Consider the following 220068-nt stretch of genomic DNA (forward strand, 5'->3'; position numbering starts at 1 on the left):
CTTAGCTGTACAAAATACTGAAGGTACAGTGCATGGTGAAACCTTATACTAGCATGAGGAAAGCATGGATGACTTACTAAGGCTTTTGTAGTGTGACTTCATGAGTAACCAAGGCTGTATGTCAGTCAAATGCAACTTTATAACTCTAAATATTAAATAACGAAAAGAGAAAGTTCTGGAGCTAAGCGTTTTGAAAACACTGCTCCATGCCTACTTCTGTGTCACTCTGCCACTCTGTCTTGCTGTGCACAAGCAGTAATCCATGTTCCTAAGGAAAAATCATTGCTCAAAGCTCTTAGTCCCCAATGTGATGCCTCCTGCTGCAGGCTGATAGTTTTGGAAGAGACAGTGTATGAAACAGGGATGGGCAAACAGAGAAAGAAATGGTAACTCTGAATCAGAAGTATATTAATTTGCACATGAAAGCAGAGAACCTGCGCTGTGCAAGCTTCAGTCCCGCAGAGGGATATCCATGCTCATGGAGCAAAGAGTTAAGCACATGCATGTGCTTCTAAATTGTGGGGCTGTAGAAATGTTGCTCCTTTAGGTGTTGTGCTGTGTTAGACCATGCAGGCTCAGCCTGAGAGACAAAATGCATAAGGATAACATAGACACTCAGATGTGTGACTGAACTGACCCTGTTGCAAATCTTTGTGAGTAGGAATCCACAGGTCTTTGTAGACAGGCTTAATAGTTTGGGTTCATAGCAGCTACGTGACTTTAATAAATGCAGCTTTGGGCCTGGGCAGACCTCAGTTTTAGAGCAGAGACATCCTCCAGAATAATCCACCCAACACAGCTACCCACCTGTGTCAGTCTTCTCTAGACACCCTGTATTTTCTTCTCTGTGCTGATACAAAGTCCAGTGTGTGTAAAGACAACAGTAATTGTTGCAGTACTCTTTATGCCTAGTCAGTGTAGTAGTAATGAGAAGTGAAATATTTTCTATAGACCTGAATTCTTTTGCAGAGGGATTCTTTGAAAATAAATTCCTTATTTGGCCTGAAGAGTGCTTTGGGAAAGTTGCTGGAGATGCCAGCACTTTCCACTGCATTCTGTAAGACTCTTTCAGAAGATGCTGCTGTCTGATGGTCTCTGGAGATACTAATTCAGGTGCAAGACCTTTGCTGAACATAGAGATTTATGAACTGGTGTTATTTTCCTGCTCTGGCAGATTTAGGTTGTAGAGAATTGGCTGAAAGAGCCTTTCTCTCAAGTGAGGGCTTGGCATTCGCTGAATTGGCAACTTGGTGGAAACCCAGACTTCCAAAGGCAGGCTACTCTAGTCTGACTCCTAGTCCTGGTCCTGCTGCTCAAGCTGTTCATTATTTGCTGGGGTGTCCCTGAGGGCTGTGGATCTGGCATCTCTCTTGGTCACATACAACGGTGGCGTCTGTTTCTTGTCCTTCATCTTCCCATGGCATAGTGTTGCAGCAAGGCTTATGGTCGTTAGGCCAAAGGACATTGTGGCACATGCTGGACATTGTGCATGCATGGAATGTTCACAGGTGGCCTCTTGGTGAGTGACCCTTGCTGAGCTGGCAGGGTTTGTCAGTGGCCCTGGATCCTGGTAGTGCTGCACCTATGCCTGAGCTGTTCCTTTTCTCCCAGCTCTGGCCAAGTCTCACCAAGAGGAGCAAGGACAAGCCACTACCCTTTATGTGTCACCACAGCCCGTTAATGCTTTGCCTTGTCTCACAGCTAATACTGCCCCATGGTAGACATCTGTCTTACCCCCCTTAGACCACAGTGCAGATGACTTAGCAAACCCCTTGCTCCGTGCTCTTGCTCAGCAGTGGGCTGTTACTGCAGCTTGTGAAGTTCAGGGCTGCTGCACACGTGTGGCACTGAGAACTCTGGAGAAGCATCAGATCCACAGTTGTTACCCTTCATGCTGCCAAGCAGAGCTCACTGCTTGAATATGCTCTGCATTCTGGTGTCCAGACAGGAAAGAATTGCTCCCAATAGAGAGCATTAAAGATTGAAGGATGCCCTAAGTTTTTAAAAGCAGAGATTTATCCATGCAATTCTCACTAAAGATAATGGAAATTAAGCAGATAATAATGTGACACTGACAGTAGAAGTCCATGTCCCTGTGCTGTGCCTCACAGTGACTGAGCAGCATGTAGGTATCCTGCTATTATTTCTCAGTTCTTGTGAGGGGAAAAAAAAACCAGGATAAAATATTCATGCCAATGCTAACATGTTTACACACCATGTGGAGTTTTCTTAATTGGAACAGACGTTGAGGTCTGAGAGATATTAGACACACAACACAACACAACACCCCTGTCTATTTTTTTTTTCCTTCTCTTTATCTATGGTCGAATTTTCACTCTAAAAATGTATGAAAGGAAGTTCTTAGTGTAATGAATTCCTTTGGTTTTTGCATTCCTATAAATTCAGTGAAGCCCTTTGGAAAACGTATATTAAGATGCTAAAAATTATTCCCAGGATTTTACAAAAATCTCTAAATTACTTTTTGTGGTTTGGATCAGCACCCCCAGATATCATACTGGGAATACAATCTGGATGTTCCCCAAGCAGTCTCCACATATACTGTTCAGCAAAAAGGGCTTCAGACGTGCGTGATTTTGTGATTATGGCATAGGACGGTCATGAGCATTCTCCACCCTCCTATTCATTCTGTAGCACAGACTTCATCCACAGTGGGCTGTCAGTCCTGTAGCACTCGAAATTAATTTATTTATTTTCCAGTGAGACAGATGGATGTAGTGACCCTGAGATTCCAATTCAGTTTGCTAAACAACAACAGCATTACGTAAAATGTCAAATTGCAGCCCAATTCCTCATTACCTTGTTGTGGATATATTCAGATGGGACTGAAGAGTAGCTGAAAATCTTTAATTATTCTGTCAAAAAATGAAAATAAAATATATGTCTTTAAATTTCACTTCCAAATATACAGGTGACAAGAGTCTCACAAGACCAGCAGCAGTGAAAATACAGGAGAAGGGAACCACACAATGTTCCATTCCATCCTAGAGTAAATGACACTCTGCTAGGTGGGATGTTGAGAATCCCAATGTGTAGGTGTAGATTAAATATATGCACTCAGAGGTAAGGGCCTCCTGATTTTCGCATGTGCTCATAGCTCATAATTTCCTCAAAGTGCTCATCTGCAGATGTTTCTAATCTAATCTAATCTAATCTAATCTAATCTAATCTATTACCACCACAGTGCGTGTACAGCTGTAATTATGATCCCATAATTCTCTTTCATATCTGTCATGTCAAAGACTTCAAGACAATTTGTAGGAATATAGATTTTTTTGGTATATTCGTGGGCTGCATGAATAGCAAGTTCAAACCTTCAGTCCAAACTTTCATCTGTAATTCCTGTATGGGCAGTGTTTTGTGAGCAGGAAGCCCAATTAATGCTTCCAGCAAAGTGTAAATCCATATAACATGCAATAGCATCTCAGTGACTATTTTCAGCAATTGAAAAGCAGCATCAAATAATCTGTATAAGTGAGTATTTCTTAGGTCTGGGATGCCTTCACCTTCATTGTTTTTTCACTAGCACATATTCTTGAAAACAGCAGAAGGTGGTATCATTCACATAAAAACAACAAACGTTTGTTCTTGCTATTGCAATTGTTGACTAGAATCACACTTGGTAAATATTTTCAGGAGTTTAAAAGAATCCCAGTGATTTGCTCTTGCTCCTGTTATGCACGAGAAAAACAGGAACAAATCTTACAGATTGATCATACCATGATAAAGATCCACTTGCTGACGCATTTCTTCGCAGCTGGCATCCACCAGATAAACCCAGTCAATCCTGTCTCCCAAAGCATGACAGAAGGAGTCAAGGCAGGCTGAATGAGGCTCCAATTGCAACTCAAATATACTTCTATAAGCCATGATTAGTGCTGCTAATCTCGCCTTGGTAAGCCAAAGACAATAACAACGACATTACTGAACACCTCGGGTATTATGTAATTCTTTTGCTTAGAAACTTGCTGGTGTTAGAATGCTTTTGAAACCCATTAGTAAAACTGAACTTGCCAAATGAGCCTTCTCTAGGGAGAACAAAGTCAAATATGTGCCAGCATGGAGCCAGAGCCTGCCAGGGGCTGAGGATTTGCAAATCCCATTGCTACCAGTGAGAGCTGAGGACACAAAGTCCTCCGTGTAACTGAGCTCAGTTGTAAAATGAACTAATAGCTGTGGAGCTGTCTTTCCCACTGATAACAATATTATGTACTTATTCATAACAGACCCTAAAGCATTGACTTGCACTAAACTGTGATGCCAGCCTGCTGGATTCTGACTGCAGGCTTAGGAAAATCCAAGCTGGCCTCTGCCTCAGTGTCCAACTGACTGTGAGGGCACTCACCAGCACTGAGTTAGGCCAGAGGGGGACACCACTTCCTTCTCTTGTCTAGTTCATAAAGCCAGTCTTGAACTTTCCTTCACCAGAAGATGGTGATCCTTTCACATGAACAAAATTGTAGAGAGACAGAAAAAATAGCTGAGCTGTGTCAAAAAGTCACAATTAATTTTCAACAGAGGATGGGAACAGTGGAAATGTCCAAGACGATAATGGTGAAATTAGAAATGGCTCTTTGAGAATAACCAGCTACAGAAAAAAGTTTAAAGTGAGGAAAGGGGGCATTTCATTTCATCATTAAAAACATCAGTATAAAATACATGGAGAAAAACAAACAGTGAAGACACTGTTGCTAGTGGGCTGACTTTTAAAGTATTAATGGAACGTCACAGAACAAGAGTTTCTTTTATTCTTTTTTATCCCAGCTCCCTGCTTTCAAGGTTCTTGTGTGAACATGCAGCAGTTTGCAAGGCTGTGAAATTATCAGACCTGGACCACTGCCAGTACAAACCAGTTTATTGGAGTCCAGCAATTAACTAAAACCTAGAAAGCTTGATTAGTTGTGGCACTGCTCAGCAGGGAACATTGAGAAAAAAAATCAGACTTAACTCCATGCAGTGTCTCTGTTCCATATACCAATCTACACAATATGTAAAGAAAAGTTTCTTCTCTGTAAATATCCCTACTATATTCTTTTGCATCATGTAGAAAGAATAATTACAATGCCATGTGAGAAAATGCTTGCTGATGGCTCTCTGGATAATAATTTCATAATAGCTGTTATCCTGTTACTTTTTTTGTTATTGAATTAATATCTCATTGTAACCCCAACAGTAGGATATATTATTTTAAAACATTTTTTCATTAAGCTTCTCTCTGGAGGGACTTACTGAGAATCCAGAGCTGCTCTGTTTCCTTCTATTTCCTCAAACATTGATGTGTGCAAGAAAGATGGGGGTTTGATAGTTGTTCAGAATCATTTAGGATTAAAAAGCAGCAAACAAATAGTTGAGCTGAGAATCAATTTAGCAGGGCAGAGTATGTTGACTGAAATGAAATCCTGTAGTCTGAGGAGGCAGACATGATGAGAAGCAATTATGAAGTGTAATTTAGGTGTTAGCTGATTTTATTATGATAGTATTAACAAATAGTGTCCGCATTGTTTGTTTTATTGTAAGGCTTATCATAAAAGTCTATGCATAAGCCGGAATTAAAAAATCTCATTCCTGGATGCCTTAGTGGCACATGAATCACCTTTGGTATAGATTACTGAGAAGAAAATAAGTATTCCAGCTCAGTGTAATGTACTTCTGCAGCATATTGTAATCAGTAATACAAAACACTGGATGTGATTCATCTTAGTTCTTCTTACATCAAAATAATTCAATGGTTAGTACTGGGAAAAAAAGCTGTCTAAAGATAAAAAAAGCGCAGTAAAAGAATTGTCACCCCTGCCCAGTGACAAGGAAAAGAAAGATACAGGAGAATATTTTTACCTTTTCAAAATCATTTTGTATCCTAATCTGCATCCAACCGCGACACTGTCACATTCTCAGATTTAAAGAGTGCAATCCACAGACAGGGCTAAATCACATTAGGCAGCAGTGATAATAGAGCCCGGGCATGCAGAACATCCAGGCAAGGCTCTAGCTGGAACTGTGGGGTGATTTGGGACATTCAATGGGGTAGGAAGGGCTGTCTCCTCCAATTTCACTGTATTTATTGGGGATTTAATGTATTTTTTTAAAGATATTTGCAGTGGAAATCAGTTTGTCGAAGGTCATCTAATTGAATCTGCAGCCCTGGCAACCCTTCACAAAGGCTGCCAGGAATGACCGAGTTGCTAATGCTTAACTGTGAATACCCAGCAGGGGTCCTCCACAGGCCTGAATACAGTCAATTATGTTATTTTTCTAAATATTAGTGACTCAGCTGTCTCTGCTTGTGAAGAGTTGCCAGGGTCACAGATACAATCAGACAGATCCTCCCCCTCTTCACTTCTAAGAGATGGGGAGAATCTTCTAAATATTGCACAGAATAATCCTGAAGTGGAGAGAAGGGTTCTCACAGGCTCTGCTGTTTCTCCAGGGGGTTCACAGGGTCTCCCTGGTTTGAGGAGTGCCAGGGGCCAGGCAGGGCACTGTGTAAGTGCTTGGGGGGAGCACTGCTGTGTGTGAGCAGCCTCCCAGCTCTGTGACATAAATACAGATTTCACAGTTTAGCTCAACAGGCACTAGGACTGAGACATGACAAAAGACACAGGTGCCACCAGCTTGTTTCACCCCTTTAACACTTTTTTGTTCTTTCTGTCTTCTCCTCTCCCTCCCACCTCTCATCATGCTCCAAATATCTCTATGAAAGGAATGTTTCTGTGTACTGTAACAATTCAGTTTTCCGTTTTCCTCTGTAGACTTGGAGGACAAGTCTTGGAGACAAGGACTCTTGGAGACACAAGAGTGGTGGCTAAGGAGAGCATTCATGGTCTGGAGGGTTCTTCCTTGACGCTTACAGATGCCTCAGCAGCTGCAATCCTTTGCCCTCTACACAGAGCTCTGCAAGTATTTTAGGTTTTTGGTTGTAACTTCCTTAGTTTTTGCCAAAAAGGCTCTTTTCCAAAGCCCAGCCTTCTCCAGAAACAGCATCCCTATCCCTGTGGTCCATAGCCCAGCTTTTCTTATCTGATCAACAGTTTTTGGCAGAAGGGAAAAATCCCTCTAGAGCATTTGGGTGCCTGTGCATTGTTTTGGCCCAAGTTTGAGGTAGTGCTTTGGAGTTGGCAAAGTTTCCTAATTTACTGCTGTTAAATTTTATCCAATTTTAGGAATATTATGTGGATGTGGCCAATTTCCAGCTATTCTGAATCCATTGCAAATACTTTTCCAGCATGTGTCCAAGTATAATCCAATTTTGATGTTTTTAATTTTCCTGTACAATTTTCCTGTAAGTACCTTCAGGCCTGGCATCTGAACTGCAGTGTGTAGGGGTTCAGCTGCTTGGAGCCCAAGTCCCAGGAGCTGAGACCTTTATTCCTTCTGGTCCCTGTCTGTCCTAGAGGTGGAAAGCCCAGACTGGGTCTCTAGTCACCACTGATGTTGCATCTCTGACTTGTTGAACATACATTATTTCATGTGAGAGTGAGGATCTAGGCATCTTCTTGGAATGAGCAGAGAGTCTGGAGTCATAAGGTGTCTTCTGCTACTTGACATCAGTACACTTCAAATTGGGGTACTGGTGTTCCAGCTGTGTTAGAAATACAGTGGCTAGATAAAACTGCAGTGAAAGCAGAACTGAAATTTCAAATGTTTCAGTACTGCAGAGAGCTTGACTTTGAAGAGCTGGACATTATCGAAAGGGTGCCTTTGTAGCTTGTTCTTGCTATAAAAACAGGGAGGAAACCAAGCCACCTCTGTTATAGAGTTTCCCCTGGCTGGAGCTCCCCTAGGGAGAAAGAAAATAACCCAGCAAGGGAGAGGAGGCTCACTGTGTTTAGACAGCCTGCCCTGATCTGCATGTGCTTCTCAGGAGGAGGAGTGCCCTATGAAGGTTTTCATGTCCGGCTAATTACCAAGGCCACTGCCTCCCTCCTGTAGGAGGATATGGTTTGGGCAGCAGCTGTAGCACTCTAACTGAAGAAGAGATGGTTTCCTCAATGTTTTCATTTTTAATTCACTGCCTTCTCCCCAGGTCGTTGTCATGATGGGCGAATACATAGTGCTAAATGCTGTCCTCAGGCATTTATGAGGACTCCATTGTGGAAAACTGGAATCTGGATATTATTAATGTTGCAAAGTTATGTGTGACCTACTTCAGTCATAGAAATGATCAGGACAGCAGCATCCTGTCTTGTGCTCCAGCTCATCCAAGTATTCATCACTGATGTAAATTGTAATGTCCATTGTTACAAGCAGCTGACAAGCATACATCAAAAAGAGAACTGAAAACATTTCTAACTTCCTTTTCAGCAAATACACATTTACTTTTCTTCTATTGACACAGTCATCCATAATTGTTAACAAGACTTCCTGGTTTTCTGTTCAATAACATTCAATAACTTAAACGCTTGGCAGAATTATATCCATAACAAAAGTGATGTTATCAGTCAGTGTGCTCAGGCTTTGTGAGGGGGAAATTCCCTTCTGATTCTATCCTCAAAGAGTTCCACCCTATTCAGAGATACATTATACTACTGATTGGTCATGAGACATTTTGCAGGCCAAATTCATGGCTAAAGGAAGCAGGCAGGAAAGCACCAGTTCAATTTATTTGAACTCATTAACATCAGCAATTACTCACTTTTTGGTTCTTCTGTGCCACAGTTTTTGACTGCCTGACAGAACTGGTTTAAGGAATGTGTGACAGTATCTGATTTAAGTACAAGAAAATTAATAATAAAAGGGGAAATGTTTTTACACTGACACAGAACAGGTTTAGATTAGATCTTAGGAAGAAATTCTTCCCTGTAAGGGGGATGAGGTACTGGCACATCTTGCCCAGAGCAGCTGTGGATGTCCCATCCCTGGAAGTGTGCAAGGCCAGGTTGGATGAGGCTCTGAGCAATCTGGTTTATTAAAAGGTGTCCCTGCTCATGGCAGAGGGGTGGAACGACATGATCTTTAGACTCCTTTCCAACCCAAACCATTCTATGATTCTACAAAAATTACCATCTGACAGTACAGGGATACAGTACAGAGCAGAATTGTTATTGTTGTAGCTTCCTTAACAATCCTTACCCCTGAATCCAGAGGCATGAAGAGGGGGAAGGGAGCAGGACTTCCAGCAGCTCTTTGTTCTATATTGCACTGCCCAAATGTAGGTGCTTCATCAGAGGCTCTGCTGACAAGAAGGGAACCAGACCTTAGCTCATCTAGTGATTTCATGGCTGGCACTGCTGTTACACTGCACTGTCTTATCTGAAGACACTTGAAAAGTTGTGGACTTTTCAGGTTGTCCTTTTTAGAAACAGAGAAACTGAGACACAGTGAGAGGAAATGCTTTGTATGAAGGTACCCATCAGCTCAGAGCAGAATTACAACAGACCTTGTCTCAAGTTTCTGGTTTAGTGTGCTACCAACTGAGTGATATTGCTATTAAAAAACGTGCTCTTTCATGTATTTATGCATTTATTTGGGTATTTCAGATCTCAGGAGGACTCAAATCTCCCTCTTCCTCATTTAAGAAATGGGAGAACCACATATGAGGTGACAATCTTACTTACTCTTCTACCATGACCATTTAAAAGAGAACGGAGAAGCAGCTGATACTGAAAAAAAGTAACACTCAAATAAAAGCCCCCGAGAGCTGGGTAAAAGTTTTTTTAAAACCAATCTTCTGCTTACTTTTATTTTAACAGGCCATCTTCCAAACTTACACAAGGCTAACTATATTACAAGGCATAGATTAACACAGAGAAGTTCTCTAAAGCAGACCTGTTGGAGTTGTCTTTAATATTAAAAGCAGAGTGTTTGTTTTCTTTAATATGGAGGGCAGCACCAATAAAAACACCAGGGAAAGGCCAGTATTACTAGATCACATGTCTGCTTTTATCTCACAGCAGAGTTATAGTAGAATGATTTTTGCTTGGAGACTTGAAAGCTGGACTGCATCCTTTCATGCTGAAATCATATCTCCTGCAAGGATTATTGGAGGATATAATGTTTCCTTCAGCTTCTTATTTTCTCCACTCCTGAACTTGGACTCCTGACCTCAACTTTTCTCTGGTTATGACCAAGCATTGGCCTTCAATTGAATAGCTGAGCTTTTTACAATCAGATCAGCTTTTGCTCTTGTAATTTCAGACTCATTTTGTGACATTGATATTGTAGATCTTAATTAAAAGCCAAACATTTTATATCTTGGGTAATGACCATACAGGAACTGCCAGGTTTTGCTCCCATGTGTGTAACCATCCAAAACATTCAATATGTGTGACTGGAGTCAGCAGAGTCGTGTACACTTTGCATGGGGGCCCCTGTTCCTCTTTGTGTCCCTTTTGCAGCACAGCTCTGCACCTGTGCTTTGCTCTGGGGGTCACAAAGACTCGTCCGTGAATGGCAGGTAATTCAGGGTTCATGGTAGCTGAGTCTGGACCCTCTCATTAGTTGAACAGCTAATCAGGCAGAAATCTGTGGGGCTCTGCAGTTAATTACAGGGCAGGGTTAGAGGGTGGGTGCTAAAAATACCTATTTCTTGGCTATGCCACTGTTGCTTGCTAGAACCAGTGGAGGCTAATTGCACTGGATTATCTGCACAGATAAGGTTAGACGTACTGTTCAGAAAAGTACAGAATCTGGGAAGCCTTCTGTTCATGGGACTTGTGATGATTTTTTTAATTGTTCTTTATTAATTGGATATGATGTGCCTTGTGCTTTCTCTCACTACAGATGAAATGAAGATCGGAGTTTGGTTGTACAGCTACACTGTCAGCTTGAGTGTACAGCTATTGATTGATCTTGTAGTCAATAAATTTGAATGTCTTCAATTGTTTGAGACACCAAAAAACCAGGTGTTGAAATATGGTCTTGAAATCATACTGCACTGGGCTTGGTACAGTCATTTGTTATCACTGTAACAACTACTTCATTGACATTTCTTATTTGTGTGAGTGTGAAAATAAGGATAACCAGGTACCTCTGCAATATCGTTCTGTAAAAACTTGGCTGCAGCCTTACTGTATTTAAATTACTTTCTGGTAAGAGTGGGACTCTCAGAGTATTTTAAAGGAAGATTGAGAGAAGGTTATTTAGCAGAGTCTTTCAAGCTGATGAAACTGTTTTCCAGAACACAAAATATGCCTGGACAAATGGGACTGCTAGTGAGTTTTGCCTCTGAATATAGTAGATATTATCTTCACTCTGAAGTTGGTGGCAGAAATATCTCTGGTATAAATGGAACAGGGAGCAGTACCTATCAAAGAGCATAATTTTGCAGATTTTCCAGTTATTTGCATTGCCAGATGAGGACAGTTTAGGAGATTTTCACAGACACAAATTCTATATTTGGAAAAAAATAATATGCAAAAAGGGAAGTGTTTTTCAAAGCTGTTTATGCCTTTTGATTGACACCTTACTGTAAACCATTTATTTTAGACTAGCCATCCTCTTAGGCTTAGGAGCTCATAGGAGGAATTACCTTCGGTAAATACATTTGTTTTATTTTTCAGTGTGTCAGTGATAGTGAAAGTACATTAAGTGGGCCTTCACTGCATTGTGAAGAACTTATTAAACAAACCTAATAGAAAATGTAAAACACTTCAAGCACTAAAAGGAGGCATTAACCATTGCTAATTAAGATTGAACTTGCAGATATGGCATTCCTTTTAGTAGAAATGTAGGAAACACTGTCCCTTAGTGGTGGTGAGGAAGTATTGCTTAGGAAATAGCTGCACAACTCCTTGTTCATCTGACTATGTACATTGTGCTGAATGTCTGTTGCTGGCAATTAATAGCAGCACAGGGCACGCAAAAGCCTTGGGTTATGTCCTGACATTGTACAGTAACTAATGGAGTCTGGAAAAAGAAGGTCAGCACTACTCAGAGGTTGTTTATTTCCAGCACAGGCTGAAAAGTACAGAACTTGATCCCAACATAATTTGTACCCCTGTGAGTGCCTCACTTTTACACCAGTGGTGCTGAACTCACTGTGTGACACCCTTATGCTGTAAGAAAATAACACCTTCACTTCCTAGTGCAGCTGAGAAAAAGCTGGTGTGCATTTGGGCAGGTATGTCACAGGCAGACAAAACCATGTAATTTTTCTTCTTGGCACCCAGGCTTCCTCACTGCCTTTGGGAGAAGTCATTCCTGGGCTTCAGGCACTGCTCTGGAGAAACTTGCTCCTTTCTGTCTGTGCAGCCATGGTCTATGGATAGTCTGAGGATTCAGTCTCCAGAGCTGTGTAGTTTGCCTGCAAGAAACTCATTATCAGTTAAAAATGAGGATTTGTCATTTTCTGCATTTATCTGTTCAGCTTAACAGGTGTAATTGCCTTGTGAGGATAGTAAGACTATTTACAAATCTATTTGCATGGCTTCTTTTAGATCTTTTAAAAATCATTCTGTCAATACACTATTTTTGCCAGAAGTATATTTTTGTCTCAGCCCTGGTGCATAACTGATTGTCAACAATATAAACAAAAAGGCGTTTGGTGGGAGTGCTGCTAAAGTCTGGCAATGTAATGTGCCTTTTTTGTACCTGCTTCTGGAGAGTCCCAAGGCCTGACACCTCTCCATTACTCTGGCACAGCATGCAGACAGTGTAAGCCAAGGACCTGGGAGGCTTGCTGACGATTGTCTGGGTTGTATCTGCTTAGACAGTGGGCTTTTGGGGGATTTGTCTCTTAAATCCTGGATATACAGGATTCCATCTGTTGGGATATACTTGGTGAAGCTGGACTGGCTCTTAAGAATTTTTCCGGTATAGAGATAGGTCAACATGTGAGCAGGAAGAGGCTCAGAATGTGTAACTGTAATAATCATGATTAATTTTCCTCTGCAGCTCTCTAAAGACAGAAGGGAACGAATCCTGTGAGCAGTGAACTATCTGCTACCTTGCCATTGCTTTTAGCCTCATTTCCTGCACTCCCAGCTTTCTTTAGTCGCAGTGGCATGTTCAGAGTGAAACACTGAGCTTTTGATTGCCTTCAGCTGAAAACTTGTCCGAAATCCTCCTCTGAGGCTTTTTAGGAGAAGAGCTCAACTTATCCAAACGATCACATGGATGCTTTGTCTGGACCTTTCTGTTTCTTCGGTCTTCTCCCCTCCTAAGTGCATCCTTACAAAGCTTTAGAGAAAGTTTTCCTCAGGTAGTATCTGTGGGGTTCTTTTCTGGAAACTCCTGAGTTACTAACCATTAACTTATTCTGGTAAATTAAAATGCAGATGTTTGGCTGCAGTACTGGCCAAAGTAAAAAAGTGGTAGTGAATAAAAGTACCATTTTTCAATAAGAATATCAGTAGAATAATGTAAAAATTGCCAAGTTTTGAGAAGAAACAGTCTTCATCATCTTTCTCTTGTAATTACTTGAAATGCAGTAGAATGAATTTTTATCTCAAATTCGTGGGTTTTAAGACCATTCATTTCCTTTGGGAATTCATCTGTGTTTTATTAACAGCATGTTGTTTTATCATATTGTAGCATTTATCAGTTGAAATATGTACTTTTTATAGACACTGACAGTATTACTGATAATAACAGTGAGACATCAGTTACCAAGGTCTGGAAGAAAAACTCAAAGAAAACCAGGAACATAGAAGAGGATGTTACAGAGGTAACCCAGACATGATCTCAAGAAGTGACCAGCTATGGCCAGGTCTCTCTTTTGTTCTAACATTCATGATGCCCATAGCCACAGGTAGCCTTGTGTTCCATATGTAAAGCTCTACACATACCCTCACACCAAGGCAGTTGCTGGGTTACGGGCTGTGGGACTGATTGTTGGGTAGTTTCACTTCTCTCCTCGGAAGAGCGTAACCGAACACAGTGAGTAGCACAGCTGGTGCCTTTTTAATGGACAGTGTTTTTGGACACGTGTGTTTTGGTGGCTTCTTGAGGTCTGTGGGTGTCTCTGTAATTTTACTGGGGACATTTTTCAGGGCTGAACTGTCAAATCTCCAGTGCTGCCTGTTCCTCAGACTCCTGCTCTCAGCTTGTACTCTGGGCACGGGAGTTTACCCAGAGAAAGATCACAGCAGGACTGTAGCATAAATCACAGATGGGGTGTGTGCACGTATTGAAGAGGAGAGGGATGAGATGAAGCTGAACCTGCCTGCACATTTAATGGAAAACACTTCCAAGGGTAGTTCAGTGGCCTACTACAGCTCTCTGGCCAATGCACATTTGTTTTCCCACTTCCCAGATAAGCCTGCTTTGCTGGGAGGTCTCGGAGCACACACAACATGCCTGTGAGATGGTGGGTGATACACTGGGTGCTTATGTTCTCTTCCTGTATGTTTTGTAGGATTCCCTGATGTATGAAAACCTCTGACTGTATCCCATATGTGTCACCTGGCTGTACAAAAGATGAGCATTCGAAACCAACAAAAGCTTATGTGATTTCACAGTATATTGAGTGCTGCCCCATAGATGCTGTGTCGCTCTTCAGACACAGAACTGAACGGCATCATCCATTGGGATGTAGCAAAACACTGCTTCTGTGCCCTGATTTGCCTGTAAAGCTGTCAGTGGATGGCTCAGGGCAGTCTTTAAGGAAAGAACTTTTTCTAATTACCAGCAGATGTGCTGGAAGTGCTATCTAGTAGGAAGAGCAAGGCATATATGCAGATAGGACACCTTCATCTTTCCAGTCATTTTCATACTTCCTGTTAGATGATCAGCACATCTCTGTGCTCACAGTGGAAAAAGAATAAAGGTGTTGTAAGCCTTCATTTAAGCACCATCTGTGAGGTGTTTTGAGATCCCTGGGATGGAAGAAGGATAGTGATGGATATGTGTGCTGACATATAGTGGAAATCAGCAATGTATTTTGGGGTGTGAGGAGCCATTTTTAATAGTCTGTGTTAGACTGTTAATGGAAATTTGCTTTAATTACACCATGGATTTGTTTGCATCAGCTTCACGCACAGCCTTGTTCCTTTTTATGCAGTTGAGGAATCTGACAGGAGATGGTTGATTTCCTACCTTCATACACTTTGGAGAAGAATTTTAAAAACTTGAAAATATCTATAGTGCTTTAGTGGTTTTATGAAACTGTTGATTTTTTAAAATTGGTTTTATTAAACCATTAGATTACAACAGATGTGTTAATTTATCTCACTATGTCTTTATATATATTTAGATGGTTCCCATCTCTGTAGGACTTGTGTCCTCCCAAGTATTTTAAAACAGAAAAAAAGCCTTTCTTTCTCCACCTTTCTATCTAGCCGCTAAGAGGAATAGCAAGCTATTAGTTCATAGGCTTGGATTTGTTGGGCTGGGTACTAGCGTTCTTTGCATGATTGTGTGTGAAGAAATGAAGCTCAGGGGGGAAGTTTTGCATTTGCTTCTGACTGCATTCAGATCTGGGTTATTTCTATCTCTGTGAGGCAAAGTAAGTTTCACAGTGCAGAAATACTGCCTGGGAAATATGAAACTCCCACAGTCTTTTCTCACCCCTTGGTCAATGGTGGCAGTGCTCCAGCAGGAGCTGGCTGTGGAAGATTATTAAGGGCTTTGAATATCAGAAAAGAAGACCAAAGTCTGCAGTTAGTAGGAATCTAGGGTGAGCAAAGCACACTGCTCTCCTTTGCTAAGCAGACATCTTCTGTATTTTACACCTGCTGTGGTTTATTTCAAAGCACAGAGAATTTCAGTAATTAAGCTGCAAGACACAGTTTATGCACCAGTGTGTCCAGGCGTGCACTCCTTAGGATGAGGTGCAATCTTCTGGCCAGTCCCATCTGGAAGAGGGCATTTCTGCTGACATGGTTGTTCAACCATCCAGTGGCAATGTGGAGGACACAGACACCCTAAGGCTGTGAGACAGCAGCAGCTGACTAAGCAACTCTGCTGCTGTTGGGATGTGAAGGAAATGTTTAACACAAAACTGAGAAGAGATGAATCTGCACAGTCCAGAATGGCAGGTTCTAAACAAGACACCAGACCGAAGAGGTATCATCTTCATTGACCATTTCACTGTTCCCACAAGACAGAATTTTACAGAGTTTAAGTTCTACCATGATGTTGAGAGCAGTTGGCTTCTGGGGACAACAGAGATCTCAGTAAAGAGTGTCCCAGTCATTTCTTGAGAACATGTCCACCATCTGATATGAGTTACTCCTGTAGTAGAGTTTAGAAGAGCCTTTTACAACCCATCTACCACCTGCATCCACATGCCACAGAACAATTATCAGGAGTTTCAGTTGCTGTGTGTTCAGGCCTGCCCAGGCTAGCCTTCATCTTTCTGGTCCAGGCAATCTGAGCTTCATAAGCGTGGTGGCATGGATCTAACCAAGCTTGCCAGGGGCTGTGGAGACATTTGTAGGTTGATGCCACCAAGTCCTCATTACTAGTAGCATCCTGTAAGCTGGAATCCAGTCAGCTCAGCTGTGCCTGAGTGCTGACTTCACCCTTTCCTCCTGTGTATGGGCAGGTTGTGGTGTTTTGGTCCATGAGTTCAGGTCTTTTTCACTGTCTTTTCTGCCACAGGCCACCAGAGCATCCCATTGTGCTGTGTGACCGGAAAGGTGGATAGCAGAGTTCTCTAGAGTAGCTAAGACTTAGGGATGGACAGGGTTTCACCACCTCATCTCTGCTGTGCCTCTTGGTTAAGGGAGATGTTCTGCAAGTCTGATTCAGCATGACAGCACATGCTGAATTAAGAAATTAACATTTGCCTTAGTTAGATGGATGTTCATTTGGTGTCTCTCTGCTCCTCAGCCTAGGCAGGAAGCCAGCGGCACAGTTTAGCTCGTTGAGAGCCCTCGTTGCTCTCTGGCGTTCTGTGGAAGATGGGGCGCGTTTATAAGGCACAAATCCCCGCAGTGCCCGAGAGCAGCGCAGCTCTGCAGCGGCACTCGGCAGAAGGCTGGTTTAAAACCAAGCCACTGATGGTGATTGGGGTCCTTGCGGGAACCCCCGGCGCTGCTCCGGGCTGCGTGCGCGGCTGCTCCGGACGGAGCCCGCGGGCACGCGTAACCCCGCAAAGCTCCGGGGGCCTGAGTAAGCCCCAGGTTCAGCCGGCCACCGGCAGTAGTGTCCCCGCACCGCGGGATGTCACTACGGAGCCAGCGGACACGTGTATTTCGCTGCATTTTATAGCCTTTCCTCTAGTGCCGTGACCGAGCGTCACTGAGGGCACCGCTGCCTTCAGCGGGCTCTGGGGCCGCCGAGCGCACCCCGGCGGGCACCGGGCAGCCCGCCCATCACTGGGGTGGAGAAAATTATTCGCCACTTTTTGCCTCTCAAGTAACCTCTGCCTCTCGGGGACGGCACCGCTTTCCCACCCCGCCCGGGGACCAAGGGACCGGGACGCCGCTGCCGCCCGGGGGCTGCAGGTAGCCGAGCCCCGGGAGCGGATCCCCGGCTGCGGGGGCCGCCCGCATCCAGCCTCGGAGCATCGCGGAAGGAGGAGGGGGGCGAAAGCGGGTTCACTTCCGCCTGGCTGCAGGAACCACAAGCCCCCACAATATATTAGAATAATAATAATAGAAAGGTTCCCCCCCATCTCCGTTTTTGTCCCCCTGGAAGGAGGGGGTGGAGAGCAGAGCAGCGAGGCTGCCGGAGGGCGGATCGATGTGGAGCCGGTGAGGCACCGCGGCCGGCCCCATCTCCCCGCCGGCACCGCGGCCGCGGCCGGCAGGACAAGCGCAGCCTCCCCGCGGAGAGGCCAGGGAGAAGGTCTGTGCTTTGCCTTTGTACCTAGCGTGCCCGGCACGGCTGTGCCCTGGGCGGAGGGGCTGGGCGGGCTCCTGGCAGCCCGCGGTCCCCTGCAGCCAGCCAGCCGGGCAACAAAGCCCAGCCGGGGTCCGTGCGAGGCTGCAGCTTGCGGGGGGCTGGGGAGAGCCGTTGCTCTTTGTCAGCACCCGGCTCTCTTCGGAAGTTCCCAAATCTGTGCCTTGTAACCGCCCCGAACCCTGTCCTCTGGCTGGGGGTCTGGTTAGTTTGAGGCTCCAGGGAAAACTGGCTCCATGGAAAAGGCTCTGGCATGTGCCCGGCGGTGCCGGTTGGGCCTGGATGCTGCGGGACCGGGATGCCGCGCTGCTGGCTGGCGCTGCAGGCAGGCACGGGGAGCCTGGCGAGGGGCGGGAAGGGGGGGAGGCCAAGGGCTCTGCAGGCTCCTCGTGTGAGCCACCGGCGAGCCAGGCTGCTTGTCCGCTGGGCCGAGTTGAGTGCCAGAGATGCACCTTCCCATGCCAGATGCACGTTCAGGGACTTGCCATTCAAATATTTTAAGATCAGTTGCTTTTCACATATTAAACATTTCCCAACTTTTGTCTTGTTATTTTTAATCTGGAGGCTCAGCGGGATGGTCTTGAGTGTCTTTACACGAGTCACTTGCAGACTCACAGGAGGACAGTGATTGGAACGGGCTGCCTTTGAAGCCAGTCACAGCCTAAAACTCCTAATCTTGCCAGTGCCATAATCCATCCGCCTGTCTAGCCATTCCCGGTTTGGATCTGATGCCCTAGTTTAAGGGATCACCATCAACTGGCTGAGCAGTTTAAGAGATTGATAATGATAAATACAATATTAGAAGTGGAGATGAGCACTGTGGACTTCTACTGAAACAAGACCGAAGGTTAAATTAGACATCCTCCCCTTGGGTCAGGTGCAGAGCTCCTCTCTGTCCTGTTACTGTAACTTCTGTGCAGCATTTTCTCGCTCGGCAGACTCTGGGTGTACTCTCCAACAGAGATAGTGAGCGCTGAGATCCTGGAGAAACTTTGTTGCAGCAAAGTCTCTAACGGTGACAGAAGTCCCATCAGGGATGACTTACTGGCTGCTGGAACACTCTTTCCATTCTTTTTAAAGAAGTAACTGCTCTAATTGCACGCCCACATGTTAACAGTTTTCTTCACAAAGGTGAAGCCTGTGGTCTGTATGTCTTCAAGTCATTCTCATTGGAGTGAGAATTCGCAGGATCATGCAAAGGTTAGGATAAGTATATGTTAACTGAGAGATAAATGTGTTGACTGCTGTGCTCTCTGGTATACTTTTAAAAGGAAGAGAGGCTGATGAGCAGGATGGGCAAGGCTATTCCAATAGCTCTGATGTTGAAAGTAACTTCTAAACTAGGGATCATAAGTATGCTGATTCTGTTTGTATTTATCTTCATTCTTTTTAAATTTGTGTTTAATGTCTAAGAGAGCTGAACACCTTGAATTCCAGAGTGCTTTGATGCCTCAAACCTGTATACTGGCAGCTGAGCATTGTACTTTGGAAATCCTGCCAGTGGCCTCCACAATTTAATATTACTTTAATGTATAGCAGTGTATAAGGGAAGTGATTTGCTTAAGACTAGTGTAAGACTGGGGAAAAAACCCTGGCCTCTCATTGCCCTGTGCCTCTACTTCCCCTTCCAATTCCATTCTTCTTGCCCCTTTTTGTTCAGCCAGAAGTGTGACAGCTAGAGTTGTTTAGGAGCTACTTGCCCTCCTTTCTGAACCTTTTACAGGAACTACTGTCACAGGAGGGAAGAGGGAAGAGAAAGTGTGAGTGTTGAGTCTAGAGAGATATCCAGAAATGAAGGTATGGCACAGAAGGAATGAGAAGCAGTGAGCTAATGTGGTCTGAGAGCTGTTTCATGAAAAACACAAACTACTGGTCTATCTGTCATCTTGCTCATTTCCTTTCATGAAGACTGAAGGTGTGTTGAAAACAGTTTAAAGTTCATGTTCTGAAGCATGTGAATTAAGCTCCTAACTTATATGTGAGGAAGTGGAGTGACTTCTCAGTGGTCCTGCAGTCACAGCCTCGCGTAGCATTCAGCTGGGGTGCAAGTGTCTCATGGTGTGGTTACTTGCAAAGAATTTTAATAATGGGCTGAGGAACACAGTTTCTCTTTTGCTTGTGAATCTGCAGAGGAAGGGAAATAATTTTCTTTGATTCTGCTTCCCTTTGAATAATTTCTTCTGAGATCTCTTCTGCCTGTGAAGTGACTTGAATTTGTGGTGGGGACAGGATGTAACTCTGGTTTCTTGGTCAGCTGGAGAAGAAAGCCCTAACTGGTTAGGCAGTTATGTAGATCTGCTGCTGTAATACGGTTGACAGCTACAATAGCATGGTTAAGTCTAATTCATTTGTGTATCTTTCCTGTAAAAACTGAGTCTTGTGAAGGTAACCATCACTTCAGAGTCAGTTACACTCAGCTGTGAGCTTGGGGTTTATACCACAGAAACATTTGCCCTAGCACAGGGACAAGTGGGTAGGAGTAAAAGTAGTAAAATATTAACTTTGGATTATACTATTTGTTGCAAAGATGTGAAAATAAGTGAGAGGTGCTTTACCTGTGAATGAAGTACAGCCCTGAAAGATAGAAGTATGGCACAGTGCTGAACAGTATGGTACAGCTAGGGCCGTCCCCCTGCCATAGGCAGCAGTGATCCAGAGCATGAATCTTACTGCGTCTGTTGTCTGACGTAGATGTTTCAATTGCTGAGATTTCAAATTAGTCTGTAAAAACTAGGATAACACATCCCCCAAAAGCCTTACCAGAAGTTGCAATGTTATTTGAATGCTGTTGTGTGGATTTCTCTTTTAAACTGGGTTTACTCTCCAGAAGCCAGGGAAATCTGAATATTTATCTGCATTAGCAGAATGGTATTAAATGCAAAATCCTTAGCTGCCATGAATATTTATTCTTATCTTAGCTGGCTTCAAACTGCATCTCTGGCTGATTGCCATCCCTGAAGGTTATTTTCACAGAGGTTTTGGAGTGGACGCTCACACACTGATACACCTCTAGATTTCACGTTCCCTGATATTTCTAAACAGATTGTCAGTAGTTGGCAAACAACTCCATAAAAACAGACAGTCATTGAAGAAAGTATGGGCCCAAAAATACCTTTGGGCATCAACAGATATCACTTTAAATCATCGTTTCAGTATATGTAAATACTCCCAGTCTCTCACAGCGCTCTCTTAAGACTGAGTGCCTTGAAATTATCCTCCTAGTTGAAGCCTTAGCTCTTCAGATAGAATAAGATACATTTTGAGATCCTAAAGGATTTTTTCGTTTGAAAACTCCCCAGTAATCTTTCTTTCAGTGCATCATATTCTACAAGGTTTCACTATGGAACCAGTGGTCCATAGTCACAGGTCTGTCGAGCACAGCACGGTATGTATAGCATCTCCATGGACACACTGGGACCACAGTGGATGAAGTGTTCTTCAAGTACACTGGAGGGGGTTTCTAAGTGTAGAACTCTCTAGTTGTGGGTGCTGGCCCTTTTGGGTATTTTGTGGGTGCTGCTGAGTACTGGCAGCCTGTCTCCATTCTTAATCAGTGCAGAGGGTGAGTTTAAGTATTATAGAAATATATTAATATTTAATAAGGCCCTACAGTATGATTCTAAATTTACCTAAGAAAAATCATAGAATAATTTAGGATGGATGTGACTTGTGGGGTTGGTATAGTCCAAATATAGCTCAAAACAGCACCAATTTTTAGCAGGTTACTCAGGACTTGGTTCAGTTAAATTAGCACTACCTCCAAAAACAGAGATCCTACAATCTCTCTGATGCAATTTCAATGTTTGACCATCCTCATGAAAAAAAAGTCTAATCAGAATTCCCCATGTTTCAGTTTGTGTCTGTTACCTTTCACTGTACACCTCTTGGAAGAGTCTGGTTCCATCTTCTGTACCTTCTTGGTAGGTAAAGGTATATGCATAAAAAGGTAGATAGAGAGCGAGGATAGAAGAGATGTGAAAAGGGCCTTTTCATAGCTGCTTCCTAAGGTTTACACCATGTGGTTTACTCTGATGTGAAGTTAAGATTGGCACAGCTGTAGCCTTGCAATGAACCTGTCTCCTAAATCCTGCCTTTGAATGCAGCCTTATGTGACAGACTGCGGATTGTGTTACTGGACTGGATGAAGTGCTGAATTAATGTGTCTCCTTCTCTACTTCTGGGGTTTTCCATGAGCCTCTTGCAGTTTCAAGTCATGAAACCCATTCATTGGCATGTTTTTCTTTTAAGGGATTAATTTGGTTTTGAGGTGGATCCATCCTGTCATATTTGTATGGCATAAGACATTTCCTTCCCTGATACCAAGTGTGTCCCAAGCAAAGTCACTGACCAGTATCAGCAGTTTTCCGAATTTCAAACCTTGGGCACCATCGAGTAGCAGGATTATCTGCAAGGCAGCTTGTGACCATGAGCATCAAACACAGTGGAAGTTACAGATTTCTATGGGAAAGGGAATGGGAAAGGGAGAGGGAAAGGGAAAGGGAAAGGAAAAGGAAAGGGAAGGGAATGGTATGGATCACCTGTGCTGGCCTCACATGTCACTAGGCCTCATAAACAAGAGATTTGGAAGAGCATGTGAAGAGCATGAAGCTGTGTCGGGAGAGGTTTAGGTTGGATATTAGGAAAAGGTTCTTCACCAGAGGGTGGCTGGGCACTGGAACACGCTGCCCAGGGAAGTGGTCACAGCACCAGCCTGACAGAGCTCAAGAAGCATTTGGAGAATGCTCTCAGACACATGGTGGGATTACTGGGGTTGTCCTGGGCAGGGCCAGTTGGACTTGATGATCCTTGTGGGTTCCTTTCAACTCAGGATATTCTGTGGTTCTATGATTCTATGAACATGTGTCAGCCAAAGCAAAATGGAAATTAAACTGTGTAGGAGATAAAACCACCTTTGTAGGTGAAATAATGAAATACACCATTTATGACTTCTGAAGTTGAGAAATTTGTATTTAACTTTTGCCATCCCTCCCATGTCCTGGACCACTGCTCCTTTCTCCTATGTTGTTGTTAGATTGTACGGAGTTTGTTAATAAAACCTTTTCCAATAGGCTCAAGCAGGTTAATGCACTTTGATATACATATGGTATTAAAATATTACATATTTCATACATTAAAAAATGTATTAAAAAATCAGTGAAGCACTGATTGAATTTTCAGTAACAATTTCTGTTCTAGTTCTTAATGGCTGATTTATGCAGAGGTTAGCAGAGAGCAATAATCAAACAACGTCTCTTACATAATCAGGATCAGCTGGAAAAACTGACCTGCTGTCTGGCAGTTGGTGTGAATGTTGTATTTTTGTGGTAGCATAAGGACTGCAATATTAGAGTAGGTCTGAAGGTCACCTACTCTGCTGTTCTAGCCTGATATGACTTGTCCTGGGCAGCTCAGGTGACAGTGTAAAGACCATATGATAGGAACTTGCTGGCCAGTCCATTTCCCCACATTGTAGCTCATTTTCTTGCCTTCATAGATCAGCACACAGATCAATATGTTTTTCAGAAGTTTATCTTTATAAATTCAAGGATGCTTTCCAGCAGCAGTGATGCTAAATTCTACAACAGGCTACCTAGAGAGGATGCAGCATCTTCACTGCTGAAGATTTTGGGGAGTAAGAAAGCAAGTATTGCTAAGAACGTAAGTATTCAAGTGGGGGGTTCAGGTCTGCACCATCAGTAAAACATTGCTGAGAGCTTCTATTTCACACACAGGTGGTCACTCCTGAATGTCTGCAGGACAACCTCTCTTCCTTGCCCACCTTCCAGATGTTGCCATCAAAAACATCCCTTTCATCCTGCCTGTGGGTGAATGTACAGCACAGGGCTGACTGGCAGGGAAGAGGCTGTGACACTGCAGCTTTTCTGCCACGTTAAGTAGTTCAAAACATGTAGGGCGTGGAGCTAAACAAAACATGGGAGAGGTTACCATTTCCCTCTTTCAGGATGCTGGGGTGGTTACACAAATACATAAAAATATGGGATAGAGCAGTGGGAAAAGATATGTGTAGAAATACCCATCATAATTCTATTGAACTCAACAGGAATTTATGCCCTGATCTTTAGGTTTGCTCTACACCTAACCTTTAATGTATTTAATCAATCTTCCCATTGCTCAAGGGCCTCATCAAAATTTGATTAGCCCTTTTAAGGAAAACAGTTTATTGCTGAGTAACAGTGAATCAAATCCTTCAGATTAATTAAAAGTCAGGAAGAGCCCAGAACCAAACAAGGCGGTAAGATCGCTGACCTCTGGAAGAAGCCCTGGAAAGCCTGTTACTGAAGGAACTTTCTCTGCTCATCCACACAAGCTCCTATAGCAGGACTCCCAGACCTGTGGTACTCTTTGGAGTACACATTGGCAGGACAAACTTATCTGAGAAAGAGGCTGTGAGTACAGGAAGATCCCCATTTAGTGCTGAGGTCACAGGACTATTATCAGCTGATTTGGGTTCTTGTCCTGCCGTGAGAGACTGGATTGTTCACTTAACCTCCCTGCACTTTGCATCTTCCAGATAGAAAACTATTTTTATTTATCTCTTTGAGATCTCTGTAAAAAGGATGCTATGTATCATTCTCACTCTTTACAGACAGCTAGAGGCAAATCATATAAAAGCTCCGTAAATGCAGCACATTTTGGCCTGGCAGGTCTTTAATGACTATTTCACTGGGACTCCTTAATAGCTGCAAGAACTGAAATGGAATATCCTCCTCTTTCATAGTCAGAAAGGCACTTAAGACAGGTGTCTGCCCAGGCCATTGTCCAGCACAGAGTGCACTGGGAGAGCACATGCCCACATGAGGTTTCATCAGAGTGTGGGATTTCATTTCTGCCGTACCACCTGCAAATCGTGGCAGCCATGTGACAAATGGGGCAAGAGCCTTTTGCCTGTTTTCTGGGACTTTCCCATAGGATCAAAAAAACTGTCCATTTTCATTTTCAGGTTAGTGCTTATATTATTAATTAATGAAGAAGGGGGATAAAGAGGTCTGTTGGCTTTGCCCCTCCTTAATGTTTATCAGGGGAAAAATTATACCTTGAAGAACTGTTTATTTTAAGATTTTTCCTCTGCTAACAGCTAACGATGTTTACCACTGATCTCCCCAGCAGGGGCTGTAGTGTCTTTAGGTCTGAGCCTGCACAGGAAGAATAAGGGAATAATAAGCTGAAGGGTTGTTTTTAGGGGATTTTTGACTGTTGTTTGTTTTCTTCATTATGTGTTCAGTGCTTGTCTCCATGAGAAAACTCTAGGTAACCATAGAACTGAGGAAATTCTAGTATCTTGGGAACTGAGGAGTGAAAGATGAGAAATATGATGGAGAGCAGATTTGCAGGCAAGAAACTGTTTATTTTTATACAGAACATTCAGCACTTGCCTGCAGTGCTTTGGCTGCAGTGTGGGTTTTTTCTGTAGACCACCCCAACAGAATCTGAGAAGAATAAATTAGATATTAGAGATCATCTTGAAATAATACTTTTGCAATCACATCCCAGCTCTGGCTATAAATATCCACCACAAAAGCAGAGTAATATCTATATGTAGTGTTTTACTGTAATGTTTGTGTTTGTCTTCCTTCCTTCACTCATTCTCACTCTGTGACGAGTGTGAGAGGTCTTAGCACTGACAGGAGGAGATGACACTTCCCCTCCAGCACAAGTTACTGCCTCGCTTCTGCTCACCTTCACCACTTAGGCGACACCTGCAACAGTGGAAAGTTCTTCCCCCAAAGGTAGAGCCAAGAAATGCTGCTAGATTTACATCTTCTCTCTGTTAAACAATGCTGAGTATTAAGCAGAGTGGGCCACGTTCCAGTGGCAAGATTGTAAATTGCCATTTGGTATAATTTTTAGAAATTCCATCCCCAGAAGTATCTGATTGGAAGGAAGTTCAATGAAAATTGAAATTCTTGAAGCCAAACAGTTCAGAAAAATAAGCCCTAGGTCCCAACACCTAAGCAGCTCTGCTCAAGATTACATGAGGAACCAGCTTTTAGTCCCTGCCCTTGGTGTTTTTTCATATTTCACCTATCGACTACAAAATCCTCAGCCACCTTCTGAACACCTCATCTAGGAAAGGACCCTCCTAATTCTGTGGAGTCCAGTGATCTTGTGACCCAAAATATCCTCCAGTTTATTCAAAAGTTTTCCTTAATTCCATAGAGTTTCTAGAGAATTAATCATTTTCCAGTAGTTCATAGAGAAGGAAACGTGCTGATCAAGATACTGAAATAGTTATTTGCTTTAACTGCCCAGATATGGCTTCTTGAATTTTCCAGTCAAGCTCCAGAGGTATTTATTCAAGTAAGATGATTAGATGACTTATTTTCAGTTGGTAATTAGTACATTGGCTTTAGGGAATGAAAACTGTTACATGAGAAACAAGAACAGCAACATCAACAAAAGATTTTCATCTGTTCCTTATGCCAGTATGTGTTGTGTGTAAATCTGTAATTCTCAGCTGCCTTACCATCAACCATGTCTGGAATCTGGGGTGGGCCTGTGGTGTGGAGTGACTTGCCTTTGCTAGCTCCTCGTCGGGCTTGTTTTGGAGAACAGCTTGGGAAGCTAAAGGCTTGCTGAGCCTGCCAAGATCTGTTCTAGGGAATCCCTGGCACTGTCACCACTGGAGCTTTGCACTTTTGACTTGGAATGAGATTGACCATCTATTGGACACCTTGCAGATTTTTAACACCAGTCTTTGCTTCAGAAGTTCCCATCATGGGGATCTGAAGGGGGATCCAAGCAGGTGAAGCCATGATTGCAATTTTCTAGAGTAAGTGCAGTGATAAGGAAGAGGTATGTGGGCACACGATATCTGTGTGGATTAACTCCTCTTTAATCCTTTAGGTTTGGGAGTGGAAGTAGCACCCCCTTTTTTTTCTTCCTGTTTCTCAGATGGAGGCAAAAAAAGAAGAAATTATCTCTGCTCTTCTGTATCTTTCTTGCAGAGAGCTTGTGAGGTAGTAGGGAATCTCTCGATTAATTTGCTTCCTGTTTTTTCAAAAATGAGGTTCTTCCTCTAGGTTTTTCCAGATTTGATTTGACTGATGCATATGATGAGCGGAGTTAAAGCATCCTCTTGATGGTTAATAAACAGCCAGGAAAAAAACTCAGCTGAGGATCCCTGTCCAAGGGGCTCAAAATATGATGAATACAGAGTCATATTTTCAGAAAACAGAAATTAATTATTAATTTATTATTTCAGAAATCTGAGTTAAGTCAGCCACGAAGACAGACATATAAACACATAGACTTCATTCATTATTGATGTTAAGATATCAAACACATATTCTGGGAGACTTTATTTAAAGTGGAACTTTTCTAGAAAGGACAAAATATCTCATGAAAGTTTGCATATGATATCCCAAGTCTCGCTCTGAACTTCTCTCTGGAGAGTCCAGTCCTTGGCTGCTTTTTACTTAACTCTGAGGCTTAAATTAGGAATGGAGTGAAGTTTTGCCTCTTTTAAGATCAGGACAGTCTTAATTTTGAATCCAGGTGAGCATGTGGATTTCATACCCTTTTTAAAGAATTTGGGGCACAGTTTCCAATTTTCTATTTGGTATTTATTCTGATTCTCAATGAGAGAGTCAAGTTGGAAATCAATGTATATGCCATTTGTGCTTACAAGAAATTACAGCTGTAATTACACAGAAAATTGGAAGCAATTTTAGGGAAAAGAAAGTCTAATTTTAGGAACTCTTAAGTAATTTGTCCAAAGTGTTTTAACATATATGAACAAGGACTGCTCATTTCCTTTTGTTGTATGTGCAAAGTTTGAATAAGGGGCTTATGGAGTGCAAGTAGTTACAAAGGAAATAGATTTCTTTATTGCTTGGCTTGCTTGTGAAATACATTTTATGTAATGAAGCACCGATTACCTAAATTAAAAATCCCAGACAATGCTGTTGTCTCGTTTGCTTGGAAGCAGAGACTCTGTGGACAAGGGAAAGCTTGCTTAAAGGCAATCTGTGACCCACTCTGTACCATTCTTATGCTAATGTGAGAATGGGTATCCTGGGCACCATCTGCTGTCCCTGAGGTCCTGGCCTTGGGCATTCAAAATTGGTTTGCTTTATTAATGCTAGGCCATCCAGAACAGCAGTGGTGCATTTGTTATAGTCTATGAAATCAGAAGTTCCAATTGTAAGCATACAGAGATAACTGTCACTTTTAATAATACACTCAAACATGATAGCCACCACTTTTTCCAACCTCTCAGGCAGAGATGCCATCTTTCAAGCTGGAGTTACCTTCAGCAAATACAACAAAGGCCTCTCTGGCTTTTCAGGGTGATGGGGTTTTACTTCCTTGGAAGGTCATTTCATTATGTACTGGATGGATTTATTGGCTGGCTCTGCATTTTAACTTTTGTAAATGCCCCCTAGAGAAACAGAAGTGTATCTTGATATAAATCAAAATTAATAAATAGGACATACAGTGTGATTATTTTTGAGGGACTAAAGGGTTGGGTTATCAAATATCCTCAACTAGTCTAATTAAACCAGTTGAGATTTAAAGGACACCATGCATCAGTTTTGTCTAAGCTTATTGTCAAGACAAATGGCTACAATCTCAGTTGTAAGTACCTAATAAAGTCTCATCTAATGATGATTCTGTTTGTGCTTATTAGCTATATGGTTCTTCCTTTGGTGTGCATGGCTAATTAGAAAACAATTCTCATGAATACTTACATTGCTCATTGTCAGGAGCCCCAAGTACAAGTCAAGATAGTTCAGCTGGTAGCCAGCAAGCCACGTGCTCCTGCCCTGCTGCTTGGGCCTGTAGTCTCAAAAGAGGCAGAGCACACAAAGCTCAGAACCTGCACATCTCCTGCTTCATCCCTGTCAGGCGTGCTGGGCAGTTCCTGAGTTGACAACCAGTCCACTGCCTCCTATAGGACATAGAATCTTGGCTTCCTTCCATTTCCCAGGTGAGGGAAGCAGGGCTAATGCTGTGCCCTGGGTCCCCAAGCCTGTACCAGCTCTGGGAGCATTGGGGCTGTGCCAGATTCAGCCCCAAACTGCCCACAGTGGGGGTACAGGGGGAACTGGAGGTGTTCAGGGTGTGGGGAGGCAGTGAGGCCATGGTGAAAAATGTGACAGCCTGTGGTCTCAGCTGATGGCAAGCTTTTTGTGGTGTTGCAGTGAAAGAGTGTTTTATGGCAGAATGGGCATGGAACAGGTCCCCCAAGGCTGTTGGGTAATCCCATGAGAGTGTAATTTTGGGGGTTAGAGTGTGACTCTCCTGATTGCCCCATTTCAACTTGATCTGTATGCAGAATTTATTTATGATGACCTCTGTGAGGAAAAAAAATTAACCAGTTACCTAATAAGCCATGCAGCCAACAGGGAGAACAACTTTCAGCAGCTGGTTTTGTCCCCTCCCTTGCCTACAGAGCTTTCTGTTGTTTCTTTCAGTTATGGGTGAAGGAGACAAGCACTCCAGGGCCAGAGAAAATGAGAGTTAATTACACTGTGAAAGGTGCTGGTTCTTTCCCATCCCTGTCTCCAGTGCTTGAGAATACAGCAGAGCCAGCAGAGTTCTTCAGTACTGTCATTTGCTTATTTTGAAAGCACTGGAAATACAAAGCTGGACCTCTTTCCCTGAAATGAAGACAATGAAGAGTAGGCTTCTTTTTGGTGTCAGCATTCATGTAAGTTGTGTCAAGATCAAGTGAAATTCAGCAGAGGTGGATCTCATATTATGTGTATATTTTAGAAAGGAGGGTAACAATATGTGTTTGCACTCCATAAAGTTTCTGGTGAATCTGTATTTCAATAGTTTTTGCTGTAAAATCTAGAAGGAATTGAGACATGCTGAGACATGCATAGAGGAGAAAATATTTGTATCTTGAGGACGAAGTTGAACATTTGGATGTGGAAGGTTGTCCTAGAAATCACTCTGGGTAATAGAATCACAGAATCCATCTTCCTTACTTTCTGGGTTCTTGTTTAGGAGACTGTCTTAGTGGAATGCAGGTGTAAAACAGAGGTGAAGAAAGGGGAGATGTGACATTCTACAGAATAATGAGGGGAAAGCTGACAACGATGTCCCCTTTGGCTCTTCTCAGCTGAAGTGCTGAACTTGGGCAGAGACCTGAGTATGTAAGACATGATTACAGACAGATAGCTGGTTACTCTTCAATTTCTCAGTGATTGAGAATGATCAAATCTCTGTGAAGTAGGGCCCTTACCGACCAGAGGGGCATTGCCAGGCTGTTACAGGGGCTGCTGCCCTGCTGCTCTGCCAGCTGCACACATGGAAGTTGTTCAGCATGTAGGTGCATCTGCTTATGAATGTGGTCCTAGAGACACATGCAGAGCTAGTGCAAGCACTGAACCAGGTATGAGGGGTTCAAAGTCCCTGATCTGTCAGGATAATTTCATTTCACATCAGGGACTAGTGTTTGAATCTGTCACATCTCAGCTTAGTGCAATAATAACTGGGTTTGCATGTCCTGGTTGGAAAGACTCCCATTTAAATGTGGATGATGCTTCAGAATGATTCTGCTGCATGAAAATACCACAATAGGTTTGTTTTCAACTCACTGTAGAAGGCACTGAATTACTGAAACTTGAAGCAAGTGCCATGAAGCAAAATAGTTGTCTTCTTATCAGGTCTTGTATGTAATACCTTCAGTTCACACAAACTGGGACTGAAGAGTATATGCAGGGTGTGTGTAAAGGCACAGCAGAGAGACTTAATGAATTGTTTATCATCTGGGGTGCCAATCTCTTTTAATGGTTGGCCAAAAAATTCTGCTGTGCTTGTACCTTGCCTGTACACTCTGATAATTATAGCAGTACAAGGTGTGAAACAGTAAACCTTTCAAGTTGAGTTCTGGTGTTCCTACTTGATTCTTCTCTTGAGAGATATGATACTGACAGGGTTGATTGAACACTTTTGAAATATGTTTTTAGTTTCTTCCCTAGAAGTAACATGTGCCACTCCATTGGAAGACAATTGACAGCAACATCTAGGTTCTGGTAAGTGAAGGAAATCAGAAATGGCCAGAAGCAACTATTGTTAGAAATTAAGAGTTGGTGTTTGCACATGTCAGTGCAGTGTTCCTTATAATTTCATTGTTGACTGGGTAGGAAAAATAGTCCTGTTAGCATGCTGGTGCTTACATGAGGTATAGGGGTATCTGTCAAAATCTATTGAGGTGCTTGAAAAGTTGTGAAATAACATCTCTGCAAAGGATGCGTAAGCTCTTGGAGAGACTGCGGCAATGCTTCCAAGCCTTTATCACAGCCTGGAAGTCTCCATCTTCAAAAAGGCCCTGTTTATACTTGGACACAAACAACAGCAAGGGAAAGTTTGTGTCCAAAGAAGTTAGAAATAAATTGTGAGAAGAGATATATTCAGAGGTGGCAGGACTGCAATGAGCAAGTCTTGGTTCTTCTGTGCAAGACTCTCTAGAGTGACAACTTTAGTTAGGGAGAGTGTAATTATTAGCTTTTGGAATGCCTAATATTGTTTCCTTCAAGCTGAGTTAACTTAACTTACTGCCACAGTATATACCATTTGTTCCCTTGTCAGCAGATACTGGTTGTCTTCTGCTCCCTTGTTATAGGAAGGACAGTTCAGGAGGCCAGAGGACAGGGATGACTCTCAGAGACACTGAATGCTGACAGTGGCTCAGTTTTGCTTACAATTATTTTTGTATTTCTGACTTGATCTAAGCTGAACAAGGTACTTGGTTCCTAGGTAGGTATTTTAAGATGCTGAGATATCAGTGTTACACAAATATTTTGGAAAACTGTCCATCTCTCCTTCTCTCTAAACACAGTGACATTTGCTGCTGCTTGGCACAATGTCCCAGTTGGAAACCAAAGCCTCATGGTTAACCAGGAACTGGCACTAGGAAGTTGGACCTTGTACTTGCTCGCTTTTTCAGACATCACACAGAGCTAGATACAGTGGGTGGGCTTTGGAAGCTACTGATTATAACAGTAACAGTGGCAGTGCCTTCCTCCCACCGTGCAAAACCGGTGCTTCCAATAGAGCACTTGAGCTGAGGGTACCTGGTCACGTTGGGATGACTGTTGGGTGGAAAAAGAGAGCAACATTATGTGCTCCCAATCACCAGCTTCTCCTTTCCCAGAAATCTCATGAGTACTCACCTTATACCTGCAGATTAAAACATATTTAAACCTTAAGAAACATCTCGTGATGTGATTTATATCCTTGCATTTGTGCACAGTCATGGTTCCTTTCTAAGCAGAAAAGGTCCTAGCAGAATACAGGCAAGGAAGAAAGCTGAATAAAACAGTGACAGCAAAGGAGCTGGGAAGAACAGGACTGCTATTTACCTCCTGCTGGTTCTGTTCATCTCCTGGTGCTGCTGGGACACCTTCCGCTGACAGGTCCGTACTGCATGTGCTCAGCAAGAGCTCTTTCCTCGCTCTCTGTATGTATGAGGCAGTTCATTTGCAAGGCCTCATTTAAACTGGTAGATCGAAATGCTTGCAGCTCTGCATATGCTTCCTCAGGAGAAAGGAATGTTTTCTCATTCCTGTCCTACTTGATATTTCACAGCTGCAGTTTGTCTTGTTTTCTCCCTGCCTAAGGCCCAGGAAGTGCTGCAATGCACAAGGGTGTAAAGGATTATTTATTTTAGGGCATTGATGCCCTCTTTGAAAAGCTGTGTGTGTTTAGTTTGTTTTACTAGGGACTCTTATTAGAACCGTATGGGGAGTTTTCAGGGAGGAAAGGGAGGCAGTGAGTGTGCATATCTCTTCCCAAACCAGGTTACAGAAAGGTAGGTCTCTCATTATCTTAAGCAGGCAGGATGGATTGTGATGATCTTTGCTCCTGCATTTATTTTTCTTTCAGAGGGCCTGTACATCCCATTTTCTCCACCTTTGTATGACTCCATCACTGATTGCACTGATAGCTGAATGTCCTTAAGTTATCCAACACAGGTGAAAATGATAGGGAAATTAATTTCAATTAACTTCAGTAGGAACATGATTAGTCCTTAGCTATACCATCTCCAGCCAAAACTGACTCTGGTTATAGTGTTGGAAGTGAAGCATCAAAAAAGAGCTGCCAAGTCCTGATGCCTGGCCTGTGGGCCTCTGCATCATCATGGTAATGGTATGTTGCTGCTCTACTTCTTAGAAAACTTCTTGGAAAAGGAGGTAGACTAGGAAGAATAACCTGGAAACAGTCTTGATTGTTCTTGAAAGCTTTCAGGTTGGTAAACTGTTGAGTGCTCATTCCAGGGTGATGTAGCAGCACCAAATCTTGCCGTTTGGCCAGGCTACTGCTAAGCAGTGCAGCGGTGTCACTTCTGAAGGATAAGGGAGGAGACGGAAGCGTGACCTTCACACCAGTTTGAGATCCTGAAAGTGTGGATGGAGTCTTGCTTCGTGCCCAGCCTGTATTTGATTATTTACACCAATAGGTCACTTTGCCATCCCCCTTCTCCCAGAAAAGAATTCAACAATGGAACTTAAAGAAAGTGGCAAGTCTGAAATATATTAATGTATGTTAAAATTTCCCCCTCTCTCTAGGATCATTTGCATTTTTTAATTCAAGAGGCAGCTTGCAAGTCCATCCATGGTGTGCTACTGATCAGCCTCTCTGATGTCTGGTAGGCTTTTATCAGCTTAGGGTTAATTTGTCCTGCTTTGTATGGGAGTGCTGGAGGACGAAGTTGGTTTACACTTGCTGATGATTGGGATACATACAGTTAATTTCTGCTCCCTCATCTCCCACCCTCAAAATGAGTAACATACAAAGCTAAGTCTTGCCTTAGACTTTCGCCAGACCTCTGGAAACTTTTGGATCAAGGCCTCATGAACAGCCAGGCTTCACACTACTTGGTAGTCATTGTGTCCCAAACTTGGGCAGATGTGGATTTAGTAGAGCTTTGATGTCTCTCTCATACAACCAAAGGACACGGATATCCCCTAATATTTCAGGCTGCATGAAGTGAGTGTTACAATTCTGATGGTGTAAGAGGTTTCCTCTGAAATACATTTTGTGTAGGTTTGTAAGTCCAAATGCAGATGTACCTGTTTACTGAACGTAAGTGTCCCCTTTGTGATAACTGGGACAGACCGGGTAACAGTAGCCACAAGGAGAGAAGACAATTCTGATATCTTTTTTACCTGGAAGAAACCTGTACAAGAAAATGTACTTCTAATGGGGATATGCACTGCTAATTACTTCTATGAGCCATCAATCTGATGAGGTGGTATATTTTTCCTAAAATCATAGCACCAGAAGTCAGATAATTTATGGGAAGATTCTCTGTTTTCATTTAAAAGACAGTTTCTAATTCTTCTTGCTGAGGAAGAAAGGAAAAAAAAAAAAAAAAAAAAAAAAAGAGAAGGCTTGAAGATGCAAAAGGCAGAAACACCGTAAGGCAAATAAAACCTTTAATATCTAAACCCATCTTTATTGCTAAGCCAATCTCATTATTTTTTAGGATCTGAGTAATGATTTTTGAATGTCCAGGTTGGCTTTGGAACCAAGAGACCTGATTTTCACAAGCTCTAAGTACTTTACTCCAGCTGTCACACCTATAAAAACCACCCATTAAAATCATGCCTGGGCTCCAGTAGTCAGACATCCACAGCTGGGGGTGGAAGAAGAAATGCAGATACATGGCACACGCAGGGCTGTTCCATAGCTGCCCTATAGCGTGGTAAATGTGCAGTGTGTTAAGCAATATTGTGGTCTCTTAGGCAGAAACAAGAAATAACAGTAGAGGCTTCTTCATACTATCTTTTATAATGTAAAACATTAATGTAAAAATATTATGAATTGGTTATGAAATTAGGAGAGCTGAGATTTACATCTAAAGAACAAATTAGGTTAAAGGGAGGGTGAAGCAGAGAAAAACAACATGATAGCAAGGGGAAGCCAGAAAGGCTCTTTCTCTGGGGAATATTCTGAAGTAAAACTGAGGAAATTGGGAATTTTTTCTTCGTTTGGGAAAGAAGGTATGTGGATACTGGTGCAAAGTCTTAATTTTGCATCTTGAAGTGTTATTTTATTACAAATGTTGCTGGTTTGGGGTTTTCCTTAAGGTCTCAGCTCTGGGATTCAGGGGTATCTCTCAGCATCCCTTAAGGAATTTCCTATGCTCCTCATCCATGGAAGAGTAAGTGGAAATTTGAGCCAAATAGGAGACACTTTTCTCTGTCCGCAACCCAAAGACTGCTGTTTGTGTGTATTTATTTTTAATCCTGACTCTTGATTTTCAAGTGGCTGGGGTTAGTGATACTCCATCTTTTACCCCAAGGTCACTGATTGAACCTTGTACTTTTCCTGGTGTAGTTTACCTCATTGAGCACACTCGAGGCTGGGATGGCAGAGCTGCATCTCTGCTACACTTTAATCTAAGGATAATGGTTCTCTGTAATTATACTTCTTGGTCTTTTTGCAGCTCAAGGTTCAAGGCCAGCAAATAACCAGAGAGCAGAAGCACTCAAAGCTTTGACTGTTCTGTAGTTTTAAAATAACATAAGATTGTAAAACAGAAGTAGAAGGGGAGAAATTTCCCAACATAAATTTTTGGGACTCCATATATTTTGTTTCTTTGTATTTTTTTACAGGTAAGACTGTTGTGAAATGTGGATCTATGTTTGAGTTTTTGGCAACAAATTAGTAAGTCACATGCTCAGTCTTTGCTTTGAGATACTTTTTATGTTTAAAAGGTGCTATAATAGAAACATTTTTTTCCAGCAGGTCCTCTGGGCTTTTCAGGTCTTTGGATGGGTAAAAAAGTTGACTTGGTTTTTGAGTGAAGACAATAGAAATGTGTGTGTGTAAATAGCAGTAAAGAGAGTCCTTACTGTGGGTGCATGCTATATATTCTACCCGCTCATTTTTCCAATTAATATATATACACCAAACCCAAAAGGCCCTCAGTGAACAGTGCCAAGCCAAAACCTTACTAACAGAGTACTCTGAATAAGTGCATTTCCTTCCACAATTGTACTCATGTTTTTCAGTGAAATAAGCTGATAGTTCCACCTACATGTTCTCCTGTTGTAGGAGGCCTTTCTCTGTTTGCTGGGGATCTTCCTGAATGTAGAGGGTACACAAATCCCCTCTCCCTGCAAGTGAAAGAAGAGAGCTGTTCTGTACAACGTAGTGGTAGCTGGCAGATGAAACTCTGTGTCCACAGAAAGCAAAAAGTATTCTTTTTTCTGCATAAAGGGGCTTAAAGTGGGTTAATTAACACTGACCCCATTTACAGGGATGGCTTATGTGCCTACTTGAGGGAGAAGTTTGAGTTTCGCATGTGTTGGTGGAAATCTCTTTCAGTGTATTTGCAGCCTGGTGCTGGGCTGGACAGGCAATGAAGCCTGACAAATCAAGCAGCTGTTTGCCCCACAATGAGCCAGCTGGTTGGAAATCCAGACTGTGTCCCTGAGCCACCTGCACATTCAAAACCAGGGCATATTTGCTCCTTTAATTACTGTTCCCCCTGGTCCTTGGAATATGGGTTTGTGACAGAGGGCTTGTTCACAGAAGATCAAGAAAGATTTCCTGCTTTCCCAGCCCCTCCGAGGGGTGGGGAGGACAGCTGGGGACTGCTCCCTGCATGAGAGGGTTTCTGTGTGGCTCAGGCGAGGTTCAGCCATGGCAGAGGGGTGGAGGGAAGCTGCTCCTGCTCACTGCAGGCAGGGTTTGTGTCACACCAATGCTGTACATTTTGCTGAACTACAGCATTGCTTAAACTTGAGGGAGGATTCTGGGAGAGATGGAGCCTTAAGGACTTTAAACTTTTCTTTGGATTCATCTCATCAGGTGCGTGGAGGCGGCTACAAAATAAGTCTGTCTTGGTGGTTGTCTGTAGTGTGAGGGTCCAGCTGTGTGATCCCAGCAGAGATCTTACGTAGATGTGCTCTCTACCAGCTCTAGGAGTGAGAGGAAAACCTCCCGTGTGACTAATGTAGTGCAACTAACTGGGCTTCTGTTAAATTACTTACTCAGCTCAGTTCTGATGATTCAGTTGTCTTTTGTCCCTGCTGGTCCAGACTCTTTCCTGACAAGGTAACACAGTCCTCATAGCCTTGCTGATAAGCCCTGAGCACTTAAGCGCACAGTGAAGGAATTTACCTGATGCTCCCAGTCTCCACAGGGGATATTGCCTCTTGGTGTCCTCTATCAGTGACTTCTTCTGGTGATGCAATCAGGGAGCTGCTTGTATTGAAGTATTATCAGTAACACTGAGAGCTGTCAGATCACTTTGGGTGGATTTGCTCTTGCTCCTCTCTCGCTCTGTGTAGGAGAGGCAAAGCAAACCCTGCATTTCCAGGGAAACAAAAGGTATTGCACTTCCAATAAAACTTCTTTTTGAAAAGAACGATGATAAATTAGCAAACTGCTGAGCAGGGTTGTTTGTGCTGTGGAAGGAAAGCATTGATCCCCCCCAAGACTGACCTCTTTTTTTTGCTCGTTTTAGCAATATAATGGAGAATGGATTAAACTGTGACTTAGTTTAACTCTTTGTTTGTAGTAATGATGTTATGAGAAATCCAAATGAGGAGAAAATGGAAATTGGTATTTAGAGTCTCAGAAAAATGTGGCAAATTAACAACAGTTTCCTATTTTTTTCATATTTTTATTGCCTGCTTTTAAAGCCCACAGAGGAATAGAGAAGAAGGTGTGAATAATCTCATTAGAAAACCTGACCAGTTCTTTCCTTCTCTATTTTGTCTTGAGAAAGAAAGAGGAAATTCAAACTGAAAAGTGTGCCATGAGTAACAACAGAAAGACCTTATTGCATACAAGGGACTAGACTATAAGAATTATCTGCCAAGAGGCATTTTCAAGGAACAGAATGGGATTTGAGGACACAGTAAAATTTTACCAGTGCTAACAGCTTTGGCAGCTATAAAGCAAAGATGATGTGGAGGGCAGTCAGTTGTGAGGCTTGTAGGCTGCAGCATCTGCTATTTGAGAGGCTCTCCTTTTGCATAGAATCCTTCTGCATGGTGATAAGAGGTGGAACAGGGGGGCAGGACAGGGCTCTTTGTCTGCCCAGAGACTTCAGAGCTTCTTGGAAGTGGCACTGAATAACCAAGAGCGTGGCAGATCATCTTCCTCTGTGCTGCATTAGCTGTTGAAAGAAATTGTACATGTTGTTTAATTAATTAAGTTTCCAAGCTGAATAATAGCATGTTTGCTGGAGAGAAACTTTAATGACACCACAAAGTGTCCTTGAGCAAATTAAAAAGATACTACTTTGAAAGGTAACTGCTCTGAGCCACACAGGGACTTCTGGGAAATGCCTGGGATGTCTCAAGCAGAAAGACACGTCTTTGTTATCAGGAGGATAGTCCATGCTCCTGGGCATCCACAGGGAAAAATCTGCCATTCCCAGGAGGACCTTATAATGAGGCTTCTGGTGGGGAATTCTGCCCCCAGCCCTCCAGTGGGGAAATGGGTGAAGTTCTGAGATCTGACAGCAGTCCTGCCCACACCCTCAGGGAAACCCATCTGTGAGCTGCCTTGTGAACCTGAACCCCACAAACCCAGTGAGATTCCCACTGCTCTTGGTAGCTTTGGAGTGGGTGATAAATGCTTTGTTGCCATATTGAAGGGTTTTGGGGACAGCAAACTGAGGTGGAGACTATAAAATGTCAGTCATGCATCCCATGTCTCCCTTCTTCCCATCTTTCTATGTTTTATTCTCATTTGACTTTCATTTTCCTTTGTCGAAGTCCTTGTTTCCTGGCCACTTGACCTCCTGCAAACCCCCTCTGGTCAGTGGGGTGAACGGAAGTTCTCAGACCAACTCCTCAGGGTTGAAGACTTTTCACTCATGGCATCAGAAGAGCTGCTGAGGCAGCCTGGGCCCAAACAGCTCCTCTCGCACATGGGTACCACACCAGCACAGGGTGTGGGGCCTGACTTTGGGTGTTCATTTGGATCTGAATTTGCCTGTGTAGAAAAGCAGTTGGATCAGACCTTCAGTTCAAAACTCCCTGAGGATGAAGCTGTAGGCTGCTCCACAGCCAAGGGGGGTTTGGCTGAGGCAGTGGGTACTTTGGATCAGCCCAGGGATGGAGTGTGAAGCTCCAGGAGATGCTGGCAGTGGGTGCTGGGGCAAACTAAAGCTCATTTCTTTCTGCTTGGTCCTCTGCTGCCTTTCTGGAGGCTGTTGTACTGTAGCAGAGGCAGGAAAAGTGGGGGTGTCTTCACTCTTCAATCAATCATCTTCCAGGAGAGAGGGACCTGGTGAGGGGTGAGGTGTGTGAACAGGGGGAGCAGTGAGGGGATGAAGGTTGCCTTGGGCTTGCCACATTACAAACAAATGCTCATTGGAAAGCTGGTTTCTGGTTTCCATTTCCAGCTCTCCCTGTTGGACTTCACTTGGCAGAGCTTTGGATTTTGTACCTTGCCCTCTGTGAGTGCTGGAGGGAGGTTTCCCGCACAAGGCTGTTATGCTTGGAAGCATCTGGGATGTGACCCAGGTGTGGGGCCAGCCCTGTCCTGCCCCTTGCTGCTGGGGACTGAGTATGTGCCCTGGTTACGACATGAATCCCAGGATGTCTCCATACTGAGTTTCGTTTAGCTGCTGTGTTTTGTGCACTCTGCCAGGTGAATTCCCATTCTTGGTTGTCCCTCAGCAGGTGTGGTTCCGCCCTCCTGAGGCCTCCTTGCTGATAGAGAGGCCATCACAGGACCTGCACCTCCTGGGGAATGCACATTTATTACTGAAGTGTTTAGGGTGTTAGAAATTACTCTCTGATTCTGCAGCTGACAAATTCCCCTAACAGTAGCACCCTTCCCACTCCTTTCCTGGCCGCTGAATTTTCCTTTGATGAAAGCAAGCAGCACATGTGTTCAGAGTGCTGGTGAAAGGGAATTTCCTAACTCAAGGTGAACTGTTAGGGCATGTGTGGGCTCCTTTAGGAAAGTGAGTATGTTTGTAATAAAATTTTTCCTGTATAGAGCAGGACTTTTTGATCTAAAAGTTCAAGCTGCTTTTTGGCTTCCATAATGGCTCCCTGGATTGTTTGAAAATCTTGACTTGGTTACAAAGTCTGATACAACCTGTGTGCACAGCAGTCCAGAGCAGAACTTATTGGTTATTTAACTGGAATGCAGGGACTCGGGGGAAGACTGTTAATGAATTTGCAGTATTTTCACTGTGTGTGGTGATCTCAGTGATCAGATCTCTATGCACAAGAAGAACAGGGATGTTTGCAGTTCCTTAGTCCCATGATTTTCACAAGATCCAGGAAAACTGGAGGCACTCCCTAGACAGGAGTGCACTGGACGGACATTCAACATGTAACACAGTAGACAGCCACGGCAATAGCACACCAGGGACCTTTCATGAGGCATGTCAAGCAGCTGTGCTTTAAAAAAACAGAATGAAAATTACTTTTTATTACCCCCTAAAAGGTTTTGGTAGAAAATTATGCATAATTGAAATAAAATACTTTCCTATTCTTTGCTAGAAAGGTGGAAAGCAATCAAAACTTATTTCAAAAGAAAACATTTCTTTTGTGTTTGATTTTTTTTTCTTGCTTTGGGTTTTCTTGAATGCTCCTTTCCACCACCACCAGCATTTTTGAACTCCTAATACAATTGCATGAATAAAGCTTAGGATCATTTTAGGGATATTTTCTTTTGCATTTTCCTTTTCCCACTCCTTGGGGAAAAAAACCCCCAAAACCTGTGTAAAAATTCCAAAGTGAAACTGAGAAGAAGAAGGCAGCAGTGTAATTTTGTGACTCTGTAACTTTGCCAAAATTAGAGAGGCTTGGAAAGGTAGAAAATAAAAAGGAGGGGACAATAAAAAGCAAGAAAATCAATCTTCCTACTCCTATTATTTGTATCTAGGAACAGAAAAGAGAGGAAGCTTTGAAAGATTTTCATTATAGCAATGTTAACTTCCACTCCCCTCCCTCCTCCTGTCTCCCCATGTGCTTTTCATATGTTTTGTATTCCAGATGCTTTCAGGAAGGAAGGCTGGAAGACAAGAGAAGGGTGTGAGTTTCAGCAAGTCCTAATGAGAAGCACCTTGGGTGTTTTTGTCTCCTGGGAGAGCAGCTTGCTGTGTGCTCCTGCCTTGGCTCCTCCAGCGGCGCCGAGGGGAAGCGGAGCATCCAGGCCAGTGTCACCACCAGGGAAGAGGCTGCTGGGATTTCACCTGAGCGCTGGACCAGACTGACAAACAGTGGTTAACCAGAGCTAAAGAGAGCATTGCAGGCATAGTTGAGCTGAAGGAGAAACAATGTGAATCTAATTTGACTGGGTTGCTAATTACAAGGCTTATTTTTCAGACTCTTTCTGTATCATTACAGGGTAGAGGGGTGTAAAAGTTGGGTGAAGAGTTTCTCTAGGAGCAAAAATCCCTGCTGCTTAGGGGTGTTTTTTCACTGTTGCAAGATGTGGGAAGGGTTCAAGATGCAACTGGATTGCTTGGTGGAAAAGAGATATTCAACTAAATGTTCAAACTTTGCAAGAGATCAGTGCAAATGAATTTCTGTTTCTTAATGCTGGAGTAAGGCAACCACCATGTTGTCACAACACTCCTCTTGCAAGGTCTTGCTACATTTTGTGATATGATCTACACCCCATACACCCCGGAGTGTTAAGCATTTCCTTATAATGCATAGGTTAGTGAGAAGAGACTTGTCATCTCTTTTGGGGCTCTCCTAGGCCTTTACAAATTGCAGCAGGAAAAGCACTAGCAGGAATGGGGGCTCCCTGCTGAGCTTCCTGGCCAGTGTTTTTAAATTTAGTACACTTATGATGTGGAAAGTAAATTTACTTTCAATAGGAAGAGCAAGAATGGTTGATCTAGGTTCTGTCCATCGCTATCAACAAGATTTGCCTGTCACATACTAAGCTGTGACTGGAGCAAGTGAGCAAGCTGAACAGCTCTTGGGGAACTCTTATTTAAGAAATGAGTTCTCCATTCTCTTTTTTTTGTTTGTTTTTCCTGTTTCTGTAGAGTGATTTTCCTCAATTTTTTTTTTTTTTGAAAGTGTGATGGAGCTATACCTTGTGACAAATTCTTAAAGATTTTGTCATCTGAACAGGATTGCATTCAACAAAACCCATTCTTTTTAAAAGCAAGTTTGGTTTCATGATCTGCTTGACTTTATCTGTCCAGTTCTGTGTAATCTGGATAGTAACAGTTGCCATCATGTGTAGTTTTGATCCATGAGAGGCTACTTCTTGTTTGATCCTACTGTTTTCAGGAAAAAGAACTCACGTTGCCAGCTTCTTGTATTGAAAGCTGTGGAAACAAGGTCCAAATAGATTGGCTAAGCAGATTCCTTTGGCCTAGCAACAGTTTGTTTCTCCCTGTTAATTGGGTGAAAATGGCTTCTGGAATTAGTTCTGCAGGGAAATGCTCATTTTTGCAGATGCAACACTTACTCTCTGATTGTCTTACAATCTGGTTTCAGCAAACATTCCAATTTTCTGGTTTCAGCAGGCTGGGTTTTTTTGGCAAGGAATATAATTTACCAGGAAAGATAAGCAGGGGGAAGGTAAAAGGAACATGAGCACAACCCATGTAAGGTACTGGCATCGACATCTGTGTGCCATGTTTTGTTCTGGTGAAGGTACTGCAACCAGGCTCTGGATTCAGCGTTGCTCTTGTGATACCAGTTCTGCGTCTGCTTTGGTTTGAGATGATCTACTGTGTGGTGCATTTGTAAGCAGGATATGCCAGAATTAGAACCATTTATCTGCCTGCCTTTTCCTTCCCTCAAATGTACCACTTTCAGCAACAGGGCCTTGATCAAAACCAGTTCTGACTTTTGTCCTTTTCTAGTAAGAAGGGCAGAAGAACAGGATGAATATTTGTTGTTTTCAGTCCTTTATCTCTCTTCAGGGTTTTTTTTTCTAGAATGGGTTTGTTTTGCAGATTGGAATTCAAAAAGCAGAGTTGACTTTTCTGCCCCAGGAACTGGCAGAAGAGTCCCAGGGAGCACTGACCTTGTAATGGCCATGGCTGCAGAAAGCTGTTCTATTGTGACAGAGCTGAGTTGTGTGCATCGCCAGCCCATGCAGGCTCAGGAGGTGTGGGTGATGAAGGAGTAGACTTACTTTGTCCTTTTGAACAAAACCCCAAAAGCAGGAGCAGACAATGCAGGGGCACTTTTGCCAGAGAGGTGAGGTGTTGTGGTAACTTGTCATCCTCTTTGGTTGAACTGCACATGGCTGCACCATGGAAATCAGCCTTGTCAGGGACTAAATGTGCGCCTCACTAACTTACAGTATATTCAGACTGACAGGGTTTTCCCAGTTTATTAGGCTCATTTGAAGGGGAAGCTGGATGCATTTTGCTAGCACAGCGTTTTGGACACCTCTGTGATCTTCAGCCACACTGTTAAACCTGAAAGTAAATTCTTATTTAATATAGGGCTTACTTTTCCTTTTCCAAGTAAGTACAGTACAGTACCCAGCTATCTTGGACTCTGAGGCTGCCTTGTCATTTCCCACAGATGTAAGGGTTGCACAGGGTGCCCTTCCCTCAAGCCCCAACAGCAGCTGCTCACTTCTCCTGACCTCCTGTTTCATAAGCGGCTTCCTGAGCGGAGCTGCAAGCCACCCACCCAGTTCCCCTGTGGACCTGTGAGCCACCAACCCAGCCAGTTCATCAGGAGAGAAGGTGCTGTGAACTGGGGATGAGATTTAACAGAGCCATGTGTTCAGATGAGTCCCACTAGAAGGCAGCCCTGCCCAAAGAGCTCCCGGCAAGGGGCAAAGGCAGTCACCTCCTCAGGGAAGGCTTTTATGGCATGTAGAAGAACGGGATAGTGGGTCAAATCTGTGCTCTTGAACATTGCTGCTGGACAGATGGTGAAATGTTCTGGTTTGCTTCTTGCATGTAGGGAACAGTGAGATAAATAGCTGCTGCTTTGGAGGGGTGTGGTGGGCAGCAGTGGAGTGGAGGCGAAGGCTCCTTTATCTTTACCCATCTAAAGGCTGCATGACAGCAGCAATAATTTGACCCTAAATTCTGGAGTAAAATTCCCAAAGACTCAAGGTGGGTTATTTTGGGCTGCCTACTTGCTCTGTCTGCAGAGGAGGTTATCTGAATAGATCTGTCCAGACATTTCTAGAGTTTCTCTTTCCCTGGCTATGCCATGCACAGTACTCAGCTTGGCTGTTCACAGCTGACTAAATCCTTTTAAGAATGAGTCACTCCTAAATGAGAGGTGACAATGGATATGCAGACAGCAAGAAGTCAAGAGTGAGATAATGAATATTAGAGAAAGGCTAAACTCAATGGGGAATGAGCAGTATGAACTTGCAGCTCTTATAAATAGCACTGCACTGAAAGGATGGGTTTTATTTAGAAATGTAGTTCCCAGGGAGAACTTAGATTTCCTGACCCATAAGTTTGCATCTGTGAACTTGTCCTTCCTTCCCACCTGTTAAAAGAGAGACAGGTTGGCACAGGTTAATATTCACCAGGGAGATTCCAGAGACAACATCCCCCTCCATATTCACTGGAGTCGTGGATTAGTGTCTGATGAAATGATGCTACTCCCTGTCAGTCAGCCTTGCCGGCCTGTGGAGCAGAGGAAAACAGAGGGGATGCACTCCTTGTCCCAGGCTCTCAGTGTAACATCTCATGTGGTGAAATCCCCCACTGGCTTATGGCTAAACAGAGCACTCCTGCTATGGGCTCTGGCCACAGTGGCTGCTTTCATTTTGGAGATGACTGTACCTCAGCAGAGACTTAAGTCACCCTGGAATTTGTTTTATACATTGGTTTGGGGTGGACATTGGCACAAGGTCATTGCCTAAGGCAGAGATTTGCAAAGAGCTGAGGGGAGTTAATTGTCCAAATCCCATTAAAATGCAATATAATTATAAAATCTCATTAAAATGCCATACAATTATATAGCTTTATTTTATTTTAGTTATTTATATTTTGTGCAATGCACAGGGATTTTTGTGCATGCATGTCTGTTAGAAGCACTCAGCAAGATGAATGTCCCTCCTGGTGATGAAAATTAGCTGTTTACTTTTTCTAATTTTACAGTTTAAAAAGGAATTGTTTGACTATTTAAGAAAGATAGTGTCTAAAAACTTCGTTTATCTCTACTTACATTAAAAATCTCTGCCATGACTAAAAAGACACATTATTGCTTTTGTCTTAAAATAAACAAATCAGACTTTGAGGCAGCCAGGAATCCTGAAGTAAAATGAAAAAAGGACCTTATGGATGAAATGGTGGCAGAGAAGTGGAAGATTATCTAGTGGAGTTGTCATACTGGCTTCCTGTGGCTTTCACTCATAATTGAATTAAATGTAATTTAGCTGTACATAGATAACACAAGCAGAAGGGTGTCTGAACATTATCTAGTAGCTATGGGAAAAGCAGTGAAGGAACTGAGAGAATTTTTCCCATTAATAAATAAAATGGCTTGTGAGGTTGGGTTTTTAAATTTCTTCTCTGTGGAAATCTGAAGCCAGAAGCAGAAGGGTGGTGGGAGGGAAAGAGGTTACTGTGTGTGTGAAAGCCATTGGGACCTCAAATGATAAGCTGGGCTAAAGGTTGTCCTGGGGCATTTTTTGGATCTTTGGTGGAAAATTATTTTCAAATTGGTCCCAGACAGAACTTCATAACACTGTGAAATATCAGCTTTGCAGAACATCTTCTCTTTGGGAGTGATTCATTATGGCAGCTGGGATTTTCTGTTTAAGTTTGTTTGGTTGTTTTTTCTTTTTGGTAGTGGTATTTTTACCTCTACTTTCAAAAGTTTAGGAAAAAATGTGCTGCTGGTAAGAAAGGTGCAGGGAGGAAGTACTGAGCTGATGAAGAGAGGGTTTGCCCCCTTTACAAAAAAACAGTGATTTGAGGCATGAAGATTTATTAGTTTAGGAAAACACGTGGTATTAAAAGGAGATAGCAGAGCTCAATTTCCTCACATGCTCTGATCTCACTGACCTCAAAGTAAATGGCTTTAATTTTCTTTGCTAATAATGGTGCTTTATCTCAGTGAAGATAGAGCTTTGGAGTTACCTGAATCATTGATATTGTCTTAGACTAAATGACGATCTGTGGTTGGATTATCTTCAGATTTTTTTTACTTTGATGTTTATCTCAAGTGCATCTAGAGTATATGGAGAGGCTGCTGCTGCTTTGGTTTGTTGTGGGTTTTTTTTAAGGTGAGGTACAGGTAAAGTTGTCCCATCCAGGTCCCCTCTGTCTTCTCTCTCAGCTCTCTGTATCATCCTTCCCAGAGAGCAATGAAAGTTGTCAAATCTCATTTTACCTCACTTGTCTTGGTACTGCAGACGTCACCTCTCTAGACTGATGGCTGCATTTCCTCCTCTCTGAAGATTTCTCCACTGTCCTTTACCTTTTCCCTCCTGTCAGGCACAAACTGCTCATCTTCCTTTCCCTGATTCCTACCTGTGCACTCTCCTGAAGCTGCTTCCAGCCACCCTGCCCAACACTAGGCGGTAGCTCATCCACTTGGAAGGTGGTGGCATCTGGGAAAGAGTAAGGAGCCATTTCACTCCCATTCTCTCACTTGAACTAACATTAAAAGCTGTTTAGTCTGTTGGGGCGTCTTTGACTGCTGACCGTTGGACTTTGACTCTCGTGGGGGAAGTTGTTCTTCCAAGATCCCCAGCAGAACTTTATTTTCTTCCTTCTTAATCTGCTTCAAAACTCTGTCTTTCACAGCAGCATTTATTAAAGAGTATTCTTTAGCTTCTTTTGACAGTGGGCAGCACTGTTCCCATGTTTGACCCAAATCCTCCTGTTATTTCTTTATGCATCCTTAGCTGTACCCACATGTTCCTTCATGCTCTCTGGGGAAGGCTGCTTGTCCTCATTTGGTCCTCAGTCCTGGCCTTGGAAGGTGGGTCTTGCAGGCCCCACAGCAATACTAATGATCAAGTTTATTTTAGAGTTGGCTGACAAAGGCAGTGAACTCGTTGGTTACTGAGAACACTCAGCTAAATGCTGGTTCCTTCTGTGCACCAGCATCTCAGCTCTTTCGGAATAGGCACTTGCTGCTGTTGGATCAGACTTGCATGTTCTGCACTGTTAATTTCCCTCTGCTACCATCAATCTCTTTAATATTAAGAGACATTAAATATTGAGCCATATTTCAGATCAAGTCTGTAAAATTACTGAGCAAATGTGACCCACAAGGTCAGTCTTTAAATGGTACAAAGGGGCAGAAGTGCCCTGCATCCCTTTATAATCATTTGACATTGGGACTGGAGGACAGTTCATGGGACATCTCACCGAGACAAAAGTGGCCTGAGAAATGGAAGCAGAGGGAACTTCTTACTGGGTGGAACAGGCACCCCTAGTGCTGTTCTCCCTCACAGGTCTTGCTGAATCATGAAACAGGGAAACACGGGGCAGGGGAGAAGAGGTGGATCCCCATGAAGGCAAAGCAGGGTTTCTATAAATTTCTGTAAATATTAGTGCCAACTGCTTCTGCTGTGTGTTTCAGTTCCTTCAGGAACTGAAGAGGAGCAGCAGCACTGGGAAGAGGACAGAGAGGTTTCTGTAGGACCATATTAATCTTTTCACACTCTTTTTTTCCCTGTTTTGTACCTAAGGAGTTGGACACGTAACACTTGTGGTGCATTCAGGTGAGTCTGTGGTGTCACTGTGCATAGAAGAGGAGTCTTTGTTTATTTTTACCTGATTGAAGCAGTCTCTCAAGCAAACCAAAAAGCCACCTACTTTTCATTTGTTGTCATAGAATATTTTTAACACAATCACCAGTACCCATTGTAGGCAAGGTTGCAGTTCATCTGCTGCACAAGAGCAACACAATCCCAATGCTGGCAGCATTCAATCCATCAAATCCATATGTCTTGAGCCAACTGCTGACAGAGGTGCTTTCCACCCCTTTCATTGCCCTTTGTAAAGTGTTCTTGAACTTCTTCAGAAAATTGATAGAATAAATATCCTCTTCTCTGTGGCTGGAAGGTCCTTGGAGCTGGGTTGTTTTGACCAGGAGTGAGCCATGAGCATGTGGGTTGATGAATGTGGAATGTGTTTGCATCCTATCTGAACTGGGCAGATACAAAAGGGTAATCTGCATGTATGCTACATACATACAGTATGTAGTATATGTATGTACAATGTAGTATGTATGTACAGCACAACAGTGCAGGCTACATGTACAATTAGGGTAGTTCAGAGCCCAGACTCATGCAAGGGACCTGGGCCCTGCACTGGAAAGCAGGAGTATTCTCAGAGTGTGCCCAGCCTACAGACTTTTTCCTTATAATAAGATTGAGCCAACGTGAACAGTTCCGTTGGCCACAGTGGCACTGACAATGCAGGGACATAAATGTCCACCATATGAACCCTTACATTTTCTTACCACTTCTTCCTTGCTCATCTTCAAAAGTTTATTATTAGTATTAGGCAGCAACCTATGATAGGTTGTTGAAAATATGTACTTATGCATCTCTTAATCTAGATTTGCACATTTGTCTTCATGCTTATGTGATTGGGAATTCAAATTTTGGGATATTCTGCTTAGCAGCCAGTATTGTATCTAAGTCCTGTTTAATCTCCCTCACATGGTGAAGAGCAAAAGGCCAGAGCTGTGCTGCCGAGTGGCACAGGAAAGGTCCTGTCCTGCTTGGAAGTGATTAGAGGGTCCTGCTGTTGTCAGTTTTTGAAGTGTTGCCAGGTTACTTGACCAGTCAATAATGAATGCTCATTAATCTATTTTCTGCTATCAAACAGTTGTTTGACAGCCTGATCAATTTATGATTGCCATTTGTGTGATGGCCTCCTGCTGCTTTACTCTGTCCTTTTGTTTTAAGAAAGAGGTGAGGAAAAATCTGAGAGCCTGTGTTTTCCTGAGCTTATGAGGTGGAAATGCCAGAATTTTTTTTTAATTTGCATCAGTATTCAAGATCAAAATCTCTTACAGTGTCTTCTGTGGCAACACTGAAAGTATAAATTTAGAAATCACAGACAGTTCCCTGGAGACTGAAGGCCTAATATGTGAATAATCTCACCTCCTACTTCATAACAATATCATAGGGAAAAAAAGGTGTATTATGCATATCTGCAGCTCTGCTTCCACAGTGTCTAGTCTGGTGTGTGAAGTGTGTGTGTAAATATTTGAAGGGTAGATCTCAAGTCCTCAGTGTGGGAGAGAGACTACACAAATAAGGTGCTATAACTTTGTGCTAGCACCTGGTAAGGTTTTGAATCTGCCCTGTAGCCAGGAGCCAAAGCACACTGGTTCTGGGCTTGCAGCTCGTGCAGTTAATGCAAGGCACAAGTCTCACCAGAGTTCATCAGTATTGAGGTGTTTCATGTGCTGATAGTCATGCAGTCCGCTTAAAAAGCACAAGTTACCTAATCAACTGTATTTAAAATGGCACTCCAGCTCTCCTTTGTCCTCAGCAAGCATCTCTGGATTGTAAAACTATTCTGAAAGTGGCAAAATCCAGCTAGATTGCCAATTTTTAAAAATAATTATGGAATTGAAGAGGGTTGTTCCAGACTACAGAGTCTGAGGATTTGGGAGTAAGGGAAGGGACAACCAGACACTCTGGGTTTGGAGAAGTCTCTGACTAAAGTACTTGACTGTGAGTTCTTTCAGTTTATACTATTATGTCCAGAATGTCTCTCTCTCTCTCTGTACGTGTATGTATGGACACAATGTACACATATATGTATATATAAATGTGTATTTGTGTGTTTGTACAAATTGTACAACAGTCAGAGCACTGTTGAGTGGCAGTTGTATTTCTCCCAGTCTGGGCAGGGTGAGGAAGAGAACAGGGATGCTTTTGTGGGGGCAGTAGAAGGGGTGGTTGTGCCCTTGTCACTGCCCAGGGTGTGCCATGAGCTCTGGGTCTGTCTGGCATGGAGGGATGCATCCCACTCGGCTGCAGGATGCAGATGTGTCCAGCCCTGGGAAAGGCCTGTTGTTGCCTGCTCTGTGGTGGCCGGAGCATTCCCTTCTCTGGAGTGTTCCCTCTGACATCTCCTGCTAGCACAAACCTCTCCCATGTGTGCTTAAGCTAAAGAGAAAACAAACCCATCCAAATGCCTTTCAGAGTCAGTCCTAATTTTCTGATGCAGCTTGTCCATCTAGTACAGACAGGACTTTGCTCCTGAACATCACTGAGTGTGTTGCTGTGCATAGGAATTTTTATAAGAACTATTTGCATCAGTGTAACAGCATTTCAGAAAGTATCTCCTTCAGATCAATTCAAATGCTGCTGAAATAAATGGATGCACAGGTCAGACAGTGATTCATGGACAATGCTAGTCAACTCCATGTCTGCTGAACTGCATATTACTCCAGTATTGCTTTCTCAGCACCACACTCCCACAGGAAAGCTGAAACAGAATGTTGGTCAAACAGGACAGGAATTTTTCCTGTGAAAAGCAGCAGCTGCCAAGGCCTAACTGTTGAGAAAAGTTGGTTTTGTTTTTTTTTTTTTTTTTTTTTGTAGGTGGAAACCTAGTGAGGCACACCTGGGTCTTGTATTTTGGATTCTGACTAACTTGGAATGCTTTTGTGATGGAGAAGTTATCAGCTTTGCACAAGAAATCAATCATCTTGGTTTATGGGAGGAGGAAATAGAGAATTTATCAAGTCTGTGAGATGTAATACAGAGACAGTTGAATTGCTTTAGATCTGAATCTTAAGCCATCTGTAGATGCTGGAAGACTGAACAACCACTGAGATCAGAAGTCATGCCTGAAGGGCAAATCACTCCTCTAGAGCATTTGTCATCAACTTATCTCAAAGTGCTTCTTAAATGAGGCCACTTTCCTAATTTCCCATTCACAGTTGAGCAAACAGGCATGGAGAATGACATGGGGAACAGGCTGACCAAGGTGGAGCCAGGACCTGAAGTCGTTCATCCTGAGATGCAGGAGGAAAGTTGTCCTTGGAGTCTCCTTGCCCTTGAGGTTCCCATTCTGGAGGTATGGGAATGGTCCAGTAAAGATGCTGGAGTAGCTGTGGTGTGTACCTGTGTGCTGGCTCTGTTCAGCCCCTTTGCTGCACAGTCCTCCAAAATGGTACCAATACATCAAAGGCTGAATGGTTTTCTGATTCTCTTTCTAGGAGCTCTTTAGAATAGAGTAGAATAGAATTGAATCAAATGTCACCTTGAAGGAGACCTCAGCTGCTTCTTGTGGCTCTCTGTGGTGGCCAGGATCCCTGACTGCCTTGCAGCATAGGCACGAGTAGTGTTTAACACCCTGTGTTCTTCTGAAGGTATTTCTCCTCATGATCCAACCCTCAGGGGAACTTGCTCTCATTGCACTTTTGTGCATGGAAGCATGGGACTGAGAAATCATGGAACAAGACAGGAGAGTGGATCTCATGCAAAGTTTGGGTTCCAGTTTGTGCAGGGAGTCCCAGAGCAGGGCACTGAGCCCATTTGCTCAGCCTAACCAAACCATCACTCCACACTGTAAGCCTGCTTGGTTCTGACTTCAAGACTTGATTCATGGCCCTGGCCCCTCTAGTCTGGGATTTAGTGATGTAATTCCCGAAAGTTTTGATTGATGGAAAACCAGAAAGTGATTAGAAGATCTTGCAATGTGTTAACAAATCACTCACAGATGAGTGTTGATTTATCTGCAATACAAATCACCCTAAATGAAATGGTCTGATTTATCCAACTGACTTGTAGCAGGAGGGACTGATTTAGTGATGCTGAGCCCAGCCATTAATGTACCATGTTCATAAATTGCAGTGGGCATGTGTTAAACTGGGATTTATAAACCCAGACTTTGTGACTTCACCCCATAGCTTTGATGTTGGGCACCTTGAAAGTTCTGTCAGCTGTGAGAAGTATTGCCAGGCAGAGGACACAACACCTTAGCAGGGATTTCCTCTCTTAGAGCCTGGGGAGGCTCTGCACTTTTGAATTTGGAAATCAGATCAATAATCTTATGCTTTCCCTTTCTCACTCCCAAGTCAGCAGAAAGAAGAGACATGGGAGAGTCCTTTCTGATGGGCACGTGGGGGAGAAGGGAGGGTGGGGCTTTATGCATCTGTCTGTGGGAATTGCTCATTCGTTTATTGCCTGCTGCTTTATGTTTAGTGGAGTCCCGGGAGATCAGCATGGGGAAGAGGGAGACAGGATTTAAAGTGAGAAGGAATTGCTACCGTCCTTCAAGCTGACTTCCTGAATTATTCAAGATGTGGTGTTTCGCCTTGTAATTCTCACACTGAGGGTAATAGCTTTGTAACTGAACCTGGCAACTGTGCAGAGAACCAAGCATCCTCCCCTAGCCTCACCCCAAAAATTTACTTTCAAGTCTGTGCTGCACACAGTAAGTCTTGTGAGGTCTGAAATACAGCTGTGGTTTTGCCCCGAAAAGCTGTGAGCTTTCCATCCTTATAAATTTTTATTTTACAGCAGTACTGGGCTACAGGTAGCCATAATTGGCCAGCTCTGTGATAAAGATGTGTCATTCATGTTTTTCCACCAGGACATGCAGGGTGCGGGAGTTTCTTGTATGTAGCAGTTGCTTTTAAATGAAATGACTTATTTCATAACTGTGGGTAGGCATTGCTATGCTTTTAAAATGGAAGATGGCTTTGGCTGCTGGAACAAAAGAGAATCTTAATTAGATTGGGAATTAAAGCAAACTATCCCCCACCACACTCTTCCCCAATGCTAGGTAATGTCAGATAAGGCTTGATTATAATTATAGTGTCATGAATGTTAAAGCTTTCTAATGCACATAATGATGCTTTAAAAATCACCTTCTGCACACCAAGATTTATCAAGTTATCATTGCTGTATGTCTAGATTAATCAATCATAAACAGAGCTTCAGGGAGGCTGAGGAAACTCTCTGAACTGAATGTTCTCCTGAGACCAAAAGTGGACAGGTTGACTGAGTTTCTGTGACTTAATGATCCAGTCTGTCCCTTGCCTGTGGTCTGATCCTGGGTGTGTGATGCACAGCAGGAGGAGTGACTGTACAGCCCCTCACTGGGAGTGAATACAGATGAACTTGCCATTCCCCTCAACAGGAGTGTTCTTGCCAAAAGAATCATGAACTCCTTGCCTGTTTCTTGGACTTAGTGCTTGCTCCTGCACCAGCCAGGCATGGCAGCCCTGCTGTGGAGGAACTTTGCTGGGCTCTCTGAAGCAGCAGGTTTTGACAGACCAAGGACCTTTCCCAGGCCTCAGATTAAGTGTTCTGCTGCACTGTGACCACCTGAACAGCTTCCAGATTGCAGAGGGCCAGTGCAAACCCAGACAGAAATTTTGTAAATTAAAGGCTGTAGAGGTAAAAAATTGAGATTGTGAGAAAGACTTCCGTGAAGAATAAGCTGTGTCTGTCACTGAACACTGTTGCAATTTCTACCATTTACTGGGAACAACCAGTGCCACAGAGAAATATTAATTCTCCTTTTTTTTCCCTCCAATTATCATCATCACTGCAAGTAGCACTGTTTACAGTTCTGCTTTTGTCTTTAGAACTGATAGCTCTCTTGTTTAACAACTGTAGGGAAATCTGGGGCAGTCCCATTTTTACTTAGTGACACTCAGAGCACTAAATGTTGCAATGAAATCCCAGTTTTCCTGAAATCAATAGCAACATTTTTGCTGACATCAGAAGAGGCAATATGCGTCTGTTGATGCTTTCAGGTTTTTCCTGGAAAAGCCAAAATAAGGCTAATCTGATCTCAACTGATGTAATTGAAACTGAATAATTATTATACAGTGGTTCTGAGATCCCCAAGCAGATAAGCCTATCGTGTAAAGAAAGGGCTTGCACAAGGCAGTATCAGACTCTGCTCCACAGATGTTATGATCCTGGCCACAAGTCAGGAGATGTTTAATGTGTGTTTAATTTCCAAGCTCATGAATAGCTCCTGTTACTTCAGGGAGAGGACTTGCATGCCTAACCTCCAGGAAGTGATGAAATTCCCAAACCATGCCTAAATGAAGATCTAATACACAGACAGCCTTTTTTGAATTTTAGGCTTCTCGCCTGGCAGCCCTGACCTTCTGCAAGCCTGTGGAGGGCTGATAACTGTGTTTTTGTAGATAGTCTCAGCCAGTTCAGTTAATCTAGCAACGACGATGGCTTCCAAATTCAAAATGCAGAAGATCCTTAAACTGCATGGACTGTGCTTCCCTACTTCTGGGAATTTAAAGAGGGAGAGTGCTGTTAAGAGGAGCACTGTGTGTGACTGTAAAATATAACTACAGCACAATAAACCTTGATCACTTATTAACATATATAGCAAAACCAGAGCAGAATGAAGGATCTGGTAGAGCCTTCCAAAAGTGTCCGAGGCCCTTGGGGTGTGTGGGGCCGTTCTCTACATTGCACCTTGCCAGCTCTCAGGTGTCACCTGCTTGTGTCTGGGGAGGCAGAGGCCAAGCAGTGTGTGGAGAGAAGATAGATGCTTTCTTCCAGAGAGCTTTTTTCATATTTTTCTTTGATTTCTTCTTGTTTTGTTGCTTAGATCAGTGTTGAGATCAAAGGCATTCCGATGGGATGCACAAACAACTTTTTTTTCTGTGGGAAAGAAGAAAGAAATCCAGTAAGTTATTTTGCACAACTTTCTACTGTACCAGCCATGTTAATTGAGTTTGCTCCTGTGATTAAACTAAAATAGATGTTGATCATATTTTTGGACAGGCTTTTGGCTTCTGCCCTGTGAAAACTGCCTCCCTCAAGTGAGAATTTGGTCTTTAGGGCAGCATCTCCTAAGCAGTCTCACCTATGACTGGGTCAAGATGTTTACCATTGCTCTGTCAGTCCCAAGAGATCCACTTGCTGATTCTCTGGTCATGTCACTGTGCCTCTGAAAAACTCACCAAATGTGAGGTAACCACCATGTGGATTTTCCTTTGATACTTCCTTGAACCCCCTCTCCGCTGGGAAGCAGATGTGTTGGCTTACCTGGCATCGGGCTGAGGAACTGAGGCTTAGTTTCTGTGCTCTCCATTTCTTCAGCTCTCTGTCCTTTCACCTCCTTTCATGGTGTGCTGTCAGTAACAGGGGTTGTAAGTGGTGTGGGACAGGGGCAGGTGTCCTTGTCTGTGCAGAATGGTGCTGTGATCCCTCAGAGAGTGCTTGGAAACTAATACATTGATTAATTCCTTTTTAGTGTGGTAGTAGTAAGAATGAGCTACAGATGCCTTCAGAGGACCCATTCCATTGCTGACCAGCATGCTTTGAACAGTGAATTCCTTTCAGCTGTGTCTCTCCCCACATGTTTTATCCATTTTCTTCATTTCCTTCTCTCCTTTCATTTTCCTTTTATATTTCTACCTCATGAGGCAAGTAAGGAGATCATCACAATCTCCATGCCTGCAAGGAGACAAGGATGAGTTCACTAGTGTTTTGGTCATGATAAACAGTCATTGAGTGGCACTGCCAGGCTTTCAGAGGAGAAGAAATCTCAGGCAGAGATTACCATTTCTTTAATGAGAATGTCTGCATAAACCATCATACAATCCAGCATATAATCCTTCACCTTTTCCTCTCTAACAGTTATTTCACTGCAGGAGAGTGCTTTTGGGTAGTTATTCCGACAGCATTTACAGAGCTTCCTGATGCTTCCTTGTAGATACACTACAGGAAAATCCCAACTGGCAATTCATGCTGGAGAGCAAGCATGGGGCAAGTGTCTGTGATGGAGAGGCATGAATGATGAGGGAGCCTGAATTCAGCAAGATGTCATTTTTCTCCTCTGGGCATTCCTCCTTGCACAGCTTGCTGTATTTGTGGCCTAGTTTTAATGAGAGATTTTTGACAATAGATGTGAATGTTGACATTTTCCTCCATTTTTTTTTTCTTCTTTGGGTTTGAGCTGAGCACACACTGGAGTGATGAAGCTCAAGGGTGCCAGATTCAGTTCTACTGACAGCAAGTATCATGTCCTAGAGTCTTCTTTGTAAATCCTGAAGATGGTTAAATGTCTCTTCCCCCCATTATTTCTATTGAAAAGTAGCTTCTGCCTCATCCTTCTGGTCATAGAAACATTATAATTTCCAGTTCAAATTCACTCATGGCCTTTTTATTCTTCTTTGGTTATTTCTAGTCACTGATCTTGACTAGCTATTTTTCTTCCTTGGTGTTTGCCTTTGAGTTATTTCTGGATTGCAGTGATGACCCTTCTCACCCTCTGTTTGGTTAAGCTAAAAAAAGCTGGCTACTTTGGTCTCCCTGAGAGGAATGTGCCTTATTCTGATTATCTTACCAGTCTTCGTCAGTCTCTGGCTTTTTTTTACAATACACACGTACTGAAGATCAGTGTGTGTGTGCTGAAGAGGGGCCCACACAACACCCTCTGTGTCCTGGCTGGTTCCCCCAGGTTCTGGACTGTTTTAAATGGCTTTGCTCACCACAAGAGTCACATGTGATTTTCAGTAAATACATGGTTTTGTTCTTTAAACCGAAACCCCAACCACCATTCAGTGAATGCAAAAACAAATTCTTGTCTGTGCAGAGTAAGGAATGGTGTGTAATTGTTTGGCAAGTTAAAGGATGGAATTTTTGCTGGGACAGTCCAGGTGCTGAAAGTATTTAAATAGTTTGATTCCCTTGCTCTGTGAGATCAGGACAGTTATTGCCATCAGTCCTTTACACTTGTCTGCTCTCCTTTAACTTTCAGTCTCTGCTTCTTCAGGGAGGATCCTGTTTTGTAGTAACAAATGGAACATTTAAATACAGTAGTTACTTGTTGTGTCTGAACTCTCTGATTATTTGCAAATCACAGCAAAAGCTCCCAAACCCAATACAATAAAGTCCATATCAGAGTAAGTTTTTCCAGGCAGCCCAGGTGGTCAGGGTCACAGTGGTCACCTCAGGGTAACCAGTGTGAGCCTGATGCAGTGAGATCTGAGAAAATCTGTCCCTGGTCTGCAAAAATTAGTGAGTGGAGTTATTGTGCCATTTGAAAGTATGGGAGCTGCAGTAGAAAGTAAGAGCTTCAATGTAGTTGCGAACCATAGGTCAAAATTTCAGTCAGGGTAACAGAAGAATTGATGGCACCATTTGACTTTCTGCCAGGTGAAGATTGGGCCTAATATTTGTTTTCCCAAGTAAAAGGGTCCAGTCAATCAGGCAGCCTGCCTGGAGAATAAAGGACCAAACCAGATTTTAATTGCCCAATGGGCATTCTTTCAGCACAGATCTGTGTTTATGTGCCAGAATAATTTGGGTTTGTGTCTGACACAGGAGATCTGACTTGTGGAGGGACTTCAGTCTGGGCTGTTATTCTTGGAGGACTGGGGAAATGAGGGTGTATCCTCCCTGCCCTTAGAGTCTGCACCTGAAGACACCTTTCAGGTAGGAGTTGTTTCCTATTGGTGACCAGAATGGTGAATGATGTGCAAGCTCTCTTTAAAGTAATGTGGGAGGGGAAGGAAGAGAGAAAGAGAGAAGGGACAGAAAGATCCTGAAGGGTTTTCTTCAGCCTGGCTTAATTTGGAGGTGACACTTCATATGTCAATTTAAATTAAGCCATTTCAAAGAGCACCCACCCCAGAGCCTCTGATGCACTCTTAAGACAGCAAGTGTGGGGCACGTTGGGTGACTGACACAGCTGAGGACAGAGAGGGAGGGAGCAGCAGGAGGAGCTGAGATGAAGGGTTTCATGGCAGGGCTGCTTTGTCCCCTGCCATGTGTGATCACATGTAATTACCGGGCTGTAGTTCACCTCTGTTTTCTTTATCACATGGTTGGGCCTAGTGTTCTGGTGTGTTAGGTCCAGGTACCTCGTTCTTATGTCATGTTTTTTTGCAGCCTTTCTGATCTGAGTAAGGTTTAAATAGGAGTCTTGTCTGGGTGTTGAACAGTTAATGTTCAAGAAAGCTAACACCTGCATTTGCAGCCTTGTCCCCTCCTATGCAACTGAATAGCATTTCATGATGGCAGGGAAATAATTCAGTACAACCAGGCCCTGCTCTGTGGGTGATGAATAAGCTCAAGTGAAGTAGAGGTCATTCATGTTAATCTGAAGCAAATAGGATTGTGGGACTGGGGGAAGAGGGTGAACCCCCTTTTATGTACAAATTCTATAGCTCGGAGGCTTAGGAAACACTTAATAGTAAACATTTGCAAAGAATCCATGCCGTTAACCTTTTCCAAGGGGAGAGACAAATGGTTTTCCTGCTTCATTTTGTGCAGGTCTCGCATTTTGGTACGTATGCAAATTGTGCTGGGTGGCAGTGTCTCATACAAATCAGCCTGAAATGCAGAGGCAGCCATGCAAGCAAAATGGCTTGTCTTTCCCTGCAGCTGCAGTGAGACTTCTAGCACAGGAGAACCAGGCAGAAAGAGAGCCTGATTTGTAAGGAAGCATCAGGAAGAGAGAAGAAAACCAGAAATCCTCCTAAATTGCTGTCCCACTAGCAGAAACCTTCATATCCATGCTACAGTGCTGCCGTGTGTTTTTGATGATCTGAGGAGCATCCAGCACTGTTTCATTTTTCTTTGGGTTTTGGAGTGTCCTTATCCTGACTTCTCAAGGCAAGGAAATCTGTGATCAACTCATGGCTGTGCAGAACCAGGGAGGTAATGTTTGGGAAGAAATGAACAGCCCTTTTTTGAGATTAGGACTGAAATGGGCATGGAAGATAACATGGATGTGAAGCGTAAGCGGGTACCTTTGCAGGAATATTGACTGCCTGTTGTAAAGACAGTGTGAGGGCTGGGCATTACATTGTGCTGCTGCTGTTCTCTGTCCCAGCTCCTTTGTGGATCTGTGAATCAGGTTTTTTCACACTGTTTAACAGCAGTTACTGATACACCTGCATAGAATCATCCTAATTTTAAATCTAATGTGTCTCCAATCCCTTTGCAATATTTCTTTTATGAGTTGGGTAGGAATCAGGCATTTACAATTACAGGAATAAGTCCCCTGTTCTCTCCCTCTTATACTGTGCTTTTCCATCAAGTGTACCAGGAGCAAGTATCCAGCAGGGTGGACTGAGTTTGACTTTCTGAGTCTGCAGTGCTTCTTGGTTAACATGGCAACAAGACCAAATGTTATTTAATTTTAATGATAGGTGACAGCAAAGCAGAAGAGAAAAGGGAATGGAAGCTGATCAAAGTTCATAAAGACATGCACTTCCCTGGCTTTTTTTTTTTTTTTTTCCCAGCCAGACCTTTCTGGAGTTCTGGCTCTTTTGACCCCATGGTGCTGGAGTGAGCCAGTGCTGTTGGGCTGGACTGTGGGGGGCTCTGAGCAAGCATGTGCAGAGCACTCCAGCAAGCAGGGAAAAGGGCTGCTTGGCATTACCAGCTTCCCTGTGTAGGTGCAGACACTCCTTGTTTTCAGAGAGGTGAGCTGTGAGAGAACAGTGATGTGGCTGCAGTTTCTCACTGTGCCTTGCTGGATTGGTTCTTGCTTGCTCTTTGATCTTTTTTCACACTGAGTAACAGGCAGCATGACTGCAATGTGATGCTCTGGCTGCAGACTGCATTGTCTTATTGAAAAGTGAATTGCCTCAGAGCCTTCAGTCTATCTCCTGAGATATTTCCTGTTACAACTAGGAAAGCTGGGATTTCCACGTGATTTTGAAGCTCAGAGTTCTGATGTATAGTGAACACAGTGTACAGTGAAATCCTGTCTCTGTGTTCATTCATTGCTGCTTCTGATCCCTTATTTTCTCTTCCATTATCTCAAATGCTTTTGGAAACTTCATTTTCAATGCACTGTATCATCTCACTTGAGTTCCCTTCTGTGGGCATCATGGTTCAGTAGGAAATGCAACACTGGTTTGAAATGTTTGCAGACAAGATAAGGAAAAACACATCTGTGAGTTATTAGGGTCAGGAGTAATGTCTTTTACCTTTGGAGCTTACAGATGTTTTTTGCCTTTTCATCTGCAAAATACTTACACTTTCCAGCATTGTCTGCATCCAGAGGGTGTGTCTTGGCAGGGAATTATGTTGGACATGCAGGCTGGGTGAAGCTGCCTTGGGCATCTCCTGAGCACTCTGGCTCTGTGGCTCAGCCCTTCCACGCACTTGTATCAGTTTTAGCACTTCTCCTCTGGTCACTCATGAACTGATTCTGTAGTGGGAGACTTTGGTATTTTATTTTGTAATTGTTCATCCTCACGTGAACTGCAGGTTTCCATAAGAACCAGGGCTGCCCTCTTCCCTTGGTACGTGAACACCTCTTTTCCCCAGCAGTGACAGCCTGTGCTTGTGACACATCTGCCTCTGCACAATGATGGCAACAGTTGGGTTTTTCCAGTGAGTTCCTGATCAGACCCTTAAAACTTGCTGGAGATTGAGCAAGTTAAATCCAGCTTTTTCATTGACCAGACCATTGCTCTCTAAAAATGATCTTTAGACAAAACCCCCTTTTTAAATTGTGCTAGAGTTGTCCCATTTGTGAGGTGTTGTGTGTGGAGGTCAAATCTTTGGTTAATGTTTCATTTCCATGACCTTTTGTAGATTGTGCCCATTCCATTCCTACCATGTTCCTGGCAGAAAGGGAGGAGAGATACCATAACACAAGTAATGCCCTCATTTCTCCAGCTTCCCTGAGATACAGATATGTGATTGCCACTTGTTTTTGCAGTTTTTGCAAAAGTAGTCTTTAACTCCAGCCATTAAAAGCATATTGGACTCATGTTGGTTATAAGTGCTAAGGTGCAGGAGCTGCTTTCTAGAGGTGCCAAACACCTGGGAACTTCATCTGAAATGGCAAGTGTTTGGTGCTTATAAAACCAAGTTTACCATGGAAGGGATTACTAGGAGGAGCCTTTTTCATTTCTCTCCCTCTGCCTTGCAGACATCCATATTCAGTGGTGCTTTCCATGAGCATAGTTGGTGCCATACTGCAATCGCTGGGTTTCCAGCCCCATCATAGGGCTGTTCCACTCAAGGTTAGGTGTTTCCTAGCTTGCAGCTTAAACTTATGGGCAACCTATACCTGCTGCCAACATCATCAAGAAAGAAAGGCAAGATGTAAAGGCTGTATTTTAATTAGGCCACAATCTAATTAACTCACCAGTGCACACAGACAGACTGCACACTGTGATTTTCTTGCTCATTCCCACCTCTTTGGGGATTTGTTACCAATCTTTCTCTCTCTGTGGGAAGAACCTGGAAGCCAGGAGTTTTGAGCTCTGTTTCTGGCAGTGCCATTGATTCACTTGTGACTTTGTGCAAGTCTCTTTGGGTTTTGCTTCTGAGGCTTTACAAACGTAGGAGAGACAAACACACTTCCTTCACTTTTCAGCATTGATTGGGAGCCCTAATTAACACTTAGAAAGCAAGGAGCTTTAGACTACAGAGTGCTGCAGACGTATATTGCTGTGGGAATACAATTAATAAATAATAGCACATATGGTACAGGAGTTCCCACACTGCATATTCCAATGGTTTATTTTCATTATTTGTTTACTGCATACAGTCTGTATCAGTCATATTATATATCTCCTTAATTTTTCATTACTGCTCGAGAAAATCCTGGGTAGGAAATACTAATACTTTCCCTCCTAAAGTACTGACTTAATGGTACTGTGATCCCAGGGAAACTCTTAGAGTGTCCTGCTGCTCTTTGGCTGCCAGTTCTCAGATTCCAGCTCTCCCGTCATGGCCCTGGTCACAAGAGAAGGGGACAGGTCTAACCAGATAGTCTGACCTGCCATGCAAAATGGATCACAAAGTTTTAGCCAAAGATTTCTACTTCCAGCTCAATAATTTCTGCTTAGGTTAGAGCAGGTCATTTAGACAGACATCCAATGGGGATGCAGAAACTGTAAGTCCCTCATGGCAGAGCCATTCTTTCTGGCCCTCAGCACATTCTGCAAGATACCTGGCTTTCTGAGTCTTGGGGTTCTCTTTGCAGCTGTAACCCTTAGACATTGAGGTTCCAGAGGGCCAGGCAGTCTTTTGAGGAAGAAGCCAGTACATTAATATGTTGGGTGGATATTTTTTGTGTTAATGTCTTGTTATCCAGATAGTGGAAGCATCACTAAGCATCTCTTGGGGTTTCAAGTGTTTCCTTAACTCTTATCCTTACCCTACCAGGGAAATATGTTCATTTTACTTAAACAATTCGTGTAGCATGTTGTAGAATGGATCTACCAGATTTATTTCCAGCAGCTGATGAGACCAAAAAGTTTGGGATATTGGAGAAGGCACAGAATTTTACCCCCGCTAGAAAGGGAGCAGGAGCCAATGTACTCTGTGTACCCATGTGCTCTGGATCTGGAGAGCTCCACACCCCACTAAGTGGCTTTGGAAAGGTTAATGAAGGGAGAAGGTGCCAGCAGATGGCACTCATGAATACACAACATTGTCTCAGGGTTTTGAAGGGCCCCGATCACTTCTGGCATGTGTAGCAAAAAGTGCAGAATAGGGCAACATTCACCTGCTGAACTCAGACACTGTAGGGCAGGTGGCCAGTGCTGCAGTAAGCAGAGAGCCTTGGGTTGGTGAGACCCTGTTTCCGTTCAGAGCAGCTCATCTTTCCAGGCCTGGTGGGTACAAGGGCACAGGAGGGATGTAGTGATGCAGCCCTGCTAGTTCAGTGATGACTGGTGTCACCACCAAACTTTGGGGTTTTTTGACAACAGGATGGCCTACATGGCACCAGGTGTGCTGGCATCAGATGTGGTGGCATGCTCCTGCCCAGTGCCCCTCTCCTGCGACAGACAGGCCAACTGCTGTCTGGTGCAAGAAGTGGCCAGAATTGGGGCTTTATGGTGCTGGCATTTGTTCCTGGTGGGGTGAGCAGTGACATTCAGCTTTCATTAGAAGACAAAAATGGCACACCAGGACATCTGAGGGCACATTTTCAACAGTCAGTGAAGGCAAAGTACAGGCTCTATTTCTGAGCCAGATGAGCAGTCTGTTCCTGGTCCATGGGACTTGTCAGCCCAGCAAAGATTAGTGAGGCGAAAGCAAAGGCTATAAAGCTCCCCTCCTGTCCAGCACTGGTGAGAGAAGATGATAAGGGATTCATTGTGCAACCAGGAGATAACTGGCAGCAGTAGTATGAAGCAATGCCAGTTTTTTTGCCATAGAAATTGTCCAGACATTTTGTTCACAGCTGTGATTCACCTTGCTGCGCAGTCAGTCTGTTCTGGACCATGCAGTGTTTCAAAAAGAGCATGGCTGCCACATAAAATCTCGTGGGATTGCCCAAGACTGTGTGCAGGACTGAGTGTGAAAATCCATTTTGCTGGTTCAGGGCTTGGGAAAGGCAGGTGGTCAAGGGACTGGACCTCCAAAGGGCGAGTCAGCCTCCTCTTCCCTCACTGCAGACACCAGTAAGTGTAGCTAAGGCTGTACAGTCACTTATCTCCTTGGAGGAGGAGGAGCTGGGTTTCATGTGCCACAGCCTGAGCTGACAGATCAGATCTCTTCGGGAGATGGAGCCCATGTCTCATGTGATGACAAGCTTGAAGGAGTAGGGGTGGGTCTCTGTGGTGTTGTCTGTGTGGAAAAGTGAACAAGAGAGATTTTGGCTTAGCCAAAATGCAGAGTGCCTGTCTTACCTTCTTCTGTGGCTTGATATGTCTGCCCAGTGCACAGGGAGAGTTGGATGAGGCTGTATGCTGGTAGCCCTTACTGTAGCTTGACCTGCAGGTGTCAGCTCCAAGGAGACACTGTGGTCAGTGTGACTGGTCTTGGCTAAGGCGGTCCCTTGGGAGCTTCAGTACAAGTCAACGGGAGCTGAAATGTTGGTGATGGGTAAGCCCATCCTGCTCAGCAACATATGTGTCTACCAGCCAGCTTTGAGTCTGTGGCCACGTGTCACTTTGTCTTGTAAAGAGTGAGTGTGCCCTGGAGTTGCCCAGCTGTGCGTTACTCCCAGAGCTCTGCCCCAGGGAGCTGCTCTCCAGAAATCACTGCTTACCTGCAACTGCAGGGCTGTGTGCAGCTCTCTGAGATGTAGCAAAGACAGCATGTGCCAGAGGGATGGTGTTTCTCTTCCTCTGGTGATGAGGAATTTATCTGGCATTTCCTTCCCTGCCTTGTTGAGACTTTATGAACTTCTGGGATTTCCTCCCCTCACCACGGGATAGCAGTTGTTCCCATGGGGCAAGCACCCCTCTCCTCCTGGAGCAGTGGCTCTTCCCTGGGCTGTGCAAGATAATTGGGCTGTTCCCCTGGTGTAGAACCAACGGCTGTGCAAGGCCACTAACGAGAAGGAGCCAGGGTAGCAACAGGATTAAAAATATGTATGAGCAAACATCTTGTTTCGACTGCAAGGATGCACTGAAGCATAAGAGTCTGGGTCCTGCAGAAAGCCAGAGGCAGAGTGGATTGGCATTCAGACTGGCAGCTGCACAGTAAAGCCACACTGGTAGCACAGGAAAGGGAGGGCAGGAGCCCAGGCTTATTTACACTGGTGTAAGCTGGAGTAATGTCATGGAATCACCTACTACATTTGGCTGCATCCTGTTGGCTGGAGTCCAGTGTGGATACATGGCATCAGGAGAGCATGTGGGATACCACCAAATACAGTACTGGCCTCTGGCTCTCTTCCTCTCTGACAGTGGCCTCCATATGGGATGGGACCTGTCATTGAAAAGATTGTTTGTATGGAATCGTTACCTGCTCCATACAGTGTTGGGAGGTGGATACTGAGTGTGATGCCCCATCCTGGTGGGCTTCATTGGGCACTGGCAGAAGCTGTGTGACTGCCAGTGGAGGTGTCACAGTGGCACAGAGGTGGAGTGGGTGCTCCAGTGGAACATGCTGCTTTTTCCTTCATGAAAAAATAAAGATATTTCATTTAAATTTCTGTTTTAAGGGTGATTGTTCTTGGCTGAGTTGGGTCCCTGTAAAACTTCACAAAGTCATTTCAGGTCGTTGAAAGCTGTCAATGCACCCCAGTCGTATTCCTCTCATGCAGTGAAGGATTTTTTTGGGAGGAAGGTTTATGACATATCTTTGCATTGAAGAGCTCAGACTGGAAGGGAGACTTACCAGCTGACTGCAAAGGCATATCCATGACAAGGAAGGCTATCTTGATACCTTGGCTGAAGAGATGAAGGCCTGATATGAGATATCTTACAAGATAAATTAACATGGAAGGAGATGGTTTCTCTGTTTACATGCTGGGTTTACCAGGGATCATAAATCCCTGAGCTTTGTATTTTATGGGTACCAAAAGAAGGAAATATCTCATGGAACATGGAGGTTAGCAGAACAGTTGGGTAACCATGCAGGTTTGTAGCCTTTGATGCATGAGAGCACCCAGACACTATCACTGGGACAGGGATTCTCTGACCCCATGGGAGCTTACTGGATTCCCAGATATCAGCAGGCCCAGGGTGGAAGGGGAGTCTGACCTGGCACTGCAGAGCAGAACAGGTCCAAAGCTTCAATCAGTCTCTGTCTCCAGTGGCATTGATGCCACGTGTTTATCTTGGAAATCAGACCCTCCAGCCCCCTCTCATTTATTAGCAATTGCAATAGAAATAATAATTGGATTCAGTCCATTGCATTTAACATTTTAATGTCAGCTGAGGAATTCTTCCTGATCCCAGCTCTTGATTAGGTGACATCTTTGAGCACCAGATTAATAAGACTGACTGCATTCTCTGAACAACCAGCTTTCACAGTCAGGGGTAAGGGCTGAAATGTACTGTCATGCTTTATACACTTGACTCAAGTTGGCCAAAAGGTCATTCTTATAATCCTTAAAATATTTTTTCTTACTATGTTTGATTTTGATCCATATTGGATGGAGAATAAAACTTCCATAGATTTTCCATGAACGGTGTTCTCCCACCCTGTGGATGCATGCTGAAATTGGTGCCTCCTTGAGCTTCTTAAAGGAGCTGTCACTGAAAGTGTTTTGAAAATGTGTCCAATAGGTCTTACCCTCTTCCTATTGAGTGTCATGTGGCCAGGGTCTCATGAACATATCTTTCCTTAATCTTGGGTTTCAAAACTCTTCTACTGTTCAGGTAAGACTTGTCAAACCTGGGTTGTTTTGTACACTGAAATGCATAATTCAAGAATCATGAGAAGGAAAAACCCACTGTTTTGTCATAAAACTCATGCTGCACTGCTTTCTGGACTCTGAATTATGATAAAAGGATTATTTCTGGGATAGTGGCCTTTTGTCTTCAAATATTTGGTTCCATCTATGCTATGTCAAAGGAGACTGTAGCTGTCCCAATGACATGGAAGATAAGTCTATGGCATGAACTTCTCCTTGGTGTTTGTACCTGCACCTATGCTTAGCCTTCACTATTGCTTATGGAGTTCTCTTTGTGGCCAAAGAAAACCAAGGGTTTGGAGACAAACAGTAGAAATACTGCTTGGCACGAACAAATCTTGCACATTTTACTGGCTGTGCCCTGGTGTGAGCTGCAAGTGTGTGCAGGGCAGAAAGGGAAGGAAGGTGTTGGAGAGTGAAGAGAAGAAGGGGATATTCTCCTCTAAAGAAGTAAGCGCACTGAGGTGGTCTGTACATGTAAGTTTAGTTTTTGGCACATTCTCCATTTACTATCGTGATGTGGTCAGTCTCACTAATAATCCTTCCTCTGGACCAGCTTCCTGAAATCCTGTTTGAAGTGTCTCATTTAATCAGGTTTCAGAGGAATCTTTCTCTTCAGCCATTGCAAATTGTTTGTATCACAAAGACAGTCTCAGTCCTGCTGCTGTAGCTGTTACTGGGCACACGAAAGAAGAGAGGGGCACTTCAGCCGGTGCAGTTAGTGCCTGTGTGCTACAGCAGAGAGCCTTGAATCTTTAATCCAATATCAACCACTTTGCCTGGTCAGCAGCTGGAGAGTTTCTTGCATTTTAATTTTCCAGGTCACAACCCCAGTAAGCTTGAGAAGGGTATTCTCTAAGTCAAGACACACATTCTCTATCATGCTTTTTCTAATTGTAAGGCTTCAGTCTTGCAGGCTGGCGCAGAAGTGCACAGACAACCCTTGTCTCTGGTCTTCTAGTGCTGGGAGGGCACTGCCCTGAGCCAGCCTGGTAGTAAACTCTAACTGTCATGGGATATTCTCCAGGCAATGAAGCCTGCATTTGTGGAAAGAAAACCACATAAAGACCTTTTTCTTCTCCAGGCCCTGTGGGCTGATGTCATCCTGATGCCTATGGTACCTTTGCATTGCAGCATACTGGGAACCCGCATTCTCTAGCCATCACAAGCCATCGTGCAGAGCTATGTGTTTGCCATCCACAGCACCTTTGTTCATACTCACCCATGATACCAGTGGAGCTGTGAAATCAGAGTTCATACTGGTTTAGTATGAGGTTAATTCTCAGATTCACAACATTTTCTGTGGGAAAAGTGGATTTTCAAGGGAGAGCTGAATGAGCAGGAAGAGGCACATGGACATAAGGATCCACTTTCATTTGTGGAAGGGGAAGGAACCACTAAAATTGAAAGCAGCCTCAGCTTCTCATCTGCTTTGAAACATTAACTCAGCCCCTCCCCTGTGATACCATAGCTGAGGGTCTAGGGTCCCTGAAGGGTGCAAACCTTTATGAGTGTGTCTGTGCTACAGGCCAGCCAGAGGTAAGTCAGCCTGGGCTTGGAGTCTGTCTGACTGGTTTATCATGGGATGATGAACTGAAAATAAGGTAGAGTCTTTCCTCTTCAGCTTGTCAGTTTCTGGATGTAAGTCTGTATCTCCATCCTGTTTTGTAGTGCCTTGCTGCTCCCTTCACAGGCTGGTTCCCTTCCGGCTCTCATGGAGCCCGTCTCAGGGCTCATAGGGAAATCATGGACTTCTGTGGCATCAGACCTTTCTGCTTTCACCAGAATACCCTGAAGGCAGCAGGAGATGAGGTATGGCAAAGTTTTCCTAGCAGCTGCTCGACACTGCTTCCCTTCCACAGCAAACAGCACTCTAGTGTCTTCAGTCCAGAATCATCCCCATGTGAAATCTTCTGGTGATGGAGCACAACAAAGAGGTCTGAATCCCTGCCTAAGCCCTTTCTGCTCCTGAAGTACAACTGCATTCAGTGGAAAAGAGCCAGAGAGCAAAACTGTTTTATTGCAAACTGTCTGCCTGACAAACAGGCATTAAAAAGATTCAGTAGTGGTCCTAGGGTAAAAGCTGTTAATTCCATTTCATTTTCTAACAGCTTTATTGGCTTGAATCAGTTAATTTTCATACCTTCCCTTTAGATATTACCTTGATATGGTTTTGATCTGGGATGTTGAGATGCTCTGGACAGTCACAGGTTAAACACTGACCTCCATATTCACTATTTCTAAAACCCTAGAATGTCAGGTACCACCAATGGTTTACCCCTTTCAAGTCTGTACATCAAGGTGGGAGCTCAGCAGGTCTCCTGCTGACAGAGCTGAGATCAGATGTCAGGAGCTGAGGGCTGTGCAGGCAGGGCTGCTTCACACTTACTCCACCTCAGTGCTTCAGTAATTAGTCTTAATGATTACATCGAGGTGAATGTAAATTAAAACCCCATATCCAGACACTGCTAAGCCTGAACTGCCACAGTGTGGCAGCCTGTAAAATGATGACATTTCACCTGTTGAGCCTCTCTATTTTGATGTCTCCTGGCAGGCACAAGAATTGGTATCATTCCTGCTCCCAAGTAGTTGGGAAGAAAATGGAGAATGACTTGTGTAAAAATCTAGTATGTTGGCAAATGCTTTTCATACTAAAACAAAGATAAACAGCTGGAGAATGGTTTTTATATGTCTCACCCACCTCTAGACATTTTGCAAGCTGAAAACAGAGGCACGGTGATGTGTGGCTCTTCCAATGAAGAATCACTGTTGAATGACAACTATTTTTGGAGAAGATAAATTTGCTGAACTTGCCCATCTTGCCATGGTGGTTTTACTGTCAGATTGTTCCTTTAAAGCGTACTGCACATAGTCATGCATAGCGGTTCCTACAGGGGAAGGGATCTCTCACCTCTGCTGAGATTCTCTAGTGCAGGGGGTTGGGCATGGTCATGTATCAGTAAATCTGGTGCTTGTGCTGGGCTATGATGGCTTGGCCACACTGCCCTGGGTGAAGAATCTTACTCTCTGGTGCCAAGAAGGACTGGAAACCATTCTGTGCTGTTTGGATAGATAGGGTGAATCTTGACTTTCTCAGTCCTGAGAGCAGGTTGAATTCAACATCTTGAGCAGATAAAATTCAGCAGGCAGGTGGGCCATCTTTGTTTGCTTTCAGTCAAATGGGATGTTCCCCATGAAGGAGCATGGTTGATGTTTAAGTGCAAATCACGATTGGACTTTACAGTGATTGTCCTGAAAAATTCTGGATCCCACTGGTGTTTCTGCAGGAAGCTGTGGGGTGTTCCGTTTACAAGCTGTGTTAAGGTAGGGCTTGATACATTCAAGCTGTTAGTCTTGTTACTCCTGTTGGAAGGTGATTTAAATTACAATTTACAAAAAAAAAAAGAGGCCTGGGAGTGAAACTGGGGTTCCATGGGAGACAATACTGGGAGGTTACTGTACAGCTGCCACTGACCTGCTGCCCAGCCTGAGCTGCTCTTTGCCTCAGTTTCCCGTCTGCCAAAACTGGAGGAGCAATGCTGCTGGGCTGTAGAGCTTCCCATGGGGAAGAATCACTAAAGACAGCTCTGGTAGGATTGCAGAGCACAGGTATGAGCAGTATCAGCTCATATTGTTTCCCTCTTGCAAAATCCTCTTCCAGGTTGGGGATCTCCTTGCAGACATTCCTTTCCTTTCTGAGAGAGGCAGGATTTGTGAACCTGATGCCTACTACTTATCTGAGAGTATTTCTGTTATAGGTAATCAACTGTATCTTTGTCTTAACTTTGAATTTTCTATCACACACCTCCCCAGAGTAGGAGAGCACTACGTTAGTTCTACTAGCTCCTGGAGGTGGATTATATCCCACTTGATTGTTTACAACAGTTGTGAAGATTCAACACCATTTTAATGAGGTATAGCAGTAGTATATTAAGAAATGTATCTATTAAATGCAGTCTTTAGTAGTTGATTGGTATTTAATTGACATGTGTTAATAGTCCTATTACATCTCAGTTAAGTCCACAGTTGAAGCACTAATTTTGAATAGGGAAATCGTGGTTTGAGGTAAAAATAGGTACTAAAAGTACAGTAGCTTTTAATATAAACATTTTATTATTAAATAAAGTGTTAAGTATATTAATGAAGTCTTATACTGACTTTAGCAAGCGTTTACACTTAGTAGATATTTTTAGAACAAACTAAAATTACACAAAAGACACATTCTGTCAATTATTGCTGGAAGATTCATAAGGACTTATCTATGGAGGTAATTTCTGTCTCCTCTTAGGAAAGATTCAGACTTCATCATTTTACAGGAAAGTTTTTTAAAAAGTGTGTTGTTTGACATGAAGGTGGGCATTCTTCTCCAGGAACTTGGTCCTGGGGATCAATAGTTTGGCAACCGAGCTTCTCCAAGCTGTGGTGTTACTGCCATCCATGAAGGTTTCAGACTGCAGCACCTCAATCCACAGTTACTGCAGCCACAGGGAGGTACCTCGTGGGTCTCTTGAGTACAGGGTGAATGAAACCCATGTTTCACAAGGACAGGGTGAAGGACAAAGAGTTTCCTGGGGTGAGAAGACAGTACATGGGTAGATCCCAGAGGAAGACACGGTGTTTGGTGCCTTGCGTGATCCCACAGATTCAGTCTTCAGACTTCAGGGGACATTTCTGTCCTGTCTTGCACCTGAGCTGAGAGGGACCCTCAGGACAGCAGCCATGCATGAATTCTCTTTGAATGAGCTGTGAGTCTCTTTATGAGTCTGTGCCCTGCCCCTGAGCGAGATTTGTAGGACAGGAGTGGGAAGTATTCTAACCATTCACCGAAGCTACCTGCAAATGGGGTAATCCAAGGTACAGAGTCTTTCGGTGCCTTACCCTCCAAGAGGCAGCACATGAGAGCAGCAGCACGGTGGGAAGGCCTCTGTGTGCCAGCCTCACTGTGTCACTTTTCCCAGGCTGTGTTACTGCCCCATGCCCACGTAAGCCCTGGGTACTTTCACTACTCAGCAACTTGCATCATTCCCAGGCAGCACCTGTGTGTCCTCCTTGCTCTGTCCTTGCCTGGATCTCAGCGTATCCCAGATCCCACAGCTGAGCAGTTGGGACCCCTCGCTGCTGGCAGGCAGCCTGCCTGTTCCCATTGCTACATGTCGGTAGGTGGTTCCTATCTAATGAAGCTCCTTTCCAAGGGAGGCTGTTGACGCGCTCCAGCATCGCCAGATGGTCCCCTTACCTCTCCTCTCACGCTCCCTCGGAAATATTAATGATCCCTAAACCTCTCTGATGGAGGGGCTCCTTTTTGTGACAACCTCATTACGTGGTTATCAGAAGCTGCCACTATCCAGGTTGTCAGGACAACCAGCCTGATTCAGAGCCGCTGGGAAAGGTCTGAACCTCAGGCAAATAATCATCCTCAGCTCCCAGCAGATGCTCACCCGCAGCCAATCACTGGGTGCTGGGAAGCCATGACATCATGGGCCAAGCAGGGCCCCAAATTTAATTGTTAGCTTGCAGTGTCCCATTGTGTCCCCTCCCACCAGTGCTTCCCACATCAGCTCCTGGCACAGTTAATCAAGTGCTGCTGTGGTGCCATTTCAGACCCCCCGGGAGCTGCCTGGGCTCGGCAGGGATGGTGGAGGGGCTCCCACAGTCCCCTATGTAATGCAGCCTCGGGGAGGCGTGGGACTGTGGGGCCGAGTGCGGGTGCCTCAGCAGCTTGGCATGGGGGAAAACTGCAGGGGACTGTAATACCCACAGTTCTTACAGGACAGAATAAGTTGCTTCTTATTGGGGTTTATTAATTGATGATCAGAGTTAATTTTATCTGTAAGATGAGCTCTCTGGCAGCTACCACTGAATGTGGGAGATTATTGGGATCCTTAATGGGATACCTTCTTCCCATGAAAACCTGTTGACACCCCATCAGCAGTCATGCTGTATTGCTCAGATTGTGTCATGTTTGCCAGCAAGGTGTGATAAATATGGCAGAACGAGTTCTAGTGTGGATGAAGGCTGTGTCCACCTTCCTGCCCTGTTGAAGCAGAGGGCACTCTGTGCCCTTGTGCTTTCACTAGGGCATATCTGAGCCACCTCTGGAACCATGTATCCCATTAAGGTTACATTCTACATAGCACTGACCAAGGCATCCTGCAGATGTGTATCTGCAGAGCTTTCCTGAATTCCTGCCCTGCTTGGGCACATTCCCTGTGAAAGCAGGATCAGGCAGATTTTTGAAAGGATTCCTCTTTTTACTCAAGAATTTAAACTCACTGGTCATCCCAGCAAAGCGTACATTTTATTTCTGAAAATGCTGGTGCTTGGTGTCCTTTGCTGAGACATTCAGCCTTGCACACCCCTCTGGCACAGGGGGGGGTGCTGGTCAGGCAGTGCAAGTCTGCAGCTCTGCAGTCAGTTTGGGAGGTTCTATCTGATTAAATTTAAGAGGTGAGGTTACTGGGCATCAGGCTTTCGAAGTCCTCAGGCACATTTTGGAGGCTGCAAGAAGGCTATTTGTTGCTCAGAGCTAAAATTTCTTTCTCTCGCTTTGCTAGGTGTTGGCTACCTGGCCCTGAATTTCTGTGGGGTTGCATCTTCAGGAAGGAGTTGCCCCTGAGTGACTCCTGGCTGGGAATGCCCCAAGGAGAGGCTGGGAAGCTTGTGCACAGCCCATCACAGAGACACTCCGGCAGAGATGGTTGTGATACAGCCAGTCCTGCCTATTTTAGTACACAAGAAAGGAGCTGTTGGGGTTGGTGATGCACCTGGTCCAGCCAGGTACTTCCTCCTGCTTCTCACATAACAAAAAGCATTGGGCATCGGGGCTCAAATTAGGGCAGCTTCTGAAGTTATTTTTGCAGGATGACATCCTTGCTTAGAGACCAGATGGCTCCTGAAAAAACAGGGTTTGGGCAGGTCCTGCGGGTTGTGGAGGCTGGACCTCATGGGTGGGCGTGCGGACTCTCGAAGCATTTCCAACTCGCTGGGACATCCACATGACAGTCACACAGAATTGATGTCTAGCAGGGACGGCCCGCTTTCCTATGCCCTGTGGGGACAAAGCCATCACCATGTCCATGTCTGGGCCAGGTCAGGCCCAGCCACACTCTGCAGGTCTGGCCCAGCCCAGCCCGTCCCAGGTGGACCCGTGGAGCAAGTCCAGCTTGCACTGCCAAGCCCGGCACCCTGGGACTGTTGTAAATGCCTTGACCATACAGTCACTTGTTTTCTCCCTCTCCCAGCAATGTGCTTGAGCAATGTGCCCACTGTCAGCACATGGAGCTCATCACAGTGTGCAGCAGAGCCCTCCAGCTCCAACAGGGTCAGCGTCATTACAGCTGGGATGAGAAGCAAGGGAGCTCTGTAGTTTGGGCAATTTCCCCTTTGTGGCCTTTGCTTTTGCTTCCTCTCTTTGTCTCCTTTGCCAGGAAGGCATGGGACAGGCATGCAAAATCAGCTTCCTATCAGGTATGGGACAGTTGGCTTCCATCCAGCAGCTTAAAAATAGCTGGAGAACCCAGAAAGGCTGAAATGCACAGGTTCAAGGGCTTTGTGGTCTCCAAAGGCCAACCTGAAATGCACAGTTGTTTAAAAACCCTCTGTAATTTTCAGGCAAAACTCCACTGTGCACAGTCAATGCTTGCAAAGTTTCTTTGGCTCCCAGGAGACTTGTAGTTTGGACAGGGCTGAGAGTAAGGGATCTGATCTGCTTTTTCACTGCATGCAGTCACGGAGTCAAGTTTCTGTTCTTTCACAGGGGAAAGGAAACTGAAACTTTCCCTTCATCTGCTCTTGCCCAGCCTTTGGCAAAGTCAGATGGGAGCTGAACTGGGCTTGGTGCTTCAGAGAGCCTGCAGTTTTCTTATGGTGCTCATAAGAGCAGTTTTGCTAAAAGTTTATGCTAAAACTAGATTTTAGTTGGACTTTTTAAAAGGAATGAAAGTGATTCACTCACAGATTCAGTCCTAACATCTGTAATTGCCTGATTTCATGTTCTATCTGCAGCTTTTCCTTGAGCTGCCTTCCTCTTTTGGAAGCCTGTAAGCGGGACACGTACTTCCCATGGCTTGTGGTGCTCCAGGGTGTGGGGCTGGTTGATGACCCACCAGTCTTTCTGAAGCCATCAGGAATGACTTTGAAGGTGGCTGGGTACTGCTGGTGCCCAACCTGCTCAGTCCTTTCCAGCTCTGAGCTGTTTTAAACAGCAGTTTGCAGCAGCCAGTGTGGTTTGCAGGGCTGGGTGAGCCTGTGGGGACCCTGACCGCTCCTTCAGCTGCATTCCCTTCCTCACTGCAGTCAAGGGACATTCCTCCAAAAGCTTTTCATGGACTTTGAAGGGGGAAGAGCCAAAGGTGAAAGCCTGCACTCTCTGCTGACTAACCCACCTTGGCTCAACAAGAGTGTCCTCTGCAGGAGTCACCCCATTGCTTGTCCCAACGCTCTTGGATGCACGCAGTGCTGTCACTGGGGTGGACACTACATGCAGCAGAAAGTGGAAGGCCTCCTCTTCCATTGTTGAGGGACAGCAGATTTGCACAATTCCTGCTGCCCTTAGAGGATCCTGAAAGTCATCTATCCACAGGAGTAATTCTCTGTGGGGGTGGAAAGAACACTGACAACTTGCTCTATGGCTTGACTGTAATCACTGCAGAGCCAGCCAGCTAAGTGACAGATTTGACTCATACTGGGGAAGAAAACCTTTGTGAGATTTCAGCTTACAGCAGGAAGGGACAGTAGTGATTCAGTAGGAGCTGCTTGTCACGTCAGTGTGGACTGGGTGACTCAGTGAGCTCTTGCTTCTGGAGAACCTGTCCTTTGAATGAGCTGTAAGGCAGCAGTGTGATCCCTTGTAGTCAGACAAGATCACATGCCGTGTGGTGGGGCTGGGAGGGTTTGTTATCTCCTCTTGGATGCATGTAGCCTGCCTTACCTTTGCCAGTAGCAGCCACCAGAAGGTAAGTCCTCATTGCTTGGCCTTGGCTGCTCCATAATGTGTCATTAAACATACCCAGTGCATCTCCATCAGGAGAGATGCAACAAATCAAACAAAAACAAATGGCCAAAGGTATGCTCACTTTGGTATGTAACAGCACAGCCCTTTCCACTGGTGGCACCTGGAGCTGGTAGAGCTTCCTGCCAGCCCGGGGACCGGGCACAGCCCCAAGCTCAGAGCATGGCTGGTGCTCCCAGCCCCAGCACTGCTCCGTGCCCTGAGATTGTAAAATTGGTCATGTTTATCTGCATATTTTTTTCCCCTGAAAATATTGTAAATGTGAGATCATGCTCATCAAAGCTGGGTCTGTTTCTACTTTTGATACCTTTCATGGAGGAGCTGAACCCGTGGATTCGAAAGGAGCAGAAGGACCACACGTTGCCAAGGGAAGCAAAATTGGAAAAGAATGAAGGAGAAAGGAAAACACAGACCGTGAATAAGACTTTTCTTCTGGTGCGTTGGAGGATGTTTGCAAGGAACTGCCCTCTTTGTCGCAGGAGTGGCCGGAGCCGGTCGCTCCAGCCTCACTCCTGCTGAGCTTCTCCCACGTTCGGATGCGGACAGGAGAAGCCCACAGGCTGTCACACGCAGACGTCATCCGGGGGAGCCCCGAATTTCACGGTGCATTTCCTATTCCCAGCGGACGAAGACCAGGGAGCGTGATGATGCCTTTCAGGACCCATTTCAGCCCCGGCCGGCGCCGGTCTCGCCTCCCAGGTGCCCGCACACCTCCGAGGGGGCACGCGGGCAAGGGGCCTGGAGGGCGAGCACCCCCCCGCGCCGCGCTTTCCCTGCGCGCTGCCTTGAAACACAAGATTTGCCCCCAGCCCCAGCCCCGGCCCGTGTGTCGTCACCGGCCGCCCGCCGCGCCCATTGGCTGCGCCAGCGCGGCTGCGGCGGCCCCGCGACGCGCGGGGCGGGCGGGCGCGCGGCGATTGGCGGCGCGGGGGGACGGGCCGCGCCCGGGGGGCGCTCGGCGGCGGCGGCGGCGGGGGACGGGCGGGGCGGCGATGAGCGACCGCGGCTCCAGGTAACCCCGGCCGGGCAGCAATGACCGACCGCGGCTCCAGGTAACCCCGGCCGGGCAGCAATGACCGACCGCGGTTCCAGGTAACCCCGGCCGGGGCGGTTCCAGATAACCCCGGCCGGGCCCTGCGGCCGCCGGCGAAGCGCGGTGCCCGTGGCCGGGTCTGCGGCGCCCCGTCTCCTCCCGACGATGGGAGGATGATGCCGCGGGCAGGGCCGGGGTGCGCCGGTGCCGGGGTTGTCTCTGCGTCTCCGGGGTGCCGCTGCCGTCAGTGACACCTGTGTTGCCGGGCAGTCGGCGGTGACCGGAGCCCGGTGTCCTGCGGGAAGGATTCCCCGAGCCGCAGAGCCGCGGCTGAAGTTGTGTCAGCGCCGGCACCGGCCCTGGACGCGGCCGCGGTGCGTGTTTCCCATCTCCCAACAATGCCGCCTCTGGGCTGCGCTTCTGCAGAGGAGTGAGAAATTCTGGGCTATAAATAACTCCGCCTTTTTTTTTTTTTTTTTTTTTTTTTTTTTTTTTTTTTTTTAATACTCGTTATTGGCAACGCGCATCCGATTGACCTGTGCAGCAGCACCTGCCAAGTTTTTCCCAAAATCCGTTCGTGGAAGGGTGGTCTCTCCTTGTGCATGCATGGTGGTGTCTGATGCCACACTGGAGCTGGTCCCTGTGCTGGGTTGTCCCTTTGTCCCAGACTTGTACACCAGCCAGCCGAGGAAGTGCTCCAGCATGATGTCTGGCCGCTCCAGGCTTCCCTCCTCCGGCGGGGGGATGCACTCGGCACGAGTGGCCCCTTTTTCTGGTCATTGAGGCAGTTTTCAGATCCGGTTTTCACTAATACCAGAACACGAGCCTTGTTTTAAATACAGCGAGGTATTTAATGTGGAAGGCTGAGGGAATTCAGGCAGGAGAAGCCATAGCTTCAAAGCGAGCAACATCTGAAAGAGATGGTGGGCCCGGGCTGGGAAGAGCGGGGTTGTTTGGGGGCCTGCAGCCCCGAGGGTTGTTGAGGGACTGGATTTTGCCTTTCCCCGCGCCGTTCCGTTTGCGGGGTGAGCACAGCGTGTGTCAGGAGTGAACAGCCTGGGTGTCTGTGCAGAGAGTTTGGCAAACCCCCTTAAAGGCTCGTGCCCCTGATGCCCCACCTGCCCGGATCCGACCCCGCGCTGGGCTGCCTGAGGGGGGACGCTGCTTTCTCTTGTCTTTCTGGGCACGGTCGGGGATGCTTGCACAGGGAACCTGGAGGCCAGAGATCAGCATGGGCTTTGCTGAGCGATTCTCGGTCTGACATGGACCGCCTCAGAGCGAGGAGGAGGGGGAGGAGGACGGGCTGTCGGGAGGGCCGGAGCCAGGCTGCTGCCTGCCTGCCCGAGGGAGAGAGAGGGAAGAGGACGCTGCGGCCGGAGGGGTGGTGAGACCGACTTCCCCGGCTCCTCTCGAGTGAATCCACCTTCTCTGTGGCTGTCAGGCGGGGAGGAGGGGGCTCGGGCACAGCTCCGGAGCCGCCCGGGAGGAGGACGCTGTGCCGAAGGAAGTGTGGCACATGGCTGCGGAGGAGCCTCGGGCTTCCAGTCACAGGTTACCCAACGATGTGAGCAGAATACGGAGTAAATTAGGGGTCGGGGGTAATGGGTTGAAGGTCTGGGACATGGACTGGTGGGTTGTTCGAGGCCAGGGAGCAAAGGTTGCCGTGGCAGGTTACGTGCATGGAGGGGAGGGATTGACTTGAGCCGGGTTTTCTGCCGTGAGCACAGGCTGGTTACAGAGGGTGATATTTGTGGCTGTATGGAGCTGCATGGGTTGGAGCTGCATTCCTTGAGCATGGAACTGGGCAGAGGAGCTGGTGGCAGGCATGGTGCAGGGGGCTGGGGCTGGGGGGTGGCTGGCTTCATAGGTGGGGGGCTGCAGGCAGCTGCCTCTGGGCTGCAGAGGAGGTTGTATTCTGAACCAAGATCTGCATGGATGGCATTTCTTAACTGAGTGACTCTGGATAACTAAAAGTAAGTCTCAGTAGCTCCTGTGAGCTTGAGCTCCTGTTACGGTATTAAGTTTCAGGCCTCATGGGCCACTGCTTGCAGCAGCAACAGTTTCGGAGGCAGCTGTAACAGCAGTGCTGCAGGACTCAATATCCAGGGTGAGCTGCTTTGGTTGTCACAGGCCCTGGGCTTGGGCCTTATTCACCTCAGGGCTTTAGCACAAGCATGCTGGCTTTTTGTAGGGACTAATGGGGTCTTTGTGCCCTCTAAACCAACAAGCCCAGCGAAACTCTGTAGGAGGATTTTCTGGAAGTTCGTGAGCATTTTGCTGCTCACTACAGGGAGGAGAACTTTACATTTCCAGGCAGACTGTTGACTGGGCAATTTCTCTGTAAAAATCTGACCAAAACTCAGAAAATGTGTGGAAGTTGGAGTCCAGATTGTCCTGTGTGTCTTGAGCCGACTCACAAGGTCTGGAAAAACAAAATTGGGCACAAGAGGTTGTCTTCCTCCAACCCTCCATATTTCTTTGCAGGTTTTGTACATACAGTTACAGGGATAGGTGAGACACATTAATCTCTGCAACATATTGTTGGTCATAACAAACCCAGCTCTTGTGTTAGCCATCTTCTGGCCTGGCAGCATTTGCTCCTAGAGGAGAGCTGGTTTGTGGGGAGAGTCCCACTTTCACTTCCTGTTCCCTTTGCCTGAAGCTTTCTTCTCTTTTTCTTTTAATACTTTAATTGTGACTATGGGTCCAAGCGTCCTTGGAGCTGACAGTGTTCTGGGATCAAAACCAGCTGGGATTCTCAAGGTCTTTCAGATCTGCCTACAACTCTTCCTTCATTTTAGCCATGTCTGCACAGAACTGGTCGCAGGGGGGATGTTGCCAGATTTGGCTTCCGCTGCCGCTCTGGTTGGACTCCCTGTGACTTTGGGACATTAACAGTGCTGTCACTTTGTGCCTCTCTGGCTTGAGTACTGATTTCTGTTCCTTGCTGTGCTACACAGTGGGCAGGCAGGAGCCCACTGTGATCTTCCTCTTTCATTACCATCCTTTGCTCATGCCAAAGGTCCTTGAAGCTTTTCTCCCAGGAACTTAGTGGGGAGGGCAGCAGTAGAAAGGGAAAGAGGAACGTGAATTAACTTTCACCTGCAGAAATAAACCTTTTCACTCATCAGTGCTATTTTGTGTTTAGCTAGCATTTTCTCCCTGCAGCTCTATTTTGCCTTTTACCTTTCAGACACAAATAGTTGAGCTTGCGTATCTTCTTTTATGTTGGCTTTGATTTTCATGTTACTTGAGGAATGGCATTAGGCTGAGTGGTAATTGGTAGGTTTCATTGGGCCTGGGTCAGCACAGGTAGAGACACTGATGTGAATGTCTTATCTCAGACCTGCTGTTGCTGTTTGTCTCCTGCTCCTAGCAGTAATTTTATAGTGGAAAAATATGACAAAAATATCTGTGTTTTGCTAGTGAATAGTTTCAGTGCTTGGAGTTCTGGAGACTTTTTCCAGGTGAACATCAGCAGCTGTGGCTTGCATGCAGTGAAAAGCAAGTGTATCACTGTGCTTTGTTGGAGATAGCCAAAGGACTTTTCATTTTGCATGTTCAATTGCACTGCTCCAACTTAGCTCTGACAGTGCATTGCTCAAGAGCTGGCTTCCTGGGCTTTCTGAGACAGGGAATTGGGCTGCAAGGTGCCACTCACTGCTTCAGGCATTGTGGGATGTGGCAGGTGGGTGCACCTTGCTCTGGGCAAGCACCATGGCATCTGCCTTGTCAGTCCCACTGACAGGCATCCAGGAAGCTGGGATGTTCTTGATGCAGTCTCCTGTCCCCACCTTCTGGAGCTCTTGACCCCAGGAAGACTTGGGCAGGGGACAGTCAGGCCTACAAGCGCTGCAGGTCATTGGCTCCTGGACTGGGAGGATCTTTGTGTCAGCATGTGGCACCAGCCCTACCTGCAAGTCTGGCTCTTAGAGCACTGGGCTAGGTGCCCCTCCAGATACCCTGATGTCCAGTCTTGAATCATCCATCCCCTCCAGAGGCAGACTTGCTTAAACAGGGGCATGTCCTGCTCAGTTGGGGAACCTCTGCCATGAACGTTGCTTTGTTTTGCTCTAAAGACTTATCGTTATGACTGTGTGCATTAAGTATTCAAGGGTAAAATAGTGTTGTAATATATTCAGTGTGCTCATTTCCCAGCATTAGTTTTATTGTCAGTTGCTTATCTCGTAGTGTACTGACAGATGTGACTGAGTCTTTAGTGATGCAGAGCAAAGCACATCTCTGCCCTGGAGTCTTTGCTGCCAGTTCCACAGTTGGAATAGTTTTCAGTGCCTCCTCATGCTGGGTTTGGGGCTCGGTGTGGTACAGGTGCTCTGATACAGCACTGTAAGGCTCATAAAGATGGGGAACAGCAAAGTGAAGGTTAGATACACATCCTTTGCTCTGCTCTGGTCATGTGTACTGTTTTATTGCCATCAGAAGCAAATTAAGGCAATTTGGATCCAAAACATGCGCAAGGAATCTTTGGGTAATTTCATGTTTCTTTATTGTCCCGATGGCAAAAGTGTGCTTTCTCAGGGAATGGAAACAAGGATTTGGATGTGACCCCTTGACTTCTGAAGGTGACACCTGGCACATGGACCAGTGAGCTCCGTGCTGTGGTCCAACTTGCTGCTCATACATGTGCTTGGCTTTGCCACAACTCAAGGTACTGCAGTATCATTTTTGTCCAGCTGTAGATCCCCATAAGCCTGAAACAAACTGCCACTTTGACATTGCAGTACGGCACAGACTCCAGAGCTGGGCCATTCTCATTTCCTTTCTAATCCTCAAGTGCTGAAAATGCTCTGGCACCTTAGCAGGCTCTGTGTTGCTCTGCAGGGTGTATGCACAGTTGGGTGCATGTGACAAGGGGAGTACCAAAACATTTTCTTGCCACGTCACCTGAGTGGGCTCATTTCTCCAGACAGTTTTGTTGAAGGGGCAGCAGCTGTGCCCCCCCACCAGTCTCTGTCCATTTGCTGGCATCAAAAAATTAGTTTCCTTTATTTAGAAAGGTCACTGGAAAGTACTTCTCTGTGTCTCTCGAGGGGACTGAAAGGCCTAATGTTTTCCATTTTCTGTCTCCTCCTTCTCTATTCGCTATTGTGAAGGAGAAGATCCTCCAGATCAGAAATTTTCGAGGCGCTTCCCTGCAGAGAGTCTGGATTCAACCTGCAGTGCCCAGATGCCCAGGTGCATCCATTATCAGGTGCATCCAGCCATTCCCCAGATGAACCACAGGGCTGCTGGTGCATGGTAAATCTGAGAGGGAAAAACTGAAGGCACACAATTAAAATCCTGGGCATTTGCTAAAACTATTTTTAATGTCTCCTGCCCTCACAGGCAGAAGATTGTGGACTTGGATTTGGGATGCTCTTGATGTGTCACCAGAAGAGCTGTCAGATGTGTGCATGCAGAAATGGAGGCTTGGGAAATGCTTTTAATTGTGATTCTGCTCTGCACAACACAGATTGTCATGCTTTGAGCTCAGGTTTGTTTGTATCAGGGACAGACATTGATACCACAGCTCCTATTGGTGCATGAATATTTCAACAACTGAAACGATGCCTGCTCCAGAAAAGAGACGCTTACATCCGCGTTTGATCTTTTTAGCAAGCCTAGCCAGATCAGGTTGGCATCCTGGTTATTTATTTCCTACAGATGTGGTCTACATTAGCTGCGCTGTGCTATGAATCTCCTCTCTTCGTTCCAGAGAATTCAAGCTGGGAAGAAGTGAGATTTCTAGCAAGAAAAAAGACTAAAGCAGACAGAATTTGCTCCCTGGTTTGTTTCTTTTTGAGGAAGGCACCTTGCACTTTGTAGGATGCATGACCAGAAAGAGGTGGGGTAATATTTGGAGGTATCTAGAGTGGTAGTCTGTGGGGACAGTCTTCTCCCTTCATTTCTGTCCCACATCCTGTACCACACCTTCTCTCCATGCTCTTGTTCTCTCTCCACTTCTTCTTGCATTGGGGGAATGCAGAATCCTCCTTTTTAGTGGCATTAATGAATAATGTTTAGTGCTTCAGAAGGAGTAAGCTGAGACTGGAGTCTTCTGCAGTATATTGACAGTTCACAAACAGAAGTTGTGTCCTGGACCCTTCTTAAAAGCTATAGTGATACTGAAATGCTAGAACTTCTGCTACCTTCGTGTGTTTCTGAAGTAAATAGTCCACAAAGCATCTAATTAGGGGGCTTTATATGCCCCAACTTGTAATGCAAACAGAACTTTTGAGCAACCTTTTCTTCAGGGCATGCTCTGTCTTCTCCCGTGGTCTGTGGAGCACTCTGGACACTTGGGGTAAATGCCAGTCTCTTTCATGTAGTAAGGAGAAGCAATAAGAATCTGGTTACAAGGTAGTTTTCCAGTTCTAAGTCCTTGATTTGGTAAGCTCTCTTTCCTCTCACTTAGTGGACACAACAGCACATGGATGAAGTTCCCAGGCCCACACGTGACACAAGAGGTCTGTTACCTTAATCTTGAGTACTTTTTGAGTTGCATTTCATGTTGTTTGCATTGCTGATCCCAGAAGAATGGCAGAGCCTGGCCTCATGGGCACACCTGAACACGTGTGACTCTCTGTTTGAGGACTGCATCTATTGCAGTGCTTATCCTGAGTGTAATTGCTTGCGTACTGGAACGGGAATTACACATAGCTGTCAGTGTATGTACCCACAAACAGTCTGGTAAACATAATCCCAAAATTAACCCATAACTGGACTGGCTTTTGGGCAAGGAGAGGAAAAACTGTGCTCTTGCATAATCCAACAACCTCTAAAGCACAAGTTCTCATCAGACTGATGGCTTTTTTTGGTGGAGTCATTAGGCAGAAGATACCTTGGCACTGGTCTACCCTGCATCATTGAGGAGGCATTGCATTGTGATCCATGGAGCTGGCTGTGTCTGACTGCAGATCCCCCCCTGCCATGGAAAGGGCAGCTCAGGCTCCCTCCTGTGCTGACTGGAATTTTGAATGTTGGTGCCAGAAGGCAGTGAGCAGTAGGTGCATGCTTCAAGCATTTTTCTGCACTCTGAGGATCTCAAAGCATATTTTCTGTGAAAGCTGTTTTAAAGATTAACAATAAATGGCTAAAAGTCAGGCCTGGATAAAAAGCAGAGATGTGTTAAGGCAGGGTCTGACTGCTCCAGGGGGGCTGGGTGCCAGGTTGACTCGTGTCAAACACACTGGAAACAAAAGGATGAAGTCAGATGCCCAAGGTCATTGGTAGGGTACTGTCAGACCAGTGGAAGATAGCAGTTACAAGCAAACATGATTGAAGTTTTGTGTCCTGAACTCACCATGGGGAATAGTGGTGTTGGTGTGGCTGGGGACCTTGAAAACCTAGGCTAGTAGGTGCCTAAATGGGTCCGTGGCAACTAATGAGAACAATTTCCATCCAGCAGTGCCAGGGAGAGAAGAGCCCTGGCACCCTGAGGCCACAAGGCTCATTTGAAACACACAAAGTGAAGGAGCGACATGTTGGATGGAGAATTGCTACTGGTGATATGTTAGGTGTTAAATGCATCCGACACAGGAAGCTTGTGAAAAGGTCTGGATTCAGGATGTGCTTGTGCTTAGCAGAAATGTTCTGTTCTGTGATTGCTGTGAGCAGAAATACAAGGCCCCCCAGCCCCTGCTCAGCTGTTGCAGGCTGGTGCCAAGCCGAGTGTTGTCAGGTGGCCATTGCACGCTACGCAGGTGGCCACAGAACACCGTGAGATTTGGAGTGGAAGATGTAGGGATCCCTGGGGACTGGGGATTTAAAGGTGCTTTAGACCCCTTTACATTGCGTTTTGCTTCCAAGTGTTTGGGAGGGGTGTCCTTGTATGCGTATATATCATATGCAAATGGATTTTGAGTTGTGTGTTTTGTCTGAATTTAGAAAAGGAGTGATTTGCAGAAAGAATCCTCCAGGAAATGCTGCTTTTGCAAGCGCAGGCCTCTTGACTGTGATTTGTGGGGGAGGAAGGAGTGGGAATGAGGGGGAGATTCACTGAGGTTTTCTTCTTTTCTTGTTGCGTTTTGGGAAAACTCCAGCCAAGGCCCACATACAGTCGGATGAATCAGCCTCCCTTTTGCCATAAATAATTGGCAGCTCTAGCTGCAATGCAGTTTTGATGTATGGCTAATACACTTTTCCTTAGTTAATTGAGAAGAAACACTGCAGTAGACGCATGAGGTTGAGTTGGCCTTTGTATGGAGTCTTTGAGCTAGTAGGGAGATACTGTAGGCTGCTCCTTGAGAGGTTGGAATTTGCTGCAAATGATATTCCATACTCTAGTCTGAAGGCTGTCATTGCTGTTTGTCTGCTATAGAAAATAAATTTCCTGTCTCATACACGTGTAGAGAGCACTGTAAGTTGGCACATGGCACTGTTACTCAGTGCAGGGTTTCCTTGGAAGAGTCTGATTTTATAACAACTTCAACAGAATATTCATGCACTTAGATGAGTGGCTGTTCCTGTGCTGACAAATAAAGCATTTTGGCCTTCTCATATTCCTGTAACAAAATGAAAATCACTTGTTTTCTAAAGCATCTGGTGCCAATTCAGACTCAGAGCTTTCTGTGTCTGGTCTAGGATTTCCACTGGGCTCAGAAAACTTACCAGACAAGCTCAGCATTCACCACTGGAAGTATATGGAGTAACTGGAGGCTTTCTTGTCCTGGAAACAGGACATGGAGCAATTGCCCTTGGTGGACTAAGACTTGCCAAATGCCTTGTATTTCCTGTTGGAAGCCTATTTTTACATGGAAGGACTATATTACTTTCACAACTGTAGTATCTGTTGGTAAATATTGGCTTTAATAACATACGCTTCACTTAAGCAGAATATCAACAGTGCCGTGAAATAAGTGTGCTGTACTGGGGCAGTAGCATCAGTGTCCTTTTACAGTGTTTTCAGTGGTAAATACCATACCTATTAGTTTCATAGCATTTGAAAATTCATTAGAAACAAGTCCCTTTGAGGAACCTGTAGTCACAAATGTGATTAACTCAGCCTTGGAGTTTTAGTCATGGCCAAAGCTTCATTAAATGTTGCCTGAAAAGAGAGAATAAGCCTGGCCTTGAGTTGTTTTTTTCATGGGATTGCTTCATATGCAGGCAGCATGTGGCCTTCCTCCCTCCAGTTGTTCTGAGGTAGAAAAAAATAGGTACAAATGCAAAGTCTTCACAAGGGGCAAATGGAACAGTTGGCTGTGTAGCATTTTGCAGCTGAAGTGAATCACAGAAATGGCTCTTTTTGCCATGCACCTTTGTAGGGTACAGAAAGGACTCTTGGATGTTTGAAGATACAAAAACAGAGAAAGCAGCATGGCATCTCCTTTCCTTGCATACTTAGCTGAGGAACACCCCTGCTTGTTTGATTCAGTGTGTTACATGTGTTTGGAGAGGGGTTGTATCCAGGCCAGTTGGGCTGTGCTCTTTCTCTCTCCAGTTCACTGGACAAGTGTTTTATGTTTTCTTCAGCATAACTTTAAATGGACATTATTCTACCCCATTTTGAAAAGAACTTGGTATTTTTACAACTCAGGCTGTCATATAACTAACCTTTTTCTTTCCTGAACAAGGTCATTACATCATGATGCAGTAATCCTGTGTCTGTGGGATAAACCATCCTCTCTCTATGTCTCTGTCTGCTGCTCTTATCTGTGCTTGCTCTTTCTTAAAGTGTGCATGGTGGGGAGGAGACATGAGGGGAGAGAAAAAGTTTTGATTCTGGCCTGTTAAACTATGTTTAGAGAGGATAATGCATGGGTTGTGAGATGCAAAAGGGCTGTTGTCTCAGAGCTATTGCTTTGATACTTTATCCACAAAGAGAAGCTCCACAGTCTCAAGTCAGAAGAGCCTGGGGATGAAATTACACCTTTGCTAGGCTATGACAGGTTAAACTTTATGGAGATGCAGGTAGCAAATTATCCACAGACTGAATTGCAAAGGAGGGCTTTCATATGGGCTTTAAAAACCTGCTGGGGAGATTAAGTGGATAAAAATAGTTAGTTCTTGTGTCCCTCTTTTTGTCTGTAGTGCTGAAAGCAATCTGCGAAGGAAGGAGGGACAATGTTGTTATCTTGGTCTTAGCCTAGAGGAACCTGAGGGATGGAGCAATGGCACTGTGGGTGGAATAGGGAAGAACAGGAGCCAGCAGCAGGGCCCAGCCATCTTGCTGCCTGTCCCATTCCCTGGCCATTAGACTAAGCTGCCTCCCTGCTTGTTGCACTTTCTAATTTGTCTTGGATGTGTCTGTATACTTTTTCCCGAGTCAGTTTACACCACAATATGTCATTCATGGCTAGCCTGGGGTGTGCCCAGTGAGATATGGTTCATAACTATTTTTGATTCACTTACAAAGGGATTAGATGACGTGGTTGCCTGGACCGCAGAGGCTGTACTTGGTGACTCAGTGGGTCTCTCCCAGTCCTATGTAACCTGAGGTGATGCCATCTAAGCTGCAGCAAGATGCCCGTGATGTAATTTCAGACTGTCTGGCCTGAGTGCCAGTGAAGGCAGGGAGGCTGCACATGTGTAAGACAGGCTGAAGCAGAAGACAGACAGGGTTTGATTCTAAATGAGACCAGGTAACTGAGTAAAGTAGAGCAGATGTATTAGTTGTTGATTCCATCTTTCACCTACTCTGAGGGGAAATAGCCCATACTTATTTTACTGAACAGCTCTGAGTCTGTTGGAGATTAAGACAAATAACCAACTTGAGTCATCAGGTTGTAGTGTCTCAAAAAACTGCTTAAAAAGATGTCAGGTCCTCTCTGTGGGTGGATGTTAAAGTGGCAGAACTATCAGAGAAACACATCTAAAATCACATGAAGACTTCACTGTTAGCATCATGCCAGGTTTGTGGCAGTGATAGAGCACGTCTTCCAGGCTGGAAGTGATAGACGCCCGTAGCTGTCAGCAGGACAGGACTATGATGGACACCTAGCAGGTCATGCTGGTGTGGGCACAGTGCTGCACTCACATGCTTTTGCAGCTCTCAGAGCAGACACATGCATCGATTTGCTTGGAGTCCAGGCAGAGAACTCAGACTGGGCTGTGCCCATCTGTGGAGACTTAGCTGTGGCTGAGCAGTCCCTGCTCCAGTCAAAAGGGACACCAGTAATAACCACTATATCCTCAAGATATATATTACCACTATATCCTCAAGATATATATTTCTATGCTTTGTACTTGTCCTTAATTTATTAAATCCCCAAATCCAAGGGTCTTCTTATGGAGATTACATGGCTGACAGTATTTGCATCCATGTTTCATCTGTGCTGACTCTGTTGATGCAGGTAGGCTCTGTATAGTTCGGTCCAGTGTCAGTGTTGTAATGGAGAAGGAGAGATTTCTAAATTAGATTAATTGATTATGCTCTTTTATCATTTTCTATTACTAGAAAAATTCTAGCAGATGAGTGCGTACTGATTTATTTGCATTATTGGTTTGTGTGTGCTGTATTCAGTGCAGGGCAGATAATAATCTTTGGACTCAAATTCCAAGGGAATGACCATGTTTGAGAAAAAACATGGTCACAGCAGCACTGTCCATTGACTGACTTTCCAGCAGCCATTTATTATGATAGTTTTGACTTCTTTTTTCTGCCACGCTAAATTTCAGAGCAGCATTGATTTTTATTTCTTCATATAACTTGTGATTTGCTGAGTTATAGGTGACAGCAGCTTTCCCCCATCCTTAAGGGGTCATTTTGCATGTGTGTGTGTTTAAAAGCTGCAGAATCACATCTTAAAAGGAAAGTCCTCTAAACATGCTTAGCTGAGTGTAATACCTTTCTTTTTGCACTTAGTTTTAAAGCCAAATATTAGAGAAACAACTCTCAGTGCTTTGATGTGGGTTCCTAATTTTCTCATTGATGCTATTAATATTGCTTGCCCAGTTTCTCTGTGGTGGGTGTCAGTGCTCTGTAACAGCAGCCATCTGTGAGAAAGGAGCTGTTTCCTGGCATGGAGTAAAATTTAGGCCAGCTGTGGATGCTGGAACCACATCTTAGAGACTGTTCCTCTGGGCGCTCCCTTCCGTGTGCTTTGCCTGAGACTCGGCATTGAGCAGAATTTCTGGTACCCAGGATCCCGCAGCCTGTGGAGCTGCATTTCTGTGTTAATGTCTGAGCCTCACACTCTGAACGCAGAAGGTAGGGCCTGAATTACTGCCACATTTGGCTTGTGCTGGTGGCATTCCAGAAAGCTGGTTCTCCTCAACTCAAGGAACTCAGCCATGCTCTTGTTCAGTTTGAGCAGTATTCCCCCTGCACCCATTCAGCACAAGTGGTGTATTATGGGTCTAGTAAAACAAGTGATAATGCAGTTGCAGCTCTGGCCTGATACTTTAGAGGAAGCCAGTTTTTCTGTGTTGTTTTCCTGTGATGTTGGGAAAAACATTATCTCTCTCTCCTTTGGCTTTAATTTCTAGGTATATAAACTGGTTAGAATTGTGAGAGCAGGGGAAAATAAACTCTAACCAGCATCCCAGGTAAGTCTTAGATATAGAGAATGTGTGTCTTGCCCTATGTTGAATGGTTTTGCAGTTAAACTTCTGGGATCTGAATGGATTTCCAAGCCTGTGTCAGAGCTCCCACAGAGGGTACCTGACAGATTACTGTAGGCAAAAAATAGTCTGTCAGTACTGTTGTCTTAGTGTGAGTTAACTACCTTGGGGCATCGTGACACACCTTCTAGCCTAGAGGACAGTCCTTACGAAAAGTAATGATCAGTGGCCAAATTCTGCCTGCAATTATGTGGTCTGACCTCAACTTTTCATTTAATTTACAGAATTGTGGTTTATAAAATAGCTATGTTTAATAACACATCAATTCTTACCTTGATGTGCCATCCTAGATGGCATTTGCAATTGGAACATGGTGTCAGGATTTCTGCTGTTTTCCAGCACACATTCTTCCTTTCTGTAGCTACCTTCAAAGTCCTTTCCCTCTCATAAGATTTCCTTTCTCAAAAGTTCTTGGGACAGGTGTTTTGCAGATCACTGCAGGCATAAGCCAGTTACTCAGAAAAGGGCTTCAACCCTGGAGGTGCTTCCTTATAGACAGAGGAGAGATACATGGTTCTGCTCTCTATGCAGCCTTTGGAAGAATGGAAACTTGTTTCTTTGAGGGCAAACAAACCTTCTGCAAAGACTTGGGAAGTGATTCATCTCCATTTACACAGTCTGCAGTATCAGCTTGTCAGACTGGGATCATATGTTACACTTTATGATATAATGCCCCTGAATGTAATTTAGATCAAGACACTCTTAGAGTTTGCAGCAGCCAAAGTTATATTAGTGCTGATGATAATTGCTGAAAGAGTATAATGATTACCCAGCTAATCATGGCTGAGTTCCATCAGAAATGCTGAACACTCACCTTCTGATAAAGGGCCCAGCTTTCAACTGTTGTGAGGCTTCGCTGAGCTGAGAATGGTGCAAGTCCAGACAACTGGCATAGATTCTGTCTTGGAGGCTTGTCAGATACTGGCCACATGGAAATGTTTTATGGGATCAGAAGACAGATTGGAACAGGATTTATGCTTTTTTTTCCCCTCGGACTTCTATGCTATAGAAATCAGTGGAACTAGTCAGAGGCAAAGGGGCAGAGCAACTTCAGTCTTCAGCTCACAAGTCATCAGAGATTTGTATTATCTGATGTGAAACCTGTTTCAGACTTAAAGGAATGCAGTCCCAAATCCTTCAGCAGCTCCCAGTTTTTCCATTGCAAATACCAGAACCATGTTTAACCACTGCTGTGGTGATCTTGGAAACCAGAACCTGAATGGTCTGTGGAAGCACCAGGAGCTGTCTCAGTAGGATCACAGAATCGTAGAATGGCTTGGGTTGGAAGGGACCTTAAAGGTCATCTGGTTCCAACCCCTTGCTCAGGAGAGCAGCTTGCTCAGAGTCCCAACCAACCTGTCCTTGAACACTTCCAGGATTGGGACATCCACTTTTCTGGGCAACCTGTTAAAAATATGGAATGCTTCATGAATTTGGGTGGGTTCTTGGTAGTGAAGATGTTAATCTTGGCCAGGCCCTGAAGGTAATGTGCAGGCATATGTGCTCAGTAAGTCTAAGTAGCTTCTGCTTGGAAGATGAGTAGAAGTATTTGCTTCCCACGTGGATGGTGAGGCTCATGCAACTGGAGCGGGATTCCCATGGGAGCTGAGCACTGCCTTCCCTATGCAGCTGAAACTGGCAGTAATTTCTCTGTTGAATTACTGAATCCCATCATATTCTTTCAAAATTTATGGATAAAATGTTTAGCACAGAAATTTTGTCCCAGGGAAGTCCAGATATGGATTCAGATGGAGGCCTTGCACGAGGAGCAAATGAGCTGTACAGTGAGGTCTGGCAGTGTTTCTGATCAGGCTGGTATGTCTTTCTGAAGGAAGAGTGAGAAGAGCTTTGTTTTGACAAAGAGGACATGGAGGCTCTCTGTTGGTAGATGCTATTTGTTGATTCCTTCATAAAATCCTTAATGGAAGAAAGAACTTTTTATGGTGGAAAGTGCTCATGCCAAGTAAAACAACAAGAGGTGGTGGCTTGAAATAAAATCAAGTATTTCTAGGAGAAGCGTGAAATGCATTCTATTTTCAATGTGTGCCTTAATGCCACATCTTAGAGTTTCCTTGATAGCGTTTCTAATCAGCAGGCCTTTATCCATTCTCTACCACTATTAGTTACAGCCTAATGACACATAATTGTATTGGTTTTTTATCACTCAACTTGCCAAGTTGTTTATCTCTTGGAAGGCAGGATGGAGAGGAGAATTTATTGCCTCATGGTCTCTTGATGTTCTGCAATGCAAACATATATTTTGCCAAAGCCTTTGGGAAGGTGCATTATCAGAAATTGTAGGCAATTGCACACCTAGAAGTAAAGGTGTTGCACTCTGCCTGCACTGATCATCTTGCCGAGTCCTTTTAATGTGACATTACCGTACATCCACAGAGTTTGGTAAAAAGGAGATTAGTGAGAAAGCTGAGTGATAAACACTAATTTTTGATGTCTGCACATACATACACATAAATTGATTTTTTTGACAGCTGTTGCCAGCAAGCCATCAAAGCAAATTTCTACTGAGGGTAGGTGAGTAAAGAGTAGAGGTGTGTAGTTCCTGGGGCACCAGAACAACTGCAGTGTTCTCTGCTGGGGCAAATGGTGATGCTGCAGCTAGAGGGGAGTACATCTCTCCTCCAGCTTCTCCATGGAAGTCAGCGTGGGCCAGCTGCTCAACAGGGCACTTGTGTCTTGTGCTGATGTGCCTGCTGGAAAAGCAAACTTGGGAGCACCTTTCAGAACTGCAAGCACAGCTTTGGCAGCAGAGTAGATGTTTCTTTTGTCTTACAAAGAATTAAAGGTAATCTGTGCTGTCAGTGTGGGAGGAGGAATCATTGTGGAATCATAGAATGGTTTGGGTTAGAAGGGACCTTAAAGACCATCCAGTTCCAACCTCCCTGCCATGGGAGACCTTCCACTAGACCAGGTTGCTCAGGGTCCCATCCAGCCTGACCTTGAACAGTCCCAGGGATGAGGCAGCCACAGCTTCTCTGGGCAGCCTGTGCCAGGGCCTCACTACCCTCACAGTAAAGAATGTCTTCCTAACATCTAATCTAAACCTGCTTTCTATCAGTTTGAAGCCATTCTTTCTTCTCCTATGACTACATGTCCTTGTAAAACATCTCTCTCCAGCTCTCTTGTAGCCCATTTAGGTACTGAAAGGAAGTTCTGGGCTTGTCAGAAAAATGGGATCAGCCTGTTTCACTTATAAATGCTCTGCTTTGAGTGGTGTAGACAGCCAGTGTAAACGTGCTTGTGCAAATTCCAGCCTTTGCTTTGATCCATTTTGTGCAATTGGATTGTCAAACTAAGTAGTACTGGCTGCTGAAAGAGTTGGGCCAGCATTTAGATGTGTTGGCATTGCAGTTTAGATTATAGTAAGTAATTTTCCAGGGAGAGTCTGGCCAGTGTGTTCTGTGTTGTCAGTTGGGTGAAAGAGCTGAAGGAAAGGCTGACGAGCTCCAGTAGATCAAAGTCCTGGTGGTCCTCCCCTCTGGTGGGAGTTACCATCCTTAGAGCCAAGTTGCAAAAATGTCTGCCTCAGCATTTGTTGCTGTGGAGTAGGAAAGTTATCCCAAATCCCTTTGGTGGCACTTTAAGTCAGCAGATGCTACATAGAAATGGTTTAGCACAGAGACATCTTCCTTTCTGCCAGCATCTCTGGGTGAACAGGAGCTTTTGGCAGAAGGGCTGCTTCAAACAGTCTCACGGGACACAGCGATGTCACATGGCTGCCTTTGCATGTTAAGAGCGTGTGGCCCTGTGCCCATCTCCAGAGCTCTCTTAAAAGGTTCTAGGCCAAGATCATTGTTCACTTTTTATAACTCACATGTTGTGCTTGGAGGAACTGATTTGTCTTGAATCCAACATCACAGATTCCTACGAAGGATAGATCCAAGTTGCCTGTGGCATGTATGTCAGATAGCCACGATAATAATGGGACATAACAGCAGTCCCTCCCTTTCTACCTTTTCTAAGCACTCACCAGTCATTAATGAATTAATAATTTGCACAGAATCCCTAGGAGGTGGCCAGGAGGTTGGTTCTTTGTTGGAGGGAGGTTGACTGGAGATCTGACATCCTTGGACTCTCAACAGCTCATCTTGTGATACCCTGGTAACTATGTATACACAGCACCACTCACAGGTAAGTGGAACCTGAACTCTTCCCGTTGTAAGGGTGGGTAGGAAGTGGTTTTGTCTTTGATGTCTCCCTGGAACCAGGATATTTTAAAGCTTTTCAGAAAAGAGTGGGAGTGGAAGAAATGCTATTAAGTTTTCATGAAGGAGTGGAAAAATTGTTCTGGGGAATCTGCCTTGCACCTGCAGTGCTGGTGCCTGCACTGAGCCCAGGTTTCCCAGCCCCAATTCTATGCTTTCTTTAGCTGCTCTCTGAGAGAACAGAAATGCTCTTCCCTCTCTGTTTTGTCCAGAGACACATCCTTCTGATGAAGCCTTCCACAACAGTAGCATATTCCCATGAAAAGATTCTCTTTCAATCCAGTGACATGTAACTTGCTGAAAAATTCGTGACCAGTTCCTGTCAGAGACCTTGGCTTTCCCATGAGCATGGCCTATGCCTGTCAGATGCTTTCAGGGGGGCAGAATCTGAAGCACAGGGTCAGTCCCAGGTGCCCATGGATTTGTTTCAGTATAATTGTAGCCACTGAGAAATGAGAGAATTGAGGCACATTGTAATTATGCAATTGGCCAGAATCCCCATGATAAGTCAGTTACAGAGCAGAAGAGAACATCTGATTCTTGGCATTTCCTCCTGTGCTCCTGCACAGGGAGGCAGGATGGGAAAAGTCCTTCTGATTTTTGGATTTGATTTGGGCACTGAAGGCTGCTTGAAAGGCTTTAGCTCTCATTAAGAAATTATGGAGATGTCAATAATAGAATTAATTTTTTGAAAGACATCAGCGTCTAAGAGATGTAGGTGAGGATCAGGGGATCAGGGTCAGGGGCTGCAAACATGCAGAGGGGATGCGATCAATGTACATAGCAGGAGAGTATTCAGTGAGGAATGTGGGCCACGTGCACTTGCCCCTAGACCTGTCGGCAAGTATTTAAATGTCAGAATATGAAGGTGAACATGTGCAGCAGTACACTAAGGCAAAAGATGATTTTGCTGTCACTGTTTTCAACTGACAGTGATTGCTATTCCCTGGAGTACAGGAGATGATTTGTACAATTCAATTCAGAATATAGATTTTGATGTATTAGGTGCTGTGTGTGCAGGGGGCAGAACCAGGGCATTCCAGTTGTTTTGCTTAGCTGGGGACCGTACAACTGCTAGTGGTGAATGCTGGGCTACAAGAGGAGGAGTTTGGGCTCTCGAGGTGTATATCAGGGACAGGTGGTGGCATGTTTGTTAATTTATATCATTTTTGCATCCATAGATTTATTAGGGCAAGTTGGAAGGATAATTTGATCTCTGAGCACAGATTTCCTAATTTGTAAGCGCTTTGCAGACTGATGCCTGTGCTCTGGCTGGCTCAGGTTAGCTGTGTTCAGCTTCTGATGCCGAGGGTGTGCTCTGTGTGGCACAGGCTTTGTCTGTACAGTCTGCAGGGTCTGCCCTTAGTGCCTTTTCTCATTTAGGCTGAAAGGCTGAGACTTTCACCAGTGGAAAGCCCACGATTCTGGCCCTTGCTCTACAGACAAGGGTGTGGTTTGTCTAACAAGAATTTACTGATTACTCCAGAAGTACTTCTAGATTATTGGAATTAGGGATGGCTGTTACTGGCACTTACCTGTATGGTGTCCAGGGATTTACTTAATTCTAGCTGGTGAAGGGCTTTATAAACCTGAGATAAATCACTCTTCAGATGCCCAAAATGTTAGCATTCTGTATAAATATTTTCTAGACAATGGAAGAAGAATATTTTAAAAACAGGGAGTAATACAGGAACAAGATCTGCAAAATGTTGAATTTATTTAGGAGCTATTGCAGGCTGAACAGAATCTGAAGATAATGAAATAGTAATAAACCATGATGTGATGGCCCACATTTTCCAGCGGAGGCTGATTCTGTGTGCACCATCCTGCATCAACCCAAATTAGACACACGGGTCCCAGGATGAGATGGAGAAATGTGCCCACTGGTACAGCAGGACTTCCATGCCCAGAAAATGATGCAGGGCTGCCCATTCTGAGCCACGGGCTTTGCCTTCACACTTTCTGTCCTCCCAGGGTTTGTGCATTTATTAGCTGGCAGCTTGGCTTTGGCCCCTGTGGCAGGCAGCCTGGTTTTCGGCATGCGGAGCCTCAGAGATGCCCTTGACTTCAGTGGGAGCAGAGGGAATGCAGCCCATCTCATGGCTGGGCCAAGTGTGTCTGAGTCACAGAAAGGGCACGCAGCCAGGGCTTTTCCTCACAACGCTGAGGAAGCTGAATTCATTTAGTTCTTAAAGGAGTGTTTAGCTCGCCGATTGGAAGAGCCCACAGAAATCTGATACAACATTACTGGAGTCTATTTGGATACTTTGATGGAAATTGAATAAGACCTGAAATGTATTAAAATCTTTGCACTTTTAGCTGTAATGATGATGCTGATAAGCAGAATTGAATTCAAGATAATAAAGGAGAGCTGTCTTCCCTCTACTGTTACCTGGTTTCTCTTGAATCTCTAGAAATGTCTGCATCTAGATTATTTCAGGTTTTGTTTTGTTTCCCTGTGGTATCATACTCTCTTTAATAAATGATTAGTGGTTCTTTGTGACAATTTTTCTTTACTCCTGAAGGGAAGAGATCCAGTTTCATATCCCTTTTGGCTTTGAGGTGTATAGTTGCAAACAGCTTCTACCATGTCTCTTAACATTTCCTTCTGTTAACAGTTGTGCCTGCACCCTGGGAAAAGTTTACTCAGTGCAAGGTAAATATTTTCTCTCTCCTGGTACATTAAGGTTTTATTGTTTTATATTGTTTCTGATGACAAATAAAAGCTGTTTGAGCTGCAAGAAATTATTAATTTTGCAAAAAAACCCTTCATCTCTTAAAATTGAGTGGATACTTTCGTCCCGGTATAAAGACTAAACAAACAGGATGGGTGGTCACTGCCTTTTCCTAGAGTCTGGTCTTAAGTTTCCCTCTGAAATTTATCACAAGGGGGAAAAAACCTCTGAACGTTTACAGTAGTAGATCCTTGGCTGGTTTTCCACAGTAGCTTTCTCCTAGGCCAGTGTATCTCAGTGGTTGGGGTGGATCTCTAATCTGCCAAGCAGTCCTAGCAAAGACTGGGGAATAAGAGTAACTTTTCATTGCTGTAACTTGTTTCACCCGGGACAGGGGCGCTCTCGTGGTGCATGTTGTTGACACAAGTTCTGAGAATGGTGCTGGCTGGTATATCATGACATGTAGTCTTACAGTGGTTGCAGAGGGCAGTGGTTTTTTTCTTGTGGTCTGGCCCAAGGAGACAGTATTGCATTACTGTCTGTGGCACTCTGAAATCACTTGGATTATAATTAGGTGATAATTTGGTGTGTTAATCCACTGTCTTCCACTGGGACCTGGACGCATCATTGTTTAAAGTTTCCCTTTCTGCATGTCTTTGCTGCCATTAGTGACCACCAGGAAGTGCTGAAGGCTGATGCTCTCTGAAGAACAGGGGCAATTATCGATTGCAAGTACTCCAGGGGGTTGTTTTCATGGTCCTTTCTCTGGCTTGTAACGCAGACAGTGCTGGTGACTAGTGAGGTGTGCATGGACATGTCACATTCCAGGGAGTGTAGCTGATGGCTCCTTTTCTGTCTGAGCACTACTTTGTGGGTAGTAATGCATCAGCTGGTAAATGGAATGGGACACTGGCTTTCCTCACTTGCTCTTCTTAGGTTTGCTGCTGAGGCATGTTGGGTTGCTGTGAGCTGTTGTGTAGGACTTTGGTACCTCAGGGCTGAGCAGGGAAAAGCAGGCATCTGCCTAAGGCTGTAAATTAGGGAGGAGCTGGCAAAATCAAGCCAGTAACAGAGCAACTTCCTGTACACCAACCTCTTTTGAGTGGCTGAAGGGACAAGGGCTGATGTAGGTCTCCAGCTCAGGAAGAGGCCGTGGGGCTGTGCTGTCCCCAGCTCCTGGCTGTGGCTGCCTCCAGCCTTGCCCTGCGTAGGAGAGGCAGCAGGATGATGAGCGGCCCTTCGGCTGGGGTAGGACCCGTGTCTGGCCGCATCCCTGCGGTGACCCTGACCCCACCCTCTCTGCTGCTGTAGAGAAACCCCCAGGATGAAGGTGCTTGGCCCTGAGCGCTGCAGTGTGTGCTGATGGCCTCAGATGTTCCCAGACTTGAGAGTCTGTAGAGCTGCTGCAGCTCAAGGTGCTTATCGCATCTTTGGCTCCAAGAATTTCTTTAAAGGCCTCAAAGGTAAATGCAGGGCCAGGAATTAATCTCACTGGGAATAGGTTCACTCGATGATTCTTAGATCATGGTTAGCTTTTGTGGCCTGTAATTTAGTGTGGCTTTTAATTGGTTTCGTGTATTCTGTGGTCTTCCTTTTCTGTTACAGTTTTTTAATCAAACCCTCTTTTTTTAAGGCCTTGCAGGGACATAAGTTTCTACAAAAATGATAATATTTCTTTATCAAATGTGTTTATCATTTCATGTTTGCATGGTCCTGCTGCCAAGCAATGGATGGTTCTGTCTGTCAGCTTCTGTGAAGCTAAAGTGATAATACCTCTGATTTTGTGAAGGGTTTTTTTTTATCAACAGCTCGTATTTGCCCACTGATCTCAGAACACTGATTTTATTCTACGTCTTCAGCATTTGGTGGCATTTCTCCCATGTAAGATTGCCTCTTATCATTGCAGCTGGCTCTACAATCCAGCTGGAATCAGATTCATCTTTGATTTAATGGCAGAGCAGCAAACGTAGCTGTAGAATGGCTGGCAGCTTCTTGTGCAGAGCCTGACTATTGAGAGTCTGCTGAGGTTTTACTGCAGAGATCCTTTTTTCCACAGGATCATCCTCAGACACTGCATTCACTCTTGTTCATGTTCTGGAGAAACTGTGTTGTGAAGGCATTCTGTTTCCTGTGTGTGTTTACCCCATTGCTTTGAGCTGAACCTTGCTCTTTGTGCGTATCTCTCTGTACTGTGCTCTGGACTACAGAGCCTGGATTTTCAGGCAGCCTCTCCATGTGCCCTGGGTTTCTTTAACCACATTCTTACTCAGTGCAAGTGCTCTCACGGTCTGTCACTCTCCCACACTCTCTGATGGTCCAGGTGGCCGTGCTGTTTGGGGGCATTTCCCTAGAGCCAGATCAGGCTCCCATCTTACCTAGAACAGTGTATGTCTGGGACCTCTGCTATCCCTTCAGTCACACGCAGACATGGTGACGCACAGCTCTGTAACCAGAATAGTTAATCTTTGCTTCATGATTTTGCCTAAACAATAGTACCTTTAGACAGGCTCATTTTGTCTGAGATCAGACAATATATCAGCTGTTCTGGGTTGGGTTTTTTTTAGATACTGACCCTGGCAACAGCGTCTTGCTCATTTCTGATCATTTTCTGCCACTTAGTAAAATTATTTTACCTCCAGTTTTCTTGTCTTTTCCTCCTCATCAGTGTAAAGGCTATGTTCTCACTTCTGTTGACCTGTTATCCCTAGCAATCTAGCATTTCCAGAGGTTTGGTATCCCCCCAGTACTTCCTGTTTTCTCAGCTTGTTGGAGGTATTTTCGTGTTCTTTTTCTCTTCTTCACTTGCTATCCAGGTTGTTTACAGTGTATTGCATGTACTGTGTGCTGACTAACAACATGATTGCTGTCGGGTTTCTGAAACTAACCTGGCTCTTTATTAGGTTTTTTAAAGTCTGATAGATGTGGCAAAATAGAAGCAACCTCTTATCTACATTAACAGCAAATGAGAGAGCCAAGTTCCTCACAGAACCAGAAAGAAAACACAGTGAGTAACTTGTCTGAGGGTATTTGTGAAGTCTGTGGCAGGTGTCCCATGCTTGTACCCTCAGCACATGGCTCTGCCTATCAATATGTTCTGCAAGGAAACAAAACAAGAGGCAGATCCCTGCTCCTTGCCCCTGGTGAAGACCAGCTCCAGGCACTGGTCTGTACAGAGGCAGAGCTGAGGGTGCTGTGAGCCTGGAGGCTGGCAGTGTATCCCATCTTCCCATTGCTTCTACTGTTACTTCTGGAATGGGGTCTGGAAGGGAACGAGCCTGTGCTGTTCACTGTGGATGTGGATATCTTGTAGCCAGGTACCCATTTGAGGTGGCAGTTGTTGCTGAGGAGCAGCAGATTTGCTGCTGTCTCTGTGCTTGTGGAAATGTTCTTTACAGTTCCGAAAATCAGCTGGAGTTTGTCCATACTGGGAGTGGGACACACTGGGGTACAGCCCTGTTGAAGGTTCCAGGTGTGGTTCTATATGAAGCAAGCATGGAGACCTCTCATCCTGCATGTGCTCGCCAAGCTGGAGGGTCACGAGCCATCTGTGCCTCGGTGCTGTGTCAGACACAGCCCAGGCACGGTCACTGCAGCTCGACTGCTCCTCGCTGGCTGTGTCAGTGCCCTCACACAGGCTCAGCAGGCTGTGTGTCCCTCCTGGGATCTATGCCTGGGCGAGCAGTGCACCTCCAGACCCTTGGCCCTTTTTTTGTATTGACTGAGGAATGAAGACAGGCAGAGAAGCTGTTAAAATTTTCTTGGGCACCTTCTCTCCTTGGGTGCTGCTTCTCTGATGTCCTCCCCATTTCTCAGCCTGCTTTTCTCATAGAATATATAACAATGCAGCTATCATTTTGTGCCTCATAAAATCCTCAATTAATGTACTTCAGTTTTCTTTAAAGCCTGAAGTTGTAAATAGGAAGTAGAGGTGTCAGAGAGTAGTAGACTTCACCCAGCAGCAGAGTAGATGTTGATGGACTGTTTTAAGAACAAGTTTCTTTGCAAAGCTTTTATGCCATAAATTTGATGTGTGTGTGGAACAAGAAATCTATTTTGGGTCCTGTTGTTGTCCTCTTTCCTCTTTCCTTCCTGTTTTGTTTACTTGTTTCTGTGCATTTTGATGGTTTCTTATTTTTGGTGCCTTCTTTGACCTGATACAAGATTGCATTAGTGTCAGCTGCTGCTCTGGGAGTTGGTACTTTTGTAGGGATTTGCAGTAGGATCTAAGGCTGCTTTAGAAGAACTTACTGAACAATGAAGGCAGTTCACTTTTACAGGAGCTGTTGCAGATGGCTCCACACATTTTGGACAGTGATCTTGAGATGAAAGTACCCTGATGTGTTGGGAACAGAAATGTCTTGGCTCTTGTCTACTTATTTAAAAAACTTTGTGTCCTTTTGCACCAGTGACTTGCAAAAGTGCTCCCACGTTCTGCAGACAAGGCATCTGTGCTTGTATGGAGAAGTTCAGTGGTTTGTCCTAGCAAAAATTTGCAAGAAACAGGAATGAATCCCAGAAGTGTGAATACCTGGCAGTTGCTCTAACCAGGATTTGTAGCATGTGCAATTTCCAAAACCAGAACAGTCCCTGCTTGCTCAAGTATTTTCCCATATGGGACTGAGGCCAGGGTGTTCTGGATGCCACCACCTTTGGGGGCTTTTTGTCCCATTCCAAGCCCAGTGTCCTTACCTTGATGGTTGCAGACTCTATGCAGGAGGCTGTGGACAAATGCAGAGGAATTGTGAGTAGATCCCCAAAAACCTTTATTTTTTCATTTAGGTCATAAGAGGACGGTGAACTGTTTTCCTGTTGTAATGAGAAGTCAGGCAAGAAGGAATCTCCACTGCTCCACTAGTCTGGAGCAGAATATTATTTTTTGAGCAATGAAGTGTTAAATGCTGAATCCCTGTTCAAGCAGTTTAAAAATATCATACCATTGTGGTAGCTGAGAAAACAACAGATTTTGTGTGTGGATCTTGTCTTGCTTTCAGCACATAGGTGTCATTTCTTCCCTGACCTATTTAAGAATAGCATTTGTACATTTGTTCTCCTAATCTTCCCATCCTGCTGCTCTGAAGCCAAGGTCTTGCTGGCAACTAGAAATAAATAAGTGCATGCAGCAACTGCTCCATTTCCCCCCTCTGCCTGCTCCAGATCCATGATACCCCCAAGGTAGACAGGCCATTACACACTATAAGATCACTAACGTAGCAGGTGAATATTAGATATATGAAGTTAGTCAGCTGTAAATAAAAGGCCTGGCAAAGAATAAAAGGCAAAACATTGTCCCTGAGGAAGTAAATGGGGATATGATGCCTTCCTGCCCTAGTGCCCTAAAGAGTTGATGCAGCATCTGGACCATATTCACCTCCCAGGTGAAAGGCATGTGGCAGCCTGGGCTTTGCCCTTTCCTTCCTCAGAGGTAGGAGCTGTGTCCTTCCAAACATACCATAAGGCCTTGAGAAGATTGGTACAGCAAATCTTCTCATGTGGTGTTGGTCTCTCTGTCTCTTGCTTATGGGATTTGGAGGTTTCAAGTCCATCCCATGCTCTCTTTATTAGTGGTCTTTATCCAGCCCCAGTAGCTATATCCAGAGGATTCCCTGTTCTTTATTTTTGCTTCTTGCAGTGTGGTTTGTCTCCCAACTCTCCCTGGCAGTCCTGGGGTGGCCTTAAGTCATTTACATGTCAGATTCATCCTCTGACACAGGGGTTTAATGTTGTTTATTACAGCAAGTTTCTCAGCTAAGGATTGCAAAGGCAAAATGAGCTAAAAGGTGACTGGAAGGTGCTAGAAATGGCAACTGTCTGTAAGTTTCAATTACTGCGTTTTATTGCTGCTTCCTTGTCTCTTCCAGAGTTCTGTGGTGATTGTTGTTGGCTTGGCCTGCATGTGTCTACTGAGCCATGGGCCAGTGGTTTATCAACCCATGTAGTTGTCAGTAGTCAGGACGGGGTTCCTTCCCTCTTGTTGCATTCCTGGAGAGCTGCACATGTCTTGAGGCAAAACCAACTCTTGGCCTGCCTGTGGGGACCATTCAGGGAAAAGGGCCATGGCTGTTTCTCTGGTGAGCACTCTTAGTGTGGGCTGGAGTGGTGCTAGGCTGGGGTTCAGCGGGTCATGTTTATCATGGCACACCTTCTGTGAGTGTGTCAAGCAGAGAATAAATTGTTGAAAAGCAGAGAAAGCAGCAACACCTGCAGAGAAACCAGGAAAACTGGTCCTTTATTCTTTTTTACCCTTCCTTCTTCTTCCAAATGTTGGTTTGGGATTTTTTAATGTAAACAAAATGAAAAACATAAAGGCAAGATGCCAAATGGTTTATTAAAAGCAGCCTTAGTGCACCAGCTAGAGTTCAGTAGGAGTTTTGGGTGCCCAAAAATATGAACTCGAGGACTTTTTTATTTATCTAATTTTTATTATGGAAGTCCAAGCAAGAAGAGGCTTCCTTTGATACCATTTACAAGGTAAGAGAGAGAATAGTGATGGGAGCAAGTTTACATCTGCCAAACCCTGTGACTGCTTTGCCCTGTTTGCTGGTTTTTAGCCTGGGTGTAGATGTGGATCAAAACTCTGCTTGAGAGTGGCCAAATTCAAGCTCCTCTGCTGGTGGTTTGTAGTGCTGCTGGTTTGTTTGTCAGCCTTTCCTGTGCTGCAACAGGACAGGCTGTGTGAATAGGACATGAGGTGACTGCCTTGGGATGCTCCAAGTCCATCAGAACCTCAGGTGTCTGCCTTGGGATGCTCTGGGTCCATTTTAAGATGGTTCAGTGAGTTTGGTGGGTAAATGTTGCTCTGCTGAGAGTGTAGACAGAACCCACCGTGTAGTCTTGTGCATGGAATTTGGAGACAAGCCCTACACTCAAATGGATGCACACTGGAGAGGTGGGAAAGTGGGGAAGAGCAGATAGGAGGTAGGAGAACATGGTAGAGAGACTGGCAAGCTGTCAAAGGCCAGCAGAAGAACTGGCAGTTCAACCTGCACGTTGTGAATCTGTGTTGACAGAAGAAAGCAGTGTTCCTGACAGCATGAAGTGATGACATGGCCCTTACGTGGTTCCAGATACATCGGTGTAAGGGAGCTTTGTATCTTCTACAGAAAGGGACACGCAGGATGCATAAAAGAAGACGTTTGCATTGATGCAATACCACAGCAAGACTTTTCCTGGGCATTTCTCACATATGGGTGGAGCATGTGGAGTAGCCTGCTACCTTACTAGGCTAATGTAGATTCACCTTCAGCTGCCTTTACCAGAGAAGATGAGAGAAGGGGTGAAATTTTTGTGCTGAGTTGCAACAGTTGGGATCTTTGAATGCAACAAGAGTCTGCTTCCCACCATATTAATATGAGTATTGTTCTAACCCTGGCAGATCAATAATTCAAGGTGCAATTGCACTCTTAACTGTTCCAGGAGCAGGCCCAGATTTGGGTTTTCTGGACCACTTTGGGGCTTTGACTGGTCAGCTAAGTAAGCCACAAGTGTTCAGCTTGAACCTGCCAAAGATCCAGCAACTTGTTACAAAGCCTTCCTGTAGTGAGGGATTGCTGCCCGTCAGCTGGGTTGGAGTCCATTTTAACTGTCAGTAGCCTGCAGTAAGGGCTGGCATCTCATTCCTGATCTTGGACAGTGCTACAGGATTAACTCCAAAGTTGCTAACTCAGATTAGAACTCAAACTGTTTTTCTTGGCTGGTTTTAATCTGAATTAAGGTAATGAAATTTTTATTGTGGCAGTCACAATGCTGGTGTCTCCATTAATTAGCTTTTCTTTGTTTACATTTGAGTCCTCCTAGAGAGCAAAAGTGAACCTTAGGCCTAAGCTCTGAACTAGGAATAATAAGGTCCATATGGAGAATTATTTCAGTCTATCTGCAATGGTTTAAATCCACATGTCATTTCACACAGCCTCTTTCATGTGTAGACAAGGGCAAGGGATGAAATCCTGTGGAATGCGGGATATTTGAGAGGCACAGTTGATTTTGAGACATCTTTTCCAGCTTTGTGGAGCCCTTCAGCTGTGTAAATAAAAAGCAAACAGGGAGTGGGGGTTTTTTTGTTTTCCTTTTGCATATAAAAGCCTTTTCTAGGTACTTTTTCATAGTTTGTTATCTATCCCAGAGACATGTTTCCCATTACAGTAAAAGGAAAAAGGAAAAAAAAGGGCTGTGGTATCCTTCACTTTTTTCTCCTTTAGCTGCTTCTGGACTGTCCATTGCTCTGTCAGTCTTGGCATGTCTCCAGATTTAGTAGCTTAGAGCACAACCTTTTTGTTTCAAACCATGATTCAAAAACACATGACAAAAATACCCATGTAGCTGTCTGAGTTTGGGTATGAGTGGGTGGAGGTGCTGGTGGCTCTTCCCAAGGTAGTCAGGAGAGTGGAAGCTCTCCCCTTGCTCTCTCTGGGTGGCAGAAGTATCCTTGTGATCCAGCTGGCTTTTCTACATCATCAGAGTATGTCCATACCTTTGTTATATGAAGTAAAGTCAATTTTTATTTTAAAATAGTCACCATTTCACCTTCTGGTGCTGCAATGTTGCGAGGTGTTCGCTTCATGTAACCTGTAGGAATGTACTTCCTTTCCTTCCTGTGCTGTGCTGAGGTGTAATTACTGAATGCCTGGACAAGGTTTAATGGGGAAAGCTGTTTCCCTGCCCCACACCCTCTGTACACACACATCTTCCCCTCCCAGGTCATGTAACCGTCCCAAAGCTCAAGTGGTTTAGTAAGTGGCCAGGATCCCAGCAGGAGCACAGTTTGAATGGATTGCTTTTGTTTTGATGTGATCAAAAAACACCCACAAAGAAAATACGTTGGGCTAATAGGGTGTTCTCCAGTGGGGCGGAGAGGAACTCTGGTTTTTCTTTCACAGTGTCCTGCAGCTATGCTGAAGCCTCAGCATCCTTGTTCATGTTATCTCACATTAAGCACTGGTTAAGCACAGCCCTTAAGTATACACTTAACTTTAAACATTGCTGGCTTTACTATGCAAAAGTAATTCCATGTTTTGCTTTTTTGGGGCCACAGCCTGAACAGCCACAGCTTTGTACAGAAGGGGAAAGTGAGAAAACCTGGACAAGTCCCAATATTCTTTGCATTTGGAAAAGTGAACCTGTGTGAGGAGCCATGAAACCTTTGTAGTGGGAGCAGGTACGGAGTGCTGGGAGTCTGAGGAGCAGCAGTTTCACCGTGTGGGAAGAGGCGTGTAAAGCGGGTGGGCTGAGGGGTGTTGGGAGATGAAAGCCAGATGCATTTTGTAAAGTGCTGCCTGTGGTTGCATTGGCAGTTTGCAGAGAAAGAGTTGAAGAGTTGAGGAAAGAAATGTAGTTAGATATGTGGATAGGTAGGTTATGCGTTTGAAGAGGGGCGATGGATCCTTGAAAGCCATGAACTGAGACATGTTGTCGAATGCTAATTAAACAAGGGGGAAAATATATTTTCAGGTTATTTCCATCAGTTGTGACAAGCTCCACTGTTTCAGTCCATTCCCAGCTCTTAGCAATTTAACTGGGTGGTTCAAGGTCCAGACAAAGGACATAATAATTTAAATTTGAAGAAATGTTTAGTCAAAACTGTTAAATTTACAGCTACTGCATGAATGTACCTTTTGTATTCATTGACATTCTGTATTCATTATTGCTGCAAGTGCACTGTCAAGATGGAACTTTAAACCAATATTAGTAAGTCACTATATAAAACTCTTACTGCTGCAATTCCTAACAGAAGTTTGTTGATCCCATCTCAGAATGGGTGTTTCCATTCCAAGTACTTGTGACCAAGGTAGTTTTACTTGGATACAACCTGAATTCAAAATATCCCCTCCACACAGAGAGCTTCTTATGAACAGCTAGTTCAGAGGCCAAAAGTTACTTGTAGCAAGTACAGAGGATAACTTCTGAATAAATGAATATATTGGAGGAAATCATAAGCTGCTTACAGGGTGTTTGCAAACAGGGACAGAGAGTACATTCAGCAAAGAAATTACTTGGTTTGAATAATTTGTTCAGCTCAGAGCATGTTTACCTGGCTGTGAGGGGAATGGGGAAGTTTAATTGGCAAATGTTGGTATTGTGCTTTGAGACAGTTGTATGAAAGGCAGTATGAAAGGGAAGCGTTCTTCTTGTTCCTAGGGTTGTAATTCCTTCTGTAGTTTGTGTGAATGCAGCATTTTCTTCAGGGTTGTATAAAGAAGGGATGCAGTGGTTGTTTTGCAACACATGTGTGTGAGGGAGGTCCTAGGAAAGATGTCTTCACTCCAGACAGCGCTCCGGCTGTGTCTGCCCTGCCTGCAGAGCCAGCCCCACACACCTGCCCAAGGTCTTCAGGCACCCGAGGGTGGAAGCAACTGAGCACAGACTGCCCAGGGGGTGTTATAGACCCTGAGTACCCAGACAGAGTTGTCTCTGCTTCAGCTGATGCTGAATATGGCCCATTTTTTATCAAAAAGGCCTCGGTATTGTAATTTTAAGTTTTGCAGAAAAGACAGTAAACATCTTTCACAAAAGTAGTGAAATCATGACTGTATCTGTTCTGTCCAGCTCACCGTCTGCTCTTTAACGGAGCTGTAAGAAAACTGCAAGTAAACATGCAGATGCAGAAGAACAGATACAGGTCTGAACTAGGCTGGGAAGTACTCTGTAATACCTTAATAGAGTGTGTCAGTACTCAATATCTGGAGAGAATCCTTCTCAGTTACATCACCATTGATTTTTTTGAAATGGATGAGTGTCACTGGGAGCAAAATTTGGCCCATACAACTAAGTAATAAATATCTTTTTGCAGGAAGTATGTTTATAAACAAAGAGTGAGCCTTGGATCTTCGAGTTACATTTGTAAAGCTACTGCCTGAGAATTGGCATGGTTCCTTCCAGTCAAGGGATCTTGGAGACAGTTTTGCTGCATCACAAGCTGCAATAGTATCTCTGAGGCTTTGAAAATGAACACCAGTGTCTCTGCAAACAGGATACTATTTGTGAGTTTTAATTGGAAGCAGTCATGTCTGAATGCTGCAGACTTTGAAATAGCAGGGCTAACATTTAAGATCTATCCACAGTGTTCCCCAGATACACAGAGGTGAAGAGCTTGCTGAGATCAAGGCCCAGCATGAGATTCTGCTCTGAACTTGAACTGAATAGAACAAATCTTTTGTGTGTATATGCTGTTTTGAAAACATTTGGGTGCTTCAGATATCTTCCTTCCTCTCCTCCCTAGCTTGGCAAGAACTAGATGCAAAAATATTACAAGACAGGCTTTTGCAAAGGGGGAATTGAGTCACAGAGAAGCTGAATGCCATATATTTAAAGTCAGTGTTCGTCTTCTCACTTAACAAAACTGGTGATTGGAAGATGTGAGGAGGAAGGAAAGGGATGTTGGATCATCTTCTATAACCCTGTAATAGTTATGTAGAAGCAACTGACCTGGCTGAGAATTTAATTTTAGCTTTTGCCACTTGGCTGGGAAAGCTCTAGCTAACACACTGAAGTACACTGTTGTATTTTGGTACAATAGTCTGTCTCTTTAAATGCTTCCTTAAAGCCAATGGGCAGTGACAAGAATTTTCTCTGGAAGTAGGTAGATGTTGGTCACCTGCCCTCTTTGTTGCACAAGTGTGATTATCTTACAAATTTCTTTTAAAAGGGTTACCAGCACTGCCTTGGTTGCACGAATGGGGTCCTTGAGGACTGAGATGAGGAAAGTCCTGTTGATTGTGTACTCCATTCTCTCGGTGAGCACCAGCTGGCCTCTCCAGAAGCTGTCCCTGCTGACCACCTGGATGGCTCTCATGGCCTCGGTGGCATATGGTCAAGTGCTGTGGTAGCTGTGTTGTTTCAGCCTACAAACCAACCAAAGCAAACCAGCACAAACCTACCAAAAAGTCACACTCCAAAACCCCCTAACAATGAAGAAAAAGCCTAAAGAAGAGAAAGAACACCGGAATTCAGTGGACTGAATATATGGATACTCCATAATAATTTCCAGTAGACAGAAAGGGGGTTTTGAAGGAGTTGCCCTATGCAGAACTAGACTAGCAGGACTGAGGACTTGTTATTATGACAGGAAAACCTGCACCCAGAATAGAGAGTATAACTTGAGTTATCTGCTGTTGACATTTCTCTACAATGTAAACCTGAGAGATTCCTCAGCTGAATACGTCTTATTGGCCCTCCATTCTTTACAGATTTTCTCTAAGTTTGGGTTGGAGTAAATCAGTATAAAACACTTAAAATATGAAGTCTTAGGTGATAGTGAATGTTCTTTTGTCATGATGCAGTGGTACATGGAAAATCTCTAAATTAGAATGAATGGAAGAGCAAATAGATTCCTCTGATCAGGAAAACCATAAATTTTAAGTCTCTTGGTGTGTATTGCCTTGTGGTTTGCTTTAGTCTTGATTTATACCAGCTTTAGAAAGTTAATATCAACCCTTAAACCTTCTAGGCTATCTTTCCCCTTCTTCTTTTTTTCTCTTTTCTTTTCTTGTTTACAAGTGAATAAAAGAGCTTTGTACAGTTCTTGAAACTGAGCCTGAAACAGCTCTGAACAAAATATAGTGTTCCTTTCAAAATCTTGGAAATAATTACATCATAGGCAAATTGGGCCAGAAACTGTTAATAGTATTCTTTGTGGGATGAAATCCCATGGGAGGACTATTTCAGCAGACTGGCATTGTTTACAAATAGATGCAGTGACAGATACAGTTGTCCCATTCTGAAGGACAACTGAAACTGTGGCCTATAATGGACTTCTCAGAATAACTGCCTTGCTTTTGATAACAAGCTGGAAAGGGCATTGGTGCTCCTGTGGTCAGCTTCACGCTGACCATCCTGGGAGTAAAGGCTGTATTTGGCACTGGAAAACTATTTGTAGGTGAGTTAAACAGAAAATAAAAGCCTCTCTTGCATAAGCTCCTGGTCTTTGAGAATTGCTGGAGGAGCAGGGAGCTGTGTCCAGATGTCTCTGCTGGGCTTCATAAGCTGGGAACTCTGCAGAGAAACCTGGGCATCATGGGCTTTCCCTTCACCAGGATAACGAACACAGCATGTGTGGATCTCCCTGTTACCTTATAGTGGTTTTCATTACTGGCTACCCTCCCCCCTCCCCCCCCCCCCACCTTCCTTATTAGAAAATCTTCTGCATTTCAGGATGGAAATCACAAAGATTAGCAATATGAACTGTTAGACCTCAATCTACAAAAGCATTTATTTAGTTCTCTAGGTAAGTAGGCTACACTGTACATGAAAACTAAACTGGCACAAGCTGTAGTCTGGCCACAATTACAGCTGTTCCTGGGTGATACATAGCATGTTACTGCCTGTGTATGTGCTTCTGCAGGAGGGTGAGCTGTGTTCCTCCATTACCAGAGCACGTCTTTACCTGGACGGTGGGGCTCTGTGGGCAGAGCCGTCTCTTGGGAACCAGACACATGCTGGGGACCGTGTCTTTCTCTGAAGGATCACTTTTGCTTTTCCAAGTGGTGTGGTCAAAATGACAAACACATCTTTCTCTCTAACAGCTGCCTCCAATACATGACTCCATTAGTTACAAGTGTGTGATCTTTCCCATGCTTTTAGGCCTGAAGGGAAAGCTCTAGAGAATGACACCTGGTCACTGGCTTCCTGTAGTCCAGTGTTACTTGCAGTTACAGGTGGAGGTGAGCAAACCCATGGTGTAGAGGAAGCCTGGCAGTTCACACAGCGTGAGCCTATGAGTAGACATCCTCTTTGGATGGTGAACTGCCGCAGTGACCGCTGCTGTCCACTGCCCAGGCTGGCTCCAGCAGTGTGCGGCAGGAGTGGGGAGCAGCTGGAGGCACGGAGCTTTAAGGCTGCTCCTCTGAAGCCTCTGCTCTGCCCAGGGGAGCGAAGGCCCCAGGCACGTGGCAGTCAGCAGCCCTCCACCCAGGGAAAGATAAAAAGTACCAGGGAGGCTTGCCACTGGGACGTAATCCAAGTTTATTGAAGGGGTTCCACGGTGAGCAAGCAACAGTTGCACTGTTCCTACACTTTATAAAGGGGGATTGAACAAGGGGAGTAACCCAACTAGGAACCAATAGGCGGATCAGGAGGGAGGGACGCTGGATGGAAGGACTCACCAATGGTCTTGGTGGGTGGAGGGAGAGGGGTCACATGCCCCAATGGGACGTCGAGGTTTAGGGTGATTGATAGGGAAGGTGCCTGAACAAGGGAAGGGGATAACCTTTTTTGGGAGCACCGGGGGAGCGGCTTGGATCTGGGACAGATCAACTGGGAATAGAAGTGGGGAAGGTAGGGACGAACCATTAGGGTACAAAGAACATACAAAATACAATAAAAATATTGCACCACCACAGTGAACAATGAACTGCCAGCAGAGCAATTGTTAGAGCTCTTCCTAATTTGCTGCAGGGAAAAGATGCTGGAAAAGTTCAGGTCACTAATTTAGCACAAACCAGTTGACGGCAGCTGGGAAGATGCTCATTCAAACTGCTCCCCTGATGGAGGTGAGCAGCTGTGGGGTCAAGTAGCAGCTTCAAGTGTGTGTTTGTGTATCAGGATCTCCAGGATCCCTGTTCCATGCTGTCTGTACTAGGGAGAGGACTGGGACCAGCTGTTGCTGGAGTTTTCAGCTGTGTGACCTTGGGATGGGTCTGTGGGATCCCATGGAGATCCAGATGTTTGGGGACGGATGCAAACTAGAGATGTGATGGTATATTTCATTTATTTTTCTTTTCACTGGACTGATGCTTTGAATCTCAAAACTGGCGTTTTGGGATTTAATTTAGATGAAATTAAATATGTAAGTCAAGTAATTTTAAAAAGTTACCGTTTTATGTGTGGTAATTTGAAAATGGGAACAAAGGCTAAAACGCTCACGTCATGAAAAAGTCTAAAGTGAGCATCTCTAAATGTTTCAGTTGATAATTTAGCTTTAAGATAATGTCAGTTAAGGCAATGTGGATTTCATTATCTCCTATTAATGTACCAGCCATAAATCTGGCAAAATTACAGTTATATCAAAATAAATGTGACTGTTGAAAATGTTAATCTCCATTCTAATAAAAAAACCAAAGCAACCCAAGACCAACCATGAAACCCCGAAAACCCCCAACCATGGCAGCTTTACCTGACCAAAGGACAAGCAGCGCTGTGTTACCACTGGAGCTTCAGGACCTCTCGTTGTGTGACAGTCACCATGTTTGGCTGATATTCTGAAAAAAACCCTACAGCTTCCATAGCTGAAAAACAAGCTGCTTCCCTTTAAATTTAAGAGAGTAGCTGATGAATTCAATAGCTTGTGTTACCTGTGAACCAGCACGAGGAGAGATCCAGAACACATTCACAGTGATATGCATGTGCCTTCTGTAAAAGGAGCAACATTGATTTTAGGGGATGGAAGACAAGGTGCCTGTAGAATTATAACCTTTAAAAAGATGCAGTATAGCCCACATTACTTCTGATCTGTCTGAAATTGTACTCTATTTTTGGGTCTTAAACCAGTTAATTTTATGAAGTGTTGCTTGCTACCCATATCCCCTTAACAAGCACCTTTTTTCTTACATCATAAAAAATGGTTGACTACCATGCAAGCTAGTTTCAGTAAATCATTTAACTTTTACTTTGGAAGTCTGTTTTAGAGGAAAATTTGGATTGTAAACAACTATGGGGAAATAGTTGTAAATAAAAACTTCAAAAACCTGTAACAGGCATAAAGAAATCTGTATTTTAACAGTAATACATTGGTTTTTAGGAATTGGCTGCTGAATTTATTTACAGCAACCAGCAGCAACCTTATTCAGAACAAACTTCTAACAGAGAGATTTTCTTATGCACTCAGAAAGCTTTTCCTGCCGTCTTTCCTGCCCAGGCCACCAGCCTTGGCATCGTCACTTGACAGGCATGTTTTGTGTTGTGCTTTGCAGGAGGCTGTGAGGGCTGCTGAAGATGTCCGATAGTCTGGATATTGAAGAGAAACCTCCAGCTCCACCACTGAGAATGAACAGCAACAATCGCGATTCTTCAGCACTAAACCACAGCTCAAAACCGCTTCCCATGGCCCCTGAAGAGAAGAACAAGAAAGCCAGGCTGCGCTCCATCTTTCCAGGAGGAGGGGATAAAAGTAAAGTATCAGCAGTGTGGATGGGTGGCTCCTTCTCTGGGCTTTCTGGTTGTTACTGGTTTTCGTGTTTGTTTTCTGCCACTGTTTTTTTGCTGTTTCAGTGCAGGCCATGGTACCAATGTCTTCTGTTCCAATTATGCTAGAAACACATTTCAAAAGAGGAGGAGGTGTTCAGTCAGTTACTTTCTTGTCTATGAAAGACACTAAAATGTGCACACATTGTGCAACTTGCCTTTTAAAAATAACTTTATAGTTAAGCTGGGAAATCCTTTTCTTTGGATTCTGCTTTACATTAGCAGTAAATACAGAGATGAGGTTGTGTACTTGTGAAAATACACTTGCAGAAGTGAGAGGGCAATATGCCTGATGCTGGGGTTTTTTAATGCACTTATATTCCAGGAACAGGAACAAGGCTCTTCTTGCTTGTTCCTTTTGCAGTGAAAGTGGACACAGAATGGCTTGGTTTAAAACCTGCTAGGTGTGGATCAGCAAGAGAATCTTTTAAACATGCAGCAAACAGCATTTAAGTTGCATTTCAGTCACATTCTTTGAAATGGATTTGTGGACAGGAGTGTGTTTTGAGTTAGCATATTTACAGGTTTGAGGGAAGGGATCTTCTTTATTTCTAGTGCTATGGGAACTGATGGGCTACACCTGCAAGGCTGATGTCACTGCAAGGCCACTCTTGATTGTCTTTGGAAGGTTGGGGTCACTGGGGGATGTTCCTGATGATGGAAACAAAGCAAATGTCACATCTGTCTTTAAGAAGAAGGATCTGGGGCAGTGCAAGCCAGCCAGTTTCACCTTGGTCCTTGGGAAGGTGGTAGAGAAAATCCTCCTGGAAACCATTTCCATGCAAATGAAGGATAAGAATGTGGTCAGGAATAGTCAGTGTGGATTTGTGAAGGGGAATTCATGCTGAACTATACTGACAGCCTTTTACCTTGAGGTGACAGGCTTCGTGGTGAAGGGGGAGTGGTGGTTGTTACTTCTGCTTTAGTAAGGTGTTCAGCAGAGCTTCCCACAGTATCCTCACAGACAGATTGATGAAGTACAGTATAAATAAGTGTACAGTGAGGTAGACTGAAAACTGGCTGAAATGCTGGGCTAAGAGGTTGTGGTCAACAGCATGAAGTCCAGCTGGATTTCAAGGGTGATTCTGTCTTCAGTGTGCATCGGTGTCCCTCCAAAGAGAGCTCAGAACTATGGAACTGCAGTCATTCCCTTGGAGCTCCAGCTTACCTGTGCTGCTTGGCTGCCTCATTCATGAAGCTTCATGAGGTTGTGTGGAGCAGCTGGAGACAGTCTGGCATTCAAAACTCCTCACAGTCAGTAAAAGGCACACTGGCAGCCCCATTCCTCCCCTCAGCCGTGGGCAATCCTGATGACTTCTCTGATGGGAAGGCTGAAACTGGATGGGCCCATTTCTCAGGCAGACCTGGCCAGTTCACTCTGCAGATTTTTCCCCCAGATGTCTCCTTCTGGGAACAAAATTATTTTTCAATTGATTCTTTTTAAAGGCCAAAATGAAAGTCTCTCCAGGCTTGCTTAACTCCTAGAAAGACTTGGGTCACTTCTTCCCCTAAGTGCTAGCAGGATGGTATTATCCCTCTCCAAGGAAGCATTTCTTAAGTAGGAGATGCTGTGTGAAGTGCATGCAGAAAAGGGGAGACCCAGAAACAACCCCTCCTGGAAATGATCAGTGACATTAAAAATGTAATTAACTACCAGTCAGAGCAATCTTAGGGAACATACAAGTGTCATGATTTTAAATGTGACCATGAGGAAAAGTCAGGTAAGATTTATAGCTTAATTTTATTGGGTGAAATAATAAATGGAGGAAGTTTAGCTTGACTGGCCAAGTCCCTTGAGGTAGTTTCACTGCAGGGTTGGTTTGTGGGTCAGGGTATCACTGGGCCTGTGTGTGCTTCACAGACTCTGTGACACATTTTTGAGGCTCCTGCTTATAAAACAAAAGGTGATTGATACATCTGCTCTCATCTAGTGCAGTGCTTTGCAGCACCACAATGTCAAATCCATAGTTCATCACTGGTGCAAGTAAATAGAATGTGAAGAAAACGCCGTGGCAGGGTTATTCTGTCTGAACCTGCAGGAACTTTGTTGCCTTTCATTTGCTCACCAGACAGGAGGGATGTGAGGATGGATATGGTACAGTGTGTTCTCTCCAAGGCTGTGGTGTGTGCCAGGACTGCTGTGCCTGGGCACCAGGAATCTTTTGCAGTCCGTCCCCTGCTGGAGTGCAGCGTTTTCAGTTACAGTTTGAGTACTTGTGTTTAAAACCTTGTTTTGGCAAGCCATTGATGGCTCTGTGGAGCCCTTCTGTGCATCTACAGTTGAAATAAACCATTTAGGCAGTAGTGTCCTGCCGCTCCCCATAGCACCTGACCTTGTGTTCTTGTATAGCTCTTCTTGCTCTCGTCTCTGGGCTAAGGTACCCCCAATTCCTGAGGGCAGGAAGCCAAGGCAGACAACTGAAATAAGTTTCCAGTGTCTTGCAGGCAATCTGTGTGGAAAAAGGAGCTGAACCTGTTCTGCTGAAGCTGTGAAATTGGCCTTCCTGCCTCAGAAATAATCATGGTGATGGGAGCCACAGTGGAGTCACAGCAGTAGTGCTTCATTCAGCCGAGGTGTTACCTCAGCAGAAATGACTTGGTTCTTCCAGTTGTTTGATACAGGCTTGCTCTTTCATTAAACCACCTGTGACTGCTGTAAAATAAATTCACTCTGTGTTGTGCACTGGGGATTCCATGAAGGCACTGTAGAGCATTCAGCCTGAAGAAATCAGGGAGAAGTCGACCTGCAAAGCTCAGATGCCCCCTTCAGAGGCCCCCATCCATGTTAAGTTCCTGGGTGAATGCAACTTCCATTGAAGCTGCTTTTATACTTGGCTGTGGAGTGGAGCAGAGTCTGGCCTTTAGGCATCTGATCGCCTCCTGTACAGAAAAAGAAGAAAAGAGGGAAGGAGAAAAACCCAGCAGAGTAAAGATCAGTGAAGGAAGAAAAAAGGACAAGGCTACTGGAGGAGCAGAGCAGGAAGAAGGATGGGGGGACAAGTGTGAGTGGCATTGGAAAGGAGAGGGAATGGAGGAAAGAAAGTGAGTTGAAGAGGAGGCAAGCAAACAGGAGGGCATAAGCATGAGGTCAAACCCTCCCTCTGTCTCTGAGAAAAGCTGCCACTTAGCTGAGTCACATTTTTCTCCCGAACAACTGCTCTTTTAACATGATGATGGTGATGCAGACTGTGGAAGTCAGAACGATCTTTCCTTCTATTTTAATCTGTCATAGGTGCTGAGATGGTGTGGAGGCCTTCATGGCTAACTCTGTGCAGCAGGAGTGTATTGTGAGGAGGCATTTACAAGGAAATCAAGTAGGAATGTTCAGTACAAACCCCTTGCATCCAGTCAGTCAGGTGCTTCAAAGAAGTCATGCCTTTTCATATCATTTTGCCAGCTTGTGTGAAATAGAAATGATTTGATTTGCGGGGTCCAGACAGAAATGTCAGAGTTTTTAGTCTGGGGAGAGGTGAGGGTGTAGTAAAGAGATGTTTAATTCCGTATTTCATTTGTAGTGTATCAGTGTTTGGAGCATAGGTGTTATATCACAGTCTGGTAGGCACAGGTCCATGAAGCAAATGAGCCAGATCTTGGGGAATGAGCCGGAACACTTGTCCTCCAGCAGGAGAGTCCTAGAATGGACAAGTGCTGCTTTTGGGGGAACGTTTTATATAATCCCTTATTTCAGTTCTAGGTTTGACTGCTGCTTTGAACTGAATTTGATAATCCTTTAAATCTAATTTTCGCTGCATTTGCTTGCAAATGATGACGTAGAAGAAGCCAGTTTTGTTATCTACACACAGATGACATCTTCTAACTGCCAACATCTGTCCTGAAAATAAAACAACATCATCTTAGTGATAAAAGAAGGAGAAAGCTTTTGCATTTGTATTTGATGCATTGCTGCCATCTTTACTGAATGCTAAATGAAAATATTTCATCAATGAACATTGTGTAGGGGTGTGCAACACGGACAAAGGATGACAATTATTTAATGAGGATAAATGCAGCAATGCAGAGAAAGGATTAGAAGCATTCAAAATAGACTGTAAGTACAAAGAACAGAGCATCTTTCACCTAAAGGAGGCTGTAAGGTAGAACAAGAAATATGCAAATAGAGGCCTTGTGGAGATACTGGCTGAGCAAAGACAGACCTGGATTGGGAGGGCTGCTGGTACATAGTGAATCCAGCCTAGGGTGAGACTCCTAGGTGAACCTACGGAGCTGGCAAACATCATATTAAAACACTGCAGGAAAGTGAAGGCAGCTTCCCTCAGCCCTTACTCCACTCATTCTTTATCAGGGTCAATAAAACTGGGCTGAAGTGACGTTTGTCAGCAGTCAGACGTGCAGGAGAAGGATGACCACAAGGGATATTAGTTTCAAAAGGTTGTAAAGAGGGAGGGAGATGAGAAGCATATGCAGGTTGACTGACTTCCAAGTCTGCCTGCTTAAGTAAGATACTCCACGCTCTGGGAATACTGGTGGAGTGATTTAAAAAGAAAAGAATTCTGGAGACTAATAAAGCCTGCATTTTATGATTATATGTCTTAGTTAATTGAGATCTCAAATGAAGCTTTTCCAAAGACATTTATGGGATTCTGTTGCTGGGCAGATTCTGTGTTTTCTAAAACAGAGCTGCTGTTTCAGCCTTTTAGTTGGAAGAGGAGTCACCGCATGAGCTGCTAGTTTTCACAGAACCTGTAGGAAAAAAAAGGGTATCTAAAAGAACCTTTCCTCTCTGATCTGGCTGATTTTGAAGTGGATTCAAACTATGTTGGAGAACAGACACACATACACATGCGTGGCCTGTGTGATTTACTTCTGCAGGAACCCACAAAGTCAAACAGGAACTAGTTTCCAGATATGAAAACTGAGTGAAAAAAAAGAGCTGAAAATAGAAATCATACTGGTTAGAGATAGCCTAAGAAGACTACTTCATGAACAGCTTGCTTTGGCAGCAGTCACATTGGCTGAAAGAAAAACAAAATAAAATAACACCTTCTAGACCTTCCCCAACAGGGGTTGACAGGTTGGTGTTATGTTAACCTGGATCTGTTTCTCAAGTTAGATGGTTGTTAATTGATTTGTTTTCCACTTTTAAAACACCGTTTTGAGCACACCTGATTATTAAAAGTTTTAAATGAAAAGCTGTACAGAAAATAAGTGCTTGCTAACATTTTGCCTCTAGCCAACAAGAAGAAAGAGAAGGAACGTCCTGAGATCTCTCTTCCTTCAGACTTTGAACACACCATTCATGTGGGATTTGATGCCGTCACTGGAGAATTCACAGTAAGTAACTGCTGTATTTCGTGTTTACCAGAACTTCTAGTTTTTTGATGGTAAAATAACCTCCTATTGCCAGAGACATCAGATGACAGCAGCCAGGCTGTGAAGAAAGAGACTTTTATTTGTTGGGCTTAGGATTTGGGGTGTTTAACTTGTGATTCAGGCTGCTTTTTTTTTTTTTTCTCCAAGGATTGTCAGCAGAGTGTCTGTGGGAAATGAAAACTAGGAAGAACGTAGGTGTATGCTTTTACCAGTCCCCCAAAGCTGCTACAAGGGCTGGTTATTCAGTGTCTTTGGGAAAGCATAAAAAGCCCCCTCCACGTGCATAGTAGACAACCAGCCTCAAAGTGGAAAGTCCAGCTGCTCTGCAGGGAACCCTTGGAGACACTCAGAAAGCAGCAGCATTGTGGAAGTCCATCCATTTTAATTTAGTATCCTTCAAAATATGTTTATACACTAGGTGATCAGTGTTTCTAGCCTTCATGTATTAATAAAATAGCTGTCAGCTTTTGCTTCTTGAATCTCAACAAAGAGTTGGGAAAAATGAATCCAATGGAAGCTCTTTGAAGTGTGCAGGGGGCTTCAGAGCAGTTTTTCTCAGTTTACTAGTAGGGTGCTGAAACCATTATTCCTTAAAGCTGAGATGGCAGTGAGCTTACATTTTGTTAAGCTGTGGAGGTGAGAGGGAGCATTAGCAACTCTCCTGCCACCAGTAGTGCCCTGTGAGCTGAGTGGTCAGACTGTGTAATCACCATTGTGGACTGTGCTAGTGCTGACTGGCTGCATACACCAAACAGGATGGGACAAATCATTTGCCTGGACAAAGGATGGCTAATTTTCAGAATTTGAGCCCTAAATGTGATTTCTTCATAATTTTTTTCTTTGATTGCTACTTCTGTTTTGCAAAGCCGTTTCAGAGAGCTGGAAACTTTCTGTGTCCTACAGTAGCAGTTGCAACAATAGGAATAACAGTAGAAGAAGAAAGACACATCTAATGGCAGCACGTCTTCAAAGGAGTAGTGAAATTGAATTATCCTTAGTAATTAGGAAATACAGCTACATTTAAAGTAAGTGGACTAGTTAATTAGGCTTTTTAAAATAGATGTCATAAAATCTTACTTCAAGATTTATTCTGTGCCAAACCCTAGGGCTTGACTAAATGCTTATTTTAAAAGCCCAAATTTGTTCATTTTTGATCAGAAACTTTGCATAAAGCTTTTAAAATTGTTTTCCCTGCCATCTATCCTGGTTTTTCCTTTTTTCCCCTCCCTTTCTTTCCCTGTAGCCATTTTATTGTTCGGGTTAATCTTCAGTGCCGTTCTCCTTATCTTCATATCGTATTATGTTGCTTTCTGCTTTTGTTTTTTCTTTTTTGTGTTTGCATCACTTCTCCTTGTCTGTCTTCACCTTCCCACTTTCCTTTCTCTCCCCACTGGATGTTCAGGTGTTCTTATTCTGTATCTGTTCTTCCTTTCAGCCTTCTACCTTTATTTCTATCCTGTGTTTGAGACGTTTTCCTTCTGACTGCATGCAAACACGTTGGGTCACACTCATGTGCTCTCATAATCTGACTGATGGTCAGGGTCCTGGTTAGTTCATGTCCCTGCCAGCTGGAACAGAAAGGAGGGACATCAGGCTTAACACACTTCAGTTCTAAGCAAAAGCACTCACTGTCTGTATTTCAGGGATCAAAGTTTGGATCATTTTTAATGTTGTTACAATCTACCAGTGTAGGTATTGGTATACTAGGTATTGGTCCCAACTAATCTCAGATGCAGGCATTACATTACACACTACATTAGGCATGTATGATTTGTCCCAACCTGGATAAAACCTGTGTATCAGCTGGGTAGTCATGTGGTAAGTACACCCTGCAAAGGGCCTGCCACTAGCCCGTACCGTGTTCTGATATTCCCACTGTCTAGTGATCACGCTGTCTGTCTCCTTCAAAAGTTTGGAAGTGCCATGGGAGTGTCCAATCAATGTGCAAACATATGGGGGTTTTTTGTTTGGAATTACTGCAGCTGTCATGCCAGTAGTGCCTGCTCTCCTGGTTATATGCAATGCGTTGGGCCATCTTCTGACACCAAACCATCGCCCCCAGCTGCATCCCCTGACTGCTGTTAGATGCATCCCAATGCACAGTTGCATGGGCTCCTGAGTTCTGGCTTTCAGGCTTGAGCACCAACCTGTGTTGTCCATCATGAGCAAATATTGCATCTCCATTTCACTGTGCTTGGAGCAACCACATTTGCTAAGAAATAGGGCTTTTAAAGCAGAGAATAAAATTGGTTGGAAACTGTTGGGTGGGAGCATGTTGCTAGAGCTTTATGTTCCTTTATTTGAAAAAGGAGTTGCATTTTCTGAATGAAGGACAGTGTGGTTAGCAGGCCTTTGGGGAGTGTTTTTTGTAAGACATGCATGTTTGAAACCATTTCCTCATCCCCTACCTAGAAGAAAATGTGGTTACCCACCAAACTTTTAAAGCTTCAAGATTATGACATTAGTAAGTGGGTAAAGTTGTGGCTGTAGATCCTAAGAAGTTGCATGTTCCTAATCTAATCAAGCATTTCTTTACAATTGTCCTGATTTTCAGTCTGACACGCACAGATTATTTGTGTTGTGACAATGCACAACCTCCCAGATTTCACAATCTGACTTTGACCATCTGCTCTCTCCACTGGTCAAATGGTGATCTTGGGGCTGGAGAACCCCCAAGCCTGGAAAAAAAACTTTTATAGAGCCATTCAAAAATGGTAATCTGGCTTCAAAACTAGGCAAACAGCAGAAGCCCAGATTTTTCTCTCTTTTTTTTTTTTTTTTTTTTAATTTTAAATTGAGAAAGGAAATCACATGTAATTTTTCTAGTCACTTGCTATTAATACTCAGGAATGTATTTTTATGAGGAGAGAAAAACTGTTCAAAAGCGAGAGGAGGGGGAATGATGCTTCCAAACTTTGGAACGGTTGTGGTTTTTCTGTTTTCCTAAACCTGCCTTCCTGTAGCCTGTCTACCACCTGATCTATTTGGTATCCACCTCGTAACTCCCATTTTAGATGGGACTTGCCCACTTTGGCCCATTGGTTTCCTCCTCCTACCACCTTCTAAGTTGTCCCACATTCTGTTTTAACTTTCTTTTCTTTCTTTATTTACGTCCATTACAGCCAGATCTCTATGGCTCACAGATGTGCCCAGGGAAGCTCCCAGAGGTGCGTCACAGGCCCCAAATGCTTCTTTGAGATGTCATAGCACTGCAGCAGCAGGTTGATGTGTGTGCACTAGATTTGTTGCTTGGCTTTTCCCACTTTTTTTCATCAATCCTAAACTTTGGAAGCCCATGTCACACATTGTTTTTTGGACAATTTCTGAGAAGAAGCTATATGAAAGTAGATAGGGGTGGCACCAAGGCTAAGGTGTCGTTTTTCCTTCAGTGAGCCCTACAGTTTGCTGGTCAATGTCAGCTGTGCAGTAAAGGGGGGGAATGACAGGCTGCCAAATCTAGGGTATTATCCAGGATAACTAAAGCAAGTTTTCATCAATAGAATTTCAGTGTAGAGCTGGGGCTTTTAGTGATTGGTTCAACTTTCAAATTCTACCTCACCCATAAGATGTCCAAGAATTCATCCAAGGCGTTGGTACTCTCAGCCTGTTTTCTGAGTCCCTGGTTTCTGTATGTTTGCAGTAGAGAACCTAGAGACATCCTTTGCAGCAGTGGTACACCTCAGTGTCATGATTTTGAGAGCTGAAAGGCAGATCCTGTACCCTGCAGCGTTCCCTGGTATGCTGAAAATTAATTGTAACAGGGTGGGGTTTATCTTTGAATCAGACAGCAGTGATCATTTCAGCAAAATGTGTTTGCATTCCTAAGCATGAAAGGTCCAGTGTAAAGCTCCTAAAAGACACTGTGTTGTCCACCAGTAGAGAATATTCTTGTTATGCCTGCCCTGAATCACCAGGCAAACAAGATTAAGCCTTAAATCATTATTCCATGGAAGAGCAGAGTTGATTTCCAGAGAAGTTTCATGCCCTTTTATTCCTCTCACAGTCATTACTTTCTTTTCTTTTTAAAGTTGGGTCCTGATTTTAGCTAGATTTTTGATAGAGAAGAAATGATTGCATCTAATTTTAATTGTAAGGTGTCAATCAAAATTTCTGCAAGTAATCTTACAGGGAGAATGGGATCTTGGTAAAGATCTGTGAGGCTGCAGATTTTAAATACTCTAAACCCACTTTGTTTCCACTCGATGTCTACAGGGCATTCCAGAGCAGTGGGCCAGGCTACTACAGACCTCCAACATAACAAAACTGGAGCAGAAGAAGAACCCACAGGCTGTTCTAGATGTTCTCAAATTTTATGATTCCAAAGAAACAGTTAACAACCAGAAATATATGAGCTTTACATCAGGAGGTAAGTAGACGTCTCCCAACAGGGGAGGTCAGGCTCCAAAGCGAGTCAGAGCAAAGTTCAACATTCAAGTGTTCAGGAAGCAACCTGAACCAATTCCACCTTGTGGAATACTCCTAAAATTAATTCTAGTTCTCCCTTTTTTTCCCCAAATATTATTAAAATAGTAACCTTGCTTTGTTGCTGGTTTTTAGAACTAACCAAGGTTTTGAAACAAAAATGCCATTAAGATAGCATTAGTTTGGTAGAGCTCCTGTTGACAGCTTCAGCTGAAAAACGGGGTGTCTGTAGCCAGCAGGGTGTGGACAGCATTTGGAATGTCACCTGCTGGGGTTCCATTCCCTTCACAGGATTGTCTGTGACAGTGGAGTCTGTCATTTCCTCAGTTTGAAGGTTCAAACCAAGACAACTTCCAAAATGAAAAAGCTTCTCAGAAGTCTTTCTAAAAACTGTGCGTTTATCTCCAGGGTTGAGAGAAAGCATCTTTTTTCCCAAATTCCATAATTAAAGGATTTGACTAATTTGACACTTCCTGTGTGCTAAAATAGCAATTCCCTTTGTGATGAAATGCAGGTTTCAAAACAGTTCATCTGAGCTCCTGAACCCAGGAGCTCTTCTCGCGCTTTGTCAGAATAGAGCTGCCATGGCTAAGGGGGGTTTTGGGGAAGCTTTTCTGTGAAGATGTTGTTAGCAAGCTAATGAGAATGAATGTGTGCAATTTATTGAAAAAAAATAAGGCACAGGAGGGAAAGGAGAAAAAGCTGCTTTAGCTCTTCGGTGGAACAGAAGCATTGCCAGTTAAAGAACAATTTGCATTTTCTTGACCAAATTTCTATTTACTTTATTTACTGGCAAACAGGGCAAAAAATAGACATGGTCTGGAATTTTGTCCTGTTCTCTTCCTTGCTGTTGCTCCTGAAGGGATGGTGGGAAAGAAAAACGATCTCTGTTTGGGTTGACTTGTCTGTGGGATTCCCCAAAACAGGCAGGGTTTTTTTCAACAGCATCTGGTTCATTCTCCTTTGCTCATTGCAGATAAAAGCGCCCATGGATACATAGAAGCCCATCCGTCGGTGAGTGGGAAAGTAACCTTTGATGTTCCTAGTGTTTAAGAATTGTGGAGCAAGCCATGAGATTGCCCTGGCTGATTTTTAATTTTCTGTTGGAGATCTTTTAAAAAGGTGAAAGTCTGGTTTAGCAGACAGAAGATTGCTTGCTGGTTTTAGCTATGGTGTATGTAATTCACAACAATATGCAGCACTGCCTAATGAGCCTGTTTTAATTTAGTTTTAACAATTTAGAATCTCATTTCTATCAAATTTCATGATTCCTCCTTAGCACAGCTGGATATATAACTGAATATAAATATGGTTATAATTGATATGTAACTCGCTGGAACCATTGAAGGAAAGTTTTAAATAACCATCCACTCTAATTAATGCTGGATAGCAGTCCCAGAGATGTAGGAGTGACATACACATTAATACTGACCGAATTAGTTAGGGTTATTGTTAGTGAATTAAATAGCAAGTGACTGAATGGGATTTGGCTTTTCTTTTAAAGTGTTAAGTAACTTCATGTGATTATGTGAGGTTTGTGATTACATGGCCAACTGTGTATAATTAAATTAAAAACATCTTTGAATATTCACACTTCAGATTTTCAATCAATGCCACTTCCCTTATCCTTAATAAAACACACTTTTCAGAGGAAGTGTGGTGTTCACCAGAGCAGAGTAACCCTTCCCAGTGGCTTTTCCAGTGGATATGGACACTTTGGCAGATGCTGCAGTATTTTCTTCTAGCAGACAGCGGCAGTAGTGAGACAGTCAGCACGTCAGCTTCCCAAAATTACCGACTCAGGTCTCCTTGTTTGCTGTGGCTTCCCTTACTGGTATTTCTACTGGACCAAAGGGATGGCATTTTAAAGAGAGTGCCAATGAGATATGAATATGTAGAATGGTGCCTTTGATTTGCTTCAGTTCTCTTAAGTGGGCTGTTGTAGCCAGCTTTAAAGGAGTTAGTAAACACTTCACAAGGCACATTTTCATTTTTTTGTTTCACTAGCAAATTTGGGATGATACGATATAACCCCCTGCCTCTGAGCAGCAGCTGAGACTGGTGGAGTTCAACACACTTAAAGCTTTAAGTTGTGTTGTTTTGTGTTTAACTTAGAACTTAGGCCCATAGGAGTATGTGCATGTCTAGATTGGCCTCTGATGTCTAGGAAGACTAAAGGTGTAGGTAGCTATCAAAGCTCCAAAGTGGCACGATAGTGACTATCGCTCACAGTACTGTCTGTCCACAGAGCACAAAAACAGCATCAGAACCTCCTCTGGCTCCCTCTGTCTCTGAAGAAGAGGATGAAGATGATGAAGAGGAGGAAGATGACAATGAACCTCCACCTGTTATTGCCCCACGGCCTGAACACACAAAATCAGTAAGTGCCAGCTTTGGTTAGGTCTGTGTTTGGTGTAGTGCAGAGCTGCAAGTTTCTGATCAGACAGCATGTGCCATTTGGGGCTGAAGGTGCTGTGGGCGGGAGGCCTGTCATGACACAGAGCTTCACTCCAGCCACTGACATGGGGAAAGTCGGATTTGAACTTTCACATTCAGGTGTCAGTTTCCTGGGGTTCTGGTGGGGGACATGACTTTCTCTTTGTACCAGGTAGGAGGTACCATCATGTCCTTCAATGCTACGAGTGTGAAAATGAGCCACTTTGTAGAGCTGTGCAGGCTCCCTGTCAGCAGGGAGAGCAGTCCAAAGATGCAGTTCATATACTGGCAAGATACATATGACACACTGTCCCCTGGAGGTACCTGCCCCTCTCCATGGAATATATCAGAAAATCCATGAAAATTGAACATGAAACTGGCCATGAATTTATAACCTTCCACTTTTGCCCATTCAGTTTGAGAAGTGGACAGCAAAACTAGTTTTAGAGTCCTGGATGTGGCTGACACGATCTTCCTAAGGGTTTGCATTTGAAATAGGATCTCAGGGGGATCTCTGCCAGCCACCTTTCTGACACAAAATAATTTCTTGTCACAGATCTACACACGCTCTGTTATTGAACCTGCTGCTGCACCAGCACCAGCTAAAGAAGCCACCACTCCCCAACCTGAAAACTCAAACACAAACACTCTGTACAGAAACACAGACCGGCAGCGAAAAAAATCCAAGATGACAGATGAGGAGATCCTAGAGAAACTGAGTATGTATTGGGTATTTTGAGTCTGCTAGGGCAGTGTGTTGCCTGCATGTGTCAGCATTAGCTGTACCAAATGTTCCTCCTCAGTTTAGTGTCACAGAGTCACTTACAGCTCCCTACAGAAACTGTTGTGCTTCAAGGCAGTGAGAGAATACTCGGGGTGTTCCTGCTGCCTCTGAGGGCAGCTGGGACTGGGTTGGGTTTGCCTGAGCTTCCTTTGGTGCTAAAGGCAAAAGCAGAGATTGTTTCTGGTTGAGCAAAAGGGTGTGACCTAGTGAATGATGTAGGGAACTCCTGTACGCTAATGGCCAAATGGAACAGAATGTTTGGGTTGCTAAATTCTCTTTAGACTCCTAACTTCTCATGAGTCACTGGAGTCAAAATACTTCGCAAAAATCTGTTAGGTTTTGGGATTTTTGTTTGTGGAGGTTTTTTTATTGGTGTGGGTTTTTCTACCAGTAGACAACTGCAGCACTAAGCTGGTTCCTTCAGCCTCAATGAGCTCTCCTTGAGACAGTTACACATCTTCCAGCTATTCTCTTGCTGTCCTTTTCATAACTCTTACTGCTCCTCCTTCTTCTTCTATAGTTTGTTTTTATAATAATTTTACAATTTTGTCAGTGAGATCTCCTTTGAAAGGAGCATCCGCTATCTATTCCTCAGATAACATGGCACTTTTTCATGGCTGATTTCCAGCCAGTTAATACTATTAGAATCCTAACTGTTGGCCCCAACCCCTGTGTGGATCATACTCTAGTGAGGCACATCAAGCCCTTCATAATTCTGCAGTGCAACCAATTTAATTTGTTTCTTGCATGTGATAGCTACCAGTGCAGTGTTCTCAGATTAAATGGTTGGGTTCAGAACAGAGCCCAGCTTACTCTGTATCTACCATTAACTGTTAGTAAAAAAAGCAGACTGATCTACACCTCCTTGTGTCAGATCACAAAGGCAGTAATATGTCTTTAATGGGGGCAACTGCTTGTAACAGGGTCCTGTTTGGCTATGGCTTTTTCTCAGTGGTTGCCATTGCTCAACCTTCTTGTTATACCTGCCCTGCCACTGATGGCTGCTGTGACTGCACAGACTGAAGCCTTCCTTAGCTGTGAGATTTCAGCTGCTTGCATAGAGTTTCCTGCATCCTTACCAGGTTGACATGAGTCTCAGAGTCATTAGGGAGTATCCAAGGGATAAATTCAATAGCTTTAGCTGAGGGCACAATAAAATAAATTCCAGAGCAGATAGTTACCTGCAAGTATGTCAGCTTACAGAGAGAGGAACTGCTTCTTCAACTGATGCTAAGCATTTGAGGCACGCTTCCTCCATGAGATCTGCAGGTACCCTGCATCCATGAGCTCAAGTATGTGTATCATTTATTCAAGCTGCTGTATATGCCAGGTTGGGACTGAGCCCTGGCGTTTTGGGGGATTATATCTTTGAAATGTTACATGCTTTCATGCTTTTTGTTTCTTAGCAATTTGCTACCAAGTGAGCAAGGTGTCAATGTCTGCCTTGGGCAAATTGTGATGTGGGCACTGAAAATATTTTTGTGCTTTCATGAAGCTATCTGAAAACAGGCATGACGCTTTTTTGTTAGAGTCTTGAACTAATTATATTTAAGCAGTGTGGTGCTTGTTCTGTTTTATTTTAACTTGCATGACTGCTCCACCTTGCCTACTTCCCCCACAACTGTTTTTATGCTACTTTTAGGAAGGTGTTCTCTGCCCTCTTTTATCTAAAATTGCTTTCATAATTCTTTTCTGCTTGAAATAACTTGGGTTCTTTTAGAGCTTTTAGAGTTTTATTAGTGAGTAAAACCTGTAATATTGAGATAAGATCAAACAAAATTCTGTCTGTAATGAGATCATGACTGTGTTCCAGTGATAACTATAAAACAGAACTGGCCCAATTCAGCTTTCTTATCCACTTAATTTAGGACTTGATAAAGGAAAGTGCTTAAAGACATCAAAATAGCTGATAGGTTTATCTTTTGTCCAGAGCAGTGAGTGCTTGTCTGAGTGGGAGCTGCATACCTGTCACTTTGTTGATTTTAGTGCTGTAATGTTTGATGTACATTGGCTTAAGCACAGGAAACCAGCCACAAACAATTACTTTGGAAAAGCAGCTGCTCAAGTCTTGAGGAAAAACTCTGGAAATCTGAACTTCAAAATTAGTGGCAAATTTGGAAAATAATTTTAAAAAATCTTTCTTCTTCAGTCCTTCTCTGTATTCTTGTCTGAAGTGAATGAACTTCCATGAACTTCTGATATCTGTTCTAATAGATACACAGTTCCATTAACTTGCTGAAAATAGCACCTAGCCAGGCAATGGCAGCACAGTGTTGTTCCTGTTGTCCAGCCCAGCACAGAATTAGAGCAGTGTTTGATTTACTGCTGCAGAGCTTGTGGGGTTGTGAGCCATAGGGTGGGAGACAGTCCCATGTGGGACAGTCTGGCCCCATCACCCATTGTGGAGCTCATGCCACTGAAAGCTAAAGTTAAACCTTGCCCTGCTTGATACCTTCTTGCCCATTTGGGCAAGAAGGAAAGAAAGCAGTGATTAGGATATTTTGTTTGTGTCTAATGAAAGAGCCAAAATCTGATAGACTCAAACAAATCCAAAGGCTTGATAAAAGAAACAATATTGTTTTTTCTGGTCTGGTAGTTTCCTTGATACAATGCAAACCATGAAGCCTAAGGTGGTGGCTCAATGCAAATGTCTTCTAAAGATCTACCTTGGAACATACATCACAGAAATAGCTTAAGAAGATGAGTTCAGAAGGAAAGACTTCAGTGATCTGCAGCATTATTTCCTTGGGCTGATCTGGCTGTATCCCTGTATTACAAATACAAAGACATACTTGTTTACCTGTGCATCCAAAACAAAACTAGATGATGCACCATTCCCTCTTAGTAGTAACAAACACCTCTTCCCCCTGTCCAGGCCATCCTTATGGAGCAGAGGTCTTTAGCATCCAAATGGGCATCTGACTGGATGCCTAGCCAGGAATCCTGCCTGCCAGCAAGAAGACAAGGCATCAGCACCATCTGGTACACTCCCTGCTAAAGCAATTTTGCAGTCCTTGGTAAGAGCGTTAATGGAGCTGCAGGACGAGGTTTCCTTTGCCCCACAGTGCTCACTCCCCTCGCCCTGTGCTCCAGGAACGCCAGCCAGGGCTGATGGCCGGGTGAGCCTGCCCACTGCCCGGGATGCCCACACAGTCTCAAGTGCCCTGAAGTGGTGCAGCCCTGCTGTGCCAGCCTGCATTAGTTGGATGAACCGAAGTGTCAGGAGCCCAAGCTGAGGATGTAACACCTTCAGAACCCGTTAACTTTTCATAGTTTCATCTCATTGAAACGCATGGCATAAAACAAAGCTCATTCTGCTTCTCTAGAGCAGATCTTCACTACAAAATAACTCTTCAGTAGAAAAGAACATGACCAGAGGACTCTGGAACTCCCTTCTAGCTGACTAGAAGGAGGGATAGGAGATGAGAAGGTATAAACCTCCTGCTCACACTATGGAGCTGGACCATCCCACTGCTGCAGCACAGAGCTTCCAGGAGGCAGCAGCCCTTTGTTTGGTCTGTCTTCTGCATCATATCAGCTGGACTCGGCATCCTTTTGGGCAGCTGTCTGTGTCACACCAGTGCCCCAGGGGCACTGCTGTCCTTGTTACCCATCCTGCTGGTTTGGGGAGAATAGCATATGTGTAGTGGTGAGAGGGCGAGTCCAGTGTGAGTGACAGGTCCATGTCATGCTGAAAACCAGCAGTGTGGTTCTTCAAATGGCGCAGGGCAGGGACGTCTTCAGACTTTAGCCTGGACACCAGTGATGGGGGCTAAAACTCCATCATTCTTGATTGTAACATGAGATGCTGTTCCCTGCAAACATAAAGGCATTCTTTTGGCAAACTGCTGAAAGGTTGAGATGATCTCCTCCTCTCCTGGAAGCACTTGAAATATTCTTCCTGTTCCAAAAATAGTGCCTGTTTGTTAAAAAGTGAACACAAGGTACATTTAATCTTCAGAAGTTTTAAATCTTTCATTGAATCAGAGTGTTTATTCCCAAGAAAATAAAGGCACTGTTGTTGAAGCTCTCCTTAATACTTGTAGAGAACACTTGCCTTGCTGCCTGTTGTTTTCTAATCTCTGTCTATTCTGAATGTTTCTCCATGTGTTTAGTTTCCTGTCAAGGTAACCCTAAAGGACTGTAGAAAATCAGTGGTTTTGGAGGCCATCTGTGCTATGGAGCTGCCTCTGTTGTTGTTGTTGTTACCCAACTGACCGCAAATGGCTCAAAGCCCAAGACAGTGGGGCTGCATTTCAGATCTGCTGGAAGGTGGGGTCTCTGTTTTGAAGTGAGAATCTTACATTTTGTTTCTTTCAGGGAGCATTGTGAGCGTGGGAGATCCTAAGAAGAAATATACTCGATTTGAAAAAATTGGCCAAGGGTAAGTCCGATCCCAGTTACTTATGCAAAACCATGGGCCAGGTATTTTGCTCGGGTAATATGAAGCATGAAGACAGGCAAGCTCCAAATGTGTTCAGATATGATCAGATTTAGATCCTCCTGTCTCTCAGTACTGGTCAGAATTTATAACTGTGGTCAAAAGGCATCATCAAAGACAACTTGATGCTGACAATATCTTATTTGCAGCAAGAAGCAGGGCCTGAAATATTTCCTGTCCCTCAAGGGTGTGGCTCTTGTTTGCTTATTTTCTTAAGAGAAATCATTTTTGTATGTCTCAAAATAATACGACCATGCTCAAGAAAGGAAAAAAAACATTACTAAAAGAGCAACTCATCATCTGATAGCTGTCAGCTGAGAGCTCTCAATAACATTTATTTCAAATATTTGCTTAAAATAATACTCAGTGATCAGGCTTATAACCATGTAGTTTAGAAATTGAAACCAGAGATGAAATAATAAGCTCTTTTTTCTACAGAGGTTGTAAAACCCAAAAATTCAGTAATAGAGACAGTGCCAATGCACTTCAGAGGAAAATACATCATCTACCTCATGGTGGATCCCTCTTGGATCCTGCAGGTTCTAGGCATTTACTGAAAATAATCACCCAAGCCATTTGCTTTTGAAACCCAGCTTTGCTTACTGTAAATTGGATCAATTTGAAAATATTGCCTGTGTGAGGAGGCAAGAACAAAAGAACTTACCTTGACATTAGGTATCTGACTTGCATTTTAAATACAGACTGCCTGCACCATTAGCGTTTCCTTGGCAGTGTTGTCATTCCAGGAGGACTGGCACCATCTGTGTAACACCAGGACACTGCTGTCAGTGTAGGACAGAAGCTGTTTACTGGCATCAGGAGATATTTTTCTGCCGTAACTGTTTGTGAGGTCTGAGCTCAGAGTAGCCTGTTGCTAACCTAGAATGGATATGTACTGCAGAAGGGCTGACACACTCACATTTTGTCTGTCAGGTTTTATCTTAGGTCACTCTGGTTTGGTAGGGCCCTTGTGGGAAGGTGTTTGTGCTCCATTCATTGTAAAAAAAACCTTTCTCAAATTCCAACTTGCTTCCTACTTGAAGCTTTGGTTCTTACTGTCTTTTTTGTAAAATGTCAGTGGATCCTTCCAACTGTGCCCCTTTCTTAGAAAAGAAGTGTCAGCTGAGCAAGAAAGCAGAATAAGCATGCATGTGAAGCAGATTATTGCTGTCACTGTGAGAATGTGACCATCACCCTCAGTGTCTTTTATTTTGATAGTCTTAGGAGTGAGCTTGTACAAAGGTGCCTTGACAGCTAGTGGAAAGACAAGTGGCTGGTGTATGGCCTAAAAGGATGTCTAAGTTGATTTCCTCCAGCTTTTTAGCACAGCCTGAAGATTGCATGGCCTCCTTAGAGAGGAGTGAGTGTGCTGCCGTAACCAACTCATGCCTCTAATACTGCAGGCCACTTTACTGTGACAGGGAAAGATCCTAAAGAGCAAGACCATCAGAAAGGTAATGGAACAGGATGATCAGGAGGACCCAAAGTGATGCATGGCTGGGGTTTGGGTGTCTGCAGCAGTGCTGGGATGTGGCACTGCCTCGGCAGGTGCTGATGTGCTCAGTTAATGCAGGTGCCAGTTCCTGAGCTGCCACCTCTGCAATGAGTTGGGTACAGCTATGCCAAAGGCAAGTGTAGTAGTGTTGGAAGTGAGCAGGTTTTGAGTAGCTGCTAGTGGGAGCACTGCAAGGCAGAGAGAGGTGTGGCTGCTCAGAGAACTGCAGGTAGGGAGAAGTTGCTTATGTAAGGAAAAGCAACTTGTCGAGCACATTGCACTTCATGGCTTCATACAGCTGGGAAGTTAATAAACAGTGTGGGGGTTTTACAGCCACTTTGTAGGGAACAGTAGTCAGCAGGCCTGTGCTGCAGAACAGGTCAGTGCTGAGTCCCTGTTTTGTCGTCTATCTCCAGCTGAGGGCTGAAAATGTTGCTGACACCAGAGGAAACTTAGTTCTAACTAGCACTTGATAAAGAGGCTGTGTTTGCTCAAGCAGTGTTAGCTCTCATAGCAAGACAAATGAGTATGGAGCCATGAGCAGCCTGGTTTGTACTGCACTGCATCACAGTGACACAGATCTAATGGGGAGTCCTTGCCTAACTGCAGTAAACACAAGGTGCTGCAGAACTGATTACAAGTTACTGATCAGAAATGAGTTACTTAGAAGTAAAAGTTTGTAATGCAGAATGGCAAAGCCTTTGCAATTAATTCACAGCTTTGGTTAAATTACCTTTATCTAAACTCCTCACAGGTGGCCTGGAGCATTCCAAAAGCATTCAAATTTCAGGAGCTGTTTTGAAATAAAGCCTCATATGACTTTGCACAGGAGAATCATCACAATGTTAGCAATTCTGAATAAATGTTGTTGACTTTTTATGAAAACAAATTGGATTAATCTTGTCAATTAGTCATAGGAAAATGCATTTGCCTTTATATTAAAAGAATGCATAGCATCCCCAATGAGAACATTGCTCTCAATGCAGACATAAGGTCTCTGTTGAATTAAACTGCTTCTGAAATATTTCAGCCTGCAGGTAAATGAACAAGCCAGCGGATCATGTGAAAAGAAGCAAACTGATTTTGTCACTTTCAGTCACTGGGACACTTGCTGGATGCACATTCCTGCTTCTGAGAATTCCCTCCCTGGCTCTCCATTGCCTTGCTGCCCCTGCAGACACGGGCTTCTTAAATGATGGCAGTGTAAAGCTGTGGTTTAGCTCAGAAGGAAGGCCTTCAGAAGGAGGGGTTTGCAAGCCCCCAGTTGCTTTGAAACCCAAAAGAATTTCCTCTGACTGGGGACTTTCCGGCCCTTATCATTATAGGGGAAGAAGAGGCAGATGGCAAACCAAACCCCACCCCATCTAGTCTGCATGTGAGCACACCATTTATTTCTGGTGGCTCTGCAACACAATGTGTGTGTACCACAGAAGCAACACATGGACACCATGAAGAGTCCTTCACATGTTAGGTGCACTCAACAGAAGTAGCTGCCTACGGTTCTTGACACACAAAGAAGCTCTCTAAGGATCCTCTGTTCTGATTCCTTCTCAATTTGTGTGTGAAACAATAGACGCCTTAACCTGCTCTAGCTGTGACCTCACAGGATGGCTGGAAAATTGTTTGCTTGCATGCTGGAGAAAGCTGTATTTAGATCTTCTCCTCACATGGCTGTCATTTGTTCAGGGTTCTCAGAGTGACTGTGTGACATTGCCTGAGTTTGGCAGATGGATTCAAATAAGAGGTGTGAGAAGGCCAAACTGGATTGTGTGTTACATTTCATGGAAAAAACACACTCACAGACACACAAAGAAAAAAGGAAAGAAAACTAAATACAACACAGCAAAATGGAAAATAATTAAATATATTATTTTCCAGTTTTTGTACACAACCCCCCCACTCTTAGATTTTGAATTAAAATAACTTGGTATGTACGTTGGAGATTTGCACCAGCCCCTTTTCTTCATGTTGGACCTCATTTTTCTCTTGGACACCCTGCATGGCAGAGGGCTGGTGGGCTGCCATGCTGTTGGCTGAGGAGTGGGTGAACCCAGGTGTTTTATAAACACTTCAGGCAGTAGAGCTCTCCTGTCTGGGCTGGCTTTCACTTCCAAGGACTAAAGTGTTTCTCAGTTTCTCCTGCTGTTTTGTTTCTAGGGCTTCAGGAACTGTTTATACGGCGATTGACATCGCCACAGGACAAGAGGTAAGTGTCAAAAATCCCAGCAGATTCTGCAGCTGTTGAGTGCTTTCCCCTCTGGTGTGAGCTATGGCTGGAGCTTTGGGTGGCCAGTAGAGCTTTCCTTCAAAGGCTGTTTCTCTGAAGCATGGGCAAATGTCAACTGGCAAAATCCATCATCTGCTGTCTTCAGCTTTTCAGCGAAAGGTCTTTAAGGGCAGTGTGGTTCTGTGCCTCAGTAACTGAACACTTACTGTGGCCATATGTTTGCCAGCAACACTGGATCTGAGGTTTTCGTAAATGCCTGAAAAGGTGCCTGTGAATTCCTAGAATCAATGAGAGCCTTGGTGCTCTCTGTGCTTGGCTGGATGCTTCACCCATAGATCTTAAGGCCAATTTTAAGAGATTAATTTTTTTACTTACTCTGTCTTCAGAACAGGTTGGTGCTCTCCACAGTATTGTTGATCCCACCCTGCTACCATGTTATATTATCCCTGAATGTTTTTTTTAATAGAGAGAAATCTGCTAAGAAATTCCAACAACCTTTGTGCTGATAAAAAGTAGATAATTTTTATTGCCAGTATAAATGTATTGGTTTAGAAATTGTTCTGGCTCTGTTCCCCATTGTGCATCAAGTTGTGCTGTTACAGAGAATGTTGGTCTAGATACACAATTTAATTCTGTTCATTTACAGCATAAAATCTGCCTGTGCATGTGGCCACAGACTGGTTAGGAATGCAATTTGTAAAATCAAAAGATGTGTCATGGTTAAAGGCCTTGGGAGAACCCTGGAGGTGGCCACAGATTCACCTGTTGCTGGGAGGAATAAATAGCTCTGTTATATTGCTTGATTTCGGAAAGACTGTCCATAGATGGCCAGAAAAAAGGAGGGCAGCGGTATCTGTCAGAGAAGGACACGGTCTCAGTCTTAATTACTAAATCTGTTAAGGCATCCACGAGCTGATGGTAACTGCCATCATTCAGGCCCAATTTATCTCAGTCCCAGGTTTGAACAGCAATACTGTTTACCATTTGTTCGATCACGCATTTGGTCTTCAAAGTATAATGCAAGACATAGTTCAGGAGAAATCATGTTTTGGAAATTTAGTTTTGTGTTTCAGTCATACTGCAGCTGGTAAGAAGTCAGTTGTGTTTTGGTCTGGTGTCAGTGACAGCCTGTTACAGTGATCATATTAGTGAAAGACGAGGTTGTGTCTCAGAGAATCCCACTGCTCTTTGGGGCTCCAGCTTCAGGTTCCTGAATTCTCATTTCTGGCTGTCAGCAGAGATTCAGATCTGAATCTTTCTGGTAGTTCCTTATACACCTGCAGTGCTGCATTTGGTAAGTGCACTTAGATTGGAGTCTCCAAGGGGTCTAAAAGGCCTAAGCCTTCCTTATAACCCTAGGCATATCCATAGAATACCAACACATGGATTATTTCTTTTTAGACCCTGACTATAACTGCAAATGTAAACTGTGTTAAAAGAGTTTTCTTTAGAGGAGCAAATCAAAATTTCAGAAGTTGGGAAGTTGCTAGGATTGTGTTTTTGTTACGGAGCAACATCTGTCATGTATGTCTGTGTTTGCTTTGTTACGCAATCAAGAATAGCAGGTGATGTAATCAAAAATCATGTAATTGTTCACTGCGTGTTCATTCTGATCTTGTGCAACAGACTACTCAGGTTAATGGTTTTTAATGTCATTTTAGGTGGCCATAAAGCAAATGAATCTCCAACAGCAGCCCAAAAAGGAACTAATTATCAATGAAATCCTGGTCATGAGGGAAAATAAGAATCCCAATATTGTTAACTATTTAGACAGGTAAGTTGTTCTGGTATTATCACGGGAATGTTCGTTTACACACTGCAGGCCAAAGGTTAAAAAAACCTTTTGATCACTGCAGAAGATGGAGTTCTTTATTATTTCTCTACTCATCTCCAGTGGATGGGAGGAGATTGCACTGGCTCTGCATTAGTCTTTTCTGGCGTACATAGTTTGAATTCTATTTTCAAAAACCTGGATCAGCCATATCTTACTAAAACAACAGTCTGTCAGCTCCATGTTCCAAGTACCTCAATGTTTTTTTGTTCTGGGGTTTGTTTTTTTTAAAGTTGATCAGATTTTCTGTGTCTTGTGCAAAGTGCTGACAAACCATCCTAGAAATTCTTTCCTTTGGGCTGTTTTCACTATTTTCTATTGCTGGGGATGCCAGGAAGACTAACTTATTGTTTCCAGAAACACCTAATTTGACAGTTTTTTGATTGCCTTTCCTGTTTCTGAGTATATGTTTTGCAAGGTTTTCCAAACACTTGACCAACTTCTGTCCTCAGTGGTGCACACCCTCCTCCCATGGATAACTTTGAAAGTTGTGTTGCCTCGCTCCTGGGGTTAATGATGGAATTCATGAGTTAAGATGATGAACCAGCTGGTGGCAGGTGTCCTGGTTCCAGATTTATCTTTGCTGTTACTAAAGTGCATTCTTCACTTGCTTGTCACCTAAGACATCTCCATTTTCATGGATGTGCCTTTCTCATGTAGACTGTGCAAATTCCAAGAACTGTGTAGCCTAGAAGGAATGTCCTTTTCATTTTATTTTGTCTTTATTTGCAAGTGACCTGGAGACAAAAATCAGTTGTACGTTATGATAATTCGTTGATTTAGCTGTGCACATTCATCTCCACAGCATTGTTTTCTCCTTTCAGCTACCTTGTTGGTGATGAACTGTGGGTGGTGATGGAATACTTGGCTGGAGGTTCTTTAACCGATGTTGTCACCGAGACATGTATGGATGAAGGACAGATAGCTGCTGTCTGTCGGGAGGTGAGGTATCCCACTTGTGCTTCTGTTTGCATGGACAGGATGCTGCTTCTGTTTCTGTGATGTGTTGTCATTCATTATAGGGAGAAGAAAGAGCAGATCCACTGAAGCGGCAGTCATTCTGTCTGTGTTTGCAGGGGACAGTCTGTAGCAACAACTGATGTTTCCCTTTCAAAAGCTGATACAAGACATGACTCCTAACAGTGTTGGAGCAGCAAGCTCTTCTCTTGACAGCACTGTGTTCTGCCATTCCTCACCATTCCCCTAGAAAAGAAGGATCTTAGAGCCATTTCCTTTCTTGTGTGATGAAATCATGCCATGAATTTTTGCCTTTACATTTCTTTTTTCTCTTATCAGTGCCTGCAAGCCCTGGATTTCCTTCATTCCAACCAAGTCATCCACAGAGACATCAAAAGCGACAATATTCTTCTTGGGATGGATGGATCTGTCAAATTGAGTAGGTATTCTTGGTCAGTAGGTATTCCTGGATGTGGGGTGTGGGATTGCTTTTGAGTGACGGCCAGTTCTCCAAAAGTGGTGCTGGTGGGAGTGCCTGGTCCCTTGCTGAGGGCACAGCTGCAATGTGCAGAGATGTCTAGAGGGAAACAGGGTGTCAAGAGTGGCTTTGCTTTGTGTATGATCCTTCCAGATTGGAGGGAGTTACAGTCTAAAGCTTCAAGTGACTAAGTAAAAGCCACTGCATGTGACTTGAGGGTTTCTTTAAGTGGCCAGTTCCATACTACCTTGGCTACAGCCCCGGGGAATCACAGCATGGCTGCTTTTCCAGCTAGATTCCACAGTGCATTCTCAGACTTAAAGTGGGGGATTCTTTTGCTTGGTTTCATAATTCAAGCTGGCTTTAACAGTATTTGTTTTTCTCCTCAGCTGATTTTGGCTTCTGTGCTCAGATCACCCCTGAGCAGAGTAAACGGAGCACAATGGTGGGGACTCCTTACTGGATGGCACCAGAAGTTGTAACAAGAAAAGCATACGGCCCCAAAGTGGACATCTGGTCACTTGGGATCATGGCAATAGAAATGGTGGAAGGAGAACCTCCTTACCTTAATGAAAATCCTCTCAGGGTAAGGTGAAATATCAGATACCGCTGTCTTTCTAATCTGGGCCATGTTTTGTCTTCCATGAGCTAAAGTCACATTTACATCAGCTTGAACTAGTTCTACAAAGGCCCACTTCTAAAAATGTTCCTACAGCACATCAGTATCTGCTGTAACTTTGATTGGATCACTGTGAGAACCTCAGAGGAGAAGTGACATGTGCCTGTGCAGAAATTTGCCACTTTGGCCTTCAGCGATGCTTGAAATTTCTCATGCCCTTTTTGAACTCTCTTTGAGCTGTATCTCCAAATGACAAAAATTTTCAAGTGCCATACTTCTCCAGTTGGGGAATTTTTATGAAAAGCATTGGAGCTGTACCTGCAGGCACAGAACTCTTTTCAGTCTCAGGCTGATAGATTACCTGAACCTTCCAGGAAAGGTCACTGGTTCTAGTAATGCCATCATTATTTATTATCAAACACATTCTAAAAGTACCTTTTAGCACAGATACTTGTAGTAAAGTAGTGTATTTTGAAGTTTTCAGTTTTATCCTAATGTCTTAAAATGAAATGGGCAGGTCTTACACCAAATGAGCGTGTAGTAGTGGAGGAAATGTATACCAGGATAAAACCTTGTGACTGACAGCTGAAGCAAAATGCTGCACAGTTAATTCCTAACACAATGCGGGAATTTATGAGAAAATTAATTTTTACCTATTACATACATATTTTTTGTAATTAGAATAGAGCATGACCTTTAGCTTTGTCTCTGCTGTAAGGCTGTGCTTTCTCTGGTCTGTGACACCCAGACTGTGTATTGCAGACTGACAGAAGAAACTACAGAAGGGTCAGGACATACCCCCCAGCTGCTTAAGAAAATAGTACATCAATTATACAAATTTCAGTCTTTCACTCTTTTTGAAAAAGGTTCCTGAGTTTTCTTGGAAGACTGCCTTTGCTTTGGTACGTGCCCTGGGGTTTTTGGTTCCAGGGCACACGTGTGGAGTGTTGTGCGCTGTGTCACCTCATTAGAGTGGATAAGAAGGAAACAGGTTTGGATTCAGAGTGGTGCTGAATAAGCAGAGTGCACTGTAGCTGGCAGGGTGGTGTTAGGTCTCTGTCACTGCAACCCTGTTGTACCAGCAGAGAACTTTACACATCACAGTTTTGCTTGTTTCCTGTGAACCCATATTTCACTTGCGAAAAATGCAGTTGCCTTGTATAAGGCAGCAAAAACAGGTGAAAAGAATTAGCATTATTGATCCAGATGCTGAAAATTCCCTGCTTCCTTAATCTCAAATGTTGATTGGGGCTCCTCAAGAAGCCTCAGGTCAGCTGTTAGAATCATAACTGGATTTCCTATTTCTGACCAAATTCACAGTCAGATATTCTTGAGATCTGTGTAAGAGGTCTCAGCTGCCTCCAAACAGGAGAGCTTATAAAGCAAGACTGCTTTTTACAGCAAAATTTTTTTAGCTGATAGCGCACAGTAGTTGTTGGATTTCTTGTAATATATAGTGAATAAATTTCTTTCATAGCCCAAGCCACTTTCTCCATACCAAGCTTTCAGTATTACAGCTGCCAAAACCTCCTGTTTCTTGCCTGGCTTGAGGCTTCATCTTCTGGGATGGGGATGTCATTAATGCATTTACTTGAGTATTAAAATTAGTTGAGGGTTACCACAGGGATGGAATTATTCCTTTTTCTGATGAGACTATTAAAAGTTTTACCACGTAAGTGAAGCTGATTTGAAGTTTAGAAACTGCTGAAAGATAGTTGAAGGTGGCTCCTGTCTGCCCAATTATGCCTTTTCATCATAATATATTTGTGCATGCAAGTTCACATGTCTGTTGAACATGAGGCTCCAAATGTTTCTGGATTTTATCCAAGGAATAAGCTGATGGATATCTTTTTTTTTTATGCAGTAAAAATTTTTTATCAAGAACAGAGCAAAAGACTTGATGAGTTTTGTTTTATGGAAGCCATACTGTAGGGACCAGTGAGCACTGCAGAGATGCATTTTATGTAATAATCCTTTGAAATAATATATTTAGACCACACTGACTCTTTAAAATGGCCTGTAAAGCTGTGTCAATACTTGGAGAAGTAAAATGTGCTGATGTAGTTTCTACTAACTAGGTCAGCCAATGAAATCAGCTGTCAAGGCAAGATCATTTTGATGTTGGAATAGCTGTGACTGCATCAGGGTTTTTTGGGGGTTTTTGCTGGGTTTTTGTTGTTGCTGTTGTTGCTATAGGAAAGTCATCTCCAGCCCTCTGCTAGGGAAGAAACTGCCAGTGGAGATTGAAGCTTAAAAATAGGGTGTATGTGAGCGTTTCTGGGTATGAATGAAACAATCTTCTGTTTCCTTTGTCTCCAGGCGCTGTATCTGATAGCTACAAATGGGACACCAGAGCTGCAGAACCCGGAGCGACTCTCGGCTGTGTTCCGAGACTTTCTCAACTGCTGCCTGGAGATGGATGTGGACAGGCGAGGGTCTGCCAAGGAACTTCTGCAGGTAAGATATAAGGCAACTGCAGGTGAAACAGATGTCCAAGGGATCGGTTTTCTCGTCAGATAAAGGCATCAGGCAGATAAAGGCATCAGGCAGCCCTCCCCCCATATGAATGTCCAGTCTTGGTGCTTTCCAATGTAGAATCCTACAACAGTTTGGGTTGGAAGAGACCTTTAAAGGTCGTCTAGTCTGACTGAGCCAGGATCTCTTAAACTAGGTCACGTCGCTCGGAGCCCCGTCTGGCCTGACCTTGAATGTTTCCAGGGATGGATTTCCACCTACAACATCCCTGGGCAACCTGTACCAGTGTTTCACCACTCTCCTTGTAACCAATTTCTTAATTAGATCAAATCTAAATTGATCGTCTTTGGGTCGAAAACTATTCTCTCTTGATCTGTTGCAACAGGCCTGCTAAAAAATGTGTCCCTAACTTTCTTACAAGCCCCCTTGAAGTACTGAAGAGTTGCACAGTGAGGTCTCCCCAGGGCCTGCCCTTCTCCAGGCTGAACAAGCCCAGCTCTCTCAGCCTTTCCTCAGAGGAGAGACATTCCACCTCCTGGTCATTTCTGTGGCCTTGTTTTGTACTTTTGGGAGTACATTCAGTTGTAACTCTTGGCAAAAGAACTGAAGTAGAATGATACCAGGTATAGAGACCTGAAATGGTGGTGGTGGGGGAGGCATCCAGTAAAAGCAGTCGCAGCCAAGCTGTCAGAGATTTGGCTGTGGGAGGGAGGAGGCTGTGGGGAGTTCACCATGAGCCTCAGAGGGGGCCCCGGCTTGTCCCTCCTGCTCCTCTCTTAGAGGTTTCTGCCACTATGCCCCATTTTTAGTGGTTTCTGCCACCCAAACAGGGACAGCTGAACAGGACTTGTCCCAGCTCTGTTTGCTTCCTGCACAGTCAAGCTGCTCCAGATTTGCTGCCAGATTTTGTGGCAGAGAGGGAGCTGTAGAATGTGCCACTTGACTGTCCCTGCTGGGAGGGAAGTGCCAGCCAGCACAGGAGGGCTAGGGGATGGAAAGGTAGACACTGCTCTCCCTGCAAGCCAGAGCTGACTCCATCAGCACTCTGCCACTTGTCTCCCTGCTCTTGACTTGCTGCTGAAAACCTGTACCTCAGTACAGGTCTTGAGAAAACACATAAGCCTAAATCCTACTGGGTTAAACATTTCTTAGAGGTATTGGAGTTTCCTAAAGAATGACTTACACGCATCTTTTTTGACAATTAACACAGTTTGTGTCTTTAGAAAGGAGGAACCTAAGTGAGTCTTTTGAGTTTCCTGAAAGGAACAAAGCTCTGGGGCAGCAAGCAGCATTCCCAGAGCACTGGCAGGGCAAAAATCCCAGCAAGCTGAAGACACCTGGATAAATAGATTGGTAGGTGTGTGGGCCACGTTTGCCTGTGATAGCAATGTTCTGGACGTGAAGGTGGAAGTGCAGATGGTCCCCTCAGACCTATTTCTGAGTATTTCTGGTAATGAGTGGAATCCTGCTTGAGCCTGTGAGGAACTGAGTTTGGAAAGTAATGGTTCCTTTTTGTTTTTTTTTTTTTTCCTTTGGGCAGCATCCATTTTTAAAATTAGCCAAGCCGCTCTCGAGCCTGACTCCTCTGATCATTGCAGCGAAGGAAGCAATTAAGAACAGCAGCCGCTAGCACTGCAGGTCGGCTTTCTGCCCTGCCAGCTCGGAGCAGGACTGAGAACACAAACTCTGTAAAACCTCAACTCTCGTGCTGTGGGACAGATGGATGGATGAACAAACCAACGGTCACAGTCATGGTGGTAGGACCACCCCAGTTCCTCAAGGAGTAAAAATTATCATTTGTCTTCTTCCTGCTTTCTGGCTCCTTAATTTATTTTTAAGATGAATCGGGGCTAAGGACAGAGAGGTAATGACAGAAAATGCTTTGCTGCCTCAATCATTTCCAAGATAAAGTAAATTCAGTTGGAAGATTCCCTTCCTTCTCACCCTGTGAATAAGCTGTACATTCACTTTTAATTCAGTTCTTTCTTAACGATGTAAAGTCGTGTTTATGGGGTTTTTGGTATGGTTTGGAATTGGAGAAGGGCAATTCTTCATTCATCAACTCCAGACTGCACTGCCTTTTGAATACAGCCCACTCGCAAGGTTTTGCCCAGTCATGGTACTTCTAGATGAGGGAGAAAGTGCAATTGCATTTCCAACCAAAAAGGAATGAAGAGTGGGACAGACAAAAACATCCTGTGGAGATACAGGCATTCAGCTGGGACTGTGTAGTGTTTTAATTCTTGCCAATTGGATTTGTACCCCTAACTGCAATCTCTTTGCCTGGGTGAGAACCTTACTCAGCTGAAAAAGCAGAAAGATCAGTCGGTGTGCTGAGAACAGGCTCATCTGATGCAAAGCTGTCAGAGCAATGTGAGGGGAGAGGGGGCCCAGCCATGCCTGGTGCTGAGCCCCAGCAGAGCCCTGGCAGAGCCCAGAGCAGCCTCAGCATCAGCAGATCCAGGCTGGAAGGAGGCACTGGTGGTGACAAGAAGCAGCAGCCTGGCCCTGAGTGCCTCTTCCTGGGACAGGACTAATCCTCCCGTCTCAGAGCCAAACTGAGCGTGGGCTGCTCCCCTGGGAAATCATGGCCATGCTGTGAAATGCGCAGCCTGATGGAATTGGCCATCCTGAGTCTCTGCAGGAGTGGAGAAGGGCAAACAGAGCAGAGCGGTGGTGTCTCTTCTGAGGGTGCCTGTTCTTCTCCCAGCTGTCTTGTAGCTTCTGGGAAAGGTTTGTAGTGTCTGCAGAATTCTCGGCAGAGGGTGAGGGAGCCGGGCTGCTCTGCAGGCTCCTGCACAGGTGAGTGTCCTTCAGGCACAGGAGTTCTGCCCTGGGAATCAAGGCTGACGCGAGGGACAACCTGCACAGTTCAGATCTGCAGGAGCCAGTGCAGCAGCCAGCCCTGGAAGAAAGCGCCTTAAAACCTGGAGTTGTGCACTGAGCAAGAGCAAAGGTGTGAAATGCAGAGTGGATTGCAGAATTACTCAGAGGCACCAGGCCAGCATGCTCTCTGCTGTCCTACATATGGCAAGCACTGCGTAATGAAGCTCTGAGTTGCTGCAAGAGAGGGAATCAGGGATGTGCCTGAGGATTGTGCTTGACTAGTCAACAGATTTGGAAGGGAGCAGAATATTTTCAGAATGCAATTTGTGTTTTACTTATTCATTGCTGAAAGACACAGTGTGGCTTCACTCAGTAAAAGCATTTGCACGGCGTATTTGTTGCTGTATTTTAGGAGTACAACTCATGCAGGACCTTCAAAACAGCAACTGAAGCAACACACCCAGTGAGCAAAAAAAACCCCACAGTAAAACAGCTTTCTGCTATAGATCTCCCTGTTGGCCTGGTCCTGAAAAGGGTTAAGTAGCCTTTAAGGCACTCGCTGCCTTCATGTCTGGCCAGCAGAAATGAAGGATGCTTAGGCTGTTCTTGAATCAGGCCAGGAGCTTGTCTGGCTTTGGTGTCCTGTTTAGTTGCAGTCTGTGTGGCAAGTGTCCTTACTGTTGCTACTCTCGCTTGCGCTGGCCATCCCAGTGTCCTTAGCAGAGGCAACAGGCAGAGGCAACCCTCCTTGAGTTACCACGGCTAAGTAGGAATTAACTTTTCTTCATTTCTTGGGGAGCACAACAGGTCCGATTTTTCAGATGGCCAAATAACACGCTGAGGCGAGCAGCTACGGTTTCTTGAGCTGGGAGAACATCAGGAGGAGCTGAGGGAGCTGCCAGAAGCCCACAGCTGAAGCGACAGTGGCTGACACGACCTGGAGCAATGGCTGCCAAGCTTTCCCTCCATAAAAAAAGCCCCTGGGGAGCAGGAGTGGCCAGAACAAGCAAACAGGCCATAGCACAGCAGATGGTGCAGAAGGGCGTGCAGGAAGGTGCTGAAGCCCTGCCAGCTTGACCGGGGAACAGTGGTGTCCACCCAACAGAAAGCCTTGGCTTCTCTCAGCTCTGCACCCACCACGACCCACGCAGCGGCCCAGACAGAGCTCTGGTGGGATCATGCTGCCAGCCAGGTGTCAGCTGCAGGCTGTGCCCTACTCTTAGGCCAGTCCTGGTGGCAGCAGCATGAGTACAACTGTGGGACGTGTCCACTTTGGGCCAGAGCTGCAGCAGGAGGTGAATAGCGGCAGGAGTATCCGAGCTCACTGCGCCGCTTTCCAACATTTACCTGGCTAAGGGGGAGATCCCAGCTGATTGGACTATGGCAAATGGGACATTGATCTACACGAAGACCTGGAAGGAGGATCTGGGGAACTACAGGTCTGTCAGCCTGACTTCAGTGCTGGGAAAAGTCATGGAGCAGATCATCTGGAGTGCCATCACACGGCACATACAGAACGACCATGGGATCAGGCCCATGTAGTGAGGGTTTGGGAAAGGCAGGTGCTGCCTGACCAGCCTGATCTCCTTTTACAACAGCATGACTTGCCTAGGGCATGAGGGGAAGGGCTATGGATGTGCCTACCTGGAATTCAGCCTTTGTTAGTGTTTCCCACAGCTTTGTGCTGGAGAAACTGGCTGCTCATGGCTTGGATGGGTACACTGTTTTCTGGGTAAAAAACTGGATGGATGGCTGGGCCCAGAGAGTGGTGGGGAATGGAGTTACATCCAGCTGGGGCTGTCACCAATGGTGCACCAGGGCTGGGTACTGGAGCCAGTTGTGTTCAATATCTGTATCAGTGATCTGGACGAGGGGATCAAGGGCACCCTCAGTCAGGTAACACCAAGCTGTGTTGGGGTGTTGATCTGCTGGAGGACAGGAAGGTTCTGCAGAGGGATCTGGACAGGCTGGATTGCTGGTCCAAGGCCAGTTGGATGAGGTTCAATGAGGCAAAGTGTCAGATCCTGCACTTGGGTCACAACAACCCCCTGCAGTGCTCCAGGCTTGGGGAAGAGTGGCTGGAAAATGCCTGGTGGGAAAAGATCTGGGAGTGCTGGTTGACAGCAGCTGAATTCCAGCAGCGTACAACTACCTGAAAAGAGGTTGGAGCAATGGGGGAATCGGTCTCTTCTCCCAAATAATAAGTGATGGGACAAAAGAGGAAATGGCTGCAAGTTGCACCAGGGAAGGTTTAGATTGGATATAGGAACAATCTCTTTACCAAAAGGCGAAGAGATTGGTCAAGCATTGGAACAGGCTGTGCAGAGCAGTGGTTGGGTCACCATCTCTGGAGGGATTTAAAAGATTTGTAGATGTCGCACTTGGGGACAGGTTTAGTGGTGGACTTGGCAGTGCTGGGTTGATGGTGGGACTCGATGAGCTCAGAAGTCTTTTCCAACCTGAACGATTCTGTTCTGTTTAGAAGACTTTGTTTCTCTTGTGAGGTCCCATTTTTGTCTGTCAGCTCAAGATCTCTGTCTGTAGGAAAAGCTTCCTTGCGAAAGAGTAATTCGGGCTGGAGATGGGCTGCCCTCAATGTGTAAAGCATTCATCAGGATGAAACATGTTTGTATTCCTGTAAGAAGTGAAGAAATGAGTGACAGTTTCTGTTTCCAGTATATCTTTTTTTTTCCTGTCCACAAAAGAACAGACAGCCGTCCTTTAAAAGGAAAGCACTTTGTAATGGCACGTGTTTGCTGGACATACACTCTAAATATTTCTGTTGATAAACTACACTGTTTGATTGCGGAAGGGAGGAATTTCCTATTTATTTCCTTTACCTATAAATATTTCAGCATCTCTACGTTAAAAAAAAAACCCACCACCACAACTTTCCAGAAGACAGCAGGTACGAAAAAAAAGGAAATCAAATGGTAGCTTTTTTTTTCTAATCAGTATATGCCTCAGCATACAGAATATTGTTGGCATTGACTTTTTAAAGACAACCGCTGTTCTAAGAGGCCTTACTTTTTATTTTATTAAATACTACATTTCTTTTTCTTTGCATCAGCAAATCTAGAGATTTTTCTTTTAAAACCAATTCCTGGGAGGCAGACAAGATTCAGCAGAAATAATCTCTGCCGGTGGCTGTTTTCAGCATGGACTTGCCCAGCTGAGGCTGTGTGACATGCAGGGAAACGTACCTCCAGTATCCCTGTGGCTCCGTGCTTGGGACAGTCTCTGGTGCTAATTCTCACTCACTAGATACTGAAAGATGGCAGCTGTGTTTGTATCCTCCCAGCCTGGAAATTAAATGTAGAAAAGACAGAAATATTTTTTAAAAAAACCAACAACACAAACCCACAAAAATCCAGTCCTGAGGAGGCTAAGTCTTGTACATTATTTACAGGCTCATAGAGTATATTAGGATTGACAATAGTATTGACCTTGCAGAAAGGAAAGAGATAAATACTGTAAAATCTCTGGAGCCACCTCGGGTTTTCTGACTGCTATCCTCAGATCAAGCAATTAGTTATATATATTTTTGAAGTATTAGAAATAGGCTGTTTCTGTTGCAAAATGAAAACTAAAAGTTTCAGACACTTTCATTCCAAGGTTTTAAAAGATTGGTTAATTGTCTTCATTTTAAAATTAAACAGTGAAATACCCTATCCAGGAACTTGACTATGATTCCCATCCTTGCAATGAAGACATGTGAAAACAATCTGATAGCTCACTGTGGTTTAAATGTGTTTCGGGACAGAAGCATAGCAGTAAAGTCAGGGAAGTTTGAGAAGCACAGAAAAGTTTATTTATTTAAGAAAAAAAAAGGGAAAAAAGATAACCATACCTATGTAAAATTCCATACAGCTCCTGCATGCACTCCTGGGAACCTGCACGGGGGTGGATCTTACAGTGCTCTCAGGGTTGGATCCCAAACTTGGGCTGGAGTTACATTCTCACTTCTTGTGTCCAGTGCTTCTGTAAATATATGTGTATTTATTCTTCATCTTTGGCTACTTGTTGGCCACTCCACTACAGACAAAAGAACTCAAGGGTTTGTGCTGAGTTTCTTTGAGGCCAGTGGCTGCGCTTTGGCAGGTCTTTGAGTCAGTCCTTCCCCATGTCCTGCCACCAAAAATTAAGCACATTCTAGTCACCACAAGAAGGGAAATACCTGTCTCCGGTCCTCTAGTTCCTCTAGTTGTAGGAAATGTCACTATACTCTATTGTCCATATGGCAGTTATTTCCAATATATAATCCTTGGTGTGGCTACTGAATATTCCTCACACTGAGCATGTAAATATCTGTATTTCTTAGTCCAGTCCTGAGCAAATCCAGTGAGCAAAGAGCCAGAGAGAGCCTTGTGACATCTACCATTAAAGGCAGGAGTCAGTGTTTCTTCGCTTGACACCCAGAGCATGCACTCTAGTGCCAGCTTTGCCTTGCTAAGTGCTACCAAGCCAGTGGTCCATACACCTTCCTGGTGTCCATGTTTCCTCTTGGACCATTCATTCATGCCCAGATGTGCAGCAACTTAATGATGGGTTGATGAAGACCTATAAATACAAGTGTTCATCTCCTTTTTATTTTTTCCTCTCCTCTCCCCAGGTAACTATCTTCAATTTTATCCCAAATTTTCAGGAAGCAGACAAAGGATGACCTTTGTCTTTCAAGAAAAACCATCCAAGTTTTTTCTGAGTGTGATTTGCACTTCAGGGATCTTTGAAACTTCTCTTTGCTTGTGTCTGTCCTTGAGCTGACAGGGTAATTTTATTTTTCTGACTGAAACTTGCAGAATCTCACTTACCCATCTCTTTTTGGATGCAGTTTAGAGCTGAGTGCCATAATCCTAGGTGTGCATCGTGCCTGCAAACCAGTACTGGCCTGAGCCTACCAACAGTTGTATGTACCTTTGGTTACAAGAGTAATCTCAAAAGAAAAAATGGTCTTACAGTAAAGAGGAGGAGGGATGCCCGTATGCTCTGCATGGGTGCCCTTTGGGCTGCCACATGGGCACGAGCCTGCAAACTTCATTCTTGCTGCTTAGCAGTTCCCCCAGGCAAGCACTTGAGTTCTGCAAGAATCTGACCCTGACTGAGGAAACTGGGGGCAATATCATTAGTTTAAGTTGACAATATTGAAAACTACTAATTGATTTAATAGCCTATGATCACAGTAGCTTTGCCCTGCACAGTTTTCCGGCAGACCACACATCAGCTTCAGCACTTATGTGTCAGGTACCATCTGCTCTGTTTGGTGGCACCTTGTTTACAGCTGCTGGAGGTTTGTGAGCAGCACCTGCTTTGCCCAACGAAGGTACAAAGCCAAAAGGAGCGTAGTTGGGTGCCATGGCCTGGGTTGGCAGCCATGAATGCCAGTCGGAAGAGCTGTCAGACACATCTGCACACACCTTTGAATCACAACTCCCTGGTGTTAAGGGTTTATGGATGCCAGCCACTGGAACAGGTTCTGACCCTGGTATCCAGAGGTCTTTTCCAACAGAAAGGATTCTGCAGTTCTGTGATTCTATCTGCTGGATTCAGCTGGGTCCATGTTAGCAACTTCAGTTTGATCAAAAAGTTTCCTCTTGGTCAGCTGTTGTAGCCTAAGGCTTCAGCTCCTTTAGCTCCCAGTGCTGAGCTGCTCATGCTAAGTGAGACAACTCGGAGAGAAGAACACAGTTCATCCAATTTCTTCTGGGACACTGAGAGGGCAAGTTTGTGAACAGGCAAGTATTGTTTATGTGTCACCTCTCTGTCCTTCATGCCTTTCAGTGCTTTGAAACAGAAAAGAGCTTTCTCCAAGAGTGCAATGAAGCAGCTGTTCCTTCTCCCAGGTCTCGCTCTTCCTAGTCTCTGCACTTGACTGGCTTTGTCCCTCTTGCTGTGCCCTCTGTTCCTCTTGTGCTCCGTGGCTGCTACCCAGGACTGTGGAACTGGCACAGATCCAGTGGTCGAGACCCTCATTTCTCTGTCCTTGCAGCTGCCTGATCACAGCAGCCTTTTCCACTTGGAAGCTCCATATGGAGAGGGTATCCCCACCTCTGTTGCCTGCAAAACCTCATGGAGCCCAGGGCCTGCCATCTGAAGTCAGTGCATTGAGGGCTCCCAGACACCTCAGGCTGGTGTGACTCCACTGCACATGGGAGGGAAGAGTAGCAGGAGGTTGTTTTGAAATGTCCATTTGCTGCTGCTGCTGCTGCTTCTGTGTATCCAGCCCTGCCCCAGGCTTAGGGATCAGATTCAAGCACTGCTACTGCTCCTACTGGCGTCAGTGAGAACTTGATTGTTGCTGTCAAAGCCAGCAGAAGCGGTCGCTGAAGCAGCGGGTGCTGATGGTGCCCCGAGCCCCGGGACTGGAGGGGCCCCTTGGCTGCGGGGCTGGGAGGGAGCTGCCCCTTGTTCTCACTCTGCCTCACGCAAAGCTGGGCTGCTCACAAGTGGGGCAGCACAGCAAACAGGCAGCCTGCGAGTCTCTTCCATCCTCGTCTCTTGAGATTTTTCACCTTTGAGCTTAAGGTCTACAAAGGCAACTGCTTTTGGTCCTGCTGTGTATCCCCACGTTAAGCAATGCTGCTAAATCCATCTGTAGCACAGCAGCAGGGGAAAGGCCTCAGCCCTTCAGTGTCAGGAGCTGCCAGGCTCTGCCTGAGCAGCTCAGCCAGCAGGAAGGGAGCTGCTCCACATGGGAACGAGGAGCAAAGGACTGCAGCACCTCCTTCTTGGGCAGAGCCAAAATTCGGTGGGGGAATAACAGAGTTATTCTCGTGCACTGGTGCATCAGCACTGCAGGTGCTGTGCCCGCAAGCACATGGTTCGAGATCTGCAAAAGAATTCTGCAACTCTTGACTGGGTCAGGATGTCACCAGTGCTAAACTCCACTTTAGTCCAAAGCAACCAGTTTACACCTCTGCTGGTGTCTGCTAGATTTTTTTCTTCAGGGTATCCAGACAAAAGTAAACAGAGGAGGAGCCTACATTTTCATTGTTGAGCAGAAATGTATCTCATTTTGCTGTACATTCCTTTTTTAAGACGTGTTATCTGTTTAAAAAAAAAGAAAAAAGAAAAAACAGAAAAAATATGAAAGAGAAAAAAAACATGTGTAGTGAAAGATCTTCTGTAACTTTGGATTAAGAGGTAACTGATCTTTTTAAAAAGAGAACTATGTTATTTACTTTGCAAATGTGCTGATGGCATGGATCCATCTCACTGACCTCAGCATCCTTTTTTTAAAGATTTTGGGTTTTGTTTCCAATATTAAGTTATTTTAAATTGTGGTTGAAGCAATAGGAAATTGAAATATGGATTGTGCATGACTGTGTCTTGAGTGTAAAAATATTGCAGTTTGAAACTTGGACCTAAAGTATTGCAAATAAAAGTTATAAATACCAATGGATTGTGTGACAGCAGCTTTTCCTATTGCATGTGCAGCATCAGAAAGACTTCATCAGTGTGGCTGTGGGTGCTTTTAGCTTTGTCCTGTGCCACTCTATGATGACATGAAACAGGACTTAACCTGCCACCAGCCCAGGCCACCCTTTGGCACCCCAGCTCCTTGGACCTTGTGTCCGCACAAGCAGACACAAAGTGTTTCTTCTGCTTCCCCGTTTTGCACAAATCCACAGAGAGCTGGGATTTTTCCCGGTCTCGTGTCTCCATTGTGCCGTATTCCTAAAGAACCAGCAGCCCCTCCCGATGAATACGGTGAGTTACACAGATGCTTGTCAGCTCCACTTCCTGCCTAGAAATCTTGAAACTGCTTCTAAATGCTGCTCACTTCAGCTCTTGGACACCTACTCACACAGAGCTGGGACAAAAATGCCACGGATGCCAGCTTACAAGGTGAGTTACGCCAAAGAAGGGCTATGTGGGAAATCTCTATCCCTGCCTATCCTTTTAAGAGATCTGTACACGGGGGTGCGCATAGATGTGTCTTGTATCTAAAGGAAGGAATGTGCAAGCAACGTGACTGACACTTTCACTCTCCGTGCTCGTTCCGCAGCCACGGGTACAAAGACATTATGGGAACCCTTGTGCAGACAGAGCCTTCTATCCCTGCAGAACGCAGCGCGGCGGGTGGGGGCGGTTGGCGGGCAGCGAGCCCCGGGCAGCAGGCGAGATCCGGCTCCGCACCTGCCGGGCCCTGCTAAGGCTCAATGCCGGCTCCTCTGCAACAGCAAAGACCTTGAGCCTTGTCACTGCCCAGAGGGGCAGTGCTGGCCCGGCCGCACAGCTCGTTTTCCCCACAACTTGCAGGAGGTGAGAAGGCAACACTTGCAAACACTGACTGCGAGCCGCAGCGCCGGCTGCGCACCATTAACCTCAGCTCTGGGACCACTGTCTGCCCCAAGCTCCGGGGGATGCGGTGGGAGCCCGGCTGGGCTCTGCCCTGGGGCCATCCTCCAGTGACAGCTGCAAACAGGGAGCATTTAGTTGCCACCAAGAGCCCAGCCACGCGTGGAGGGGAGCTGGTGCAGGTGCGGCCTGCGCTGTTGCCTGCTGTGCTCTGGGGCTGCTGCTCCCCGCAGAGGGAACTGCACTGGCGTGCCAGAGGAGACAAAGAAGCTTCAGCTTAAGCCGAACTGAGCTGGGTGGCTGGGCTGGCAGGAGTGGGGAGGGTCAAGGGCATTCACAGAGCTCATCCTGCTGCAAGGACGAGGAAAAGTGGCAGTGGGAAGCTAACAGTGAGGAGAGCTGAGGCCTGGAGGGCAGCTCTTGAATGACACTCAGGTCTCGCCGGACCTCTGAGACATTGCTGTTCTTCTGCCAGTGACAGGATGAGTCCCTAAACCTGGGGCTCGCTCCTCCTCCTCGTGGTCAGGGGCATCAAGGAAGGCTACAGTGCGACAGAGACCGCCCTGAGCTGGCAACTCACTGGGGGAAAAGAGGGAGGGAGCACTTGTGAACTAAAGGGCAGGTGGGGCAGAGAACTGTTCAGAGAAGGGCTGAGCTAAAGCTTGAGCAAGCTGAGAAACGTCATTTGGGGTCATCCCACATTGATTTCATTTCACAAGTTATTGAACAAGTTTATTTGGGGCGGGGGGGGGGGGGTGTCATGTTTTCCCCTGGAGGCGTGCACTCTGCAGGCTTGAGCTGCGTTGCCGAAATGCTCGGGCACGTCTCTGCTGCAGCTCACACCGGTTCTTCTTTGGCTTCTTCCGGCCCGGTGCTGAGCCGCAGCAGAGCCCTGGCGGAGCCCAGAGCAGCCTCAGCATCCACAGAGCCCGGCTGCAAGGAGAGAAAGCAGAAACCGCCCGTCACGTGAAGGCTGCTGTCCCCCTTGTCCCAGCCGCCCGCGGTGCCCAGGCCGTGCTGGCCGTGCTCAGAGCGGTGCCCGAAGCCGCCCGTCCCTGCTGCCTTTGGCAGGAGAGCAGGATGGCAGGACACGTGCCACCACCCGCAGCCAGCCGTGGCAGATCCACCTCCTCAGCAGCTGCCCAGAGCGGGATGCTCCTGTGCTCGCTGCCATCTCCCAAAAGCCCTTATCCCACCCGTGCCAAGAAGACGGGGACCCACCGCACGCCACCCGCCGCCGGAAGAAAAGCTGCTCCCAAGCGATGTCCTCGGCCTTCTCCAAGGCCACGTCCCATCCACGCCGCAGCTGGTCCCAAGCACTTCCCGATCCAGACTGGACACCACCTACAACGCTTCGTCGAAGAAAAACAAACAACAAATTAATGAAAAGGGATTACAGACCAAAAGGAGAAACAAGAAAAAAGGTCAAAAATCTTCTCTCTGTCGGGGGCCTGAGGAAGGCCCAACCTTCCCTACATGCTGGGGAAAAACCCACCCACGGGCGAGGGAAGCCCACGCTTTCTCCCTTCCCCCCTGCACTGCCCCCCAACAGGCACGGCGAGCCCGAAGCAAACAAGGGGAGTGGAGCAGCCCGAGCCCTTCCTTTCCCGCAAAACAAAGCAGCCCGTGCACAGCTCCTGGAGCGCCACCTCTGCTCCTGCCATGGGGGCTTGTTTGTGTCGGGCTGGCTGCCCCAGCCCCAGCCCCAGCCCCAGCCCGGGGAACAGTGGGTGGTGGGGGCTGTTGGCAGGGCCAGGGGCCGACTCCCATTTCGTAAGCACCCCAGCCCATCCCGCCCGCCCCGCCGAAAAGCAGCTTGGCAGCCGGCTGAAGAATTAGTTGCATCCGCCCCAGCAAAGGGGGGAACCTTTGCTTCCCGGCCAGGCCGTGCAATGCCCAAATCTGGGAGCATCCCCCTGGGTGTGGACTCATCTGTAAATTCGCTGTGGAGCCTGGCTTTGAAGAAGGTGCCAGAATCAAAGCCCATCATCTTCAGCTTGCCGGTGGCCAGGTCGAGGAAGAGCTCGTCATCCTTGACGTCGTCCTCCATGTCTCCAGACGCAGCAGCCCCACCTGGCACAGCTTCTCCAGGGGCTCCTTCTTCCCTGCGGCTGAGAGCAGGCTGTCAGTGCCCCGCCCAGGGCCCCGGCTGTCAGTGAAGCAGGACAAGCAAAAGCAGCTTGCACGGCGGCCACCAGTGCTGGGAAGAGCAGCTCAGCTCCAGCACAAGGGCTGCGTGTTCCCATCTGACGACCCCTGCGCAGCGATACAGGCAGGGCAAAAAAGCCTGCGTTTCTTGGCTTCTTCTTGCCAAGGCACGTGTGGAGCTGTAACTTACCGGCTCCCTGGATCAAAGTGTGCCTGTGGCTCTCTCCCTTCTTCTACGGATGGTGAATATCCTGCAGCCAAGGATCACACGACAGGTCTTCTAATGAGGGCCTGTCCAAGGAGTGCAGGGACAGACACCATCTGATGAGTTCCTTGCAGTCTGCGGGGAGAAACCAGAAAGCGCCGGTCAGTTGCAGAAGGCTCCTGTCCGCTTTGCCCCACTATTGCCATGCCCAGGCCATGCCATGGCGGCTCCAAGCTGTGCCTGAACTTTCCCATCCATTCTTTGTTTTGGAGGAGAGCAGGAGAGCGGGGCATGTGCCACCTCCTCGGCAGCTGCCAGAGCGGGATGCTCGTGAGCCCGCTGCTGTCTCCCAGCACCGCTATTCCCCCCGTGCCGCAGAGATGAGCATCCACCTTGAGAGAGCCGTTGTGGGAGCGACAGCTGGCCCCAGCTGATGTTCCGGCCCTTCGGGAACGGGTGCTGCCCGCAGACCATCTGGTGCAGCACGATGCCCAGGGACCAGACGGTAGCTGCCTCGCCGTAGTACCAGCCAAAGTGGTTCCATTCCGGGGGGCTGTACGATGGTGTTCCTACGGAATAGAGAGGCAGTTCATTAGGGGGATGCTGCCTGCTCCCGGAGCCTCGCCCCAGCATCCCTGGGCACGCGGGGGCCGCACCAGTGGCACGCGGCGTGACCCGCTGCCCTCTCGCCAGCGCCTGTGACTTGCGGACAAACTGTGGGTTGTAAAAGAAGCCACCGGTGTCGCAAGAGGGCAGCGGAAGCCCTGGCAAGGCCCGAGCATTCCACGCAAAGGGAAAACCCGCTCAGTGCCGGGGGGGAAAAACCATGCCTTCACCCTGCCTGCCTGCATTGCCCCAAAAAACATTCTGAAGCCAAGGCAAACCAGGCAAGCTGAGCAGTCCAAGCCCTTTCTCGCCTGCACACCAAACCGGCGGGTGCACAGCTTCTGGCCCCGCCCTCTCTGCTACCCCCACCCACGGGTGTGTTTTTGTCACGCTGGCTGCCCCAGCCCCAGCGCCAGTCCTGGGCAGAGTGGCTGGCGAAGGCTGCCAGCAGCGCTGGAAGATGGCCCCCTGGCCACCCACACTCAAAAGCAACTGGGCTGAACACTCGGTCCTGGCATCAAAAGGGAGAATCCCCGCTGCCACAGCCAGGCTGGGCCGCGAGATGCCGGCACCGGGAGCCTACCCCGGCGGGGACTCACCTGCAAAGCGGGTGTAGGCTGTGTCTTGCAGGTGGGTGCCGCAGCCAAAGTCAATCAATTTGGCCTGGCCGGTGGCCAGGTCAACCAGGATGTTCTCTGGTTTCAGGTCCCTGTGAAGGACCCCGCAGCTGGTGCAGTGCCGCACGGCCTCCAGGACCTGGCGGAAGAGCTCCCGTGCCACCTCCTCTGACAGGAAGCCCCGCTCTCGAATAAAACGAAGCAGGTCCTGAGAGTGCTCCGGCCGCTCCATCACCAGCACCACGTTGTTGGGGAGCTCGAGCCACTCGAGGAGCTGCACCACACCAGGGAAGCCGGTGGACACCTTGTCCAGCAGCACGACCTCGAGTGGTGCGCTGGTGCCGTTGGGCTGCGGGAGGAGCACGATGCCGTCAGTGGGGCTGATGCCGTGCCAGGGCTCGGGAAGGCCCTCGCCCAGCCCGGGATGCTCTGCGCCCTCCGCTGCCCCCACGCCCGCTCTCCCCCGAGGCGTCCTGCCGCCTTCCACCCTCCCGGGCCTCGGCTTATCCCCGCCCGTCACGCCCCGGCTTCTCCCGCTGCCCACCACCCCCCTCCTCCCCCCGCTCACTCACCAGCTCGCCCCAATGACGGATGCGGTTCCGTGGCACCCGTTTGATGGCCACCTGCAAGCCAAGGGAAGCAGCGGGTTGAGCTCGCCGCCCGCCCTGCCGAGCCCCATCCTCCTTCTCCTGCGCCCTCCTCCTCCTCCGCCCCCCCTCCTCCTGCGCCCGCCGCCGGCCCCGCCACTCACCGGGGCGCCGTCCGAGAGCCGCGTCGCCGCGAACACGCTGCCGAAGCCGCCGCGCCCCAGCAGCGAGCCCACCCGGTAGCGCTCCGTCAGGCCCTGCTGCGCCTTCCCTGCCGGCGACACGCGGCTGTCAGCGCTCGGCCCGGCTCCAGAAACGGCCCGCGGCCGCTCCTCAACCGCCCCGGGCCGGGTATCCCCAGATGTTGCCTCTTTCGAAGGGGACACCGGCGGCTCGGGGGCGGGGGCCGCGCTGCCGAGCGGAAGAGCTCGGACCGGGGAAGACGCCGCGGACGCGGCGGGAGCGGCCGCGCCGTCTGTGTCCGCGGCGGGTCCCGGGAGGAGCCGGGGCCGGGGCCGGGGCCGGGGCCGGAGTCGGAGTCGGAGTCGGAGGCGGGCCTGGGGCCGGGGCCGGAGTCGGACCAGCCGGAGCCAGAGGCTGGCAATGCTGCCCAAGAGGCAGGCACTGATGCCCGCCCAGCAGCGCCACCGCCAGTACGGCAAGAGCCGGGCGGAGGCGAGACCGCGGCGGGACGCCCGGGGGCGGGGAGGGCGCAGCCCCGCCCGGGGCCGCGGGCGGGCCGGGCGCATGGCCCGGCCTGGCATGGGGAGAGGGAGGCCGCGGAAGGGGCGGAGGGAGTGGAGCACTGAAGGGAGAGCGGGACAGGGGATGCGGGACACTGGGAGAAGGAGAGGAGGAGCAGGAGAAGGAACGCGGAGGCTCTGGAGAACCGCTGCTTTTGTGTTGCTCTTCTGCTGCTGCCGCTGCTGCCGCTGCCGCCGCTGCCGCTGAAGCGCTGGGAGCGTTTGTCCGCGTGTCCGTGTGTCTGTTGCCCGGGTGTCCGTTTTTCCGCCGCGCGCCCCGCGGCCGAGCCCCGCGCGCCCCGGGCCAGCACGGGCCGCTGCGCTCCGGGGCCGAAGCGGAGTCACGGAGCATCTCTTCCTCCCGCAGCCGCGCCACACGCACCGTCTTGTTTAGCTTCCTCTTCACCAGATTGTAACTCTTCCTTGCGGCAGTCTTGCAACTTGCCCCTGCTGCTCGCTCGCCCCGCGCCGCGGTCTCTTGCTCACGAGCAAGCAAAGCGCTGTCCGCACTTTTTGCCTGGAGCAGAGCAAAGTGCTGAATGAGGCGCCTGCCAGCGCCAGGCGGAGCCAGCCCCGTGGGAGGGCAGAGCAGGACGTGAGGAGGGAGACGTGCGGCCCCTGCGGGGCGCAGCGCTGCTCCCCGGCCGCTCGGCGTGGGCAGTGGGAGCGGCGGGGCCGTGCCCGGCGCGGTGCCCTCGTCGCCAGGGCTGTTGCTATTTTCTTGTCCGGTTCCAGGTGAAAATCGGAGGCTGCCGATAGGAGGATTCAAGGAAAAGAATGGAAACACTCTTTTTGCCGAGTTCTGATGCCAGTCCAATAGAGCAGCTCAGCTCTCAGCTGTCTGCCTCCTCCCTGCCAATCCAGCACTTTCAGCCGGGAGCAAAGGCCCTCTCTGCAAAGAAACTGCAGGCTGGTTTCCTTCTCCTGCTGTTCATTGACACAGGTAGAAAAGTAGACTAGTTTGGATGCTGAGTCTGTCCAAACAGACAGTGAACTTTGCCATGTGAAGCCAAGACACGGAGTCTTGAGCCCTGCGACAGTGTCATGGGAATCACCTTTGTTGCTTCTGCTGTCTATTGTCACTGCTGAGGGTGCAGTCCCATGGGAGCACATGCCCTGTCTCTAGAAGCCAGAGCCGAGCAATGCACTGGGCTCTAAAATCTTCCGTTGGCAGGCTTCTGGTGTCTCCAGCATTGCTTTCAAAGCCAAACAGGGAGAAGGCAAACTGTGTGTAGCTAATGATACTGTAGAGTGTCTCAAACTTGCTAAGTCCTAGGTCTTCTAGGTAAGATCAGTTTGGAATGACGGTGGGGTAGAACTAGTGCAAGACAGAAAAGGGGAGCCTAGAAGGGAAGCAATTAATAGTATACGGGAACATCTTGGGCTGTTTCTTTCCGTTTGCATGTCACTTCTGGGAAGCTGTTTTGCTTTTGCAAGAATCTTGCCCACAGTGATGTCTGCTCTTTCCAAGACCCTTTCCTGGAGACCTTGCTCGAGCTCCTGTCACAAGATGTGCCATCACGTGCAGCTTCTCTTGGCTTGCCACACTGTGCGTGCAGCACGACTCTTGCAGCAAAGCCGGACCAAGGTTTTGAGAGCTTGACAACTTGTCCTTTCTCCTCCTGGTGGACTAGCGAGTTGTGCGGTGGGTAAGGTTTCCGTCGTTACTGTTCTAGGCTAAGGAAACAGGAGGAGGGGGTAGCAGCAGTTGTTAGGCTGGCTGAATGGAGAGAAAGAATCTCCGGAGCCTGCAGCCAGAAGTGGAGAGCTGTGGGCTAATCCTTCCAAGCTCTCAGTGGACATCTTGCAAGTGACCTGGAACGTGAGAATGGTCTGACAGAGGCGGTTGGTTTCTGAGTTCAGCGTAGATGCTTGCACATCTGGTGCGTTGGTGCGCAAATCAAGAGTACAATCGGTTCATGGGAAGCACCAGAAGAAGCTGGAGCTCTCCGAGCAGACGACTGAAAGAATCTGCAAAGGAGAAATGTGGGAAACGACTTGGTGTACCTTGCCTGGAAGAAGGGTAGTTTTTTCTAATAATTCCTAATCCATTCCCTTGGCTTTTGACTTTCTTAACAAGGCCGTTTGCATCCCCGATTCAGCACGAAGCCAGAGGCCCGGGCTTACGGAAGCGCGCCAAAGACTCCTCCGCAGTGACGCTCAGGTGGAAAGAGGAGCGGGGCGCCTGAGCAGCCTCCGGGGAAGCATCCCGCGAGGTGCAATTTGCGCCGTGCTGGGAGAGGAGGAGGGGGAGAAGGATGGGCCGTGCGTGGCAGCAGCAGCAAGTTTGGGCCGCAGGACATTGCGCCTGCGCCGCTGCCCCACAATGGGCGGGCGTGTCCCCGGGGCTGCGGCCCCGGCACCGCGTCCGCTGAGCTGCCGACGCTGCGGGAGCTCCCTGGGCTGGGCTGGGGTTCCCGCTGGGACTGGGCAGCAGGCTGTGCTCTCACTGTGGTCAGCAGCAGCGGCACGTACCTCTGGACATCCACGTCTCCTGCTGCTGGGAAGAAGCAATGAAGCGAGTGCAGAAGTTCTGCTTCCTCTTTCTCCCGGTGGAGTTTTTCGTTTCATTCCACACTCCAGAGGCAATTTCTGTGCTGGCCTCTGTCAGCTGATTCTATTTCAAGAGCACCAGCAACAGGGCTGTGTTTGAGCGCTGTGAATGTGGCCTGTATGGCTTTCATTCTCCTCGCCTTAGTGCTCAGGGGTGGTGGGCATTCCAGTATCTGCTGATCCTTATGCCTGCGACAAAAAGACTGACTTCGCTGTCGTGAAAGCACCGTGGATAGCCCTGCTGGAAAGCGGCAGTTGCAGTTTGGCTGAAAAATGCAGGTGGCAGCCGGAAGGGGTGCCACAGCAGCCGTGGGGTCCAATTCACAAGGCAGAGGCAACAGCAGCCTCCTGACGGCGCATCACGGTGAATGAAAGGGTGCAGAAACCCGATCATTTCTTTCTCTGAAGTTTGCTTCGGGAATGTACAGGCAGGCTCTGAGGAACCAGGGCTGTTTGTGGGGGAGTGTTGTTGTGATCAAGAGATTCAATGAGAAAAAGAAGGTGTTACGCATTTTGAGTCTTGACTTCAGTGCTTAGTCAGAAAGACCCAGTAGAGTAAGAAAACACCGGGAACTTGCAACTGGGAGAACACAGAGCGTTTCGTTAGAAAGCAAGGACTATTCAGTCAAGGCAGGAGAGATGGAACAAAGTTTTTAAAAATGTAACAAGTAGCAGGTGCACAATAGTTTGCAGAAAGAAGTATTACACAAGCATTTATCTTTGGGAGAAAAGTCTGATGTTGCTGTTAGGGAATTGATCACGACTATTATTGGTTAGCAAGCTTATTAACAATTTTACTATTGGCTATCCAGGCTCACACTGTTCTAACCCGATGGTGAAAAGATTATAAAAGCTATTGACACTTTTAATAAACGTCTCTGGTTATAGCCCGACTGGCGACCGCATTTCTTTGATGCGTTGCACAAGCAACGTGACTGACACTTTCGCTCTCCGTGCTCGTTCCGCAGCCACGGGTACAAAGACATTATGGGAACCCTTGTGCAGACAGAGCCTTCTATCCCTGCAGAACGCAGCGCGGCGGGTGGGGGCGGTTGGCGGGCAGCGAGCCCCGGGCAGCAGGCGAGATCCGGCTCCGCACCTGCCGGGCCCTGCTAAGGCTCAATGCCGGCTCCTCTGCAACAGCAAAGACCTTGAGCCTTGTCACTGCCCAGAGGGGCAGTGCTGGCCCGGCCGCACAGCTCGTTTTCCCCACAACTTGCAGGAGGTGAGAAGGCAACACTTGCAAACACTGACTGCGAGCCGCAGCGCCGGCTGCGCACCATTAACCTCAGCTCTGGGACCACTGTCTGCTCCAAGCTCCGGGGGATGCGGTGGGAGCCCGGCTGGGCTCTGCCCTGGGGCCATCCTCCAGTGACAGCTGCAAACAGGGAGCATTTAGTTGCCACCAAGAGCCCAGCCACGCGTGGAGGGGAGCTGGTGCAGGTGCGGCCTGCGCTGTTGCCTGCTGTGCTCTGGGGCTGCTGCTCCCCGCAGAGGGAACTGCACTGGCGTGCCAGAGGAGACAAAGAAGCTTCAGCTTAAGCCGAACTGAGCTGGGTGGCTGGGCTGGCAGGAGTGGGGAGGGTCAAGGGCATTCACAGAGCTCATCCTGCTGCAAGGACGAGGAAAAGTGGCAGTGGGAAGCTAACAGTGAGGAGAGCTGAGGCCTGGAGGGCAGCTCTTGAATGACACTCAGGTCTCGCCGGACCTCTGAGACATTGCTGTTCTTCTGCCAGTGACAGGATGAGTCCCTAAACCTGGGGCTCGCTCCTCCTCCTCGTGGTCAGGGGCATCAAGGAAGGCTACAGTGCGACAGAGACCGCCCTGAGCTGGCAACTCACTGGGGGAAAAGAGGGAGGGAGCACTTGTGAACTAAAGGGCAGGTGGGGCAGAGAACTGTTCAGAGAAGGGCTGAGCTAAAGCTTGAGCAAGCTGAGAAACGTCATTTGGGGTCATCCCACATTGATTTCATTTCACAAGTTATTGAACAAGTTTATTTGGGGCGGGGGGGGGTGTCATGTTTTCCCCTGGAGGCGTGCACTCTGCAGGCTTGAGCTGCGTTGCCGAAATGCTCGGGCACGTCTCTGCTGCAGCTCACACCGGTTCTTCTTTGGCTTCTTCCGGCCCGGTGCTGAGCCGCAGCAGAGCCCTGGCGGAGCCCAGAGCAGCCTCAGCATCCACAGAGCCCGGCTGCAAGGAGAGAAAGCAGAAACCGCCCGTCACGTGAAGGCTGCTGTCCCCCTTGTCCCAGCCGCCCGCGGTGCCCAGGCCGTGCTGGCCGTGCTCAGAGCGGTGCCCGAAGCCGCCCGTCCCTGCTGCCTTTGGCAGGAGAGCAGGATGGCAGGACACGTGCCACCACCCGCAGCCAGCCGTGGCAGATCCACCTCCTCAGCAGCTGCCCAGAGCGGGATGCTCCTGTGCTCGCTGCCATCTCCCAAAAGCCCTTATCCCACCCGTGCCAAGAAGACGGGGACCCACCGCACGCCACCCGCCGCCGGAAGAAAAGCTGCTCCCAAGCGATGTCCTCGGCCTTCTCCAAGGCCACGTCCCATCCACGCCGCAGCTGGTCCCAAGCACTTCCCGATCCAGACTGGACACCACCTACAACGCTTCCTCGAAGAAAAACAAACAACAAATTAATGAAAAGGGATTACAGACCAAAAGGAGAAACAAGGAAAAAGGTCAAAAATCTTCTCTCTCTCGGGGGCCTGAGGAAGGCCCAACCTTCCCTACATGCTGGGGAAAATCCCACCCACGGGCGAGAGAAGCCCACGCTTTCTCCCTTCCCCCCTGCACTGCCCCCCAACAGGCACGGCGAGCCCGAAGCAAACAAGGGGAGTGGAGCAGCCCGAGCCCTTCCTTTCCCGCAAAACAAAGCAGCCCGTGCACAGCTCCTGGAGCGCCACCTCTGCTCCTGCCATGGGGGCTTGTTTGTGTCCGGCTGGCTGCCCCAGCCCCAGCCCCAGCCCCAGCCCGGGGAACAGTGGGTGGTGGGGGCTGTTGGCAGGGCCAAGGGCCGACTCCCATTTCGTAAGCACCCCAGCCCATCCCGCCCGCCCCGCCGAAAAGCAGCTTGGCAGCCGGCTGAAGAATTAGTTGCATCCGCCCCAGCAAAGGGGGGAACCTTTGCTTCCCGGCCAGGCCGTGCAATGCCCAAATCTGGGAGCATCCCCCTGGGTGTGGACTCATCTGTAAATTCGCTGTGGAGCCTGGCTTTGAAGAAGGTGCCAGAATCAAAGCCCATCATCTTCAGCTTGCCGGTGGCCAGGTCGAGGAAGAGCTCGTCATCCTTGACGTCGTCCTCCATGTCTCCAGACGCAGCAGCCCCACCTGGCACAGCTTCTCCAGGGGCTCCTTCTTCCCTGCGGCTGAGAGCAGGCTGTCAGTGCCCCGCCCAGGGCCCCGGCTGTCAGTGAAGCAGGACAAGCAAAAGCAGCTTGCACGGCGGCCACCAGTGCTGGGAAGAGCAGCTCAGCTCCAGCACAAGGGCTGCGTGTTCCCATCTGACGACCCCTGCGCAGCGATACAGGCAGGGCAAAAAAGCCTGCGTTTCTTGGCTTCTTCTTGCCAAGGCACGTGTGGAGCTGTAACTTACCGGCTCCCTGGATCAAAGTGTGCCTGTGGCTCTCTCCCTTCTTCTACGGATGGTGAATATCCTGCAGCCAAGGATCACACGACAGGTCTTCTAATGAGGGCCTGTCCAAGGAGTGCAGGGACAGACACCATCTGATGAGTTCCTTGCAGTCTGCGGGGAGAAACCAGAAAGCGCCGGTCAGTTGCAGAAGGCTCCTGTCCGCTTTGCCCCACTATTGCCATGCCCAGGCCATGCCATGGCGGCTCCAAGCTGTGCCTGAACTTTCCCATCCATTCTTTGTTTTGGAGGAGAGCAGGAGAGCGGGGCATGTGCCACCTCCTCGGCAGCTGCCAGAGCGGGATGCTCGTGAGCCCGCTGCTGTCTCCCAGCACCGCTATTCCCCCCGTGCCGCAGAGATGAGCATCCACCTTGAGAGAGCCGTTGTGGGAGCGACAGCTGGCCCCAGCTGATGTTCCGGCCCTTCGGGAACGGGTGCTGCCCGCAGACCATCTGGTGCAGCACGATGCCCAGGGACCAGATGGTAGCTGCCTCGCCGTAGTACCAGCCAAAGTGGTTCCATTCCGGGGGGCTGTACGATGGTGTTCCTACGGAATAGAGAGGCAGTTCATTAGGGGGATGCTGCCTGCTCCCGGAGCCTCGCCCCAGCATCCCTGGGCACGCGGGGGCCGCACCAGTGGCACGCGGCGTGACCCGCTGCCCTCTCGCCAGCGCCTGTGACTTGCGGACAAACTGTGGGTTGTAAAAGAAGCCACCGGTGTCGCAAGAGGGCAGCGGAAGCCCTGGCAAGGCCCGAGCATTCCACGCAAAGGGAAAACCCGCTCAGTGCCGGGGGGGAAAAACCATGCCTTCACCCTGCCTGCCTGCATTGCCCCAAAAAACATTCTGAAGCCAAGGCAAACCAGGCAAGCTGAGCAGTCCAAGCCCTTTCTCGCCTGCACACCAAACCGGCGGGTGCACAGCTTCTGGCCCCGCCCTCTCTGCTACCCCCACCCACGGGTGTGTTTTTGTCACACTGGCTGCCCCAGCCCCAGCGCCAGTCCTGGGCAGAGTGGCTGGCGAAGGCTGCCAGCAGCGCTGGAAGATGGCCCCCTGGCCACCCACACTCAAAAGCAACTGGGCTGAACACTCGGTCCTGGCATCAAAAGGGAGAATCCCCGCTGCCACAGCCAGGCTGGGCCGCGAGATGCCGGCACCGGGAGCCTACCCCGGCGGGGACTCACCTGCAAAGCGGGTGTAGGCTGTGTCTTGCAGGTGGGTGCCGCAGCCAAAGTCAATCAATTTGGCCTGGCCGGTGGCCAGGTCAACCAGGATGTTCTCTGGTTTCAGGTCCCTGTGAAGGACCCCGCAGCTGGTGCAGTGCCGCACGGCCTCCAGGACCTGGCAGAAGAGCTCCCGTGCCACCTCCTCTGACAGGAAGCCCCGCTCTCGAATAAAACGAAGCAGGTCCTGAGAGTGCTCCGGCCGCTCCATCACCAGCACCACGTTGTTGGGGAGCTCGAGCCACTCGAGGAGCTGCACCACACCAGGGAAGCCGGTGGACACCTTGTCCAGCAGCACGACCTCGAGTGGTGCGCTGGTGCCGTTGGGCTGCGGGAGGAGCACGATGCCGTCAGTGGGGCTGATGCCGTGCCAGGGCTCGGGAAGGCCCTCGCCCAGCCCGGGATGCTCTGCGCCCTCCGCTGCCCCCACGCCCGCTCTCCCCCGAGGCGTCCTGCCGCCTTCCACCCTCCCGGGCCTCGGCTTATCCCCGCCCGCCACGCCCCGGCTTCTCCCGCTGCCCACCACCCCCCTCCTCCCCCCGCTCACTCACCAGCTCGCCCCAATGACGGATGCGGTTCCGTGGCACCCGTTTGATGGCCACCTGCAAGCCAAGGGAAGCAGCGGGTTGAGCTCGCCGCCCGCCCTGCCGAGCCCCATCCTCCTTCTCCTGCGCCCTCCTCCTCCTCCGCCCCCCCTCCTCCTGCGCCCGCCGCCGGCCCCGCCACTCACCGGGGCGCCGTCCGAGAGCCGCGTCGCCGCGAACACGCTGCCGAAGCCGCCGCGCCCCAGCAGCGAGCCCACCCGGTAGCGCTCCGTCAGGCCCTGCTGCGCCTTCCCTGCCGGCGACACGCGGCTGTCAGCGCTCGGCCCGGCTCCAGAAACGGCCCGCGGCCGCTCCTCAACCGCCCCGGGCCGGGTATCCCCAGATGTTGCCTCTTTCGAAGGGGACACCGGCGGCTCGGGGGCGGGGGCCGCGCTGCCGAGCGGAAGAGCTCGGACCGGGGAAGACGCCGCGGACGCGGCGGGAGCGGCCGCGCCGTCTGTGTCCTCGGCGGGTCCCGGGAGGAGCCGGGGCCGGGGCCGGGGCCGGGGCCGGGGCCGGGGCCGGAGTCGGAGTCGGAGTCGGAGTCGGAGGCGGGCCTGGGGCCGGGGCCGGAGTCGGACCAGCCGGAGCCAGAGGCTGGCAATGCTGCCCAAGAGGCAGGCACTGATGCCCGCCCAGCAGCGCCACCGCCAGTACTGCAAGAGCCGGGCGGAGGCGAGACCGCGGCGGGACGCCCGGGGGCGGGGAGGGCGCAGCCCCGCCCGGGGCCGCGGGCGGGCCGGGCGCATGGCCCGGCCTGGCATGGGGAGAGGGAGGCCGCGGAAGGGGCGGAGGGAGTGGAGCACTGAAGGGAGAGCGGGACAGGGGATGCGGGACACTGGGAGAAGGAGAGGAGGAGCAGGAGAAGGAACGCGGAGGCTCTGGAGAACCGCTGCTTTTGTGTTGCTCTTCTGCTGCTGCCGCTGCTGCCGCTGCTGCCGCTGCCGCCGCTGCCGCTGAAGCGCTGGGAGCGTTTGTCCGCGTGTCCGTGTGTCTGTTGCCCGGGTGTCCGTTTTTCCGCCGCGCGCCCCGCGGCCGAGCCCCGCGCGCCCCGGGCCAGCACGGGCCGCTGCGCTCCGGGGCCGAAGCGGAGTCACGGAGCATCTCTTCCTCCCGCAGCCGCGCCACACGCACCGTCTTGTTTAGCTTCCTCTTCACCAGATTGTAACTCTTCCTTGCGGCAGTCTTGCAACTTGCCCCTGCTGCTCGCTCGCCCCGCGCCGCGGTCTCTTGCTCACGAGCAAGCAAAGCGCTGTCCGCACTTTTTGCCTGGAGCAGAGCAAAGTGCTGAATGAGGCGCCTGCCAGCGCCAGGCGGAGCCAGCCCCGTGGGAGGGCAGAGCAGGACGTGAGGAGGGAGACGTGCGGCCCCTGCGGGGCGCAGCGCTGCTCCCCGGCCGCTCGGCGTGGGCAGTGGGAGCGGCGGGGCCGTGCCCGGCGCGGTGCCCTCGTCGCCAGGGCTGTTGCTATTTTCTTGTCCGGTTCCAGGTGAAAATCGGAGGCTGCCGATAGGAGGATTCAAGGAAAAGAATGGAAACACTCTTTTTGCCGAGTTCTGATGCCAGTCCAATAGAGCAGCTCAGCTCTCAGCTGTCTGCCTCCTCCCTGCCAATCCAGCACTTTCAGCCGGGAGCAAAGGCCCTCTCTGCAAAGAAACTGCAGGCTGGTTTCCTTCTCCTGCTGTTCATTGACACAGGTAGAAAAGCAGACTAGTTTGGATGCTGAGTCTGTCCAAACAGACAGTGAACTTTGCCATGTGAAGCCAAGACACGGAGTCTTGAGCCCTGCGACAGTGTCATGGGAATCACCTTTGTTGCTTCTGCTGTCTATTGTCACTGCTGAGGGTGCAGTCCCATGGGAGCACATGCCCTGTCTCTAGAAGCCAGAGCCGAGCAATGCACTGGGCTCTAAAATCTTCCGTTGGCAGGCTTCTGGTGTCTCCAGCATTGCTTTCAAAGCCAAACAGGGAGAAGGCAAACTGTGTGTAGCTAATGATACTGTAGAGTGTCTCAAACTTGCTAAGTCCTAGGTCTTCTAGGTAAGATCAGTTTGGAATGACAGTGGGGTAGAACTAGTGCAAGACAGAAAAGGGGAGCCTAGAAGGGAAGCAATTAATAGTATACGGGAACATCTTGGGCTGTTTCTTTCCGTTTGCATGTCACTTCTGGGAAGCTGTTTTGCTTTTGCAAGAATCTTGCCCACAGTGATGTCTGCTCTTTCCAAGACCCTTTCCTGGAGACCTTGCTCGAGCTCCTGTCACAAGATGTGCCATCACGTGCAGCTTCTCTTGGCTTGCCACACTGTGCGTGCAGCACGACTCTTGCAGCAAAGCCGGACCAAGGTTTTGAGAGCTTGACAACTTGTCCTTTCTCCTCCTGGTGGACTAGCGAGTTGTGCGGTGGGTAAGGTTTCCGTCGTTACTGTTCTAGGCTAAGGAAACAGGAGGAGGGGGTAGCAGCAGTTGTTAGGCTGGCTGAATGGAGAGAAAGAATCTCCGGAGCCTGCAGCCAGAAGTGGAGAGCTGTGGGCTAATCCTTCCAAGCTCTCAGTGGACATCTTGCAAGTGACCTGGAACGTGAGAATGGTCTGACAGAGGCGGTTGGTTTCTGAGTTCAGCGTAGATGCTTGCACATCTGGTGCGTTGGTGCGCAAATCAAGAGTACAATCGGTTCATGGGAAGCACCAGAAGAAGCTGGAGCTCTCCGAGCAGACGACTGAAAGAATCTGCAAAGGAGAAATGTGGGAAACGACTTGGTGTACCTTGCCTGGAAGAAGGGTAGTTTTTTCTAATAATTCCTAATCCGTTCCCTTGGCTTTTGACTTTCTTAACAAGGCCGTTTGCATCCCCGATTCAGCACGAAGCCAGAGGCCCGGGCTTACGGAAGCGCGCCAAAGACTCCTCCGCAGTGACGCTCAGGTGGAAAGAGGAGCGGGGCGCCTGAGCAGCCTCCGGGGAAGCATCCCGCGAGGTGCAATTTGCGCCGTGCTGGGAGAGGAGGAGGGGGAGAAGGATGGGCCGTGCGTGGCAGCAGCAGCAAGTTTGGGCCGCAGGACATTGCGCCTGCGCCGCTGCCCCACAATGGGCGGGCGTGTCCCCGGGGCTGCGGCCCCGGCACCGCGTCCGCTGAGCTGCCGACGCTGCGGGAGCTCCCTGGGCTGGGCTGGGGTTCCCGCTGGGACTGGGCAGCAGGCTGTGCTCTCACTGTGGTCAGCAGCAGCGGCACGTACCTCTGGACATCCACGTCTCCTGCTGCTGGGAAGAAGCAATGAAGCGAGTGCAGAAGTTCTGCTTCCTCTTTCTCCCGGTGGAGTTTTTCGTTTCATTCCACACTCCAGAGGCAATTTCTGTGCTGGCCTCTGTCAGCTGATTCTATTTCAAGAGCACCAGCAACAGGGCTGTGTTTGAGCGCTGTGAATGTGGCCTGTATGGCTTTCATTCTCCTCGCCTTAGTGCTCAGGGGTGGTGGGCATTCCAGTATCTGCTGATCTTTATGCCTGCGACAAAAAGACTGACTTCGCTGTCGTGAAAGCACCGTGGATAGCCCTGCTGGAAAGCGGCAGTTGCAGTTTGGCTGAAAAATGCAGGTGGCAGCCGGAAGGGGTGCCACAGCAGCCGTGGGGTCCAATTCACAAGGCAGAGGCAACAGCAGCCTCCTGACGGCGCATCACGGTGAATGAAAGGGTGCAGAAACCCGATCATTTCTTTCTCTGAAGTTTGCTTCGGGAATGTACAGGCAGGCTCTGAGGAACCAGGGCTGTTTGTGGGGGAGTGTTGTTGTGATCAAGAGATTCAATGAGAAAAAGAAGGTGTTACGCATTTTGAGTCTTGACTTCAGTGCTTAGTCAGAAAGACCCAGTAGAGTAAGAAAACACCGGGAACTTGCAACTGGGAGAACACAGAGCGTTTAGTTAGAAAGCAAGGACTATTCAGTCAAGGCAGGAGAGATGGAACAAAGTTTTTAAAAATGTAACAAGTAGCAGGTGCACAATAGTTTGCAGAAAGAAGTATTACACAAGCATTTATCTTTGGGAGAAAAGTCTGATGTTGCTGTTAGGGAATTGATCACGACTATTATTGGTTAGCAAGCTTATTAACAATTTTACTATTGGCTATCCAGGCTCACACTGTTCTAACCCGATGGTGAAAAGATTATAAAAGCTATCGACACTTTTAATAAACGTCTCTGGTTATAGCCCGACTGGCGACCGCATTTCTTTGATGCGTTGCACAAGCAACGTGACTGACACTTTCGCTCTCCGTGCTCGTTCCGCAGCCACGGGTACAAAGACATTATGGGAACCCTTGTGCAGACAGAGCCTTCTATCCCTGCAGAACGCAGCGCGGCGGGTGGGGGCGGTTGGCGGGCAGCGAGCCCCGGGCAGCAGGCGAGATCCGGCTCCGCACCTGCCGGGCCCTGCTAAGGCTCAATGCCGGCTCCTCTGCAACAGCAAAGACCTTGAGCCTTGTCACTGCCCAGAGGGGCAGTGCTGGCCCGGCCGCACAGCTCGTTTTCCCCACAACTTGCAGGAGGTGAGAAGGCAACACTTGCAAACACTGACTGCGAGCCGCAGCGCCGGCTGCGCACCATTAACCTCAGCTCTGGGACCACTGTCTGCCCCAAGCTCCGGGGGATGCGGTGGGAGCCCGGCTGGGCTCTGCCCTGGGGCCATCCTCCAGTGACAGCTGCAAACAGGGAGCATTTAGTTGCCACCAAGAGCCCAGCCACGCGTGGAGGGGAGCTGGTGCAGGTGCGGCCTGCGCTGTTGCCTGCTGTGCTCTGGGGCTGCTGCTCCCCGCAGAGGGAACTGCACTGGCGTGCCAGAGGAGACAAAGAAGCTTCAGCTTAAGCCGAACTGAGCTGGGTGGCTGGGCTGGCAGGAGTGGGGAGGGTCAAGGGCATTCACAGAGCTCATCCTGCTGCAAGGACGAGGAAAAGTGGCAGTGGGAAGCTAACAGTGAGGAGAGCTGAGGCCTGGAGGGCAGCTCTTGAATGACACTCAGGTCTCGCCGGACCTCTGAGACATTGCTGTTCTTCTGCCAGTGACAGGATGAGTCCCTAAACCTGGGGCTCGCTCCTCCTCCTCGTGGTCAGGGGCATCAAGGAAGGCTACAGTGCGACAGAGACCGCCCTGAGCTGGCAACTCACTGGGGGAAAAGAGGGAGGGAGCACTTGTGAACTAAAGGGCAGGTGGGGCAGAGAACTGTTCAGAGAAGGGCTGAGCTAAAGCTTGAGCAAGCTGAGAAACGTCATTTGGGGTCATCCCACATTGATTTCATTTCACAAGTTATTGAACAAGTTTATTTGGGGCGGGGGGGGGGTGTCATGTTTTCCCCTGGAGGCGTGCACTCTGCAGGCTTGAGCTGCGTTGCCGAAATGCTCGGGCACGTCTCTGCTGCAGCTCACACCGGTTCTTCTTTGGCTTCTTCCGGCCCGGTGCTGAGCCGCAGCAGAGCCCTGGCGGAGCCCAGAGCAGCCTCAGCATCCACAGAGCCCGGCTGCAAGGAGAGAAAGCAGAAACCGCCCGTCACGTGAAGGCTGCTGTCCCCCTTGTCCCAGCCGCCCGCGGTGCCCAGGCCGTGCTGGCCGTGCTCAGAGCGGTGCCCGAAGCCGCCCGTCCCTGCTGCCTTTGGCAGGAGAGCAGGATGGCAGGACACGTGCCACCACCCGCAGCCAGCCGTGGCAGATCCACCTCCTCAGCAGCTGCCCAGAGCGGGATGCTCCTGTGCTCGCTGCCATCTCCCAAAAGCCTTTATCCCACCCGTGCCAAGAAGACGGGGACCCACCGCACGCCACCTGCCGCCGGAAGAAAAGCTGCTCCCAAGCGATGTCCTCGGCCTTCTCCAAGGCCACGTCCCATCCACGCCGCAGCTGGTCCCAAGCACTTCCCGATCCAGACTGGACACCACCTACAACGCTTCCTTGAAGAAAAACAAACAACAAATTAATGAAAAGGGATTACAGACCAAAAGGAGAAACAAGGAAAAAGGTCAAAAATCTTCTCTCTCTCGGGGGCCTGAGGAAGGCCCAACCTTCCCTACATGCTGGGGAAAATCCCACCCACGGGCGAGAGAAGCCCACGCTTTCTCCCTTCCCCCCTGCACTGCCCCCCAACAGGCACGGCGAGCCCGAAGCAAACAAGGGGAGTGGAGCAGCCCGAGCCCTTCCTTTCCCGCAAAACAAAGCAGCCCGTGCACAGCTCCTGGAGCGCCACCTCTGCTCCTGCCATGGGGGCTTGTTTGTGTCGGGCTGGCTGCCCCAGCCCCAGCCCCAGCCCCAGCCCGGGGAACAGTGGGTGGTGGGGGCTGTTGGCAGGGCCAAGGGCCGACTCCCATTTCGTAAGCACCCCAGCCCATCCCGCCCGCCCCGCCGAAAAGCAGCTTGGCAGCCGGCTGAAGAATTAGTTGCATCCGCCCCAGCAAAGGGGGGAACCTTTGCTTCCCGGCCAGGCCGTGCAATGCCCAAATCTGGGAGCATCCCCCTGGGTGTGGACTCATCTGTAAATTCGCTGTGGAGCCTGGCTTTGAAGAAGGTGCCAGAATCAAAGCCCATCATCTTCAGCTTGCCGGTGGCCAGGTCGAGGAAGAGCTCGTCATCCTTGACGTCGTCCTCCATGTCTCCAGACGCAGCAGCCCCACCTGGCACAGCTTCTCCAGGGGCTCCTTCTTCCCTGCGGCTGAGAGCAGGCTGTCAGTGCCCCGCCCAGGGCCCCGGCTGTCAGTGAAGCAGGACAAGCAAAAGCAGCTTGCACGGCGGCCACCAGTGCTGGGAAGAGCAGCTCAGCTCCAGCACAAGGGCTGCGTGTTCCCATCTGACGACCCCTGCGCAGCGATACAGGCAGGGCAAAAAAGCCTGCGTTTCTTGGCTTCTTCTTGCCAAGGCACGTGTGGAGCTGTAACTTACCGGCTCCCTGGATCAAAGTGTGCCTGTGGCTCTCTCCCTTCTTCTACGGATGGTGAATATCCTGCAGCCAAGGATCACACGACAGGTCTTCTAATGAGGGCCTGTCCAAGGAGTGCAGGGACAGACACCATCTGATGAGTTCCTTGCAGTCTGCGGGGAGAAACCAGAAAGCGCCGGTCAGTTGCAGAAGGCTCCTGTCCGCTTTGCCCCACTATTGCCATGCCCAGGCCATGCCATGGCGGCTCCAAGCTGTGCCTGAACTTTCCCATCCATTCTTTGTTTTGGAGGAGAGCAGGAGAGCGGGGCATGTGCCACCTCCTCGGCAGCTGCCAGAGCGGGATGCTCGTGAGCCCGCTGCTGTCTCCCAGCACCGCTATTCCCCCCGTGCCGCAGAGATGAGCATCCACCTTGAGAGAGCCGTTGTGGGAGCGACAGCTGGCCCCAGCTGATGTTCCGGCCCTTCGGGAACGGGTGCTGCCCGCAGACCATCTGGTGCAGCACGATGCCCAGGGACCAGACGGTAGCTGCCTCGCCGTAGTACCAGCCAAAGTGGTTCCATTCCGGGGGGCTGTACGATGGTGTTCCTACGGAATAGAGAGGCAGTTCATTAGGGGGATGCTGCCTGCTCCCGGAGCCTCGCCCCAGCATCCCTGGGCACGCGGGGGCCGCACCAGTGGCACGCGGCGTGACCCGCTGCCCTCTCGCCAGCGCCTGTGACTTGCGGACAAACTGTGGGTTGTAAAAGAAGCCACCGGTGTCGCAAGAGGGCAGCGGAAGCCCTGGCAAGGCCCGAGCATTCCACGCAAAGGGAAAACCCGCTCAGTGCCGGGGGGGAAAAACCATGCCTTCACCCTGCCTGCCTGCATTGCCCCAAAAAACATTCTGAAGCCAAGGCAAACCAGGCAAGCTGAGCAGTCCAAGCCCTTTCTCGCCTGCACACCAAACCGGCGGGTGCACAGCTTCTGGCCCCGCCCTCTCTGCTACCCCCACCCACGGGTGTGTTTTTGTCACGCTGGCTGCCCCAGCCCCAGCGCCAGTCCTGGGCAGAGTGGCTGGCGAAGGCTGCCAGCAGCGCTGGAAGATGGCCCCCTGGCCACCCACACTCAAAAGCAACTGGGCTGAACACTCGGTCCTGGCATCAAAAGGGAGAATCCCCGCTGCCACAGCCAGGCTGGGCCGCGAGATGCCGGCACCGGGAGCCTACCCCGGCGGGGACTCACCTGCAAAGCGGGTGTAGGCTGTGTCTTGCAGGTGGGTGCCGCAGCCAAAGTCAATCAATTTGGCCTGGCCGGTGGCCAGGTCAACCAGGATGTTCTCTGGTTTCAGGTCCCTGTGAAGGACCCCGCAGCTGGTGCAGTGCCGCACGGCCTCCAGGACCTGGCGGAAGAGCTCCCGTGCCACCTCCTCTGACAGGAAGCCCCGCTCTCGAATAAAACGAAGCAGGTCCTGAGAGTGCTCCGGCCGCTCCATCACCAGCACCACGTTGTTGGGGAGCTCGAGCCACTCGAGGAGCTGCACCACACCAGGGAAGCCGGTGGACACCTTGTCCAGCAGCACGACCTCGAGTGGTGCGCTGGTGCCGTTGGGCTGCGGGAGGAGCACGATGCCGTCAGTGGGGCTGATGCCGTGCCAGGGCTCGGGAAGGCCCTCGCCCAGCCCGGGATGCTCTGCGCCCTCCGCTGCCCCCACGCCCGCTCTCCCCTGAGGCGTCCTGCCGCCTTCCACCCTCCCGGGCCTCGGCTTATCCCCGCCCGCCACGCCCCGGCTTCTCCCGCTGCCCACCACCCCCCTCCTCCCCCCGCTCACTCACCAGCTCGCCCCAATGACGGATGCGGTTCCGTGGCACCCGTTTGATGGCCACCTGCAAGCCAAGGGAAGCAGCGGGTTGAGCTCGCCGCCCGCCCTGCCGAGCCCCATCCTCCTTCTCCTGCGCCCTCCTCCTCCTCCGCCCCCCCTCCTCCTGCGCCCGCCGCCGGCCCCGCCACTCACCGGGGCGCCGTCCGAGAGCCGCGTCGCCGCGAACACGCTGCCGAAGCCGCCGTGCCCCAGCAGCGAGCCCACCCGGTAGCGCTCCGTCAGGCCCTGCTGCGCCTTCCCTGCCGGCGACACGCGGCTGTCAGCGCTCGGCCCGGCTCCAGAAACGGCCCGCGGCCGCTCCTCAACCGCCCCGGGCCGGGTATCCCCAGATGTTGCCTCTTTCGAAGGGGACACCGGCGGCTCGGGGGCGGGGGCCGCGCTGCCGAGGGGAAGAGCTCGGACCGGGGAAGACGCCGCGGACGCGGCGGGAGCGGCCGCGCCGTCTGTGTCCGCGGCGGGTCCCGGGAGGAGCCGGGGCCGGGGCCGGGGCCGGGGCCGGGGCCGGAGTCGGAGTCGGAGTCGGAGTCGGAGGCGGGCCTGGGGCCGGGGCCGGAGTCGGACCAGCCGGAGCCAGAGGCTGGCAATGCTGCCCAAGAGGCAGGCACTGATGCCCGCCCAGCAGCGCCACCGCCAGTACGGCAAGAGCCGGGCGGAGGCGAGACCGCGGCGGGACGCCCGGGGGCGGGGAGGGCGCAGCCCCGCCCGGGGCCGCGGGCGGGCCGGGCGCATGGCCCGGCCTGGCATGGGGAGAGGGAGGCCGCGGAAGGGGCGGAGGGAGTGGAGCACTGAAGGGAGAGCGGGACAGGGGATGCGGGACACTGGGAGAAGGAGAGGAGGAGCAGGAGAAGGAACGCGGAGGCTCTGGAGAACCGCTGCTTTTGTGTTGCTCTTCTGCTGCTGCCGCTGCTGCTGCTGCTGCCGCTGCCGCCGCTGCCGCTGAAGCGCTGGGAGCGTTTGTCCGCGTGTCCGTGTGTCTGTTGCCCGGGTGTCCGTTTTTCCGCCGCGCGCCCCGCGGCCGAGCCCCGCGCGCCCCGGGCCAGCACGGGCCGCTGCGCTCCGGGGCCGAAGCGGAGTCACGGAGCATCTCTTCCTCCCGCAGCCGCGCCACACGCACCGTCTTGTTTAGCTTCCTCTTCACCAGATTGTAACTCTTCCTTGCGGCAGTCTTGCAACTTGCCCCTGCTGCTCGCTCGCCCCGCGCCGCGGTCTCTTGCTCATGAGCAAGCAAAGCGCTGTCCGCACTTTTTGCCTGGAGCAGAGCAAAGTGCTGAATGAGGCGCCTGCCAGCGCCAGGCGGAGCCAGCCCCGTGGGAGGGCAGAGCAGGACGTGAGGAGGGAGACGTGCGGCCCCTGCGGGGCGCAGCGCTGCTCCCCGGCCGCTCGGCGTGGGCAGTGGGAGCGGCGGGGCCGTGCCCGGCGCGGTGCCCTCGTCGCCAGGGCTGTTGCTATTTTCTTGTCCGGTTCCAGGTGAAAATCGGAGGCTGCCGATAGGAGGATTCAAGGAAAAGAATGGAAACACTCTTTTTGCCGCGTGTTGGGGTTTTAGTTTAGTCTTAGGTTTTCCTGTTAAAGGAATTTTCTCCCATATGCATGTTGCTAGGGGACAAATAGCTGTACTTAAGAAAGACAAAAAGGGGAGTGGGGCGGGCCTGGCTACTCTTTTGTCTACACCTGGGTGTGGGGTCAGTTCGCTCTGAGCGTCCGGAGAGAGAAGCTGCAGAGAAAGGAGCTGCTGCTTCTTTCTTTTTGGCCATTCTTTCTTCCTACTGGAAGCAACGCTGGGACCCCAAAAGCCGCTTTTCCCTGCCCTGCTGGAGACCGAGCTGTGGCTCGCTGCTGCTTCGAGCTTTCGCTACGCTGTAGCCCTGCTCGCCCTGCCTGCCTGGGCCTCCGTGGTTTTTCCCATCTGGATACATCTCGTCTGCCACCCGGGATTTGCGTTCGTCCCTGCCATTCCAGCCTGCTGTTCCTGAGAGCCCGGGATCAGCTGCCCAGGGGTTTGTGAAGCCTTTGTTCCATCCTTCCCGGGATCCCAGGGCACCAGAGCCGCGGGTTTCCCGAGCTCGCCCCGGAGCGCCCCCTGCAGCCGCGGGGGAACCATCGCACCTGCCCTGCTCACCGGGAGCCGCCAGCGCCCCTGCCGGCTGCGAGCGGAACTGCACCCGAGGGGAAAGGGCCTGACAGCCGAGAAGGCTGGGACTGGGTTTGTGTTTGCTGTTACTGCCAGAGTTATTGTTGTTTTGTTTGACTGGTTATATACATATATATATATAGTAAAGAACTGTTATTCCTATTTCCCACATCTTCGCCTAAAGGCCCTTGATTTCAAAATATAATAACTTGGAGGGAAAAGGGGTTATATCTGCCACTTCAAGGGGGGCCTCTGCCTTCCTTAGCAGACACCTGTCTTTCAAAACCGAGACAGATCTTGGCGCCCAATGTGGGGCCTGAGGGCATTAAGAGATAGAGGTGAAAAAGGAATAACAGTTCCTGGATAACTTTATTTTGTGTGCTGGATATTGGAACCTTGTTAGGCAGCACTATGTGGTCTAGTTTACCCTGGTTTGGGTGGCATGTAGCCGTGGCTATATTCTTCCCCTTTGCAGCTCCTTACTTGAGTATGGGTCCTCTGACTAAGGCTACCATTGCTGTTATCCAGCTTGCGTTATGGGTCAAGAAGGTGAGGAATTCATGGGTTTTTAACTTCCTCCGGAATGTGGGCACATGGATAAACAGCTATCACACACTGAGCACATGTTTTTGGGGTTATGTTAACAATGGTACCTTCTGTGAGGAAATGACACCAGGGGAAGTTTTCTCCCAACCCCTCAACCAGTTCTTTGGGCCCACCCCATCAATTTTCGAAGGGTTTAAATTCCCTCTGAATACTAACCATCTGCTGCTGATAGGCCTACTCTATTTAGCATTCAAGGATAAGTTGAGATTGGCTTGGATATCTACTCGGACACCAGCCCCAGAGACTAGAGATCCTGCCCCAGAACCTGACATGGCCCCAGAGAGTAGAGTTCCTACCCCAGAGCCTGATCCTGCTCCAGAGCCTGACACGGCCCCAGACACTAGAGATCCTACCCCAGAGCCAGAGCCTGCCACAGCCCCAGACACTAGAGATCCCGCCCCACAGACTGATACCGCCCAACAGTCCACCTCAGAAATGGACTACCCAAACTGGGTGGGGGTACTGGAAAAAGGGATGCAGGAGATGTGCCAGGAGATGGGCCAGGTGCGCAAGGAGATGTGCCAGGAGATGGGCCAGGTGCGCCAGGAGATATGCCAGGAGATGGGCCAGGTGCGCAAGGAGATGTGCCAGGAGATGGGCCAGGTGCGCCAGGAGATATGCCAATTGCTAAGGGAATACACCTCCTCAGCTAGTGAAAAACCCTCTCCCTGCCCCAAAGAGGGTGAGTCCGATGGTGCAGCAGTGGAACCCACGGATGTTACAACCATCCAGGCTTCAGCTGAACCACAAGGGCAACCACAGCCAGCAGCGGTCGCCCCTGTGCAAAGGAGGAAGTATAAGACCAAATCAGTACGACCAGTTAATGATGATGGGCAACCAGGGCCCTCACAACCAGCAGGAGAGCCAGAGCCAGAAATCATTACTGAGTCCCTGTCGCACGACAGTCTCCGTGCTATGCGAAACGACATTGTGCGAAGGGGGCGTGAGCCTTATACCACCTGGCTGCTTCGGGTTTGGGACCTTATGGGCACAAGTGTGCAACTCGATAGTGGTGAGGCAAGGTATCTGGGATCGTTGACCCAGGACCCAGGTGTGGACCAGATATTTGTGAGGGAGCCAGGGCCTCTCTCTCTCTGGGAGCGGCTCTTAATGAGTGTGAGAGAAAGGTTCATTCACAAAGAAAGAATGCAGGAGTATCATCATAGAATGCAGTGGAAGACACTCGAGCAAGGGATCCAACAGCTAAGAGAGGTGGCAATATTAGAGGTACTCTTTGGGAAGGATGGACAGCATGATAATGACCCCGATAAGGTCAGGTGCACAGGACAGATGATGTGGAACCTGGCAAGGCTAGGGCCATCGCAGTACACCACCTTCATTGCAACGATTGATGCTGACAATACCCGAGAAACAGTGGGCTCTGTTGCCAACAGGCTCAGGCATTATGACAGCATGATCAATGGCCCGCTGAAAGCTCATGTCTCTGCTGTGGTCCAGGACCTCAAAGAGGAGATGAAGGAGATGAGGAAGGAAATGAGGGAGGAGATGAGGGAGGAGATGAGGGAGGAGATGAGGAGGGTCAGTGTGGCACCAGTGCGAGTCACAGGCCCCCAAGTCAGAGCCCGTCGTCCCCCTGCTAGAGAGAGAGGGTACACCCCACGAGCTGAGCTGTGGTTTTTCCTGTGTGAGCATGGGGAAGACATGAGAAGGTGGGATGGGAAACCCACCTCTGCCCTGGCAGCGCGGGTGCGTGAACTCAAGGAGGGAGGCACTAACCGAGGGGGTTCCGCTAAGGTGAAGGTAGCCTCAGCCTCCCGTGACCGAGCTGCCAGGCATTACAGAAGGGAGGATGATATGTCGGATCCCCTTGAAGGTACCTCGAGCATGTACGCCCAGGGAAAGAATGATAACCAGGGCTAGAGGGGCCCTGCCTCTAGCCAGGAAGAGGCACGGGAGAACCGAGTTTTCTGGACGGTGTGGATCCGATGGCCTGGCACATCAGAGCCACAAAAATATGATGCATTGGTTGATACTGGGGCACAATGTACTTTAATGCCATCGGGACATGTGGGGGCAGAACCTGTATCCATCGCTGGGGTGACCGGGGGATCACAGCAGTTGACCCTTTTGGAAGCTGAGGTGAGCCTGACTGGGAAGGAGTGGCAAAAGCATCCGATTGTGACTGGCCCAGAGGCCCCGTGTATTCTGGGCATAGACTTCCTCCGGAATGGCTACTACAAAGACCCAAAAGGACTCAGGTGGGCATTTGGGATTGCTGCTGTGGAGGCAGAGGGCATTAGGCAATTGAACACCCTGCCTGGACTATCTGAGAATCCTTCTGCAGTTGGGCTCCTGAAAGTGGAAGAGCAACGAGTGCCAATTGCCACCTCGACAGTGCACCGCCGGCAGTATCGGACAAATCGAGATGCTGTGATCCCCATCCACAAGATGATCCGCGAGCTGGAGAGTCAAGGGGTGGTCAACAAGACCCACTCACCCTTCAACAGCCCCATCTGGCCTGTGCGCAAGTCTGATGGGGAATGGAGATTGACTGTGGACTATCGTGCCCTGAATGAAGTGACTCCACCGCTGAGCGCTGCCGTGCCAGACATGTTGGAGCTCCAGTACGAGCTGGAGTCCAAAGCAGCAAAGTGGTACGCCACTATTGACATTGCCAATGCATTCTTCTCCATTCCTCTGGCAGCAGAGTGCAGGCCTCAGTTTGCCTTCACCTGGAGGGGCGTGCAGTACACCTGGAACCGACTGCCCCAGGGGTGGAAGCACAGTCCCACCATCTGTCATGGACTGATCCAGACTGCACTAGAAAAGAGTGAGGCTCCAGAACATCTGCAGTACATTGATGACATCATTGTGTGGGGGAACACCGCAACCGAAGTGTTTGAGAAAGGAGAGAGAATAATTCAAATTCTCCTGCAAGCTGGTTTTGCCATCAAGAAGAGCAAGGTCAAGGGACCTGCCCGAGAGATCCAGTTCCTGGGAGTAAAGTGGCAAGATGGACGACGTCAGATTCCCACTGAGGTCATCAATAAGATCACAGCAATGTCTCCGCCGACCAACAAGAAGGAAACACAAGCTTTCCTAGGCGCTATAGGTTTCTGGAGGATGCACATTCCCGAGTACAGCCAGATCGTGAGTCCTCTCTACCTGGTTACCCGCAAGAAGAATGATTTCCACTGGGGCCCTGAACAGCAGCAAGCCTTCGCCCAGATCAAACAGGAAATTGCTCACGCCGTAGCCCTTGGCCCAGTCAGGACAGGACCAGAGGTGAAGAACGTGCTCTACTCTGCAGCCGGGAACAATGGTCTGTCCTGGAGCCTCTGGCAGAAGGTGCCTGGTGAGACTCGGGGCCGACCACTGGGATTCTGGAGCCGAAGCTACAGAGGATCTGAAGCCAACTACACTCCCACCGAGAAGGAAATCCTGGCAGCTTATGAAGGAGTCCAGGCTGCCTCAGAAGTAATCGGCACAGAGGCACAACTCCTCCTGGCACCCCGACTACCGGTGCTGGGGTGGATGTTCAAAGGAAAGGTTCCCTCCACGCATCACGCCACCGACGCTACTTGGAGCAAATGGATTGCCCTCATCACGCAGCGCGCCCGAATTGGAAACCCAAGTCGCCCTGGGATCTTGGAAATAATTACAAACTGGCCAGAAGGTGAGACTTTTGGGTTATCTTCTGAAGAAGAAGAGGAGCAGGTGACACGTGCCGAAGAAGCCCCACCATATAACGAGCTACCAGAGAGTGAAAGACAATACGCCCTCTTCACTGATGGTTCCTGCCGAATTGTAGGCGCTAGCCGGAAATGGAAAGCCGCTGTATGGAGCCCCACATGACAAGTTGCACAGGCCACTGAAGGAGAAGGTGGATCGAGCCAATTTGCTGAGCTCAAAGCTGTCCAATTAGCTCTGGACATAGCTGAAAGAGAGAAGTGGCCAAAGCTCTACCTCTACACCGATTCATGGATGGTAGCCAATGCTCTGTGGGGTTGGCTGGAAAGGTGGAATAAGGCAAACTGGCAGCGCAGAGGAAAACCAATCTGGGCTGCTGAAGAGTGGAAAGACATTGCCACTCGGGTAGAGAAGCTATCCGTGAAGGTCCGTCATGTAGATGCTCACATCCCCAAGAGCCGGGCTAATGAAGAACATCATAACAACAAACAGGTAGATCAGGCTGCGAAAATAGAGGTGTCCCAGATAGACTTGGACTGGCAACATAAAGGAGAACTGTTCCTAGCTCGATGGGCCCATGATGCCTCAGGCCATCAGGGCAGAGATGCCACCTATAAGTGGGCACGAGACCGAGGGGTGGATCTAACCATGGACAGTATCTCCCAGGTTATCCATGACTGTGAGACATGCGCTGCGATCAAGCAGGCCAAGCGGGTGAAGCCTCTGTGGTATGGCGGGCGATGGTCCAAATACAAGTATGGGGAGGCCTGGCAGATTGATTACATCACACTGCCTCAAACCCGCCAAGGCAAGCGCTATGTGCTCACAATGGTAGAAGCCACCACTGGGTGGCTGGAGACCTACCCTGTGCCTCACGCTACTGCCCGGAACACCATCCTGGGCCTGGAAAAGCAAGTCCTTTGGAGGCATGGCACCCCTGAGAGAATCGAGTCTGACAATGGGACTCATTTCAAGAACAGCCTTATAAACACCTGGGCTAGAGAACATGGCATTGAGTGGGTGTACCACATCCCTTACCATGCACCAGCAGCTGGGAAGGTTGAGCGGTGTAATGGACTGCTTAAAACCACCTTGAAGGCACTGGGTGGGGGGACTTTCAAAAACTGGGAGATGCATTTAGCAAGAGCCACCTGGTTAGTTAACACTCGAGGCTCCACCAGCCGAGCAGGCCCTGCCCAATCCGAACCCCTACAAACAACAGATGGAGATAAGGTTCCAGTGGTGCACATGAGAGGTATGCTTGGAAAAACTGTTTGGGTAAAGTCTGCCTTGAGCAAAGACAAACCCATCCGTGGGGTTGTTTTTGCTCAGGGACCAGGTTGCACGTGGTGGGTGATGCAAAAGGATGGAGAGACCCGATGCTTACCTCAAGAGGACCTTGTTTTAGGGTGAACTACCCATGGCTCTGTACTTGTATCAGTATCGGCATGTATATTTGTATATAATTTGGGTAATACATAGATTTATATGGTTAAAAAAAAGTTAAGTTTCATGTAACATGTTAGTATGGGAAAAAATTTGGGGTGGATAATGTTGGGGTTTTAGTTTAGTCTTAGGTTTTCCTGTTAAAGGAATTTTCTCCCATATGCATGTTGCTAGGGGACAAATAGCTGTACTTAAGAAAGACAAAAAGGGGAGTGGGGCGGGCCTGGCTACTCTTTTGTCTACACCTGGGTGTGGGGTCAGTTCGCTCTGAGCGTCCGGAGAGAGAAGCTGCAGAGAAAGGAGCTGCTGCTTCTTTCTTTTTGGCCATTCTTTCTTCCTGCTGGAAGCAACGCTGGGACCCCAAAAGCCGCTTTTCCCTGCCCTGCTGGAGACCGAGCTGTGGCTGTCCTGCCTCGCTGCTGCTTTGAGCTTTCGCTACGCTGTAGCCCTGCTCGCCCTGCCTGCCTGGGCCTCCGTGGTTTTTCCCATCTGGATACATCTCGTCTGCCACCCGGGATTTGCGTTCGTCCCTGCCATTCCAGCCTGCTGTTCCTGAGAGCCCGGGATCAGCTGCCCAGGGGTTTGTGAAGCCTTTGTTCCATCCTTCCCGGGATCCCAGGGCACCAGAGCCGCGGGTTTCCCGAGCTCGCTCCGGAGCGCCCCCTGCAGCCGCGGGGGAACCATCGCACCTGCCCTGCTCACCGGGAGCCGCCAGCGCCCCTGCCGGCTGCGAGCGGAACTGCACCCGAGGGGAAAGGGCCTGACAGCCGAGAAGGCTGGCACTGGGTTTGTGATTGCTGTTACTGCCATAGTTGTTGTTGTTTTGTTTGACTGGTTATATACATATATATATATAGTAAAGAACTGTTATTCCTATTTCCCACATCTTCGCCTAAAGGCCCTTGATTTCAAAATATAATAACTTGGAGGGAAAAGGGGTTATATCTGCCACTTCAAGGGGGGCCTCTGCCTTCCTTAGCAGACACCTGTCTTTCAAAACCGAGACACCGAGTTCTGATGCCAGTCCAATAGAGCAGCTCAGCTCTCAGCTGTCTGCCTCCTCCCTGCCAATCCAGCACTTTCAGCCGGGAGCAAAGGCCCTCTCTGCAAAGAAACTGCAGGCTGGTTTCCTTCTGCTGTTCATTGACACAGGTAGAAAAGCAGACTAGTTTGGATGCTGAGTCTGTCCAAACAGACAGTGAACTTTGCCATGTGAAGCCAAGACACGGAGTCTTGAGCCCTGCGACAGTGTCATGGGAATCACCTTTGTTGCTTCTGCTGTCTATTGTCACTGCTGAGGGTGCAGTCCCATGGGAGCACATGCCCTGTCTCTAGAAGCCAGAGCCGAGCAATGCACTGGGCTCTAAAATCTTCCGTTGGCAGGCTTCTGGTGTCTCCAGCATTGCTTTCAAAGCCAAACAGGGAGAAGGCAAACTGTGTGTAGCTAATGATACTGTAGAGTGTCTCAAACTTGCTAAGTCCTAGGTCTTCTAGGTAAGATCAGTTTGGAATGACGGTGGGGTAGAACTAGTGCAAGACAGAAAAGGGGAGCCTAGAAGGGAAGCAATTAATAGTATACGGGAACATCTTGGGCTGTTTCTTTCCGTTTGCATGTCACTTCTGGGAAGCTGTTTTGCTTTTGCAAGAATCTTGCCCACAGTGATGTCTGCTCTTTCCAAGACCCTTTCCTGGAGACCTTGCTCGAGCTCCTGTCACAAGATGTGCCATCACGTGCAGCTTCTCTTGGCTTGCCACACTGTGCGTGCAGCACGACTCTTGCAGCAAAGCCGGACCAAGGTTTTGAGAGCTTGACAACTTGTCCTTTCTCCTCCTGGTGGACTAGCGAGTTGTGCGGTGGGTAAGGTTTCCGTCGTTACTGTTCTAGGCTAAGGAAACAGGAGGAGGGGGTAGCAGCAGTTGTTAGGCTGGCTGAACGGAGAGAAAGAATCTCCGGAGCCTGCAGCCAGAAGTGGAGAGCTGTGGGCTAATCCTTCCAAGCTCTCAGTGGACATCTTGCAAGTGACCTGGAATGTGAGAATGGTCTGACAGAGGCGGTTGGTTTCTGAGTTCAGCGTAGATGCTTGCACATCTGGTGCGTTGGTGCGCAAATCAAGAGTACAATCGGTTCATGGGAAGCACCAGAAGAAGCTGGAGCTCTCCGAGCAGACGACTGAAAGAATCTGCAAAGGAGAAATGTGGGAAATGACTTGGTGTACCTTGCCTGGAAGAAGGGTAGTTTTTTCTAATAATTCCTAATCCGTTCCCTTGGCTTTTGACTTTCTTAACAAGGCCGTTTGCATCCCTGATTCAGCACGAAGCCAGAGGCCCGGGCTTACGGAAGCGCGCCAAAGACTCCTCCGCAGTGACGCTCAGGTGGAAAGAGGAGCGGGGCGCCTGAGCAGCCTCCGGGGAAGCATCCCGCGAGGTGCAATTTGCGCCGTGCTGGGAGAGGAGGAGGGGGAGAAGGATGGGCCGTGCGTGGCAGCAGCAGCAAGTTTGGGCCGCAGGACATTGCGCCTGCGCCGCTGCCCCACAATGGGCGGGCGTGTCCCCGGGGCTGCGGCCCCGGCACCGCGTCCGCTGAGCTGCCGACGCTGCGGGAGCTCCCCGGGCTGGGCTGGGGTTCCCGCTGGGACTGGGCAGCAGGCTGTGCTCTCACTGTGGTCAGCAGCAGCGGCACGTACCTCTGGACATCCACGTCTCCTGCTGCTGGGAAGAAGCAATGAAGCGAGTGCAGAAGTTCTGCTTCCTCTTTCTCCCGGTGGAGTTTTTCGTTTCATTCCACACTCCAGAGGCAATTTCTGTGCTGGCCTCTGTCAGCTGATTCTATTTCAAGAGCACCAGCAACAGGGCTGCGTTTGAGCGCTGTGAATGTGGCCTGTATGGCTTTCATTCTCCTCGCCTTAGTGCTCAGGGGTGGTGGGCATTCCAGTATCTGCTGATCCTTATGCCTGCGACAAAAAGACTGACTTCGCTGTCGTGAAAGCACCGTGGATAGCCCTGCTGGAAAGCGGCAGTTGCAGTTTGGCTGAAAAATGCAGGTGGCAGCCGGAAGGGGTGCCACAGCAGCCGTGGGGTCCAATTCACAAGGCAGAGGCAACAGCAGCCTCCTGACGGCGCATCACGGTGAATGAAAGGGTGCAGAAACCCGATCATTTCTTTCTCTGAAGTTTGCTTCGGGAATGTACAGGCAGGCTCTGAGGAACCAGGGCTGTTTGTGGGGGAGTGTTGTTGTGATCAAGAGATTCAATGAGAAAAAGAAGGTGTTACGCATTTTGAGTCTTGACTTCAGTGCTTAGTCAGAAAGACCCAGTAGAGTAAGAAAACACCGGGAACTTGCAACTGGGAGAACACAGAGCGTTTAGTTAGAAAGCAAGGACTATTCAGTCAAGGCAGGAGAGATGGAACAAAGTTTTTAAAAATGTAACAAGTAGCAGGTGCACAATAGTTTGCAGAAAGAAGTATTACACAAGCATTTATCTTTGGGAGAAAAGTCTGATGTTGCTGTTAGGGAATTGATCACGACTATTATTGGTTAGCAAGCTTATTAACAATTTTACTATTGGCTATCCAGGCTCACACTGTTCTAACCCGATGGTGAAAAGATTATAAAAGCTATCGACACTTTTAATAAACGTCTCTGGTTATAGCCCGACTGGCGACCGCATTTCTTTGATGCGTTGCACAAGCAACGTGACTGACACTTTCGCTCTCCGTGCTCGTTCCGCAGCCACGGGTACAAAGACATTATGGGAACCCTTGTGCAGACAGAGCCTTCTATCCCTGCAGAACGCAGCGCGGCGGGTGGGGGCGGTTGGCGGGCAGCGAGCCCCGGGCAGCAGGCGAGATCCGGCTCCGCACCTGCCGGGCCCTGCTAAGGCTCAATGCCGGCTCCTCTGCAACAGCAAAGACCTTGAGCCTTGTCACTGCCCAGAGGGGCAGTGCTGGCCCGGCCGCACAGCTCGTTTTCCCCACAAGTTGCAGGAGGTGAGAAGGCAACACTTGCAAACACTGACTGCGAGCCGCAGCGCCGGCTGCGCACCATTAACCTCAGCTCTGGGACCACTGTCTGCCCCAAGCTCCGGGGGATGCGGTGGAAGCCCGGCTGGGCTCTGCCCTGGGGCCATCCTCCAGTGACAGCTGCAAACAGGGAGCATTTAGTTGCCACCAAGAGCCCAGCCACGCGTGGAGGGGAGCTGGTGCAGGTGCGGCCTGCGCTGTTGCCTGCTGTGCTCTGGGGCTGCTGCTCCCCGCAGAGGGAACTGCACTGGCGTGCCAGAGGAGACAAAGAAGCTTCAGCTTAAGCCGAACTGAGCTGGGTGGCTGGGCTGGCAGGAGTGGGGAGGGTCAAGGGCATTCACAGAGCTCATCCTGCTGCAAGGACGAGGAAAAGTGGCAGTGGGAAGCTAACAGTGAGGAGAGCTGAGGCCTGGAGGGCAGCTCTTGAATGACACTCAGGTCTCGCCGGACCTCTGAGACATTGCTGTTCTTCTGCCAGTGACAGGATGAGTCCCTAAACCTGGGGCTCGCTCCTCCTCCTCGTGGTCAGGGGCATCAAGGAAGGCTACAGTGCGACAGAGACCGCCCTGAGCTGGCAACTCACTGGGGGAAAAGAGGGAGGGAGCACTTGTGAACTAAAGGGCAGGTGGGGCAGAGAACTGTTCAGAGAAGGGCTGAGCTAAAGCTTGAGCAAGCTGAGAAACGTCATTTGGGGTCATCCCACATTGATTTCATTTCACAAGTTATTGAACAAGTTTATTTGGGGCGGGGGGGGTGTCATGTTTTCCCCTGGAGGCGTGCACTCTGCAGGCTTGAGCTGCGTTGCCGAAATGCTCGGGCACGTCTCTGCTGCAGCTCACACCGGTTCTTCTTTGGCTTCTTCCGGCCCGGTGCTGAGCCGCAGCAGAGCCCTGGCGGAGCCCAGAGCAGCCTCAGCATCCACAGAGCCCGGCTGCAAGGAGAGAAAGCAGAAACCGCCCGTCACGTGAAGGCTGCTGTCCCCCTTGTCCCAGCCGCCCGCGGTGCCCAGGCCGTGCTGGCCGTGCTCAGAGCGGTGCCCGAAGCTGCCCGTCCCTGCTGCCTTTGGCAGGAGAGCAGGATGGCAGGACACGTGCCACCACCCGCAGCCAGCCGTGGCAGATCCACCTCCTCAGCAGCTGCCCAGAGCGGGATGCTCCTGTGCTCGCTGCCATCTCCCAAAAGCCCTTATCCCACCCGTGCCAAGAAGACGGGGACCCACCGCATGCCACCCGCCGCCGGAAGAAAAGCTGCTCCCAAGCGATGTCCTCGGCCTTCTCCAAGGCCACGTCCCATCCACGCCGCAGCTGGTCCCAAGCACTTCCCGATCCAGACTGGACACCACCTACAACGCTTCCTTGAAGAAAAACAAACAACAAATTAATGAAAAGGGATTACAGACCAAAAGGAGAAACAAGGAAAAAGGTCAAAAATCTTCTCTCTGTCGGGGGCCTGAGGAAGGCCCAACCTTCCCTACATGCTGGGGAAAATCCCACCCACGGGCGAGGGAAGCCCACGCTTTCTCCCTTCCCCCCTGCACTGCCCCCCAACAGGCACGGCGAGCCCGAAGCAAACAAGGGGAGTGGAGCAGCCCGAGCCCTTCCTTTCCCGCAAAACAAAGCAGCCCGTGCACAGCTCCTGGAGCGCCACCTCTGCTCCTGCCATGGGGGCTTGTTTGTGTCGGGCTGGCTGCCCCAGCCCCAGCCCCAGCCCCAGCCCGGGGAACAGTGGGTGGTGGGGGCTGTTGGCAGGGCCAGGGGCCGACTCCCATTTCGTAAGCACCCCAGCCCATCCCGCCCGCCCCGCCGAAAAGCAGCTTGGCAGCCGGCTGAAGAATTAGTTGCATCCGCCCCAGCAAAGGGGGGAACCTTTGCTTCCCGGCCAGGCCGTGCAATGCCCAAATCTGGGAGCATCCCCCTGGGTGTGGACTCATCTGTAAATTCGCTGTGGAGCCTGGCTTTGAAGAAGGTGCCAGAATCAAAGCCCATCATCTTCAGCTTGCCGGTGGCCAGGTCGAGGAAGAGCTCGTCATCCTTGACGTCGTCCTCCATGTCTCCAGACGCAGCAGCCCCACCTGGCACAGCTTCTCCAGGGGCTCCTTCTTCCCTGCGGCTGAGAGCAGGCTGTCAGTGCCCCGCCCAGGGCCCCGGCTGTCAGTGAAGCAGGACAAGCAAAAGCAGCTTGCACGGCGGCCACCAGTGCTGGGAAGAGCAGCTCAGCTCCAGCACAAGGGCTGCGTGTTCCCATCTGACGACCCCTGCGCAGCGATACAGGCAGGGCAAAAAAGCCTGCGTTTCTTGGCTTCTTCTTGCCAAGGCACGTGTGGAGCTGTAACTTACCGGCTCCCTGGATCAAAGTGTGCCTGTGGCTCTCTCCCTTCTTCTACGGATGGTGAATATCCTGCAGCCAAGGATCACACGACAGGTCTTCTAATGAGGGCCTGTCCAAGGAGTGCAGGGACAGACACCATCTGATGAGTTCCTTGCAGTCTGCGGGGAGAAACCAGAAAGCGCCGGTCAGTTGCAGAAGGCTCCTGTCCGCTTTGCCCCACTATTGCCATGCCCAGGCCATGCCATGGCGGCTCCAAGCTGTGCCTGAACTTTCCCATCCATTCTTTGTTTTGGAGGAGAGCAGGAGAGCGGGGCATGTGCCACCTCCTCGGCAGCTGCCAGAGCGGGATGCTCGTGAGCCCGCTGCTGTCTCCCAGCACCGCTATTCCCCCCGTGCCGCAGAGATGAGCATCCACCTTGAGAGAGCCGTTGTGGGAGCGACAGCTGGCCCCAGCTGATGTTCCGGCCCTTCGGGAACGGGTGCTGCCCGCAGACCATCTGGTGCAGCACGATGCCCAGGGACCAGACGGTAGCTGCCTCGCCGTAGTACCAGCCAAAGTGGTTCCATTCCGGGGGGCTGTACGATGGTGTTCCTACGGAATAGAGAGGCAGTTCATTAGGGGGATGCTGCCTGCTCCCGGAGCCTCGCCCCAGCATCCCTGGGCACGCGGGGGCCGCACCAGTGGCACGCAGCGTGACCCGCTGCCCTCTCGCCAGCGCCTGTGACTTGCGGACAAACTGTGGGTTGTAAAAGAAGCCACCGGTGTCGCAAGAGGGCAGCGGAAGCCCTGGCAAGGCCCGAGCATTCCACGCAAAGGGAAAACCCGCTCAGTGCCGGGGGGGAAAAACCATGCCTTCACCCTGCCTGCCTGCATTGCCCCAAAAAACATTCTGAAGCCAAGGCAAACCAGGCAAGCTGAGCAGTCCAAGCCCTTTCTCGTCTGCACACCAAACCGGCGGGTGCACAGCTTCTGGCCCCACCCTCTCTGCTACCCCCACCCACGGGTGTGTTTTTGTCACGCTGGCTGCCCCAGCCCCAGCGCCAGTCCTGGGCAGAGTGGCTGGCGAAGGCTGCCAGCAGCGCTGGAAGATGGCCCCCTGGCCACCCACACTCAAAAGCAACTGGGCTGAACACTCGGTCCTGGCATCAAAAGGGAGAATCCCCGCTGCCACAGCCAGGCTGGGCCGCGAGATGCCGGCACCGGGAGCCTACCCCGGCGGGGACTCACCTGCAAAGCGGGTGTAGGCTGTGTCTTGCAGGTGGGTGCCGCAGCCAAAGTCAATCAATTTGGCCTGGCCGGTGGCCAGGTCAACCAGGATGTTCTCTGGTTTCAGGTCCCTGTGAAGGACCCCGCAGCTGGTGCAGTGCCGCACGGCCTCCAGGACCTGGCGGAAGAGCTCCCGTGCCACCTCCTCTGACAGGAAGCCCCGCTCTCGAATAAAACGAAGCAGGTCCTGAGAGTGCTCCGGCCGCTCCATCACCAGCACCACGTTGTTGGGGAGCTCGAGCCACTCGAGGAGCTGCACCACACCAGGGAAGCCGGTGGACACCTTGTCCAGCAGCACGACCTCGAGTGGTGCGCTGGTGCCGTTGGGCTGCGGGAGGAGCACGATGCCGTCAGTGGGGCTGATGCCGTGCCAGGGCTCGGGAAGGCCCTCGCCCAGCCCGGGATGCTCTGCGCCCTCCGCTGCCCCCACGCCCGCTCTCCCCCGAGGCGTCCTGCCGCCTTCCACCCTCCCGGGCCTCGGCTTATCCCCGCCCGTCACGCCCCGGCTTCTCCCGCTGCCCACCACCCCCCTCCTCCCCCCGCTCACTCACCAGCTCGCCCCAATGACGGATGCGGTTCCGTGGCACCCGTTTGATGGCCACCTGCAAGCCAAGGGAAGCAGCGGGTTGAGCTCGCCGCCCGCCCTGCCGAGCCCCATCCTCCTTCTCCTGCGCCCTCCTCCTCCTCCGCCCCCCCTCCTCCTGCGCCCGCCGCCGGCCCCGCCACTCACCGGGGCGCCGTCCGAGAGCCGCGTCGCCGCGAACACGCTGCCGAAGCCGCCGCGCCCCAGCAGCGAGCCCACCCGGTAGCGCTCCGTCAGGCCCTGCTGCGCCTTCCCTGCCGGCGACACGCGGCTGTCAGCGCTCGGCCCGGCTCCAGAAACGGCCCGCGGCCGCTCCTCAACCGCCCCGGGCCGGGTATCCCCAGATGTTGCCTCTTTCGAAGGGGACACCGGCAGCTCGGGGGCGGGGGCCGCGCTGCCGAGGGGAAGAGCTCGGACCGGGGAAGACGCCGCGGACGCGGCGGGAGCGGCCGCGCCGTCTGTGTCCTCGGCGGGTCCCGGGAGGAGCCGGGGCCGGGGCCGGGGCCGGGGCCGGGGCCGGGGCCGGGGCCGGGGCCGGAGTCGGAGTCGGAGGCGGGCCTGGGGCCGGGGCCGGAGTCGGACCAGCCGGAGCCAGAGGCTGGCAATGCTGCCCAAGAGGCAGGCACTGATGCCCGCCCAGCAGCGCCACCGCCAGTACGGCAAGAGCCGGGCGGAGGCGAGACCGCGGCGGGACGCCCGGGGGCGGGGAGGGCGCAGCCCCGCCCGGGGCCGCGGGCGGGCCGGGCGCATGGCCCGGCCTGGCATGGGGAGAGGGAGGCCGCGGAAGGGGCGGAGGGGGTGGAGCACTGAAGGGAGAGCGGGACAGGGGATGCGGGACGCTGGGAGAAGGAGAGGAGGAGCAGGAGAAGGAACGCGGAGGCTCTGGAGAACCGCTGCTTTTGTGTTGCTCTTCTGCTGCTGCCGCTGCTGCCGCTGCCGCCGCTGCCGCTGAAGCGCTGGGAGCGTTTGTCCGCGTGTCCGTGTGTCTGTTGCCCGGGTGTCCGTTTTTCCGCCGCGCGCCCCGCGGCCGAGCCCCGCGCGCCCCGGGCCAGCACGGGCCGCTGCGCTCCGGGGCCGAAGCGGAGTCACGGAGCATCTCTTCCTCCCGCAGCCGCGCCACACGCACCGTCTTGTTTAGCTTCCTCTTCACCAGATTGTAACTCTTCCTTGCGGCAGTCTTGCAACTTGCCCCTGCTGCTCGCTCGCCCCGCGCCGCGGTCTCTTGCTCACGAGCAAGCAAAGCGCTGTCCGCACTTTTTGCCTGAAGCAGAGCAAAGTGCTGAATGAGGCGCCTGCCAGCGCCAGGCGGAGCCAGCCCCGTGGGAGGGCAGAGCAGGACGTGAGGAGGGAGACGTGCGGCCCCTGCGGGGCGCAGCGCTGCTCCCCGGCCGCTCGGCGTGGGCAGTGGGAGCGGCGGGGCCGTGCCCGGCGCGGTGCCCTCGTCGCCAGGGCTGTTGCTATTTTCTTGTCCGGTTCCAGGTGAAAATCGGAGGCTGCCGATAGGAGGATTCAAGGAAAAGAATGGAAACACTCTTTTTGCCGAGTTCTGATGCCAGTCCAATAGAGCAGCTCAGCTCTCAGCTGTCTGCCTCCTCCCTGCCAATCCAGCACTTTCAGCCGGGAGCAAAGGCCCTCTCTGCAAAGAAACTGCAGGCTGGTTTCCTTCTCCTGCTGTTCATTGACACAGGTAGAAAAGCAGACTAGTTTGGATGCTGAGTCTGTCCAAACAGACAGTGAACTTTGCCATGTGAAGCCAAGACACGGAGTCTTGAGCCCTGCGACAGTGTCATGGGAATCACCTTTGTTGCTTCTGCTGTCTGTTGTCACTGCTGAGGGTGCAGTCCCATGGGAGCACATGCCCTGTCTCTAGAAGCCAGAGCCGAGCAATGCACTGGGCTCTAAAATCTTCCATTGGCAGGCTTCTGGTGTCTCCAGCATTGCTTTCAAAGCCAAACAGGGAGAAGGCAAACTGTGTGTAGCTAATGATACTGTAGAGTGTCTCAAACTTGCTAAGTCCTAGGTCTTCTAGGTAAGATCAGTTTGGAATGACAGTGGGGTAGAACTAGTGCAAGACAGAAAAGGGGAGCCTAGAAGGGAAGCAATTAATAGTATACGGGAACATCTTGGGCTGTTTCTTTCCGTTTGCATGTCACTTCTGGGAAGCTGTTTTGCTTTTGCAAGAATCTTGCCCACAGTGATGTCTGCTCTTTCCAAGACCCTTTCCTGGAGACCTTGCTCGAGCTCCTGTCACAAGATGTGCCATCACGTGCAGCTTCTCTTGGCTTGCCACACTGTGTGTGCAGCACGACTCTTGCAGCAAAGCAGGACCAAGGTTTTGAGAGCTTGACAACTTGTCCTTTCTCCTCCTGGTGGGCTAGCGAGTTGTGCGGTGGGTAAGGTTTCCGTCGTTACTGTTCTAGGCTAAGGAAACAGGAGGAGGGGGTAGCAGCAGTTGTTAGGCTGGCTGAATGGAGAGAAAGAATCTCCGGAGCCTGCAGCCAGAAGTGGAGAGCTGTGGGCTAATCCTTCCAAGCTCTCAGTGGACATCTTGCAAGTGACCTGGAACGTGAGAATGGTCTGACAGAGGCGGTTGGTTTCTGAGTTCAGCGTAGATGCTTGCACATCTGGTGCGTTGGTGCGCAAATCAAGAGTACAATCGGTTCATGGGAAGCACCAGAAGAAGCTGGAGCTCTCCGAGCAGACGACTGAAAGAATCTGCAAAGGAGAAATGTGGGAAATGACTTGGTGTACCTTGCCTGGAAGAAGGGTAGTTTTTTCTAATAATTCCTAATCCGTTCCCTTGGCTTTTGACTTTCTTAACAAGGCCGTTTGCATCCCCGATTCAGCACGAAGCCAGAGGCCCGGGCTTACGGAAGCGCGCCAAAGATTCCTCCGCAGTGACGCTCAGGTGGAAAGAGGAGCGGGGCGCCTGAGCAGCCTCCGGGGAAGCATCCCGTGAGGTGCAATTTGCGCCGTGCTGGGAGAGGAGGAGGGGGAGAAGGATGGGCCGTGCGTGGCAGCAGCAGCAAGTTTGGGCCGCAGGACATTGCGCCTGCGCCGCTGCCCCACAATGGGCGGGCGTGTCCCCGGGGCTGCGGCCCCGGCACCGCGTCCGCTGAGCTGCCGACGCTGCGGGAGCTCCCCGGGCTGGGCTGGGGTTCCCGCTGGGACTGGGCAGCAGGCTGTGCTCTCACTGTGGTCAGCAGCAGCGGCACGTACCTCTGGACATCCACATCTCCTGCTGCTGGGAAGAAGCAATGAAGCGAGTGCAGAAGTTCTGCTTCCTCTTTCTCCCGGTGGAGTTTTTCGTTTCATTCCACACTCCAGAGGCAATTTCTGTGCTGGCCTCTGTCAGCTGATTCTATTTCAAGAGCACCAGCAACAGGGCTGCGTTTGAGCGCTGTGAATGTGGCCTGTATGGCTTTCATTCTCCTCGCCTTAGTGCTCAGGGGTGGTGGGCATTCCAGTATCTGCTGATCCTTATGCCTGCGACAAAAAGACTGACTTCGCTGTCGTGAAAGCACCGTGGATAGCCCTGCTGGAAAGCGGCAGTTGCAGTTTGGCTGAAAAATGCAGGTGGCAGCCGGAAGGGGTGCCACAGCAGCCGTGGGGTCCAATTCACAAGGCAGAGGCAACAGCAGCCTCCTGACGGCGCATCACGGTGAATGAAAGGGTGCAGAAACCCGATCATTTCTTTCTCTGAAGTTTGCTTCGGGAATGTACAGGCAGGCTCTGAGGAACCAGGGCTGTTTGTGGGGGAGTGTTGTTGTGATCAAGAGATTCAATTAGAAAAAGAAGGTGTTACGCATTTTGAGTCTTGACTTCAGTGCTTAGTCAGAAAGACCCAGTAGAGTAAGAAAACACCGGGAACTTGCAACTGGGAGAACACAGAGCGTTTAGTTAGAAAGCAAGGACTATTCAGTCAAGGCAGGAGAGATGGAACAAAGTTTTTAAAAATGTAACAAGTAGCAGGTGCACAATAGTTTGCAGAAAGAAGTATTACACAAGCATTTATCTTTGGGAGAAAAGTCTGATGTTGCTGTTAGGGACTTGATCACGACTATTATTGGTTAGCAAGCTTATTAACAATTTTACTATTGGCTATCCAGGCTCACACTATTCTAACCCGATGGTGAAAAGATTATAAAAGCTATCGACACTTTTAATAAACGTCTCTGGTTATAGCCCGACTGGCGACCGCATTTCTTTGATGCGTTGCACAAGCAACGTGACTGACACTTTCGCTCTCCGTGCTCGTTCCGCAGCCACGGGTACAAAGACATTATGGGAACCCTTGTGCAGACAGAGCCTTCTATCCCTGCAGAACGCAGCGCGGCGGGTGGGGGCGGTTGGCGGGCAGCGAGCCCCGGGCAGCAGGCGAGATCCGGCTCCGCACCTGCCGGGCCCTGCTAAGGCTCAATGCCGGCTCCTCTGCAACAGCAAAGACCTTGAGCCTTGTCACTGCCCAGAGGGGCAGTGCTGGCCCGGCCGCACAGCTCGTTTTCCCCACAAGTTGCAGGAGGTGAGAAGGCAACACTTGCAAACACTGACTGCGAGCCGCAGCGCCGGCTGCGCACCATTAACCTCAGCTCTGGGACCACTGTCTGCCCCAAGCTCCGGGGGATGCGGTGGAAGCCCGGCTGGGCTCTGCCCTGGGGCCATCCTCCAGTGACAGCTGCAAACAGGGAGCATTTAGTTGCCACCAAGAGCCCAGCCACGCGTGGAGGGGAGCTGGTGCAGGTGCGGCCTGCGCTGTTGCCTGCTGTGCTCTGGGGCTGCTGCTCCCCGCAGAGGGAACTGCACTGGCGTGCCAGAGGAGACAAAGAAGCTTCAGCTTAAGCCGAACTGAGCTGGGTGGCTGGGCTGGCAGGAGTGGGGAGGGTCAAGGGCATTCACAGAGCTCATCCTGCTGCAAGGACGAGGAAAAGTGGCAGTGGGAAGCTAACAGTGAGGAGAGCTGAGGCCTGGAGGGCAGCTCTTGAATGACACTCAGGTCTCGCCGGACCTCTGAGACATTGCTGTTCTTCTGCCAGTGACAGGATGAGTCCCTAAACCTGGGGCTCGCTCCTCCTCCTCGTGGTCAGGGGCATCAAGGAAGGCTACAGTGCGACAGAGACCGCCCTGAGCTGGCAACTCACTGGGGGAAAAGAGGGAGGGAGCACTTGTGAACTAAAGGGCAGGTGGGGCAGAGAACTGTTCAGAGAAGGGCTGAGCTAAAGCTTGAGCAAGCTGAGAAACGTCATTTGGGGTCATCCCACATTGATTTCATTTCACAAGTTATTGAACAAGTTTATTTGGGGCGGGGGGGGTGTCATGTTTTCCCCTGGAGGCGTGCACTCTGCAGGCTTGAGCTGCGTTGCCGAAATGCTCGGGCACGTCTCTGCTGCAGCTCACACCGGTTCTTCTTTGGCTTCTTCCGGCCCGGTGCTGAGCCGCAGCAGAGCCCTGGCGGAGCCCAGAGCAGCCTCAGCATCCACAGAGCCCGGCTGCAAGGAGAGAAAGCAGAAACCGCCCGTCACGTGAAGGCTGCTGTCCCCCTTGTCCCAGCCGCCCGCGGTGCCCAGGCCGTGCTGGCCGTGCTCAGAGCGGTGCCCGAAGCCGCCCGTCCCTGCTGCCTTTGGCAGGAGAGCAGGATGGCAGGACACGTGCCACCACCCGCAGCCAGCCGTGGCAGATCCACCTCCTCAGCAGCTGCCCAGAGCGGGATGCTCCTGTGCTCGCTGCCATCTCCCAAAAGCCCTTATCCCACCCGTGCCAAGAAGACGGGGACCCACCGCACGCCACCCGCCGCCGGAAGAAAAGCTGCTCCCAAGCGATGTCCTCGGCCTTCTCCAAGGCCACGTCCCATCCACGCCGCAGCTGGTCCCAAGCACTTCCCGATCCAGACTGGACACCACCTACAACGCTTCCTCGAAGAAAAACAAACAACAAATTAATGAAAAGGGATTACAGACCAAAAGGAGAAACAAGAAAAAAGGTCAAAAATCTTCTCTCTGTCGGGGGCCTGAGGAAGGCCCAACCTTCCCTACATGCTGGGGAAAAACCCACCCACGGGCGAGAGAAGCCCACGCTTTCTCCCTTCCCCCCTGCACTGCCCCCCAACAGGCACGGCGAGCCCGAAGCAAACAAGGGGAGTGGAGCAGCCCGAGCCCTTCCTTTCCCGCAAAACAAAGCAGCCCGTGCACAGCTCCTGGAGCGCCACCTCTGCTCCTGCCATGGGGGCTTGTTTGTGTCGGGCTGGCTGCCCCAGCCCCAGCCCCAGCCCCAGCCCGGGGAACAGTGGGTGGTGGGGGCTGTTGGCAGGGCCAGGGGCCGACTCCCATTTCGTAAGCACCCCAGCCCATCCCGCCCGCCCCGCCGAAAAGCAGCTTGGCAGCCGGCTGAAGAATTAGTTGCATCCGCCCCAGCAAAGGGGGGAACCTTTGCTTCCCGGCCAGGCCGTGCAATGCCCAAATCTGGGAGCATCCCCCTGGGTGTGGACTCATCTGTAAATTCGCTGTGGAGCCTGGCTTTGAAGAAGGTGCCAGAATCAAAGCCCATCATCTTCAGCTTGCCGGTGGCCAGGTCGAGGAAGAGCTCGTCATCCTTGACGTCGTCCTCCATGTCTCCAGACGCAGCAGCCCCACCTGGCACAGCTTCTCCAGGGGCTCCTTCTTCCCTGCGGCTGAGAGCAGGCTGTCAGTGCCCCGCCCAGGGCCCTGGCTGTCAGTGAAGCAGGACAAGCAAAAGCAGCTTGCACGGCGGCCACCAGTGCTGGGAAGAGCAGCTCAGCTCCAGCACAAGGGCTGCGTGTTCCCATCTGATGACCCCTGCGCAGCGATACAGGCAGGGCAAAAAAGCCTGCGTTTCTTGGCTTCTTCTTGCCAAGGCACGTGTGGAGCTGTAACTTACCGGCTCCCTGGATCAAAGTGTGCCTGTGGCTCTCTCCCTTCTTCTACGGATGGTGAATATCCTGCAGCCAAGGATCACACGACAGGTCTTCTAATGAGGGCCTGTCCAAGGAGTGCAGGGACAGACACCATCTGATGAGTTCCTTGCAGTCTGCGGGGAGAAACCAGAAAGCGCCGGTCAGTTGCAGAAGGCTCCTGTCCGCTTTGCCCCACTATTGCCATGCCCAGGCCATGCCATGGCGGCTCCAAGCTGTGCCTGAACTTTCCCATCCATTCTTTGTTTTGGAGGAGAGCAGGAGAGCGGGGCATGTGCCACCTCCTCGGCAGCTGCCAGAGCGGGATGCTCGTGAGCCCGCTGCTGTCTCCCAGCACCGCTATTCCCCCCGTGCCGCAGAGATGAGCATCCACCTTGAGAGAGCCGTTGTGGGAGCGACAGCTGGCCCCAGCTGATGTTCCGGCCCTTCGGGAACGGGTGCTGCCCGCAGACCATCTGGTGCAGCACGATGCCCAGGGACCAGACGGTAGCTGCCTCGCCGTAGTACCAGCCAAAGTGGTTCCATTCCGGGGGGCTGTACGATGGTGTTCCTACGGAATAGAGAGGCAGTTCATTAGGGGGATGCTGCCTGCTCCCGGAGCCTCGCCCCAGCATCCCTGGGCACGCGGGGGCCGCACCAGTGGCACGCGGCGTGACCCGCTGCCCTCTCGCCAGCGCCTGTGACTTGCGGACAAACTGTGGGTTGTAAAAGAAGCCACCGGTGTCGCAAGAGGGCAGCGGAAGCCCTGGCAAGGCCCGAGCATTCCACGCAAAGGGAAAACCCGCTCAGTGCCCGGGGGGAAAAACCATGCCTTCACCCTGCCTGCCTGCATTGCCCCAAAAAACATTCTGAAGCCAAGGCAAACCAGGCAAGCTGAGCAGTCCAAGCCCTTTCTCGCCTGCACACCAAACCGGCGGGTGCACAGCTTCTGGCCCCGCCCTCTCTGCTACCCCCACCCACGGGTGTGTTTTTGTCACGCTGGCTGCCCCAGCCCCAGCGCCAGTCCTGGGCAGAGTGGCTGGCGAAGGCTGCCAGCAGCGCTGGAAGATGGCCCCCTGGCCACCCACACTCAAAAGCAACTGGGCTGAACACTCGGTCCTGGCATCAAAAGGGAGAATCCCCGCTGCCACAGCCAGGCTGGGCCGCGAGATGCCGGCACCGGGAGCCTACCCCGGCGGGGACTCACCTGCAAAGCGGGTGTAGGCTGTGTCTTGCAGGTGGGTGCCGCAGCCAAAGTCAATCAATTTGGCCTGGCCGGTGGCCAGGTCAACCAGGATGTTCTCTGGTTTCAGGTCCCTGTGAAGGACCCCGCAGCTGGTGCAGTGCCGCACGGCCTCCAGGACCTGGCGGAAGAGCTCCCGTGCCACCTCCTCTGACAGGAAGCCCCGCTCTCGAATAAAACGAAGCAGGTCCTGAGAGTGCTCCGGCCGCTCCATCACCAGCACCACGTTGTTGGGGAGCTCGAGCCACTCGAGGAGCTGCACCACACCAGGGAAGCCGGTGGACACCTTGTCCAGCAGCACGACCTCGAGTGGTGCGCTGGTGCCGTTGGGCTGCGGGAGGAGCACGATGCCGTCAGTGGGGCTGATGCCGTGCCAGGGCTCGGGAAGGCCCTCGCCCAGCCCGGGATGCTCTGCGCCCTCCGCTGCCCCCACGCCCGCTCTCCCCCGAGGCGTCCTGCCGCCTTCCACCCTCCCGGGCCTCGGCTTATCCCCGCCCGTCACGCCCCGGCTTCTCCCGCTGCCCACCACCCCCCTCCTCCCCCCGCTCACTCACCAGCTCGCCCCAATGACGGATGCGGTTCCGTGGCACCCGTTTGATGGCCACCTGCAAGCCAAGGGAAGCAGCGGGTTGAGCTCGCCGCCCGCCCTGCCGAGCCCCATCCTCCTTCTCCTGCGCCCTCCTCCTCCTCCGCCCCCCCTCCTCCTGCGCCCGCCGCCGGCCCCGCCACTCACCGGGGCGCCGTCCGAGAGCCGCGTCGCCGCGAACACGCTGCCGAAGCCGCCGCGCCCCAGCAGCGAGCCCACCCGGTAGCGCTCCGTCAGGCCCTGCTGCGCCTTCCCTGCCGGCGACACGCGGCTGTCAGCGCTCGGCCCGGCTCCAGAAACGGCCCGCGGCCGCTCCTCAACCGCCCCGGGCCGGGTATCCCCAGATGTTGCCTCTTTCGAAGGGGACACCGGCGGCTCGGGGGCGGGGGCCGCGCTGCCGAGGGGAAGAGCTCGGACCGGGGAAGACGCCGCGGACGCGGCGGGAGCGGTCGCGCTGTCTGTGTCCGCGGCGGGTCCCAGGAGGAGCCGGGGCCGGGGCCGGGGCCGGGGCCGGGGCCGGGGCCGGAGTCGGAGTCGGAGGCGGGCCTGGGGCCGGGGCCGGAGTCGGACCAGCCGGAGCCAGAGGCTGGCAATGCTGCCCAAGAGGCAGGCACTGATGCCCGCCCAGCAGCGCCACCGCCAGTTCGGCAAGAGCCGGGCGGAGGCGAGACCGCGGCGGGACGCCCGGGGGCGGGGAGGGCGCAGCCCCGCCCGGGGCCGCGGGCGGGCCGGGCGCATGGCCCGGCCTGGCATGGGGAGAGGGAGGCCGCGGAAGGGGCGGAGGGAGTGGAGCACTGAAGGGAGAGCGGGACAGGGGATGCGGGACACTGGGAGAAGGAGAGGAGGAGCAGGAGAAGGAACGCGGAGGCTCTGGAGAACCGCTGCTTTTGTGTTGCTCTTCTGCTGCTGCCGCTGCTGCCGCTGCCGCCGCTGCCGCTGAAGCGCTGGGAGCGTTTGTCCGCGTGTCCGTGTGTCTGTTGCCCGGGTGTCCGTTTTTCCGCCGCGCGCCCCGCGGCCGAGCCCCGCGCGCCCCGGGCCAGCACGGGCCGCTGCGCTCCGGGGCCGAAGCGGAGTCACGGAGCATCTCTTCCTCCCGCAGCCGCGCCACACGCACCGTCTTGTTTAGCTTCCTCTTCACCAGATTGTAACTCTTCCTTGCGGCAGTCTTGCAACTTGCCCCTGCTGCTCGCTCGCCCCGCGCCGCGGTCTCTTGCTCACGAGCAAGCAAAGCGCTGTCCGCACTTTTTGCCTGGAGCAGAGCAAAGTGCTGAATGAGGCGCCTGCCAGCGCCAGGCGGAGCCAGCCCCGTGGGAGGGCAGAGCAGGACGTGAGGAGGGAGACGTGCGGCCCCTGCGGGGCGCAGCGCTGCTCCCCGGCCGCTCGGCGTGGGCAGTGGGAGCGGCGGGGCCGTGCCCGGCGGGGTGCCCTCGTCGCCAGGGCTGTTGCTATTTTCTTGTCCGGTTCCAGGTGAAAATCGGAGGCTGCCGATAGGAGGATTCAAGGAAAAGAATGGAAACACTCTTTTTGCCGAGTTCTGATGCCAGTCCAATAGAGCAGCTCAGCTCTCAGCTGTCTGCCTCCTCCCTGCCAATCCAGCACTTTCAGCCGGGAGCAAAGGCCCTCTCTGCAAAGAAACTGCAGGCTGGTTTCCTTCTCCTGCTGTTCATTGACACAGGTAGAAAAGCAGACTAGTTTGGATGCTGAGTCTGTCCAAACAGACAGTGAACTTTGCCATGTGAAGCCAAGACACGGAGTCTTGAGCCCTGCGACAGTGTCATGGGAATCACCTTTGTTGCTTCTGCTGTCTATTGTCACTGCTGAGGGTGCAGTCCCATGGGAGCACATGCCCTGTCTCTAGAAGCCAGAGCCGAGCAATGCACTGGGCTCTAAAATCTTCCGTTGGCAGGCTTCTGGTGTCTCCAGCATTGCTTTCAAAGCCAAACAGGGAGAAGGCAAACTGTGTGTAGCTAATGATACTGTAGAGTGTCTCAAACTTGCCAAGTCCTAGGTCTTCTAGGTAAGATCAGTTTGGAATGACAGTGGGGTAGAACTAGTGCAAGACAGAAAAGGGGAGCCTAGAAGGGAAGCAATTAATAGTATACGGGAACATCTTGGGCTGTTTCTTTCCGTTTGCATGTCACTTCTGGGAAGCTGTTTTGCTTTTGCAAGAATCTTGCCCACAGTGATGTCTGCTCTTTCCAAGACCCTTTCCTGGAGACCTTGCTCGAGCTCCTGTCACAAGATGTGCCATCACGTGCAGCTTCTCTTGGCTTGCCACACTGTGTGTGCAGCACGACTCTTGCAGCAAAGCAGGACCAAGGTTTTGAGAGCTTGACAACTTGTCCTTTCTCCTCCTGGTGGGCTAGCGAGTTGTGCGGTGGGTAAGGTTTCCGTCGTTACTGTTCTAGGCTAAGGAAACAGGAGGAGGGGGTAGCAGCAGTTGTTAGGCTGGCTGAATGGAGAGAAAGAATCTCCGGAGCCTGCAGCCAGAAGTGGAGAGCTGTGGGCTAATCCTTCCAAGCTCTCAGTGGACATCTTGCAAGTGACCTGGAACGTGAGAATGGTCTGACAGAGGCGGTTGGTTTCTGAGTTCAGCGTAGATGCTTGCACATCTGGTGCGTTGGTGCGCAAATCAAGAGTACAATCGGTTCATGGGAAGCACCAGAAGAAGCTGGAGCTCTCCGAGCAGACGACTGAAAGAATCTGCAAAGGAGAAATGTGGGAAATGACTTGGTGTACCTTGCCTGGAAGAAGGGTAGTTTTTTCTAATAATTCCTAATCCGTTCCCTTGGCTTTTGACTTTCTTAACAAGGCCGTTTGCATCCCCGATTCAGCACGAAGCCAGAGGCCCGGGCTTACGGAAGCGCGCCAAAGATTCCTCCGCAGTGACGCTCAGGTGGAAAGAGGAGCGGGGCGCCTGAGCAGCCTCCGGGGAAGCATCCCGTGAGGTGCAATTTGCGCCGTGCTGGGAGAGGAGGAGGGGGAGAAGGATGGGCCGTGCGTGGCAGCAGCAGCAAGTTTGGGCCGCAGGACATTGCGCCTGCGCCGCTGCCCCACAATGGGCGGGCGTGTCCCCGGGGCTGCGGCCCCGGCACCGCGTCCGCTGAGCTGCCGACGCTGCGGGAGCTCCCCGGGCTGGGCTGGGGTTCCCGCTGGGACTGGGCAGCAGGCTGTGCTCTCACTGTGGTCAGCAGCAGCGGCACGTACCTCTGGACATCCACGTCTCCTGCTGCTGGGAAGAAGCAATGAAGCGAGTGCAGAAGTTCTGCTTCCTCTTTCTCCCGGTGGAGTTTTTCGTTTCATTCCACACTCCAGAGGCAATTTCTGTGCTGGCCTCTGTCAGCTGATTCTATTTCAAGAGCACCAGCAACAGGGCTGCGTTTGAGCGCTGTGAATGTGGCCTGTATGGCTTTCATTCTCCTCGCCTTAGTGCTCAGGGGTGGTGGGCATTCCAGTATCTGCTGATCCTTATGCCTGCGACAAAAAGACTGACTTCGCTGTCGTGAAAGCACCGTGGATAGCCCTGCTGGAAAGCGGCAGTTGCAGTTTGGCTGAAAAATGCAGGTGGCAGCCGGAAGGGGTGCCACAGCAGCCGTGGGGTCCAATTCACAAGGCAGAGGCAACAGCAGCCTCCTGACGGCGCATCACGGTGAATGAAAGGGTGCAGAAACCCGATCATTTCTTTCTCTGAAGTTTGCTTCGGGAATGTACAGGCAGGCTCTGAGGAACCAGGGCTGTTTGTGGGGGAGTGTTGTTGTGATCAAGAGATTCAATTAGAAAAAGAAGGTGTTACGCATTTTGAGTCTTGACTTCAGTGCTTAGTCAGAAAGACCCAGTAGAGTAAGAAAACACCGGGAACTTGCAACTGGGAGAACACAGAGCGTTTAGTTAGAAAGCAAGGACTATTCAGTCAAGGCAGGAGAGATGGAACAAAGTTTTTAAAAATGTAACAAGTAGCAGGTGCACAATAGTTTGCAGAAAGAAGTATTACACAAGCATTTATCTTTGGGAGAAAAGTCTGATGTTGCTGTTAGGGACTTGATCACGACTATTATTGGTTAGCAAGCTTATTAACAATTTTACTATTGGCTATCCAGGCTCACACTATTCTAACCCGATGGTGAAAAGATTATAAAAGCTATCGACACTTTTAATAAACGTCTCTGGTTATAGCCCGACTGGCGACCGCATTTCTTTGATGCGTTGCACAAGCAACGTGACTGACACTTTCGCTCTCCGTGCTCGTTCCGCAGCCACGGGTACAAAGACATTATGGGAACCCTTGTGCAGACAGAGCCTTCTATCCCTGCAGAACGCAGCGCGGCGGGTGGGGGCGGTTGGCGGGCAGCGAGCCCCGGGCAGCAGGCGAGATCCGGCTCCGCACCTGCCGGGCCCTGCTAAGGCTCAATGCCGGCTCCTCTGCAACAGCAAAGACCTTGAGCCTTGTCACTGCCCAGAGGGGCAGTGCTGGCCCGGCCGCACAGCTCGTTTTCCCCACAACTTGCAGGAGGTGAGAAGGCAACACTTGCAAACACTGACTGCGAGCCGCAGCGCCGGCTGCGCACCATTAACCTCAGCTCTGGGACCACTGTCTGCCCCAAGCTCCGGGGGATGCGGTGGGAGCCCGGCTGGGCTCTGCCCTGGGGCCATCCTCCAGTGACAGCTGCAAACAGGGAGCATTTAGTTGCCACCAAGAGCCCAGCCACGCGTGGAGGGGAGCTGGTGCAGGTGCGGCCTGCGCTGTTGCCTGCTGTGCTCTGGGGCTGCTGCTCCCCGCAGAGGGAACTGCACTGGCGTGCCAGAGGAGACAAAGAAGCTTCAGCTTAAGCCGAACTGAGCTGGGTGGCTGGGCTGGCAGGAGTGGGGAGGGTCAAGGGCATTCACAGAGCTCATCCTGCTGCAAGGACGAGGAAAAGTGGCAGTGGGAAGCTAACAGTGAGGAGAGCTGAGGCCTGGAGGGCAGCTCTTGAATGACACTCAGGTCTCGCCGGACCTCTGAGACATTGCTGTTCTTCTGCCAGTGACAGGATGAGTCCCTAAACCTGGGGCTCGCTCCTCCTCCTCGTGGTCAGGGGCATCAAGGAAGGCTACAGTGCGACAGAGACCGCCCTGAGCTGGCAACTCACTGGGGGAAAAGAGGGAGGGAGCACTTGTGAACTAAAGGGCAGGTGGGGCAGAGAACTGTTCAGAGAAGGGCTGAGCTAAAGCTTGAGCAAGCTGAGAAACGTCATTTGGGGTCATCCCACATTGATTTCATTTCACAAGTTATTGAACAAGTTTATTTGGGGCGGGGGGGGTGTCATGTTTTCCCCTGGAGGCGTGCACTCTGCAGGCTTGAGCTGCGTTGCCGAAATGCTCGGGCACGTCTCTGCTGCAGCTCACACCGGTTCTTCTTTGGCTTCTTCCGGCCCGGTGCTGAGCCGCAGCAGAGCCCTGGCGGAGCCCAGAGCAGCCTCAGCATCCACAGAGCCCGGCTGCAAGGAGAGAAAGCAGAAACCGCCCGTCACGTGAAGGCTGCTGTCCCCCTTGTCCCAGCCGCCCGCGGTGCCCAGGCCGTGCTGGCCGTGCTCAGAGCGGTGCCCGAAGCCGCCCGTCCCTGCTGCCTTTGGCAGGAGAGCAGGATGGCAGGACACGTGCCACCACCCGCAGCCAGCCGTGGCAGATCCACCTCCTCAGCAGCTGCCCAGAGCGGGATGCTCCTGTGCTCGCTGCCATCTCCCAAAAGCCCTTATCCCACCCGTGCCAAGAAGACGGGGACCCACCGCACGCCACCCGCCGCTGGAAGAAAAGCTGCTCCCAAGCGATGTCCTCGGCCTTCTCCAAGGCCACGTCCCATCCACGCCGCAGCTGGTCCCAAGCACTTCCCGATCCAGACTGGACACCACCTACAACGCTTCCTCGAAGAAAAACAAACAACAAATTAATGAAAAGGGATTACAGACCAAAAGGAGAAACAAGAAAAAAGGTCAAAAATCTTCTCTCTGTCGGGGGCCTGAGGAAGGCCCAACCTTCCCTACATGCTGGGGAAAAACCCACCCACGGGCGAGAGAAGCCCACGCTTTCTCCCTTCCCCCCTGCACTGCCCCCCAACAGGCACGGCGAGCCCGAAGCAAACAAGGGGAGTGGAGCAGCCCGAGCCCTTCCTTTCCCGCAAAACAAAGCAGCCCGTGCACAGCTCCTGGAGCGCCACCTCTGCTCCTGCCATGGGGGCTTGTTTGTGTCGGGCTGGCTGCCCCAGCCCCAGCCCCAGCCCCAGCCCCAGCCCGGGGAACAGTGGGTGGTGGGGGCTGTTGGCAGGGCCAGGGGCCGACTCCCATTTCGTAAGCACCCCAGCCCATCCCGCCCGCCCCGCCGAAAAGCAGCTTGGCAGCCGGCTGAAGAATTAGTTGCATCCGCCCCAGCAAAGGGGGGAACCTTTGCTTCCCGGCCAGGCCGTGCAATGCCCAAATCTGGGAGCATCCCCCTGGGTGTGGACTCATCTGTAAATTCGCTGTGGAGCCTGGCTTTGAAGAAGGTGCCAGAATCAAAGCCCATCATCTTCAGCTTGCCGGTGGCCAGGTCGAGGAAGAGCTCGTCATCCTTGACGTCGTCCTCCATGTCTCCAGACGCAGCAGCCCCACCTGGCACAGCTTCTCCAGGGGCTCCTTCTTCCCTGCGGCTGAGAGCAGGCTGTCAGTGCCCCGCCCAGGGCCCCGGCTGTCAGTGAAGCAGGACAAGCAAAAGCAGCTTGCACGGCGGCCACCAGTGCTGGGAAGAGCAGCTCAGCTCCAGCACAAGGGCTGCGTGTTCCCATCTGACGACCCCTGCGCAGCGATACAGGCAGGGCAAAAAAGCCTGCGTTTCTTGGCTTCTTCTTGCCAAGGCACGTGTGGAGCTGTAACTTACCGGCTCCCTGGATCAAAGTGTGCCTGTGGCTCTCTCCCTTCTTCTACGGATGGTGAATATCCTGCAGCCAAGGATCACACGACAGGTCTTCTAATGAGGGCCTGTCCAAGGAGTGCAGGGACAGACACCATCTGATGAGTTCCTTGCAGTCTGCGGGGAGAAACCAGAAAGCGCCGGTCAGTTGCAGAAGGCTCCTGTCCGCTTTGCCCCACTATTGCCATGCCCAGGCCATGCCATGGCGGCTCCAAGCTGTGCCTGAACTTTCCCATCCATTCTTTGTTTTGGAGGAGAGCAGGAGAGCGGGGCATGTGCCACCTCCTCGGCAGCTGCCAGAGCGGGATGCTCGTGAGCCTGCTGCTGTCTCCCACCACCGCTATTCCCCCCGTGCCGCAGAGATGAGCATCCACCTTGAGAGAGCCGTTGTGGGAGCGACAGCTGGCCCCAGCTGATGTTCCGGCCCTTCGGGAATGGGTGCTGCCCGCAGACCATCTGGTGCAGCACGATGCCCAGGGACCAGACGGTAGCTGCCTCGCCGTAGTACCAGCCAAAGTGGTTCCATTCCGGGGGGCTGTACGATGGTGTTCCTACGGAATAGAGAGGCAGTTCATTAGGGGGATGCTGCCTGCTCCCGGAGCCTCGCCCCAGCATCCCTGGGCACGCGGGGGCCGCACCAGTGGCACGCGGCGTGACCCGCTGCCCTCTCGCCAGCGCCTGTGACTTGCGGACAAACTGTGGGTTGTAAAAGAAGCCACCGGTGTCGCAAGAGGGCAGCGGAAGCCCTGGCAAGGCCCGAGCATTCCACGCAAAGGGAAAACCCGCTCAGTGCCCGGGGGGAAAAACCATGCCTTCACCCTGCCTGCCTGCATTGCCCCAAAAAACATTCTGAAGCCAAGGCAAACCAGGCAAGCTGAGCAGTCCAAGCCCTTTCTCGCCTGCACACCAAACCGGCGGGTGCACAGCTTCTGGCCCCGCCCTCTCTGCTACCCCCACCCACGGGTGTGTTTTTGTCACGCTGGCTGCCCCAGCCCCAGCGCCAGTCCTGGGCAGAGTGGCTGGCGAAGGCTGCCAGCAGCACTGGAAGATGGCCCCCTGGCCACCCACACTCAAAAGCAACTGGGCTGAACACTCGGTCCTGGCATCAAAAGGGAGAATCCCCGCTGCCACAGCCAGGCTGGGCCGCGAGATGCCGGCACCGGGAGCCTACCCCGGCGGGGACTCACCTGCAAAGCGGGTGTAGGCTGTGTCTTGCAGGTGGGTGCCGCAGCCAAAGTCAATCAATTTGGCCTGGCCGGTGGCCAGGTCAACCAGGATGTTCTCTGGTTTCAGGTCCCTGTGAAGGACCCCGCAGCTGGTGCAGTGCCGCACGGCCTCCAGGACCTGGCGGAAGAGCTCCCGTGCCACCTCCTCTGACAGGAAGCCCCGCTCTCGAATAAAATGAAGCAGGTCCTGAGAGTGCTCCGGCCGCTCCATCACCAGCACCACGTTGTTGGGGAGCTCGAGCCACTCGAGGAGCTGCACCACACCAGGGAAGCCGGTGGACACCTTGTCCAGCAGCACGACCTCGAGTGGTGCGCTGGTGCCGTTGGGCTGCGGGAGGAGCACGATGCCGTCAGTGGGGCTGATGCCGTGCCAGGGCTCGGGAAGGCCCTCGCCCAGCCCGGGATGCTCTGCGCCCTCCGCTGCCCCCACGCCCGCTCTCCCCCGAGGCGTCCTGCCGCCTTCCACCCTCCCGGGCCTCGGCTTATCCCCGCCCGTCACGCCCCGGCTTCTCCCGCTGCCCACCACCCCCCTCCTCCCCCCGCTCACTCACCAGCTCGCCCCAATGACGGATGCGGTTCCGTGGCACCCGTTTGATGGCCACCTGCAAGCCAAGGGAAGCAGCGGGTTGAGCTCGCCGCCCGCCCTGCCGAGCCCCATCCTCCTTCTCCTGCGCCCTCCTCCTCCTCCGCCCCCCCTCCTCCTGCGCCCGCCGCCGGCCCCGCCACTCACCGGGGCGCCGTCCGAGAGCCGCGTCGCCGCGAACACGCTGCCGAAGCCGCCGCGCCCCAGCAGCGAGCCCACCCGGTAGCGCTCCGTCAGGCCCTGCTGCGCCTTCCCTGCCGGCGACACGCGGCTGTCAGCGCTCGGCCCGGCTCCAGAAACGGCCCGCGGCCGCTCCTCAACCGCCCCGGGCCGGGTATCCCCAGATGTTGCCTCTTTCGAAGGGGACACCGGCAGCTCGGGGGCGGGGGCCGCGCTGCCGAGGGGAAGAGCTCGGACCGGGGAAGACGCCGCGGACGCGGCGGGAGCGGCCGCGCCGTCTGTGTCCTCGGCGGGTCCCGGGAGGAGCCGGGGCCGGGGCCGGGGCCGGGGCCGGGGCCGGGGCCGGGGCCGGAGTCGGAGTCGGAGGCGGGCCTGGGGCCGGGGCCGGAGTCGGACCAGCCGGAGCCAGAGGCTGGCAATGCTGCCCAAGAGGCAGGCACTGATGCCCGCCCAGCAGCGCCACCGCCAGTACGGCAAGAGCCGGGCGGAGGCGAGACCGCGGCGGGACGCCCGGGGGCGGGGAGGGCGCAGCCCCGCCCGGGGCCGCGGGCGGGCCGGGCGCATGGCCCGGCCTGGCATGGGGAGAGGGAGGCCGCGGAAGGGGCGGAGGGAGTGGAGCACTGAAGGGAGAGCGGGACAGGGGATGCGGGACACTGGGAGAAGGAGAGGAGGAGCAGGAGAAGGAACGCGGAGGCTCTGGAGAACCGCTGCTTTTGTGTTGCTCTTCTGCTGCTGCCGCTGCTGCCGCTGCCGCCGCTGCCGCTGAAGCGCTGGGAGCGTTTGTCCGCGTGTCCGTGTGTCTGTTGCCCGGGTGTCCGTTTTTCCGCCGCGCGCCCCGCGGCCGAGCCCCGCGCGCCCCGGGCCAGCACGGGCCGCTGCGCTCCGGGGCCGAAGCGGAGTCACGGAGCATCTCTTCCTCCCGCAGCCGCGCCACACGCACCGTCTTGTTTAGCTTCCTCTTCACCAGATTGTAACTCTTCCTTGCGGCAGTCTTGCAACTTGCCCCTGCTGCTCGCTCGCCCCGCGCCGCGGTCTCTTGCTCACGAGCAAGCAAAGCGCTGTCCGCACTTTTTGCCTGAAGCAGAGCAAAGTGCTGAATGAGGCGCCTGCCAGCGCCAGGCGGAGCCAGCCCCGTGGGAGGGCAGAGCAGGACGTGAGGAGGGAGACGTGCGGCCCCTGCGGGGCGCAGCGCTGCTCCCCGGCCGCTCGGCGTGGGCAGTGGGAGCGGCGGGGCCGTGCCCGGCGCGGTGCCCTCGTCGCCAGGGCTGTTGCTATTTTCTTGTCCGGTTCCAGGTGAAAATCGGAGACTGCCGATAGGAGGATTCAAGGAAAAGAATGGAAACACTCTTTTTGCCGAGTTCTGATGCCAGTCCAATAGAGCAGCTCAGCTCTCAGCTGTCTGCCTCCTCCCTGCCAATCCAGCACTTTCAGCCGGGAGCAAAGGCCCTCTCTGCAAAGAAACTGCAGGCTGGTTTCCTTCTCCTGCTGTTCATTGACACAGGTAGAAAAGCAGACTAGTTTGGATGCTGAGTCTGTCCAAACAGACAGTGAACTTTGCCATGTGAAGCCAAGACACGGAGTCTTGAGCCCTGCGACAGTGTCATGGGAATCACCTTTGTTGCTTCTGCTGTCTGTTGTCACTGCTGAGGGTGCAGTCCCATGGGAGCACATGCCCTGTCTCTAGAAGCCAGAGCCGAGCAATGCACTGGGCTCTAAAATCTTCCGTTGGCAGGCTTCTGGTGTCTCCAGCATTGCTTTCAAAGCCAAACAGGGAGAAGGCAAACTGTGTGTAGCTAATGATACTGTAGAGTGTCTCAAACTTGCCAAGTCCTAGGTCTTCTAGGTAAGATCAGTTTGGAATGACGGTGGGGTAGAACTAGTGCAAGACAGAAAAGGGGAGCCTAGAAGGGAAGCAATTAATAGTATACGGGAACATCTTGGGCTGTTTCTTTCCGTTTGCATGTCACTTCTGGGAAGCTGTTTTGCTTTTGCAAGAATCTTGCCCACAGTGATGTCTGCTCTTTCCAAGACCCTTTCCTGGAGACCTTGCTCGAGCTCCTGTCACAAGATGTGCCATCACGTGCAGCTTCTCTTGGCTTGCCACACTGTGTGTGCAGCACGACTCTTGCAGCAAAGCAGGACCAAGGTTTTGAGAGCTTGACAACTTGTCCTTTCTCCTCCTGGTGGGCTAGCGAGTTGTGCGGTGGGTAAGGTTTCCGTCGTTACTGTTCTAGGCTAAGGAAACAGGAGGAGGGGGTAGCAGCAGTTGTTAGGCTGGCTGAATGGAGAGAAAGAATCTCCGGAGCCTGCAGCCAGAAGTGGAGAGCTGTGGGCTAATCCTTCCAAGCTCTCAGTGGACATCTTGCAAGTGACCTGGAACGTGAGAATGGTCTGACAGAGGCGGTTGGTTTCTGAGTTCAGCGTAGATGCTTGCACATCTGGTGCGTTGGTGCGCAAATCAAGAGTACAATCGGTTCATGGGAAGCACCAGAAGAAGCTGGAGCTCTCCGAGCAGACGACTGAAAGAATCTGCAAAGGAGAAATGTGGGAAATGACTTGGTGTACCTTGCCTGGAAGAAGGGTAGTTTTTTCTAATAATTCCTAATCCGTTCCCTTGGCTTTTGACTTTCTTAACAAGGCCGTTTGCATCCCCGATTCAGCACGAAGCCAGAGGCCCGGGCTTACGGAAGCGCGCCAAAGATTCCTCCGCAGTGACGCTCAGGTGGAAAGAGGAGCGGGGCGCCTGAGCAGCCTCCGGGGAAGCATCCCGCGAGGTGCAATTTGCGCCGTGCTGGGAGAGGAGGAGGGGGAGAAGGATGGGCCGTGCGTGGCAGCAGCAGCAAGTTTGGGCCGCAGGACATTGCGCCTGCGCCGCTGCCCCACAATGGGCGGGCGTGTCCCCGGGGCTGCGGCCCCGGCACCGCGTCCGCTGAGCTGCCGACGCTGCGGGAGCTCCCCGGGCTGGGCTGGGGTTCCCGCTGGGACTGGGCAGCAGGCTGTGCTCTCACTGTGGTCAGCAGCAGCGGCACGTACCTCTGGACATCCACGTCTCCTGCTGCTGGGAAGAAGCAATGAAGCGAGTGCAGAAGTTCTGCTTCCTCTTTCTCCCGGTGGAGTTTTTCGTTTCATTCCACACTCCAGAGGCAATTTCTGTGCTGGCCTCTGTCAGCTGATTCTATTTCAAGAGCACCAGCAACAGGGCTGCGTTTGAGCGCTGTGAATGTGGCCTGTATGGCTTTCATTCTCCTCGCCTTAGTGCTCAGGGGTGGTGGGCATTCCAGTATCTGCTGATCCTTATGCCTGCGACAAAAAGACTGACTTCGCTGTCGTGAAAGCACCGTGGATAGGCCTGCTTGAAAGCGGCAGTTGCAGTTTGGCTGAAAAATGCAGGTGGCAGCCGGAAGGGGTGCCACAGCAGCCGTGGGGTCCAATTCACAAGGCAGAGGCAACAGCAGCCTCCTGACGGCGCATCACGGTGAATGAAAGGGTGCAGAAACCCGATCATTTCTTTCTCTGAAGTTTGCTTCGGGAATGTACAGGCAGGCTCTGAGGAACCAGGGCTGTTTGTGGGGGAGTGTTGTTGTGATCAAGAGATTCAATTAGAAAAAGAAGGTGTTACGCATTTTGAGTCTTGACTTCAGTGCTTAGTCAGAAAGACCCAGTAGAGTAAGAAAACACCGGGAACTTGCAACTGGGAGAACACAGAGCGTTTAGTTAGAAAGCAAGGACTATTCAGTCAAGGCAGGAGAGATGGAACAAAGTTTTTAAAAATGTAACAAGTAGCAGGTGCACAATAGTTTGCAGAAAGAAGTATTACACAAGCATTTATCTTTGGGAGAAAAGTCTGATGTTGCTGTTAGGGACTTGATCACGACTATTATTGGTTAGCAAGCTTATTAACAATTTTACTATTGGCTATCCAGGCTCACACTATTCTAACCCGATGGTGAAAAGATTATAAAAGCTATCGACACTTTTAATAAACGTCTCTGGTTATAGCCCAACTGGCGACCGCATTTCTTTGATGCGTTGCACAAGCAACGTGACTGACACTTTCGCTCTCCGTGCTCGTTCCGCAGCCACGGGTACAAAGACATTATGGGAACCCTTGTGCAGACAGAGCCTTCTATCCCTGCAGAACGCAGCGCGGCGGGTGGGGGCGGTTGGCGGGCAGCGAGCCCCGGGCAGCAGGCGAGATCCGGCTCCGCACCTGCCGGGCCCTGCTAAGGCTCAATGCCGGCTCCTCTGCAACAGCAAAGACCTTGAGCCTTGTCACTGCCCAGAGGGGCAGTGCTGGCCCGGCCGCACAGCTCGTTTTCCCCACAACTTGCAGGAGGTGAGAAGGCAACACTTGCAAACACTGACTGCGAGCCGCAGCGCCGGCTGCGCACCATTAACCTCAGCTCTGGGACCACTGTCTGCCCCAAGCTCCGGGGGATGCGGTGGGAGCCCGGCTGGGCTCTGCCCTGGGGCCATCCTCCAGTGACAGCTGCAAACAGGGAGCATTTAGTTGCCACCAAGAGCCCAGCCACGCGTGGAGGGGAGCTGGTGCAGGTGCGGCCTGCGCTGTTGCCTGCTGTGCTCTGGGGCTGCTGCTCCCCGCAGAGGGAACTGCACTGGCGTGCCAGAGGAGACAAAGAAGCTTCAGCTTAAGCCGAACTGAGCTGGGTGGCTGGGCTGGCAGGAGTGGGGAGGGTCAAGGGCATTCACAGAGCTCATCCTGCTGCAAGGACGAGGAAAAGTGGCAGTGGGAAGCTAACAGTGAGGAGAGCTGAGGCCTGGAGGGCAGCTCTTGAATGACACTCAGGTCTCGCCGGACCTCTGAGACATTGCTGTTCTTCTGCCAGTGACAGGATGAGTCCCTAAACCTGGGGCTCGCTCCTCCTCCTCGTGGTCAGGGGCATCAAGGAAGGCTACAGTGCGACAGAGACCGCCCTGAGCTGGCAACTCACTGGGGGAAAAGAGGGAGGGAGCACTTGTGAACTAAAGGGCAGGTGGGGCAGAGAACTGTTCAGAGAAGGGCTGAGCTAAAGCTTGAGCAAGCTGAGAAACGTCATTTGGGGTCATCCCACATTGATTTCATTTCACAAGTTATTGAACAAGTTTATTTGGGGCGGGGGGGGTGTCATGTTTTCCCCTGGAGGCGTGCACTCTGCAGGCTTGAGCTGCGTTGCCGAAATGCTCGGGCACGTCTCTGCTGCAGCTCACACCGGTTCTTCTTTGGCTTCTTCCGGCCCGGTGCTGAGCCGCAGCAGAGCCCTGGCGGAGCCCAGAGCAGCCTCAGCATCCACAGAGCCCGGCTGCAAGGAGAGAAAGCAGAAACCGCCCGTCACGTGAAGGCTGCTGTCCCCCTTGTCCCAGCCGCCCGCGGTGCCCAGGCCGTGCTGGCCGTGCTCAGAGCGGTGCCCGAAGCCGCCCGTCCCTGCTGCCTTTGGCAGGAGAGCAGGATGGCAGGACACGTGCCACCACCCGCAGCCAGCCGTGGCAGATCCACCTCCTCAGCAGCTGCCCAGAGCGGGATGCTCCTGTGCTCGCTGCCATCTCCCAAAAGCCCTTATCCCACCCGTGCCAAGAAGACGGGGACCCACCGCACGCCACCCGCCGCTGGAAGAAAAGCTGCTCCCAAGCGATGTCCTCGGCCTTCTCCAAGGCCACGTCCCATCCACGCCGCAGCTGGTCCCAAGCACTTCCCGATCCAGACTGGACACCACCTACAACGCTTCCTCGAAGAAAAACAAACAACAAATTAATGAAAAGGGATTACAGACCAAAAGGAGAAACAAGAAAAAAGGTCAAAAATCTTCTCTCTGTCGGGGGCCTGAGGAAGGCCCAACCTTCCCTACATGCTGGGGAAAAACCCACCCACGGGCGAGGGAAGCCCACGCTTTCTCCCTTCCCCCCTGCACTGCCCCCCAACAGGCACGGCGAGCCCGAAGCAAACAAGGGGAGTGGAGCAGCCCGAGCCCTTCCTTTCCCGCAAAACAAAGCAGCCCGTGCACAGCTCCTGGAGCGCCACCTCTGCTCCTGCCATGGGGGCTTGTTTGTGTCGGGCTGGCTGCCCCAGCCCCAGCCCCAGCCCCAGCCCCAGCCCCAGCCCGGGGAACAGTGGGTGGTGGGGGCTGTTGGCAAGGCCAGGGGCCGACTCCCATTTCGTAAGCACCCCAGCCCATCCCGCCCGCCCCGCCGAAAAGCAGCTTGGCAGCCGGCTGAAGAATTAGTTGCATCCGCCCCAGCAAAGGGGGGAACCTTTGCTTCCCGGCCAGGCCGTGCAATGCCCAAATCTGGGAGCATCCCCCTGGGTGTGGACTCATCTGTAAATTCGCTGTGGAGCCTGGCTTTGAAGAAGGTGCCAGAATCAAAGCCCATCATCTTCAGCTTGCCGGTGGCCAGGTCGAGGAAGAGCTCGTCATCCTTGACGTCGTCCTCCATGTCTCCAGACGCAGCAGCCCCACCTGGCACAGCTTCTCCAGGGGCTCCTTCTTCCCTGCGGCTGAGAGCAGGCTGTCAGTGCCCCGCCCAGGGCCCCGGCTGTCAGTGAAGCAGGACAAGCAAAAGCAGCTTGCACGGCGGCCACCAGTGCTGGGAAGAGCAGCTCAGCTCCAGCACAAGGGCTGCGTGTTCCCATCTGACGACCCCTGCGCAGCGATACAGGCAGGGCAAAAAAGCCTGCGTTTCTTGGCTTCTTCTTGCCAAGGCACGTGTGGAGCTGTAACTTACCGGCTCCCTGGATCAAAGTGTGCCTGTGGCTCTCTCCCTTCTTCTACGGATGGTGAATATCCTGCAGCCAAGGATCACACGACAGGTCTTCTAATGAGGGCCTGTCCAAGGAGTGCAGGGACAGACACCATCTGATGAGTTCCTTGCAGTCTGCGGGGAGAAACCAGAAAGCGCCGGTCAGTTGCAGAAGGCTCCTGTCCGCTTTGCCCCACTATTGCCATGCCCAGGCCATGCCATGGCGGCTCCAAGCTGTGCCTGAACTTTCCCATCCATTCTTTGTTTTGGAGGAGAGCAGGAGAGCGGGGCATGTGCCACCTCCTCGGCAGCTGCCAGAGCGGGATGCTCGTGAGCCCGCTGCTGTCTCCCAGCACCGCTATTCCCCCCGTGCCGCAGAGATGAGCATCCACCTTGAGAGAGCCGTTGTGGGAGCGACAGCTGGCCCCAGCTGATGTTCCGGCCCTTCGGGAACGGGTGCTGCCCGCAGACCATCTGGTGCAGCACGATGCCCAGGGACCAGACGGTAGCTGCCTCGCCGTAGTACCAGCCAAAGTGGTTCCATTCCGGGGGGCTGTACGATGGTGTTCCTACGGAATAGAGAGGCAGTTCATTAGGGGGATGCTGCCTGCTCCCGGAGCCTCGCCCCAGCATCCCTGGGCACGCGGGGGCCGCACCAGTGGCACGCGGCGTGACCCGCTGCCCTCTCGCCAGCGCCTGTGACTTGCGGACAAACTGTGGGTTGTAAAAGAAGCCACCGGTGTCGCAAGAGGGCAGCGGAAGCCCTGGCAAGGCCCGAGCATTCCACGCAAAGGGAAAACCCGCTCAGTGCCCGGGGGGAAAAACCATGCCTTCACCCTGCCTGCCTGCATTGCCCCAAAAAACATTCTGAAGCCAAGGCAAACCAGGCAAGCTGAGCAGTCCAAGCCCTTTCTCGCCTGCACACCAAACCGGCGGGTGCACAGCTTCTGGCCCCGCCCTCTCTGCTACCCCCACCCACGGGTGTGTTTTTGTCACGCTGGCTGCCCCAGCCCCAGCGCCAGTCCTGGGCAGAGTGGCTGGCGAAGGCTGCCAGCAGCACTGGAAGATGGCCCCCTGGCCACCCACACTCAAAAGCAACTGGGCTGAACACTCGGTCCTGGCATCAAAAGGGAGAATCCCCGCTGCCACAGCCAGGCTGGGCCGCGAGATGCCGGCACCGGGAGCCTACCCCGGCGGGGACTCACCTGCAAAGCGGGTGTAGGCTGTGTCTTGCAGGTGGGTGCCGCAGCCAAAGTCAATCAATTTGGCCTGGCCGGTGGCCAGGTCAACCAGGATGTTCTCTGGTTTCAGGTCCCTGTGAAGGACCCCGCAGCTGGTGCAGTGCCGCACGGCCTCCAGGACCTGGCGGAAGAGCTCCCGTGCCACCTCCTCTGACAGGAAGCCCCGCTCTCGAATAAAATGAAGCAGGTCCTGAGAGTGCTCCGGCCGCTCCATCACCAGCACCACGTTGTTGGGGAGCTCGAGCCACTCGAGGAGCTGCACCACACCAGGGAAGCCGGTGGACACCTTGTCCAGCAGCACGACCTCGAGTGGTGCGCTGGTGCCGTTGGGCTGCGGGAGGAGCACGATGCCGTCAGTGGGGCTGATGCCGTGCCAGGGCTCGGGAAGGCCCTCGCCCAGCCCGGGATGCTCTGCGCCCTCCGCTGCCCCCACGCCCGCTCTCCCCCGAGGCGTCCTGCCGCCTTCCACCCTCCCGGGCCTCGGCTTATCCCCGCCCGTCACGCCCCGGCTTCTCCCGCTGCCCACCACCCCCCTCCTCCCCCCGCTCACTCACCAGCTCGCCCCAATGACGGATGCGGTTCCGTGGCACCCGTTTGATGGCCACCTGCAAGCCAAGGGAAGCAGCGGGTTGAGCTCGCCGCCCGCCCTGCCGAGCCCCATCCTCCTTCTCCTGCGCCCTCCTCCTCCTCCGCCCCCCCTCCTCCTGCGCCCGCCGCCGGCCCCGCCACTCACCGGGGCGCCGTCCGAGAGCCGCGTCGCCGCGAACACGCTGCCGAAGCCGCCGCGCCCCAGCAGCGAGCCCACCCGGTAGCGCTCCGTCAGGCCCTGCTGCGCCTTCCCTGCCGGCGACACGCGGCTGTCAGCGCTCGGCCCGGCTCCAGAAACGGCCCGCGGCCGCTCCTCAACCGCCCCGGGCCGGGTATCCCCAGATGTTGCCTCTTTCGAAGGGGACACCGGCAGCTCGGGGGCGGGGGCCGCGCTGCCGAGGGGAAGAGCTCGGACCGGGGAAGACGCCGCGGACGCGGCGGGAGCGGCCGCGCCGTCTGTGTCCTCGGCGGGTCCCGGGAGGAGCCGGGGCCGGGGCCGGGGCCGGGGCCGGGGCCGGGGCCGGGGCCGGGGCCGGGGCCGGAGTCGGAGTCGGAGGCGGGCCTGGGGCCGGGGCCGGAGTCGGACCAGCCGGAGCCAGAGGCTGGCAATGCTGCCCAAGAGGCAGGCACTGATGCCCGCCCAGCAGCGCCACCGCCAGTACGGCAAGAGCCGGGCGGAGGCGAGACCGCGGCGGGACGCCCGGGGGCGGGGAGGGCGCAGCCCCGCCCGGGGCCGCGGGCGGGCCGGGCGCATGGCCCGGCCTGGCATGGGGAGAGGGAGGCCGCGGAAGGGGCGGAGGGAGTGGAGCACTGAAGGGAGAGCGGGACAGGGGATGCGGGACACTGGGAGAAGGAGAGGAGGAGCAGGAGAAGGAACGCGGAGGCTCTGGAGAACCGCTGCTTTTGTGTTGCTCTTCTGCTGCTGCCGCTGCTGCCGCTGCCGCCGCTGCCGCTGAAGCGCTGGGAGCGTTTGTCCGCGTGTCCGTGTGTCTGTTGCCCGGGTGTCCGTTTTTCCGCCGCGCGCCCCGCGGCCGAGCCCCGCGCGCCCCGGGCCAGCACGGGCCGCTGCGCTCCGGGGCCGAAGCGGAGTCACGGAGCATCTCTTCCTCCCGCAGCCGCGCCACACGCACCGTCTTGTTTAGCTTCCTCTTCACCAGATTGTAACTCTTCCTTGCGGCAGTCTTGCAACTTGCCCCTGCTGCTCGCTCGCCCCGCGCCGCGGTCTCTTGCTCACGAGCAAGCAAAGCGCTGTCCGCACTTTTTGCCTGGAGCAGAGCAAAGTGCTGAATGAGGCGCCTGCCAGCGCCAGGCGGAGCCAGCCCCGTGGGAGGGCAGAGCAGGACGTGAGGAGGGAGACGTGCGGCCCCTGCGGGGCGCAGCGCTGCTCCCCGGCCGCTCGGCGTGGGCAGTGGGAGCGGCGGGGCCATGCCCGGCGCGGTGCCCTCGTCGCCAGGGCTGTTGCTATTTTCTTGTCCGGTTCCAGGTGAAAATCGGAGGCTGCCGATAGGAGGATTCAAGGAAAAGAATGGAAACACTCTTTTTGCCGAGTTCTGATGCCAGTCCAATAGAGCAGCTCAGCTCTCAGCTGTCTGCCTCCTCCCTGCCAATCCAGCACTTTCAGCCGGGAGCAAAGGCCCTCTCTGCAAAGAAACTGCAGGCTGGTTTCCTTCTCCTGCTGTTCATTGACACAGGTAGAAAAGCAGACTAGTTTGGATGCTGAGTCTGTCCAAACAGACAGTGAACTTTGCCATGTGAAGCCAAGACACGGAGTCTTGAGCCCTGCGACAGTGTCATGGGAATCACCTTTGTTGCTTCTGCTGTCTGTTGTCACTGCTGAGGGTGCAGTCCCATGGGAGCACATGCCCTGTCTCTAGAAGCCAGAGCCGAGCAATGCACTGGGCTCTAAAATCTTCCGTTGGCAGGCTTCTGGTGTCTCCAGCATTGCTTTCAAAGCCAAACAGGGAGAAGGCAAACTGTGTGTAGCTAATGATACTGTAGAGTGTCTCAAACTTGCCAAGTCCTAGGTCTTCTAGGTAAGATCAGTTTGGAATGACAGTGGGGTAGAACTAGTGCAAGACAGAAAAGGGGAGCCTAGAAGGGAAGCAATTAATAGTATACGGGAACATCTTGGGCTGTTTCTTTCCGTTTGCATGTCACTTCTGGGAAGCTGTTTTGCTTTTGCAAGAATCTTGCCCACAGTGATGTCTGCTCTTTCCAAGACCCTTTCCTGGAGACCTTGCTCGAGCTCCTGTCACAAGATGTGCCATCACGTGCAGCTTCTCTTGGCTTGCCACACTGTGTGTGCAGCACGACTCTTGCAGCAAAGCAGGACCAAGGTTTTGAGAGCTTGACAACTTGTCCTTTCTCCTCCTGGTGGGCTAGCGAGTTGTGCGGTGGGTAAGGTTTCCGTCGTTACTGTTCTAGGCTAAGGAAACAGGAGGAGGGGGTAGCAGCAGTTGTTAGGCTGGCTGAATGGAGAGAAAGAATCTCCGGAGCCTGCAGCCAGAAGTGGAGAGCTGTGGGCTAATCCTTCCAAGCTCTCAGTGGACATCTTGCAAGTGACCTGGAACGTGAGAATGGTCTGACAGAGGCGGTTGGTTTCTGAGTTCAGCGTAGATGCTTGCACATCTGGTGCGTTGGTGCGCAAATCAAGAGTACAATCGGTTCATGGGAAGCACCAGAAGAAGCTGGAGCTCTCCGAGCAGACGACTGAAAGAATCTGCAAAGGAGAAATGTGGGAAATGACTTGGTGTACCTTGCCTGGAAGAAGGGTAGTTTTTTCTAATAATTCCTAATCCGTTCCCTTGGCTTTTGACTTTCTTAACAAGGCCGTTTGCATCCCCGATTCAGCACGAAGCCAGAGGCCCGGGCTTACGGAAGCGCGCCAAAGATTCCTCCGCAGTGACGCTCAGGTGGAAAGAGGAGCGGGGCGCCTGAGCAGCCTCCGGGGAAGCATCCCGCGAGGTGCAATTTGCGCCGTGCTGGGAGAGGAGGAGGGGGAGAAGGATGGGCCGTGCGTGGCAGCAGCAGCAAGTTTGGGCCGCAGGACATTGCGCCTGCGCCGCTGCCCCACAATGGGCGGGCGTGTCCCCGGGGCTGCGGCCCCGGCACCGCGTCCGCTGAGCTGCCGACGCTGCGGGAGCTCCCCGGGCTGGGCTGGGGTTCCCGCTGGGACTGGGCAGCAGGCTGTGCTCTCACTGTGGTCAGCAGCAGCGGCACGTACCTCTGGACATCCACGTCTCCTGCTGCTGGGAAGAAGCAATGAAGCGAGTGCAGAAGTTCTGCTTCCTCTTTCTCCCGGTGGAGTTTTTCGTTTCATTCCACACTCCAGAGGCAATTTCTGTGCTGGCCTCTGTCAGCTGATTCTATTTCAAGAGCACCAGCAACAGGGCTGCGTTTGAGCGCTGTGAATGTGGCCTGTATGGCTTTCATTCTCCTCGCCTTAGTGCTCAGGGGTGGTGGGCATTCCAGTATCTGCTGATCCTTATGCCTGCGACAAAAAGACTGACTTCGCTGTCGTGAAAGCACCGTGGATAGGCCTGCTTGAAAGCGGCAGTTGCAGTTTGGCTGAAAAATGCAGGTGGCAGCCGGAAGGGGTGCCACAGCAGCCGTGGGGTCCAATTCACAAGGCAGAGGCAACAGCAGCCTCCTGACGGCGCATCACGGTGAATGAAAGGGTGCAGAAACCCGATCATTTCTTTCTCTGAAGTTTGCTTCGGGAATGTACAGGCAGGCTCTGAGGAACCAGGGCTGTTTGTGGGGGAGTGTTGTTGTGATCAAGAGATTCAATTAGAAAAAGAAGGTGTTACGCATTTTGAGTCTTGACTTCAGTGCTTAGTCAGAAAGACCCAGTAGAGTAAGAAAACACCGGGAACTTGCAACTGGGAGAACACAGAGCGTTTAGTTAGAAAGCAAGGACTATTCAGTCAAGGCAGGAGAGATGGAACAAAGTTTTTAAAAATGTAACAAGTAGCAGGTGCACAATAGTTTGCAGAAAGAAGTATTACACAAGCATTTATCTTTGGGAGAAAAGTCTGATGTTGCTGTTAGGGACTTGATCACGACTATTATTGGTTAGCAAGCTTATTAACAATTTTACTATTGGCTATCCAGGCTCACACTATTCTAACCCGATGGTGAAAAGATTATAAAAGCTATCGACACTTTTAATAAACGTCTCTGGTTATAGCCCGACTGGCGACCGCATTTCTTTGATGCGTTGCACAAGCAACGTGACTGACACTTTCGCTCTCCGTGCTCGTTCCGCAGCCACGGGTACAAAGACATTATGGGAACCCTTGTGCAGACAGAGCCTTCTATCCCTGCAGAACGCAGCGCGGCGGGTGGGGGCGGTTGGCGGGCAGCGAGCCCCGGGCAGCAGGCGAGATCCGGCTCCGCACCTGCCGGGCCCTGCTAAGGCTCAATGCCGGCTCCTCTGCAACAGCAAAGACCTTGAGCCTTGTCACTGCCCAGAGGGGCAGTGCTGGCCCGGCCGCACAGCTCGTTTTCCCCACAACTTGCAGGAGGTGAGAAGGCAACACTTGCAAACACTGACTGCGAGCCGCAGCGCCGGCTGCGCACCATTAACCTCAGCTCTGGGACCACTGTCTGCCCCAAGCTCCGGGGGATGCGGTGGGAGCCCGGCTGGGCTCTGCCCTGGGGCCATCCTCCAGTGACAGCTGCAAACAGGGAGCATTTAGTTGCCACCAAGAGCCCAGCCACGCGTGGAGGGGAGCTGGTGCAGGTGCGGCCTGCGCTGTTGCCTGCTGTGCTCTGGGGCTGCTGCTCCCCGCAGAGGGAACTGCACTGGCGTGCCAGAGGAGACAAAGAAGCTTCAGCTTAAGCCGAACTGAGCTGGGTGGCTGGGCTGGCAGGAGTGGGGAGGGTCAAGGGCATTCACAGAGCTCATCCTGCTGCAAGGACGAGGAAAAGTGGCAGTGGGAAGCTAACAGTGAGGAGAGCTGAGGCCTGGAGGGCAGCTCTTGAATGACACTCAGGTCTCGCCGGACCTCTGAGACATTGCTGTTCTTCTGCCAGTGACAGGATGAGTCCCTAAACCTGGGGCTCGCTCCTCCTCCTCGTGGTCAGGGGCATCAAGGAAGGCTACAGTGCGACAGAGACCGCCCTGAGCTGGCAACTCACTGGGGGAAAAGAGGGAGGGAGCACTTGTGAACTAAAGGGCAGGTGGGGCAGAGAACTGTTCAGAGAAGGGCTGAGCTAAAGCTTGAGCAAGCTGAGAAACGTCATTTGGGGTCATCCCACATTGATTTCATTTCACAAGTTATTGAACAAGTTTATTTGGGGCGGGGGGGGTGTCATGTTTTCCCCTGGAGGCGTGCACTCTGCAGGCTTGAGCTGCGTTGCCGAAATGCTCGGGCACGTCTCTGCTGCAGCTCACACCGGTTCTTCTTTGGCTTCTTCCGGCCCGGTGCTGAGCCGCAGCAGAGCCCTGGCGGAGCCCAGAGCAGCCTCAGCATCCACAGAGCCCGGCTGCAAGGAGAGAAAGCAGAAACCGCCCGTCACGTGAAGGCTGCTGTCCCCCTTGTCCCAGCCGCCCGCGGTGCCCAGGCCGTGCTGGCCGTGCTCAGAGCGGTGCCCGAAGCCGCCCGTCCCTGCTGCCTTTGGCAGGAGAGCAGGATGGCAGGACACGTGCCACCACCCGCAGCCAGCCGTGGCAGATCCACCTCCTCAGCAGCTGCCCAGAGCGGGATGCTCCTGTGCTCGCTGCCATCTCCCAAAAGCCCTTATCCCACCCGTGCCAAGAAGACGGGGACCCACCGCACGCCACCCGCCGCTGGAAGAAAAGCTGCTCCCAAGCGATGTCCTCGGCCTTCTCCAAGGCCACGTCCCATCCACGCCGCAGCTGGTCCCAAGCACTTCCCGATCCAGACTGGACACCACCTACAACGCTTCCTCGAAGAAAAACAAACAACAAATTAATGAAAAGGGATTACAGACCAAAAGGAGAAACAAGAAAAAAGGTCAAAAATCTTCTCTCTGTCGGGGGCCTGAGGAAGGCCCAACCTTCCCTACATGCTGGGGAAAAACCCACCCACGGGCGAGGGAAGCCCACGCTTTCTCCCTTCCCCCCTGCACTGCCCCCCAACAGGCACGGCGAGCCCGAAGCAAACAAGGGGAGTGGAGCAGCCCGAGCCCTTCCTTTCCCGCAAAACAAAGCAGCCCGTGCACAGCTCCTGGAGCGCCACCTCTGCTCCTGCCATGGGGGCTTGTTTGT

General features: G+C 49.5%; 8 protein-coding genes and 1 long non-coding RNA gene across 18 annotated transcripts; 1 reads left to right on the forward strand and 8 right to left on the reverse strand.

Moving 5' to 3' along the window:
* The first annotated feature begins 17466 nt into the window (after nt 1–17466).
* On the forward strand, nt 17467–149042 carry PAK3 (p21 (RAC1) activated kinase 3). 10 transcript variants are annotated; one of them, XM_048318543.1, is made up of 17 exons: nt 17467–17688; nt 56905–57015; nt 111055–111251; nt 116517–116617; nt 119779–119823; nt 120869–121022; nt 122055–122092; nt 123327–123458; nt 124071–124233; nt 128619–128682; nt 132392–132440; nt 134123–134235; nt 135117–135234; nt 135589–135688; nt 136117–136313; nt 138666–138803; nt 140362–149042. In XM_048318543.1, the coding sequence occupies exons 3-17, from the start codon at nt 111077–111079 to the stop codon at nt 140449–140451; spliced, it is 1677 nt and encodes a 558-aa protein (XP_048174500.1). In that variant the 5' UTR covers nt 17467–17688; nt 56905–57015; nt 111055–111076; the 3' UTR covers nt 140452–149042. The 10 variants fall into 10 exon arrangements, with proteins under 10 accessions (XP_048174500.1, XP_048174499.1, XP_048174502.1 ...); XM_048318537.1 differs by lacking the exons at nt 17467–17688; nt 56905–57015 and adding exons at nt 92276–92406; nt 95099–95136; XM_048318542.1 differs by lacking the exon at nt 56905–57015.
* Nucleotides 149043–152054: 3012 nt separating this feature from the next.
* On the reverse strand, nt 152055–158390 carry LOC125333330 (serine/threonine-protein kinase pim-2-like). The gene is made up of 11 exons (XM_048319193.1): nt 158345–158390; nt 157302–157351; nt 156979–157084; nt 155461–155600; nt 155163–155368; nt 154273–154714; nt 154094–154144; nt 153504–153870; nt 152691–152867; nt 152284–152433; nt 152055–152094 (listed from the first exon to the last, which is right to left on the reverse strand). The coding sequence occupies exons 1-10, from the start codon at nt 158388–158390 to the stop codon at nt 152327–152329; spliced, it is 1692 nt and encodes a 563-aa protein (XP_048175150.1). The 3' UTR covers nt 152055–152094; nt 152284–152326.
* A 1164-nt stretch (nt 158391–159554) lies between these two features.
* On the reverse strand, nt 159555–160167 carry LOC125332977. The gene is made up of 3 exons (XR_007206704.1): nt 160157–160167; nt 159883–160017; nt 159555–159594 (listed from the first exon to the last, which is right to left on the reverse strand). It is a non-coding gene; the product is annotated as an uncharacterized LOC125332977 (long non-coding RNA).
* Nucleotides 160168–160401: 234 nt separating this feature from the next.
* LOC125333331 lies at nt 160402–169455 on the reverse strand. Its single transcript, XM_048319194.1, has 12 exons — nt 169287–169455; nt 168627–168761; nt 167298–167525; nt 166045–166094; nt 165722–165827; nt 164105–164343; nt 162989–163498; nt 162810–162860; nt 162220–162586; nt 161407–161583; nt 161000–161149; nt 160402–160772 (listed from the first exon to the last, which is right to left on the reverse strand). The coding sequence occupies exons 1-11, from the start codon at nt 169453–169455 to the stop codon at nt 161043–161045; spliced, it is 2139 nt and encodes a 712-aa protein (XP_048175151.1). The 3' UTR covers nt 160402–160772; nt 161000–161042.
* LOC125333332 (serine/threonine-protein kinase pim-1-like) lies at nt 168618–184678 on the reverse strand. The gene is made up of 7 exons (XM_048319195.1): nt 184674–184678; nt 171733–171979; nt 171554–171604; nt 170964–171330; nt 170151–170327; nt 169744–169893; nt 168618–169516 (listed from the first exon to the last, which is right to left on the reverse strand). Exons 1-6 carry the CDS (start codon nt 184676–184678, stop codon nt 169787–169789), a joined length of 954 nt encoding a protein of 317 aa, XP_048175152.1. The 3' UTR covers nt 168618–169516; nt 169744–169786.
* An 883-nt stretch (nt 184679–185561) lies between these two features.
* Nucleotides 185562–194235, reverse strand: LOC125333333 (serine/threonine-protein kinase pim-1-like). The gene is made up of 9 exons (XM_048319196.1): nt 194067–194235; nt 193407–193541; nt 192184–192307; nt 187780–188026; nt 187601–187651; nt 187011–187377; nt 186198–186374; nt 185791–185940; nt 185562–185601 (listed from the first exon to the last, which is right to left on the reverse strand). Exons 1-8 carry the CDS (start codon nt 194233–194235, stop codon nt 185834–185836), a joined length of 1377 nt encoding a protein of 458 aa, XP_048175153.1. The 3' UTR covers nt 185562–185601; nt 185791–185833.
* Nucleotides 193079–199400, reverse strand: LOC125333334 (serine/threonine-protein kinase pim-1-like). Its single transcript, XM_048319197.1, has 9 exons — nt 199225–199400; nt 197409–197846; nt 196513–196759; nt 196334–196384; nt 195744–196110; nt 194931–195107; nt 194524–194673; nt 193407–194296; nt 193079–193118 (listed from the first exon to the last, which is right to left on the reverse strand). Exons 1-7 carry the CDS (start codon nt 199398–199400, stop codon nt 194567–194569), a joined length of 1563 nt encoding a protein of 520 aa, XP_048175154.1. The 3' UTR covers nt 193079–193118; nt 193407–194296; nt 194524–194566.
* A 3214-nt stretch (nt 199401–202614) lies between these two features.
* On the reverse strand, nt 202615–209369 carry LOC125333336 (serine/threonine-protein kinase pim-1-like). Its single transcript, XM_048319198.1, has 11 exons — nt 209324–209369; nt 208281–208330; nt 207958–208063; nt 206440–206579; nt 206142–206347; nt 205240–205486; nt 205061–205111; nt 204471–204837; nt 203658–203834; nt 203251–203400; nt 202615–203023 (listed from the first exon to the last, which is right to left on the reverse strand). Exons 1-10 carry the CDS (start codon nt 209367–209369, stop codon nt 203294–203296), a joined length of 1497 nt encoding a protein of 498 aa, XP_048175155.1. The 3' UTR covers nt 202615–203023; nt 203251–203293.
* A 2297-nt stretch (nt 209370–211666) lies between these two features.
* Nucleotides 211667–215260, reverse strand: LOC125333337 (serine/threonine-protein kinase pim-1-like). The gene is made up of 7 exons (XM_048319199.1): nt 214893–215260; nt 213979–214225; nt 213800–213850; nt 213210–213576; nt 212397–212573; nt 211990–212139; nt 211667–211762 (listed from the first exon to the last, which is right to left on the reverse strand). The coding sequence occupies exons 1-6, from the start codon at nt 215258–215260 to the stop codon at nt 212033–212035; spliced, it is 1317 nt and encodes a 438-aa protein (XP_048175156.1). The 3' UTR covers nt 211667–211762; nt 211990–212032.
* Nucleotides 215261–220068: the final 4808 nt, after the last annotated feature.

This window comes from Corvus hawaiiensis, chromosome 14 (genome assembly GCF_020740725.1).
Source record: "Corvus hawaiiensis isolate bCorHaw1 chromosome 14, bCorHaw1.pri.cur, whole genome shotgun sequence".
Classification (NCBI taxonomy): Eukaryota; Metazoa; Chordata; class Aves; order Passeriformes; family Corvidae; genus Corvus; species Corvus hawaiiensis.

Excerpts from the sequence above, each read along its gene's own strand:
- LOC125333336 (XM_048319198.1), bottom strand. The coding sequence starts at position 209,369 with ATGTCTTTGTACCCGTGGCTGCGGAACGAGCACGGAGAGCGAAAGT. Across the intron at positions 206,580-207,957 it reads GGAATCTTTGGCGCGCTTCC|TCTCCGATTTTCACCTGGAA; the intron begins GTAAGCCCGGGC and ends TCCTATCGGCAG. Across the intron at positions 205,487-206,141 it reads GCCCCGGAGCGCAGCGGCCC|CGCGGCCCCCGCCCCCGAGC; the intron begins GTGCTGGCCCGG and ends TCCCCTCGGCAG.
- LOC125333330 (XM_048319193.1), bottom strand. The coding sequence starts at position 158,390 with ATGTCTTTGTACCCGTGGCTGCGGAACGAGCACGGAGAGCGAAAGT. Across the intron at positions 153,871-154,093 it reads TCCGTCATTGGGGCGAGCTG|CCCAACGGCACCAGCGCACC; the intron begins GTGAGTGAGCGG and ends CTCCTCCCGCAG. Across the intron at positions 152,434-152,690 it reads CCCACAACGGCTCTCTCAAG|ACTGCAAGGAACTCATCAGA; the intron begins GTGGATGCTCAT and ends TTCTCCCCGCAG.
- LOC125333334 (XM_048319197.1), bottom strand. The coding sequence starts at position 199,400 with ATGTCCTGCGGCCCAAACTTGCTGCTGCTGCCACGCACGGCCCATCCT. Across the intron at positions 195,108-195,743 it reads AGCCTACACCCGCTTTGCAG|GAACACCATCGTACAGCCCC; the intron begins GTGAGTCCCCGC and ends TCTATTCCGTAG. Across the intron at positions 194,674-194,930 it reads CCCACAACGGCTCTCTCAAG|ACTGCAAGGAACTCATCAGA; the intron begins GTGGATGCTCAT and ends TTCTCCCCGCAG.
- LOC125333333 (XM_048319196.1), bottom strand. The coding sequence starts at position 194,235 with ATGGAGGACGACGTCAAGGATGACGAGCTCTTCCTCGACCTGGCCACC. Across the intron at positions 187,652-187,779 it reads GGCTCTCGGACGGCGCCCCG|GTGGCCATCAAACGGGTGCC; the intron begins GTGAGTGGCGGG and ends CTTGGCTTGCAG. Across the intron at positions 185,941-186,197 it reads CCCACAACGGCTCTCTCAAG|ACTGCAAGGAACTCATCAGA; the intron begins GTGGATGCTCAT and ends TTCTCCCCGCAG.
- PAK3 (XM_048318543.1), top strand. The coding sequence starts at position 111,077 with ATGTCCGATAGTCTGGATATTGAAGAGAAACCTCCAGCTCCACCACTG. Across the intron at positions 111,252-116,516 it reads TCCAGGAGGAGGGGATAAAA|CCAACAAGAAGAAAGAGAAG; the intron begins GTAAAGTATCAG and ends TTTTGCCTCTAG. Across the intron at positions 136,314-138,665 it reads TTAATGAAAATCCTCTCAGG|GCGCTGTATCTGATAGCTAC; the intron begins GTAAGGTGAAAT and ends CTTTGTCTCCAG.
- LOC125333331 (XM_048319194.1), bottom strand. The coding sequence starts at position 169,455 with ATGGAGGACGACGTCAAGGATGACGAGCTCTTCCTCGACCTGGCCACC. Across the intron at positions 166,095-167,297 it reads GGGCAGTGACAAGGCTCAAG|CAGCAGGAGACGTGGATGTC; the intron begins GTCTTTGCTGTT and ends GCTTCTTCCCAG. Across the intron at positions 161,150-161,406 it reads CCCACAACGGCTCTCTCAAG|ACTGCAAGGAACTCATCAGA; the intron begins GTGGATGCTCAT and ends TTCTCCCCGCAG.
- LOC125333337 (XM_048319199.1), bottom strand. The coding sequence starts at position 215,260 with ATGGCCCCGCCGCTCCCACTGCCCACGCCGAGCGGCCGGGGAGCAGCG. Across the intron at positions 212,574-213,209 it reads AGCCTACACCCGCTTTGCAG|GAACACCATCGTACAGCCCC; the intron begins GTGAGTCCCCGC and ends TCTATTCCGTAG. Across the intron at positions 212,140-212,396 it reads CCCACAACGGCTCTCTCAAG|ACTGCAAGGAACTCATCAGA; the intron begins GTGGATGCTCAT and ends TTCTCCCCGCAG.
- LOC125333332 (XM_048319195.1), bottom strand. Across the intron at positions 171,331-171,553 it reads TCCGTCATTGGGGCGAGCTG|CCCAACGGCACCAGCGCACC; the intron begins GTGAGTGAGCGG and ends CTCCTCCCGCAG. Across the intron at positions 169,894-170,150 it reads CCCACAACGGCTCTCTCAAG|ACTGCAAGGAACTCATCAGA; the intron begins GTGGATGCTCAT and ends TTCTCCCCGCAG.